Source organism: Hypomesus nipponensis, chromosome 21 (genome assembly GCF_054491055.1).
Source record: "Hypomesus nipponensis isolate SF chromosome 21, ASM5449105v1, whole genome shotgun sequence".
NCBI classification, from domain to species: domain Eukaryota; kingdom Metazoa; phylum Chordata; class Actinopteri; order Osmeriformes; family Osmeridae; genus Hypomesus; species Hypomesus nipponensis.
Window position 1 is genome coordinate 11,087,878 of NC_140381.1, and position 250,129 is coordinate 11,338,006.

The 250,129-nt window shown below is 40.7% G+C and overlaps 13 protein-coding genes and 2 long non-coding RNA genes across 28 annotated transcripts; 5 read left to right on the forward strand and 10 right to left on the reverse strand.

Annotated features, from left to right (window-relative positions):
* The first annotated feature begins 5,517 nt into the window (after positions 1-5,517).
* mark1 (MAP/microtubule affinity-regulating kinase 1) lies at positions 5,518-39,952 on the forward strand. 2 transcript variants are annotated; one of them, XM_084685003.1, is made up of 19 exons: positions 5,518-5,967; positions 12,435-12,638; positions 15,218-15,271; positions 24,971-25,019; positions 27,532-27,597; positions 27,914-27,984; positions 30,414-30,470; positions 30,548-30,784; positions 30,879-30,998; positions 31,416-31,515; positions 32,983-33,095; positions 33,380-33,533; positions 33,658-33,842; positions 34,246-34,337; positions 34,563-34,724; positions 35,139-35,405; positions 36,081-36,107; positions 36,553-36,597; positions 37,247-39,952. In XM_084685003.1, the coding sequence occupies exons 1-19, from the start codon at positions 5,917-5,919 to the stop codon at positions 37,587-37,589; spliced, it is 2,397 nt and encodes a 798-aa protein (XP_084541129.1). In that variant the 5' UTR covers positions 5,518-5,916; the 3' UTR covers positions 37,590-39,952. The 2 variants fall into 2 exon arrangements, with proteins under 2 accessions (XP_084541129.1, XP_084541130.1); XM_084685004.1 differs by lacking the exon at positions 36,081-36,107 and having other exon boundaries at positions 5,522-5,967.
* A 103-nt stretch (positions 39,953-40,055) lies between these two features.
* Positions 40,056-45,235, reverse strand: LOC146237990 (creatine kinase M-type). The gene is made up of 9 exons (XM_084685005.1): positions 45,034-45,235; positions 44,782-44,828; positions 43,952-44,150; positions 42,915-43,069; positions 42,513-42,645; positions 42,005-42,161; positions 41,418-41,541; positions 41,100-41,289; positions 40,056-40,549 (listed from the first exon to the last, which is right to left on the reverse strand). Exons 1-9 carry the CDS (start codon positions 45,047-45,049, stop codon positions 40,389-40,391), a joined length of 1,182 nt encoding a protein of 393 aa, XP_084541131.1. The 5' UTR covers positions 45,050-45,235; the 3' UTR covers positions 40,056-40,388.
* Positions 45,236-45,767: 532 nt separating this feature from the next.
* Positions 45,768-52,257, reverse strand: traf5 (Tnf receptor-associated factor 5). Its single transcript, XM_084685412.1, has 11 exons — positions 52,096-52,257; positions 51,000-51,249; positions 50,684-50,744; positions 50,479-50,580; positions 50,143-50,307; positions 49,773-49,850; positions 49,260-49,334; positions 48,635-48,727; positions 47,737-47,877; positions 47,245-47,416; positions 45,768-46,928 (listed from the first exon to the last, which is right to left on the reverse strand). Exons 2-11 carry the CDS (start codon positions 51,224-51,226, stop codon positions 46,345-46,347), a joined length of 1,698 nt encoding a protein of 565 aa, XP_084541538.1. The 5' UTR covers positions 51,227-51,249; positions 52,096-52,257; the 3' UTR covers positions 45,768-46,344.
* A 467-nt stretch (positions 52,258-52,724) lies between these two features.
* Positions 52,725-61,069, reverse strand: rcor3 (REST corepressor 3). Its single transcript, XM_084685413.1, has 12 exons — positions 60,586-61,069; positions 60,429-60,485; positions 59,927-60,004; positions 59,777-59,829; positions 59,458-59,619; positions 59,042-59,166; positions 58,855-58,933; positions 58,291-58,509; positions 58,005-58,082; positions 57,642-57,699; positions 57,113-57,357; positions 52,725-55,185 (listed from the first exon to the last, which is right to left on the reverse strand). Exons 1-12 carry the CDS (start codon positions 60,707-60,709, stop codon positions 54,811-54,813), a joined length of 1,653 nt encoding a protein of 550 aa, XP_084541539.1. The 5' UTR covers positions 60,710-61,069; the 3' UTR covers positions 52,725-54,810.
* Positions 61,070-62,089: 1,020 nt separating this feature from the next.
* kcnh1b (potassium voltage-gated channel, subfamily H (eag-related), member 1b) lies at positions 62,090-102,122 on the forward strand. Of its 2 annotated transcripts, none has more exons than XM_084685279.1 (11): positions 62,090-62,663; positions 64,833-64,956; positions 65,456-65,562; positions 65,684-65,812; positions 66,010-66,128; positions 67,157-67,549; positions 71,360-71,789; positions 77,287-77,486; positions 77,789-78,041; positions 81,830-82,026; positions 99,509-102,122. In XM_084685279.1, the coding sequence occupies exons 1-11, from the start codon at positions 62,591-62,593 to the stop codon at positions 100,355-100,357; spliced, it is 2,874 nt and encodes a 957-aa protein (XP_084541405.1). In that variant the 5' UTR covers positions 62,090-62,590; the 3' UTR covers positions 100,358-102,122. The 2 variants fall into 2 exon arrangements, with proteins under 2 accessions (XP_084541405.1, XP_084541406.1); XM_084685280.1 differs by having other exon boundaries at positions 62,090-62,369.
* Positions 102,123-113,817: 11,695 nt separating this feature from the next.
* On the reverse strand, positions 113,818-123,904 carry pex6 (peroxisomal biogenesis factor 6). 2 transcript variants are annotated; one of them, XM_084685117.1, is made up of 17 exons: positions 122,684-123,904; positions 122,237-122,406; positions 121,997-122,080; positions 121,703-121,808; positions 121,179-121,315; positions 120,725-120,830; positions 119,969-120,171; positions 118,891-119,077; positions 118,634-118,710; positions 118,244-118,376; positions 117,363-117,568; positions 117,206-117,267; positions 116,996-117,104; positions 115,592-115,708; positions 115,404-115,481; positions 114,983-115,122; positions 113,818-114,374 (listed from the first exon to the last, which is right to left on the reverse strand). In XM_084685117.1, the coding sequence occupies exons 1-17, from the start codon at positions 123,866-123,868 to the stop codon at positions 114,238-114,240; spliced, it is 3,237 nt and encodes a 1,078-aa protein (XP_084541243.1). In that variant the 5' UTR covers positions 123,869-123,904; the 3' UTR covers positions 113,818-114,237. The 2 variants fall into 2 exon arrangements, with proteins under 2 accessions (XP_084541243.1, XP_084541242.1); XM_084685116.1 differs by having other exon boundaries at positions 120,725-120,836; positions 122,684-123,903.
* A 707-nt stretch (positions 123,905-124,611) lies between these two features.
* Positions 124,612-129,968, reverse strand: slc22a7a (solute carrier family 22 member 7a). The gene is made up of 10 exons (XM_084685118.1): positions 129,588-129,968; positions 129,093-129,196; positions 128,364-128,518; positions 127,929-128,097; positions 127,712-127,835; positions 127,305-127,414; positions 126,694-126,908; positions 126,377-126,485; positions 125,997-126,203; positions 124,612-125,767 (listed from the first exon to the last, which is right to left on the reverse strand). The coding sequence occupies exons 1-10, from the start codon at positions 129,966-129,968 to the stop codon at positions 125,668-125,670; spliced, it is 1,674 nt and encodes a 557-aa protein (XP_084541244.1). The 3' UTR covers positions 124,612-125,667.
* A 1,041-nt stretch (positions 129,969-131,009) lies between these two features.
* ttbk1a (tau tubulin kinase 1a) lies at positions 131,010-165,829 on the reverse strand. The gene is made up of 15 exons (XM_084685847.1): positions 165,707-165,829; positions 164,471-164,618; positions 162,378-162,451; positions 161,816-161,956; positions 161,353-161,457; positions 154,989-155,054; positions 154,702-154,794; positions 154,396-154,521; positions 153,622-153,776; positions 145,442-145,652; positions 144,941-145,104; positions 144,440-144,786; positions 144,017-144,198; positions 133,863-135,373; positions 131,010-133,724 (listed from the first exon to the last, which is right to left on the reverse strand). The coding sequence occupies exons 1-15, from the start codon at positions 165,812-165,814 to the stop codon at positions 133,304-133,306; spliced, it is 3,852 nt and encodes a 1,283-aa protein (XP_084541973.1). The 5' UTR covers positions 165,815-165,829; the 3' UTR covers positions 131,010-133,303.
* On the forward strand, positions 163,328-167,018 carry LOC146237997 (uncharacterized). The gene is made up of 2 exons (XR_014740634.1): positions 163,328-163,461; positions 166,831-167,018. It is a non-coding gene; the product is annotated as an uncharacterized LOC146237997 (long non-coding RNA).
* Positions 167,019-170,153: 3,135 nt separating this feature from the next.
* Positions 170,154-184,236, reverse strand: tpcn3 (two pore segment channel 3). The gene is made up of 19 exons (XM_084686008.1): positions 183,831-184,236; positions 183,297-183,379; positions 183,055-183,169; positions 182,632-182,760; positions 181,625-181,741; positions 181,227-181,345; positions 180,435-180,536; positions 180,074-180,200; positions 179,675-179,879; positions 179,354-179,498; positions 176,336-176,521; positions 176,087-176,151; positions 175,226-175,313; positions 175,019-175,088; positions 172,086-172,305; positions 171,659-171,749; positions 171,338-171,451; positions 171,010-171,122; positions 170,154-170,696 (listed from the first exon to the last, which is right to left on the reverse strand). Exons 1-19 carry the CDS (start codon positions 183,939-183,941, stop codon positions 170,563-170,565), a joined length of 2,334 nt encoding a protein of 777 aa, XP_084542134.1. The 5' UTR covers positions 183,942-184,236; the 3' UTR covers positions 170,154-170,562.
* A 277-nt stretch (positions 184,237-184,513) lies between these two features.
* On the reverse strand, positions 184,514-187,317 carry pgap4 (post-GPI attachment to proteins GalNAc transferase 4). The gene is made up of 2 exons (XM_084685426.1): positions 187,191-187,317; positions 184,514-186,735 (listed from the first exon to the last, which is right to left on the reverse strand). Exon 2 carries the CDS (start codon positions 186,364-186,366, stop codon positions 185,173-185,175), a length of 1,194 nt encoding a protein of 397 aa, XP_084541552.1. The 5' UTR covers positions 186,367-186,735; positions 187,191-187,317; the 3' UTR covers positions 184,514-185,172.
* Positions 187,318-190,722: 3,405 nt separating this feature from the next.
* LOC146238000 (myelin and lymphocyte protein-like) lies at positions 190,723-193,402 on the forward strand. Its single transcript, XM_084685425.1, has 4 exons — positions 190,723-190,976; positions 191,753-191,920; positions 192,322-192,447; positions 192,641-193,402. Exons 1-4 carry the CDS (start codon positions 190,887-190,889, stop codon positions 192,713-192,715), a joined length of 459 nt encoding a protein of 152 aa, XP_084541551.1. The 5' UTR covers positions 190,723-190,886; the 3' UTR covers positions 192,716-193,402.
* A 15,589-nt stretch (positions 193,403-208,991) lies between these two features.
* slc8a1a (solute carrier family 8 member 1a) lies at positions 208,992-234,221 on the forward strand. 11 transcript variants are annotated; one of them, XM_084684914.1, is made up of 10 exons: positions 208,992-210,805; positions 221,070-221,176; positions 223,160-223,180; positions 223,507-223,524; positions 223,624-223,638; positions 225,358-225,426; positions 226,527-226,654; positions 229,481-229,580; positions 231,625-231,897; positions 232,531-234,221. In XM_084684914.1, the coding sequence occupies exons 1-10, from the start codon at positions 208,992-208,994 to the stop codon at positions 232,905-232,907; spliced, it is 2,922 nt and encodes a 973-aa protein (XP_084541040.1). In that variant the 3' UTR covers positions 232,908-234,221. The 11 variants fall into 11 exon arrangements, with proteins under 11 accessions (XP_084541040.1, XP_084541039.1, XP_084541041.1 ...); XM_084684913.1 differs by lacking the exon at positions 223,624-223,638; XM_084684915.1 differs by lacking the exons at positions 221,070-221,176; positions 223,160-223,180 and adding an exon at positions 221,848-221,948 and having other exon boundaries at positions 209,283-210,805.
* Positions 234,222-236,263: 2,042 nt separating this feature from the next.
* LOC146238002 (uncharacterized) lies at positions 236,264-237,022 on the reverse strand. Its single transcript, XR_014740649.1, has 3 exons — positions 236,883-237,022; positions 236,389-236,777; positions 236,264-236,298 (listed from the first exon to the last, which is right to left on the reverse strand). It is a non-coding gene; the product is annotated as an uncharacterized LOC146238002 (long non-coding RNA).
* A 2,366-nt stretch (positions 237,023-239,388) lies between these two features.
* On the reverse strand, positions 239,389-246,621 carry tmem178a (transmembrane protein 178a). The gene is made up of 4 exons (XM_084686114.1): positions 245,850-246,621; positions 243,553-243,666; positions 241,538-241,675; positions 239,389-240,890 (listed from the first exon to the last, which is right to left on the reverse strand). Exons 1-4 carry the CDS (start codon positions 246,259-246,261, stop codon positions 240,649-240,651), a joined length of 906 nt encoding a protein of 301 aa, XP_084542240.1. The 5' UTR covers positions 246,262-246,621; the 3' UTR covers positions 239,389-240,648.
* Between the last annotated feature and the right edge of the window lie 3,508 nt (positions 246,622-250,129).

The following is a 250,129-nucleotide window of genomic DNA, read 5'->3' on the forward strand; positions in this document are numbered from 1 at the left end:
AGCTTTTGGAAAACTAATTGCCTTGTAAACTTTCAATTTTTATCTTTATTAATCTATTCTAAATGTTTGCCTTGTGCCAAAACGACAGTATTTTAGATAATTAAATGTGTTACTTTTATACTAAGACTCAACTGGTAATATTTTAATATCACAGAATTATGTCAAGTGAACAAACCATTATGTACAGTACATACACTTCAGTACAAATTCATGGTGTGTGCTGTCCTCAAGAGCTTTCATCATTGAGAGGGTTTTTGACAATGCGTCTCTTTTGTGAGGAGAGACATTTTTATAGTAAAGGTTTCATTTCCGACACACTTGAGCCTGCATACTTTGATCAGTAATTCATGGCTTGTGTATAGGTCATTATTGATCCAATTGTTGCATGGACATGCATTTTTAAAACATGCTTAATTATTGCTTTTCCATTGTGTTTTCTATTTCAGACTTGACCTGAAATATGGCATCGGTCATAATTGATATTCCTTCCCAAAATATTTTGGATCTAGCATTAAACGCCTGTTCATTTGAAAATGACTTTGATATCCATGAACTGTTGAAAACCTTGGTCAGAAATATCCAGTGGAGTGAAGAAAATGCAACTGGTCTGTTAAAGGGTCTTTTTAAGCGAATAGAGAAGAAAGAAGACAGAGTAAAAGCCAAGCTGTGGATGAAAACAGTACTGCATTCCATTCAGATAAACTATATTACTCCACAACTGAAAGTTGAGGGAGAAAAGACAATCACTGATCTGATCGATGACATAAGCAAATCTGATGAACATATTAGCTCAGCTCTCAACAGTTTTTTACAAATAGAAAAGAAGAAAGATATTGAAGAAATCCTTGAGGATATTCGTCAGCAACCTTTAAATCAAACGGATGAAAGTGTTTTAAACGACATAAAAGACATAGTGTCATCTGTCTACAAATGCCCCTCACAACCCAGTGGGCCAGACCCAAAGGGCCTTAAAAAGATATTGTCTGACCTGTACATAGCAGTGAAAACAACAAAAAAATGGGAACCTCGTCTAACTCAGATGGTTAGCTGGTGTCTACTGGCTTTGTCTGAATCTGGTTGGCTAATCCAAGTTGGCACTGGAGAAGGTAAGTCATGCATTGTAGCTATGTTTGCTGCTTATCGAGCCAGAAAAGGACACAATGTAGACATTCTGTCTAGTTCATCAGTGCTCGCAGAGCGTGACTTTGAAGACTGGAAGGACTTTTATAAAAAGCTAAAAATAACAGTGGACTGCAACACCACAAAGGTTGAACCTGACGCCATGAAGAAATGTTACAAGAGTAAAGTTGTCTATGGCTCCGCCCAGAGTTTTGCTGGAGACTACTTGAGGCATGGCTTTCAGAGGGAGGGGGTGAGAGGTGAAAGGCATTTTGATTGTGCAATCGTGGATGAGGTTAACTCCTTAATGTTAGACAAGGGCCTTCAGATGGTATACCTGAGCAGTGAAATGCCTGCAATGCAACATCTTAATTCTCTATGGGCATTGATATGGTCCATAGTGAATCAGTACCATCAGGAGGGCTCAGAGATAACAGTAGGGCCCTTCACCACATTCTTTCATGTCATTCTTAAGCACATTCATGTTGATGGAGATTTTGACAATTCCACCATCTTCCAGATGGCGGAGGATATAGGTACAATTCCAAAAGGATCTGTCGCGGACCTAAGGAGAAATTCAGATGACAATGTTTTACTTACAAAAATACAAAATGTTGATGCCCAACAGTTGGCAAAGTTCATGGAAACAGTGGAGAACACATTCCCATCTTGTCACTTTGCGGTGCATATCAAGAATGATAAAGGGGAATTGGAAGAATTAAACACAAGAGAGCAAGGTGGTGAAAACGACAAACAAAGAGTTCCATTTCTATATGTAAATTCAGGATTATGTGGTTATATGCATTCTAACATGGAAACTGTCTTCATCACTGCAGAGGAGATGATCAAAGCAAACTTGACATTCACACCATGTAACATAAGCCAGGATAAAACAACCTGCTATATTCCTGGGTTCCTTCAAGAACTAATCAACAGCAAACTAAGGGTATGGATTGAAAATGCATTTAGTGCCAAAACAATGACACTGGGCCATGAGTACATCCTGGAGGGAGATGAAATAGTTCCTGTGGACTACAGTTGTACTGGTGTGGTCGAGAACAACATGAAATGGTCCGATGGAGTTCAGCAGTTTCTGGAACTGAAACATGAGACCAAGATAAGCAACATGTCTATTATCACAAACTTCATGTCCAATGTAGGTTTGTTCCAGATGTACCAAGGTCAGCTGTATGGAATCACAGGCACTTTGGGAAACCAATTGGAGATTGAAACCTTACAGAAACTCTACACTGGCATAAAAACCTGTGAAATCCCAACTTTCAAACGACGAAAGCTCTTCGAAATTGAGGGACTGATCACTGGTGATGAGAAGGAATGGGAACAGAAGATCTGTACTGTTGTTGAGTCACAAATCACTCCAACATCTTACAGGAGTCCCAGAGCTGTTTTGATCATCTGTGAGACCATCAACAGAGCCGAAGCTCTCTGCACGGCACTTGGTCCCAATATCCCAAATATAAAGCCCTACACTAACAACAACAAGGACAATACATCAGTCACTAAACACAACTTGAAAGCTGGGGATGTAATTGTAGCAACAAATCTGGCTGGTCGTGGTACTGACCTAAAGGTTAGTGATGAAGTGAACAATGCTGGAGGTATGTTCGTATTACAAACCTTCCTGCCAGAAAATGCTAGAGTGGAGAAACAGGCTTTTGGTCGCACTGGGAGGCAGGGAAATCCTGGTTCCTCACAACTCATCATCTGTACCAATCATATGTCAGAAACCCTGAAAAACATAATGACCCAACTGTGTTCCTTAATTCAAAAGGAGGAAGAGGATCACATCATGCAATACAATTCGACCCGAGCTGGGACTTTCCAGATAGACATGGCAAAAATGTCCAGAGATATTGTGGTGGCAAATAAATTATCTCAGTACTTGAACAATCATGTCCCAAAACTTCTAAAGAAGGAAGAGCTATTTTCTGAGTATGTCAAACTGCTAGAAGATGTACACACCACTTACAAAGATTCTAAATTGTATGGATCACTGGTGTCCTCACTGAATGAGACATGGGGGATGTGGTTGTTGATGAGTTTTAATGAAAGAGATTCAACTGAAGATTTAAAGACAAAGTTGCAAACTGACATGCAAAAAGCTAGGCAAAGACTAGACAACAGACTGGCCCCGACATCAATCACTCACCATTATGTTTTGTTTGGAAATGCTCTCCGTAGCAGTGATAACCTTTCAGAAAGTACAGATTCATACACCAAAGCCACACAAGAAGACCGGTGCTGGGTGGCTATTGCTCTGTACAACCGTGCCCTTAATACTTTGAAGAGAAAAGACAGCAACTACATCACTGGTGCTTTGGACGACCTGGAAAATGCTGTGGAGTCACTACAATTTTACCAAAATCTGATTGTGAACACTATTGTTTACTCAAAATTGGCGACTACAACCCCACTTACTGTTACTAACACTAGGCTCGACAAACAGTTAAGAACCAGGCAGCAAGTGCTTGAGTGTTTGAAAGATAACATAAATGAGGCTATTGGAAAGTTGAAGAGAGCCAGAGACATGGGTGGGAATGTTAGTGTGGACGAAAAATTAATATTTTTCCTTGTACCGATATACTGTCTGATTCCTTTGGAGAATTTTGGACAACCAGCGATCCGCCTTTTGACCTCAGATGTTAGAAAGAGGCAGCAGCACCTTGACCACCCCTCATTTGACATGCTGAAAGAGCTACAGGCTCTCCAATGTCTTGGAATGACCGTGATTTTCACCTTGGATACAGTGTTTTCCCTGGGTGGCTTTCTCTCAAAGATCTTGAAGCTCAAGTTAAAATCGAAATTACCAGATTAGTCTACTCAACAATGTTTCCTTCCAGGGAGTCCTGGAATGGCAGCCTTAGGGTATAATGATTACGTCGCCCTTCTCCCTTGAAAACATAATACACATACTGTATACTTAATATTGGCCCACCATTTGGGATCTTGTACAAAATGTAAGTTAAAATGTGTAATCCATGTATGTATCTGGACATGTGTAATATAGTTGTCCATGTTAACAGTACCAAGGGAAATCAGTGTGTCTGCTAATGAATGGATAAACTGTTGGCTATGCAAAAAGTGTTCAATGTTTTTGTCACAAGGGATGTGGAACTGCTCCTCCACTATTAGACTTATATGTTTTTCTTTATAATGTTCTGTTTGTCTGTTTTTTTCAATTCTTTGTCTTTATATTGTACTGTTGTCTTGTTTTGCTTGTCCTCACACTTGTAAAGCGACTTTGGGTATTTAGAAAAGCGCTATAAAAAATGAATTATTATTATTATTAACTGGAAAATATTGTAGAATTATAATTGAATGCTCAATTTTCTTTGCACAACCTACAAGCCTGTTTGCATGAGGAAATATGAATACATAAATAAAAAATCCATCAGTTTGTAATACTTGAGTAGCAATAATTATGTCCACTTGATTACAGTGTTTCATGGCTTAAACACTCTTGGGTATATTAAATACATTTAAATAACATTGTTAACATTTGAGACAAACCAGTGTCAAACTAATGTAATTTGAGTATTAATGGACTTTGTTAGTACAGTTATTCAACCTAGTGTAATAATTTGCTTACTCTTGGTTATGGTCAATGTCGTGTGGTATTTTGGTGGATGTCTTTTTAAGTTTACTTTCATTATTTGGTTTTTCTCTCAAGTCTATAGGCCTAAAGGCAAATACCCAGCTTCACAATTAATTGAATAATGTTTTGTTGTTTCAGAAACGTACTTATGACATACATTTTTTAATGCTTTCTGGATGCAAATGATATACTAAACAGATCAAAAATAAAGTCATTTGTGAATGTTTGATGGTGTTTATAACATGTAATGATCCAAATCGATTCAATAGTGATGACGGGTTTCCAAACGGTATAGGCCTATGTAGACAAATACACATTCTTCAACGCTAGATGGTGGCCTAACATAGGCTATATGTTAACATTAACGCCAAGTCATTTGTAATTTTACATAGCCTACAAGCTCAGGACTTGGTTCCTATTGGCAAATAAATATGAGCACTTTTGTGTAAATGTAAGCAATTTTGGGTACGGACATCAGATAAGTATTTTTTGGGGTTGTTCAGTTGCCAACTTGGAATATTTAGGCTACTTTTTAATATTCATCGTCATACTCAAGATAATGTTTATTAAACATAACACATGAAGACACATTCTAAAAACGTAGGCCTACCACTCTACAAAGACGTCATAACAATTATTAAATACTTAATGGGAAAAACCCTCCCCTTGATCTTGTTTGCTTGCTCCCTCTCTCGCCACCTGGCGTTGTTAATCGCTGCCCAGCTTTTAAAGCATTGCAGAGAAATATAGGCTACATTTGAATCTTTCACGAATTTGAAACAAACTCGCACTTTAGGCATTGCACAGCCATATGTGTGCTCTGTTGAGACAACGGATGCTCCTGTCGAAATTATGCTTTTACTACACCTTTCAAAGTCCTAGTCTCTGTCTATCTGGGGTGGATCAATGCTGGATTCTCTGCTTCATGCATACTCCTCTCCTTTCTCTCAGTCAGCTACACTCGCTTGCCTCACACCCGGGGGCGCATCAACCAGCATAGGCGCCTTTCGTTGGCTCCGAGGGGGACTGGATGCGAATATGTTCTAGTCTGGAATGCAACGGTTTGGACAGTCTGGTTGGAAATGCGGGTGGTGTAATTAGGACGGAAATTAATATCTCCTCTCATTGCGCTGGTCTGAGTGCCAAGCTCGGTGCTTTGCTTAGCGGCCTGTAAACACAAAATGTCGACCCGAACGCCATTGCCCACTGTGAATGAGCGCGATACAGAGAATGTAAGTAAACTACTCGATTGTATTGTTTCTTATCGACTGTTATCATTTAAAAGAACAACAAGGTGTTTTGTTTCACTTGTGTTTGTATTGACGTCCGAGTTACCAAGAAAAAGGCTGCACCATTGGCTTCCAATAACCAGCGATCTACCGGTGCGATGTGGAATTAGCTTGATAGCCGTTGAAACCTATTATAGCCTACCTTTTGTACACTATAATTCGCCTATTCTATATACAATGATGAACACACAAAAAAATGCATTCACACATGTATGAGTTGTCAATATAAGTACGATTTGTACGGGGATAGGCCTTGAATGAGAGCTTGTGTTGCCTTCTGATGCTGTCGGCATCCATTTATGGAAACGATAGCCGAATCAGAAACTGTTTTAATTCAGATAGGCTAGGTGGCTCTGCTGCGCAGAAGTTAATCGTATCAATGTATCATATCATGTCAAGTTAAAAAGGCCAGTAACTAGTTACATTTTGTAGGTTATTGAGCGCAATATATTGCTGTAGTTAACGGCGTCTTTTAGGTCAATGTGCTGCCCTATTGCACGCAGAGTTCAGAAGCTGTGACTCAACTTTGAGATCATGGTACGTGCGGGAAGAAATCGAGCTCAGTGAGCCTTCTCATCATGCCTGGCACGATTATCATCTAAACAAGGATGACAGTGTAGAGTGAACCATTGTAAAGAGTCAGATGACTATGGGTAGGCCTACTAAACTCCAGCACCCGCGGTGTTATTAACCTAAAGAGATGCATGCTATAGTGCTTTTTAATGTAATTTACTGATTGTTTAACTGGTAGTAACACAACATTGCTCTATTCATATACGTATCAGTAAGTACCAGGCCTATTCGTTGGTGATACTGTAGGCTAAGTGATGGTGCTCTGTCATTCATGTTCAACTGGAAGTTGATTTTCTGGCCAGAATCTGACGTTATTTATTTTGGTTACAGAAGAGTGAGTTTGCTTTGGCTATTTTACGGAACTAAAATATTGCCTAAGATTATTTTAAGACAATGCAAATGGACAGAACCGGGTCCTCTACTCTTATCTACAGTGAATGGATGGATTCTATTACAATCCAGTTAAGTGAATGCTGAACAAGAAACTGTTAATCGTACTGTAAAAAGTTTAGCAATACAATGTCAAGCAAATTATTCCAGTTTTTATTGGACAAATCAGGCCAATTTGCTGTGTGGTGTCACAATGGGCAATTGGATTCACAGGTGAGCGTATGCAAGAAAGTTTGGATCTTCTCATTAAGGGGACATTAGTGTGAACTGGAATGCAAGAAAATGCTGTAGCTCTGAGTAATATGTTCCTAAACATTGTAACTGGCTTTGTCAAAGTCCTAGGCTTAAATATCTTCTAGGGGTACTATATTTAATCAATACAGTTTCAGCTTGTTTGCTTTTGCCAAGTTTATATCCAGCACAACATTTCAAAAAGTATAATATGCTTGTGAAGGAAAATAACCTAATCAAATATGTACCCATTCAGAGTTGATGTATGTTTCTGAAAGAGCAAGTGCTCATTGATTTGGGGTGCATCGCAATTTCATGAATGTGGCAAAATATTGCACTGTGTGCATGAATGTAAGCTTTGATCTCACCAGACACCGTGGTAATCGACAAGAAAAGTGTTACCCTCAGGGAGAACAGGTTGTATTCTACCATCATTTTGGCATGTGGAACGCAGCGTGTGTTTTGTGGTCGAAGAGCGCCAATCGTGGTCTCTGCTGACGCAAGCCTGGCCATTGTTGCCACAGGCAGCGCACTATAAGAGCCTAGGGGCTGCAAGCAACCAGCAGTTAGCTATCTGCCATAAAAGAAACTGAGAGTGAAAGAGAATGACTGGCTAAACACACAGAAAGAGAGGGGGGGGGGGGGCAGGTGGAGCCCACTCAAGCCTACCGTATCACTGCTTGGCCTTTCACCGGCCCAAACAATTGCGTAACAGCATCAAGGGGTCTGAGAAAGGAGTGAGGCTTTTGAAGAGGCGGACTAGGGGGGTGGGCTTATGTACCTTTCCGGAATGCTGTGTCCTATCAGTATGCTCATTGTCATACTAACGTGGGAATACTAGTGGTGTATCTTCGCTGTTCATAATAGATAGTGCCTGATGCTTCCTCCAATAAAAAGCAAGCCAAATACACTTTTGCTCACAGGACCAGGCATGACACCTTCCAGAATAATTGTCACTGGTGTCACCAAACGGTATGTAAATGATAAATGCACTCCGAAGGTGAAAAGGTTTGTTATTTCATTGTTTACACACAGAGTTTTTGTCCAGGTGTCCAATCGAATTGGGAAAGCCAAACTTTTGTGTGTGCTGCCTTAGCCACCGTCTACCACTTTACTAGTTTCCCAGGTTGAACAGCACAGTGACTCATTATTATAAGGGTTGTAGCAATCTCCCTCGGGCAGCGTGCAGAAAGAGCTGAAGTGAAAAGATCCTTCAGTGTGTCCAACTTGATTTTCTAACCTTGGCTGTTTGTGACTTTCTAGTTTTCCTACAGGTCCTTTATATTGAATTACACTCAGACAGTGTGGCTTACACAGAACAGGCCCCTTAGAATGAATTAATCATTAAAGGGTGACATTGCTACAAATGCAACACAATGCATTTCTTAAAATGAACACATCAGCCCCCACCTCAGTGTTTGGGAGGCAAAAAGGATCATAGTACCCCCTTTTCCTGTAATGGAGAAAAGGTTGACTTAGAATCTGTACCTTTTTATATCCCAATAGTCTACACATGGAGAGGGAAAAAAAGCCATTAGACTTGGAAGAGTCATTAGTGATAGAACCAAGGCTTATTTCAGAAACATCACATTGTATTACTAGTGCTGACCTTAATTGAAGCAAATCACCTCATACATCTCAGTACCTCATTGCCTGTTATACCCTTTTTCATGGTGTTAAATATTCACAAAACGGTGCAAGTTACATTTACTAATTCTTCATAATTTGTGCAAAAACCCAGACTTGAGAATTGCATTTAAAGTACCGTAGATTGTTATTGAGAGGGATCCAGATATCCTCTACCCTGTTCTGTGCACTGCAATAACCACAACATCTAATACACCAAGGATTCTCCTCTTGGGGTACATTTGTTTTGCTTGTTCCCCAATGCATGCCATGTGTGATAAGTGTTCCATAGCACTGACCAGTGGCCTGATACTTAAGGCAGTAACAGAATGCAGCTGTTGCAGCCACTGCCCAAGAGCAGATAATGCATACCAGTTTTCGGTAATTCCTTACAGTTTACCAGTGGGACCACAAAGCCAGACACCACTGGGCATGCTTTTGTGACATCCTCACCCCTGTTGGCGGAGGTTTGCCTTCAAGTGCATCGCAGTTGACCGAGTTCCTTGAGCATTTTACTCCATGGGGTTCAATCCACATAGAAGATCCGTTTTTGGTATAAACATAACAATGTTTATGGAATAATTTTGCCCCTCAGAATATTGGTTCTGTACATACCGTAAAATGAAAGTTACCTTTACAGGTTTGAAAGGGGTTCTTGTTTCAAAGCTTTTGAAGAAATCTCAAATTATTTTCTATTTTATGTGTCTATTACCTTAGAGCAGTGGTGAAATGATTTTGCTTGGTTTTCATAGCATTTAACTCGACCTTTGTTGCCTCTCCAACTTCCCCTTTTTCTGAATTCAGATTTGAAGCAGAGAGAGTATTGTTGACAGACTAGAGGGGATCTCTTTCTGATCAGGAAGCATGCAATAAAATTATACCAAAAGCAGCCATGTATGAAGTACCACTCAAATGCACCCCCCACATTTCTCTAGTTCTAGCTTAGAAAAACTACTCCTGGACTGTGGCCTGAAAATGACCTTCTGTCTGCTCCCGTAGACCCGTCCCTGCAGATGGATGTTGAATTTATGAGCTAATTCCTTAACATTCAAACCCTTCTTTGTCGTATGCTTTGTGCTGGACCAATACTGACAGTGAAAGGGAAGTGGGCTCCACAGCAAGAGATAGTCCATGCCATTGGTTTGTTCATTCAGACATTGTTCTCTCATTGACCTACCTCCACCACTCCCCACATTTTGCTTAAACACAGACACACACACAGACACTTGGTTTATGGCTGTAGCATAGACACAGGTCAATCTTGGTTCAGGGAAAATGAGAGTATTGTGTCAATGTGTCACATTCAAAACAAGCCTAAACATGTGCTCGACACCACCCTGTGAATCTGCAGTTTAGTGACGGTGACACATTTGGCTGATCTGTCAGTATGTTTATTATTGAATACAGAGGTTTATTATGTTAAATGAAGCTGCAAATGGATCCTACGTTTTATGAACTTGAATGATGTAATTGTAGCTATGTATAAATTCACATTTAAGTTAAGACAAATCCTCAGCTAATCGAATACTGGCCAACTGGTTTTCAGGCTGTACAGGTTTGAAATCAAATAAGGCAAGTCAAAGGTTTAGTAGTGGTCAAAGCGGTAGCACTTTAGAGATTTATTTCGCATTGAGGGATTAAGGCAGACAGTTGAGTGGCAGACGAGAAACTTAAAAAAAGACTTTTGTTGAGAAACACAGGACACCGTTGCTATGGCTTAAGGGGCCATGCAAGCGTGAGCAAGCAAGCAACTTGAGCAGAAATAAATGGGGAATGGCTAAAAGCACTGGCAAACAGACCAAATCCAACTGCTGTGAAGAAGGTCTGCGTTATCAGGATGGAAACATGGGTACAGTGCATCCTGAATGTGTGCTAGTACACTCTTAATGGATTGTTCAGGTCTCCATTGAACATCTGTGTTTTATTTACTTGGAAAGAGACGTTGCAAAGTGATACAATGAACGGGATGTAATGGGGTAAAAATGATATGTCTTGTCATGGTTGGTTTTACTTTGTACTAAAATCAAACAGTGTAGTAAGAATTCGTGATTTGGAATTCTGTTAATTGTACACACTTGAGCTATTTTAATAAAGCAATGGGTAGTCATTAATGTCACTCAACAATGTCCCTTAACACTTGTGACCAAGACTGTATTTTGTAGATCAAGATGTATCTGCATTATAGCAACCTGCATGGAAGATTGTGAACAACATGATGCAATGACAGTGCTGGACTGCTGTAGGTGAAAGATGCTGAAGGAATTTTGCTGAGTGGGGCATTTCTTGGAGCCAAATGTCAAGGGAGTCACCATGGTGGGATAATTAAAATGGGCAGCTAAGATGTTATTTGTAATTCAATGTTGTGCCCACATCTTTAAATGTAGTTTGAATTCTCAAAAAAATCTTCAGTTTAACCCCGTTAAAAAGGAAAAACAGAAATTAGATTGAACAATCTGCCGAGCAACCTGTGAGCTCTGCCCATAACAGTTCGCTCCATCAGCTACATGCTAGCGATGGTAAGGCAAATGCTACCAGCTACTAGCTTATGGCTAACAGCTAGTGTTATCCTCCTCACTTTTCCTTTCTGGCTCATAATATACATTTAATCCAGTTACTACTGAGTGTTTGAAGCAAGGGGGCACACGGTCCCCCCAAAAAGACGCAATGTTTTACAAAGATTTATCCTAATGTGTTCCTTAGTCCCAAAATGTGGCTTTAGGCGACAGGCTAGGTCTCCACATCCTTCTCCAGAACATTGTTGGAATCGTTGGAAAATTGTTGGCCTAACATTGTATTCCAATAGCCATGGTTTTATTACTGCATGTATTTATGCCTTTCGCACAGTTCACTATTTTACATAATTGTGGGTGGTAAGAGTTTATGACACTTGGCCATGTAATATCACGATGCGATAGTGTATTAGTCATCAATGCCCTACATAAAATTAAAGATGCTTTCTCAAAAAAGGCTTGGGACCATGTCAATGTGTTTTCTAGGGGGTTGTCAATACATTTACAAAGACACATTTAGCTGAACAGTCACATGGTGCATCAGCACATCTAATATTGGTGAAAAGACCCGTGGTGGTGAAGGGGAGACACTAACATCTGTTAAAATGAATAAGAAAAGCAAACGGCATTAGGTATCCGTTCTAAATGTAAAGAAAACAGAACGTTATACTTATCTCAACTTTGTTGTATTGATTGATTTGGCTCAGATTTGAGGATGTTTTGGAAGTATGAGCAGTGCTATTGTGATGGTTTTGTGATGGTTTTTAGTCACTATCAGTCCCCTGCAATCCTGACAAAGCTAGAAGCCATGGGAACCAAACAAGGATTTAACTTGATGACAACCTTGGCTGTCGCACGCTTGCCAGTGGTACAATTGACACTGTTAGATAAGATTAGATTGAACTTTGTTAAATTTGTTTTGCAAGGCAACAATGCATACCTGGATGAGAAGTCAAGCAGTCTGATTTTCTAAAGGGGTTGTGACCTCTGCCTCGCACATCCTACTAGATGTAGCTATTTGCTCAACAACTCTGTCAAAGAAGCATGTTGCTCATTTCCCCCCATGTGGCTTTCTTTCAGCACACATCCGTGGAAGGATACACAGAGCCCCCAGCCCCACCTGCCAAGTCTGGGAGTCGGCATAACTTGCCCCGATGTCGGAACTCTGTGGCTTCGACAGCCGAGGAGCAGCCACACATTGGGAACTACCGGCTGCTCAAGACTATCGGCAAAGGCAACTTCGCTAAGGTCAAGTTAGCTCGGCATATCCTGACGGGTAGAGAGGTGAGTAACTTTTTATGCTTTTCCATCAGCTTTTTGCGGGGATGCTGTATCCATATCGGTGGAGATGATTTTAGTTGATGGTGCTCCCAAGTTAATAAAAAAATAAAAATAAATAACTGATCCCATTGACACCACAACCCGCACATATTTTAGAGGTCACGTTGATTTAAGTTTCTTAAACATCAATGGGCACCAGAAGCCGATTTTTTTTTTGTCTTCCTCAGCTTTCCAACCATCAGAGCAGAGAACAAGTTCAAAACTTCTTACTTACTCATTCACAACATGTGGTTAGATACCAAGTACTTTTCATTCAATTCAACTCTAACAGTAAACTACAAGTTTTTTTAGTCTGTCAAATCTGTAGATTAACTGGTTCTCCTAACCAGCCGTTGACCTGTTTATCTCTACAATTCTGTTTTATCATATCGCCACAATGCAAAAGGTCAAGCAGGTTGAAGAAATGTGCCTTTTGAAATGGTAACAACATCAGCTGGACGCACTTACCCAGTTTTATCCATGGGTTAAATTATTAATGCAATGTATGTCAGCACTCTCCCTCTCACACTAGAACCCTTGAGTGAGAGGCTGCGTATGCCATCCAACATTCTGGTATTCGCACTTTAAAAGTTGGAGTTAACTTGAGAACGCTAGATGCTAGTTCTTGTGCCTGGAGCTTTTCTTAATATAAATGTTTTTCAGAGGAAGACGAGAGGTTGGTGTTCTCTTGCAAATGAAGAATCCTCTTACCACTGAGATACCTTCCCTGTAATTCACCAAAATGCCTTTATTTAATCATACCCTTAACAAAAAGGTTATGAGAGAGATCAGAACCGATCTATCCGTGAGATGTTTAGATGTTAATCAAAATGAAAAATTGCTTAATATATTCTGTCCCATTGCACAACCTCATACAGTAAAGGCTCCAACATACACAGATGGTGTTTACAAAGGTCTGTGAAGGGACTAACACAATTACATTTTCATCTCCAGACTGATTTTACTGAGTTTGTAATCCAGCACAGAGCTCACATACTATCACCACTCTCAGTGTCTACTTTCAGAATCGGAAGGGATTTTATTCGCCATGAATGTTTTCACAAACAAGGAATTTACTTTGACAGGGAGGTGCATACATTAAACATATAGGAATATTGAAACTTAAATATGTGGACTAACTATACAAAAGGAGCAAAGTCTAGCTAATACTAAGGGGGGTCTAGCTACTACTAAGGGGAATAAAATAAATATAAAATATAAGTAGTCATAATTTACAATCTAACATAAAAAAAAGGTGTGCAGATCCTCGAGGGAAGGCAGATTGCAGCCGATCACCTTCTCAGCAGTGCGGATGATACGCTCCAGCCTGTTCTTGTCCATGGCAGTGGCAGCAGCGTACCAGATGGTGGTAGAAGAAGTGAGGATGGACTCAATGATGGCTGTGTAGAAGTGCACCATCATTGTCTTTGGCAGGTTGAATTTCTTCAGCTGCCATAGGAAGTACATCCTCTGTTGTGCTTTTTTGGTGAGGGAGCTGATGTTCAGTTCCCACTTGAGGTCCTGGGAGAGGATGGTGCCCAGGAAGCGGAAGGACTCCACAGTGCTGACTGGGGAGTCACTCAGGGTGATGGGGTTGAGTGGGGCTATGTTCTTCCTGAAGTCCACAACCATCTCCACTGTCTTAAGAGCGTTGAGTTCTAAGTTGTTCTGGCTGCACCAGGTCACCAGGTTGTCAGCTTCCCACCTGTAGTCAGACTCGTCCCCGTCAGAGATCAGCCCAATGAGGGTGGTGTCGTCCGCAAACTTCAAGAGTTTGACAGACGGATGACTCGAGGTGCAGCTGTTGGTGTACAGGGAGAAGAGCAGAGGAGAAAGGGCGCAGCCCTGAGGAGATCCAGTGCTGATGGACCGGGAGTCAGAGACTTGTGTTCCCAGCTTAACGCACTGCTTCCTGTCAGACGGGCACGTACTGTAGGGATGATGTCATATTTGGACCTTCCGTTTTTATATCCTTGTGTTCTTGGCCTTGGGTCACCATATATTTCCACTTACCACTATGCAAGAAGCCAACAGAACCTCTGGGTGTCCCACAACCTCACTAGACCTTTTCTGGAAAAACTGATTTTGTCTGAATGTATTACCAACATATATCCTTGCATCCCACATCTTTGTGACATTGTGTATTATTTAACCTTTTACATGTTTGTATATATTTGTACCGTAGCTACACATCTACTGTTGTTAAAATGGCCACAGATGTCAGTTTGTGTATATGCAACCACAGTGTAAAGAGAAACCAGACAGCAGGAATCAGGGCCTGAATAGATTTTCAATGTTCAGCTCAAATTACCAACCCCAAGGCTGTATACACGGCATGCTGGTGACTTCTTCCCTCTTGCTTCTGAGAAAGGCACACCTCACATAGAGCACACAGTGATATCAAATTATTATTTCTATTAATCCAAACTTTCTTTCTCTCTGGGGGTCTTCTCAGAGACCAGACTTTTTTGTGACCAACACAAAATAGGTAAGTGGTTTACTTGGTTTCGTGTTTAATTGTATGTTTGTCTTGACTTCTCTAGGTCGCCGTGAAGATAATAGACAAAACTCAATTGAACCCCACTAGTCTACAGAAGGTAAGACCTTACTTTAATCAATCCACCCCTTCTCTTTCTTTCTCTCTTTCCATCCTTCTTTTCCATAATAATGTGACAAAAGTTTCAAGCTAGACTCTTGAGTCTATACAACCTTATTTTTGTATTTCAATATAGTTTTGAGTTGAACTTTACTTATAGTGTTGGAGTGTGTCAACTTAATCCCCAGAACTATTTCTCAAGTCACAAAACATGGTTTAGGTATGTCACTGGATTAATGCTGATTGTCTAATGCTGATTTCCTTTGACTATAACACCAGGAACTTTGCCTGGCTTTTTGACACATTTTAGGATATTGCAAATGGGGACCCAGTGCAATTCAGTTAGACTGAATATTAGTTGTTTCTGAGTCTGATCAGGTTATTTTAGGGTTTGGTTGACTTGCTGTCTTTGTGCCAGATTATTCCTTACTGGGTCATTTTTAGGGAGGGCTAAAGTCCTGTTATGACATTAATTGGATTAGTGCACAGTGCCCATGATGCAGTTGGTGCTTAACATGTCAGTGAAACACATAAATACAGATTACTTGAATTATAGGTAGTGCACAGTGCCCGTGATGAAAGTGGTGGCACACACACACACACAGATTCCTGGAATTATAGATAGGGCACAGCTCGCAATGATGTCGGTGACACACACAGATGTATTTAATTATAGATTTATTTTGCAGTGTCCGTGATACAGCTGGTGATGACAGTTCTTCTCAGTTGCTTTGGTACCTATAATTTCTCAGATCACAATTGAAATTATCTGTCATCTCTGAAGTACTTCAGTCAACCTCCACATCATCTATTCTAGTCATCATAAAAGCAATTTCTAATTATTTTAAACAAATTGCCAATGCTCTAGTTAGTACATTCATGCAAATGGTAATGTATCCTTCATTTGTCTGCAGTTTGTTTTCTACATTATCAATTGCTTATGTTATGGTGATAAAATATTTATTATATTGGTTCTCTGTTAAATTGTCTTACCACCACAAACATCTAGAACATATATTTTGCAACAGAAGTCACTACATGCACAATCGCAACATCCATCCCTCAACAAAACAACCAAGGAGCCTAAAGTGGTAGTATAGTAGAATAGTGCCCATGTCCATGATGCAGCTGGTGATTATTTGCAATGTGCAGGCAGTTTTGACATTAGTAAACGCATTCATTTATGTAACAAACTTCACTGATCTATACTGAAAGTATCCATTTAATATTGTTGTTCTGTTAGCTAGCCGGCATTTCATCCATAAAGAAAACCCTTTGAAAGTAGCTGATTTATATGCCAGAATTCCGCACTGCTAACCCGGCCTTATCGGTTTTAAAAGCGAATTTGCTTCAAAATAACAGTAGGCTATAGGGTACCCCAAAAAAGAATTTGTGAATATCCTATTGAAAGGTTGTCCAGAAAGTGATGCCTACAGCAATGAAAATCAAATCTGTGTTGTTTTTCTAGGCTAAACCATTGTGACTTTGTGTAGTCCAGAGCCATAGTCCACACAGCAACAATTGTAGCTAATAACCTTCAAGCTACACCTACTGAAATAAGCCATCCATAGCTAGCCAGTCTTTCATCAGTGAAATAGTCTTGGATGTTCTGTATGACACTGACATATATAATATTGTTCATGTCTTATGCCTGTTTTCGGCTCGTTATCAATATTGTTTTGGCTCGCTAGAACTATCTTAGTGCAGCTCAGACAACTCAAGAAGGCTAAGTCCAAAGTAAAGAGAGCAAGCCAAACTGGTGGCGAATAATCTTTTGAAAATTTCGAAATGCTTATCCATACCACTTCAATTGTGGCACTGCACTTAGTTGGATTATAAAAAGGACGTCTACAAATTATTAATTTGGCAAAGTGCCCGGTTCTTTAGATGATCTTTGGAAACTAATCCCATTCTAATTTGTACACACACAGAGAGAGATTCCTGTCATTAGAGAGATGTACTTGCACACAATATCAAATCGTAGTTTTAGGTTATGTTGTTATGGATTGCTTATGTCTTTATTTAGTTGGATGAGAATTACTTTTGTGGATGAAACAACGTGGTAGTAATGTATACTTTCGTTTGTTTTTACCTGTGGTATCCATTGTTAGTTTATGAAAAGGGTGTATAAATTTGACACCGCTATCAAAACAGTGACATGAGCTACACACTAAAAAGTATGAGATCAAAACAACGGAAAAGTTTGTTCAGGATACTCAAAATAAGAGCTTGAAATTTGAGATGCCAAAGTCCATTTTTGACGTAGAAACACAAACTGAGATCCTCATAAATGGCTTTGGCAGGGCGTTTCATCTGGTGAACGTTGGGAATGAGAAGTCCATCATTAGAATACCACTATTATAGGTTGTCAGGAAAATGTTCCTAGCAACACAAACAAATATCAATATTTGGGGGGATAACACAGTGCACATGCTAGCAGATAAATCACCCAAAGCATGAATACAGAAGTTTACGTGCTTAAACCGCCGATTTTACACGTGTGTTTTTAAAGGAGTTGTTACCTTATGGATGAGAAAAAAGCATAACAGAAATTGCTGTATATCATAGATTTCATTCAGTAACAGTAGCTGAAAATCCTTCCAATCAGCCTTTCAGCAATCCAAGCGTCTATGTGCTGTCACTTGGTGAGAGAGGGAAAATTTACTTTTGCCTTGTCAGCAATAGTGAGTGTATATAAATGACAGCTTAAGGAAAAAGCTGGGTGGATGCAACACCACCTATTAGCATTATTACTAAAGGTTATCTAGTATGGCTTTTTTCTGTCATGGTGGTTGCATCGCGCACATCGCACTTGGTAGCTCTCTTCCCCGTTTGTTTATGATTTCTGGGTTATCATTAAGAGTGTGGACAACGTAATTAACGTCACCCTAGGTAGCCACAGGGTCCAATTTCAGCTTGGCACTGGGTATCTTACATTTACATTTTAGTCATTTTAGCAGACGCTCCTATCCGGAGCGACTTACAGTAAGTACAGGGACATTCCCCTGAGGCAAGTAGGGTGAAGTGCCTTGCCCAAGGACACAACGTCATTTGGCTTGGCCGGGAATCAAAACAACAACCTTTTGATTAATAGCCCGACTCCCGAACCGCTCAGCCGTCTGACCCCTTGAACTTGTTCAACTTACAAAGTACAAAGGAATATTATTAACCCTAAAACCTTTGCTCAGCATTGGTATCGCTTGTCGCTGTCATTAGAGAGATCACCATGTGCTGATTGTAATCCTGTTAGGAGACGGAATTGATTCACTTCAAAGCTTGGATGTAGATTTAGGAATGTAGACTGTGAGTGAATACAAACCTGTAATTTCTAACTAGATTAATAGATGTGATGGTAAAAGACACACTGATAAATACCAAACCACCATTTAAATATAGTAAAATCTACATTTAGATGCAAGAATTTACAAGGTTCTGTCCTCACCATTGGACAAAATAATCCATCAATCATTGTTTTGCGCTGCTGCTAGGGTCAGCCGTGCTATTGTATAACAGTGGATCAATAGTAATCGTTTCAGAGCTGGCATTAGCCCCATTTGTTTGGTAAAGGTGAGGGGCACTGCATGTTTGAACTGGGCCCACCTTTCCCCAGCAAATGTACACCTCTGGTGCACATCAATAGGCAAAAGATGCCTCCTTCCCCCCTCTATCCCCTTAGTACTGATACGATGAACTTCACTATGAAAGCGGAACCCAAGAAAGGCGTCCGGCATATCGATGGGTTAGCTTGTCCTATGTGTTTACAAAGCAGATGATGGAAGAAGACACCAAAACGAAACAAAAGCAGACAGATAGGATATGGGCAGAGCTCCACTTGGATCGTAAGCTTAGGGCCCCTTTCCCTGCCAGCCGCTGTGTTTTCTATGTGGTCGGAAAAGCTAAAAGAGGCCTCTGTCTGCAAGTCAATTACTTGACCATGCCTTGTACCTCGGAAGGAATTCCGCCTGTTTTCTGATTAATGATAGGAGAGAGCTTCCTACATGACTCTTAACAAAGACACACCATCTCTGTTGGCCCTTTGCGGATGAAAGGTGAACCAATAGGCGATTGGGCATTTGAATTTTCTATTTGTCTATTTGGAGTCTGACTTGTAAGTCCCTTAAATCATCCACAAATCACTTTTTTCACGTGGTATTTTGACAGTAATGAGTAGTTGAGGGAGGCTGAACTGACATTGTGTTATAAACCATTTGTTCTAGTACCTAATCAAATGTAAGTCTTTACTCTCAGCTAGTACTTGCAGACAGTTTCTTCTAATCCATAAAATTCCATGAGGGTTATGAAAAGGCACGCACAAGACATTCATTTGATTAGGGACTACAACAAATGGTTTTATATATATATATATATATACACACACACACACACACACACATGAACCCTTTCCTGACAAGCTAGTGATAAATGGAATCATGATGCATTGGAAGCCACCCTTCTTCCCATTTATGCCTTACAAATGTATCCCTTAACCTCACACAAGACACCTTAAAGCGTCTCCCTACTGAAGTTTTCACTCAAAGCCAAGCAAGATTCACACATGTTCAAACACGGATGTCTTGACCCAGCCCTGGCCTTAGTGAACCAGAAGACCAGACACAGATGAGCACAGACTTGCAAACAGGCCAGCTTGACAGACGTGTTGAACTTTAAACCCAAAACGATAGCTGGTATCGTTACGACACAGTAGCAGGCACATTTTTCTTTTGGGAGTTGCAAATAATGTTTACAAATATGTACAATTCTATATTGGTTGAATGAAAAGTATTGATACTGTATGCTTAATAGACAGCCCATTTGCAAGACACAGGCTTTAATCAACTCCTATAAAGTTCATACCCTCCACAAATCTTTCTGTCGTATCATAAGTTTGACTTTGTGACACATTATGCTATGTCAGACATTAAGAAATTAACAGTCAAGCTGAATTCCTAGATCACAACCATGGCACCTTCTGGAAGCAGTTAACATGCCTCACTTTTGTCCAACAGGGGAAAGTGTTTCACCGTGTACGTCATTGTCTTTTGTCCGTCTTTGTGTGCGCACAAGCAACTGTTTCTTGTCTTCTCAAATAAAATGTGAGTCCCTGCTGAGGTAGAGTGTATGACATGGGGTGGACCAGATGTGTGTGTGTGTACATGCATGTGTGTTTTTCTGTAGGGGGAGCGCACGGGGTAAGGGTGTGTGTGCTTTTGTGTGTGTGTTTGTGAACATTTTTGTGTTTGCAAGACAGCTGGTTTGTGAACCCTTTTCAGAGGAAGCCATCAAGTCAGATAGATGGACCCACCCCACATCCAGAACACCATCAAATAATTCCATCTCAAGGAGTCTTAAACTTGTCAGCATGAGTTTGGATACCGTTGTGGTGTTTAGAAATATTTGACTAAAAATAGCCTCCCCCGGTTGTCAGATGGAGGACTCGGTGCGCAGGAATGCATTACAAATCACATATTTGATGGGGGAGAAAAAATAAGGATCTTCCCATAACAAGATTCTGTGAAAAGAATGATCTGCCTGTGTAAAAGATAATTTGATGTAACGGAAGCCTATGATTTGAGCATGCGCCAAATGTATGTGGGACAGTGTTAATTCAATCTGTAGTTTAGCATGTTTTTTTTCTCTTTTAACTGAGGTGAACCGTAGAAAGGCCTATACCCTGACAATGCTTGAACTTATAGTCAAGAAGAGCCTATTCTGTCACCCCTCTGTGAACACCATACTGAGTCACCGAACATCATTCATTCAAAATATAACTAACTTGCTGAATACTCCAAAAGCTGCAAATATAAGTAAAATTCAATACATATGTACCTCTCTTCTTCCTCTGCTCTGTGTTCTTGTGCTTTGTGTCTGGTCTTACATGACTCTTGATCTCCCTCCCCCCCCCCTGCCCTCCCTCCCAAAAAGAGAAGCCCCCCAAAAATGTGGAGCGCTTGAGGACAGGGGGAGCCAGGGGAACAAAGGGTTGCCGGGATAGCGCTGGAATGTGATGAACCGATCTGTCACCCTGTATTGTTTTGTTTTTTTTGCCTTTGGTGGGTGGTAGGGACGAAGCCCCCTTGTCCCCTCCCTCCTCCTCGCGTACCTTCCCCCTCGCACTCACTCTACCATTTAGCATTTTGCCTCTCTCTTTCTCTTTTCCTCTCTTTTCCTCCCCTCTCCATCTCTTTAGTTTCGCATCTTGCATTCTAAGCAGGTAGGTGACCTTCCACTGCCCTCCGTTCTCCACACGCCATTGTGTGTGTGTGTGTGTGTGTGTGTGGTGCGTGTGTGTGTAAAACGTCATTGTTGTAGTCCACGCTCTTCAAACGAGTCAAGATATGCTTTTCCCATCTCTGTTTATCATTATGGATGGTGTGTGTGTGTGTGCGTGCGCGCGCGCGCACGTGAGAGAGAGGCACCACGTTTATGTTTCACCAGTATGACAAGGATCTGTTCACCAAGCACTGATCAAACACAATGCACATCACTTTGTGGCTAACGTCACTGTTCCTTTCAACCCACTCATCTGTTCCTTTTTTTTAGCACCGTCTCTTCTCGTGAGTGTGTTTGATTTAGTCATTACTATTATTTTAACTGATTTGTCAAAGTGATGCACTTAGGTGATCCGGAAATGTCTACAATGAGGCAGATGTCAGAACAAGCTGACTCACTGTGTCATTCTTATAAAGACTTTGTTTTTTCGGCACTGCGCGGACCGCTTTCGGATAAAAACATTTAAAATGCAAAGTGAATTAAAGGTAAAGTAAGACTTTGCAGTGTCAAGATGTTAGGCATTGAAAGTAGAAAGGGGTTGCCTAGAGGGCTTCCAACTGTCTTGAGTTCAACAGAAAAATGAAGAAATTGAAGGACAGAGCCTTCATGTAGAATATGGACGCAGACAGAATGCTGTATTTTCCTTTGTAAAACTCTACTAAGTTCTACTAATGTGAAAAAGCAGTAGGCTTATATATTTGGTTAAATATTTTCTAACCATGTAGAAAAAAACATGTTTACTTAAACCTTAAGCTTTAGGTATTTTAACACTAAACTATGGTTAGTGGTATTAGTGAGTCTATCAAATGTTGGAATGGTTTGAGCCACGTGGCACACCTTTTTCAAACCACAGAGGAAACCAGCACCCCCCGGCGCTGTCTAACATTGTTTTAGCCGCTCTCCCCACAGTCTCCATGTTAATTATGAGGTGTGTGTCTCTCTGTGTGTGTGTGTGTGTGTGTGTGTGTGTGTGTAACGGAGTGCTATTGCATCTCCTGTGCCAGCGCCGTTGGGAGTCGTGGCGACGTGTGCGCCCGTCACTCCACATCAGCCAGGCAGCCATCAGGATTTGAGACCGAGGAGGAGGGGGCGGGGGTGCGGGTGAAGGGGTGGAGGCAGGGGTAGTGGCTGGCTGCAGTTTTGCTGCAGTTCATTGAGAAGTGTGGGTGTGGGCATGTGCACATGCACGCGTAGGTGCCAGATAAGTGCGTTTGCTGATGTTCAGCTACAAGTGGAGTGTGTCCGTGTGAGACGCCGAATGACGATTAATAAACGAACACAGTCTACGCAGGAATGCGTGGCTACGCCAGGGAGACAAATACAATTTTTTTCTGCTCCCCCCCCCTCTATCTAGCTGTTGACAACATGTCTGGTGCCCCTTGTGGAAGCGTTCATGTGCACAGTATTCCTGCCTGCATATTGAATGGGGAACACGCATTGAATATTTGGGTTGACTGCACTCATACACGTGGGAAAAAAGAGATTGACTTTGCATACCCAACTTCGGGAACCAACCAATCTTGTTTGAGATGCTATGGAAATAAATCAACTAGGCTCCTCCTGGCTAAGGGGGTTCTCCTGTATCCAAGGGCGGAGCTATTTATAGCTCTGATTGTTAGCAGTGACTAAATATAGCACTGTGTTACCCCGCCCCCCTTAGGCATTTGACGCATCACATCCTGTGTGTGTGTCATCAGAGTTTCCCCTTTGTGTCTGGGTAGGGGGTCTCCAAATGAGAATTTTCATCCTTCTATCCTTCTCTTGCTATATCAAAAAAATACAAGAACAGGATCAGATGACGATAACAACAGGTTTATTTAAATGCCGTGGACACATTGGAGTTTACATGCTGCTTTCAAGTTATTGCACTTGCGCACGCCCCCCTTTAGAGGCCATAGAACGTCATCTATGGCCTGTCTCCTATCGACTAAATCAGATAACACTGATGGTCTGGTTTTAACAAAATAAGCAAATTCCTTTGACTTTGAGACTAGACTGTACTCCTGTTGATTGTAATCCCGAATGACTACTCCCACTCTTTTTATTGTTCCACAAATCAAAGCCCTTAAAGACATGTTTTGGCCAGCCTGTGATAAAATGTCCGTCATATTGAACGGACATATTATTATATTGAACGGACATAATGAACCTTCATATTCGGTTCTGTTGGAGAAAGGTGTATATATATATATATATTTATATATAGAAAAAAAATATATATATATATATATACATATATCTTCACCTTGAAGGACCTTTGGGAAGAATTATCACTGGTGGAGCCAGAAGATGGGGGGGGGGGGGGGAGTGACAGGGAGGTGTAAATGCGATGTTTTTGAGCTGCAAGACAGCTTCACCATCTGGAAGCTGGTGCAGGGAGAGGGGAGGGGAGACACTTGACACGTGTCAGAGGCTCTCACAGTTTGAGTGACGCTGCCTAATCACCCGGGTAACGGCGCTACCAAGGAGACATCGGGGCCATCACTCAAGCATTATGGAAATGTTATCAAGAGCCAACCATACACACACACCGACACACACATACTACTCTCACACACAAACACACACCAACACACACATACTACTTTCACACACAAGCACAGACACAAAATATTCACAAAATGCATAAAACAAAAAACACTCTCCAGCTAGTGATCTGTCTCTGGTGACAAAATCACTGCACACTTGAGCAATCAAAGATGAAGAGGCTAAATATTGCCATTTAACGTTGCTTTAACAAGCATGCCAATAATACCTTGGGATAACTGAGGGGAATATTGGGTTCTAGCTACTGGAAAACCCATTTATTTAAACTTATAATGGTTGTCAAATTAGTGGCTTGCCTACCTCAGCTCATTTTCTGGACTTTGATTATGTGATGTCAAGAATGGGAGGAGTTCTTCCTAATTGTGTTACATGTTGTAATTAATCCTGGGCTGGAAGAAAGTCTGTTAAGCAAGTTCCGAAATAAAGTCAATGTGACTTTGACAGAATTGCAAAGTAGATGACAATTGACATTACACTTTACATTGTAGGGGACATTGTAATTGGTTTTAAAAAGGTGCTTGAAATTTTCAGCAACTTTGGATGGTACAAGTGAGACTTAAACTCTGTTGTTGTTTACGAGTCTACTTGTTTTGTGGTAGACATGCTATGATCAGATGCTGGCATATTCAGTCACTCAGACTGACACAATTATTCTGCTAAACAGCCAGATACTGTCCTCTCTTTTATCCTTTGGTGTTCTACAGCATGACATATCTCTAGAATGTCACACGATGTCACCCAATTTTCTATTTTCAATTTGATTTATTAATCCCTTTTGCATGTTTCAGAATCATTTAACTTGTCTGAGAGCAAGAAAGCCATCAGTAAAAAGTGTTAAATTTACATTGAGATAAAATCTTCTCTTTTCCTTTTTCTTTCACAGCTCTTTCGCGAAGTAAGGATTATGAAGATCTTGAATCACCCCAACATAGGTAAGCTTTTATTCATTAGGTTCATCCCTTGGCAGAAATGGAGCCTGGTTACGTAGAGTTAACAGTTCATTTATTTAGGTAGGTGATATCACACTCCCACATTGCCAACGATGTGATTAACACATTGCAGTACTGCATCTATTGTTATCTGTCTGACAACCAAAACATTTTACGTCCGTGTAAAATGAGACTGCATTCAAAACCTGAGAATTGGTGACGGGCCATCGCCTGCTTAGTCGACAGCTTTCACCCACAATTTTTTAGTGTGCCTAGTCTGCTACGGTCGATATGATGAGAGGCACTTCCGGTAGTCAGTACACAACAAGTTGATGGAAAGCTTCACTCTGGGATTGAAATAGCATCGTTGGGCCATGAGGGATGGTGGAGGAAGCGGAGGTGGAGGTTGTGATAATTTTTTCCTGGAGGTCCGCCCTGTTTGACTTTGAGATGCTCCTGTGTTGGTCCATTCCTCAGAGTGAGCCAGTCCAAATTACACCCATCAAACATGGTTTCCATTTAACGCTGTCTGATGGAGTCATTGGGACCTTAGAGATGAGTTATTGTACACATACAGACAGATTCACACTCAGAGATGCACGAATATTTATTTGCAGCTTGTATGCTGCAAATATTATGGGATCCTTTCTAGGAATAGTTATTGTGGGTAGTTTTGTATCAAATTATTTTGACTAAGAGATTAAATTATGAAAGATCAATTAGTCATCATCTACTGTCTGTCTTGCTGCAGTTACTATGCTGGGTATTCATTTTAGAACACCTTATGTAGTGTGACAGAAGTTCAGTTAAATAAACTATAGTATTTACAGTAAAATACCATAAAATGATGCAAACTAACAAAAATGCAACACCGCTGATCCCAAAAAAAGTTCGGAAACGTTATTTTGGTTGATTATTCCTCCCGATTATTTTATATAATTGGAAAGCCTGATTAGTCACCTTACAACTAGGTACAACTTGGATTTGTGGATTGAGCATTCGTGGAATGAGCAACACAGCTAACCGTGTGGCTGTGCCAAAATCCCCTGCAATATTCTTCTGTTGGTGTTCACTCTCGTTTTGAGTTGCTTGGTGGATTGGATAATTGCACTCTCCCACAGTAATAAGGAAAAAACAACACATAATGGGCATTTTTACACTTGATTCATTTTACACTGTCAGGGACCTCAGAAGCCTGTGGACGATCCATACACAGCCACAACAGCTTGGCACCTCCTCCTCATGCTGGTCACCAGCCTGGTCACACACTGCTGTGGGATGGCATCCCATTCCTCAACCAGGATTTGTTGCAAGTCAGTCAACATGTTTGCGTTGGTCACTTTGGCACGTACAGCCCGCCCAAGCTGATCCCACTTAAGCTCAAAACGAGAGTGAAGACCAACAGAAGAATATTGCAGGGGATTTTGGCCCAAAAATTTGGCCCGCTACCCACACGCTTAGCTGTGTTGCTCATTCTACGAATGGACGATCCTTACAAGTTGTACCTCGTTGTAAAGGAGACTAATCAAGCTTTCCAACGATATAACATACAATGACAATTGGTATTATTAAACGGGGGGAATAATCGACCGAAATAACATTTCCGAACTTTTTTTGAAAGGAGTACATGTAGCATAACGGTTATCAAAACCAGCTTGAGTGAATTTATGAGTCAGACAATGTCATTCAGTTTTCATCCTCAGTGGGAAAATAAGTTTGGCAACAACGTTGTTACATTAATTACCTTCTAATTAAATTGCAATACCTAATGTAAACATTTTACTTAGTGTACATAGGAATTTCCATATTATTAAATGGTAGGAAGTAGTATTTTGTATAAAGTGTATAGGTTGTCAGTTTTCCAAAAATTGATCAATTTATTGGTCGTTCCTGAATCCACACCCCATGCCCATGTTTGTTATTTGTTAGCACAAACCAGAACCACTGTTCTGGTCCACCTGTGGTAGAAGCTCTTCATCAGGTTTTTGTGGTTGGATCTCTAGTCCTTGTCCATTGCCACCTCTCAAGACTTTCCTTTTGTCTTTCTATATCTCTCTTTTTCTAAATATCTCTTTCTCTTCCTCTGTTCATAATAATGAAATGAGTGTGACAGGAAGGGTGTCATTCTTTGGCAGTTAGCGTGGAGTAAATCAGGAAACACATTGCCGCGCGTTAGCCTGTGTGTACGCGGTTGTGTGTGTTTCAGACGAGGCTTTATATTTGGACCTCTTAACCAATTTGTTCCCTGGATTTAATGCTGCAATGTTTGATTGTAGAATGAATGTTCTTGTGTCTTGTGACAGAGAGGTCATGCATAGAGAGGTCATGCGTAGTTCATAACAAATACAAACGAGCTGATCTTTTCTCACTAATCCCTAGTCATTAACAGTAGGATTTACTCACTAGACAAGACAGGTACCAACACCCCAAGCCTCCAAACTCTACACACACACACACACACACACGCATATTAACTTCCCAACTAATGTTTTCTCTGTCTCCTTTTTTCCGCAAGTTAAATTATTTGAAGTCATCGAAACAGAGAAGACACTCTATTTGATAATGGAGTACGCCAGTGGAGGTGAGCAGCATTGGTCCAGGTCCTCCTGACCTTGCCACAGCATCTTAGCCTGGCCTATACAGTATTCTTTTCATGGGTTAACAACCAACAGACATGAAGGCCACGGCGGCATATAACTCTGACTGGGGTCCGTGCGTGAGCGGGGGTCATTTATATTGTCTCTTCTTCAAATAGAACTTGAAAATGATGCTTCCCATGATCATTTACACTTTATTTACTGTAAAATGTAATCCTGGTGTCACATAGTTGGTCTAGCTTCAGGCAGGATCATGGACTCCTGATATGACTTTTTTGTTTGTGTATGTGTGTGTCCCAGGTGAAGTGTTTGACTACCTAGTTGCACATGGACGGATGAAGGAGAAGGAGGCGCGGGCCAAGTTTCGTCAGGTGAGCGTGTCTGTCAGACACACACAGAGAAACACACGGAGAAACACACGGAGAAACACACGGAGAAACACACGGAGAAACACACGGAGAAACACACGGAGAAACACACAGAGAAACACACAGAGAAACACACAGAGAAACACACAGAGAAACACACAGAGAAACACACAGAGAAACACACAGAGAAACACACAGAGAAACACACAGAGAAACACACAGAGAAACACACAGAGAAACACACAGAGGGACAGCAAAATCTGAAACTGGAGCAAGGTGCGGCCTGCCGTCCTTGTGCATCTCCCATGTTGTCGGCCGTGTTTGCTGACACGAATCTACCCCGATATGAGAGAATGCAGGGGTGAAAGAGAGAATGCGGGGAGGGGAGGATGGGGTTGCAAGGGGATCTAGGAGGTAAAGTAAGGTTGTTGCAATAGAGAGGTGGAAGATGGGAAGGGCTACAGTGGAGATGTAAGAGGGCGGGGACCAAGAGAAATGGCAAGGGAGGAGGGGAGGGTGGCACTGATGAAGGCAAAAGGGAGAGGAAGAGGGGATGGGCAGTGAGAGTGAGAGATGCTGGGCAGTAGAGGCCAGAACAGTCATGGAGCAGAGCAAGAGAGAGATTAGTGGGAGGGACAGAGGGAGGGAGTGAAAAAATGGACGGATGATTATTGGTGTTCAAGAGATGGAGGGAGCAGAGGGAGAGGGAGAAAGATGGAAAATGTGATAGAGAAGGAGGAAAGGGGGAGACAAAGCGTTATAGAGAGAGGGGAGAAGAGAGAAGATGGAAAGTGTGAGAGAGAGAGAGAAAAAGAGAGAGGGGGGAGGAAAGAGGTTGACAGGGTGATGGAGTGAGAGGGAGAGAGGAAGAGTACTGTAGCTCAGGAGTGCATTTCCCTGCTACAGGCACTACAGGAGATGGGTTTGTGCTCTGAATAAGGAGACAAGCTAATAGTCTCTCAGGGTGGGTGTGTGTGTGTGTGTGTGCGCGAGTGCGTGCGTGTGAGAGAGAGATAGTGAGATTGTGTGTGTTCTGACAGTTGGTGAGGATGTATTAACAACAACGTTGGTGTGTGTCTGTGTGTTAAGCCAAATGTATGAATGTTCCAGTAGACTGCAATTGTGTTTGTTTATTAACACTAATATTTGGACACTGTGTGTGTTCATGCATGTGTGTATGCAAGCCAGCAACAGAATGTGTTTTGTGTGTTTATAAAATTCCTGTACAGTCCAGTGCCAGAGAATGCCATTCATATATCTATTAGTCAGCACTGGTGCCAATGTCCTACTGAATCACTAAGTAGAAAGACAGGACATGGAAGTAGTTTATCACTTCCCAGTCTAGTACACACAAATCACAAGCCATGCTGCCCTCAAGTGGCTGCAGTTTGGAACTTAAGCCTCAACTCTTTACCTTGTAGGAATGAAAGCTCCTGCCACTGTTTTAATGTGACATGGCTGCGGTCTAAATCTCGTGTCTTTGTCATTCTTGTGACATTTCCCTATCTTCATCTTATTCATGATTATTAGCAGGGGTGGTTCTTGGGGCGGGGGGGGGGGGGGGGGGGCAGTGGGTGCCTTCGCCCCTTTCACAACAAGCTTTGACCTCCTTGTGGCCCCCCTAAATGTAGAGTATAAACATGTTTTTTTGCTTGATAATGAAGTGAAGAAAATCAAATGACAACAATAATGTTTAATGTAACTGGTCCGCTGAGAGTGCAATCCCAGCTTGCCCCCCCCCCCCCCCCCCCCCCAGTTGAAATGGTCCAGAACTTCCACTGAAGAATTTAGGTGGAGTTTATGTTTTGTATTTTCTTCTTAAATACATGGCAAAAGTGAATGAGAAACGCCAAATTCTAACGCTTACAGTAGGAGGGTTGGCTGAACACAAACAATGGAAAATTAATATTTATTTCACTATTGATTTGGTAGGGATGGGGCTCAGTCTGTGACCGGAAAATCAATGAGAGTGGATCTCTAAAATCAACATCAGTTGAAACTAGGAAGGAAGGATGCATTTTCATAGTGTTCGACGCGGGACTCTCATTCTTCATTCAATTATTCTTATCGCAGGACTCAAATGCAGCCTCCGTTGAGAGCATCGTTTTATTCACTGACTGGCTAATTAATTAGCTTGCGTTAGTGACTATCAAAAATTGTTGCGCTGCTTCGGGTTTCATTAGTGTGGCAGCTAACGTTGTGATAGTGATTAATGAGTCCCCGTTAGCAACATTAACAGACAGAAGGTAGTACCGCATTCCGATGCGGACAGGCAACTCTTTATTGAGTTTCTTGAACTCTGATAAAGAAAATAAATACTGTATTGATATTTCAAAATATCAGAATTGAAAAGTGGTTTTGGGCATATTTAGATGTTTAAGAATTGCCTCTTAAAATGTATGAAACTTATTCTCTTTGTCTCTCTCCATCAGATTGTCTCTGCAGTGCAATATTGCCATCAGAAGAGGATTGTTCACAGGGATCTTAAGGTGAGTGAAACACACACACACTGCCTCTCATCCTTCTCTTCCTTGCCCATCTCTCATCCACCCTCGCTCCTAAACAGGCAGAGAACCTGCTTCTGGACGCGGACATGAACATCAAGATCGCCGACTTCGGCTTCAGCAACGAGTTCACGCTGGGCAGCAAGCTGGACACCTTCTGCGGCTCTCCTCCCTACGCCGCCCCGGAGCTCTTCCAGGGGAAGAAGTACGACGGGCCCGAGGTGGACGTCTGGAGCCTGGGGGTCATCCTCTACACGCTGGTCAGCGGCTCACTGCCCTTTGACGGGCAGAACCTAAAGGTGCGTGTGAAAAAATGGGGTTTTCCAGTTGCCTTTTAAGTGTATAGTTTCTCAAGAAGTTATTTAATCTGCCTTGTTGTGTGCGTTTGTGTAGGAGCTGAGAGAGCGAGTCCTCAGGGGAAAGTATCGCATCCCTTTCTACATGTCTACAGACTGTGAAAACCTGCTCAAGAAATTGCTGGTGCTCAACCCAGGCAAACGTGGAAGTCTGGAGGTAGGACACAAACGCACACACTCTCAATGTGACTCACAGGGCTCATGTTTCAGGATTGACATCCATCTTAGAAAGTTGTTTTCTTCCATGAGAGTTTTCAACATTGGCAGGTTTAGGACATGTCCATGTAGGGGAGGACGGTATGAACTGTATAGAAATATACCGGTATGAATTTGGCCTATGATATAGATTTTGACTATACCATGTTACACCATAACCATGTTATACCAGACTATTATCCAATTTTAGTCCTGTCATTCTCTTGTCAGAGGGAGGTAAAATGTAAGGAAACAGACTTCTGGATCGAAACACCCCAGATTTGTGCTTGGGGTGGGGGAGATGGATGTTGTTTTTTGATTTGATGGTTTTGAGTGTGGGTGTGAGTCACGCTCATGTCTCATTTGACTACCTCGTCAGCAAATCATGAGAGACCGCTGGATGAATGTGGGCCACGAGGAGGAGGAGCTTAAACCCTACACGGAGCCTGAGGTGGACATCAGTGACATCAAACGGATAGGTCAGTGACTGAACACATGCACAAACACAAAGGCCCCACAAGGTCAAATATAGTCAAGTTTCTTTAATATATTTGTTATGCCATTTGGTCCAACAAGAGCACATACACACCGAAAATGGCATGCTTGCTGAAGATAGTGTTACCTCCATTTACATGACATTTATTAATTTAGAAGATGCTTTTATCCAAAGTGACTTCCAAGAGAGAGCTTTACAAAGTTTATAGGTCACTGATAATAACAACAAGATAGCCCCAAATCATTGCAGGTAGCCAAAACAAGAAGCACACCCTGTGAACAACCAAAAAAATAAGTGCCAAAGGGAAGAACCATAAGAGCATGTAGTTAAGCAAATTACAATTAAACAACATGAATCGCTAAGTGTAAGTGTACCTGTAGAAAAGCAAGCAACAGTAAAATAAAAAAATACAAAAGTATAAGATTAACTAAAATAGAATACTTCGCAGCGAATACAACAGTTTAAATCAGTTACCACCAACCAACAAGAGCAACAAGTCTCTAAGCAAGAGTCATTGTGATCCTTGAGGAAACGAGCATTGGGTTCAGCAAACCATTCCTAAGTACCGTTGTACTCCCAGAACCCCAGTGCGTCTTGAGCCTTCTCTTGAAGGTGGAGAGACAGTCTGTGTCTCTGATGGAGGTGGGGAGTTGATTCCACCACTGGGTGGCCAGGCAGGAGAAGAGCTTGTGTTGGGACCGGGCGGTCTTGAGTGGTGGGACCACCAGGCGGTTGTCTGAAGAAGACCGTAGGTGGCGGGTGGGGGTGTAAGGCTGCAGGAGAGACTTGATGTGGTCGGGTGCAGTCCCGTTCACTGCTCGGAAGGTCAGTACCAGGGTCTTGAATCTGATGCGGGCCGTGATGGGTAACCAGTGGAGGGAGATGAGGAGCGGGGTAACGTGGGAGCCGTCTGGGTAGATTGTAGACCAGGCGGGCCGCTGCGTTCTGAATCCACTGAAGAGGGCGGGTTGCGCATGCTGGGAGACCGGCGAGCAGCGAGTTGCAGTAGTCCAACTTGGAGAGGACAAGTGCTTGGACAAGCAGCTGGGTGGAGTGCTCAGACAGGTATCTCCTGATCTTCCGGATGTTGTAGAGGGTGAATCTACACGACCGGGAGACCGCCGCAATGTGGGCTGTGAGGGAGAGCTCGTCATCCATGGTAACCCAAAGGTACCTGGCAGAGGATGAAGGGGTCACCGTCGCAGATCCCAGGGTGATTGAGAGGTCGTGGGAGATGGAGGGTTTGGCCGGGATGATGAGAAGTTCTGTTTTGGCGAGGTTCAGCTGGAGGTGGTGCTCGGTTATCCAAGCGGAGATGTCTGCGATGCAGGCCTCAATCCTAGCTGAGATCCCCGGATCGGTCGGGGGGAAGCATAGTGATGAGTGAGCGCAATGTGGCTTCGTCACTCACACATTGCCCACCCCCACTTTCCTCTCTCCCCCACCTCAGAACTGATGGTCACCATGGGCTTCTCCAAAGACGAGATCTCTGAGGCGTTGGTGGGACAGAAGTACGATGAGGTTATGGCCACGTACCTCCTGCTGGGAAGGAAACCTGTAGAGGTAGGTCCCAGAAAGAGCTGGGTCGAAGTTTAAATGCTCTTCTCACAAACTGTGTTGTTGGTCAGATTTGTCATTGGTTATCTTAAGAAGCGACCTACTGAGGTGTGACTGTGTAGTGGGGGCAAAAACCAGGTGAGCAGAAATGGTTTTGATTAAATTAACGGAATTTATAGTATACCTGGAAAAATACATTCCCTCCATGCTTCAGACATGAATATAAAGTGTTTTTGTTCCAACAAAAACTCCAACCTTTCTCCCTCTACTGTACCTCTCATCCCTGACAGTTTGAGGGCAGCGAGTCCCTGTCCAACAGTAACCTGTGTCAAAGGTCACGACCAAGCAGTGACCTCAACAACAGCTCGAGCCAGTCACCCGCCCACTCCAAGGTCACCCGCAGCATATCTGCCAATCAGAAACAGCGGCGCTTCAGCGACCATGGTAAGTGCAGAATGCCCATCATGGCCACAGAAATGTGGTCTAATCAACACCCTAGGGTTGTCACTGTTCTGAAAATGTCAGAATTCTAGTTCTAATATTGATACTGATATTTTTCCCGCTTCAGTTGCACCCTCTATCCCCCCAACGGTGTCCTACACCAAGCGGATGCAGGCCAACAGTGTGGAAAGCGACAAGAAGGAGGACTGGGACGCCACACGTAAACTGGGCACCACTGGCTCTAAGGGTGACATGCCTGCCTCGCCTCTGGTGGCACAGGAGACAAGGAAGAAGTCCTCCACAGCCTCAGGGGTAAGAGGGCGGCGCAGAAGGGCTGTGGGGTCAGTAAGGGGTGTTTGAGATTCTGACGTGAGGACTCATTGTGGGGTCAAAGAGTCAACCAACCATCCATTGTGTACATCCTGTTGTTTTTTATTCCGGTCTAGCTAGATCCGGTGTGGTGTACAATTTTTTTTAAACGTCAGTAGTTGCTGCAACAGCATGTGAAAAAACAACAACGTTTGCTTGACCAAAAAGAACGTTAATCGCGCCGTAAAAAAATTGACGCTGTTAAAATGGGTTTGCATTAACTCCGTTAATAACGCGTTAAACTGACGGCACTAATATTTACATAAAATGGCTCTCACATGAATAAACCAACTGTTGGAGATTTGAAAGTGTGTGTCTTGTGTCCATGTGTGTCGGTGTCCCATAGAACAGCGGTGCTATGACGCGAAGGAACACGTACGTGTGTGAGCGCACCAGCACCGACCGCTACTCGGCCATCCCCAACGGCAAGGACAGCAGGTGAGCCAGACCGACACTGGACAAAAACGAACGTGAAAGCTGTTGACGTGGATGAAGGCAAAGGTCGTCACTGCCGTTTTTAAAAACAAATGTTTTTACGTAATCATCACTGAATGACGTCACATTCTCTTCTGACGTCATATTCTCTCACCGTCTCCTGTAATTCCCTCCCTTCTTTTCTCTTATTTTCGGTCTTTCCATTTCCTCTCTCTCTGTCTCCCTCAGTCTGACGGAGGTGTCAGCTGCAGCTGGAGGCTCCTCACCATCGTCCGGGGCGACTTCGGCTGCCACCTCAGCACGACCCCGCCATGTCAAGTCCATGTCAGCCTCAGGCCACCCCATCAAGTCTCCACTGCCCCCTATAGACGACAACGCAGAGTACAAAAGGTCGGGCCTGTGGCTGGAGCTGTCTGTGGCTTCGCCGTTGTATCGCCGAATGTATTTTATCGATGTATTTTAGTTTGATCGCATGTAGTAGATGGGTTTTTATAAAGAACAAGGGTTTTCTTTTCTGCTTTTACTGTTGTCATATCATATCTTCGGTCACTTGTCCTTTATCTCCACCTTCTTTCCCATGTTTCTCTCTCTTTTACTGACCCTCTTACCCCATTTCCCTTTTTAGTTTGAGTTCCCTACATTTTTTCACCTTTCACCTCCCTCTTCCATCCTCCCAGCCCCCAACCTTCCTCTTCCATCTCTTCGTGACACTGCTTAACAAAAACAATCTTGATTCAAAAATGCCGTACGCGCTCCATAAGCTCACCGTCCCGCCCCCCCGCCCCTTTCTCTGTGTGGTTCCAGCACTACCCAGCGGCCCCCCACCGCCTCGCCCTCGGCGCACAGCATCAGCAGCAGCAGCAGTGCCACGCCCGACCGCACGCGCTTCCCCCGCGGCAGCTCCAGCCGCTCCACCTTCCACGGCGCCCAGCTCCGCGACCGCCGCTCGGCCACCTACAACGGGCCGCCGGCGTCGCCCACGCTGTCACACGACACCGGGGCCCTGGCGCAGGCACGCAGGGGCACGTCCACAGGCATCATCAGCAAGATCACCTCCAAGTTTGTTCGCAGGTCAGTCGATAACAAGTCAGTTGAAGCCCTTTGTGGCGGTCCATGTGTGATGAAAGTTGGTGAGGGGATTACACTTTTTAGACAGTAAAAGTAGAAGGACACGGATCAAGCTTGAGGGCCAATCAGAGTGAAGAGACTGTGACGCAAAGAGGGCAAGCCAAGCTTCATTATTTGATGTCGAAATGCTTATCCAAACAACGCCAATCCCGGCACTGCACTCCTTTGGGTTATAGAGGTCGTATGCAGAATATGAACTTTGCTTTGATCCAACACACCTGATTAATTAATGGGTTGTTATCAAGCTCTGTGGAAGCCTGATAACGACCATTCATTTGAAACAGCTGTGTTGGAGCAGGGAAACATCTAAGACATTAGTGTTATAGACCAGGAATTTGCTTCTTGGCATCGTGGATGTGGAGAATGTTGCTGTGTGGTTTCAATAGGTTGTTGATAATACAGTTTAGTTGATTTCATTTGAACCTTTCACATGTTGTTTGATTACAGTGCAATAAAGGTCAGCTTTGGCAAGATACTGACCTCTATTTCACCCTGCAAGATATGCCACTATCACTATCTCCCCCTTCTTATCTGTTCATAACTCTTCTCTCACAGTCCTTTTCATGTAAAAACACCCTACCCACTTTTTCTCTTTTCTTCTTTTGTTTTTTATTTTAGAACAATGTCTTTCAGGGCTTACCAGAGGTAGGAGTGGTTACCATGGTTATAACCCTAAACAGCACCATCCCCAATTCTCCTGCTTTCCCTAACAACCTTTAGATGCCTACCTCCCCCTAAAAGTACAGGCTACCCCTCACACCCTCGGGTACAGAGCCCCCTGCTGTGTGTGGCTACCGTGAAACCCAATGACAGAACCACACTTTGCTACCGGCTTTCCCCTACTCACTATTGGCCCTTGCACTTCTAACAACCTTGACGACACTGCGGTGCCTGCAATCACCTGTCCTGTCTTACCTGCTCTTGTCTTGTCCTTGGTTTGAGTTTGTAGATCTCTTTTAGCCCAATGTCTACTCTCTAGCATCCTACCTCACACATCCCTCGTTCTGTGTATGTGTGCTCAAACACTCAACTCATGCATCTTCTTTTGTCAGCCTGTTGAACACTGAACTTTTGTGATTGATTTTCCAAGGGCCCCGAGTGAAGGAGAGGCCAGTGGCCGGACAGACACCCCAAGGTGAGGTATAGCCGCCAGCGAAAATCCCCCACACTCCAAAATGTTCCCTTTTCCATCTCCATGTCTTGTTTCATTCTGTGTAAAACAAACGTCCATGACTTCCCAGTTTGTCAAAAGGAATCTGAACCCATGCCTGTTTCTATGTCTGACACCTGCAAATAAGTGGAAGGTACTAGTTCACTTGACAGAACTTCTAGCATGTGTTGTGTTTTGAAGAAAGCATGAATGAATCTATAGCTATGAATACTTAGTCTTAAGTTTCTTAGAGACTTCATTGAATCGCGGTTTAAAAGAAAGACCTTCCCGACCTATGTTTGTTTGTGTTTGTAGGGTGTAAATACTGTTTTCATCTGCAGGAGTTGTGGCGTGTGAGGTTGTGTTGTTGTTTTGTGCATGTTGTCAAGTTGAGTTATATGATAAAGTGGGGGCTATTTATCTTTATTTTACCAATGTTTAATCCTACTATACTATCTCTGTGTACCTGGAATACTCTGTTAACAAAACAGCATTTTCCTTTGTGGCCTTCCCTTGGCCCAGGCCAACTTATTTTAGAGGTTTTTGGACAGTACCAAATCAGGCTCTGACCAAAGGTTAAAAGTAACACGCCCGTTGGGCTTGACATTGTCATGTCCTTATCTCATCTCCACAGGAGCGCATCCGGGGAACCCAGGGAAGATGGCCGGGACTCGAAGCCGCGCTCGCTTCGTTTCACCTGGAGCATGAAGACCACGTCGTCCATGGAGCCCGGCGACATGATGAGGGAGATCCGCAAGGTCCTGGACGCCAACAACTGCGACTACGAGCAGCGCGAGCGCTTCCTGCTCTTTTGCGTCCATGGTGACGCCCGCCAGGAGAGCCTGGTCCAATGGGAGATGGAGGTATGCAAGTTGCCCCGCCTCTCGCTCAACGGCGTGCGCTTCAAGCGGATCTCGGGGACGTCCATCGCCTTCAAGAACATCGCGTCCAAAGTGGCCGACGAGCTCAAGCTGTGAACGTTTTAAAGACTTCTCTTTTTTTTTTTGTTCAACAAGCAAACAAACTAAAGACTATTAATGTACAATGTTGAAATCTGGTAAAGGGGTGGGGGTCTGAGGGTGAGGGGTCTCGAGTCTCCTCAAGTTCACCTAAAATTGACATGCTATGCCGCCATATTGAGAATACCGCTATTCCAGACAACTGCTGTATTGTGTGGTGAAACAAATCGTAAAGAAAATACACTCCCATTTATCCTTCCCAAGGCACGTGTGTACCCAGAATCAGAATTAACAAGTTTTGAGAACCGATAAGGTAAAAAAAAAAGAAACCCATCATTGCAATAATATGAGACTGTTCACACTGATGGCTTGCTCATTTCAATTACATTTGCGCAGGGGGGTTGAAATAAAGACTGCATCGCAAATTTTTCCACATGTACAGTTACAAAAATTGAGAATGTGTTTTGTCGAGTTACATAGAGTTGTATAAAACAAGACTCTTCAGCATAACGTCTGCAGGTATTGTATAGTCTTGGTTTCTGTACAGAAAGTGTATGTTTATTGTGTCATACTGTAATTTTGGGGGGGGTTTGAATTATCTTTCTTTGTATTGTCAACATAATGTGTAGATTGTTTGCCTCCATTGAAATTTTAAGTTTATTTTTTTATTCTCGCAAGGAACAAAAAAACAGCTTATTTCAATTTTTTTCTTTTACTATTTTTTTCCCTCCCGTATACATAATTATTGAATGACTTGACTGAAAAAAAGAAAATTGCATACATACGTACATCCCAAAGCCCTAAGTCATTCCTCTTAATGCACTATTTTGGCCACTTTCATGTTGTTCATCATGAAGCAGTGCCGGATGGTTATTTTAGCACTACAGTTGACAATGTTCTGTTTATTGCATTGACTTGCATTAGGGATCTTTAAGAAGGCAAACTTGGACCTGGGCAAATCCTGCCTTTACACTTAATGGGACTACAATGTTAAGCATTATTGAAAGGACCATGATTTGTCCACACGGTAAGCCTTATGTATGCAGTCTTAAGCTTGACATGAATTGCATAGTCATATTCTTAGGAATAAGCAAATTATTTAACATAACCATAAGTTATGTAAATGTAATCAAATGCTGTCCAATGACAGGCCAAGAGTTTAGTTATGAATGCTTTATCTGTCATGTTTTGCTTAAGACCGCACAAAGCTTGATACTCAGTGTTAAAACAAAGCTTATTGTCTCTTTAATGGGACTTTATCAGAGGCCCTAGCACAGGTCATTGAATGATGGTTTATGCTTTATTTTCATTTAATTTGTTCTTCTTGCAATTGTATTTATTCCACCACATTATGCCTTTTTAATGTGCTGCTTGATATTTCTGAGGCATTCACCTGTACGAGAGGAAAATAGGATTTAACGTTTATTTTTGGAGATTGTTTAAACATTTGTTTTCTCCCCCACTTTGTAATTAGTGATTGCGATGACAGTACGTCAAAAGAACCACTAGTGCTGGTACATTTCTACTCGTTATTTTGTACTTAAGTCATGAGGGTTAACTGTGCAATGGTATTCCATGTTGTATTACTGTAAAGAGCAGCCGGTGTTGGACCACACCCTTAAAAAGTGACAGAGAAGGGGAAAAGCAGGGTGTTCTTTTTCAATGTCCTTTTTTGGAAATTAAGGAGGATCGGGGGGGTCTGAAAACAAGGTGAAAAGCTGTGACAAACCCTTTGAACCATTTTCGCAAGCTGAAGTGTCACGTCTCTATTCGTCTATGAGACATTTTGGAGATTAACGTTTGGGAGAGTTGGAGAGGGTGGCGTTATTTTATTGTTGCTGTCCAGAAACAACAATTTAAGCCTCGCCATGTGTCACTCAAGGGTTAGATGGGTATAAGCAACATGGAAGTCTCTCCAACCTTGCTCTTTGCTAGGCTCGGTGGCTTTTGAATCCGTTTTGCTCATACTTGTGCCAATCCCTCTCTACCTATCTACAGAAGTGCACATGTGAGAGCTGGAGGGTCGTCCCTGTACATTGGTGCTTGGCACGGCCGTTGTCAATGCGGGTTCCCATTTTTTTTGGTACACATCATAGGGAGACTTGTCATGTTGCCTTAGCTGAAGGAGCAGAGGATCAGAAAGGGTTGATGAAATGTAAATGATAACACCCCCACCTCTATAAATGCACCCTCCCCCTCTTCCACCGTCCCCCCCCCTCCACAGTCCATCCCCCCTCACTTAAACCTCCCCCTCCTCCACCCCCCCTCACCTCACTTACACCTCATCCACTCCAACATACATTTGAGGAAAAGCTTGATGAGTCATCTAGATTCAGTCTCACTGGTGCACAATATTAAAGCTTACTTGAAAGGAGTCTCGAGCCAAATGTCTGCTGTCATTTATTCCTGTCTGTGTAGATGTTTGATCAAATCTTTGGTAATACAGAAGAGCTGTGGAGTCGTTCAGAAAGTACCCAGCGGACATTCTAGAAATACATTTTATGGTAATTTTGATACAAATCTTTTTAAAACAAATTCCATGGGGGAATCGATATTGCCCTCGAATTACAGTGGTGCTTAAACATTTAAATAAGCTATGGGCACCTGAATAAAACACATTTTTCTAATTGTTTTTATATACAGCTATATATAGACAACTTACTGCACGTTACATTGTTCTTTCCTTGAAACAGCTAAGTCATTGCAGTCCTAAAGTAGGATTTATCTTTACATCATACTTTTTGAAATACAGTCGTCTCATATGTTCCATGGGTTTGTTAGGAGTCCAACAGTGTCTGCCCTTTTTTCCCCCTCACTCTACTTTTGCATAGGCACCAGCTCGTCAATGCTCTGGCCGTTCTCCAGGCTCTTCTCCATGACAATGAGTAGCTTGACCCCGTCCACCACCAACTGTGTGAGGCTCACCTCATTGAACCCGATGGTCGGCACGTTGCTCACGTTATACACATCCAGCTCGTCTGAGGGGAAGAGGTGAAACACTTTGTGTTGAGGAGCGTTGGGTGTCAGACGGTCACTTGGTGTTATGCGCATACAGTACGTTATTACAAGCACTCACAATTGTCATGTTGTGAAATCATGCTTAAAGATGCACACCTTTTGCTGACCTGTTAAAAATGTAATCTACTGTATAATGTTCATTCATAGATTTATGAAATTGCCATGAGATTTAAGGCAGGCAGGACATTTCTTATATCAATTTAAAGTATTGATTAGAAGATCCGTGGAAACTAGCATAATGCAACTCAAATGTCAGTTCGACCTTTAGCTACAAATAAGAACGTTGGTTGCTTGACTGACCCTAGAAAATGCCACTGACAATGTGTCAAAGTTAATCTAGAAATATATGAAATTTAAAAAGGACGCGATCAATGAATACAAACAAAAACCTTTCTATTAGGAAAACGGGCCAACCATGACCTCATTCATCAGTCATTCTGAACCAGGAAATATCTGCACGATTTCCATACCAGATATTGGTTACAGTATATGCCTGTATGGCTGCGTTACCTGTGTTCTCCATACGGAGGCGCAGTCTCTTGAGGACATCCTGTAGACGGTTGTGCGTGAAGAGGTGGGGTAGCCGCACACGGACGCTGGCCCTCAGCCCAGTCCCCACATCGGCCGGGGAGCTGACCACCCAGCCCAGGTGCTGTTTCCAGATGAACGGGTGCCTCAGCTTCTTGTACAACGCTTCAAGCTGGAGAACCAAGGGAAGTCACAGCCCAGGACACAGCTTAGGGGCCCGCGTCACAGCATTATCTCCAAACTACTCTAACTTTCGCTCTATGGTTGAGAGAGCGGCTACTAACCACTCAGGGTACCAACCTTGAGGATGTTGATGCAAATGCATTTGAATGCTTCTGCGATGTTGGCATCACTCCGCATGGTCACTAACTTGATGTGCTCTTCCATGTTAATCCATATGCCCAGACTACAGTCCTTACTGACCCTGTGTAAATACAACCATCATTTGGACAATTCATTGACAGCTCTCAGGATTGAAATTGAACAGTAAATAGAAAGTGGAATGCATAAAAATTCAGCAAAATATTCTGAAATCACTCTGGTTACAAAGGCTATCTAACCTTTAGTAGAGTTGGGTCAGTATGGGATTCATTGTTTAGGGTCCTATGGATTGCTCCAAACCCTAAGTAATATTATAAATCCTGAGTGCATATCTGTTGTATAGTCAATTTGGACATTTGGGGTAGTTAAGTTGATGTGTACATGCATGTATGCCTATACAGTCTGTAATGTTGATACGGGATTGGTAAATAATCGCAGTTGGAAGCTAGAAAAATACACCTGTAGCAGTTTTTCAGTGTCTGAATGAATGTAAATACAGTTATTTGTTGTGATGGCAAAAACAACATATGACTATTAGATTTAGCTCCACAACACTCAAAACTGACCAGACGGCTCTAGAGTCTGGCCAGTCACGGGCCACACCAGTCCTGAACTGGGAGGAAGAGGGGGCGTCTACAATCAGTCCCATTTCCTCTTGATCCTCTGTCAGTTTCTCCATTGAATACAGCTTCCCTGGGAACTCTTCTGATAATTGTTCTAAAGCTGGAGGAAGAAAAGTTGACTAAATTATACAAGACATGTTTATCCCACCTTGTGTTGGATTTGATTTATGTAGATTTAATCTAATAAATCTAAAAGCAAGGTGCTTGTCATTGACAGACACTCCCATAGTTCCTATATTAGAATGGCTTTACCTTTTGTCTAAGCCAGTGGTTCTCAACCCTGGTCTTCAGGGACCCCCTGTCCTGCATGTTGTATGTTTCCCTGCTCAATCACACCTGATTCAAATTAATGGTCGACATCTAAAACATGCAGGGCAGAGGGGATCCCTGAGGACAATGGTCGAGAACTACTGTCCGAAGCAAAGGTTATTGGCACAAGATTATGCGGTACCTTTTTTCGCCAGTGTGAGGAGCTTTCTTCGTTCTCCACGACTGCAGTGTGTAGGGAAGCAGAAGTCGTCCACACAGCGTGCCACAGACACCTCGCAGCTTATAGCGTAGTCTCCATCAAAATCGTCACCTCCCTAGACAAATACAAATGTATTTGTTGTTTGTACTGCTGTACGGTTATTGTCACAAGTGAGCAGTGAAATAGGCATGGTCAAGTGACTTGGGTGAGATGGTACAATTGGCAACTTTCAGGTTGTTATTTGGTAATGTTCAGTGAATAATAAACATCTAGTGCACACTCTTGCAATGTTTATAAAGCATGTTTACATCATGTTCTATTGGTGCAGTAGAGATGTGAAGAATTGCAGATTATCTGCTGGAGATGTAAGACTGACCAGTCTACCTTTAAATTGTCGTGATTAAAGTCACTTTCCTGTGACTTGCTCATCTTGTGGTCGTGGTAGGCTTCAATGATGCGGTCAAAAAAGTCACAGAAGAGAATGTAGGACTGTGCGTCCCCAGCAAGACATCCAACCGATTTAGGACCTGTTATGTCATCTGTGGGACACAAAAACACACAAAAAAGTTATAACAAACATAACATTTACATTTAGTAGACGCTCTTATCCAGAGCGACTTACAGTAAGTACAGGGACATACCCCCCGAGGCAAGTAGGGTGAAGCGCCTTGCCTAAGGACACAGCGTTGTTTGACACGGCAGGGAATCAAACCAGCAACCTTCAGATTAATAGCTCGATTCCCTAACCACTCAGCCGTCTGACCCCCTAACATGCCTCCTTAGTCCTCTACGTTAAGTGGCTGTGGACATCGAAAATGATAGGGCAGTTGTGATAATCACAGTCGATTACAGTTGTGTCTGGGTGTATTTTGGAATTAGTTCCAACAAGCAGCCATTGTTGTCACCTGTTTTTATGATGCTACTGAGAATAGCTGAGTGTGGATTTACTTTTTGAAATTCATCCAACCACAGGAGGCCCATTCGCAGCTGTGGTGAGCCCATGTTTGTATTCACACAATGTTGCCTACTGTAGGACGTGTTCTGCTGAATCACTGAACCAATCCAATAACTGGCTTTAACCTAAAGTCTTGGAACCAAGATCTCTGTGTGTATGCTGGTGTCCAACCAGGTTCTCAATAGGATCTGGAAGAGAACTGCAGCAATGCAGATGTAACAGAAGTGTCCCCAGTTTTCAACCACTTTAAAACAAAGAAACTTTCTCTTTTCACAGGTCAGTATTATTAGTACCTGCAATATGGTAATGTTATACCTCCACTATGTTTGAAATAAACTTCACATAGGACTCATAATTCACTCTTGGATTGGAAGTAGATACTATCTCCACGGGGACCCTCACCCCATTCTAGCTCCCTCGCTTCACAGGAATTCAGCAACAAAGTCTTTTCTACAAATTACATCACCTGGCTCTTCAAGGCCTGGCCGTATGATATCATCAAAGATGACCCCGCTCTGAGTGGCACGGTGGTACTGGCGGGCATACATCTTTAATGTCAGGAAGCGTCCCATGAACGTATGGTTCCCCCTTAGGTAGGGGAACTCCTCTTCGGGGGAACCCCTCTTCAGGTTGAAAAGGGACATGGGATCTGTGGGGACCAGGCTCTGGTCGTGCAGGAAGACATCAAATAGGAAATATGTTATGCTTGTGTCCTAAATGATATTTTGTTCATATTTGGAAAATGGTCTGACAGTCCTTGGCATCATCTTCCAAGTGTAGAACATGTATATTTGAAAGTCAACCATACAGCTCTACTTTCCTACAATATAAAAGCCATGCTTTGCAGAGCAGCTATATTGATGATATTTTTTGCAGGCTAGTTTTTGCCCACACTCCGGATGCAGTGTAGGAATTAGGAACATGATTGTGTCTATCGGGTGCACAGCAAGTGTTATTACAATTAAACTTAGATGGACAAAATAAAGTTTCAAACCCTAGAAAATGTTGCATGTTTTAAATGTAATTAATTCCACTGGAATCCCCATTCACTTTACTGATTGACACAAATGAATATAGAGTTTATTGTTGGCCACATGACGACACTTTGCCTGGTTGTTGGCACAGCTGTTTGAAAACACACAAAGAATCCCAAGGCTGCATTGGTTCAATCCACATAGCTTAGTTCCCTGCTGTCGCTCTGCTCAATTGGAACAGACAATGAATCCCTTTAAGGCAGTATACATGCACTACTGTGTTAGATGTGATCATAAAATCATATTGTCTTAAAAGCATTACCTCGAGAACCGGCCTGTATTTAGCTTCCTGAGGGAATACGATGGGGGCTGTAATAAGAGGTTTAAAATCAGGGATGCTCAGTACTACTGTCATGTTTCATTATTAGTTAAATGATTACAGTTTAAACAAACAAAAATTAAGTTAGAAATACACTGTTAGATTTTTGTCCAATTGTTAAGTTGTCCAGAGAAGTTATGTCCTTTCATGTTAACATTGAGACAGCATTCATTCCTTAAAACAGCCAGTACTTACGTTTGATTTTCCACATATTTCCGAGTCAAACGTTTTGGTGGCTTGTGGGATCTGTCGTGGGGCCCTGTGAGGCGTTGGTGAGAGTTCAACAGCTTCAGGTTTTTCTCTCAACATCAAACAAAAGAGCTAAGAATAGCCATGGAGTCTCGTCATCCGGAGTACACTGTCCAACTCCCACCTGACCCGTTCATCTCTACAAAGTGGGGTGGCAGTCGCCGGTGTCATATTGCCAGGCCCTAACAATGTCAAATCTTTTTATAACTCAATGTAAATTAGCACTGTGAGTGGGTGGGTTTGCAAAAACACAGGAAGACTTTGGTAATGTACACTATACAGTAGCACTGAGAAAAATGGATTGGACATCATGATGGTGACCGCTCAAAATGAAAATAATAAATCTTTTTTTACTGAAAGATGGTATGGGCAATGTTGTTGAGAATCTATTTTTGTCATATTTGCCTAAATAAACTTCACATCTTGATAGCAACCAATACATCCAAAGGTTTGACAGTACTAAATCAATCAATATTAAATCAAATATTGTCCAAACAACCAAAACTAATTCCCCTATGGTTTAAAGGAAGATGGGAAACTGAACAATGTATTAGCATGAACCAAATAATGCCAATAGAATTACAGTTATTTGACTATGGGTTAAAGCAGAGCAAGAATGGTCAAAGTAAGGTCAAAGTGAGTTTTGACAAAATAATAAAAACACTTTACTAAATCAGTATTTTTATTGTTAAAGAAAAACATTGCTTAAAAATCATGTTCACCACAAACCAGCATATTTTTTTTGTATGTCAAGTCATACACACTTGACTAATGTATATGACTTGTTTCAGCTGAAATAACCTTTGGAGAACGTAATATTGTTTTTCAAGCTAGAGCAGCCAGTGAACAAGTCACCAGACCAGTGGAAAATGTAATGACTCACTAAGAAAACAAGTAAACCAAAGTTTTGTGATCTTTAAAGCATTGAAGGAACGAACGTATCCTCTCTTAGTAAAAATTAAGAGTAGCAGGAAGTGAAGCATTTACTACATTTGAGAAAGAAAAAAAAGTTTTATAAACTCAATTCACTTTTTTAATACTTAACATTCAAATCCCTGAGTTATCCTGTCAAATAACATGCATGTTCCTTTAAAATCTTCAGTCTGGCTGACAGGATAAATAGCTAAGTTCAGTAAAATTACTAAATAAAAACATGTACACACATCAGTAATTCCCTTTTTAAGATTCTTCACAGAGTTAGTTTGCCCCCAGAAAAAGCATAATTGAGCAAAATGAAGTAGGTCTGACCAAATAGATCTACAAGTCATCTAAACCTGTTGTATCAACTTTGACCTTTACAAAGAGTGTGTTTTCTCTGATGTAGACTGCGGTTTTGGGTGCCTCCAGCTGGGCGTGTGAGATAAAGCGCGGGAAGCCTGAGGCAACGTTGGCAGCGACATCTGAGCTGGGGCGCTGGAAGCTGTTACAGGCTGGGTCAGGCCGTAAATTGTGAGTGTAGTGGTTGTTGGCCCCACTCTGGTCCAAGACCGAAAGGGAAACGGTCTGTCGGAAGGGCCATTGAAGGAGTGGGTCAAAGTCGCTCCGCATGAGGACCACGTAGAGGGACAAATGACTGCCTTTACCATCCCCATCCCCGTTCAGGTAGGCTTTGACAGCCATTTTGTAGCCACAACGGCCAGTATGGAACGGCACACTACAAAAGCATGGTTGGAGGCCCTGGACTCCAGACTTCTTCTTGCGGTAGTCACGGATCTTCCAGATGAGTTTCCCGTCGTATGAGGTGGACTCGAGTTCCTTGAAGCGTTCTTCATTGCGTTCAAGCTGAGCTGTGTGAATGTCCAGGAGGCGAGAATGACGCTTGTAGTTCTCCTCCAGAGCCACTGTATGAGAGCAGAGACTGGTATTTAAGACTTAACTTAAGGTTAAGACTCTTCTTGATAGTCATGTTTTAGTTAAACAAGTCATCCAGCAGTAGCCATTTCCGTTTGCAACCTTGCCATCTGCTTGTTACGGGATACCAATCAAAATTGTCATCCTTGCAAATGTTTGATAGAGTTTAGCTGCTGACTATAAGATGGCTAAGTCTTGTTGGGATCATTCATGTTGATATTTTTGGTGCCATAAAAACACTAGGCCTCTTCTCCCAAAACCCCAAAGCCTTTGTGCGTGAACGAGATTACTACTATTTCAACTTACCCAGGTGGTCTTTGAGGCCTTCGGTGGTGGACACCTGCTGTTTCAGTGAGTCCAGAGAGGTTTTCAGATAACTCAGGCCTTCCTGGGCCATGCCAGGGCTGAACATCCTGGACAGCTCCTGAAGCTGGAGTCTGACACTGGAGATGTGGTCCCTTTGCTCGTTCAGAGATCTCTGAAGGAAACGTTTTTTGAAAGAAGGTTAATTCTTCCACTGCGTGAGGGCTATTGTTTTTGAGCTCACAAACTTGCTAAATGAATGTCCATACAAAGCATCAATAGACCATTTGGTTTTGTATTGCGGAAGTGATGGGTTAGAATCTAACCCTCTTTTAAATTTTAAAAGAATACATTCAAAGGCTTATTATACTGACATTTAGTTGAATTCACTTTTAAAATATATTATATGGCTCTCACTGAAATACATTTCCAAACGTTTTGCTTTCATGGCTCTCTTAGTCAAAAAGGTTCCCGACCCCTGGGTTAGATCTTTACCTGCACTGCAGTCAGGGTCTGGTCGCACCTGCCAACATGCTGGGCCAGAGGCCTAACCTCTTTCTCCAGACTGCTGACAATCTGGCTGTTTTCCTGGAGCACCTGGTTCCTAAACAGCACCTCCTGTTGGACGACTTCCATCTTGCATGGAGAGAAAAGGTCAAACCGATAGAGGAAATCAAATTTGAGATCAAATTTATATAAAATCCATGGTGCTGGGCAATCAATTAGAGAGGTAACATTTCTGAAACACATAATAAAAAAAAACAGATTTTCAAATGTCCATTCTAAGAGCATTTCTTAGTTGTGTCAGTATCCTTTATATCGTATTTATCAGAAAATAAGCCCCATTTTCTATAAACCACACTCCACCAGAATGGGAGCTTTGTGTTTGGAAATCGGAGTATAAACCGCACTGGAATATATGCCGCACTTGATACGGAACAATGATACCAAGCAATGCACGAGTATAGGCGATCTTACAAGTCTTGCTCTTTCAAGTAATAAGCCCCCGTTCAAGTGTTGAGCATTAAATTAGCTGAACGGTCTGTAGAGGTCTTTGTGGCTAAACCACTTTTTTGTTCTAAAACCAGGCTATACGCCGCTTCGGAATATAAGCCATACAACCACAACAAAACTGTAGGGTACAAGCCGCGGCTATATTTCCGAAAAATATGTTATTTCCTGGATTTCATCCTTTAACATTGGTTCTTTACCAGGTATTATTGTCACAAAGCAACATAAAAACAACAACTTGAATGTCCCTCAAATATATGTTACAATTGGTATACTCGGCTGTATAGTTTCTAAACATCTTGGTTACTTTGTTGATTGGTAAATTATACTAGTGCTTTAGGCCTTAAAATTCCTTCCCGCCACACTAAAACTGGAATCTTACTTGTTTTTCTAATTTGGTATTGCTTTCCAAAACGAGAAGCACATGGTGATTACGGGCCGTTTCCTCATGGGCTCGAACTTCAGCTCTCTTGTCCTGCACAAACACAGAAGCAATTTCTGTTTTATCTAGAATACCCTAATGTCACAACAATTGTTATACAGTACAACGATAACATTTTTGAATGTCAGTTAGCATGTCTTGTCTCACAGATTTCTTTAAATGCAGAAAACAAGACATTTGTGCTAGTGAAAAGTAATCAGCATTATTTTCAAGATTTAAACCCTAGTACAACAAGCTGACACAAAACAAGAACCATTACAGTAAAACAAATCATAGGATTTTAAACCAGGTGGCAAAGCTGGTTTTACATGTGTTGTGATGACACCAATTACACAGGCAACACACACAAAGCAACATAAAAGTTGTGTTCACAACAACAGTGTAATTTGCCCACAGACTATGTGTACCACATTACTTAGACAAATTACACTACCGAATTTGCTTATCGACATTCAACAACGTTTGTGCGCCTTGTTGGTCTTACTGTTGTCAGATCAACAAGTTGTTTTAATGTACAAAATCTTATTTCAATCTACAATAAATAATGTATCTTATGTCAACCAACCCGAACTGAGCAGCCAAATTTCGCATAAACACAGTCTGTCTCCACCTCTGGACACTCATCAATGTGCTCTGTGACCTTTCAAATAAAACAAAATAAGATTCAAATGATTAGATAATACGGAAAATAACAGTTGAGAGATAACAAAAGTTGCTAAAACAATGTACAATAAGGTACATGGTGGCTCTAAGTGGACCTGTCCACTTCACTTTTGTTGAGTACTGCTTTACTTAAGATTAAGTTTGCCATTTAAAACATGTATATTGGAGTTTTTGGATAGTACAAACATCTTGCGTCAGAGGCAGTAACTCTTAATACTGTATGTGTACAGTAATTGTTTTTTTAATTTTTTTTTCATTTAGCAGACGCTCTTACCCAGAGCGACTTACAGTAAGTACAGGACATTCCGCCGAGGCAAGTTGGGTGAGTGCCTTGCCCAAGGACACAACGTAATTTGCACGGCCGGGAATCGAGCCGTAAACCTTCTGATTAATAGCCCGATTACCGAATACTTACCTTGCATCTTTTAATCTTCTGGTAGCATTTGTTGGGACACTCAATTTCTACCTCCAGGCACGTGGTCATCTCATGGTCCTGTTTAATTATTAGTAGAAGAAGTAAGAAGAGGCCTGTTTCTTCAGAATAGCACTGGAGGAGGTATTTTACATAATGTAAAAGCAGTAGACTGGCTAGACATTTTCTATTCAAGTCTATTGGAGTATGTGTATCTTGCTCTTAAACACAGCTAGAATTACTTAAAGATGAAATGATCTTGATATTGAATGGATAATTGCCACAATCATTGTTACTACAAAGCATACTTTATGGATTATTGATAATGTCAATACCTCCATTGAGGCTTTATACCCAATTCTCTAGTTCTCACCTTGAGTTCACAGAACATGTATGGCTTTTTGCAGTGTTGACAAGATTCCATGCGATGTGTGCAGCTGATCCTAAGGTGTTCTTGGAGGTCCCGCCGCTGCATGACCTCAGAGCAACCTGTATTGGAACATTGCAGCAACTCGTACTGACAAGCTTTGAGGTGTTCCTGCGGGAAATACAAGTAGGAGAGGAAGTCATAGTGTGACTTTGGCTCACTTTTAAATTGTCACTCTTTAACATGCCTTTGCCATGTATTCATTTGGCATGACAAGAATGCTCTAGAATGAAATATATATTTTAAATATAGCTAACAAAATCCCAGTGTATGAGGACTTACTTGCAATCGACATAAGGTAATTCTACAAGAGCAGTTAGGGGAGTTTGTGCAGTAGACTTCTAAATTTGATATTTCCCTTTTGCAGCAATTGTCTTGGAAAACCTATACAGACAGCAATACATAAAAAAACAAAGCCATTACATGTTGAATAACATTTTATCCAATATATCTGACTACACTTTTACATTGCTATATAATTTCTCACCTCATTAGATTTAATCAAACTTCCATCCAAAGGGCAGACTGGATTCAATCCAGAACCCTCCCTGAAAATAAAAACAGTATATTCCTTGTTCAGTGCTAGAATTCAGCCAACATTCAGTATATTGACCAACAACACTAACTAATGCCATTTATGCCCTACTTGAACAGCAATTACAGAGTAACTAGAGAGGGTACAATATATTTTAAATAATAATGGTAAGAAATATAGAAAGATATATACATGAGTTAACAATAGTGTGCCTTGCTGAGAGCAAGCACCTGATTAGGTATTCATTTAATGAAGAGCTGAACCTTACAGTATCCCTTGAATGCAGTGGTAGCAGAAGATGTGACCACAGCCAGACTGATGCGGGTTGAAGACTACACCCTTGCAGACAGGACACACATACTGCTCCTCCAGGTTCTTCACAAATTTCAAAGTGTGCTGAACTGGACCCAGGTCAGATTCCCAGGACCCTGTCGCTCCCGAATTCTGCCGGGAGAGTTCCCATAGGCCGCAGCAATCACTTTCCTCTGTGGTCATTTTCTATGTTCGATCTAGACAGACTGACAAGATAGCAGGTTGGTGGAATGCATGGGCCCAATTCACTTGACAGAGTGCGAATTATACAATGACAACTTCTTCTCCAGGTTGTTAAGTAATATTTACGATTACAAGTAAGAACAAAAATTTATCGACCCCCCGACCTGTTGTTTTTACCTCTTTTGGGGGGGGGGGTCCAACTCTTAATCAGGGGGGTCAACCCCCCACCCCCCCAAGCCCCCAGATGTGGACCACAAAACATTAAGTGGAGCCAAACTGTAAAATCGAATTACCAATTTAAATTTGAATCCATTAAATACCGTCAGAAGTGAAGCTTCTCGATTATTTTACGCTGTAGTCTACCGTTCAACGTACTGTACAGTATGCCTAAAGCTCTTGCGCTTTTCAGAAATCCCCCTGTGCTACTGCAATACAGTGGTCAACAAGGGGCAACTCTTACACACATTTTTTGTAATTGTAAATTAAGGAAAAGCGGCACTTGAATTGTGACAATGCCCACAATTGTAGTCGGGTTTTACTATCAGACACATGTAGACATGAAGACTTTTAACAATATTTGTGCTGTGAACATTGTTTAAGCTCAAGAGTGTGTTGCGTCCTTACGCCGGGGAATCCCCATTGCAGTAGGGTGCTTGCTGCAGGCAATGAAACGATTGCATTAGATGAAGATCCTGATTTAAATAGCCTACCAATATCACACTTTTTTAATGAGAAGTTAAAACAACCGAGGACGTATCTCAAGAGAAAATTCAATAAATCCAATGTCAATGTTCAGGCTATATTTGCTTTCGCTTTACATACAACGTGAGGCACGCTGCTGTCTGCAGATTACATTCTTACATTCTTACCTTGTTTCAGTACGCGGAATTCCCGTGTGTGCTCTTTGCTAATATATTTCACAGATCACTAATGATGTAAATTAATGGCCAGAACATATTTGTGAGTCCTTTTTTGTCCAGCATCACAGCTCGGCATAACGCCAGTGTCAGTATTTGAGCGGAAAAAGTTTCAGGAAGTTGAAATTGTGGGTGAAGTTTACACCAATTAAAACTTAGGTAGCATACAGCCCGTTAACTACTGACGCGTGCTGTTGTAACGTCTGCCAGCGATTTCAGTCTGCAAACCAGGTTGGTTCAATACCATTGAATTGAAGGCCCAGAGTATCCTACATGCATTTATATGCATTTGATTATGACACAGTAAACAATTGTAGGGTTTCGTCTGGTACACCGTTGATTTGTAATTTGAAAGCGGTTTAATTGATAACCACAGCTTATAGACTAGCCTACTTTATATCCACCACCATTATTTCCATTGCCACATTCTTAATCAAAAATATATATTTGCAAGAAGGCTTATATGAAATTGTGGACATTGTATATTGTTCATTGTATATTTTCACTCTTGGCCATGGTTAATTTTGTCAAAGATTAAAGATACAGTGGTAGAAAATAAAGACTACTGAATTGGCTCTAGCGATATTAGATTATACTGTAGCTTCCATATAGTTCTACAATATATTTTATTCAGGGCTTGCAGTTATGGATCAATATGAGAACACAAGAAAATGACAACCTACCATCTATTTTTGGACATGGTGATTAACCTGAAAGTTGTAGGCCTGTTACATGCAAGACATTTAGGATTAAGTGATGATGACAAACAAAAAAGACAGGCAAAAGTGAGTTATTTCAATGCCATCCAGATATCAATGCAAAATGCTGACAGAAGTAGATTGCGTTTTTTCTTTATGAATAAAAAAATAAATAATAATGTTTGATCAAAATATTTGAGTATACTGTAAATTGTATTGAACCACATCAGCATATTTCTTTCAGGGAATATTATAGTGTTTTAGCGTACACTTTCAATCACATCAGGTAGTTTTATGTGCTCAGTTAAAAATAAATAAGATGGTCATGAACAATTTTGAATATTTGCTCTGTCATTTGGTTACTGATCATGGACTGACTAAATTTCATAAGCCACCTGAGTTATCGTGTACAGATTGTTATGAGACTTCATATTCCTTAAAAATGTCTAAAGGAATATATATTCCTAATGCATGACACCATTAACTACATGGTAAAGAATAACAAAAAATAATCCTGGTTCCTTGTAAAATAAAAGTATTCCTTCTTACAATTAATGGAACAGGTGGCTCAAAAAGTATCAACCTAAGTTGCCATTTATCTTGTCACACGTAAGAACATGGGGGACAACATGTATTGACACAATAATACACATTTGGTAACCACTTGCAATCTACAATGTCTGCATACAATCTTGACTGTTTTAATTGAATATCATATTTAATCTAATTTCTGGAAAATGTGTCTCACTGTTGAGAAAGACAGACAATAGTGACAGTGACATCATAGCTTATTAATACATCAATATAAAACATCTTAAGTATAGTAACGTTGTGGTTTTTAATCCATGTTTCATTGAGTTTTAATTTATGTAATAATACTAATTCTCACAAGAGAAGTAAGCATAAGAGCACTTACACATGTTTATTACACTGAACACAGGCAAGAACCAGTGGAGTTCATAGCACCAAGTAGAAAAATAAATAATGGGATAAGACACAAAATTAGTTAAAAAAAAAAGTATCAGTGTAATAATAAAAGAAACAAGCGCAAGAGTGTTGACATTTTCGACTGTTGAGAAAATTTGTTTGTGATAATTACACCTTCTTAGTGCCTTCAATTACATATTTAATGTATTTACCATTTGCAATTTGCAAATCCATTGAGTTTAGTCAGCGTTAGAGTACAATTTAACTCTTAAATGTCTTACTGTACATGCAAACACATAATTTTTTTATAAATAAAACATTGCAGAGACAGGATGGCTAACCTACTATACATAATTATCCCACACGGTTTTTACATCTCATTAATATTCACCTTAATATTCTCCTTATAGCCGCTGCCAGGGGCGGACTGGCCATCGGGGATACCGGGAGAATCCCCGGTGGGCCAACGTGGTTGGGATGGTCCCAAATACCAGCCCACTGCCATCACTAACTGGCCCTCCCTCTGACATCGACAACACCTCCTACTATTATCCATATTACACAGCTTGAACATGTATAAATTGCTCTAAGACCTTAATTCTACACAATTGCTGATGGAGCTTTATACTCCTGGTCGCGATCTGTATTTAAAACTCATGGTGCCTGTTTTTTGAAAAATTTCTTAAGTCTCTTCTGAAATGTGTTCTCAAGGACTTCGGAAATTCAACATAAGAAATTAAACATATATGATGTAATTTCTTTGTAATCATCCAAAATAATGGTAAGTGCATGGGTATTTTTCCAAGTAGGCCAATGACTGGTTGATATGTGCGATGCTTTGAGTGGGCAACGCGCCGTGTTTTGAGTGGACCGTGCGCCGTGTACTGAGTGGGCCGGTCAGTGACAGTAATTTCCGGGCCACTTTTTCCCCCCAGTCCTTCCCTGACCGCTGCCAGCATAACAAATCATTGGCCTCCCCCACAAAAAAAACTATCTATGACGGGTGACTTCACACTCTTCACTTGAAAAATCTACAGCATGTTCAGTGAAGCGATGATGAGGAGGTGGCCTCCGACTGGATACCCACCAAATTAGGCGGCTGTTGGGCAGAGCCTGGGCTTGTTCCCACTAATGTGGTAGGGGGTGCCGGTGCTGCTGGTCGTGGGTTCAGGCGTGGGGGCAAGGGGTTGGAGGGCCGGATAAGGGGGGGAGGCTGATTGAGGGTGGGCCTGGGCTGGAGGAAGCGGGCCTGCTGCTGGAGAGGTGGGGGCTGCCTGTGGAGGGCTGGGGTTGCCGGAAGCGAGGGCCGCAGGAGCGGCGGGGGCTGGTTGAGTGAGGCTGTGGAGGTCACCAGTGTCTGAGCTGTCACTGATGATGGGGCTACAGGGGAGGGGCCTGAAGAGGGCATCACCTGACCCTGGAAGAGAGAGGAGTTTGTTTTTTGAACATTGTACATCAAGGTGCAATTAACCATCTGTCTTAAAATGTCTTAAAATTATCTAGTTAAAACTCATATCTGGTCATAGTTTCATGTCCACATTATACAAACTCTGCCTTCACCCTTTGAACACTTGTGAAATTGCATAGCTATCTAGTAATCCTAGATATGGTTTAGAAAACCATGCTCTTAAAACTGCAAACAATTTGATAATGTTTGTATTTGCAGTTTTAATCATCACTTTGATACACATACTAATTCACATAATACATAGATACACATACATGTACATTTAAGAAGACAACACAAGTTGTGATTATTCTTAGGAGAGTGTAACAGATTGGGTACAACGCAAGTAAAGCGAAATTTATACTATTCCGACTCCGATACGGACAGGAAGACAAACGGATTATATTTACTCTTTTGAATTTATAGTACTCCGAAGTCTGTGGGTGCAAAAACCATTCACCGCCAGAGCAGTAGGTGAAGCAACGTTTTTGAACTTTAGAGAAGCCTGCCCCATGACGTATTTGTGTGTGGAAGTCGTCGATTGTTCATCAGCACATCTCTGTATGCCCTCAAAGATGGGTTGTAGAGGTTCTCATACCTCCGGACCTCTTCAACCAGGCGCTCTTAAATGCTGTTCTCAATCTTCTTTGATTGTGTTTGGGTTTTAAAAATGGCGGTATTGTGAATGAAATGGAAATGATGGAGTTCGGAAATGATGTCATTAGCAGACCAATCACAGCTAAGAGGTATCCATAAAATTCGGACGAGTCGGGAAAATCAGGAGATGCACGACGAGCTCTCCGAGGGGCTCGGAGAGGGCGTTCCACATCGGAGAGGGCGTTCCCTGTGTCAGTCTCCGTGAAAATGGAGTTGTATACATTTTTGCTTCAGGTTAAACTAAAATATATTTCTGTGGGCATTGCAGGACTGTAATTAACACGACCAATCATTAAGGTCGGACTGGCACTGATGATTGGACGGCATTAAGACCGAGTGCAATGATTGGACGGGCTACTTGTCTGTCTGCCTACCAACCTCCTGGCAGTAGTCAGGGAGCACATGCAGGTGTTTTGGAGGACTGTCTTTGAAGGGAAGGGGTGGGATATTTTGGTTACAAAATCATTGAGTTACTGCTCTTTCCAACAGCCATATAATACAAACATACACAAATTCAAATGAATAATAGACACAGGGACCTCACAAGGACTGATACAGCCCCTATCAGTTTCATCTCGGGTCATATCAACCCTAACACAAATATATCTTTTTTTTTTTATACAAAATTTGTTTTTGGGGGGGGGGTGTAATTTTAGGAAGCTACCTAGGATTCCATGTACTTAGATGAATGTTTTACATCATTCTCTTTCTCTAACTTGGCCCTGTAACCTGATGAGCGAAGCCTGATTCAGGCATTGCACTCGGGCAGTGTCCTCCTTACACTCATTAACTACACCCGTGTCAGCCTGCTTCAAACCCATTGGGCCACGTCCGATGAGGTGGCATTATAATGCTGCAAGGATACTCCTACACTCACTCCCGGTTGTTGTATTATTGTGCTGCTGCCACCCTCCACCATCCCCATCTCCTCTGTGTTGTCTGTATGTTACTATCCATCAGGGGGGATTATTTCTCGATTTGCTTATATTCTTTGTATGTTTCTTGCTAATGCTAGAGGCAGAGAGTGTTTCCCCTAGATACATCAACTCCGCAAAAGTCGAACATATTTCCATATATATGGATATCAATAAATGCTCGTCTAATCAAGCGAATGTCTTGACTGAATTACTACCGTTTGAACTTGGAGAAAAAGACCTTGTGGGCCAACTCAGGAGAGCAAAGTACACTGACACAGTAAAAGTTAGCTATTTGTAACATTAAAAAGAGAACACTTTATCACCTCCTCCTCTTCTTCATCCGTACTCTTCCCAGAAGGAGTGTTGGAGCTGGTCTTCCCCTCCTCGCCAGATGTGGCAGCATCGCCATTGGGAGGACGAGTTCCCTGCTCTGCCTCCCACTCTTGCAGTACTTCCTCCAGGTTAAAGCGACGACGGTAGTTCACAAAGAAGTTCTTTACCTGTCCCACGGTCTTATTACCGATAACGTCTGCAATGGCCTGGAAGTCTTTGCCGTATTTCCGAACCCCTGGTGGAAGTGGTATTACATACTAAACATATGGCCGTAATTGACTGTAGGCTTATGCGTTGCCTAGAAAATCCAGCATGTTTTTTTATCCATATTGATATAAGTAATATCTTATCTAAGACTGCATAGGCACTGTTACTATGCGGGATACCTTTCCCTCTCTAGAAGCACAGCTTACAAGGCTTACAAGTAACTACAATTGCTCAACACACCTTCCTGTTGAATTAGAACATAAATATGAATAAGAATAAAGCCTAGGTTAGACTACTGATAGCTGCATTTACCTTGAACGGCCAAAAGCTGTTCATCAGTTGTCCAGCGGGCGTTGACTTTCTGATTGCACTAGAACAAGAGAAAAGTTATTTGACGTTTAAGAGTTGTTGTCGAATGTGCAGTTTACAAGGTAGCATGTGAAACAATGTGAGACAATGTCCATGAGTGTTTTTGTTGCACAGTACAGTGGCACCTTTCTCCTGGAATGAGTATGACTCCTGGAATGAGTATGAGCTAACTTCTGTAGCTGTTCTCTAAGTAACAACAATGTTGAGCTCTTGTGGTAGGCCAATGTGACAGGATAAGTATAATCCATATCTACTGCTGCTTTCAGTATTCAAATATGCAGTAGAACGCAGCCCGCTTTGACTTACCTCTGGCAACCTGAGGTCATCAATACCTGCTTCCATCCTGTGTTTCAGACCACTGTTCAGCTGCTTTGCATTTTGAACCTGTGGGAGCCACAAACAGTCATACATGGATAAACGTCGAAAGTTTTACACTATAGTCCTTAACAGACATAAAACATATCCAGCATCACAACTTCACAGCATTTTATGTTCGTACAACACTTAAGACATATAACAATAGATTTAGTCAAATATATAAAAAATAATAATAATTGGGGAAAAAACATTGGTATGAATCCGATGCCCTCACCTGTCTCTTAAGTGACACCAGCTCCATGTCTAGCTGCCGGAGGACCGTGTTGGCAGCACTGGAGCTGCAGGACACTGCCACCACGTCCTCCTGGGTCAGGTACATGCCTTTGGGCGGGCGGCACTTGGACCGTTGCGAGTGGTGGCGGTGCTGCAAAGTTTGGTGCTCCCGCCGGCCAATCCCTATCTTGGAACTCAGTGTCTGGGGCTCTGAGTGGCTCTGGTGGTGGTGGTAGTGGTGGTGTGTGTGTGTGTGGGGGGGGTGGTTACAAGTTCATGAGCATGCATTGACATATGGCATTAGATGTTCTATTGCAGTTGTGAATTGACCATGTTGAAAGTTGAGAGTATTGAAAAAGTGCCCCAAGGAGGGTACTTAAGACCCAATACTCAGTACTGTGCATACTGTACTTCCTCAGCCATCATTGGAAAGTTGTCCTTCATATGCCCTGGTATAATGTCATAGTATATAATAGTAAGCTAACATCACAACTATGCAGGTATCTCCCTATTAACAAGCCAATCATGACCTTTAAAAAAAAAAATATATATATATATATTTTACCTCTTTCTTTGTTTCTTTAGTTGGGTCATAATCGCTATCATTTGCTTCCACGGGGTTGGCTTCCTCCATCTCCTCATCGCTAAATATAAACATTATATGACACCAATGATTAATTCAGGCTATCATTATATGTAAAACTACACCATTATTTAAAAAATATATACATACACATGCTAACTAACTGTACCTCTCATCTTGATTGTTTCTGTTTGCTAGCTTTCTTGCCTGGCGATCCATTAAGCTGGTCCTGGACCGGGTCTTCTTCCAAGAGTAGTAATACTTCACAAGACTGGATATGGATTTGTCCGGTAACTGCAACAAATGAAAGACTTACTGTCAAATGTTTAGTGTGTTAGAATTACAGCTTAGTATATTCACAGTTTTTCTAAGTAATTGTTGATGTAAGGAGCATTGATAATGACGATATGCATTCTTTTCAAACCAATATTGCAATTATATATTCATTCAGAAAATGGTCATCTCATGCTCATGGGTTCTTAAATTTGCTTTTGGCAACTACAGCTACTCCCACAAACTAATGTACTTGTACATTCTTTGGTCAAAATGGTGTCAGTAGAATGTTGTGTGGGTACAGTAAGTTACCATTTGTTGAATCCTATGAAAGCTTTTTCCGTGGAAGCTAAAGGCTTGCTCGAACAGAACTTTATCTTCAACTGTCCACTCATCGGGGAAGGGGGTGAAATTGGGCAAGTCTGCAAGAGACTTTTCAATGTTGTGCTTATGCCAGAAGAGCATTCCAAGTGCCTGTGTATAAAGATGCAAAAGCTTTGCAATTAGTTTTTGGAACAAATAAATATTTTTCTAAATCTATGCTGTACAAACAACAAGAATTATAATATTGCAATTTGAATGTGTATTCTAATATTAAATGTTCGTAGAAAACATACACAATCTGACATACCTGCTCAACATTATATCCATGCTTCTCTTTTGCAATGGCAATATATTCATCCACTGTTAAAGAGAGATTACTTGTTTGCATTTCTTCAAACCAAATGACCAAATTAGTGTAGGATTATAGAACAATTCACTGTTCTTTACATATACTTACGTTTGGAGTCCACAATTGCATGATATGGAGACCATACCAGCATTCCCCCGTTATCTTTATCAGTGTACTTTGTAGTGCCTAAAGTAAAATGTATATCATTATCAAAAATAGGACTAAAGTCTAAGAGTAAATGATTTGGTATAATATTATAGGTCAAAGAGCAACATTAACTTCACATAATATAGAACTGTTTTAATTGAGCGCGCAAAAGTTGTCGGGTATACTGTAGTCTGCCGCAGGGAGGGGAAGTCGAGCTACAGTCATGTCAATAAAGTGGCCACTATAGCCTCGGTACAGGTAGCCTACATAAGCCGATCATTGAACGCGTCGATTGTTTTTAGAATTTGCTGTCACTACATACTAATATGATGTGGTTTATTATCCTAATGAAAACATGATCCGACATAAGCTACAAAAAATGAAATATATTATAATAACCATCTCGTGAAAGACTGTACCGAGGCTACCACAGCTACAGTCAGTAGATCAAGCGTAACCTCACCTGGATCATATTCTGGAATATTGGCTTGATAATCGGTTCCCACGCGCATTCCGACATCTGTTGAGGTGGACATGAATTCAACAATGTAATACATATATATAAAACGTTTCCAGTACAAATATATACATCTACAATGGGAAAGTGTTCGAGGCTATACCGTGCTCGTCGTCACTGCCACTCTCATCAGAAAAATGCCCATTCGATGCATTCGACGGACTTTTCGTTCCATTCGAGCGACCTTTGCCCAAGTATTCCGACCCTTTATCCATCATTCCTGGCATTTTTCTAAATATTTTGAGCGTCTCTTAAACTGTAGTATAAACATATGCATGCAATGTCCAATTTTCAGTCTGCCTTTTTCCTATAACTCCCTACGCAGCTGTGTCATTGTGCCACGGTCCTGTATTAATCCATCACGTTTTAGCATTATAATTTACGCGTACATTTTAAAACCTTAGTATTCATCATTCTCAAATGAGTCATATTGAATACTGTAATTAATAAAAATGTCCTTACAACTTTTCAGAAATAGTTGTTTCATTTTCCTCGGGACCTAGTTGTTCTAGCGGAAGAACTTTACGCACTAGCTCCAGTGAAACCACAGCGACTCCTTCGTGCGCCTCTGAAAATGGAGTTTGTTTACGCTCGTTCCGGCAGAAATATGAGTTGTTACAATTATTGGTTAACATTTGGCTATTGTGTGCAACAAAACATGAAATGAACTTTCCTTAAATATATCGTTCTAATATAACGTCCATTCAATTTTGTCTTGTTTGGGGCTTTTAACAGACCTTTCATTGGCAACATTTGCTTATAAATGTTACTGAAATGTAACACATCTGACATGTTGATTGTATTTTCTCTAATAAGATTTTGGCTACATAGCATCAGAGCCTATATATATTTCCCCCCAAAATTTGTGTTGTAGACTTATCAGACGATTTACTACCTTTGGTTTGCCAGCAGATGGAGACAAACACCACAATCAAATGTCAGACCTTAGTGCAGAGAGAGGTCAAGTGTCTTATTTACTTATTTATTTTTTGTCAAAGTGTGTCATTGATTGCACGGTAGACCGGCATATTAATTTAGCAGTAAATGATGTTTACTAGTCATGAAAATAAATGTTTATTGGTATGCGCAAGTTTAAAAGATGTCCGTATTTTTTCAAAGTTAATATGCTGCATTGTTTATGATGTGGACTTCCACAGCAAGCACACGTAGCCCACAATCAGATAGGCTACGATCTGCTGCGGCAAATAAATAGTTGTAAAATTTGTGGAAACATAAAGGCTACTACTGAGTGCAACTATATTTTAAGTCCAACATCAACTAATTATCAAATATAAATAACTGAGGTTTTTATGCTGTATGTCACATAGTTTGATGGGGTTCATTCGTAGTTTGAATATTATGCGAGCATAATTTATTTTTTAAGATGATAACAGATTCAATACTGTTATAACAATGTAAAGCTGAGTTATTTGTTAGAAGAGGAGACAAGAGTTCAAATATTTGTGGAATTCTTCATAGCCATGTTCGTAAATCCAAAACCCACGTGTACGACTTTTTTTGCCCGCATAATATGTGCGCGCGCATTGCCTGCCCTTCTGATAATATAAAATGCCCTTGATATTGGAAATCATGCAGTAAATATTGTTTTTTACAGTGATCATCACCGTTCAACGTAAAAAATTATTCTGACCCCCAAATCATATTAAGGCACGCAACAACGAAATATCGCGAATCAAGTGTGCAGTTTTTGCAAACCGATCACAGTGGACAGTAAGGCAATAGTTACAGGCTAAGTAGCCTACTCATATCTCATTAGTGTACCTCCCTCAGTCGCCACCAGATGGATGCTGAAACTAGCCGTGGGAAAATAGCAAGGGAAGGGAGGGTACGAGGTACCCATGATGACCAAGGATGCGAGACACTCAGGTAATACTGGCTAAGCATACTTCCCACCTTCAATAGGGGGAGCATCGTCACGAAATGAGCCTTGGGCGACGTGAGGTAAGAGATTTGTCTCTCATATCCAAGTCGAAAGAAGACCATGAAAGCAGCAGTCAAGAGCTCTGAAAAGAGGTATCGTCCTGTGGATACTTCTGGCATTCTCATACTCTAAACGTTGTCTGGCCGGCGTTGAATGACGAGTCGGGATGGCAGGTGGACGGCGAGGACTTGTGGCCCCTCAAAACACTTTTCTCGAAAATATTGTTAGACGGTCTAACGGTAAGGATATACAAAACCAATTTTTGTCAGACAATGTGGAAGATGCCGATCATTTGAACACACATTGTCACCAGACCAATAGGGACACCTGCTCGACAGATGCTAAACCGCCTATTTAAATATACTACAGAATAATACCAAACAATGAGAGAATCAATATTTTCGAGAGAGTGCATTTCTTGAGTTGACTCGTGACGTTTATTTCCTACCTCACGGACATGTTTATCAAACAACTCGTGTAAACCTAGCTGTATGTGTCATAGTAAGCTATGCCACAATATATAACTCCCTCTACAGATTTACCACTGCATTTCCTGCTTGGTCCATATTAAAATTATAATGACTTCATATTATAGGCTACTACATTGGTTAAATTACAGCATAATGCCGTTTGGGGGCTTGTCAGACACTGAACATTGGACAGTATTTTGTGATGTTGACTACATTAAAGTGACCACTAGGACACATGTGGTTTTAGGTGGATAGATATATCTGTCAACACTGTCTTTTGGCTCCCTTGGCTTTAACCACATTTCTTTTCAACTTTTCAGTTTGGACATTATCACATAGACATACAGGTATAACCAATATTTTAAAGTGGTGTCATGTCCCTTCCATGATCCTTACCCACCACCCTGGACTTGTTTGTGTTTGACTCCCATTCCCTGTGTCTGAATTACATTTATCTTCTCTTATCATAGGCTTAACATTGTAGTTAAGAGCCTTTCATTTTGAAATTCTCCAACTCCAATAGCTTCCTTTTCCATTTAATATATTACTCTTTTGATATATAATGCAATTTTTAAACAAGCTGAGATCAACAATGCAAACCTTTACACTATATTCTATACATATTGAATGTCACAGAAAATAACCATTCTAGCCATCAAAGATGAATGTAATGTTGTGTAGCTTGCCATTATAATTTTGTATCTGTGGTAGTATCCGTTGCCAAGTATAGGAATTAACCCGTCTTGTGTTGTGTTTGTTAGTGATAAACACCCAGTTTCCCCACAACAGTATTACATATTATTAAGTCATGATGTTGGTCTTGTGAAGCATTATGCACTGTACAGTATTGACCCAAAGTCCCATTGACTGCAGTGGTGCCATGTTGGTCTTTGTTGTTTACTCTCTCCATCCCAGTTGAGTATAACTGTGTGAGATGTGACATTTACATCCATTGTATATGAACTGTGACAATAGTAATGGGTTTCGATGTCTAACACAATAGCTCAGGTGGAGATGAGTATGGCTCAGTGGATGAAAGATATCACATTAAACTATTTTATTTATTTTATTTAACCAGGCAGAATCATTAAGAACAACATTCTTATTCACAAAGATGGCCTGGCAAAATGCAGAAGCTTTTTGAGGAAGAGGGGAAGGGGGCTATGGAATTAAAAATCTACTATACTTTTGGTTTATACCTAAACTATATTGTAGGTACAAAATTAATTATCTATTACCCCTGTGGCCTTTATCCTTTTTAGGTATGTGAACCAAATATGGACAACACATCTAGCAACCTAGTTAATTTAATAATATAATTTAGTTGCAGAGGGATCTAGTGAAACCTACTACTTGTTACGTAAACCAGATTATTTATGATTATTAATAAATACCATAAAATGCCTTTAAATCATTTAAATATCTAATTATTCTGAGTTAATAGCCTCCTTTTAAATTGGGACAACTTAAACCATGTTTATATCGTGTGATGATTCAGCATTTCTTGTTTAGTTTTTTCACTTTACAAACTCTAAGAATGTCTAAGAATGTTTCTTTATGAATGAGTGCAGTTCTGCAGTAGCCAATAGTATCCAAAATATCCATGTTCTCACCAATGTTTGATAAGCACAAAACACTAATCCTTTCTCCACTCAATAGCTCTATTGTCTTTTTTTGTTACACTTTCGTCATAGCGCATACATGCTGTATCTCAAACTCACATTTATCTTGACTGATGGTAGCACTCAGTTTGGTCCTCCTAAACACCTGTTTAGCAAGATGTCATATGCTCGGTTTAAAGAATTCATACTGGCCTACGTGTAAAACACACTATATGTTACATAGTACAGTTGTAGCAATATTTTAATGATTTGTGTGAATATACTTTGTGTCTGTTCATTTCTGAACAGTTATTAACTTTCTTTCCCTCTTGGGCAGATACAAACTTTGTTCTTGGTAATGCCCAGATTGTGGACTGGCCCATTGTGTACAGCAACGATGGCTTCTGTAAGCTGTCTGGATACCATCGTGCCGAGGTTATGCAGAAGAGTAGCACCTGCAGGTACCTCAGAGCTGCAGTCTAAATAGATTCAGCTAAATTCATAACATTGCTTTTCACCAACTGTTATGGGTCAAGGATATGAACCTCTCAAAGGTGCAAAAACTTGTAAATATATTTTTCAATACACATTTGGGAAACATTTAACTAATTTTATCACAAATAAATGTGATATATTTGTAATAATATAGTAATATGCAAAGAAATGTGACATATTTGCCATCTCATTCAAATGCACATTAGCTCATGTTCAAAAGTCAACTAATCTAGAAGTGTCCAAGAAAATCTTCACATACGGTTCTGTAGCAGAAGCAATTCCACCAAGCCTTTCTGCTCCCATGTGGAACGTTACATTTTGTACAGCGCACATTGAAAGTGACATTTGTTTATACAGTAATTCTGTCCAGTGTTTTTTGGAAAGAAGGCCTTTGTTGTTGAGGAGAAGAACAAATGTATCTTAAAGCCTCAAACTAAATGTATTTTTAACCCTGTCTCTATTCAGTTTCATGTATGGGGAGCTCACAGACAAAGACACCAGTGGGAAGGTGCGACAGACCTTCGAGAATTATGAGATGAACTCCTTTGAAATTCTAATGTATAAGAAGAATCGTAAGTATTTCTTTGGAATTCACTAACTGGATGAAGGTTGATATCCTGTACTAGTGATTACCAAATTACATATATTGATGTGAAGTAGAATGGGTGTGCATTAAGTATTTGTGTGTTACAGGTATGCCTGTGTGGTTTTTTGTCAAGATCGCTCCAATAAGGAACGAGCAAGATAAAGTGGTTTTGTTCCTGTGCACCTTTAGTGACATCACTGCGTTTAAGCAGCCCATTGAAGATGACTCCTCCAAAGGTTTGTTGAGATGAGTTTGCAGCTTAAAAGGAAATGCTCTGGAAATGAGAGTAAACAATTCCCTGTGTAAGACGTTGTCCAAGTATTTATGTGCTATTGCAGTTGTCAGAACATTTTTTGTGGTTATAGTAAACCATACATTTTGTTGACGGACATTTATAAGGATGCTTCCTATTTGGTGTGTTTTTCATATTCAGGGTGGGGTAAATTTGCTCGCCTGACACGAGCGCTGACGAGCAGCAGAGGAGTGCTGCAGCAGCTGGCGCCAACGGTCCACAAGGGCGAGAATGTCCACAAGCACTCTCGACTGGCTGAGGTAAGGTGTTGGCCCTCGATCGAATGACGAGCACTCTGCTTAGAATAAAGAATGTCTGCTAGCCCGCTCACTGGAGGAGGTAGTCTCAAAAACCAGGACACATCTGTTCCAGTCGAATGAAGTGTGTGTTGTCGAGCTAGTAGTATACTCATTTCTTGCCTTGAACAAAAATGTAAAGTATCCCTTCATTATCTCCAAGCATCAGTGAAACCTTATACATCTGGGTAACTGCAACTGTAGACATTGATTCAGATGTCTACTATGCGCCTGTAAATGTGTAAAAGTTGTACACTGAAACTAAAATCCTTACATATCTATGCTTCTGGTAAGAGTAGTCTCATCTAAAAAGTGGTGGAAATTTCCTTTTGACTGAAAATAAAGCATGTTTGATTGTGCATGTTTGAGTGTGCACAGGGAAAGTGTGTTACTTATTATTTCCTGAAAGAGAATTGGACAGTAGGTTTAGAGGCTCTGATAGCTCGGCTCTCTGTTTACCAAAGCAACGGTGAGCTGTGTTTGCTGGATTATCTGACACAAAATGTCTACCTTTTGTTTATTTGCTAATTAGTAGGGAAACAGGGAATCTATTTTCAGACCTGTGGGCAATTTGAGAAGAGAGGTTATCACATTCGTATGTGAGATGAAGGGATCTCAGACACTTTACAATTCTCACACGAGTGTTGGCTCTGAGCCAGTTACTCTATCTGGTTGTTGTGGGCTGGGGGGGAGTATAAATCTTTTTTCTAGAGTTAACCAACCAGATTGGCATGTCATGCCAAAGCCCTTGTTGCTCAAATAAAGTTTACTATTTGTGTGCAATGTCTGGGGGAACATGTACCTGCTGCTCCTCTCACACAAACTGTCACATAATAGATGGAAAATTACTCTCACACTGGCAGCAGTGCACATCAATTTATCTAACAAACAGCCTAGCGGTTATTAGTGGTGAAGACTTTGTTTGCTCTAACCTAAGAGTAAACACACTGGCTAACTGGTTTGTGACATCTCAATAAATTGCCCCCCTGCAGGTACTACAGCTGGGCTCAGACATCCTTCCTCAGTACAAGCAGGAAACCCCCAAAACCCCTCCCCACATCATCCTCCACTACTGCCTCTTCAAGACCACATGGGACTGGGTCATCCTCATCCTCACCTTCTACACCGCCATCATGGTGCCCTACAATGTGTCTTTCAAGACCAAGCAGAACAATGTTACGTGGCTGGTGGTGGACAGCATCGTGGACGTCATCTTTCTCGTTGACATTGTGCTCAATTTCCATACAACGTTCGTGGGGCCGGCGGGAGAAGTCATCTCTGACCCAAAGCTGATCCGAATGAACTATGTCAAAACGTGGTTCGTAATCGACTTGCTCTCCTGCCTGCCTTATGACGTCATCAATGCCTTTGAGAATGTTGATGAGGTAAGATCTCCTTGCTTTATTTTCTTTAGTGGGTCTACCCCAGTCAAAGACACTAGTCAAATTAGATACATGAAAGCACAAGGGACTTGACACTGATTCTTCATCACAAACTAAGTGCTTGACTTAAGTCTTGGGTCTACACATTTTGCATTACAATAAGGTAGGATAGAAGACTATAAGATGTACTATGTTATTCATCCTTGGACAAGCACAGATGTGAATCAATATTCAGTACAATGGATGACTTATTGGACAGATTATTCAACAGGTTTTGAATGATTTTGCCATCTACAATATACATTATATATATAGTATATAGCACGTCAGTACTTTGTATACCGGTTAATGCATTTGTTATGTATCAAACACGTGTGAAATGCAGCAGAAGGAACATTAGCTACTGCAGAAAATCTCTTCAGTTCAAGCTCAGCCAGCCGTTATACCAACCCCTCATCATGTCATTGGAAATGTGTCTCCTTTGCGTTTGGCTGCTGAAGCAAGCCGCTGTTCAGCAGTTAGTGAGCTTGTGCGGTAATCTCTATTTTTCAGCTCTCCTCGTCTGTCAGTTTAGCGCAAGGGATACTTCATCTGGGATGGTTATGAAATGCAAAGCGAGAGAGTTGGTCTGAATCTGCAAGTCGGGATTCCTCATGCCTGGGATTCAGTCTTCCTCAGAGGAAGGGACTGTGTGACATGCTTTTAGGCTACTTGAATAATGAGACTGAGTGCTCTGCTCCACTACAGAGGTCGTCATGCAGCATACTCTACAGTATGTCTCGCTATGTAAATGTGGCATCTTTGTTATGCATTAAAATGCATCACATTAGGTGTGTGCTTATTTGTCATTGTGTCTCATGAATTTTGAAGACAATGGCCACTGTGCACTCATCAGAATCTCGATGTGGTCACCAAGCATTATAAAAAGCTGTGGGCCTGTGGTGTTCTATCCAAATTACGCATAAACTAGACACTGTGAATTTGGAATCTGCATATTGTGTTTCAAACAAAAACCACAAGCTAGTACAATAGTCTTGGTACAAATATGTTCTCTATAGTGGATAAAAAAGTAATCCCCTAACAGTTGATTACTGTGGAAAAGTGCGATGACAGAGTGGGGCTGCCAAATTCCAAAATACTGTGAAGGCTTGTAGGTTAAAGGAAACCCCCTCAAATAGTTTGTTACATGATAAATACGCCGTGAGTGTACATATACATATTCGGAGTGAATATGAATAATAACAGCATACAGATATTATTTGAGGTATAAAAAAAATCCTACAGTAGGTTCTTTTTGCAAGCCTCTTAGTGACATTGTACGGCTGTAAGTGATTCTGCAAGGGGCTTTTTGAAGATTGTCCAGATTATTTTGAACCTCACTGGAGTGTAAATCAATAGATATGGTAAGTGATACTATCAAAGACCCACACACAAACACAGTAAGCATATAAAGAAAGCTTTTGCACTGGTAAGGTAAGCAAATTAAGGTCAATGCAAATTGTAAGGAATAATCAAATCTGTAGAAGGTTAACTGTATTGTTAACTCGTGTCATTTCCGAAAGAAAACAAAAGCAAGCTCAGAAGCCTCTCCAGATCTGTTGTTGTTTGTCTGATGATGTCCCCGGGCCTGAGGAAAAGGGTGTGTCAAGAAAAAGATTATAGCACCCCCACAGGGAGCTCCCACAAAGCCTGTGGGTGCTGTGCCTTGGCCGAATTTGTCAACACAATTTAACTACCCTATCAAGGCAGTGCCATGAATGAAAGCTTACTGTAGATTGTTGTATATTCCCTTTTTTCCTTCTTTTTTCCCCTTCCTTCCTTCGCTCTTCCTGATTTCAACACAGTTTGTCTAAGATTACATCATTCCATGGAGCCAAAATAGGGAACTTGTTCTCTTGTTTTTTTGGCCCTTTATATTTGCCAACTGGTGAGAAAAATACACATCCATTATGGATGTGTCACAACTGGAGTGAACACTCAAAAAGCAAAGTGAGAAAAATGCAGTAGTTGATGTATGAACTTAAAAAGAGAAGAGTCATCCCACACAGATGCTAGCAAGAATACTAAATTCACACAGCATTCTGTCATGTGTCTACCTCTGGTAAATGTAAATGAGCTTTGGGGGGAAGCAACATGAATATTGAAACTCTTTCTCTCTGAGTGTTCCACACACGCAATGGTAAATGTTTTATAGATCCTTTATTTGTCTAGCGGTTGATTCTGCAATGGAGGGACACGTTTAGTAATGTGGCCGTGATTGTGTCTTTGAAGAAAATGGCATTTCAGACAATAGAAGGCTAACAAGGAGTTTTGAATGTCATACGTTTGTATTTTTTCTTTGTGCTATGCAATTCTGCAAAATAGTATTTTCTGTATTGAATTTGCATAAATAAAGACACGACAACTGACAGAGGAGACTAAATTCGTACAAACATCGTCCCTGTCGTATGCCTGTTTGTGTATCCCTATATCCATGCCTCGAAACTGTCCAAGGAGGCTATAGTGGTATAATAGTGCCCATGTCTATGATGCAGATGGTGATTATACATCATAGTTGATTTGGTGTGCACATTTGCAATGTGCATGCAGTTTTAACATAAACACATTAATTTATGTAAGAAAATGCACTGATATATACTGAAAGTATCCACTTTATATTGCCATCCTGTTAGCTGGCCAGCATTTCATCCATAAAGAAACCTCTTTAACCCTTGTGTTATCTTCGTGTTATGTTGCGACAACTTTACCTCATTTTACAATAAATTGAAGCATTTTCTTTTAACCGTCGGTCTGTCTCACACCCCCCACAGAGCGAAGGTTAAAAGAAAATGCTTTTTATTAGTTTTTGCATTGGGTAAAGTTATTGCAGCACAACGATGGGTCATTTGTGCTGCCTTCGGGTCATTGTGACCCGAAGGCAGCACAAAGGTTAAAAAGCAACTGATGTTATGCTAGAAGTCAACACTGCTAACCTGGGCATATTGGTTGTAAACGTGAACTTGCTTGTAAATAGCAAAACAAAATGTCCCTGTTTTCCTTACTACGAACTCCGGTGCATTAAGCACTTAGTTTCATTTAATTGCAAAAGCAAAAGCCTTTGTTAATCACATTAGTCCATTAAAGAAACACTTTTCATTTTAGTTATCATACAGCCTCTTACTTCTGGTGCACATTAGTCCAAGCCCTTTGTGAATCATATAGCCTAGTGTAAGGCTAAGATTTCGCATGGCTGAAAAAGATACATTGCGAAAATGGCGGTATTTTATTTTTGTGACATGTCAAACATGTCTAATGTTTGACATGTCTAACCCACATCAAACAACGTCAATGGAACTACACTCCATTGGATTCTAAAAAGGACACCTGCAATATATGAACTTTGCAGAGTGTCTGGTTCTGGAGATAATCGTGGGAAACCTGCTGCCCTAAAATCCCATTCAAAAAATTGGCAGACAGAGATTCTTGGCACTATTAAGATATGGTGCCTTCTCCTAACATATTCAGATTGAAAGCTTTCATGTTTCACCGTGTTATAATGCAAGAGGAGTTACACAATATTGTTTCTTAGTTCTGTAGCTTTCTATTGATTATTCAGGGTAAAAATAATAATACACATGAATGGAAACATCAGTCTTATTCATTCAGTGGAAAACCAGAGTTATAATCGTATGTAGTACATAATCGTATTTAAATAGGTTAGGTAGGCTGTTGGCTAATGGCTTTGTGTTTGTGTGAAAGTACAAACTCAACAGCCTCTCATCTCAGTCCGCTATCCCTGACCTACCCTGAACCTTCTTTCTCCATCTCTCTCAGGGTATCAGCAGTCTCTTCAGCTCCCTCAAAGTGGTCCGACTACTGCGGCTGGGCCGTGTGGCTCGCAAGCTGGACCACTACATCGAGTACGGGGCCGCTGTCCTGGTCCTGCTGGTTTGCGTGTTCGGCCTGGCGGCCCACTGGCTGGCCTGCATCTGGTACAGCATCGGAGACTACGAGGTCATCGACGAGGACACCAACAGCGTGCGGGTGGACAGCTGGCTCTACCAGTTGGGGGAGTCTGCGGGGACGCCGTATCGCTTCAACGCCACCGGCTTGGGGAGATGGGAGGGCGGGCCCAGCAAGGACTCGGTGTACATAACGTCCCTTTACTTCACAATGACCAGCTTGACGAGTATCGGTTTTGGGAACATCGCTCCTACCACAGATGGAGAGAAGATCTTCGCTGTGGCGATGATGATGATTGGATGTGAGTTGACTGGTGTTTCACTGTATGATTGATGAGCCCCTTTTCATCAAAACGCAGAATGAACTGAATCCAAGCACATATGTATTTACTGATAAGTGGTTTTAAACAAGGAACATTTTTTGTGTACTGCAGCAGTATATTGTAAACAGTTTTTCAAGTACTTGTTACTACTAATGTCTCATATTACAGCTGTGCCTTGCCTTGGCCTGACTAATACCATGAGTAGAATGTTGATAGTTAACAGTGTGAAAAGTAATTACACACTCAAATCAGAGCAAGTTAAATGAAACACGTTTGGAATTATAATTATATAATTATGAATATGACAATCACTATAGTTTAGTATAATTGTGTTTTGCTGCCAGCTGAGGACTTGTTATGTATAAGCACTCATTTATTTTGGAGCTGGCTACTTAAAATTTTTTATGTAAAAAGGACTCCTCTTTCTACTGGAGTTGGGTCGACAGTTTTTTCAGTTTTGTCTTTGGACACTTTTTCTAGAATCCTATTTTGGATTTATAATCTAAATCGCATTATCAATTGCAACCAAGCCTGAAAGTTAGAAAAGTTGGGATTGCTTTATACAGAGACATGTTCTGGTCAGATGGTCTACATACTCAAGAGCAAGAGTTAGCCCGGGCGTTTAGAATACCTGTTTGTAATTCGAGGCTGACATTTTGACAGTTTGTGAGTGCGAGCATGACAGCACAGATTTAGCTTCCCACACTCTTTCAGCATCTCATGTCACAATGACATGACATAGCAGTGGGGAATATTTTCAGTAAGGTTAACATTCCCCGAATGCTTTGCTAGCCAACACCAGAAGTGTATGTCATGGTTGCAACACCACCAGACCACTGAAAACACTGTACAACTGACAGCAACCTCTAAAACATGAAGCAAATGGTTGCCAGACGATTTCACCTGCCGTTTCGGTGACGAAAAAGAGAACAAGGTACCGGTATACTCGGTCACGCTGCATCGGGTGCACCTCTTTTTGAGGAAGTGCTCCAACGCATATTACATCACAGATGCTGGCTCGGTTCTTTGCTGGCCTTGCAGGAGCGAGGAGGAGTACAGACGGCATGTTAAAGCTTGTTCAGGGCAGTGCCACTCCGCAGGGAGAGAAAGTGGCACTGCCCAGGGGGTGATGGTGATGCGGGTTGTCAGAGGAAGGGAGAGTGATGGGTTGGAGGGAGGGATGGTGGGGTCAGGCTGCTGCCACAGCCATGAGACAATCTGCCAATGTCAGCCTGAAAGCTGGACAAAAGCTTAGTCATGCAATATGCTATCAGAAGTGACACCCACCTGCCTTGTGTGAGTGTGTGTGCACAACACTTGTCTGCTTCAGTTGCAGTCTTCCTGTGTTGCTTTCTGCTTGGTTTTTCTCTAATATACTGAAGTGTATGTCAGAAATGTTTAATGGACTAGCAGTTTACTTCCTTCTCTGTGAGTGTGTGTGTGTCAGGGTATCACTTGCACAGAGGTACTCACGTGTGCAATTGGGACAATGCTACACTGAGTCTGAGTCTCTGCGTATCATCCTCAAAACAACAGTGGCAAACATACTTGCAGGTCAGTGTGCCCTGGTGTGTACTGGGTTTGAGCCAGAGATATGACATGCTACCTTCTCTGACGCTGTGGCCAGGTTTTTCCTGGCTGTCGTTGTAGACTTGTCTCTGTGCAGTCAGCCATGTCACATCCTTGTATGTCTTAGCATGACCATGGCAGCCAGATGGGGAAAAAAAAAACTCCCCTGAAGCTTGTTAACCATTTATATATTAATACATCTTGTCTCTTTGCATCAGCTGAGAGACGGTGGTCATCTTCATTATAGTTTTATTCAGCAGAAAGTTGATTGAGAGAGACATTTTCAATTCCACAGGTGGGTGGATGGTGATTAACATCATGGTTTGACATGTTTAACTGTTGCATGATAGTAGTCAATGCTAACAGATGGATTGGAGATTAAGATGCTGTGTCGCAGCTAACTTTTAAAATATGTTTACTGGGCTCTTTCAAGACCCAAATCCTAAACTGGGGTTGTTGCATAGAATCTCACCTTAATGTAAATGACATAAACATAATTCATTTTAATTCTAACTTCCATAGGAACAGTGGCTCTTTAAATCCGCTGTTGCTTTTGAAGTAGGCCAAAGAGATCCAAGCTATTTTTTGAATGCAGGAATTTTGCACCTAGCCTATTTACAGCAAAGGAAAAAAGTTATGGACAATATTACAATGGCAATGATAAATTGCTTTTTCCCCCCAACTGGCCTACCCGTGTCATTCAGCTGCAATGTTTTATCCAAAATGTTTTGTAGAGCTGTAATAAAAAAAATAGAAGAATTGCTATGCTGTATCTTGGCCAGGTCGCAGTTGCAAATGAGAACTTGTTCTCAACTAGCTTACCTGGCTAAATAAAGGTGAAATAAAAAATAAAAATAGGCATGACAACTTAAAATGAACTGTCAGGATTTTTGGTGGCTACAGCAGACAAGTCAAGCCTTCTCAGAATGGTCTAGAAAGTTCTCTCGGGCTTAGTAGTCAACAGTATCTAATAGCATACTCCTTTCATGACTGATTGCACACTCAGCTGGAGCCTTCTCATCCCCAGTAACCCCCACCGGGAGAAAACACAACTCAGACCAAACTAGGGACTAGATCGAACTTGAGAGCTGAAAAGTGGTTGACTCATTATGTGACAAACCTTTGAATGGCTTCATGTTGTCCTTGAAGCAGACGTTTGTTGTCATCTATTTCCTAAAGTCCTTATAGTCCTTAGTCCTGATTGTGAGGCTTGACAGGGTTCAAATGAGGTCTTCAATTAGCAGCAGATGGGGATGAGGAGGTGAATTAAAAACTAATTCTTAAATCTAATCAGCGGAACATTGCAGGTGTGAAAATGTCAAGATAAATGGAACCACTTGGTGACTGTGTGGGATTCATGAGAAACAGGTGTGAACCATTAGCTTATCTTCAAAGAACCTCTTGACATGGTAGTCTTGTAAATAAGATACTTTTGACATTTAAGTAGAAGCGTACGCAATTGGCATATATGAATTATTTTGGAGAATGACATGCTGAGGTTATTTTAGCTCAGTCTTGTGGAACAATGTCACTTCAGAATAGTTTGAGAATTGTTCCACTTGTTTTCCTAACCCGTTACTCATCTATTACACCAATTACTACTATACTATTGAGTCAGTTTAGCTAGTGTTGCTCAGTCATGCTTCAAATGAAGAACAGAGAGAAATTGTTCTGTGGAACACAAGGTACAAACTATGAACCTCATGTCACAAAATCAAACCAGCAACACTTTGGCGTCATGAACTGCTGGAACAAAGTGTTCAGGACACAAAAACAAAATGATAGACAGAGCTGCTGACCCACACACACAGGCTGAGAGCTAGCTTACCTGCAGCAAGCCCAGCTTGCAGAATTAAAGTGTCACCAAAAAGAGACGTTGGGCTTGATTGCAAGAGCCAATATTGATAGCTTCCCCTAAGGCCTTGTTGAGACTGGAGATAGAGTGAGAGTCCCTAGGGCTCCTATAATTACACTCTTGGGATGACTGTGCAAGCCAGTATGAGAAAAGCCTAGACATGATCTAAGTGGTTTTGTCAGTTAACACAGGTTTTATTATGTGCTTTAGACTTTCAGCATTGTTTTTCCTGTCCTTGGGTTTCAAGGCCACATGGGGAAATTATTATTTATTATGTATTAACTACATTTTGGAAATATTTGTTGTATTATGACTATATCCTCTGCAGCATTCATAAACTTAGCATGTCAGGTGCCAGGTCAAGAATGCTTCAATTGTGAAAAATGAAAAATTTCCTGTGGAAAGCACCTTGTCTGCTAAATAGGAACATAGTTTCACTGCCTCAATTCAGTTTCAGCCAAAGAAAGTTTCCAATATACCAAGAAAGACAAATACAAAAGTCCAATTGGCTATATTCGGATGAAATGTAAACTGTTTATTTGCACAAAACATTTCTTCTGGCAACAGCAATTTTACCCCAGAACCAATCATGCAAGTCCCAAAGCAATTGACATGCTTATGGCATAGTTCAATAGAAGATTAGATATTATTGAACAGTAATCAAAATGTCCATTTACACTACATTATGTTATCTGCCGGCATTGAAAAACAAAAATCAAGTGACAAACTAATTATGTGTGCAAAATATACAGTTGTGTCTAATAAAAATTCTTCAAAACCAAAACTCAATTTATTTTTCCCCTAATCTGACAGTAATTTATTATATTATTATATATATTATATTATATATTATATACAGGTATTTTTAACCAAGGGGTTGTGTTTGGCAGCAGCATACCTTGTTTGGTTAGGCCTCTGCTCATTGTACTTGATTGTTTATTTGGCATTTGAAAAACTTCTTCCTACTATGTGACAAATTGGGTATGACAATAGACCTTGGGGACAATGGTCATCAGGACATCAAGCCGACAATTTTGCATACTTAACAATCCTCAAGCTGGGCAGATGGAATGCACCTTGAATAGATCAGCTACTTTGGATGAGATGGTGCTCTCTGGTACATGGCTGTCATCGCTAGTGAGCTGGAAAAATGACACAGCTGTTAGTCATGAACGCACCCCTCTCATTGTGTTTGTGACAGGCCCTCTACCCTGGCTGTTTACCTGTTGTGTTTGCAGCCTCAATGGAAGATCCATTACATCAACACTGTCACATCATCTTCCCTGAATAACCTTTAGGAAGGTTGCTCTCGGTTGCTAGTTGTGATTATGATGGTTACAATCAACAGGAATTAGGGGTTATCCCTCCTAAACCAGTCAAGTACTACATTTCTGTCAAGAAAAGGACTGTGGTTTATCAAAGAATTTTTTTGGGGAAGTATTGGAACTAATGGTTGACAGGGCTTCTATTGATTTCTGTGACCCCTGTTGGTACACTTAGAGGGGAAAAGGGTGACACTTTCTCAGGGAAAGTGCTGACTCTGAGATGAATTGCGAGAGGCTGTGGTATTGATTGGCCTGGCTGTGATTTTGAGAGTGAGCGATGGCTGATGGCTGAGCAGCAGTCAATGGGGTGTAAGGGCACCGGCGATACTTTTTTACAGACCATCTAGCAAAGTCCATTATAACCACAGGAAAGACCACGTATCGGGGCTTTTGAGATTTTAACAATGAGGCTGGAGTCCTCAGTAGTGACACATGTAAAATCTTGTTCTCATGGTTGTCTGTGACTGACTAACAAAACGTTCAATTATTGTATGATGAAACCAGTATGACATATGATGCACACTGAACTTGCTTGATAGAGTACATTTTATATGAATCTATTTAGCAGATGCTTTAATCCTAAGCGACATACCAAAAACGACTTTTGTTGGAAGGGGTGTTGAAGGCCTATTTTATATCTCAATGAAGGTCTTATTACCATTCAAAAGAAATGTCGGGCCACTTTCTGAGTTATCATGGCTACTTATTGTCCTCTCTCTTTTTCCAGCACTCTTGTATGCCACTATTTTTGGTAACGTCACCACCATCTTCCAGCAGATGTACGCCAACACCAACCGCTATCACGAGATGCTCAACAGTGTGCGTGACTTCCTTAAACTCTACCAGGTGCCCAAGGGCCTCAGTGAACGAGTCATGGACTACATAGTCTCCACTTGGTCCATGTCCAGAGGCATTGATACTGATAAGGTACATTGCGTTGCTTTTTTGTTCCATACTTATAGACAATCTTAGTAGCAGGGGTATGATGATTTGATGCTACCTCAGACCCTTGATGAATACCAGTCATTTACATTTTATTGATGTAACAGACACTTTTAGCCAAAGCAATGTACATGTATTGCAGCGCAGATCAAGCATCAGAAGTGCATAGTTCTACAGTATTTAGGTTGTTAGAGTCAAGGAACAGTCTGTATTAACTAGCCACATCAAAAAGTAACCACATCTCTACGATTTACTATGTAAATCAGTTGTGACCTTTGATTTTCCAGGTGCTGCAAATCTGTCCCAAGGACATGCGAGCGGATATTTGCGTCCACCTCAACAGAAAGGTATTTAAAGAGCACCCGGCCTTCCGGCTGGCCAGCGATGGGTGCCTCAGGGCTCTGGCCATGGAGTTCCAGACGATCCACAGCGCCCCAGGAGACCTGATTTACCATGCTGGTGAAAGTGTAGACAGCCTTTGCTTCGTGGTTTCTGGGTCTTTGGAGGTCATCCAAGATGACGAGGTGGTGGCCATTTTAGGTGAGATACATTTATGGCATGACATGTCAGCATGCACAGATAAAATTATTTCAGTGACATTTTATTTGAAAGGGGTATGCTATACATAAGCCTACTATACATAAAGCTTTTTTGGCAATTGAAAAGTGACAAATTAACTTACTGTTCCACAGACGGAACCAATATTAAATATAGCTCCAAGCAGCGATGCGGGTTCCTCTGCAAGATGGGAAAATATTATAAAAATTTATATTGTCGAAGATCAAGAGTTGGACAGCGAGAGCAAAATTAATTTATGTTTGACCAACAACAGTCTGAATGGAGATTCAAACTCAAGAGCATGAGGTTGCAAGTCAGCCTCTGCTACACATCAACTGTTGAGTTTATGAATGGCCATATTGTTTTGTACATTTCCTATATAAACAGGACAGCGGGATGACTGGGTTGCTGCTGTAAATAATAGCTTGCTCGTAGTGCTTTGAAAAGGGGAAGGAAATTTGGAAGGAAATTTCAAATCATGCCTAGCATCAGTGGCGATGTGTCATGGCTTAGGTTACTGAAATTAATTTGCGCAGCAGTATGTATACAACTTCCAAGTACTCTTAAGTGTTACCATTCGTTATCATAGTTAGTGGGAAGTGTACACAATATATACATCACAAGAGTGTTTCCAAGAGCGTTTCTGGGGCTGCTTCACTGATTTTGCTTACCTGAGTCTAACCCTTTAAGTGGGTTTATACATCAACATTGTGTTAGCTTGACACCAAATGCAGAAATTACATGGATTTTCTAAGGAAGGGACATGAGTCTAGCCACATGCATTAGAAGAAAGAAATATGACAATATGTTGACGACGAATGCTCCAGGCCCCTCATTAAGCAAACTATTTTTAGACATTAAGTCTTTCATATACTCGCATGCTATTTACAGAATCCTGGCAATATCTGCGAGTCCCTGAGGGCATTCATTTGAAGTTATAAACTATTTTAGGAATGAAAGCTGAAAATGGTGAGAGAAAGGCACTGGAGCAAGTCTCATACATATGTATACAGTACTCACCTTAATTGGAAGAACCTAGATCATTTGTGAGGGCATCATATTATCCCAGCATCACTCTTTTTGAAAAATTATATTATGTGATGGAGAACACTTGGTCTCAATTACTTTATTTATAACAAAGATAACATTCAGCCAATAACCTTTAAATAGGTCATTATGTTTATAAATTGCTAGTACAGTTTTTTCTGATTGCTTAAGCACAATTTTGAAAACAGGGCTCACTTTGTCAACACATAATTCAGACAACCAGGCACACAGGTTGCAGAAAACCTCCATTCTTTTGCAAAATGAATCACTCTGTTCAAAACTATACAATCGTGTAGAAAAACCCAATTCAGTCACCGTATGCCACACACATGGTTCATAAAATTTTACTCTGTTTGAACCAGTTACACACTGTTGTGCTTAATTTTTACAGTACTTATTATTTTCTAATAATATAACCTGCTTGATTTTGTTACAGAGATAATGTTACAATAGAGGTGTAGATATGTTTACATTTACATATTTAGCAGACGCTCTTATGCGACTTACAGTAAGAACAGGGACATTCCCCCCAAGGCAAGTAGGGTGAAGTGCCTTGCCCAAGTACACAATGTAATTTGGCACGGCCGGGAATCGATCTGGCAACCTTCAGATTACTAGTCCGATTCCCTAACCGCTCAGCCATCTGACTCCCACGCTCTCACATGTTGACCAAACACAACACACAAGAACAGTACTGCACACTGATGAAAATATGTACTATACTCTCCACATTGTCTACGTAAAGGTGGCATTTTGTGCAGAAGATCAGAACATATTTCTAATATCTGAAGGCTTGATTGGTTTTCCGTATAAAGGTAAGCACTGTTTTAGGTCACCGTGACAAAATGCTCATAGAAAATTGGATAATGGGTTTACTATGCCCAAAAGCAACTTTTTGTTTGCTTATCAGATTGTTGATAATTTTGTCTTTCTACATTTTCAAGGGAAGAGGGCTTCTATTAAGGGTCTCGACCTGTAGATGCCACTTCTTTTCCTCCACGACGGGCAAATATTTGGATTGCACTCTAGCAAGAGCAATGACAGGGCGGATATACCACATTGAGGATAATCCTCAGGCAGGCTGATATTCACTTCCCATGGGGGTTAGTTGTCATTAAAGCAATTTGTCTTTTGTAAAATTGGCCAGATGTTGCTGAAGGGCTTCCACACATTGTTCACATCAGTATCAAATCATCCCCAGCTCAGGACCAAGTTTCTCAAATGAGGTCCACTAGACTCTTGGTTTTTAAGGCTTACTTCAAAACCTTTTTTTGCTTTACTTTGCCAATTGGTGTGTTCTGTCACAGCTCTGTCAGAGGCTGTACTGTGTCATAAAATATCACCAGCCATACTGTGCTGTAACTCCAAACCTTGAGCTAAGCCTTCACATGCATTTCATTAGCCAATCCTCAGCTGAAAGGAGCTACATTTAATTTGTAAATTGAGATGAATATTAAACGCTGTGACTTGTAGTGTTATCTCTAATCCTTTTGGAGGCCAATTCCAAAAAAAGCTTTGCAAAGGTGTTTTTGTTTCTTTTTCTAAAAAAATAATTGAAGGAGTTGACCTATGACATTATTGAGTGCAGTTAGTGTTAACTAATTGTGACTTTCCATCCTAATCTTCATGCATTTGTTTTCTTAAACAAACTGGTCAATCTGAAAGTGTAACACTGTTCCACCAGTATCTGAAGACTATTACAATTCCAAGTGTTTAATAAAAGTCCATTAGAAAGGGCCCCGTCAATCAAAGGAGAAAGCTCAATAGAAGGCTTCAAGTATTGTGTAGGGGTTTAAATATTGGCCAAACAACAAAAACGAATTCCCCTATGGTTTTAAAGAAGATAGGAAACTGAACAGTGTATTAACATGAACCAAATTATGTAAATACCAATGGAATTAGTTATTTGATGGGTTAAATCAGAGCAAGAATGGTCAAGTAAATATCATAATAATAACATTGCAAATGAATGAAATCTATTACAAGGCAAACATGTTACAAAATGAAGGCTTTACATCTTACCTACACTACCATGAGTATTGTAAATAAGAGAGAAAAAGCAAGATGTGAGAAAGGAGAAGAACAAGCCAGAGTTAAGGAGAAGGTCTCCGGAAATCAAGAATCCACAGAACAATGCTTCACAATTCCCTTTATACACAAGAACAACCAATCAGACCACATCGTATCAACATATGACTAGTAATGCAACAGTAAGTTACACAATGAGGCGTGAGACCCATCAAAAAGAGACTCCGTCCAACAACTCCAGATTTTTTGCATACAAGAGGTAGGGGTAGGGGGACACCCAGCCATACAATTGCATGTTCAATTTCAAAGAATCTTGAATCTTTAACAGTGTATTTCAATTGGACCTCTTAATTTTCTTGGATTTACTACAGAAAAAAACATACCAAGATCATTATTTATTATATATTTTCTAGGATATAAATATCAGACTGCAATGCACTTAGGGTAATAAAAAAGTTTTCATGCTGTTGCTGTATTTCTCTTATCCCTAAATATACGCCACACCGCATTCTCTATTATGGAACGTGTGACCTTGACCAGTTATCTTCACACCAATCGTGATTGGCTGCATGAAGGAGTGTCACGGGGCCTAAGAGATTTATATCACTATAGAGGAACGCAAATTGTTCTCTGAACCTTATTAACCCTTTTCTCCATCTCTCTTCCTTTCTTTGCTTATAATTGAACCTGCACAGGAAAAGGGGATGTGTTTGGGGATATATTCTGGAAAGAGGTGACCCTTGCCCAGGCATGTGCCAACGTGAGGGCGTTGACCTACTGTGACCTGCACATCATCAAACGCGATGCCCTGCAGAAAGTGCTGGAGTTCTACACAGCCTTCTCAAACCACTTCTCTCGCAACCTGCTGCTAACCTATAACCTGAGGAAGAGGGTAAGCACCTCCAGTTTACCTCAACGTTTCCTTTTCTTTCAAGTAAGTTCTCCAACCTGATAGGTAGACAGATTAAATATGGTTTTCCATATTGTGTGGTGTGGAACCCAGAGTGAGTTTGAGGGTAAGGAGGTTTCTGGGATGTATGGTCATTTATTTTGATAGGCCGTTTTAATGAAGGAAATTGAGCATACTCTGTTTCTATTCTGTCTGACAAAAATGCATCTATTATAGTTGATATATCAATTGAAACCTCTAAATGAAGATGTCCTTGAAGTCAGCAAAATTGGTGAAGTTAAATTGAAAACCCACTGTACAGATTTTTATATTTCTTTATAAATTGTTTGACATGTATTTTCTTTGTCAGCATTAAGTAGAGATTGAATGTTTAAGGGAGCTGCTGCTGCACAAAATAGTATTTTTTCATCAAGAGGAGCTTCAGCGTCGTTAAAGTACTTAACTTTCATCAGAATGACTAAATACCCTTACAACCAAGTTGGCAAAGATGATGACTCATTTTAATAGCACATTTGATAAGAAATAATTCTGTCTTGAAATTCACAATTAGCCATGGAGCATGAACCGTAGGTCCTCACTAAGGTTTCATTAAGTTTACTGCTTCGTCTAGCACAGAAAAGCCCACAGCGCTTAAGCCTCTTTACTTTCACACAGGCACTGATCCCCTCTACTTGTTTGCTTAGGTAAACACTGGGTTGATTTGGTTAATGCTGAAACCTGCTGTGAGGTATGGCGTTTCACAAATGCCTCAGGCAGGGTTCAACATAAAAAAAAATTGCGACTGGCCCCACGGGCTACCAGTGGGTTTGAAACTTACTGGCCCCAAGGCCATTTTTACTGGCCCCCCCTCCCAAAAGTTGTAATTTATCATTGTTACAACAATACCAAAGACTTATAAGTTATGTTATTCTGTTAACGTGTTTTACCATTTATTAAACACATCCTGGATATAAAAAGAACAAAAATGAAATCACATTTATAGTGATAAAAAATAATAAGGTAATAGTCAGCAAAACAATTGACTTCTAACCTCAAAAATGACGTGCTCTCTTCCCTGCTGACAGCCATCTCTGCACTACTGTCTGGCTGAAACTGAAACCTCTGGTCCCTCAATGCTAATTTATAAAAGCTTCCATTGCATTTCATCAGTATTGTAGCGACCCGCACAGACAGAGGTGTGTGGCATGTTGGGCTGTTGAGTTTTGTGGCCATGGTTCAGTGTTCGCGGGGTCTAACATGCCGATCAACCTGCTATCTGCCAATCATAGGAATGCACAGAATGTTCAGTTGCAGGGCATCCTGGTGGTTGGTGGAGGGACATGGGAGGGGGGTTGGGCTGAAGGGATGGGGCATTGTTAGGACCAGGTTTAACCTTTTTAGCTCTCTCTTATGCCTGGGTTTCAAGAGAGCTGGTTGCGTTTGTTCTTTGTGTCCTAATACGAGTACGAGTCTGTTAGTTGATTTTGCGTAGGCTACGGCCAAACAGTAGCCTTTGTTACCTTGAATAAACGATTTCTATTCTGTAACGTCGTTGCATGCCTGTTGCTTCCAGACCAAGGCTGGTCATTACATTGGTGTCAGAAGTAAAAACGTAGGGAAAGTTAGTCAGCTAGCTAGCTGACTTATGTGGCTAGCTGCCGTGGCCGAACAGGAGTTGATTATGCATCGAGGGACTCCGAAGGTGAAAGTGGAGGACGATTACGGCCAAGGAGGTGCGTGTGCATGGACGTCGGAGGATATGGCTGAGAAGATCGCCGGGGCGCCGGAAATCAGATGCCGCTTGAGGGAAGACGTTAGGACGATGGCGGCTGAGGCGGGCATGGGGACTTCTTCAACTGTGCTTCGCGCGGATTCTGGTGGGCGGACCGAAGTGGTGACGTCGACGTTTCGGCGGGACGAGGAATCTGGGGCTCGGATGGTAAACAAATATGGCGGCGCCCAGTCCCCGCTATCTTCCGTGCCTGTTAAGACCCCAAAGTATTCCGGTAAAGCGGATTGGGAAGCTTTTCATGCTCAGTTTGAACTGTTGGCTCATTTTCGGGGGTGGTCAGATGAAGATAGGGCACTGCAGTTGGCTCTATGCCTGACGGATGATGCTCTGTCCTGTTTGCTACTGCTTAGCCCCGAGGACAGACATGACTATGGCGCTTTAGTTGGAGCCCTGAGAAGGCGCTATGGACAGTGTGTACAGCCTGGGCTGCTGTGCTCCGAACTGAGTGGTAGACGCAGGCAGCCTGGAGAGTCTCTGCGGGTGCTGGCTAATGACATTGAGAGCCTCTCTCGTCGGGCATATGCTCACATGCCCCCATCCGTGCAGAACGAGCTGGCACGCGACCAGTTCATACAGGCGCTCTCTCCTACGGAGCTGCGCATACAGACCCAGCTGGCTCATCCTGAGTCACTGCAGGTAGCCTTGGAGATGGCTTTGGAGAGGGAACTGGTGGGGGCTGGGGCTTCAGCTGGGGCTGTGATGGGGTTGCAGGAGGACGGACCCTCTGTGCGGGCTGGTGGTCAGAGCAGCCCAGAGCCGGAAAAGCCTGCATGGGTAGCTGAGATGACAGAGCTGATTCGGGCTGTGTCACTACAGGCGGCGCAAAACACACGCCCGGGTCCCAGGGTCTGCTGGGGTTGTGGCCAGCCAGGTCACCTGCGGCGGGATTGCCCCATGTCCTCCAGAGCTCCGGGAAACGGCTCGGGGTCCGCATAAACTGGGTGGTGCGGACCCCTGGCTTCCTTTCCCGACCACCATCATCTTCGGGAAAGGCTCTCCGGGGAAGCGAGGCTTCACTTTCCCCAGAAGCAGATGAGGGCGAGCGGATGGAGCCTGTTGTTGTGGTGGGCCGGACCTGTGTTGGGGACTTTTGTCATGTCCCTGTCACGGTGGAGGGGGTGCCCTGCTCTGCCTTGGTGGACACTGTGTCTACGGTTACCCTGGTGAGGCCAGACATTGTGCCAGGTTGGACTCAGTTTGAGCCCACAACTGTACAACTCCGCACAGTCACAGGTGAGCTGGCACCCATGAAAGGGAAGGGAATGATGACTCTGACAGTAGGGGGCAAGTCTGTGCGGGTGGCGCCTGTGCAGGACCCTTGTATCCTGGGATTGGACTTTCTTAGCATTCCCCGACAGCAGTGTCTAGTTTACCTGGATGACATCCTGGCCCATGGCAGCTCTTTCCAGTCAGCCCTGGGGGCGCTACGGTGTGTGCTGAAGCGGGTGGCTGGCGCAGGTCTGAAGCTCCACCCTGAGAAGTGCCACTTCATGAGGAGGGAGGTGTGCTTCTTGGGCGATCAAGTGGGGAAGGAGGGGATCAGCACCATGGAAGACAAGGTGGGGGCTATCCGAGACTGGCCCATCCCCACCGACCAGCGACAGCTGAAGAGGTTCTTGGGCCTGGCTTCTTACTACAGGAGGTTTGTACGGGGCTTCTCAAGCATCGCTGCTCCCCTGAACCGCCTGCTTCCGAAGGACAAGGCCTTCACTTGGACAATGGAGTGTGATAAGGCCTTCAACGCCCGCACATATGATAGACGACACAGTGCATCTTAGCTCCATAAAAAAAGTTGCTTCCGTTTGAACTCATAGCTCTACTTTGCTCTCATCTTCACTTTTGTCTCGCGCCGGTTCTTAAAAAATGTATCGAGATTAGAGAATTACAATTTGACAACCACTCGTCACTCACTCAACTCTTGATTTGCCAAATGTGCGCCGCACGAGCTGCAAAAATATTTATGCATTTAGCAGATAGCAAAACATATGAAGGATGTTAACTTTTACGATGCGCAAAAACATTTTTCAATCAATAATTTGCAGTGGCCCGATCGGGCCAGTGAGTTGCTATTTAACTGTCCCGACGTAACTTTTTACTGGCCCCGGGCCATTGCTTATGTCGAACCCTGCCTCAGGTCTGCAGACAAGTTGACAAGGGCCGCGTTTCCCAGATTCGATTGTTCTTAAGGACTTAAGAAGGCTCTTAAGAAGGGTTCGGCTAAGAAGGACCGCTAAGATAGGGGTGTTTGCCAGATGCGTTCTTAACTGCCTTTTTAAGATCTCGCCAAAGAAGCCTCTTATTAAGCTCTTAGTGGGAGCTGTCCACCGCCGTGGTGTTGAAACTAAATCAATCAATGCCAGGAAAATCGATCACCCACCACTTAATCGGCGCATGAATCACACACAACACTGTGCAAGGCCGTAATCATAATACATATTGGGGGGACACATCCCCCCAATATTCAAATCTGGTCAAAATGTCCCCCCCAATATATTGATATAAAAATATATATGTGCTACGCTACGACAGGCAACCACGCACGCTGTCCAAAATTATCATAAAAATGTAATTCTAACCCCCAATGTTGACTCCATGGCTACGGCCTTGAGCCCTATACATGATAGTTGATATGGGTTGTGTGATGGTGGTAGTGGGTTTATTGTTGGGAGTAGGGTGGTGCTGATATCCGTGCTTGGTGACTGGTGGTGACGGCGTAGAGGCTGATAGACATCAAAAGAGATTGACAAGCTCCTCTCTGGTCTGGACACCAGCTTGGTGGAGTGCTGCTCGGGATTCGCGGGGGGCGAGGTTGGGGGCTTCATCTTCCGATGATTCCCCATCTTCATCCTCAGGAGGCCGCTCATCTGCTCCAACGCGCACTGCTTTGTTGTGCAGCATGGCTGTGACAACAATCACGCGGCAACATTTTACAGGTGACAAGCGCAGCCCCCCCGACGAACGATGGATACTGAGGACAAAATTGCAGCGGGTTGCCCTCCGGATGTGTGGTGACACTGGCGTGACGAGGCGTTGGATCTCCATACAGCCCGTTCCGAGAGCACAATCAATGGGGAGAAGTGCTGACGCACACAGGCATTTATATAAACTATCTGGCTTCGCACACGGTTACGCTGTTGATTAGCAGCGAGAATATGCTGTATTGTAGCCATGGTGTCTCACTCGCGTGAACTTCAGCAACACCTTATATTTATAGACTGAGGTGGAGCCTCGATCTCTTGATGAGGTTCCAGCCGAGTTCAATTACACCTGTCAGTTTCCCTGATATCTGTGAAATACCACAGGGTTGTTGATGTTTTTATATCTATCATGCAGATGCCGAATGTTTGTGAAACGTAATGAGTGATAGTAATGATGATTCATTTTATTTCTGTAGATACAGGAACACATGGGCAATTATTTATTTTTATATCGTTATTTTTCTTCTTATGCTATAATTGTTCTTGTTCTGCAGCCGTGGGCGCACATTTATCATCGCGCATGGTTTTAGTATTCCTTTGAGTGTCAGATATAACTTTCCTTGACGCGGCTGCAGTGAGTGTTTGGTTGCTAAGAAGGCTGTTAAGAGTGGGTCAGGCTGATCTTACATTTCCTTCTTAGTGAAAGATCTTTTTAAGCTAAGAACGACTCTGGGAAACACGTCCTTCTTTCACAGCGCTCTTAAGAGCTAAATAATAATGATAAAAGGGAGTTAGGTGGCTGAGTGGTTATGGAATCGGGCTAGTAACCTGAAGGTCGCCAGTTCGATTCCCAGCCACACCAAAAATGACGTTGTGTCCTTGGGCAAGGCACTTCACCCTACTTGCCTCGGGGGGAATGTCCCTGTACTTACTGTAAGTCGCTCTGGATAAGAGCGTCTGCTAAATGACTAAATGTAAATGTAAGAGCGTTCCTAAGAAGCTCTTAGCTTCTTAACGAATCTGGGAAATGCGGCCAAGGTTGTTTGGGGTTCCATAACTTGTCATGGAAGGGAATTTCAAATCATGCCTAGCATCAGTGATGTGTCCTGGCTTAGGTTACTGAAATGAATTTGCGCAACAGACAAGGGATCCACCTGAACAATCAATATACTTCATTAGAGATAACTCGGTTGTGAATCTGACACTACCATGCGTAGACTACAAGTAGCTAGCTACTGTGGGTAACCTGGCTTGTTTTGCAGTGGTTCACATAGTCTCACTAAACAGATGATCGGAGTGTTGTGATGGGCTCAAATAAACACGCATTGCTATGTTTTACAACCGAAGGATTGACTGGAAGACAAGAAACCATTTTGTGAGAATATTTTTTTTTTAACTAAGCTGTGTTCGGTTACTTTACCGGAGGAACCCTAAATATTTATTAATGACAGAAATTCAAACTATTTATTTTCTCATATTATGAATTAATAATATATATTTTTGACTACTGTCTGTACTGGATGCTGGACAGTTGGAAACAGCGAGTACCTTACCTCAGCCTGCATGTAAATTACAGACAATATTAAAATAATCCAGTTTGATAACTTGATACCTACCTCAGATGGCTGAGCGGTGAGGGAGTTGATCTAGTAATCAGAAGGTTGCCGGATCGATACCCCGCTGTGCAAAATGACATTGTGTCCTTGGGCAAGGCACTTCACCCTACTTGCCTCAGGGGGAATGTCCCTGTACTTACTCTAAGTCGCTCTGGATAAGAGCGTCTGCTAAATGTAAATGTACCTTCATTTAGATTGAATTATGGCCATTAAATGACATGTACAGACTTTATTATTCCCATCATGAAAGGCAATTGTTTTGAGAAGCTTACACACATACACACTCACCAAAATATCTATTGAATCTGATGCATGCAATCAAGTGGTGGTGATACAGAACTGTAGGTAATTTGGGTCAATGTTCTGTAGTGTTAGTGTCATTTATTGGTATTTTGCATATTTGTATATATACTGTATATATCACAGTATATATATCACATGCATTGTGTAAATCCAACAGAGCCAGGGCCCTCTCAGGTAGAGCTAGAAGGAGGAAGAAGTGTGGAAGCACAGGAAAGAGGAAAAGAAAGTTACAGTGATGATGAGAGATACATGGTGGAAGAAGACAGAAGTCATAAAAAGGATGTTGACCCAGGTTTGTGGCCAGCAGATTTGACTGACAGGGACAGGAAGACTTCTGTGAGGGCACTGGCCAGCAGAGATGATAATGATGATGTACACATGCAGACTTGCATGTACAAATCTCCAGCAGTAAATATTGTGCTAGTAGTAGTATTATACTACAAGACGCAAGACAGTTGCAAGCCTCTAATTAGAGTTATGTAAAGCTTTTGATGGGACAGTTAGGTCCCAGAGGGGGCCCAATTGGATTTTTTTGTCATGGGGCCCAAAATTCCTGGCGGCGCCCCTGACTTGGAGTGTCAATCAGGTAATTTGATATCTCTGGACACTGGATTGCAGGGCTTGACATTAACTTTTTGAGGCACTTGTCATTTGGACAAGTACATTTACGTTTCACTTGTCCACGCCTGACGAGTGAAACGGGCAAAACTATAGCTGACGGAGGTCGCTGGCAAATGATGAATGAAAAAGGGTTAGTTAAAGAAATCAGAGATTATGGCTATCTTCAGAAGGCTTGTATCTACAAAAGGCAGTCCTCCCGGACGTTTTTGGTGTAGAATGGAGTGAAATACATTGTGCACACTGCCAGTGAGCGACCCGAGTCTAGTCTAACGTCCCGAGGCTAACTTTAAAACACTGTAACGGGGACGCACTCACTCAGATTGCCAGTTTTACACAAATCACATAATAATCGGACCAGCTGGCTAAAAGCAGAATTCTCATATTTCTTGAAAGCTGCCCTGCTCGACGTTTTTTGGTATAGAATTGACTGTAAAACTGTAGAATTATTAACTTTAAGACATGACATGAAGACACGACTATGCGGTCTACCGGGCGACATTCTCACTAAAATTACAAGATTTTTGTGACCCAAATCAAAATTCTGATGTGACAGGTCAATGGGGAATCGTTTTCTCTCTTTAGGCCGTCCACCACCTTTTTGGTCTTTTTAAATGTAACTATTTGTATAATCCGTGTAATTCTTTAGCCGTTGTGGAGGCTATCTTTTCCTGGTTTTCTGCCACCATGCTGCACGCGCATCCCGAATGTTGACAAACAAATAATTGGTGTATAGTGCGGATAGGGGGTCAGCGGTCCACTAATGATTGCTACATGGCGCTTCTTGCACACAACCAAGGCAAGGTTGGAAACTGAAGTGGCCGTCAATCTGTCATTTATTTCCGTGTTGATTGTCGGTGACTTTCTTTTGAATGAATGATTGTCTTGCCATAAAATCATTCAGCAAAATGTAATTTATTATAAAGGATGTCACACACGTTGAGGGTTAGGCGGCAGTTGGTCTATAAATGCGAAGCCCGACATTATGAACATCCTATTGTTGGCTGACAATGATCACGTCGTTGTCCCGAGTCAAAAGTATAAACAGACAGGGACATCAAACATTCAATGGTCTGTTAGATCCAGTTATCCTGGCAAAACATTTATTGTTCATCATGTATTGTCAGGGCACAGTCCAAGTAGGGCTATTGCAAATATGAGAGGCAAGTGTAACTTGTTTGGAAATTCTCAAATTTCTTCTTAAATGTGTCCTTTTATTTATTACTGCAACATTGGGACTCCAACAGTGCAAATTTCTTTAAGACTGCAAGGGAAGCTCAGCTTCCTCTAACATTTCAAAAAATTCATGGTCAAATATTTACTAATGTGTTAACATTTTAATTGCGTTAGGACACGTTCATATCGAAGACAAGTTTGTACAGAATCAGCTAGCCTACATATATTAACAGGTCGACTGACTGATTTCCTTCTCATACATTCCCGTAGTGCCACAGTCCATTTCCCTGTTGAAGCTCAGCTTCCATGGTCTTCAGTGGCGGCTGCTGGTCTTTCAAATCGCTGGTGGTGCATTTGAACGATCCCTGGCAATGGAGGAGCTGGATTTTTCTGTATCACTTCAAAACCTTTTCTACAACACTTGAAAAATGTGTTGGCATGTCCAGTTTTTGCACATTTTTCAAGGAACAAACATTGTGTTTCTTTATCGGCACAGGCATGTTATCCGGACAACTATGGTCCGCATCCAATAAGAGCTCATATACATGACACTTTCATAAAATACACCAATTGTATACCCAGATATTCAAGGCGAGTAAAGTAAGAAATAAACATTCATAAATGCATTTTGGTGAGCCGGTATCATTCAGTTAATATAACTAGAGTAAGTTACTTTTGTCTTCCAAGATGGCGTCCCCATTCGTTTCTATGAAAAGTGCTCAGTGGCGCAGTGAGGCAAGCGAGAGTGCGAGACTGGACGCGGCCATCTTTCCACTTCCGACTCTTCCGGTCTAGCTTTTAACAGTGGCTCTTTTTTTCCCTAGCTCCGAGACCTCGTGCATGCTTGCAACTAGCTGTACACGTCATACTTTGCAACAACCAGTTGCAAGCATAGATTTATATGGTTACGAGCGTGTGAGCTAAGGCATTGCAGTGGTAGAATCTATGGGCAGAATGGGGTACAAGTCCGATAAGAATCAGAGACATGATGCAAACTTAACGGAAATGTATTGTTGGGGAGGTTCTGTGTTGGCTCAATGGTGTGTGTTAGTTGTCACCATGGAGTGTCGGTAAGAACACTGGACGATGAGGCACATGCTTTCTTTCCTTTACTTAATAAACTTGATATGGTTGGTATATAATGTGCTTGTGAGTGTATGTTTTTGTATGTATGTATGTATGTATGTATGTATGTATGTGTGTGTGGTCTGAAACAAAGGGAATATACAAACTATAAGTGATACAAAGTAAACATATACATATATATATAACTAGTTTGTAACAAGCCCGAAGTTAGGGCACACCAGTTGAACAGATAAAGGGCTATGCATCGGCAGTCTATGCTAATGTTCACACCGAACGATACCATCCATCCATCCATCCATCCATCATCTGCCGCTTGTCCGGGGATCGGGTCGCGGGGGCAGCGACCTAAGCAGGGAGGCCCAGACTTCCCTCTCCCCGGCCACTTCCACCAGCTCTTCCTGGGGGACCCCGAGGCGTTCCCAGGCCAGCCAAGAGACATAGTCCCTCCAGCGTGTCCTGGGTCTTCCCCGGGGCCTCTTCCCAGTGGGACTCCCTCACCAGGGAGGCGTCCAGGAGGCATCCTAATCAGATGCCCGAGCCACTTCAGCTGGCTCCTCTCGACGTGGAGGAGCAGCGGTTCTACTCTGAGCCCCTCCCAGATGACCGGAGGGAGAGCCCGGACACCCTGCGGAGAAAGCTCATTTCGGACGCTTGTATTCGCGATCTCGTTCTTTCGGTCACTACCCATAGTTCGTGACCATAGGTGAGGGTAGGAACGTAGATCGACTGGTAAATAGAGAGCTTTGCCTTTCGACTCAGCTCCTTCTTCACCACGACGGACCGATGCAGAGCCCGCATCACTGCGGACGCCGCACCAATCCGCCTGTCGACCTCGCGCTCCATTCTTCCCTCACTCGTGAACAAGACCCCGAGATACTTGAACTCCTCCGCTTGGTTCAGGATCTCCTCCCCGACCCGGAGATGGCACTCTACCCTTTTCCGGTCGATTACCATGGCCTCAGATTTGGAGGTGCTGATTCGCATCCCAGCCGCTTCACATTCGGTTACACATTCGAACGATACCTCTAATTACAACTGAACGTTGAAGGGCTATCTCCGCTTTTCTTGACATTATAACATGTACTACAGCATAAACCAATACAGAACAACAAAGCAATGACACACTTACTTCGTATTCATTGACGCACACGAAGAACAAATTAAATGGTAAACTTCCTCACTGTACAAACACAACGAGCATCTCTCGCTCCCATGTCGATGTCTATCGCTCTCATGTCAATTTCGCTATTGGCTACGCTGAGGAATGTCTCTCACGTGCACAGAGGATGCAACATCACGTCTCGCACTCGGCCAAAGGCATGTGTCCAATCCACTCTCTTTTACATGTAGTCTGTCACTGTAGTATTCCTTTCACTTGTTTTTTAGAAATAGGCTATAGGGCTAAATATAGGACTATTCTAGATGGAACACATCACATATGTTACCTTTTTTCTTTTGTGATATGAGTATGATTTCCAACGCATTGTATCGGATGAAATAAACTGTTAACATGAACAGCTCCGTCGTTGTTCTCGCCAGGCAAAAAAAGCTCAATGGTTATTTTGGTAACCGAAATCTTCCATAATGCAGACTTACCATAGCTTACTGTCAACTTTATAGCCTATTCAAACGAAATGCCACTAAATTCACACTGCCTTCATTTCTATCAGTGTAGAAATGTGGCCTGTGTTATATGTTCATCCTACAAAACAAAATGCCTAATGGATATAACGTGATCTAACAATACTTGGTAATAATGTAATAAATAAAAGCTTGAGAACTGTGTCTAAAATATACTTTATTGAACATTTGCCTTTGAAAGGGGCATATTCATAGAACCATATAGGCTACAAGACGTTTCCATCAGATTTAAGTGGGGGTGAAACATTGTCACTGAGGACCTTCATTGTCCCACAAAAGCAGTCTGGCTTGATGACACAATCAAAAAAGAATATTGGGTGCTTCTAAAGGCAAGACTAACATTATCTAAATATATATAATTTCCTATTGTGGTTAACAGTTAAAGTATTAAAGGGGCAATTGACTGCAAAACCGATTTTAGCTTGTCATAGTTGAATAACGACTGTTCGGTGGGTAAAATGAACATACCTTGAATATCAAAGTCCATTGACACCTCTTTCATATTCAAATCTCCCCCCAAAAAATTTGGCTGTAAAATGCTAGCTTTTCAACAAAGCTACTTATGATATCCTTAGGATATTACTTTTATTGTTTAAGTCAATGAAATAAATGAAAAAATAAAACATAATAATCCCACACCCACCATGGACTATACTGATTTCAGACCTGTGCACCCTAAACATACACATGTATTGGTATTACATTTATGCTATTAAATGTACATAATGCTGGAGTAGAAGGGAAGAAACGTATGTTGGGGGAGGGCATTTCATGCAGGCCTTGTTTTCCATTTGATGTAAGTGCAATGCACTCCCTGCTAACACTAACTAGGAAAGTGTTACATGCCTGAAACTTACTGTGGTTACTCACAGTGCCCTCAGTGTACAGTAAGAATCATTTGATGCTGGCATATACAGAACAGACATTAGAGGGGGATTCATTTCACGACAGGCTTGTTGTATTCCTTCTTGCCATAAAATGCACCCCCTGCTAACTCTGACTAGGAAAGTGTCACATGCCTGAAATTTACTGTGGTTACACGTACTAGCCCCATCTTGTGCAATACAAACACTCACTAAACTCACTCATGTAGGTAATCCCCAATTATAAAGGAAGCCTTTGTTCCACAAAAGTTTTATTTTAATGTGTAAATAAACCAGCCTAACAATGATTCGCGCAAGCTCCCGCGAGGGGGTGCATCCAGAGAGTCATGCATCGGGTGATACAACACAGGCGCTCAGTATTAACATAAAAAAACCCTGATTCAGGGGTGCAGATGGAATTTTTGAACTGGGGGGGACCAAGCTGTCAGCAAATGAGTCCAACTCAATTAGTTATTTTGTGTAATGTAATATATATGTATACATATATACACTACCAGTCAGACTGGTACTGTAGATATATATGCAATGTTTATTGCAGCTTTAGTATATTTATTTAAATCAGGCACCTGGCCCATATGAACAGATACAGACACATACACAAAAGGAGAATATATAACAATTAATAATAATTTTCCTAACATACGTTTCACCTAAACTAAACTTGACCAAAAAAAATAAAATAAAAGCTAACTTTTGAAGGCCATTTTTACATTGTGCCTCCAGAAGGAGCTAATGTGAAGCTGCAATAAACATTAGTATGTCAATCACGCACCAAAACTTCATGCCCTCTGCAAATGTTTTATTTAAACATTTGCTGATCTCAGCAGGATGTAAATTATTACAAATATAACAATGTATGTAAACGGTATGAAGTATAAACACCTAAACAATAGATTTAAAAAAATACAAATAAGTACAGCCTTCATAGCATGAAATGTGAAATTAAATTTACACTTTACATTAAATATTCGGAATTCGGAAAGTATGACTTTTCTTTGTAATTGTTTTTCCAATGATAAACAAAATTGACCAAAACAAATATGTTTCCTTGCTCCAGCACACCTGATTCAAATGGTCATTACCCGGCTTCCACAGAGCTTGATAACAACCCATTCATTAGAATCAGGTGTTCTGGAGCAGGGAAACATCTAAAACATGCTGGACAGGGGCTCTCGAGGACCAGGATTGAACACCCCTGCTCTAGAAGCAGACTCAATAGGTCCCAAAAACATCTCTCCTCCTTTCATTTCCCTGAAGATATTGTCTTGTCTGTCCAGTTTGTTAAGTCTGTCTTGGTGAATATGGCACAAAGCAATGCCATTGAGCCTTTTTTGTGTCATGGTTGATCGCAACCAATAGGTTAATTAAAGGGAGCGAGCCAAACATTTCAATTTGAACCAGCCAAACGAACGGGGCTACTAACTACTTGGCGTCATCTCCAACGTCATGGAGATGACGCCAAGCCTAAAATCATAAACGCCGGCTCCAAAGATCCAAATCCAAAATAAGCATAATACACACTTTTTTTTTCAAGTGTTGTAGGACTTTTGTGTGGCCAACGTCACACGCTAATACACGCTAACATCGCCTAATCAGCTGTGCAGTTATGAACTGATAACTGTGGCCGGCCTTACGTAAGGAGAGTGGTGGGGACGGATCGGGGTCACTACTGTAGGAATCTGGGGGGGACATGTCCCCCCCGTCCCCAGTGCCATCTGCTCGCATGCCCTGATTCATTCCAGCATACCAGGTTTACCAACATTCAGATATGCGTATCTTTATCTTCAGATTTCAATGTAACCCTTATCATTTGAAAGCTTACAACCTGCACTTCCATAATCTCTAAACAACTGAGAAAGTACAAACGGAGAAACAGCCCTTTCACCAGAGCTTTTCACATGAATGTTAAGTTACGCTGTGGTGCCGTCTTTCAAATGCTAGATTTGAGTAAAACCCCAATACAAATTGCATGTATTATTATTATTATTATCACATTTGTCTTGCAAAGCACTATGTATACCATCATTCACATACAGTAAGGCATAGGTTTAGGACGGGACAGTAGGGACATATCCCTACCAATGCCTTGAGACCATTGGAACATCTCCACTAATGATTTGCAGCAGAACAGGGGTTAGCAAACCGGGTGCAAAAAATATTTGTCCCTACCAATGTTAAAACCAAACTTACGCCCTTGAATAGTAATACTATATACGGTACCATATATCACACTTTACAAAAAGGGTCAAAGTACTGATTAATAACCCATGACTATTTCCCAAGGGTTATCGGTATAGGGAAAATGCTACATACATTTTTTACGAAGAAGAGCCAAATGGGATAGACAACCAAGTAATGGTTGGTGCATTTTGGTCTTGAAGCTGGAAAACAGAACGATAGTGACATTTTCCATTGCATGCTATACCATATTTAAATTTTCTGAAATCTATAACTTTCTTTACAGGCGATCCCATGCATGAGTATTCTGTCTGCCATTTGTCTCTCTTTCCCTTTCATCATCTTCATATTTTCTTTCTCTACTGTTTATTTCCCTGTCATTGTATCACCACCCCCCTCTCTGCCTGTTCCCCACCAATCGATTTGAAACCAAGCCCACTGCATGTGTCCCGTTCTGCCTCACTGCAATAATGGTCTTTAGTGTGAGAAATGACCCTGACTTGCCTGAGTAGACACAGTGTTTGGTCTTACAGACGCTTTCCCATGCTGCTTATAGATGACGTAAAACAAGACTTTGGGCAGTTTCAGCAGATGTTTCTCTCTGAATTTCATATTAGTTAGAGGATTAGAGGAAAAATCTAATTACAATAAGAGTTTGATATGTTCTAATCAATCAGCCATATCCCTGTTCTAACCCCAACCAACACAAAATGGTGGTGGTCTTTATTATTTATTTAATATGTGGAATCATTTGGTTGACTTTTACATGGTCAGTGGTTTTGATAAATAATAGCCAGATTCAGTAGATCTCTTATCCTTCTTCCTTTTGGATTGATTATCATCAACGGTTTATATCCTGAAAAGACCATCAATACTGGATCAGGCTCCATCCTGTCACCCCATGCAATATATTTGTCTTTGTAGCACCACTGTCACAATTCAATTTCACCAGGTCAGGTAGCTAAATGAAAATCCCAAGAACCTCAGAAATACAGATACTGATGAAACTATAGATGCCAGGATGATCCCTTTGCACAAGCACCTGTATGATGTGACGTAAACATGACACCAAGCAGCGCTTTTACCAGCAAAAAGGAGCCGACTGCCAATATATATATATATAGGAGCCCTGTGGTCTATACCGCAGCACAGTATACGGAACCATGGGTGCACTTAAGCAGCTATACTCAACTTATTGACCTTCTATGCCAACACCATCTATATTTAACGGCTATTACAGACTGTGTGAAGCAGTTTATTAGTCCTTTCCACAACTTGGTAATAGCTGACTGGTAGCTCCCAGGACTGTCCGTCATGCATACTTAAATGTAATTTATGCTGCAGGACATTGTATACATCTGGAACAGAGCTGAGGCTGAATGTACATTAGACAATGGCACTTGAAGGCAATAGGTTTGAATAACAATGTTAATGTTTATGTTACACAGTGAGAAAAAATTATGGCTGTACAATGGCAAAACTATATTGTAAAATAATCACAACTCTAACATCTCTCCATTTGAGGCGGACAAAATTTCACATCCATGTTTGTGAATTAATCTATCATTAATCCCTTAAAGTGGGAGGCATCTGCTAGACCTTTTTGCACACCGTTTACAGCTGTAGCTACCATCCAGCTGACAATTAAAATATGCAATAAGACTTTAAAAAGACAAAAAGTCCTTGGAAGTACAGATCAGGGTGTAAATAATTATAGAGATGTTGCTTCTTTAATATAACTACCACTGACAAATCAGCATTCTTTCCAATATTTTGGTAAACATGACAATTTGAAGGGGTAAGTATTGATAGATATTCCTTTGAAAGTAAATGTATGGTGTACTCCCCCCCCCCCCCCCCACACACACACACAAAAAAAATTGAGCTCTTATTTTAAATGTCTCCATATCAAGACATCAGACATGGTGTGGTATGGACTTGCTATCATTAATGAGACAAAAATGTAATCAGATAGAATCAGTCACACAGACCTGTACTAGAATAACACAAAATCACACTGGTATTTTTCAATAGTGACATGAGAGAAGCTTCCATTATAATCACAGACTAGAAACAGGATTATTTATTCTCATCTTGAGAGTATATGCATTTCACTAGATTAATAATTGAAGCAGTATTCATCATGCTTGCAAAAATGCTTAATTGCTAACTCATTGGCATTTGATTAGTTCAGACGCAGTCTATATAAAAAGACTGGTTTGAGAGATATTAATGTATTTGGGGATATCAAGTTTTACATTTCTTATTGTTGAGGCAATTGTGAACTACACAGTTTGCTAGCCAATTATGATTTACTTAATCTTAGTACTAGCATTAGCTCCATAATTTAGGCCAACTAGTTCCTCTTTGTAGGTTTTCCTATGTTTGGTCAGTCATGATTCTCATTTATTATTTAACAAAAATGTCAGTTTGTCAGTTGCCAAATGAAACAAATAGGTTTGCGTGGTTGCTAGCAAGGTAGCTACAGAAGGCTGGGAGTAAATCTTCCAGTGAAACTTACAAAAACATTTATTCTTCTTACACTCAAATTTGTATAATTACATACAAGTTTCTGACATGTGACAGGTACGATTGGTGCATGTTGGTGTAACGTAGACTGTATAGGGGGAATTCTGACATAATGAAAATTGCGGGGGCTGCATTGTACTGTGGCTCTGTGCCATGTCTGATATCTGATTCTGTCCAAACATGGATGGTGCACTGCTGCCCCTACATAGTTTGACCTTTTTCTGGGACATTACATCACCATCTAGGTTCCCATATCAAACTACTTCAAAGGATGCCATTCTCTCCTATATAGTACAGATATTAGTATTAGATATTAGTATTAGTATTATTACTATATAGTACATAATTATTTGATTATAGCTGACAGAACCAAACTAGGGGACAGCCTATCTGTTCAGGCTTTGAGAAATAATTTTCATGTCTGTTTGCAGTGCTCCTTTTAATGGTCAGTATCTTCACATAAACATGACCACAACGTGACCACATCCTGAGATTTATATCTCAGAGAGATATGTTTTCTGCGTTTGTCGGTTTGTTTATTCTGAGCTAATGACATTTTAAAGGCTAGGGGACATTGCGTCTTGTTTATGACCTTTGCATTCAGCATAAGGTCAGCATGTGAAAAGAATACCTCTAAAGTGCTATAACTATCATTAGATATTGAATACTTATTACTATGCAAATTCATAAATTCGAATGCATCTACAGTATCCACAGTACTGACTGCTTGTTCTCTTGTCACAGATTGTTTTCCGAAAGATCAGTGATGTAAAACGCGAGGAAGAGGAGATGCTCAAGAGGAAGAATGAGGCCCCACTAAACTTACCCCCAGACCACCCAGTTCGTCGCCTATTCCAGCGATTCCGGCAACAAAAAGAGGCTCGTCTGGCTGCTGAGAGGGCCAGCCAAGGGGAATCTGATGTGGAGAAAGGTACCATCATTCTGGAACAAACAAGGGTACCGGAAGTTTTGGCCTCAACTAGCATAATCATGGTGACAGAAAGCCCTGCCACTCCAACAGCCTCTTCCACATCTGCATCCACTTCCTCAAGGACCTCTAGCAGAGTCATCCTCCATGCCCCTGCCATCCAGAATGGCAATCTTGTCGGTTGCAAGTCTGCTGAGCCACCAAAGGCTAAAGGTTGGGGGCGTTTCAAGGAATCTGTTGTAAAAGCGGAATCATGGAGCAGCGTTTCCAAAGCAGAGTCAATGGAGACACTACCAGATAGGACTAAGTCCCATGATGAAATGTCCCTCAAGAAAACGGACTCTTGTGACAGTGGCATTACTAAGAGTGACCTGCGTCTGGACAATGTTGGCGATGCACGTACACCACAGGACAGAAGCCCTGTACAGTCGGAAGCAAAGCAAGTATTTTGTCCAATACCTGAACAAACCATGCATGCCTCTTTTTTGGAGCTCAAGCAGGAACTTCGGGGAGATATTCGATCTCTAAATGGCCGAATGGCTACACTTGAAACCCAGTTGGCCGAAATGCTTCGATTGCTCAAATCAAGAAAGAGTTCTGGTTCTTTTTTTGAAATATCTAGACCAGCATCACCTGATTCAGATAAAGATGACAGCTTCTCGTAATATGCATGTAAATGCATGTAATATGCATGTATTATCAGTCCATGGAACTTGTAACAAGTAAATGTATCTAGACCTTTGCCCATTGTGTCACATGTTGCACATTGGTGTGAGAAAAGGAAGAACATGTGCATTGTTTTGCAGATACAGTAAATTCAATGATGCTTTGTGTAGTCATGATCACATTTCTTATGATCACTAGCTGTAAATGCACATGTTGCGATCTGCACTTTCAGGTACATTTACAATTCTATGGGTCTCCTTTTTAAAAGGTTAAAATAATACTATATAAAATGGTTACATTTAAATTTTAAAATTTTACATATAATTGATTTTTATTTCAACCATTATAAATGAGGTAAAGTAAAGACTTTTAACTGTCAGGCCTGTCCTGTATATTCATATTAATGTTACCCTATTCAAGTGGGCTGCCCTATTCTAAAGTGGTAATGCCAATACATGAATCAGTTTTCCTACTCATTAAATACATTCTGTTGGACATTGTTCACTTTTTTAATACAAAGGTTTGGAAATCACTTCGTCAAAGGTCAAGCAGGAAATTCCTGTGGATAGAATCTGGTATAAAAAAATTGTAATTTATATTTCCGCATTTAGTGAAGTTGGGCTGTGTGGCTGTTTACAATCCTTGTAAGGACTCGCATTACCCTTGTGTTTTTAGATTGATTAAATTAGGCAGCTTTCCAAGAAGCATCACACCTTGCCTTCAGAACTGGGTGGCAGACCTTTCTTACATTTACATTTAGTCATTTAGCAGACGCTCTTATCCAGAGCGACTTACCGAGCGACTTCTACATTGCAGAGTGAGAAAGCCCAGGAATGAGGATAATTTGGTTACATGAAATTGAAATTGCATCAAAACACATTTGAAATCCATCATGATATGAAAGGACAGGCTGAAGAAAAACACATTTTATATATGTATATTTCAACTGTTTTGGCGGGAAACCTAAACAATGTTTTAATGTGATACCAAAAATACACAGCTATATCAAAGTGTCCAGCGCTTTAAACTGGGTTAGGTACAGTATGTTGGTTTTGTTTTGTTATACTTTTCTCAAATCACTAATGTTCGTATGTTTGATATTATAGTAAAAGCAACCTTTGCACAAAACATTTGTATCATAAAAATATGTGCTTGTTATTTGCACCATTGGTCTCTTTTCAGATTATTTGTTTTTGGAGAACACCTTGGCTTCTCAACTACCTATTAATTCAGCAGTTTCAGAATACTATCCACCTTAATATGTAAATTCATATTAAAAATAACATGAATTTGTCTTCACTTTGAAACTGTGTGCAAATAAGTGTGATATCATACTGATGTAATATGCAATGACATTTATATTGTATCTTTCTATTACAATGTTAAATGGATACAATTAAATTATTACTTCTATGTGGCATTTCCCGACTATGCTGTACAAGCAATCTAATGTCAATATCACTAATTTGCACTTTTTCACTATAGTCCATGCATGAGATGCATCTGAATTTCGTGGGTCAGATGTAATAACATGAAAACAAATTGGACTTTGAGTTGCTTCATACACCAGTGCCACACTATAACAAAATATATTTCATTTGCTTAAGACTCCAGTATCTACTGTCCTTTCTATTTTAAGATTGTTCTGTTTTTGTGTCCGCAATGAGGCACGCCATTGTTTGTACTTGACCTTAAAATCTGTGCTAATATTGTGTATGCACTGACAAGGATTTGGAAAAAGAATGAAAACAATCTAAACACTTATGTACTGTATATGTTACTACATTCATTTATTACCTAAAAATAGTATTTCTGGCCAGCACAGCTATATCATTTGTAAAAAAAAAAAAAAAAACAACAACAAAAAGTAAAGATTAAATTATTTTATACTTTGATTCACTTACATTTATGTCATTAATGCAGTTACAAATGTGGCATTGGCATCTTTGGTAACAGAATAATAGTTTAAAATAAGTTAACTTCATAACATGTGCACAAAGACCTGACCTTTTAACTGAGTTTGCTTGCATAACAAGGGACTAATGTAGGTAACCACAAAGCTTGCTTTTTTAACTCAGATTTTATAGGTTGATATTACACATTGCATTCCATTCTTGATCTTGTTCTATGGTAGTCTGGCACCACGGAATGACAAGAGGCAATGAATCACAACTTCTATATTTCTTAATTGCACACTACACTAGAAATTAAGTATATAACCTAAAATAATAATTTACATTTGGTGTAACTGGATTAAATTTGAGGAATTTGACGTGACTAAGAAAAGCAAGCCTGTACATGTAGGTTGTGAATGTGAGGTCTAGGAAAGAAATATGTCTGGCCCCACTGTAAGTATGGTGTGGGGGGACTTTGAATCCCCTTCAAACCATATTCATTAGAGTGGTTTGTTTTCTCTGATAGGGCCTCTAATCAGATTACCGCTGTTGAGACACATTCATCCTTGAATGCTTGATTAATCTGAGATATTTAACTATGGCAGACAACAACCAATCTCTGAATTAATAAGACATGGAACCCAGGCAGGTGGAAAATTCAAACATTGGCATGATATTAAGACATGAAATTATGGTATACCAATCAAATCCTGGCTCCAATGCTTGCAACAACTGAAAACAAGGCCTACCAAGTCAACACAAAACGAAAGGTAAAAAAGAAAAAACTTCTTAACTACAATTTATAACCATGAACTAAGGTTAATGAACTGTAAATGTATATGGACTGCTTATGTCTACCATCATTTCTTTCGAAGATGATAACGCCATAACACTGTGTACCAACATTAAAACATATTTAGAATAATTACACCTGCCCAACAAAACTGTCAACCAATTTTATTAAACCAATGCACAACAAATACAAGTGCTGCTGTATGTTGGTTCTCCAAGCATGGAGACAAAGAGATTGGGGAAAAAACATAGGGACAAAGAGGAAGACAAGGACAACTTTGTCCGCGGAAATCGAAATGAACAGATTTTGACAGAGAACATCACCACCTGGGGCATATATTCTGCATTTTCTAATGTCCCTTAATTGGCCCTTGATGCCAGATTCAGGAAAGAATAGGAACAGCAAAAAAGGAAACAGGAAAAAAGAACACTTGTGTTATGAAGTGGACTAGAGACAACAGAGGGGCTAGAGATGGGAATGTAGGACTATGTTTGTCCACTGTCCTCCTTCACAACCCTCCCTACGCCTTGTGCCACAGCTGTGACAAATCACTCTCATTTACTCCTTTTGTTCTGAACAAGAAAATAAAATCACTCCTTCACAGTTGAATACAGAGAATTGCATAATAAAATGAATGGCCCTCAGGCTGTATAAGGACATCTACAGGGATGCAGCTGTACAATAGGGAATAATAATAAAGGGAACGGCATAATGATGTAAAAACACAAACTTGTTTTTCAATTAAAAAAACAGCAGCATTCATTTTTAACAATGACCTATTAGTAAATAATGTGTTTATGTGTCAAATACTTTAATAAAGATACACCTTTTGTTTCATTACCATACTATGTTCCTCTGCGGGCGGAAAAACCATAGTAGAAAACAATCTCAATGTGCAACTCAATTTATAAACTACATGATCTTTACCCATGTTGTTTAAATACATGACTTGCCTGATGTATCACCTAGACTTCCTACTGCTTTAAAACTGCATCCCCTCAACAACATCTCTGGCAGCCAGTTTTGCATTGTTCAAGAAATGATCCGGTTTAAAACTTTAAAGTTAACTTTTTAGTTGTAGGCTTCAACATAGCTACCATAAAATATTGACTTGTATCCAAATGACAGTCCCATTGTTGCCACATTTATCAGATGTGCATTCCAGTCCTACTGATTCATGTCACCACTTCTTTTGCACTGCTTGGCTTTGAAACAACTATGCCTCATCACTACAGTATTGCTGGGAGAAGTGTTATCTATATTTCTGAAGTAATACAACCTATAAAATCTGGGGCAAAAGGAAGCAAATCTTATTATGGAACATACATAACAGCTCTGAGCTGAAACATCAAACATTTATAATGGGGTCCATCCAGAGAATTCAAATTTCAAACCCACCATGGAATTATAGTACAACAGTATTCACAGCACTGAATTAAATAGAAAGTGTACTGTATCTTCAAAACATAGAAACCTGCTTCTCATCTATCAAGGCAGAAATTAGCCATGTCAAAACATATTGAAACAGACTGAATAGGAGTCACTTATTCAAACGTAATCCAATGTTTAGTTCCAGTCCAATCAGTGTTTTTTGTAAACAGTGCTTGTTTCAACTTGATCCTGACAAATTCCATATTGCAACTACTGTAAGTAATGAGTTACGTATATAAAATGTACAGTACATTTGATATTCCACATACTGCCAACAGGGAATCCCTTAGCCTCCCCTCCGGAAATCCCTTTTCTGCAGAGCCAGCTCTTCTTCTTCCTCACCATCCCTCCCTCCCTCCTTTGATGATCTGCAATGCAGTGCCAGGCTCTCCCTCCCTCCCTCCCTCCCTCCCTCCCTCCCTCCCTCCCTCCCTCCCTCCCTCCCTCCCTCCCTCCCTCCCTCCCTCCCTCCCTCCCTCCCTCCCTCCCTCCCTCCCTCCCTCCCTCCCTCCCTCCCTCCCTCCTTCCCTCCCTCCCTCCCTCCCTCCCTCCCTCCCTCCCTCCTCAGATAGTTACTGCAGTATGGTACCCAAACAGACAGGCTATCCTGAACAGTGCAGTGTGGAGTTTAATGCATGCCATTACTAGCCCAGAGACTCCTCCCACTGTGGAGTCATTCTGGACAGAGAACACGTCTCCAGCATCTCATTTCCTGGCTGATGTTGCTACTCCCTCTATGGAGCATAGTCTCAGCACTACATTTACATGAATTATCAGAAAGTCAATTAAACACAACCAGTTGTCAGTTTATTTACAGTAAGCTGTGCCAATATTTCGGAATACCGGTAGGTCTCTCTGAGCAGTGTTTGACTAATATCAGAGAGCTGGAGAGCATTTAACATTTTCAATCACTCAATTATTATTTTTTATTACACAGTTGAAACTTGGTATGGGGGTGATTGGGTTTTCCATGGATAAGTGGATTTTAACATTGGTCTTGTTTTGGTAGCATAACATTTAACTGCCCCTTTACAGCATCCACTTATACCCCTTCCCCCATACCATCCCTTTTTATACTTTTGTAGTAATAACATATACCATTTAAATATATAGCAATAGCTACGTAACTACAATGTTATTACTAATAGGTATGTAATGTAATGAATGCTATGTAATTAATGTAACTTTAATGTAAAGTGTTGCCAATATATTTCATGAATTCATATGGCAAAACAGTAAAGCACATAACCTTTTTGGAGGGAAAGTTTGAGTGTCAAACGTGTAAAAGAAGAAAGATTCTTTGCCCATCAGAAAATAAAAGATTGTGTAAGAATTCCTCTTAAGTTAGCAGATCAAAACTATGCCCCACTTTTGAGTCCATGACAGTTTGGCTGACCTCCCTCTACATTGTCCTAAACGCCTGGCCTTTTTATATTGGTCTAGTGCCGCATGTCATGGCAACGGCACAAGTGAGCCCTCTGATTGGCTGGCTGGCAGGGATCATCCGTTGCCATTTGCAGTGAGAAGTGCTGAGTGGACCCTCCTTTTTAAAGCCCCCTCTCAGGATCCGCTGTTGAGTTCATGGCCTCCTATTATTTAGCAGATTTGTTTTTGCATCCTGGTTGAACTTTCTAGTTTGAGAGGAAAAAACTCCATCAGGATCATATATGTGCCTTTGCAGGGACGCGGGGGGCATAACCTAACAAATGTGTGGGGTCAATTGGTAAGGACTGCTTTCTGTTTGTTACTTCTCCAGAGTTAGACACTTTAGGGGGGATAATGTACGTTGTATGCCAAGGGAAGGTGGGAATTTACTGTGATCTGAATTTTGGGGGGCTTTGGTGTGAATTCTAGAGTTTTGGTCACTAGACTCCGTATTAATGGTCAACGTAACTTATGAAAATTAGGACAAGACAATGGTAAGAATCTCAATTCCTGATTAATTTAAGGCAAGTGCTTGTAACTTGAAAGCAACTGTTTGTAAGGTTGTTTTTATGCCTCAAGAGTGAGTTATATCTCTTTGAAAGCATGTTGTACAATACTTTTCCAGATTAGTAAATTTGCAGGGGAATTTCATAGCAATAACTTGGCTTTATGTACTCTTAAGTCTTTTAAATATCTCACGTGTGAGTGTTTGGAATTGAAAAAAATAAACTTATTGTGGATGAATAATTTTTGGATGAATGGTTCTTTGGCTTTAAATGCAACTGAACAGCAGGCTGCCAGGTTGGTATTCAGGTAATTGAGGTAAGATTTGTACTGACACTATAAGTGAGCTCCTCTTGCTTGTTGCTACAGAACAGATGGGAGAGAAGAACGTCAAAGTTACCTGGCATATTCAACTCAAAAGGACATCTTTGGGTTGCTGCCAAAATGGAAAGAAGTCTGCTCTCTTTGGGGTGGGATTGTTAACTGACAAAATATAATCTCCAGAGAGTGCACCATTAGGTTATACTTGGGGGGGAAAAGGATGCTACCCTTAGTTACAAGGACAATTCCTATCAAATAAATATCTGGAAATGGACCACATTTCTCATGTATGATTGGAGATATATTTTTGATTCCAGAAGGACAAAATAACACAGGGACAAAAAAACTAAAAACAAAGGCTGAAGTTACAACAGAATGAAAATGACACAACAAGGGGAAACAAGAGGTCAACTATGGGTCAGGGACAGAGGTGATGCTTGAATTGTAATCAAACATATCTAAAGAGCCTTCTGAGATAACATGTCAACCACCCCAAAAAGAAAAAAAATTGAATTCTGAAGAAGCAATAGTAGTCTTCTTAATCATCGATGGAAGAACACTTGAAAGACAAAGACGGGAAAATCAAGCCTGACCTCATCACATGTAGCTAATGAAAACCGGTGAAGGCAGGGGGGGGGCAAACAGAGGGGGGGGAGGGAGGACAGGGCCACTAAACAAACAATGTTGCCCTCAGTACATTTAACATCAACCCCCGCAGGGGTACAACAATGGCGTCAGCAAGGCCCTAGCACATCTAAACATTGCTAGATTTCTCTCTGGCCAGTTTAGCTGTGCTTGAACAGCAAAAGTTGAACAATTGAAAGGTTTTATATTTTCCATCAGGCTCAGCAGTCAGAACTCAGTGTAGCTGTGAAAGGTTGGATGTATATAAGGGTATGGAGAGTGGGCGTTTTGCTCCCACAAGTGCCGTTGTGAGGTAGCAAAGAATGTGAGCTTGGTGTCTGAATGTGCGGTTCTTCAGAAAGCTAAAATTATTGCTATGGTGCTTCGGTGAGGAGTGTTACTGGTTGAGGTACTGTTCTGGTTTCTTTTCAGGCTTACTTTATGGATGAGGGCCACAAGTGAGTGCAATTTAGATGACGTTTGATTAAGTGCGAGTGACTGTATTTGGTGGAATTCAAGTCATGACAGTCCCACTGACTGATGCAACAGATGTGAAAGACTGGATGTAGTATCTACTGTCCTGAAAAGCGTTTAAATTATTTTAATGGGGTTTTACTTAAAGGGGTTGTTACATGCAGAAACAACACTCAGTGTTACAGTAATTTGTCAAATTACTCTTTTATGGACGATAACGATTGCAAATTAGGTCAATAGTCTATGGTAGATCAGCAAACATTTTGAGCAATGGCCTTCATACACATAAAAGACCTGCATTTTCATCAGGCAAATGTGTCAAAATGTTTAATTGTTGAATTAGAAGACAGCAGGTTAGAGGAGAAAACATAACGCAATAGAAGTAAGTTCAAGTAGTGTAAGGGTTGCCAAAATATACCAGAACTAATGCCGAACGTAAGCGTAACAACCTTTTAAGTTTGCATAGCATTACTTGTTAAGTTGGCAGAGACTAGCAAAGTTGTCATTCCTTATATCAAGATGGAAAACTAGACATTCTTGACATCAGGATATAATTTATTTTATTTTCCAGATTACAAATTGTATTATAAGGCATTGGTCATCAATATTCAAATAAGAATTTGGAATGTAAACTTAATTGATCTCCTCAGTGACGCAACTAAGGACAACCTGTAAAAGTCAGTGTAGTATACAGCAATCATACGTTTTGTTAATTAAGTCACAATATAGCGAGAAAGACCAATATCTCTATGCTGCAGGGCATATGTAGCCCTATGTGCTTGTAAAAAAGACCATACAAGTATAATCTGATTTGATTTGTGAGTTCTAATTCCATAAAACAATCTGCTCTGTCCTGCAGGTTTCCCAAGGGGACGCTACTGAGAAGCTGGCTCACCAAGTCCCGGCCCAGACTGCTGCTGCTTATTGCGGGGTTGAAGAGGCCTCAGGTGACCCTTATGCGGAGGAAAAGGATGAAGCGCACAAAAGTAGCAAAGGCCACGTAAGCGGTAAATATGGCTAATGTTGCATGTAAGAGTAATACCCACCCCCACCTTTACTAGAATCAGCCCCACACCTACAGTCAATTATTTGTTATAATTTCATGCCTTGGATGTTGGGAAATTAGTTGGTAAAGTTACGTTTTAAACTGATACTTTGGGATTTGTGGTTATTTTCTACTCACCCCAAGTTAGAAAAGTAAACTGAAAATAATAATGTAAAATTATCTATAGTTGCATTTTAAGTTTGGATTTATTTTCCCAAACTCTTAACTACAAAAATGTTTAACTACAAACTTTTTTAACTATCTATTTTATGCAAGAGTAAAGTTTTCATAATTTTTCATGTACAATCAAGTGAACGCGTCAGTTGGTACATATCACTAAGTAATATCAACCCAGCTGAAGGTTTTACTGAGGAAATGCCTTTGAATGCCAAGTAGAAAAAGGTGGAATGTAATTAGCAGAATGTCTTAATATAAAAATGATTTCCAAGTATGTGTCTGATTCTGGGTGAGTAGGGAATTACCAATAATTTGTTGAAACTTTCATAAGGTATAACCTCTAATAATTTACAATACTAGACATACTGTAAGCTTTGGTTCTATGGTTGCAAAGTAACATAGAACCAAAGCTTACAGTAACATACTTTATACCCTGTACCATCCTGTCAACGATTACACTCATGAGAGTCGTGTAACCACACAATTTAGCTTTCGGTAGAGAATTAGGCATTTTGATTGGAATAGAGTAATTTATACCATTAACGCAAAGGATCTTGGCAACTACAGTTGTAGATGGACAACTTTAGTCATGGATAGACCCCCTAGACCCCATTGTGTAGCATCTGCTGCCCAATCAACCTTTAAAAAGTGTTGGGTTATATTACAAACTTTGAGAAGCTGAGCAAATAATTTGCACAATTGAATATTGTTGTTGTGAGGTACCTGACATATCCAACCTATAATTGCATGGTAAATGACTAAACTTACTGCACATAAAAATATATATATTCCAAAAGAAAAGACATGAGATTAGGAGACAGTTATTTTAGCTTGAGCTTTTGTTGTAAAAAGTCCTGTGAAACCATGAACACACGCTGTTGTTGCCAGGGATGGATTAACCAACGGGCCAACCGGGCCCAGGCCCAGGGGCCCATGAGCTCAGGGGGCCCCTAACCCAGAGCCTCTGCCTATCGTCGCTGTTATTAACTTGATATGTACTAGTGTATTGATATAATATCCACCGTAGCCGGTATATGCTAGGTTTAAGTCATAGATGTCTAAGGGCCCCAAAAGTCCTACTGATTAAACAAAAAAATAGCCTAAATATTCAGTTTGAAGATGTCACAAGAAAGAAACCATCATGATACCTTTCAAGAGAGTGTTTTTCCCCTCAGTTTATCTATAGGATTTAAGGGGGGCTGAGTACTCCATGCAATATGGGTCCTTCAACTTTGTAGGGAGAAATCCAAAAAGCAAGTGCAAAACAATAACATTAGAGCTGTGTCTAAGCACCCCCAACACATACTATTTATTGAAGATATAATATTGTTAAGCCTATGATGGTCATTTTTCAAGAAAGAGAGAGGGTTGTGTGGGCTACAAATGTACACTCTTGTCTATTACAACTATCAAGTATTTTTGGAATATATATATATTGATTACTCGAGTACATTTGCGTTTTTAAACAACAATATCAATATTATTCCTTGGTGGTGAAGGGGGGGGGGGGGGGGGGGGGGGACACAACCAGGCCCGGGCCCGTGGTTTCTTAATCCGTCCATGGTTGTTGCATTCTAGGGGTGGAACGGTACACTGAAGTCACGGTTCATACCGCGGTTCAGACATCACGGTTCGGTACGAGTTCGGTACAACGGAGGGAAAAGCAAAACAAACCAGGTTCCTCTCGTCTACGAGTGAATACGGGCGCATCGAAGATGACATGTAAACCCATGTTTTGGCCCTATTTTAATGTGTCTAAAGGCTGGTTAAGTACTGTAGGGAGGAGAAGTTGGACAGTTTTTTTTGTCTCGTTCCAGTGATTGGCACACCTAGGTGATGGCGTCGGATATTTTTAGTCATTTAGCACACGCTCTTAAGCGTTATATGCGTTAGCAGGTAGATGTATTTCCACTCACATACCCGTACGCCGACACAGCGCTTGTCTTATCCACTACTCTCTCGCCTGTACTACTGTAACTGAATGGGAAACCGAAAAAAGTTTTCCCAAACTTGCGATCTTAAAGAATCCGGCGGGTCCTCTATCTCACGTGGGTCGCCACCACTCGCCATACTCGTCCTTAGTAGGCCCTACTGCTAGCTATCACAGCAACTGGATCAATCACAGCACATACATTATAACAGTAGCCTTTGGGTGGATAACCCTGGCAACCCGGTATTAACAAAGAATAATAAATTCAATGCAATGACTACTGTCGTTTCGAATAGAACTTAGTTTCGAAGTTGCAGTTAACACAGTTTCAGACAATGTCAGCTTGACACTGAAAAACTGGTGCATGTTATTATTTGATCTAGGCTGGAAAACATAAGTTGTCCACACTGGCTATCACCATGAACACATGAAGAATAAGGTCAGTCCAGAATGCAGTGTATCATGTAATTAATCTAATGGCACTAAATATGAGCAGTATTGGGTACAATCAAACATGTCCATTTAGACTGTAACATTAGGCTGAATATAAACAGGTCTGATCTGTTCAGTGGCAAAATCTAAATTATTTAGGAAGTTAAACCATTTTTACAATCTGTACTATCCATAATTCCAGTGGCATTTGTTCTCATTAACCTAGGCCAATCATAATGTTTACATACAGTATCAAATTGTATTGAGGGAATACACAAGTTCATACACAACAATGACTACTGATAGTATTTTATTATGTTTTTAAAAAGACTATCCAAAGTTTAGAGACAAATATATCTGTATTTTAAGCATATTTGTTGTGGATTACTTAATTTCACAAAATAGAGGAATATTATATAGATCTTTAAGTAGTTACTAATTCAACATCGATTTTTAAAAACCAAGATACCATGCCATCAACTACAGCTAATACATTATGTAAACTTGAAGAAACATGTTCTTTTTCCTACAGAACCTGCAATCGGATGTCGCATTTCACTTGATGCCTTAGAAAAAAGGATCTCCCTGCCCGAGTTAGATATGGAAGACCAAGACATGGAAGAACTACATTTTCAATCTCTGCCAAAGCAACGAACTAAAAGCCAAAGCAATCCGAAAAGGGGTTCCACGTTTTTCATCAAAACGAGGGATCGACCACAGAGATCTAGACCCCCGGATTAAATCAGGATTTTTCCTGATTCACACCCATTTGTACATCTTTCTCTTCAAATATACATTTGTTATGGTTCATGGCACTACAATGCGTGTGACTTGTACATTATTTATATCAAGAGGCATGCATTTAGTTGAGAAATACTGAATCTCACTGTGTTTTTAGGCTAGGTTTTTTCTTCCCAAATCAGAGCAAATTATTTAGTTTCCAAGCGGACTTTGTGTTGGAATGAGTGAAAATTAGAGTGTCTCTCCACACCTGGTGGGTGCAAGTGTCTAAATCATAGAGGGCTCAATACTGAGGTACTGCTGGGCCTACAGGTTACCATCAGAGACCCACCATTTCTTCTCAGTCAATAATTCACAAGTCACATTGGCTGGGAAGGAAAAATATGTTCATCTTGAGTTGCTAAATACCCAGAGACAATTTTTGCTCAAGTTATTACTTTATTTAATTGAAAACTATTCATTCAAAGATTAGCTTGGTAAAGATTGGTTGAGTGTCATCTCCAGGATACGGTAAATATGTCAAGCAGCCAGCACACACAATTTGTCATTTGATAAGTACTCACATCTCGTACTAATGTAATATTAAAAAGTATTAATATATTAAAATATTACATTTATTAAGACTGGCACAACACATTGGAAACCATATTCTGTGAATGTATAAGCTCAAATATCTGCATGCGTGCTTGTTACATTGCAAAGCAGTTTCTACAAGCAATAATACAGTTAAGTCTTTTTGTTCTACTAAAACTGTACTCAACCCATCCAACGACTAAAACATTTAGATAATTTTTAACCTACTGACAGACTGACATCTGCTTCATGACACCTACATGAACACTGTGTACATTATGAAAGTTATTGTTAATGCATTCAGTCACTAATCAAGGTGTTTGTCCTAATTTTGTTCACCTGTCTTACCTGCTACCATATGACAGCAAACGCACATAACAAAACCAGCATCTTTGACGTTGATAGCCATCATACAATATTTAGTACAAATAATGCCAAATGAGTAACCTTATAATAAGGTAACACTTTATACTAAGTTGTTCTATTACATATGTATAATAGATTACCTGTTGTTGCCCAATTGTCACAAGGGACCAAATTGGACAATTTTTTTACTTAAATGAGTAACTCATACTTGAAACATACACATTTAAATCTAACATTTATCTAACAATGTATCATTCAGGGAATATAATCTTTGTTACTCTAACTACTTGCTGTAACAAATGATTTATTAAAACAATAAACTGCTAACTTAATATAAAGTGAGACCGAATACACTCCTGGATTCATGTGGTAGCTGTTAGTTTGAAGGTGTGTTTGTCCACTCTGTGCTTTCCAAGCATTATGAAACTCAAGGTTATACATTTCTTACTGTCATTTTCCATTCCTGTCACATTTACTTTTGTATTATTGAATTTAATGTAAATTACTGGGTGTAGATGAGAAAACACTACACAAACCAGTTAACTTTGTATACAGACTTGCATTCAACAGTCCCGAAAGTGATTTAGTGTGAACTGTAAACTAGTGCCTGAGTTGGGTGTAATGTCAAACATTTTCACAAATAAGTCTGTCTAGCACTAATATCACAAAAACAAATGTACTTAGAAAAGGAAAGCATTACACTTAAATAGAAAGATCAGTAACATCAATTATTGTTTGGCTGACTGCATTTATTGACAGGTGGATTATACCTCAAATTACATGTGAGATTAGAAAAAATACTGCTTTACGTACTAGAATCGTTTTGATCACGTATTTTATGTGTCATGCAGAGTCATGTGTTCACTAGTCTCCATTTTAATGCAATTGAGCTCCACTTATTAGTGATTTAATATTTCAAGAGTCTGAATAATCACATATACACCAACCATCTCACATAAAAACACCAGTTAGGTATTACACACGAGTACCTCACCGGGATAATAATTTTATTAAAGTAATTTGGTCACAGTTTACATCTCAGTGCAAAGACCCCCCCCTTCTTAGGTAGAAGGTTTGGAGTACTGTACTGCTGATGGAGCACAGATTAACCAACACATGGGGCAACACTAGTCTGTGAGGTGGCTTGGTTATTTTGCAGTGAGTTTCTGCTGAATGTGTTTGTATTTGAGAAGCTCTTGGTCAGAGACTGATGGTTTGAGGCTTTTCAGAGCATGATTAAAGTCATCTGCAGAGAGGATAAGAGGTGAATCATCTGTGTCCAGACCTGAGAGTTAAAGAGAGGTAGGGATAGCACATGGATAGAGGATGGAAAGAAAGAGGGATGATTTAGTGAAAGAAGAATACATATTCCACTAGTTGTTAGTTTGAAGTTGTCATTCGATGGTAGCAGATTAAACCATTACCATCCTTAAAAGTGCTTTAAGTAGGAACTTTCATGACATGATTAAGTACAACAGAAAAAAAATATTTTACTTATCTTCCACGACATTACACAAATGGTTGGTTTTGGAGGAATTATTCATTTGTTACATAATTGCCATGCGCTTGCACTGTAAAATTACGCTTTGAAAGCGGTTGTAAAGTTTTTATCAGTGAGTGATTGCCTCTTGATTTGTTTCACTGTGTTAATATGAATACAATTATCATAGTCATAAAAAATCATCCTGTGTGGACATTTTACAACATTTTACTGCAATTAAAGGTTTTTGAGATTGAAGAATTTCATATACTGGAGTTATAAACTAGATTTATGCGCACTAAATGTATATGCATTATACTCTTACATTACATAATGCTATGCAGTTCTGTCAAGAACAGTCTAGTCAGTTCTGACAATTCATATGTCCTGAATGATAGAATTCCAAAGCATACCGTCAGAGATGAGAGCTATCTTCCTCTTGATGGCTGACATCATGGCGTCCGAGCAGAGGGCGTACATGTCAGCTCCGGTGAGCTGAGATGGACATCGCTCCACAATGTCCTGAAGACTCACACTGGGGTCAATCTTGAATCTGGACACAGAGCCACAACATACTCCATCAAAGCTGGTCCCGAAGCACATTACTGCTAGCGGTCGCACAAGTTGGTCCTTTACACAAGGACCTACATATCTATGAAAATGACCCAGTTGTTGAGTTTGTGAGACAAACATAAGTACAACAACATCTGGAGCATTGCAGACACACGCTCACATTTTCACATTCACAAGCGCTTTGCCTCTGACCGAACAGCTCCCTTCAGAAATGACCTTGAGAAATTGCTACTCATTTGCATCTTGAAAGGGCCTACTTACTTTCTGACAATTGCCTTTAGGACCTGGAGCTGAGAGTCTTTGTCTTCATTGATTCCAACATAGACCAATTTATCAAACCTGAAACCAGAGTATTAAATTGTAGTATTTGCATTAAAAAACAATTTAAACACTAGATGGGACAGGAAGCCATTTGACTGGACCAAAGGATAATTATTTTTGTATCTCACCTGCCAGGTCTGAGCAGCGACTGGTCAAGCAGGTCCGGCCTGTTGGTTGCGCCAATCACAAACACGTCCCCAGAGGAGTGAAGGCCATCAAGCTCAGCAAGGAGCTGGGAAACAACCCTGTAATATCATGTTGTTATTAAACCCAAAAGGAGATTTATGACAAAGGCAAATTTATATAAAAAGTTTAGCTTTTAAATTACAGGGATTTTAATTACCAAAGCATCTATCAGTAATACAGTTAAAATGGGGAAAATGTAAAAGATTGCTTTGCAGGTCGATTTAAGGTATGCTCCCCTACATTTTCTGCCTGTGCCCTTTTCAGTTAGGGGCTCAGTGCTCCTGGTTAATCAGTTAGTCTGAGCCCTGATCATTCAATATATATATATATATATATACATTTTTTTTTTTATAAATCAGTTAAGTTATCATATTTGTTTTATTTGTGATATAGGGCAAATGTTTTGTGCTGTCATACATTTATATTTTTGTCCAGGTGATATGTGAAAATGTTAACTTTTTCACAAAGCATGAAACTAGGTACACTTGTCCAGTTTGGGGCCCTGAACATTTTCTGAAATGCAGCCATTTAAAAAACGCCTCATGGCAGACAATTTATTTAAAGCCATTACCGAATATGTATTTTGCATCACATTTCCTGAACCAAACACAAAAACACGAAATAGTTCATGTCTATCCCTACATTGTGATGGTCTGGAATTACAATGCCATGTACAATACTAACAACTGTAGAGATGAATGGTTAAAGTGCCTGTAAAGCAGAACTGAAAATGAGTTTTAAGTTCATCACACCACAGAAGAATGTGATGTTAACTACCTATCCAAATTCGAATGAATAAAACACAAGACAAGTAGGTTAATTTAGGCTTCAAGCAGTATCAAGTCTTCTCTGCTTGATATTGGGAGGGGGGGCGTGTTGCCTGGAGGAGCTGAAGCTCCATCCCCTTTTATTTATTGAATTTAGCAACAACAGCAACTAGCTAAATCAATTGCAGATATCAGAACAAACCTACTGCAGTCTCTGAGTGTTTTATGTTCTAATTACTTTGTTTTTGCATCGTACCAGCTGAGTCAAAGAATGCAGGGTATATAAACCGTCTTTGATCTGACCTAGATAGGTGGCTGTGACGTAGATAGGTTGGGTTTTGCCCCACCTAAACAAAACCTGAGCTGAAAACGGGTGAGAAACTGTTCAACGGTCTAACTCCACATTTCAGTGCGACAAAGTTTTAGAGCTTTGCACATCTGTCTGTCAAAGCTTTGCACAGCTTTGACAGACAAAACTAAGCCAGGGTGCTACAATAAAAATAACACAAACAGAGCCAACCTTTACCTCAAGTTTTGATGTTAAGTAATTAGAAAGACTATTAAAAGGATCTCACACACCTGTCCATGACCCCGCCTGAGTCCCCGCTGCGCCCTCTGTTGGGCGCTAGTGAGTCAAGCTCGTCGAAGAAGATGATGCAGGGGGCGGCTGCACGAGCTTTGGCAAACACTGAGATGGAACAAAACAGGCTGTTGAACACATGTCACTGAAGCGGTACAGCGTTTGACATTTTGACGGTAGTACACCGCTTAACACTTGTCTACGCTTACCCTCTCTCACGTTCTCCTCACTTTGACCCACGTACATGTTGATGAGCTCTGGGCCCTTGACACTAGACGGCAGGAACAGGAATATTGTCAAAGAAATCACAGGTCAAAATGCACAGACATTTTATGCATTGGTAGCTTGGGCTGGAGGTTGACCTACCTCAGGAAGGTCATGGAGCACTCGGTGGCCACAGCCTTGGCCAGTAGGGTCTTGCCGGTGCCGGGGGGCCCGTAGAGGAGCAGGCCAGAGCGGCGCAGGCCGAGCGACAACAGCTCGGGTCTCTCCAGGGGCAGCTGCACCGTGTCCAGGATCTCCCTCTTCACCTGCTGGAGACCGCCCACGTCCTGCCATCGCACGCTGGGGATCTGGTAACCCGCAACAGACCGTCAAATATTTCTCCCGCAATTTCATCTTGTGCACCCTGTGTAATTCTTTGGTTTTATTTAGTTTGCAACAAATTAATTACATTGTTTCCATGTGCTTTCGTACTTGAATTTTCCCTTTACCTTAAAAAAAATGGGGCTACGCAAAAGAAAAAAATGTTTTTGCAATTGAAGTACCTTACCATATACATATGTAGCCATCCTGAAATACATGTGGAATAAGTCCTAAAATATATTATTTCTATTGAAAATATTTTGATCCAGACATTTGTAACTTGAAGTGCCATTTTTGAACTACAGTCACCTCTGGAATTATTGTAACCCTTGGCAAAGATGAGTAAAAAGTCACATTTTTGTTATAGAACTTTATGTCACATTCGGGGAAAATGCGAACAATCCAACCTTCAATAAAAGTAGATTTATTTTGAGAGAAAAAAATCTATCATCAAGAATTCTTTTTTTTTTTTTTCTTTTTTTTTTTTTACAGCCACAAGACATCACAGAACCTGTACCATACTTCACCCTGGGGATCAGGATATTTTTGATATGGTATAACTTTCTTCATACTCGATAACACTGTGCTCAGTTGATTCACAATGATGATGATGAACATTTAGTCATTTAGCAGACGCTCTTGATGGACGTGATGTGCAATACCTTTGGAGCGCCTATGGCCAGGGAATGAGCATCTTGGAGGGTCTCCAGGGCCCTGGTGAAGTCCTCGGACAAGATAGTTACTCCGCACGCACACAGGTCCTCCTCGTCCTCCACTCTGGCGCCCTTCGGGAAACTGAACGCACGACAAGCCAGCCACAGATTGAGGATGAAGTGGTCTAGGTTGTATTTATAATCATAATTTATTTTTTAAGGATATAAAGGTGTTTGTGAGTATGTGTGCAGATATCCACAACACGTGACAGTAGCAGCAAGGTTACTGGGGAAAACCTCTTAAAAACACTGTTTACATATTTGGTTTAGTCAATTGCATTTCAAAACAGTGTAGTGCAATACTGTGGCCGAGACACTGGCAATAGCAGGGAGAGTTACCAGGAAGTGAGCAGCCTTTTAAAGGCAGCTTTACCAGCCTGATTGAGTAGCGCAACGAGATCCCCCAGAAAGAAACCCTAAGAATCAAAAAACACACAAAGGCAGCATGAGAGAGCATTTAATTGCTCATTAAGAAGTTCAAAAGCGCAGGCATAAATGATATCCTGGGGAATTATAATAGGGGTTTCAAAGCAGACTAATTCATATTAGGGATTCCCCTACTCCCCTCAAACACTCTGGAATGTGTGTGGTCTTACCGCAGTGTGCTTGGCAAGGCGGGCTAGACTGATGTCCTTCCCCAGGGGCAAGCCCTCTGTGAGGCTTGCCAACATGGCCTTTCGCTGCTCCTCACTGGGGATCTCCATCGCCACTTGGTGGACAAACCCTGCCGTGACATCTGCCGACAGCTCGCTGGGTTTGCTTACCGCAGCAATGACCGCCACGCTGTGGGAAAATAAATGAGAATAAAGTTCAATCATTGTGTTTACTCCTGTGTTGTTTCTCTCCAAACACTATTGGAAAGACAGATTTGGATGGTATGCTACATATTCTCTGCAAGTAAAAATTACAGGCCCTGATATTTTGCTGCAGTTATCTAATCCAGTAGTTCTCAAAGTTTTTGGCTTCCTTCATCCCTTTTCCTGATTAAATTAATCCAAGTACCCCCTATACTTGAATATATATTGTATAAACACTAGTGGTGGGCCGTTATCGGCGTTAACATGCTGCAATAACGTGAGACTCTTATTGGGCGATAAAAAAAATATAGCTATTAATCTATTCTAAAGTTGGGTTTGGAGCTGGGTCTATACTACGCAAGCTATGATGACTTTCACCTTGATATTGTAGCGTGGATGTATAACTAGCGAATTGCACTGTAGGGGGCGAGAACGAGTCTTCGAACCTGTGTGTATGCCTTGTGTATGAAATTACCACATCAACTGTGACGTGCTAACATGAATGCAGCTATGAAGCCGTCGGGTTTGCTTGAGGCAAAATTTATTTTTTAAAGAAGCTTCCCAATGGAAACCTTGACAAGACTTAAGTTGTTTGCACCTTGTGCTATGCGGAATTAGTTTACTGTAGGAGTTATTCCAGTCTCAAATACCACCTAAACGCAAAGCATCTGTGAGATTAATCTAGATTTTAAAAAAAAATCTATGCCCACCACTAATAAACATATTCATAGCCATATTTTCATAATTCCATTTACCACCTTCTCTCACAAACCCTGTGTAGTACGTCACATACCCCCATATGACCTAATCCACGTTGCCAGACACTCTTTCTTGTATTCAAAGGCATTGGATGAAAGAAAAGTTCCCGGGGCGTTACCTGGGAGGCATGCTGGTGATGAGCTGACGGAAAGAAGCCAGAACCCTGGCATTCTCCTCTGAGCCATCCTTGGGCTGGCCCAACAGCTGCAGGTTCCTGAGGAGCAGCACACAGGGCTGGTGGGCCTCGGATCTCTGGAACGCAGCCCTCATCTTTGCCTCGCAGGCGGCCGCTGAGTCCGCACAGACTGTCACGCAGTCCACCTGGGGCAGGGAGAGGAGGATATGGAGAGAAGGGAGTTCATGCTGTCTAATGAAGCGCTGCAGTGGGTTTCCAGAGGTTTGATTTTGGTCTTACCCTGAAGTGACTGAGACAAACACCGTGACTGACCCAAAAACAGTAAGCACAGCGACTGTCCTAAGTGGCTGATATCAAAGTCTGCAGAACTGACGGTAAATTTTTTGCTACGTATTGGTTAATCTCCATGTCTCTCATTCGTCTAGTGACACAATAGAGACATCACTCACTGAAAATCACTCCCTCTGCCTCCACCCGTCTTAGCAAATGCAGGGATTGATGTTTATGCTCCCCTGTGCCAAATATACAGCAACACGGGACTGGCATGCTCAATTACTTAGGATTTTTCTGGTAGTATACATTATACAGTATACATACTTTGTCAGGCTGCTTTTCACATTATCATCTACAGAAAATTTAGGGAGTGAAATTATGAAGTGAAATTAGCAACAACAAAAAAGTTGCCATGGCAACTGCAGACACCTGAATGGCAAAGGAAGCTAGCTGTGTCAGAGCTACCTTAACCAAGTGGAGGTGAAGTTTGCGGCACGTCGCCTTCACTGCTGTGACTTTGCCACTGCCACTGTGTCCTTGGAGGAGGATGGAGCATCCACTTGCCAGAGCACTACAGCTTCAACAAGGTAATGAAGGTCCATTCAGTTGATGTCCAACTATTTAAAATAGTGTAGCTTACTGCCAACCAACATTACATGTGACATAATGAAACTATAGGGTTAAATAGGGTTAAATAACTAGTCAGAATTTAAGTATACCTGTCCACATTATTTGCATCAACAACAAAAAAAATGCAGTTAAGAAAGTATAAGTCCAATGTGATGTAGAAAGTGTGCATATGGCAGCACATAATCAAGGAGTAGAAGTACAGAGATTTGGGAATTCATAGTATTTGTGTGGAGAAGATGGATATAAATGTATAAAATACTAGGTGGTTTAAATGGTTAGGTATACTGACCTTTCATAAATATGGGGCTGGATGATGGTGGTCAGTTTGTCCACAGTGGTGGAAAGCCCTGGTGGAGCCAAGCTAGTCCATAGGGATGGCCCCTCACCCACTAAAGACCAAGGAGCCAAGCTGTTGGTGGTGCCTCCCTAAAAACAACCATTTTCAAACTTAATTTCGAAAAAAATAATCTAGTTCACAACTCTCTACATGGTGATTTAAGATAAGACATCTACGGTGCCACAGTATTATTGCTGTACACTTTTCTCACAGTTTATGAATGAACAAATTCTAAATATTAGTGAAACCTGTATTTGGTTGGTGAGAAAATCATCTACATTTAACAGGCCTGTCAAAACCTGTTTTTGGAGAGCTACTCTCCCATTAATTTGTTTTTTAACCCCAGTTACACCTAACCTGATTCAAATTATTGTTTGTTTTTTTCCTGTACTAAATAAAGGTTGGAGTGAAAACCTACTAGTGCCTCTCTAGGAACAGGGTTGGACAACCCTACATAAAGTAGTGTCCAAACATACCATGTACAGAGATGTGTGAGTGGTGTCTGCCAGGTAATGCCCATTCTCTTCATCCTCATTCTCAGGAGAACCACAAACCTTCACTTTAAAGTGAACAACTGGCCACCTAGTGGAAGACATTACATTTACCATTATTCTTATTACCATATCAATTGCATTAAAGACACTACAGTCACGGAGACAGAATATTTAGAAACGATTGGTATGGTAAGAGCAGTTAACCGTTTGGCACAGTATTGAGGAGTTCATCTCAAATGTTCCAAAGTAAAAAAACATGTCGATGATAACAATTACCTTGTGATTCCCTCGGAATTGCTCTCCAAAATGTTGGGGTGTCCCTTGGATGGGATAGCCAATATATCTCCTTGACGCACTAGTCTAAGAGCCGCATTAAAAAGCAACAGAATCAGCTAATTTGGGGAAAAGTTGGAGACTATTCTGATGTTAGTCACCAATTTAGCTGACAGAAGATTCACCATGATAGTAGCAGACAAAAGAGCCGGTACAGTATGTGCAACGGGAAGTTTTGCTCACCTTGGTATGGTGAAGTGCTCAAACAATAAACTGTCAAAGGGGCCGTGGGAGTTGTACTCTGGTGAGATGACAGCTTTGATGTGGAGTTCTTTGACAAATGCTGGTGACGTTGATCGAGAGAGGCTCTCTGAACACTGGGGTCCTGACCGAGGAGAGGCACTATTCCATCTCTGTGGGACATTTTATAAAAGGTTATTGTTGGCAACAGTCATTGCTCGAGAGAGGTTTAACTAATACCCCAACTATAGATTTTGCAGCCATGATTGAGGGGGTTGACAGTCGAAATTCATCACAGCACCCTGAACTAGGTCAGATTTTTATGCATACCAAGTATAAAACTATTTCATATAGTATAAACCTCTGTACCTACAAAAACATATTCCAGCATATTCTTGTGTTAATCATTTTTCAATAATTTAATTATAAATCTAATGCAAAAATGTTCACCTTTATCTTCACCGTTTTGCAGCCAATTGGAATTGGATCTCCATTTGACAAGTTAAACCAGTGAGTTGGAGTTATAAAACCAACACTGTCTTGCAGGTCACACTCCAGATGCTTGCCAAACTCTGACAAACAAACCACGGATAAATGGGCTCGTTTGGGGTCTCTGACCAGCATCTGATCTTCAACCGGTCCTGGACTTGGAAGATATGAAAGCTTGGATGATGTTTTCTCTGATGGACAACCTAACGTCGATACCATCACCCATTCAAGGTGAAACAACCCAAGTTTGAGAAGCAACTGTTTACTGACGAAAACGGCATTGTCAATATCAACTTTAGCTTCGTGCACTCCGAGTTGACTTCTCCCTTGACAATACAGACGAGAACTATCAACCACCTTGACATCCAACCTACATTCAAGGGCTTGTAAGAACGCTGAGAAATTTGAATTCAGTAGCAGCTTGTTGTCGAGAAGTGAACTGCCACTGCTAAGACTATTAGCATAGTGTGCAAAATCTGACACGAATAATGACGTCACAGTTCCACTGGTCATATTATTGCCAGGTGTTTCCAAGTCCCTGCAATCGGTCAAAACCACACTCGTTTTGGTTGTAATCATCCCCTGCATAACAGGTGTGCACTCCAATACGACTAAATCCAACATATGTTGTTGCACTTGAGATATGTCATCACCAAGCAGTGGATGATAAGGCAATAAAAGTGAGTCGCCTTCCCGTGCCAATAGCCTCTGTCCCTGGCATGAGGCTAAAACGAGAAGTCCATTTGAGAATTTGTCAGAGGTTGCCCATTTGAAGCATTGTCTGGTTCGTGCGCCAATAACAACTTTACTTAAAGCCAGTGGCGACAGCAGTCGTATGGCTCCTCGTGTATTTAGTTGAAGTCCATGATGTTTGAAAAACAGTTTACTTGTATAAAGTTGCAACGTTTTGTTGTTGACATCAGCACCACAGCCTGGCGTCTCTTCATCGGTTGTTGCGTGCGCGCAGAGCAAAATGCCTGACTTCCCCAGTGACTGAAGCTTCTGAGATGAAAAGAAAATGGTTGATGTGGGTTCGGTGCAATTTGGAAACGCGTACCTTAATTGTGACTTGAAAACAAGGACGTGCAGAGGGTTTAAGTGCGCTGGAAATGTTTCCAAACACGACAGCTCTACCTGCGCTGCCATGTTGGAAGATGACGCGTGCCTACGTATAGCCTTACCGCTGACGACATTAGGTGCGCTCGACATGGACTACGGCTGCATGAAACGACCGGCTAGAGTAGCCGCTTGCAGTCCGAGAGGAGTTAAAAACGGCTCTGAAGTCGGACATTTCAGCTTCTCGTGGTTTGCTGCGTTAACGTCAGTCACGGCCGATTAAGCGCTGTTTGCTTACTTTACTTTATTTATAATTAAACGTAGTCTTTCCGTTAGTGAAGAGGCGGAGTAAAACCCTTTCTTCAATTCAGTTTAATTAAATTAAACAGTTTGGTCCGGATTTGAGCATTGGCGAAATCGAAGGTGTCAGAAAAATTACAAAACACGCGTCAAAGTTGTCATGTGTGAGTCTGGCCAATCATTAAATAGCTGTGTCGTCACTAGAACCCGTGCAGTTGCAATAGAGTTAATATAACGCAGTTGCTCTTGAGAAAATGCGCTCGGCTACAGCCGGCAGTTCTCGAATCGATCTCACGGTACTTCGATAGCGACGTCACAGTGACCTATCCTTGGCGCCGTCTCAAGTCGGACAAAAAGTCTAACCAGAATTCACTGTCTCAAGTCAGCCGACTGCAGCTGCCTGCAGCAGCGCTGCATGAAGTCAGTCCATGTCAAACGCACCTAATAAAACACTTTAATTCCATCTAGTGTTTAAACTTGCAACTACACTGCAGGACGAATGGTTTCGATATGACTACACTTTAAGGTACAGTTCACCCTCCCCTTGAGTTGCTGGCTCATGATTTCTGGACAGATACAGTCCTGTTGACAATTTTAAAAATGCAATTGGACAACAATGATTGATTAAACATACTGACCATTTAAAAATATTTGTTTATGGCCAGTGATAATGGAATGATGCGTGATCCTGATCTGGTAAAACAGTTATACAATTACTTTGTGGTTGATACTGCACAATTATATTATCTCTCTGTAGAATATATTAATTAATTCAGAGGAAGGTGATTTTAATGTTTCTTATGAATTCACATGTGCTCTTTGTCTCGGTGAGTAAATTGGTCCGTTGTCAGAAATCCAGTCAACAGTAGGTCTGTACTTACCCAAGTCAGTTTTTAATAAGAAGTGGGTGAAAAACAGTTACAATATTCAGAAACCTATTCTACTGTCCATACTGTACTTTTAACACTGTAAACACACACACTTCAAATAATAAGTGTACTATTAGTGTGTATAGAACTGTGTATGAGACTGTGTGTACTGCGGAAATCAATATTGGGTCCTTACAAATGACCACACCCTGAACCGTGAACACTGATACAGCAACCTATGTGACCAATGTGTTCCATATTCCATAGTGTGGCGGATTATGTACTGGGTTTAATCATTTAAACTTGGTAACATCTCATTGAATCATGATGTATCATTCCCAAATTATACTGAAATCCTTGAGGCACTTTATAACACCTCATAAATGAATAATAGAATACAATGATGCTCCTCACTTAAATTACACTCAGTTATTTAGATATCACATAATTATTTCATTGTATAATAGATAGTTTAAGTACATTAAAGGGTAAGCTATACGCTAGTGATAAATACAAAAGATGGTTAAATCCACAATATAAATGCAAAACGTATGCATTTCAAACTACACATTAACATGGCAAGTGGAAGGTTATGGCTATAGTTATGTTCTGGCCACATTTGGTTGATGGTTCTAATCCCATGACTATGATAGATATTTTTTTTGAAAGCCATCGTTACATTTGTGATTTTAATATTTGCATATCAATAACAATTTGAAATTACTTGTCCATTTGTGATGATATGAGTCGTCTTGAGTCAATTTCCTTCAACTCCACCCCCATAGCTTCATCTCTGGTGTCTCTGGTGATGTGTAAATGCCTAGGGGCGAAGGAAGGGGGAAACATTAGTATAAACATTCATCCACAAACGTTCTAGCATATAACCATTTCTTTCTGGTCATCTGGCTGTGTCAGGTGAAATTCCATTACATATCCAGTACAGTAATATACATCATGACACCCATGAGCCTGGCACCAATGAGAATCAGTATACCAATGCACCATCCCTGCTCCAGTAAATGAGCACAATCCATGTCCAGCAACAGTACCTTCCCTCCTCCACATCAAGGATGTGTTCTGGCAGCCTCACGTTGAGGGTCTCAGGCAGCAGGAAGACCACGCTGCCACTGAGGACTGCTGTGATGGCAAAGATGATAGGGGGCAGGAGCACCCAAACGTCCTCCAACAGCATAACCATGGGGGCCAGGGACCCCCCCAATCGGCCAATGAAAGAAGTGTAGCCTAATCCACATTGTCTGTGGGAGGGAAGAGAAGTGATTGCACTTCATACTGTTTGCCCTTTGTTCTCATCTTTTTGAAACTCTTTGAGGCATATGTTTCTCTTCAAAATTTTGTGAAATGAACGTTCATCGAATAAACATTCATCTATTAACTATTGTGTGTGCTTGTGATGGTAAAGTGTATTTACCTGATGACAGTGGGATACAGCTCAGCGGTGTAAAGGAAAGCAGTAGTGAAGGCTGCTTCAGAAAAACCCTTCCCCACAACTGCCACACAGGTACGAACAAGACCGTAGTCTGTAAAAAAAAGCAAGCGGGCAAAAAAAGAAGAAGACTGCAACGAGATTCTTTCTCAAACAAGTCAATACTCTAGCTCTGTTTATATAGGATACAGTTATATTGAAAACACACACAGGACCTTATAAGCTGGCTTCATGAAAATGTTCTTGGAATGTTTTTGGAACATTGCGATTAGCAGGATGAAGAACTTAGAGTATCGTGTTACCTGTGGGTATTGCAGTGTTCAGACCAATTAGTGTTCCTGTTATGATAAGAGACCACGCTTGCCCATTTCTACGACCAATACGATCTATGACAAAATATGTCCCAATTTTTGCTGGTACTTCAATGGCACCATAAACAAAATGTGTGAGGTACATGTTAAGACCAAAGCCGGTGATCTTGAAGCTAATTCCATAGTATGTAAAGGCAACAGCAAACCTAGGGGGAGACACATGGCTTCAATTAGTCTCCATGTACCCTGAAAAAACACATTTGTTTCAGCTTCAGTCTATTTAGAACGATACACTGTCACATGTACAAAGCGTCAAATGTGATCAGTCAAGACCCCTTGTGATATGTTTAGATACTACAAACACATTCCTCAATTAGCTACAACCCATTACATAAAATGCACTCCAGCAACAATGACAAACATTTATTATTTAACAAATTGAGAATTGACTGTGAATGTGGGTTACCAGTTTCAATTAGCTTAAATATCCTGTTACACACTCATATTCCTCATCACAGCATGAGCAAGAGCACTAAGGAAAGGACTCGGACAGTTTCAAATCAAAAAGGTCAGAGGGAGAAAAAAGGTTCTGCTGTTTTTACCAAAATATCCCTGAGCAAATGGCAATTTTCCTCAGTTTTGGTGTCCTAATCAGGTCCAGGTAGGAATGGTTCTTACTGGCAACTTCAGAAACAGCAACTTTCCTCAGACTCTTAAAGATAATCAGTACATCATAAAAGTTATGTTCAAGTATATTTAATTTCAGTAGAAGCTGTATTTAAATTCCCCCCCCCCCCCCCCCCCCGTCTACAATTAATTCAATAGTATCTATTTTGGCAGTACAGATACTGCTTACAGTGTTGGTGTATTTAGTGTCTACTTTCATCAGAATTTACAATTGTTTGGCATTGGTTCATTCATCAATGTAGTTCTCACAGAGGAAGTATTGTAGGAAATAAAATCTATTCACACTGAACTACACATTTTTCATCCAAATTTTAAGAATTACCTCAGTATCCCATTTAGATGTGGAATTATACTTTCCATTCATTTTAGCACACTGGACCAGGTACTTCTTGGCCTCGTCCACTTTGCCGTTAGCCAGCAGCCATCTAGCAGACTCTGGTATCCACCTAAACAGAGGTAGAAGTCTGATCTACTAAACCAAAGAGTAATTGTCAAAATGGGTAATATTTAAACTTTTCCAGTCTTGAGTGTCAATTTACCACCAGGAGATAATGGCAGCGATGCAAGGGGATGTGACCACCAGCATGAGATATCTCCAATCTCTGATGAAATAAGCCAGAAGTGCAAGCAGCATGTTTCCCACACTCCAACCCAGGCTGATGATCGTCCCAGTGAAGGTACGATGCTCAATGTCTGTCCACTCAATGCCTGGAGGTAACATTTTTTTTTTGCAGAATATGTAGATTGGTTGTGTAAAGATATGGCACTCATGATAGTTTGTGACACTTTGATTTGACATGGACATGACATTTGACATGACATTCTTCATAGGGACATTGTTGAGGGATCAGCCAGGCTTGGTTGAAAAGGATGCAACACTGCAGTTTAGTTCAATATAAAATATTTGAAACTTCTTTCCGTTAATATTGGATAGAGCATAGGACACAATGGAGCTGAAGAACAGGATTTCTTACTCAGTGCAAGTGTGGTGATGGACATTCCAGTTAGGGCCACTCCACAGAGTGTCCTTGTCACAGCAAACATGACATAAGAGACAGAAAAGGCAGATATTGCCCCAAAGAGAGCACTGGATACAAAGGACACCAAAATCATAGGTTTACGACCAAACCTGTCGTGAAGGAGCAAAGGGAAAACATTGACTTTCACCACAATTTACTTTCATTTACTTTACATGTACACTACCACGTTTTGTTACCATTCCATTTATAACAATTTTAAAAGGTTTTACTGTAACTCAACCAGGTTATTCTGTTTATGACTTGGGTTTTATGTGGGATAAAAGTGTTCTATAAGTGTGTACTGTTGAATGACAGAATTATCTCAGTACTTCTGTAATTGGGACTGTCTTAGTTAACAACATTGTTTACAATGTTTTGGCAATTTTTGAGAAGTATCATAAACCAGGAGACAGCACATATCACAGATATAAGGGAAGTTGCGAAAGGGCTAATAAAAGGATTTGAGGATTTGCCCACACTATGCCCCACCCCCAAAAAAGGTTTTTAATAGATGGTTTTAAAGTTGAATCAGTTGTTAATTGATAGCTAGTTATGTTGTAATAGTTGCATGTATTTAATTAGCATCTGGTTGTGTTGGTAAATGGGTAGCATACATTGTGTATTATTTGAATAATTCTGTTCACGGTCTTTCGTCGAAAGGTTAATCAAATACACTTAACATACTTATCTGAGAGTTGTCCGAAAAGAATTGCACCGATTGTTACTCCAACAAAAAATAGGGTGGCGAGACCATTGTTTAACTTCTTGTTGTCACAAACCAAATCCCACTGAATAAAAACACATTATTATGTAAATATATTTTACAGCTCATCATAGACTTGGTTCATTTACTAAGGTCTTGTACAAGATACAAGAAGCATTTTCACATTCTTTGCTTCTCATGATGATGCACCACATGATAAGTCTAGTGAGAGCAAATCAAATCTTTGTTGTGATGCAAACAGTATGGGTTTCATAAAAAGTTCATAGTTGTACCAGGGCAAAGAAGAAATGTTTGATGTCACACTTGATGCAAACATTATGCATGTGCAAAAATGTTCTTTTTCAAATGTGACTAACATCTCTATAAATATTACCTTGACAACAGACAAAACAAGTCTGATATGTTTCTGTTTCAGATAAAAGCCAAATGCAGTCTACATAGTCGCCGTACAGTACCTGCGTAGCAGTGGTAGAGCTGAACTGCGAGTGGTCATACACCCAGCCATTCTGGCATGGCACCTGCACGGTCACGTTGGTCTGGTTGGAATGAGCGAGGTCCGCCTGGGAGGCAAACACCCTGCAGGAGCTGAGTGTCCCGTCAGCTTCACGTGGGATCCTTAGGGCCAGTGTCTCCGGGTTGGCCAAAGACATAGACAATCCTCCTTCCCCATGGCTGGAGTCGCCCAGGTCACAGTGGTGGGGAGGCACTGCCGAAATGAAGTTGTGGAGGAGGAAATGGAGAGGAAGGATGACCCTGGGCAGGCAGAGTAAGTGCAAAACCAGAAACTGGAATTTGGAAAAGCCACCCACATCATCCAGGATCTCCTCAAACCTCATCCTGACCCTGGGTGCGTTTATGTGTGTAGAGCCTGATGAGGTAGAGCTATGAACTTGCGCCTTCTTGACTTGGTTCTTCCTCCCCTTTTTTTACTTTTTCCTTATATCTGACACAGTCCCTTTTCTGTCTTTCTGACACACATTCACTCACTCCTTCTCACAGTTTGCTCTACTTTGAGAAGCGTCATCTCTCAACGTGGGGAGAACAACACAGGGAAAGGGAGGGTCTTAGTGTGATGCGTGTACAAATCAAATCGTTGTCTCGTTCCACCCCACATTTCAATATGTTCTCCGTCACGGTAGTCTGTTGAACAGTACATTTACATTTAGTCATTTAGCAGACGCTCTTATCTAGAGCGACTTACAGTGAGTGCAGGGACATTCCCCCCGAGGCAAGTAGGGTAAGTGCCTTGCCCACAGCCGGGAATCAAACAGTAAAAGACAAACATTTCTTTGTGCCAGACTTCTATCTGTGAAATGTTTCTCACATGGTTTTCTGCAACACTGCCTCTCACCTGACAGTGAAAAAGTTGAGCAAATGTTTTGGAGAGATTGCTTCTGAGAACCTACTTGCAGAAAAGGGAATGATGTAAGTTGGCTTGAACCATGCATTTGGTTCATGGTCTTCCTCTTCAGCATATTGATCACCTTTAGAGTACAACTGTAAACTTATTTTAATAGAATTTATGATTATTGTATTTACAGGAGATTTATTGGTGTTATGCCTCGTGATTTTCATCGTAGCCAAGTTCACTTTCACCATGCCACATTTGCAAAACATAAGGGTCAGGTCCCGGACTTGAAACATAAGGGTCAGGTCCCGGACTTGAAACATAAGGGTCAGGTCCCGGACTTGAAACATAAGGGTCAGGTCCCGGACTTGAAACATAAGGGTCAGGTCCAATCAACACAAATTCTTGAGACAAATCAGAACAAAGCTACTGACACAAGTTTGACTTGTTAATTCTACATTTAAATTGTACTCGGTGCAGTTATATTATCCAATAATGCAGTCCTAAATGAGTGGAAATGCTCTTTGGATAATTATTACTTTAATTTATTGTAAAAAAAAATATTTAGTTGAATCAAATTTATATTTTATATGGATTGAGAAGAAACATAAAAATGTGTAAGCACAATGTATGCAAACAAAAAAGAGAGATCACATTTCCAATGCTGGGGACCACGGCAGACTTTCCCTCTAGTACAAACACGCATGTTGTTTTAACATTTTTGCCTCCCAATGTTTTCAATTTAATTTGACCTTTTCTCTTAGCAGGTTAAATTGACAGAGCTGGGAAAATACAACTTTAGGACTACGCAAACAAAACTCTTTAATTGAACAAAAATATAAAGGAAGTGTGTTTTCCAGACAGACTTTTCTTATTTTGAGTTTGAGCATTTCATCTTCACACACTGTGATAATAAAGATTTTTACAAATAGCGTTTCAGAATAGACCTAGTTTCAACCATGGAGTCCTGCAGTACAAGTTTCGGCTCTATGTGTTTTACTAGTATGCATTTTGTATGTATTTTTCAGTAAATATTTTTTGTCATGTAAAAATAGGTGTAGGTTTAGGGGGAGACAGTAGGGAAAGGTCCCTACCATTGTCAAAAAACTATTGAATCCCCACCAATAATTAATGTAAGAGCAGGGACAGTATTAGCATTAGGGCAATGACACAACGATTTCAACCAAACCTATGCCCTAGTAAGTAAATTGTGTTATTTATAGAATTGCTTTTACTGTTACTATACGTTAAAATAGTTTAACAAAATTCTTCATGAAATCTAAATGCTGTAGCAGAATGTTATTTTTGCAATGACATTATGACTATGTTGTTTTTCCAATGGTATGAACAAGAATTTTTAACAACATTCCATTTATGATTTTACTTTTCACAGCTCTTTCTAGATTAAACTCAACAGAGCCTTACAGGAGTACATTTTAAACTTGTGGCTGCAGAAAAAAATACAAGATCCACTGATACACAGGATCTCTGCTCAAATGCTTGTGCTGTTGCAGGAGACAACAAAAGTTTTTATTGGGATGGGCTTTTGTTTCAGTAGCTATATTTCTTGCTGAATCACAGATGTCTTATTACATGTTGTATAATGTAACCTACATATTGTTTGAGTGTCCTGAAACCATGTGCCGTAATATTAGAACAACTTAAAGTCATCTAGCACTCTATTATTGTGCATGAAAACAATTAGGGAGTAAACACAATACATATCTTTCCACATGACCATGACTTCACTTTATAGCTCAGTGCCCTGTAACTTCAGGTTTTATCTACCCAATACAAACATTCAACTCAACATGGGCTCCAGTGATCACCAATCATTGCATTGTCAGACCATCAAAGGCAGGTATCTCTCTCGTTTCCACATTACCCTGTTTTTTTCCATGCCAAAAAAAAGACAGGCTTAGTGCCATCCATTTGAAACCAAATGTTAAAGACTTCTGTCTGTTTCGCAAGAGAAAAATAAAGATGTATTTTGGAGAAAGTATCATTATATACAAAGCATAAATATAATTGAACATCCAGAAAATAGTATTATACAAAGCATGCCCATTGACACACAATAACAAGGAGGCTAGCAGTATTATTTGCTTTCACACCCTCCACTTTGTCCAAAACCATGAATTTAGTAAATTCTTCTACCATGTCAAAATCTGAAGCAGCTGAAGCCTTCGTTCAGACTACACAGTTGGGAATTCCTTTAGCCAGTCTTATTTGAATTGGAAAAAGATGTAACTACTGGAAGATACTGGAAACTTTAGATGCAATTCCATAAAATGTTTCAATTAATCAAAGGTGATATGTATACCATGCGAAGCAAACCAAGGAGATATTGGATTGTAGATGAGGTGAAACTGTTATTCTCATAAGTGTTTGATATACCCTGTGCTGAAAATCATTGTGAGTTTGCTTGTAAAATGTTTTACATTTACATATCTACCTTACTATTGCATAATATGCAGAATCCAAAGAACTTTCAATGGAGATTTTCAATTCCTCAAATAAAATTTCATGAATAGGATTCCCCACAGCATAGCCCACACATAGCACCATGGTAGGGTGGCTCATCAAGTTATTTTTGTTATTTCCTGGAAGCTCGTGAAGATAATTTTGTATGATGTTGTCCTTTCACATATACAATTTTAGTACAGATAAATGATTTGGATCAAAGGAGGTCATTGTGAGATCAAAAAGACTTAAAGCATCAGTTTTGCTTTGGGGTCAGCTTGGGTCCTTTTGAGGCATCGCGTTTTTCTGAAGACCATATGGATGTATACACAACTATTCTCTGGGTTTAGTCTCTGTGTATTATCTAGCGGAACTAAGTTTGTCCCCTGTGCTTTGTTTCCCCTTTGCTGGGCCTGTGGACTTAGGCCTGACCCTGGGAGGCATGGCAGTGGATGACTGCGTTGTGGGGTCCTGCGAAACGCTACGTTGGAGGGTACTTGTAGTTCTTGGTCGTGGAGGGGGAGCGGTTGTGGGTCGGACTGAGAGGGGCTGCCTTATTGGGCGGACGCGTTGGGGGGAGGGGCTGTCTGTCCTGCAGTGAGAGGTACTGAGGCTACGACGGGCAGCAAAGACACAGCGCAGGGGCATGCGGGGGCTGCCGCATGGCTGGGGAGGAGCGGGGGATGCTCGGGGGCAAGACGAAGAGGCAGACCCGATTGGCATCGTTTTGGATCTCTTCTGGGTGTGAAGGGTGCCCAGTCCTACTCTTTGAGATTGAAGTCTGAAGAAAAGAAAGAAGTCACGTGAATGCTTTTTTTTTTACAAAACAACTGGATGTCTTAACTTGCATTAGAAATCAATGACTTCACATAATTTTCATATTCCCTTATATTATGGATGAATTAGCAAAACCACATACCCGTTGCCGATGAAGGTGGCGGCTCGAGAAATACCACGTCCTGGCAGGGTGAGAGGGGAGGGGGCTGCGGCCGCCACTAGATGACCTGAGGGTCTTTTAATGGGTGTGACAGGCCTGGGGATCCTGCTCCGCCACTCCAAAGGCCCCTCCTCCCCCGTCGGCTTGAGACGAGAAGTCCTCCTCGCCAGGGACTCGTCCGAGGCATGCGTGTCCTCTTCTGACCCTGTGGTAGAGAGAGTCTCCGATGCCCTCCGCCGCTCGTCATCCCCAGACGACAGGGAAGACGAGGTCCCCGAAATCAGCCTTCTCCTCATCCAACGCCCCTGCTGCTTCTCCACCACGAGTCTTGCCAAGTCCAGCTGCCGCACCCTTCTCTGGAGCCGTGCCCGGGCCGAGAGGGAGGACGAGTGCTCTGAGCCGGTGTCTTCCTCCGAGACCAACACAGGGATCCGGCTCCTGATCCTTGGTTTGGGAGGGGTTGGTGCTTCTGGTTCTGGACTATTCTCCTGCTGATCTGTAATGTCTTTCTTTTCAGGCAGCTTCTTTTGGGAATCATTGCCGCATAAAGCTTCATGTGCCAGAATAGGCAATGTGGCTTCTGGGACAGGCTCCAGAGATTTGGCAAAGACAAACATTGAACAGTTTTCAGGTTCGGGTTGCGAGTCATTTTCCAAGTTCCCGTCAATTGCAGACTGGACTTGGAGGTCAGGTGAATGCTCAGAAGATGCGTTGCCCTGTTTTACAAGATTGATCTGTTCATTGGTGCCTCCATCTGCTGAAGCCTTTTGGACAATGGCCAAAAGGTCTCGATCACTTTCCTTGGGAGTCTGGCTGCTGGAAGACATGACATTCAGGTGAGATGTCTCAGCGATATGGATGAAAGTCCGTTCAACTTTAGTGAACGGAGGAGACGCCGGAGCGATGGGGGTGGTGGCTCTCAAATCCGATCTCAATGCAACCGACAAACCCCCAAGTTCAGATGGGTCTGCCTGAATCGCCTCACCCATTGTGGGCCTGTCTTTTTGGGGGGTGATGGCACACGGGGTACCAAAATCAGCTTCGAGGTTGGGGTACCCAGTAGATGGGGACTTGCGGTTGTCCCCGGGTGAGAACAGGACAAGGGTCTTGGAGGCGTCCTCCATGTCAGGGTCTGCATCGGCAGCTGAGACAGGCTCCCTCGGGCCCTTCAGGTCCTCGGCCATGAGAGTGGATGGAGCTCCATCCTGGCTGCGTTCCGTGCTCTTCTGACTGGCCTCGCTGTTGGACTCGCTCTTGGTCACATCATCATCCCTCGGCCCCTGAGGTTCTGGTACTTCGTTCTCTGGCAGCAGAACCGAAAACGTCCGGCGCTGAGGCAGGGTGCCTGTGAGCATGACTGTGAGGAAATCTGCCCTCTTTACTTGGAGCTGAGGGAGGATGTGGAAGAGCTCCTTTTCATCAGTCTGACCCTTGGTTCTGTAGTCTGGAGATGGCAAAGATGGGCCATTTTGCTCCGTAGGTGACATTATCACCTACAAAAGAAAACAAGAGGTGTTACTTTCCCTCATACTGAAAAATAGGATCAAAGCTGAACGTAAAAGTTAATAAATATTATTTAGCGAAAATAAAATCAAGTTATTTTCATAGTTCAGCTCCTAAAATACATCTTAACATGTGTTTGGGTATTGTAACATAGCACTTTGTCCAGAGCTGAGGTTCAGGTTCAGATTCAGAAAGTCGAAGTACCATCATGTGTTTGTTAAGCCCATGCACTAAGCCAACTAATGGCACCAATGGGCTGTATACACTGTGGCAGATCTAGATGACTGAAATCAGTCGTCTCAGAGCACAAGGAAGCACTTCTACATAGTGACGTCTACTACAACATTGGCGGTAACATAACATTTTTTATAATTATACTTTTGTTTAGGATAAGAGTCACACGTTTTATTCATAGGTTCTCTGTGCAGACTAGACATATGTAAAAGTTCTACCAAACCTCACTGCAATGGTACCAGGGTGACACAGCAAGAACGTTTTTAGAGTGGTAAAACACCAATGCCTTCCTCAATGCCTGTACCCAGAAAGAAATAAGGGACAAGACAGTTTCCCCAAATCATTTAATGATGTTTTGGTTGTACACAAGCTCTTCAAGATTGTCTAGATAACATACATTAATAGAAAAGGCACAAAAATGCATTGCAGAGTTTTTCCTTTGACAGCACGCAGCCCAATATCTTGTGAATTTTCAAGTGTTTCCCTTCAGATTTAAAATAAAGCACATTATGTACACGCTAAACCCAACTAGCTGGTTAACATGCTATTACCATTCAAAAACTGAATAATATGTGAGATTTCTATATATGTACAGTACAAGGAATTTGTGGATTTACAAAAACTTTAAAATACATGCTTTACCTGTAAATATTACAAGCAGACTGTACAATTATATTGTGATACAAAATTGCTTACATGGTACATATCTTTATGTATGTCTAAAAGACACTCACGGATCACACTTGACAAATACTGCAAACTGTTTATCTCAGCACTACTATAAATCACACGTTCTACGTCATACCCAGGAGCATTTCTTTGTGATTATCTCAAATATTTGCAAGGAATGAAAAACAATGGTTAGCTATGTATTAGTGCATCACATATACTGTTGTGTGGGACTAGACAGGAAAAGACTGGTGCAGTTGAGGGAGAAAATCAAAGTACTGTATGAAGATTCAAAAGACCGAATCAGTCAAAAATAGTCACAACAGATCACCAGTGTTATCACTTAGATTCACTGAGACTGTACATCAACTGTATTATTCACTATTACCCTGTTCCTCCATAGACATGGACATTGGCATTAATACACTTTTCACAAATGATGGCAGGTAAACAGTATGCAGTACAACACAACACAAAATACATTACATTTATACGAGTCTAACATTGACTTATGCTAGAAAGATCAATTCATTCATTGACAAAGAGCCCTGTTTTGAAAACAGTCTTGTTTAAATTTTGTAGGACAACATGCTCATGTTTTATGTGCACTTGTCACTCATACTTTAAGCACTACTAGTAGGTGAATGTTTGGGGGCTTAGCCGTATATTTTTTATTAAAAAAATAATAGAAAATGTATATAACATTTTGATAAATATTTCAGAGACTCTTTCTTACAGGAATATCTCCATCGTAGATATGTGTGTTATATTTATGTGTCATATTTCCTTTACAGACACATATTTTACCATATTAACAATGGTCAAAAGATATTTCTTTCAACAAAATATGTTGTACTGCAAATGTGAGACGTGCTAAAGTGCAGTTGTATACGTTCGTAATTTCTGTCAAATTAGTTTACACTACTGAACAATATAACCAATATCATTCACAATAAATACATTGTAAGTAATATTGTGTAGTGTTCACCCATCAACACAACTCTGGTTTATCTTGAATATTGTCTATGATCCGTGAGTATCTCTTTACCAGTGATATACAAAAGTAAAATAAATTACTATACATTTACAGTTGTTTTTATCCAGTGTAAGTCATGCAAATAGTGTTAGCTGTAATAAAAGAATCCACATTTTTTTTAACTATATGATTTCCTTTCAAGATATATATATTTTCAATTCAAGACATTTTTGAGAAGGAGTACAGTCACTTCCTTTGACATCCTTCTATTGTGATAGGTACAGTATGGCAATTAACTGTTTTAGTCAGAACATGAAAAGGACGTAGGCATTTCTTTTGGAAATTTCATGAATGAAACATTTGCAGGCGTGCAACACAAAAGAGTTAGCAGCTAGTTCACTTTCAGTGCATTCATTGAGGAGTGTTATCAATATGGTGCCTAAAAACAAAATTAAGAAAATGATCAAGCAGCGGCAAGTTATATTAACGGACAAAGAAATGGTTATTTGCTTTCTTAATGACAGGCTGATAAGATTTGAAAGTATTAGTGCGCTTAATGTAAGTAATGTAAACCCTAAAAATGCTAGATTGGCAAAAGCATAAGAGGTGCATATTTTGTTAGCGTAGCCCTTAAACGCCTTTAAAAAAAGCAATCATAGATGTGACAATGTCATCAATAACATTAAATAAGAAGGCTGTATGTGATGATGCCTTTTCAGAGGACCAATATGACATTGGTTTTAGTAGAACAGGGAAGACAAGATACCTTATTAGCCGACATCGAAGTTTGTAACAAACAGACGTCTCACAAACATTGGTGAAAAAGCATCAACTTACAGTGCAGAGTCAAGCTTTCGATCTCACGGTCAAGTCATTCTCAACTGAGGTGCAATTCTATATAATTCAGACCTTACATTACCCAATGGCTACATTGACAATACATGCCAGTACATTACAACTGCTGCCCATTTAAGTGTCAAATACCTCATCGCTTAAAAAGGTGTGATACAATGAACAGGAAATTAGTATTTCTTCTTCATAGTATCTGGTGGCCATAATACAGAACTTCTAGCCCAAACCTCTTTAACATTTATTGCGTTACTTCATATTTTGCCATTTATCCAGCCCCATAAAGTGCAACAGTGAGGTGCAAAACTCAAGGGAAAACAAAGTGCCACTAAACGGCATTCGGTAATGTTCATGACTAATTGCACGGTAACACAGCAAATCATAGAACAGTCAATCTAGATTCTAGTCACAGTTGGTTTAGCTACATGGCCAACAGATGGGCTCGAGATGAGTGTAATTTCAATGAAAATTGCTCGATGACCCCCACATGATTTAAATCTTTAGTTTTGGAGAATGAAGCAATCTAGTTAGACAAACCTGTACAGGCTGTCTTTTCCCCAGTGCACACTTCACACTGCAAGTTCTTTACCTGAATCTTTTAGTTTCTGAAATTGAACCAATGGCTTGAATATATTTAGTCATTTAGCAGACACTCTTATCCAGAGCGATATATGTCATGATATATATGTCATGATAGGATTTGAAACAGGGATTTAAGAAACAAGCACACACTTTAACGTGTATCAATCCATACATCATGATGCTCTACCAAGAGGGTTACCTAAATCTAACTCCAGTATTATGCACAAAACCAGTTACACAACCTACTCTCAGAGAGCACACTAGTAAAATTGACATAAAGAGAGTGTTCAATGGACAGCTAACCAGGAAATTAATGCAGTGAGATCCCCCTAAAGAAATTTAGGTAATCTAGGCTGGCACACTAGAATCTATGTAAGAATCAAATTTGAGACTTGTGTAAGTATTACAAGTAGAACTTCAACAATTACTTGAGTTAACGGCTTGACCGAATTCAAATACCAGAACACATTTTCTGTAATCGCTTTCACTAAAGCTTGTGGCCATTTGCAAGAACTGTGTTTGGGTATCAAGCCACTTTTAAAGATAAATAATGCCTCAATTAAACATTAAAAAAACATGGATACTCTGACTTCAAATCTTAAAGATTACAACACTACTAAAGGTGTTACTGTCTGAGAGGTCACTAGATTTTATGATGCAAACCCTTTGCTAACCTTTTAATTAAAAGTAATTATTAGTCTCAATGGTGTTACAGGTTTATAAAGACTTCCTTTGGGACATAGAAACTTATTTTATAATATTGCATCGCTTATTATTTTCTTATGATCGAATACTCAAATGACAGTATCATTTTGTTGGTATACTTATCGCTGAAATGACCTGCATTCAACGACATAGCCTCAAGCATTTTGCATGACATTGAATGAATTAAGCTGAACAGTCATAGAACAGTCCCACTGCTATGGCCTTATATCTATGCAGCCTATAAATAAATAAAAAACAGACATTTCACTTCAACCAGTTTAACCTCAAATCAGTTCCATTTCCCTGGCATGTGCAACTTTGAACTAGCAAGGAGCAGGTTTTTAAGAGTTTATTGCATGAAACATTTGTTGATAATTCTCTTCTTACTGTATTCTCTCCTTTGAAAAATAGCAATATTACAGTGAGTTGGAGAAAACAGTGTGTGTGTGTCTGTGTCAATCTGGATGTGTGTGTGCGTCACACTTGCGTTCTCATCAGCCCGCCGAAGGATTGCTTATTGGGTGGTGGGTAATTCCACCTATGTGTGTGTACTGTGTAGGTTCATGTAAACTGTGTTTGTGTGTGCCTGTGGGTAGGTTCCTGCATGCCTGGTTGCCTTAGCTTGCATTCTTGTTCATTAGCTTAGCCAGCATTTGCTGGATCTGCGTGCGAGAAGCGTTCAACACTGAATGTCTGGTCCGTGGACTCCCCGGGCTCTGCAGGGGAGCATGGCGCCGGCGGCTGCTCATGTTGGCATGAGCAGGGCTGCTCTCGGCTGAGCGGCTGCGCTGGATGAAGGAACCCCCGGCGTGGGGATACTGCTCCGTCTCCAAGGTGGAGGACGAGAAGACGTAGGAGGCCAGCCTTCTCAGTTGATTGGGCCTCGGGTGCGGCCTGTCTTCATCCAGCTGCGGAAAAAACAATCAGAGAACAAGATGGCGGTGCATTAGCATGGACGGCAGAGAGGGGCAACATCTAACAAACATCTTAACTGCTACACTCCAAAACTCTAAAATGGCTTATCTACTAGTTTTCCTCCCCTGTCTGACTGATGATCTGAAAGGATTAGATAGGCAAGATCAGCTTGTGCTCTCACTCATCAACAGCCTTTCAGGTCAGTGGCTTTAGGGAAAGGAAACCAATATATAACCAATAAGTAAGCCAATATTAAGTGTTGGAATACACGTGTTAAAAAACGTTCCTTCCCTGTGTGCATATTACGTGAGTTATCTGCAGTTGCCTGCAGAGAAAACAATTGAAACAGGGAGAATCACTTTAGTTGTAGCTAGGTTGCTTACAACAGGAAGCTTTACATCACGCTATTCCCAATGCAGATGGATGTCTCAGTAGGTTACTAGGTTGGAGCAACTGAGACTAGGAAAGTCCTTATTTGATAATCAATGTACACTGCAAACATTTCCCAAGGATGAACTTAACAAAAACACACAAGCCACCTGCACAAGCACTGCACATGTATTACTAGTCTGGAAACACACTGAACCTGGAGAATCGAATGTATTTTTTAAGATGTTAGTACGAAAATCACCATTGGAAATGTAAAGAGGGAACACAAAATAGAGATGATTTCATCAAGCACACGAAACACAAACACACGACGAAGGAAAAGGGGTAGATATGGCTCAACAAAAAGGAGTTCGGAACAAAAACTCAACTGAGAGAAAAAAACAGAGGTAAAGGACTATCCTAAACTGTGCTTACCCCAAAACACCACTTTACTTCTTCTCTTGCTGTTCCCATGGCACCCTCGCCTTTTTCTTTTTCTCCTCGGGTATGTGCAACTTGAAATACTGTACTTTTAAGCGATAGGTTGGGCAAAGGCAGCAGTTATATCAAGGGAAAGATCGCAAAGCAAAGAAAACGACCGTTTCTTTTGTAGGACTGCAAGGCTTGGTACTTTCGCAGTAGCCAATACAAAGGCACTGAGGAATCATTTCCGATGTGTGAAAATTTTATAAAAACAAGTCATGACATGTGAGACTAGCTATATGTTCCCTCACTGAAGTTGACAAAGCTTTGTTCCTCCCAATCTTTCTGTCATCCATTAATATGAATGATAAGGCATGTGGTAAGTAGGGTTTCAAGTATTCCTAAATATTCAGGTCTTAATATTTCATACATCTTCTATCATTAAAGATTGATAAAAAAAATCGATGTTCTATTAATTGTATATCTTTTTTGTCATGTCAATCATCGACAAATTCAATCCACTATACAACGAAAAGCACTGAAGTGTAAAACAATGTACAGAAACTAAATATATATACTGTATATACATAGGTAAAAGCTGGGAATATCAATTTGTCTGCTTGACCTGCAAACAAAGGAGAACCTCAGACTTGATCTTGTCAAACTGATGAAGTGGCCTAATTATGCATCTTTGATAGTGTGCTTTAAGTCTCAAAGATAAGAAACTAGATCAATGAAAAGAAATGTCCCAGAGTTGCCCCTGTCATTTTAAATTAATCAACTAAACACAATTTTAACTTCATTTGAAACCACTTAAAAGTCCTTATAATCATAATTTCCCCTTGTTGATGACATGTATGACTCTTCTGTTTATCTGTTAAGTGATAACGTCAATTGCTTTGGAGTTGGAGACCTGGTTTAAATGAGCCTGTGAAATGCAGCTGTATGAAAAAGATAGTATAAATGTAGTAGTGATGACCAGAGAAGATTTGTGCCACCCTCTTGTGTTAGGCCAGATACAATGCATTTTATAGCTGAGCAAAAAAGACAAAAAGAAAGAAATGTACATTTGTAGGTGTACTGTGTTGATATAACAACACAGTCACAAGAAATGGATGACCAAAATTGTTGATCTGAACACCCTGGTAACCAATGGACTCCCTAAGTTATTGAGGATACAGCAAACTTGATATGGTCTGGTTCTAGAGCTAATATATTACATCTCATCACTCATCTACATAGTTCACACCTACAACTGTGCTAAATATCAGATCAAGGTGATTGGAATCACTTGGTTCAGTGGGAAGAAAACAGGAAACGTGATACAATGATACTTTTACTTTCTGAATCTGATCTTCTCCACCACTGTCACCTATAGTACTGTGTGCAAAAATAACTGCAGTACCTAAATCTACCCCTAAAAACTACATTGCCAGGTTTTTTGGCAAGCTCTTTCGAGTTTTTTTAATTTTATTTGAATTTTAATAAGCCAGTTAATTTGTGTATTTTAAATGTGTTACATTTCAAGTGAGTTAGGTCTAATACAATGGTACAAACTAACATGTGGTTGATTGCCTTGTGATTTTTTTATTTCTGATGCCTAAAGAATAAATAAATACTGTAAATCCTTGACCATATTTTCGTGAATTAATTTGTGAAACTTTGTTTAGTTTACACAAATCATAAGCTACAATAAACTATGCAACAAAAAAACATTTCAGTTAGATAAGAACTTTTATGTAATTTTATGGTATTATGCTTTAGCTGTATTCAATATTGCACAAATGGAACAAGTAATTGGAATGGGGCTCTCCAGGGGCTGGAGGATCTTAAAATATAACTTGTTCTGGTGATGCAAACTTCAGTTGGACTTTTGCCACATTCCCCTTTTTCTTGGAGCGCTGGTCCACACTTGTGAAAAAACTCTTACTGTTATATTGTAATACCTTTTGTTTCTATTCCATTCCAATGGATCACTGTAAAACAGTGGCTGTATTGCGTTGTAGTTTAAAATACTTACAAACACTTTAGATGTGTTACCAACAATGGTATGGTAACCAATAAAATGTAAAACATAGACGACAGTCTTGAAACAAGTTAATGGAAGTACATTGTGTTATACTGTTATTCATCATAAAAAACTGCAATAATGTTGTAATATGCAGTCAGTTTCCCACTCATACTTTAGATTTACAAAAACAATGGTTAAAACTAAAGTAATGGGAAAAACAAACTGATGGAAAATAACAATTTTGGTTAACCAACATGTAAAACCTGATAACACATTTCTTGAACCACCTTTTGTAAAATTGCTTTTCAAATTATTGTCATCTATAAGGAATAACCAAGTTACTAGCAGTCAGCTTTCATTTTCTTAATGTTAAATTAAATACAAGTTACAATATGTGTACTATGTGGGGTTCTAAGTAAATATATCTGTGACTAACTTAGTTGCTTCATAAGTATTTTTACTTCAGCCAGACACAAAACCTGTAAACTTTAAATGCTACCTGTCAAGTTCATGCCTTAAAGTTATATTGCCAACATCAAACTGCACGGCTGCTTATGTAATCTGTAATGTCATGTCCATGACAGCCACTTCATGAGAATGGGCTCATGGAAAATGTCATCAGAAAAGGTAGCAGGCATCATTGTTGGCTTAGTTATTCACTTTCACAGGGGCTACTTGCCCTTTTGCAGTTTGAGTACTGCATGTTAATGGACACGTAACAAGAGCTGACACAGTACAGTTCTCCTTTTAACCATATAGATAGGCAAATACTTAAGCCCATCCATACGATGAAAATATATGTGGAGCTGTGCTGCAATAACCTACTCGAAAGCCAAGCCCATGAACATGCAAGAGTAGAGGATGCTCTCTCCTTTCTGATTGGATGACCCGGTCTCTTACCGGTCTTTGGGGTCCAATGGGCTCAGACTCTCTTCTCCGGGGGCGGCCTGATGGGAGTGAGTGACAGGGCGACTGGGCGGGGCTGCCGCTACTCCTCCGGGAGGCTTCCTCCTCAGTCAGGGTCAGCATGCCTCGACTGCTGTCCCTGGTATGGGTCTTGGGCCGTACCACTAACTCAGCACCTAAACAACACAAATCTTTAGGAATCTAGGATTTGTTGTTGACAATGAAATCATATCCCAACAATCATATCCCAGTCACTCATATCTCTTGAGTGACTATTTTTCATTTATGTTAATGCTATGCATATGCAAAAATGTACCAGTGCAGCAACACACAGCAAGTCTTCAAAGATTATCTTTCTTCAAAGGGTATTGGCAAGGGGGGGGGGAGCTTATTAAAAACTATGATCTTCTTCCACACCTGCTGCCCGGAGCCTCCTCCTCTCCTCCTGCTCCTCCAGCGGCCTGAGCTCCTCGGGCTCCTCGTCGGTGGTGCCCGATGTCGTGGGCTGGAAGTCCCTCAGCTCGGTCTCCTTGTCAATAATCACCCACTCCTTGCTGTCGAAGTCCTCCTCCTCAGCCAATGGCACGGAGCGGATGAAGGCGTTGCTGTGTGCCTCCTGGTCCACCGAGGCCACCGAGCCCTCGTGGCGTCCGCTGGCCTGCCGGTCGCCACACCGGACACCGTCCACCGACAGCATCTGGGCCGGTTGGGAGGAGTAGACGTGGCGAGAGGGCGAGCCCAGGATGTCCATGCGCGACCTAACACTAACCACACACACATTTTACACACGTTATCAAGATCAACTACAAAATGCTAAAGGTAAGTCGTTGAAGTTGTTGGGCTGAGGCAACAGCCAGACATAAATGTTAGGTTTATTTTGACATGTCACCACATAAATATTATCTGGAGGTCTCTTACCTTTGGCAGTAGCCATCAACTCTGCCCTCGGCCGCAGAGAGGCGGTCTGACTCAGGGCTGTTGACACGCCGGTACCTCAAGGAGCGTACCTGGCCACTGGGCGAATCTGGGCCCCCCGTTCGGCCAGGAGACACAGGGCAAGCCCCTCGACCTGGATCTTCCTCCTGGACTCCCAGGAGAGACAATAGCAGAAGACACAACAAGTTGCCATTCTGTTTCGGTGCTATCTTGTGGTCAATGCTTGGTTTTCCAGATACTATTGCTATTTTGGTTGTTATTGTTGACTAAAGCGAGTCTGAGCCTTTAGACTTCCAATCTCCCTACCCATTTATTCACTGCATACCATCGATCTTTCCTCATAACTTTTTTTTCAACTTGCCCCTCTACATTACACCCAAATATCCCTGCCTGGGGATTAGGTTTTATCCTATCTTCACCTATCAATTACTCACTCTCACATACTCCTTCCCTCAAACTAGGTAGCATGCATCTCGGCCACACCTTGCTGAGACTGATCCTGAGTTTGTTGCGGTTGAAGTCAGTGTCCTCCCACTTCTCGCCCTCGTTGGGTACCGGGCTGGCCGTCTCAGCCCCCTGCTTGCCAGGCAGGGCCGGAGGGGCATTCTCCTGGTCGCTGAGATGCTCATCCTGGAGGACGTTGTCCGTGTTCTCCCTTTGAAGGTCGCCAGGGACCAGCGTGACGTTGATGGCTCTGAACGGTAGAAAAGAGTAAAGGTACTGTTGGTGAGCGCAGTTAGTGTATGGAAATGAATGTGAATTTGACGTGCAAAAATCTCACAATTAAATGTCCTGCACTATTCTATTAGCCTAGATGAGTGCCATGGCTAGTGTTTATTGCCATCTAACCCCTTGTCGATATTTAGGGCCTCATGTACGTACATTCGCAAACGTAGTTATTAGCGCCAATATTGGGCATGCTGTGATACTTTACGTCGTATTTACAAAACCTGCAGGTCATCGGGTAAACAACGCCTTTCTCCGCCCACTATACCGTACATTGCGGACATTTAAACGCGCAACTGAATGGGCCTCCTTCTCTCTTTCTATCATGGATCAAACCAGAATCGTAGCCAGTTTTGGGCCAGGGCTGCACCATATTACTCACTGGCCCGCCCATTCAAGTTTGATCAAAATGCATTTTTAGTTTATTTTTATTATTCGAATGTATTTAAAAAAATATATTAATATAAACCTGATTTATAGTTGACTGGTGTGTGTGTGTTTAATTTGTTTTCCGAATAAAATTGAACTGTTGAAGCAAGTTGTACAGCGTTATTGGATAAGAGCGTCTGCTACATTAAATGACTAAATGTTATTGGTAGCTATGTTTGCTACGGGTACCGAAGACTCTGGGCGGCCTTTAGCCAGCTCACTTTGCTAAACTAGCTGCTTTTTAGCCAATGTACTAATATCGTCACAATTATGGCTAAACAAGTGACCTGCCCCGGACCTTTTTTGCCCTGGATTCCTCTACTAGCCTGCAGCAGCGGCCGGCTCATAGAGGGCGCTACGGCGCCGCCCCACCACTGCTGCATCACATTCCGACCTGAAACTTAATTGAATAAGACTTAAAAAGAAAGAAAAACATGTCTAATGAGTAAAGTCAATATTATATAGCTAATAGAATATTGAATCTGCAAAAAAATGTGGAAGAAAAAAATCTACGTTGTCTAAAGTTAGCTGATAGGCTACGTATTTCCGGCTGGGCGCAAGTTACTTGCGCCAGAGCCTGGCTGTGTCTACTATCGCGCACTTTACGAAGTACACTGAAATACAGTGCACTGCAAAACAGTGCACTTACATATTCAGTGCACTCCGTCGCTGATAAGTGCTGTCTGAAATGGAACAGTTACGTCAGAGAATGTCTAATATGGAGAGAACTGCCACTCTCGGGAAACTTCCGGGTTCTGAACTGGTTGAAGTTCCATGTGAGGGCGCTAACGAGCGAGTGCAGAATGAATGGAGGTCTATGGAGCTATACCCCTCAAAATCCACTTTTCTCAGAATATCATTTTTTGTTTTGAAGTAATTTGAATTCTGAATTCGAAAGGGGAGGCAAAAAAATACACACTGCTGGCTGTTAGATTTTTTTAAAAGTCGCCTTTCTGTTCTAAAAAGCTTTTGAAAATGTAATTGAAGTCATACACATCATCGTACGACCAGAACTACTGCTTTACGGCAAGCTCTGGTCACTTACTTTTTTCTCTCAGGGCATCGACAACACAGCTGACAGGTTAGGCTCTTCCTGTCAATACACATGCTAGAAAGAGTTTTGGCTTGCTAATGTTGTTGCTAATGTTACTAATGCTCTGACATTCTGATTCCGCTTTGGATGCCATCAAGCAAGAGCTCTGGTCGTATCAGTGCTTCACTAACCAATCATTCATTAGCAGAATGCTAGCGTGTTATAGGCAACAACGACTCACCCTGTAAGAAATCTAAAGGACATAAGCACTCGTTCATTCAACTTTCGACCTATAATCCATGTTGAACATGCAAAAAATACAATCAAATCTGAGATTTCTCAACGACAATCCGGCAAAAGAGACAAATGTAGCCGTTTGGTCCATAGACTCTCATTCAACATGCACTCGCTCGCGATCACCCCCAGTGGAACTCTGGTCAAACTGCAGCCAAATTCGGTACAATGGGGCTCAATAGGGAGTGGGAAGGCTCTCCTTAAACAATGGCTGTGTCTCCTACTATAGGGAGCGCCTAGGGAAACTCCCAAAGGTCCGATTTTCAAAGTGATGGCATTTCCACCCCATTGCTGCAATTCTTCTGAAACTTTGAATGCATGCCTTATTTTTCATGGGGAACAAAAAAGCACACATAAGGTCTGCCATGATGGATTTTCCTGTACAGTGATAATTTGGGAAAACCTTCAGAATTCCTCTTTGCTTGAACCAAATGTCTAATTTACTTGAAATTTTGTACTGATATGTATCATTGACATATTTAAAAATTGTCGTCGTCATCTGCCGCTTGTCCGGGGATCGGGTCGCGGGGGCAACGACCTAAGCAGGGAGGCCCAGGCTTCCCTCTCCCCGGCCACTTCCACCACCTCTTCCTGGGGGACCCCGAGGCGTTCCCAGGCCAGCCGAGTGACATAGTCCCTCCAGCGTGTCCTGGGTCTTCCCCGGGGCCTCTTCCCAGTGGGACGTGCCCGGAACACCTCACCAGGGAGGCGTCCAGGAGGCATCCTAATCAGATGCCCGAGCCACCTCAGCTGGCTCCTCTCGACGCGGAGGAGCAGCGGTTCTACTCTGAGCCCCTCCCGGATGACCGAGCTTCTCACCCTATCTCTAAGGGAGAGCCCGGACACCCTGCGGAGAAAGCTCATTTCGGCCGCTTGTATTCGCGATCTCGTTCTTTCGGTCACTACCCATAGTTCGTGACCATAGGTGAGGGTAGGAACGTAGATCGACTGGTAAATAGAGAGCTTCGCCTTTCGACTCAGCTCCTTCTTCACCACGACGGACCGATGCAGAGCCCGCATCACTGCGGACGCCGCACCGATCCGCCTGTCGACCTCGCGCTCCATTCTTCCCTCACTCGTGAACAAGACCCCGAGATACTTGAACTCCTCCACTTGGTTCAGGATCTCCTCCCCGACCCGGAGATGGCACTCCACCCTTTTCCGGTCGATAACCATGGCCTCAGATTTGGAGGTGCTGATTCGCATCCCAGCCGCTTCACATTCGGTTGCGAACCGCTCCAGTGAGAGCTGAAGGTCACGGCCTGATGAAGCCAACAGGACCACATCATCTGCAAAAAGCAGCGACCCGATCCTGAGGTCACCAAACCGGACCCCCTCAACACCCTGGCTGCGCCTAGAAATCCTGTCCATATAGGTAATGAACAGAATCGGTGACATAGGGCAGCCCTGGCGGAGTCCAACCTTCACCGGAAACAAGTTCGACTTACTACCGGCAATGCGGACCAAACTCTGGCACCGGTCGTACAGGGACCGGACAGCCCCGATCAGGGAATCCGGTACCCCGTACTCTCGGAGCACCCCCCACATGAGCCCCCGAGGGACACGGTCGAACGCCTTTTCCAAATCCACAAAACATGTGTAGACTGGTTGGGCGAACTCCCATGTACCCTCCAGGACTTCGCTGAGGGTATAAAGCTGGTCCACTGTTCCACGGCCAGGACGAAAACCACATTGCTCCTCCTGAATCCGAGGTTCGACAATCCGGCGGACCCTCCTCTCCAGGACCCCTGAATAGACTTTCCCAGGGAGGCTGAGGAGTGTGATCCCCCTAAAGTTGGAGCACACCCTCCGGTCCCCCTTTTTAAAGAGGGGAACCACCACCCCGGTCTGCCAGTCCAGAGGCACTGTCCCCGATGTCCACGCGATGTTGCAGAGTCGTGTCATCCAAGACAGCCCTACAACATCCAGAGCCTTAAGGAACTCCGGGCGGACCTCGTCCACCCCAGGGGCCCTGCCACCGCGGAGCTTTTCAACCACCTCGGCGACCTCGGCCCCAGAGATAGAAGGGCCCCCCCCGATGTCCCCAGACTCTGCCTCCACGTCGGAAAGCGTGTTGGTGGAATTAAGGAGGTCTTCAAAGTATTCCTTCCACCGATCCAGGACGTCCCCCGTCGAAGTCAGCAGCGCACCGTCCCCACCGTATACATTGTTGACAGAGCACTGCTTCCCCCTCCTGAGTCGCCGGATGGTGGTCCAGAACCTTTTTGAAGCCGTTCGGAAGTCATTCTCCATGGCCTCGCCGAACTCCTCCCATGCCCGGGTTTTTGCCTCCGCGACTGCCAAAGCCGCGTTCCGCTTGGCCTGCCGGTACACATCAGCTGCCTCAGGAGTCCTACCAGCCAATAAAGCCCGATAGGCCTCCTTCTTCAGCTTGACGGCATCCCTCACCTCCGGAGTCCACCACCGGGTCCGAGGGTTACCGCCGCGACATGCACCGACCGCCTTGCGGCCGCAGCTCCGGTCAGCCGCTTCAACAATGGAGGCCCGGAACATGGCCCATTCGGACTCAATGTCCCCGGCCCCCCCCAAGACATGATCGAAGCTCTCCCGGAGGTGGGAGTTGAAGCTCCTTCTGACAGAGGGTTCCGCCAGCCGTTCCCAGCAGACCCTCACATTACGTTTGGGCCTGCCAGGCCTGACCGGCGTCCTCCCCCACCATCGGAGCCAACTCACCACCAGGTGGTGATCATACCCTCTCATCCACCGGGGTGAACCCCAATGTGCAGGCACCGAACCGAGGGGAAACAAGTATTCCCACCCCAGCTCGACGCCTCTCACCAAGGGCAACTCCAGAGTGGAAGAGAGTCCAGCCCCTCTCAAGGAGACTGGTTCCGGAGCCTGTGCTGTGCGTCGAGGCGAGGCCGACTATATCTAGCCGGAAACTCTCTACCTCGCGCACCAGCTCAGGCTCCTTTCCCGCCATCGAGGTGACGTTCCACGTCCCTAAAGCTAGCTTCTGCAGCCGAGGATCGGACCGCCAAGGCCCCCGCCTTCGGCCGCCGCCCGTCTCACACTGCACCCGACCCCCATGACCCCTCCTGCGGATGGTGAGCCCACTGGAAGAGGGTCCCACGTTGTCTCTTCGGGCTGTGCCCGACCGGGCCCCATGGGAAAAGGCCCGGCCACCAGGCGCTCGCCATTGAGCCCCACCCCCGGGCCTGGCTCCAGGGGGGGGCCCCGGTGACCCGCTTACGGGCAGGGGCAACTGAGAACCATTGTTGTGTTTCTTCATGGTTGTTTTTTTGAGCCACGCTTTTTCTGGTCTTTCACCTGGAACCTGTTTGCCTTGGGAGACCCTACCAGGGGCATAAAGCCCCCGACAACATAGCTTCCAGGATCACTAGGACACGCAAACCCCTCCACCGCGGTAAGGTGGTGACTCAAGGAGGGGCAAATTTAAAAATTGTACTTAAGGCAATTGAATCAAATACAAAATGGCTGAAAGGGGTGTATTTATGTAAATGTCCACATTGCCTCAATGTGTTTGTGTCACTAAATCAAATGTCATTTTGAATGATGGTTTTTCAAACCTAATAGGCTTTAAGGTGACACCCCCCTGAAATACCCTGTAAGGTTTCACCGTGATATGTGAAAATATGACTGAATTCACCTGTTTGAGCTTGGACCAAATCTGACAATACTCACTATTGGAGAAACAGCTTTCTTTATTATCCAGTTACTGAAATTTTTGCTTTCAATGCCTGGGAACGGCTCAATTGGCTGAGATGTTGTGCTGGTAAGCAAAGGGTTGTAGGTTCAATATCAGTCAGAGGCATAGTTTTTTATTTTTGATTCTGACAAAACAGTTGCTAGTCTTCGAAAGAGCCCTTGGGTTGAATTTGTTTTCAAGAAACAACCTAATACGTTGCTCTGATTGGTTGTAGGTCTATCCAATTGAGCGAAGAGGCATTTGTTTTACGAGTTCGGTTGAAACATGCCCCATAGTAACAGCCCAACGGAGAGTTTTCAGACTCATATTCTGACTAGAATTATGGGAAGCAAATCAGTGCCATAATGTTTTACATTTTAAAAGGCATCGAATACTTAATATTGAAATTTAAACAACACTGAATTCTCATCTGAATATATTTCAACGTAAAATAAAATTCAGGTTGTTAAAATACGAGCCAAAAAAATTGATCTGAAAAAATTCAACCATAAAAGATTCAACCCTATCAAATTTGAGCCAAAAAATTTCGAGCTGAAAAAATTTGAGCCAAATATTTTTCAAGCCTATAAAATTCGACACCAAAAAATTGGAGCCTATGAAATTAGACCCAAAAAAATTCAAGCTTGAAAAATTCTGATTTTTAACATCCGGGATATCAAAGACAGGTAGAGCGAGCCTTCATGCAATATTTGATCACATCGGACTCACCGAAGCATGGTTGTTTTCCCTGGTAGTTATCATGCGTTTTCTCTTCTCTAATGCTCCATTGCTCAACCTATCCTTGGTATCCCGGATGTTGCAAATCTGAATTTTTCGGCTCGAATTTGATAGACAATTTTTTTAGGCTCCAATTTTTTTGGTTTGAATTTTTAAGCTCAAATGTATTAATATTTTTTTTAAATTGCTAGAATTTGAGCAACCTGAATTTTATTTTACAATATATATATATACATATATATTCAAATGAGAATTCGGTCTTGTTTCAATTTCAATATTAAGTATTCAATGCCTGAATCTAACAACGCTTACCACAGGAGAAACAGCTTACTTTTTTATACAGTAACTGAACATACAACAATTCAACAATATTCCACACTGAGAATAGCTCAATTGGCTGGGATGGAGACCTGGTAATTGTAAGGTCGTATGTTCGAATCAAGCCTAAAATTTTGGCCTGTCAAAATTTTGATAATCTGTTTAGTTAAACAGGATGACATCATTCTGAAGTACCACAAACAATTTCACCTTGGTATGTCAAAATATGATTGAATTAGAGCAGTTTCAACATTGGCTGAATCTAACAACGCTTACCACAGGAGAAACAGCTTACTTTTTTATAAAGTCACTGAACATGACACTATTCAACACTGAGAATAGCTCAATGGATGGTGACCTGTAAAGGATAAGGTAGTAGGTTGGAATTGAGCCATTATCTTTTGGCCCCTCATAATTTTGATTATCTGTTTAGTTAAACAAGATGATATCATTCAAGATGATATTGAGATTTTTCATGCAATTTCACCTTGAAATGTCAACAGTCTCTTAACCTTTGTCCCAAAGCTGACCAAAGCTAATACTCTGCCCTTTCTATTCATACAATCACTACAGTTGGTGTGTAGCAGAGAGGATAGAGAGACTGACTTGTAACCTTATGCTCATGAGTTAAAATCCCCATTCAGCCTGTTGTTGGCCAAACATGAAATAGTTTTGCTGTCTTGTTGTCCAACTCTTGATCTTCTACAGTGTACATGTTAATAATATTTTGCCATTTTGCGGAGGAACCTGCATCGCTGCTTGCAGCTATATTTTTCTACTTTACTTTACTTATCGTTCAGTGCAGCGTAATTGTTCCTGACAAGCAGTCTGCAATTTTCCGGCAGTGCGGCATGTTTGTACATACCTCACCATGCTTTTACGCGCAAATTGCGAAACAAATACGCCTGAAGTGGGTGCTAAAGCATTAGTACATGAGGCCCTTAGTGTTTTAATGTCAATAAAAAGTATGAAAAGCATAAATATTTGTATGCATTTTACAATATTAGCCAAACTGACGAAATGTTTGAATGCAAATACCATCTTATCTAGTTTATTTTATTTATGTTAAGAAACAGGTCGGGATATGAAGGTTTTCTTTCTAATAGTCTCTCATTGTTCATTTGCACTTAAAAGCTCAGTGTGTAACAAAAACCAAGACACTAATTGATGCAACCAGAGATGGAAATGTGGTGTCTGCAAGTCGCCCTAGTGTGCCCTAGTGTTTTAGAGGAAATCTGCATTTGACCTGCTTACAATGTACAATTTGTTACGTCCATGCATGCATGCTTGTTTGGGAGCTTGTGGGGTTGCCTAAACTTTACCGGAGCTTCCTTGCTTGAACATCAGAGCCATGGGATCGTTTTATAGTCAAGAGGAGAAACAGAACGCGGTAGTATACGTAGTAATGTGGTAGATGCCAGAAGCGTTGCTGAGCAGAACGGGTTTTGTTCTTACCCCACCATGGCGGCGGTGGGCCGGGTGTTGTGCTGTGGCTGGGTGGAGGTGCTGGTCGACTGGGTAGAGTCGGTCCCTCCTTTCTCCCAATCGAATGGCTCGTTCTCCGTGATGATGCGTTCTTTCATGCTGTTCTCAAACACTGACATCAGGAGCTGATAAATGGAAAAGGGATTCCAATAGGCAGGTATTTAAATTATTGAAGACATTGAGGAAATGCTTGAAGCATAATGAAATGCTTCATTAAGGAATCTGAAGAGGTCTGGCCTTAACAACTGATCAGTTAACAATAATGAAAAATTACAGCTAATGATTACTTTATTACTTTTATACTGTTTGGAATGCTCTGCTATATTAACTCATGAGAACATTGAACGTCAGGGCAATTTCTAGGAACCCTATCTAAAGCCTAAACAAAAGCATTCTAGCATGCTGCATCCTTTTTCTGTGCATGCAAAGGCTATGTTGATGATTGTCATCCCCCTGACGTTTCTTGTGAGAGTTAAACCCCGCATATTGTGATTTTATTTAACTTTGTTACTGTATTCTTTGTCCAGTCCTCTGAGATGCTCAACTTGAGTGTATCAGACACCTGCACCTTACATATATGCAATACAAATTTTGATTTTGTCTTAAACTTGTACTTGGCGATTCATGTCATTAATTTAGTACTTTTACAGCAATTGGGTACTATGTAATACTTCTTCAAATCAGATTTTTTTATGCACAAAGAATTATGGTTATTATATAACAAATATAATTATGTCAAAGTACCTGATAATCTGGCTTGGTGTAATAATCAAGGCCCAATACATGGTCAAGGAAGATTTGAAACTCTGAAGGCATATGTTTCAGCAGCATCCTATGGTCATATCGTTCTTTAATTTGTCCAACTTGCTCCTGAAGACAGAACAGAACAGATTTTTGGAATAATATCACAACAAGCCACCATCTACTCGTTTTCTAGACATTTTTGATACTACATGAAAACAGAATTAATTGATTTAAGTGAACAGACTGCACTTTAACAATCTGTTTTTAAAGATCATGCCATGCTACTAAACAGCAGAGGAAGTCTACCTTATCTTTGATTTTCCGCCATGGTAGCTGACCGACCGCAAATTCCACCAACATGTAAAATAATGACCATAAGTCATCATGGCGACCCATTTCCTAGAAAAAAAAGAGAATGGTAATCTATAGTGACAAGCCGACCATTCAATAAAAAGTACATGGACATAAAAAATACATTCATTGACACATAATTTTGCAGTCTGGAAAAAGGTACTTGCTTAAGGACAAAAACGGATGAATTAATAGGTTAGCAACAATGTTACAAAAACATACGAAAAATAAGAAACATTTACCTTGTTTTTATGTGCATTTACAGAGGCGTATCGGACTGTTCCTCTAAATCCTGCAACTGTTCTAGGCTAAAAAGAAAAACATTATACAACGTCATACAACAATAAGAATCTTATTTCAAGATATTACTATAAATCACAAGTATGGCACTAGAAACACTTTCCATGTATTTTATAAGGTAAGTACTGAGGAAAACCTTAGAAAAATACCTCTTTACATTCATAATTTTTAGATTGCAAAAATGCACTAAAAGAGTCATAGGCTTAACAGTTGGTTCATATTACATAAGCATATGAAAATATATTGAACACTAAGTCAACATGTCTTATTATAGACTCAGATATAACCTTCAGCACTGCATCATGAGCAATGCAGCAATTATGGTGTAATGGATAAACCACAATGAATGTTTAATAATAGCATAAATATTTAACAGTCCACTTGCCTTAAAGGAACATCTTGCACCTTTAAGTCTAACAAAACTGTAGTAAATCACGCTTTTTTTAATGTAAACATAATTAATCTTTTTTGTATGGTAAATTGAATCAATAAAAATATTTTTTAACAACTAAAACAACAAAAGTAACCAAATAGTAAAATAATCCGAAATGTCAGCAAAGGGTCACACCGGGCATTAGGCCAAATACTCCTATAATCTTATGATTTCTCATCTAAGAACGTCAATGTGCTCGGAAATAGGCATGAGATCAAGTGACTGGGATAAAACAATAACAGTATTATTACCCAGATCTAGGTCAGCTTCATCTTACTCAATCAGTCCATGATGAAACAAATTAAAAACATATTCAGAATACAAAATATTTAACCCATAAATGATGTTCCCTGAATAGATTCATAGAAACATTTAGACTCAGAAACTAATAGCCAGCCAGAACTTTAAAATAATCTCATGTTAAACAGAAATGGCAAAACAAGATTATTTGCAGAAAGCTGGCTATCCTTTTGACTATATTACCAGAATACCAAATCTTTTGATATTTTATGTCCAGTCAAACCTTTAGCCCATTTAAGATTTTTTTTTTTACCAAATAAATCAAGCAAAATAACAATTCCTTGTTTTGGGCACCACATGTGCACTTCTCCAGTTTCAGCTGGGGTTGGCAGCCTCTGTGACCTTAGCCTAGGCTAGGGCATCTGAATGCCGAGTTCCCCTATCTGCTTCTGGAACACTGAGGGCCTCATGTACGTACATTTGCAAACGTAGCGTTATTAGCGCCATGGCCAACACGGTGTAAGTGCACGCTGTGATACTTCAGTTTACGTCATATTTACGAAACCTGCAGGTCATCGGGTAAACAGCACCTTTCTCCGCCCACTATACCGTACATTGCGAGCATTTAAAAGAGCAATTGAATGGGCCTCCTTCTCTCTTTCTATCATGGATCAGCCACCAAAGTCAAAACAGCGATGACTGTTTGAAATGATCCTCCTGATGCCAATATTTGTAATGTAGCGAGGAGTATAACAACTGCTGGAATGGAATAAGAACGCTGAGTCGGAGATTCGATGTATTCTTTGATTTCTTCCAGTAACTGTAATATTGCATGGTTGCTTAATCTGCAACACGTAATGATTTCGTGTTCACTCAACTCAAAAGGTGTGATCCTAGTGGCAAAAATCCTTCCTCTTGCTCGGGTTACGGCTGCCATTTCACCAGGAGGCATATATGGGCATCATGGTTTACACGTAAACCGCAAAATGGAAGCATGCTTTCACGGGCGGTTTCTGTACATACCGCGGAATACATAATTAGGCGCACTTTACGCATCTCCTCCCATCTCTTTATGGGAACTCCCACTCTTCCCTTGACCCTCCCGTGAATGTATATGCATGACTCGGAAAAGCGCAATTTGCCATTTTCTCTTCCCGCGACAGGCAGTCTGCGCTTTACCCTCAGTGCGGCATGTTTCTACATACCTTGCCCTGCTTTTACGCGCAAATTGCGAAACATATACGGCTGAAGTGGGCGCAAAAGCGTTGGTACATGAGGCCCTGAGTGCACTAAACACTGAGGTAAACACTAAGTGGCCTGACAGCAGAGCCCTATTCTGTCAACAACACCTGTGCTCTCAACTGGTAGGCTTTTCCGCTCTTTGGCGGCCATTAGAGGTGGATGTCAGCAAAAAGATACTGATTCACTAGTTTTCAGTTGATTCATTGTGTACTGATAACCTACAGTGTGTCAAACCAGAGGCAGCAGGCACTGTACAGACAACTATGGATGGACAGGCTGAATAACAAGGAAAGTTATAGAATGACAAGATACAGTTACATTCTTTTTAATAGTAATGTTGAACTTAACTTATAAACAACACATGTATGTGTGCGACCACTTACGATTTCCCAACCAGTGCAACATTTTACCTACAAAATGCTTCAAAAAAAGTGTTTTCCCTTAATATTGTGCAGTTACGAGTATAATTATGCCTCGGTGTGACCCCCCTCTGCTGTGAGGAAAACAGAAGCTCGGTGACCACACTCACGTCACTCTGTCACCAGGTGTAACGAGGTGACAGCCACGGGAGGAGCAAGGACCTGATGGAGAAATAGGTCGGAGCATGCACTTCAAAATCATAATCCAAAGGAACTGTAACACAAAAAAACAACAAAAGCAAAACAAACCAAGCATTGAAACATAGAACATGAAAAACTAATGCAAGGTCAATAAAACAGGTTCACAAAAACAGACAATACAAGATAAATCATTTGTTCAAAAAGTTCAAACAAAACATGATGATGGACTGGTTATGGGAATTGTCATGCATTGTACAGTACAATGGAATCCTTTTGTCAGAAAGTGGTCAGAATCAGTTTTAGACTCTGGTACTTACACTATATTGCCAAGAGTATTCACTCGTCTGCCTTCACATGTGAACGTGAGTGACATCCCATTCTTAAACCATAGGATTTAATATGATGTCGGCCCACCCTTTGCAGCTATATAAGCTTCAACTTTTCTAGGAAGGCTTTCCACAAGGTTTAGGAGTGTGTTTATGAGATTTTTTTTACAATTCTTCCAGAAGTGCATTTATGAGGTCAGACAGATGTTGGATAAGGCCTGGCTCTCAGTCTCAGCTGTAATTCATCCCAAAGGTGTTCTATCAGGTTGAGGTCAAGCCAGTCAAGTTCTTCCACACCAAACATGCTAATCTATGTCTTTATGGCCCTTGCTTTGTGCACCTGATTTCAATTATTTGGATAGCTGAGTGAATATTTTTGGCAATATAGTGTGGGGGGGTCAGATGGCTGAGCGGTTAGGGAGTTGGGCTATTAATCAGAAGGTTGCCGGTTTGATTCCAGGCCGTGCTAAATTACATTGTGTCCTTGGGCAAGGCACTTCACCTTACTTATCTCGAGAAGAATGTCCTTATACTTACTGTAAGTCACTCTGAATAAGAGCGTCTGCTGTATGACTTAATGTAAATGTAATGTAGTGTATTTGTTTACAAAGGTCTCTACAATACAAACCCTGTTTATATAATTCTGATATGTAAAGTACTGTAAAACCGCATTCCTGGTGGAATCTATATTTTGCTTAAACCCTAAACTATTAACGTGTATTATGTGACAACTGGTCTAAGATAGAACATCAAGTTGTGAGGATCTCATAACACGTGCATTTTACACTCCATTTCTCTAGCATCTCAAGACCTCCTAGCACAGAAATGAAACATCTTAAAAGCATTAGAAACGCTGAATGCGTGCCATACTTCGGTACAAAACCACGCACTCCTATTTATTCTTCACAAATGATTTATTCAGAGGCTCTGGGAGGATCCTTCCTCGTTACTGAGAATACGTGATGAAGCAGCTGGGACGGCCCTTTTCCCGGAATCAACATCTTATGCTTAGAATTCGGTGCTAAAGATATGGCTAATATCTTAGTGCTAACTTTATGCTTAGTGGTTCTATTAAGAAGGCATCCCAGTGGAAGTCATGTTGGCCTGGGGACACTTAGCCACCCACAGACCAGACTGTCTATGTGTAGGGTAAGTGCTTTGTCTGAGAGAGATGGAGAGAGAGAGACATGGAGAGAGAGAGAGAGAGAGAGAGAGAGAGAGAGAGAGAGAGAGAGAGAGAGAGAGAGAGAGAGAGAGAGAGAGAGAAAGTGATGGGGGGACAGTATGGAAAACTGAGGAAATGCAGGAGGAGCCAGAGCCCTGTATTTATCACGAATCAATGAGCTGAAGCTGACTCAGCTGTACTGAGGAAAAGGAGAAAAAAACGAAGGTAGAAAAGGGGGAGGGGGGAGACAGCCGGCCTTGCTGGGGGCCATTGGCCACTGACGCATGCAGGCTCATCAAATATTCATCTCACGCTGCTGTACTCCCAGTTCTAGCAAGGGATCTGCACTGAAAACACTGACAGAGCTACAGCCCGGAAGATGACAGAGGACAGAAGGGAGTAGTGGCGTAGGGAGTAGGGGAGGGGGAAGGGGAGGGGAGGAGAGCTGAGACATAGAGAGAGGAGCAGGTAGTGCCCTCGTCAGAGAGATAAAGGAAGGTAGAGAAAGTAAGTAGGGTAGAGAAAAAGAGAGGGAGGGAGAAGTGATGGAGTGAGTGGTCGATACGAATGGAGTGAGTGGGGACGTGTGAAAAAATAAACTGGATGGTGCCGGTGTGAAGCTGGAGAGATGAGAGGAGGGAGAAAAGAGAGGAGAGAGCTGAGAGAAAGGGAGAGGGGAGTAGACACTGCCTGGGACTGAGATATGAAGAAAGGAAAAGAGCAGAAAGAAGACAGAGGTGAGAATGAGAGAGGAGAATTGGAGCAGCAGACAACACTGTGACAGCGCTTGAGATGGAGGGATGGGAGGAATGAAGGGGAGGGAAGTGAACACAAGAGGATTGGCCAGACATTAAGAAGAGAGCAGATACTGCCTGAGGAGGAGAAAAGGCAGGATGGAAAGCAAAGTAATGTAAAAAAATATAAGAAATTGACAAGAGAAGGGTAGAATGACAGAAGAGAAAGATGAGAGGATTGGCATTGAGACAGAAAAGTGGTGTGTGAGCAGAGAGGCAGAAGGATGTACAGGAATGTGAAGACAAGACTTGGAGGAGTTACTGTGCAACTCGATGAGGAGTGCCTCTAATGATCTAAGAGAACATTTCACACCATAGCCAGATAACAAGAACTCTGCATACACATCTCTTCTGTGTGTGTGTGTGTGTGTGTGCATTTGTGTCCCTGTGTGCGTAGCATGCAAGACTTTAGAGAGAGGCGAGAAGAGAGAAATGAGAGAGGGAAAGAGAAGACTGTTTTAGAACAGAGGAGTTTATTCTCTTCAAGGCACTCCCAATGCAGTCCACCAGATTAGTTCCAGTAAGGCGTTAGCTAAGACTTTGATTACCATGGAAGCTGACAACAAAGGCCAAGGATTAGGATAAGAGTAACAATGCAGGCATTTTTTTCAATCTATTTTAACGGCTCAACAACTGCTCTCTCAATGTCAAATAGATAGCATTGCTTCTCACTTGAACCATTCACAAAAAAGAGTGATGCTTAAAAGTGGACTCCAAACAGCGATATGATGAAATGACTTTAACATCAACAATAATTTGTCATTCATTGTCATAAAAAGCACAACATAGTGTGAAACATTATGTCACGTAACAAAAGTAATTATATTTCCTGATACTTTTATTTCAAGCTATTTTAATAAAGACAAGAGACAGTTAAATTGTGAAAAGGTGAGCTTGTAACATCTAAAGGGATTTCGGCAAAGGGAGAATAAAAGACTGACATATATTAATTAAGGAGCTGACACTTTCATTTACGTTTTGAATCTTAAACGGTAGGCTCAGAGAGTTCGACTTAACTGCTGTCAAACCCTTTCCTTTTCATTCACGTTGGGCACATCTAGTGCGCTCTCTAATAAATGAACCCACTATTGAATGAACTGCACTGCAATGCACCAAAACCTAACTGTGTCCTTATGTAAACAAACAGTGGCTCAGTGGCTCCCTAACTTATTTGAGCTGCGGAGTGACTCACTTGGAGTTTTATAACAGTTAACTAACAGTCAACAGCTGGGAACAAAGATTACATTGATTATGACTTACCTTTGTCAGTTTTTACAATTTCACTCAGATCTTTAAGGTGTCAAAAACACCCCATGAATATTCATAGGTACATGCAAAAAAGTATCATCTACAATCTGTCAAGCGCCTACAGATAAAAATACATCTACCAGAAATGTCTTATAAAAAGCAAGAATTGGCTTTAGTATTTTTTGGGAGGGGGGGCGGGGATCTAATTACAAACCACAGTAATTAAACAAACTCACCAAAAAACTAAACAATTAAATTACAGCACCAGCCGAACCATAGGAAACCAGAGCTGACTTACCGGTCGGACTTCCCCTGTGGTGTTGGTGTATTGACGAGCAAGGCCAAAGTCTAGCATAAAACACTTCCTGTACGTTGAAGGCAACCTTCCCATAGCAAAGTTGGACTGGAGGAAATAAACATTAAACAAATAGACATTAATCAAAGATCGAAAAATATCAAGGACCGTTCACAGTAATGTTATGTACCAGCCAATATAACATCCCAACTTTACTTATGTTTAATTGCCCTTTCACAAATGTATTAAACCCTGTACTTTTTAAAGATTTGTGAAATCAATCAGACTATGATGTGATGAATACATCATGCTGATGATCGCTGCACTGAATAAGAACCGGTTTGTGGGATTAGTGATATATGAACCGGTAGTGATTAATACATCACTACTGGTTAAATAGACCTGATAAAAATAAACAACATATTGAAGAGTCCAGATTGAACCAGACTGAACCAAACATACATACTGGTTTGATATCTCTGTGCAGAAAGCCAACAGAATGGATGGCCTCTATCGACTCCAGGATTTGTTTTCCCAGACGGAGGGTTGTGCTCATGGTGAAGGTCCCTCGAGGCTGACTCCTTCTCAGGTCAGCCAAATTCCGCCCCTGTCGACCCCCAGGGAAAACAACAGGTCAACGGCTTCATTTTACAATATTGAACATCAATCAGGTCAATAGCAGTACTTAATTTACATTAAAGTGGGTAGCTTGGTCAACTTAATGCAATACATCAAGTCAAGACATATCATGTCAGTGTAATGTAAAACTACTTTCTTCTGAATGAGCGTCTGCTAAATGACTAAATGTAAATTAATGAAATAAAGTGGTGAAATATGTCGACAGTGTTTCTGAAATATTTGCCTCACAGTACGATACCTCACATACTGTAGTCTGCTTGATTATTAGGTGTAGTGATAGATTAGTATATTGTGTCTATTGTGGTTTTTGTCATGTGTATTCAAGTAAAGAGAAGCAGTCAGTAGCCATTTGTTTTTATCAATAAGGGCTGGTATATTGATTCACTCACCTGAAGTTGCATCACCACATAGTTGAATTTGTCATTTCTCCCACAGCCAATAAACTTACATACATGGTTTTTACCTGAAACAATCAAACCAATGTTAGCAAGAGAACCTCAACACTTGAGCAAAAAGCAGCTCTACAATCTCTCTTCTCCTTTATCCATAAGAAATTAGATTAGAAAAAAAAGTATTGAATTCTATCTTGGGATTTATTGACTTTAATAGTTACAGACAAATGTGTATTCTATTATGTTCAGTGAAAGATAACTTTGCATAAACTATAGCTCCACAAACATAACACTTGACAAATTTGAGAAGTGTCTTTTTTTCGGAAAAGACAGCGCATGCTCAGTAGCGGAAAGATAATCATTGTTCATCAGGCACCATTAATTTTGATGATACAGTATCCTGCTAATTTGGCTAGGACAGAGAACATTTGTCACAGCTGGTTTCATTATTTATTTTACTCCTTAATGTGACTTAGCAAAGAGCTTTGTGTGACACATATCCATGGTGTTTTCTTATCAGGTGTCATGTCTACATCCGTGCCATGTATCTTGTACACATAAACAATCATATGTATAGTATGTACACATGGACATACCAAACACACATGCAGCATACATGGGCACTGGTGCACTAGCATGCACGCACTAACTCACGCACGCACGCACGCTCGCACAAAGAATGACAGCTTTTCTTCTACGACTCGACAAACGTGAAACACTTCTGTGACGCTCACATGTTTTTGAAAGTCCCCAAGCTGACGTGAGACAGCTTGCAAAATGATCATTCTCCCTTTCTAGTATGATGACCCCCAGCCAGTGTGAGTCATTTGTGTCTCCTGCATGCTGATGTGTGTTTGTACGTGTGTGTGGGGGTGGGGTTGGGGGAGGTTGTGTGCGTGTATGTAAGAGTACCACCAAAGAGGGACTTCAATTCCACGTGACTCTGGTCACGTTCACAGTGTTAGTGCTGCCTCAACCAACAAGCGACGCCAAGTGAGTCACATCTGATATGCATGTGCACACAGTTTCAACTATTCAGTTCTCGATCTCTCCACAGTGTTGGTGAGTTTCAACCAAATAGGTAAATGTTTATACAATTTTAGTTTATATGAGCTTTTGGCCCATCATTTTGCATTACTTCTTTAGGTTTAGTACACTGTTTGTATTTGTATGTGGACTTTACTCTCCTAGGTAATCTTGTATTTAAGATGTACAAGCCCATTTAGGAGAAATATAGTTTCACTAATATTAAATAGATAGGAGGAGTCGGCCTGTCTGTTGCAGTTTTCCTATGCTAATTGTTTTGGGGGAAAGGTCTGATTCAATAACAACGTGAAAAATCGGTGTCAAGCGGTTCACTATTGATTTCTTCGAGTCAAAGCTATTCTTATCTTCCTTTCCCCCATTCCCCCAGAAATTATGGACGTTGTAACATAGTGAAAGATCTGTTTATATGTTGCTTTCCCTGAGCAACAGAATTCAATAGGTTTAATGTACTGTAGAAGCCCACCACAACATTCAAAGACGAACAGGCAGGCTTAAAATGTTTCTGCATTGACCCACTAGACAAGACCTGCTTTCTTAAATAAGCTTTGTGCAGGAAATGCTGTATCTTGATACAGAACACGTTTTCGTATTTTAGGTTAAGGGCTATCGACATACCTTTGTACCTGTGAGTTAAACAAGAAATTTAATCTATTTGAGAGCTATCATGGTTTTATCCATTACAAGTTTGTTGCGGATACAAACTACTTTGTCACTTCACCTGTTGTAGAGCATTTTCATGAAAATGACACATTGGATTCAACAACTGGTTAACTACTAAACAAAAAACACTGTAACAGTTTCTTCCTAGTTTCAGCTGGTTAGCTGGCAGCTATTATAAATGAGTTATGACTGTAGAGGCCATTATCAGCCCTAGTAGCTATTACTAGTGAAAAGTGTGACTACTCTTTACTCCGGAGTTGAAGTTGTTTTTTTACAAAGGCAACTTGGCACAGACAATGTCAAGGACGGGCGACAGTAGGAATCATAAGGAGCTGGCACAGAGTTTGTCGACAGAGCAGTAAAGGTCTGTCCTCTGGCCTCACCCTGCAGTTTCTTTAGGACGGCCACCTCCATCTTCAGGACCTGTTTGGGCTGCTGGGCCGACTCCACCTTCAACGCCACATTCTCCCGTGTCAGCAAGTCTAAGGCCTCGTAGATCTCCCCAAATCCTCCCCCTCCAATTTTCTTCAGCTGAAAAGGATGAGGATGTAATGTTTATTGGCATTTGTTTACGGACATTCAATTGAATTAGAAGATTTAACATACGAGCATGCTAGCAAAAATGGAAAGCACAAAAAAATCCACTGTTTTCCTAATTCGGTTTTGCATGATGGAAATTGAAGTCTGAGTTTCCAGATTCCTTGTAACAAGCAACGTTTTTTTTCTTCTTTACTTATGTATAATGTCACAAAGAGTATATTGACCTGCATTCCTTTCATACATCAACAGAGTTCTAACATTTATTTTTATGTCCTTTTTAATATCACTTTCTTTGGAATGAACAGATGCCCTTGAATTCACAAAGGTTGTTGTTATTGATCATATGCCTGACAAGGCCTCCATCCATTGTGGATGCGCTGTTAGCACGCTGCACCACTGCGTCTGAGTCTCACTTTGCTGCTTTTTCAGCAAGAGCTAAAGTGCTCATAGCCATCGTATTATTGCTTGACCATGACAGCCAAGTGGCCGAGACAAATTGACCACCCATGCGCAAGCGGCCTCTTCTTTCATGCTTTTGGTGTGGAGATCTGTCGATTCTCGATGGTTTCTGACAGTGTAGTTGAACGTATCAAGTCAGCAGAGCAGTGACTCTGCTGTTACACAATACCTTACTTCCTTCCCAGGCCCAATCTTTTCATATGCACGAGTTACTGTAAATTGAATAATTTTAATGGCTGATTGTATCCAAAACCAAAGCTACTAACCAAAGCCAAAACTATTTTTCATGGGTTCTTTCATGGAGGACTACCTGTCTCTCAAGGTCTTAGAATAGGGTCCGGTGATTAAGAGAAAAAGTCAGTAATCATGACTGGTGACATCTACATCATCTGAGGTTTTCACGTGAATGATGTGTCTATAGTGCCTACAGTTAGTGCAGCAGATGATCAAGGACTAGAAGTGCAATTCTAACAGTATTAATGTCAAGGAAAACTGTTTCACCATACACTGTCACTTTTGGTTGGAGACCTAGCCTTTTTTCCCCTTTGTTTAGATGTGCTTGAATCTTTGATGAACAAAAACTGCTAATGAGAACAACATTTTCACAAATGCAAACTCACCACTTTCCATCGATCCTTGACCATGCAGTTGGGCGGCAATATGTCCGCCTGATCTCCAGCCCCATTCATGTTGGCGTTGTCCTGAAGGCCAGGCACTAGGCACTGCATCTGCCAGCCGGACAGAACACGAGCAGCTCCCAGCTTAAACGAGCCATTTATCTGTTAAAGAAAGGGGGGGGGGGGGGGGGTTGTGTTGGACATACATAAGTGTATGTTCCTTCTGCAAAAGACCAAGCCAGGCATCACATATCGCACGCAAAGCAAGAAAGGGGTTTATTAGAACAAGCCATTCCTAGTGTTATCTTGGGCCACTACAAGGGGAAAGGGAAATGGTATTTGTAGTTGTTGAGGCAAATATCATGGACATAAACAATGGTGACTGGAATTAATAGCTGTATAGAGTCTGACACCTAGAGGAGAAGACTGACTAGATATTGAGTAAGTGCTTAGAGAAACTGCAGATGGAACTGCTGAATTATGTGAAAGAATAACTACCAAAATGTCATTCACCTTTGTCCCTAAGAGATTATTTTCGTTAAACAAACACAGTGGTGAAGTCCTAACTGAGGTATGCATCATGTGTGCAACTTGCTTCTATGCCCTCAATATAAATCAAATACAAATGATTTACAGATGTCACAAAGAAAGACATGAAGACCAAACAAGCACTACACTTAATATTCTGCCTGGAATTGTTTGTTAACTAACACGTTTAACAACTTCTTTAATGTCTCCATTAAACACGTGCATGATCAGATAATGTTAGATTTATAACTTATTCAAAAATAATTCGCTAATTATCAACAGCCGCAATACCCAATTATAAAGAACAAAATCATACTTTAGGACATTTTTGAAGTCTAGATGCATCAATGCACTATTTGTAAATCCAAACACTTTATTTGACACTCACTAACTCAAATGTATGGTTTAGCTTCAGGGTCAACAGTAGCATTCAAGTGATGCATGTAAGTACCAAAACCATGCTATTCTGCATGCAGTGCCACGGTTCATTGGTTATCCATGCACAGCTCAGCTCAATTGGGAAAAAAGTACTTAGTCATGCCCTGGTCAACGCTGTTCCAGTAGACTTATGTGGACATTCTTTTTCCCTTCTCCGATAGAATACGTGGCAAAACTGGATTTAGCTGGGTGAGCGAGGAGGGTATTGCCAATGGTTATGTCTTTAAGGCAAGAACTGTCATCCCGCACCAAGAACGTTTTTCTAAACATTTGCAGTGCTACTGCTGGAAGAGTCTCCTGTTGTTGCTTAATTCCTGTTGACTACCCAATAAAGTATAGTCACGAGTGACTAATTTTTCTTTCTACAGGACACTCAACAACATTAATTCTGACTGCAGTTACACTGCAAATGTAGTGAATCATGGTGCTCTCAACTTGCTTACTTCAAAGCCACAAGAACCAGCAATACAAACGCAGTTAGAGTGAGGCGGGATCAAGCAGATATGACTGACCAATAAGCATTCAGAGTAATAGAACATGAGTTCGCACTGGAAGCATTTCCCCAATTTGACTTGCACCTTTCTGTAAGTCAATGCACCTGTTAGGAAATGTAAAGTTACTTGATAACTTCAACTGCACTACTGCACAACAGGTCAACAAGGATGTTGCATCTAGTTTAGTTGCTATAGATAGTCTCTAAGGAAATGGTATATAATTCAGTTTACTTTCCAGTTGGGTTCATCTTAGTGAATAGACTATGAGAAGCATGGGAAATATTATGAACACATGGGGAAATGCTGCAAGTCTTTCCTCCTTTATTTCAAATCATATTTCAAATCAAGGATTATTTTCAGCAGCATTTTCATTTAATTTTCAGAAGCCATTAGGTGCAGTGATAAGTTAAGGCAAAAAAGGAAAGACAAAAGCTGTAGTGCACAATTTGAAAATAGTGAGAGACTTGATAGATTCCAACTAGTTACATTACACAAGTAAGTTTTGCTGTTCTTCCTCAATGAAATACAAAAAGCCTTATAGGAAGTGAGGGAGTTTTTACTCAGCGAAAAGCCAAGGGTTTGCATTCAAGTTTCCCAGATCTTTAAAGCGAATCATGAAATGACTTGAAATCCTAGGAAAGGGGAGCTGCCACAGCCATTTTGTGTTCAAACTGGTGGATATAGATGCAGCCATATTTCCAAGGGACTTTGAAGAACACATAAACCTCTCACCATATTTAAAACCTCTTCGAAAACCTTACGTCTGAGAAAAAATCCTGAGCTTGCCAAATTAAGTCGACGCCAAAACCTTCCTTTGTTAGCCTACAATCCAAGAAAAGTCAAAATACAGAGGTTTGTCACAACTGCTTCCATGACATTCACCAAAGTGAGGTTTGAAGATATCGTTGCACTATTTGGCGAAGTGTTGCAGTTTATTTGAATTGACACAAAATTTAAAATGTATAATACACATTTTTAACAAAACTTATAAAGAAAAACATGCTGAAACAACAACAATTATACAGGACTATGAGAGTTAAATAAAAACGTGAATGGACCAGACAAAGTATATCAGAGCTACATAATGTTTCAAGTGAGAGAGACGACTTTATGTTTAGGCTACAGCACAGAATCGACACTGTCTTGCTAGACTTACCAAAACCACCACAGTGATTCACGTTATTATTTTACTTAATTACTCTAATTGAATAAGAAGGGTACATCGTAAGTAGGCCTACCTAAATAAATGACATAAAAAATGTTGTAGGCTACATCAATTAGGCCTAAGCAATTAACATTTCAACCACCACTGATGGATTTTAGGCTATGAGGCTCCAACACCACAATCTGCCCGAAAAATGTTCTACAGGCCTACTTAATTTCAGTCCTCTCCCATAGACGATCTAGAGTCTGAAGGGCTTGGGATGTCAACCATCCTTTCATTTGACGCATGTCGTTACCTGGCGCAGAGAAGGCACGTTAGTCTTTTCCGTCTTTTTGGAATCTTCATTTGGGATTTTAAGGTGGCACAAAACGTCCTTCAAAGTCAAAGACAAACTCTACTTTTCCTGTATGATGAACCGATACGATGCAGCTCAACACTTGGGTTTGCAGTGGCAACAACATATGATCAAATCCGTTGCAAGGACTTTTGGAAGGACCGCGTCAACTTCAACATCTCTGACGTTCCATGTGAATGTGAATAGTGGGGCTTTCTTGCATTCTGGTATGATATCCAAGACAAAAATCCAAACCAATGCAATCTTTTACCACAAAATAAGCAGTTACAATTGCGCGCTTTGTTAATTTCGCATCTAAAAGGTTATCCTTTTACACAAAAAAGTATGTATTTTCAAATTGTAATTCACATTATGAGTATCTAACAAATGTTGTTTAAAATCCTGTAGTGGACAAGTGGAGGGCTTTGCTTGAATTGCCTTCAATGTCAATGTCGACGAACGAAATGTAGGCTAGTTTAGGCTACTCGTATAGTTCCAATAAAGCATGCAAAGTTATTTTTGATATCTTAGTTTATAATACGGCATTTATCCGCAACGGCTCTCGACCCATCACATTCCACTTTTTGTCCGCACTGCAGCGCAATCTCATGTTAGACAAGAGACCCACCTTTTCGTACCACGTTTCAGGCGAGAGGTGGCGCACGCAACACCCCAAATGATGGAGTAAAAAAAAACAGAATTTATGCTTGTCCCACCCTACAAATAATCTACCCCAATGGCAGTATGTTTCTTATCTTTGGGCATACTGGATAGGTGTTAATTGGGCCTATTTACAATTCATTAAATATTGCATCTAATAATGGGCGTTTCATTAAAATTGACAGACCATGCTGAAAATAATCGAGCTAACATTCCAACGTGAATCGCACGCTGGGATTTCCAAACAGACGCCTGACATAATTTTAACATTTAAGCACCAGCACTTCTATTATGAACATAAACTTAAGCAAATTATGTCTCATATTAATGGATGTACATATACGTTCAATCTCATCCTACATCATGTGGGCCTACACAAGAAACAATAGGTTTGCAAAGCGACATTTTCTTAAACCTCCAATGCTGTCGAGATTATGTAATATGGAAGCTTTCTTCTTACCAAATTTTTTCCGCCGACATGAGATAGAAGTCGTAAAGATTTTGACGAGGGGCATTGTTTTGCCTCCACGGTCAAAACCATATAAGGAGGTTCGCCCCGTGCACCGCCATTTTTACAGTAGCATCCTCTTGCTTGTCTCCATTCGCATCCCCAGCATCAGCATCATTTGCCAACAACGCACTCCCTCGTTCATGCACGTTTCTGTGGCGCCCGTATAGTATTTTGAGGCAGCAACACCGCCGCCTACCGTAAAGGAGTGGAGCGTTTCAACAGGCATCCCACAAATGATAGTTCAATTATGCCATGAATGCACACAACCCTCTCATAAAAAAATAAAAATATTATTGAGCCGAGTCAAAAGTCTTCACCGGTTTGTATTTAGCAAGATTTTAATTTACGTAATTTATCTAAGTTACGTCATGGGGAATTTCTGTTTTCTCAAAATCTCTTTCAAACTTACATGCAGTATTTTGTTTCATTTCCACAGATGAAAAAACGATTCTGATCCTGTTACATAGCTACAAGGCACTTCAAGGTTCAAGATATTTACAAATCGAGATACTGACCGAGTTTAATTTGAAAGAGATATCACATTGAGGAATATTACCCGTTTACAGCTTATTGCATATAGAAACCTCTAAAAATATATTCAATAGTATTCATATCAAGTATTGTATGTTACATATGGAATGATACATGATATATATAAGCATCTATATTCATTTCAGTACAAAAGTGTAAAGTTACATAGAGTATTTGGTGTTCCCTTTTTCAGCATGGCTATACATAATCAAAGGAAGGGTTTGAGAAGTTCAGGTTTGATGGGTTGTTAGGATCCTCCTCTTCTACAAAGTCCTCAGGGCTCAAGTCTGCTTCAAACATCCTCTGTAGCAAGCCGTCCACAGTTTTGTATCCTGATGGAGAACAGCCAATGAATGTCAGTACGATGAACTACCATCATCCAGTTAAGTTTACAACAAATGATCCTATCTCATAGCTTCATAATGGCTTGTTGTTACTGGTTAGATCATGTGAAACAGAAAGCTCAGTCCGGCTCTTACAAGCTAGTTTTTGCAACTAATGAAGTATTTTTGTTGTGTGTGAGTAGTGTTATAATTGGTATAAGCAAAAATGTAAATGAAATATTATTCAGACACATGCCAGTCATGTGATGCAGGGCAATGGGGAACACTGTAAAACACAATGGGATTTTGGAGCTTAACTTACTGTTTGAGGCAATCTTAAACATGAGTGCCGTTTTGGCCTTTGTAGATTCTGAAGTACCCATGTCATTGTCATTTGTTTCCATTGCATCCACCAAGTTTTCATCTGGCCCGTCCCTAAGTGGAGAGAATCTTTTTTTATTTTAACTTCATTGTTAAATGTTTTATGTTAAGTAATAACATTGGAAATGAAATGAGTGTGTGTGAGTTGTTGTAAGCTTAACTACTAAGTAAAGTAATACATTGTCAAGTTGAAACATTAGCATTGGAAACCATAGAAATATTGGAACTTAGTCTAGGGCAATGAGATATCTGGAAAACACTAAACGTACTGTTCAACACCCAGCCCCAGTTCCTCAATTTTCTTTTCCAGCGACGTCTGCAGGTGGCTTTTGTCAACGGTGTATTCCACAAAGAAGGCCTCAAGTACAAAGGCGATGAAGATACTGTCAAGAAATTACATTCATTCAGCCAACTCGTCAGGATATAAAGACTCATGTTTTTGTGAAAAGCAATTAGGCAAAGAGCCATTATTATATGGAAAAATACCGTCCCAAAATGATGGGCTTACCAAACTCCTGGTCTATGTACATGTGAGATACTGTACACAGAAACAGCCCTTTTTAAGTGCAAGTAAATGTTTTTGTTCTTACTTGATGATGATGATGACGACAACAATATGGAACAGGACAAAGAATATTCTGGCTGATACGTGAGTGACAGCCGTATACCCACTGCTCAACAGTGGAACCCCATTAAGGAACTGCAAATTCAATTTTCACTGAGAACTGAATTTACCTTCATTAAATGCATTTCACAATTGTGAGTCTGTTGTAGTTAAAACAAATGGTTACGATAACTTAGATGTCAACGTTATTTTTCTAATTGACATATTTCAACTATACGAGTCCGGTTGTGTGAAACGTTCTGACCATTCAATTTAGAAAAGCACAAAACAGACAACTGCTGACGTGTGGGGAAAAAAAAGGGTGTCAGCGGACAGGCTAAACAGAATAACAACGACCCGTTGTTTCTGACCCCATTTCCTATTTACAGATGTGAGTTTTAGAAAAAGGATATCATGCCACTGATTGACCACAGTCAGCTCCAGCAAAAGAACAAAGGAAGAAATCACATTGTTGAAGTTGTTCTTGCAGTAGTTGTTCCTGGCAAACGCCGTGCCCTTGAGAAGGGGGTTCCCACAGTACTCCTTCTCAGGATCAGTTGAGTCTTGCGGAAAAAAATGGATTCTCCCTTTGAATAGTTCCATTCCCACCATGGCAAATATGTAGTAAACAACCTAAGAAAAAAGAAGGAGGTGTATTTGCAATACGTTTTGTTTAGGCTTTTTCTTTTTTACTAGTGCACAGTGCCCATGATACAGTCGGTGACTAAGATGCCAGGCAAACACACAAATACAGGACCGTATAGTGCACAGTGCCCATGATGAAATTTGTGTCACACACAGATTCATGGAATTATAGATAAGGCACAGTGCCCGTGATGATGTCGGTGACACACACATTTAGGGAATTATAGATAGATAATGCAGTGCCCGTAATGCAGCTAGTGACGACAGTTCTTCTCAGTGGCTTTGGTACCTATATTTCTCAATAATAATTGAAATTCTCTGTCATCTTAGAAGTACTCCACATCTCTTCTAGTCACTTATGCACGTCCTAAAAGCAATTTCTCATTATTTTAAACAAATATCCAATGCTCTTGTACATTCATGCAAATGATTATGTAGCCTAAGGGGTGTTTGTTATGTTTATATTATCATTAGTATTTTTACTAGTGGTGGGCCTTTATCAGCGTTAACGTGCTGCTTTAACGTGAGACTCTTATCGGGCGATTGAAAAAATATCGCCGTTAAACTATTCTCAAAGTTGGGTTGGGAGCTGGGTCTATAGACCAATTATTTGTTTGTAAACATTCGGGATGCGCGCGCAATGTGGCTGCAGAAAACCGGGAAAGGATAGCATTTTAAATGGCAAAAGGACCAAACGGATAATACAAATAGTTAGATTGAAAAAGACCAAAAGGGTCAAGGAGGACAGCCTTTATTGGGAGAAAGCGATTACCCATTGATCTGTTGCATCAGAATTTTGATTCGGGTCACGAAAGTCTTGAAATTTGATTGAGAATGTCGCCCGGTACAGACCGCATAGTGTAGCGGCAACCATGTATTCGCGTACATCATGTCACAAAGTTCATAATTTTACAGTCAATTCTACATCTAAAAAGTCAAGCAGGGCAGCATTCAAGATATATGGGAATCCTGCTTTTAGCCAGCTGGTCCGATTATTTTTCTGATTTGTTTAAACTGGCAATCTGAGTGAGACTGCATCCCGTTACACTGTTTTGACGTTAGCCTCAGTCAGACTGGCTCACTTCGTTAGCCAGGCTAGTTTTGCCCGCTGTATTTGTCCAAAGGCCAAGAGCCTCAAAAAGTTAATATCAAGCCCTGCAATCCAGTGGCCAGAGATATATGATGACCTGATCGACACTCCAAGTGTAATAGACCGGGGAGAAGTTCGTCTTTTGCAACAGACATGCGCAGTTGAGCCTCCTTGACAGTTGTGTGACGTAGGTTAATAGTTGGTCTATACCATGCAAGCTATGATGACTTTCACCTTGATATTTTAGCGCGGATGTATACCTAGCCGAATTGCACTGTAGGGGGTGAGAACGGTCTTCGAACTTATTATACTTCAATTATACTTATATTATACTTCGATTTATTGGCTATGGGTTAATCAATAATCAACTTTATATCTCCAAACCAAAGCTTGGACAACTTGGTCAGCTAGTAGTAGAAGAATGTGAAACACATGTGAAGGTTCTATGTTCATTATTGACAAAGATATTGAGAAAATGGCGAAATATTGGTGTTTTTCTTGATTTATTGGCATTATAGGTTAATCAATAATCAACTTTATCACCAAACCAAAGGTTGGACAACTTGGTCAGCTAGTAGTAGAAGAATTTGAAACAGGTCTGAAAGTTCTGTGGTCATTTTTGGCAAAGATATTGAGGAAATACTTGAAAATGTATGTTTTTATTGATTTATTGCTATGGCCCTGGTTAATCAATAATCGTCTTTATCACCAAACCAAAGCTTGGACAACTTGTTCAGATAGTAGTAGAAGAATGTGCAACAAGTTTGACGTTTCTGTGGTAATTTTTGACAAAGATATTGAGGAAATACTGGAAAATGTGTGATTTTATTGATTTATTGGCTATGGGTTAATCAATAACTAACATTATCACCAAACCAAAGCTTGGACAAATTGGTCAGTCAGTAGTAGAAGAATGTGCAACAAGTTTGAAGTTTGTATGGTTGATTTTGACAAAAATATTGAAGAAACATTCGGATTGTCAACTCTTTTACCCCGGTCCCTAAATATGACGCGGAGGTACGAATACCAATGTCTGTTGAATCTCGAATATGAAACTGATTTTACCTCGGTCTGAAAACAAATTGTAGCTAGAAACCGTCCAGCTATACCTGCTGAAATATCCCATACTCTTTAAGTAAGCTTTTTTAGTTAGCCAGCCAGTATTTCAGCAGTAAAATTGTATTGGATTTTCTGTATCACATTGACAATCAATAATATGTTTCCTGTGCCTGTTTTTGGCTTGCAATATCCATATTGTTTCGATTTGCGAGAGCTAGCTTAGTGCAGCTCAGTCAACTGAAGATGGCCAAGAGTTGAGAGCAAAGCAAGCTAAACTTGTAGTAAATCATTTGGGGAAAATTCTTATCCAAACCACTGCACTCCGTTGGATTATAAAAAGAACACCTGAAAAAACGAGATGTCATTTTTGACCCAACAATCTTACGAAGAGATGACCCAACAATCTTATGACCTCAGAGCTTCAGTTTAGCAGATTTATGAAGTCAGTAAATAAATGCAGCTCATAGGAAACATCATAAAATAATCGACAACTGTGTAAGTCTAATGTTGCATATACACTACTGTGATTACAATTACACTCTAACCACTTACAACAATGAGCTGTCCAAATGTAAGTATAGTTGGCCCGATCTTGATGAGAGTGTTGATAATGGCACGGAACCTGTTTAGGAAGATAATAATATGAAGAAGGTTACAGCCTCACAGACTTAGGTTAAGGAATGGGGGCTATGATTGTTGGCAAAGATGTGGTTATTCCAACTCTGAATATCTGCTCCTAAGCAGACGTAAAGTTCTGACCTTTCGATGCTGTCCACAATCCGTATGAGCCTCAGCACCCTCAGGATGAAGACTATGTCCAGGATCTGACGGCTAGTGTACCCTCCAGCTGTGACAAGGCATGTTTACGTCAACGTGATAAATCCCAAAAGAGATATTTAATCTTCTGAGCTGTTCTGAAATAGCATGCTATGAGGTCATTTACAGTAGAGTTGTAATACAAGAAGACCAGGCCAGAGTTTGGAAATATACAAAATCAGGGTTAGATTTTGGGTTAAACCTAAACCTACCAGTTGATTCACTTCCCCCCCAAAACACCCGGTCAAATTTAAGCACAATACCTCTACCCCTAAAAGCCAAAGCTGAATATAGAATGTAACTTCACACCACGGACCCTTTGAATAGCCAGGCTTGCCCACCACAACCACAGCGTCTACTAGAGGCAGAATAGCAGGAGGGAACAGCAGGGTTTATGGCCTTTCTCACCTGGAGAAGTGTGCTCATTCCAAACCTAAATGTCCTCACATTATAAATCTCCTACACCCATCTGAAGGGATTAGATAATATTGTAAATGGTAACATAGAAGTTCTTCGCTTTAATACAGTTTGCCCTTATGAAGTTGCCATTTAACTTTATAAATAAAGCTTGGCTTTCCTACATTGTTGGGCAAAATCAAGGGTTATGGAAAATAAAGAATTAAACAATTGTTTTTGTAGAAATTACAAAACTGAAGTTTGACAAAGATCCAGTTTTTTTTTTTTTACTTCAAGTGTGGTACAATATGATAACTTTCCTGTCACAGAGTGTTCAGAACAAAAAAGTCAATCATCACTTTGTGTGTAATCCTCACAAATGATGACCATGACAAACAGAGTACTCACATGACTTTACGGCTGAATTGATGACCGTAGCAACCAATGCAGAGATGACAATGATGGTGTCAAACCTGTATCAGTTAGAGAAGGCTAAATCAACCACAATTTAACGTGTATTTTTCACGTTTATCAATGAACATAAACAAAAAGGGCATAGATAGATAACCTATCATACATTCTACACATAACGTTCTAAAAGCAATTCAAGCATTCATTGTAAAACAATACATTTCATACAATGTCTCAAGTTCTCACCAGTTCCAGAACTGATGTCTAGAGAAGAAGGCGCGGGGCTCAAAGGTATAGAGTTTGAGGAGGATCTCCAGAAGGTAAAGAGCCAGGAACCCCCACTCTGCGTTGGATATCAGCGGGTTCTCCTCATCCAGACCGATGAATACGGCATTTACCAGGATGATCAGGTCATAAGTGTAAATAAACACCCTGTGTGGAAAAAACACATAAGGTCAGCATGTATGAGGACATGCTCACACAAGTAGATTTACAGTTATCCTTTTAGCAGACACGTTTATCCAAAGTCCCTTACAAAGTGTGCATTGAATCTGCAGGAGGTGTGTGACTTGAACCCTTTATACCTTCTGCAGATTTAGGCTGAGGAGGATTCAAACCCACAATGTCACGATTTAGTGTATTACAGGTGGGTAAAAAACACATTGCAGGAATAACAACTTATCACACTGAGGCCTGAGCCACCTATAAACTCTTACTGGCATACATTATAGTGCCCGCCCACCCACCCATGCACACAAGCACTCATCCTACACTCACAAATGTATATGTTTACACAAAGTAATGTGTGGGGTTGATGGTGGGAGTTTCCATGTCTGTGTGTACATTTTTAGACCAATAGGATAGAGAAAATCCAATCAAAAGCCTAAGGTTTTTTGAAGAAAAATATATTAATAAAAAAACATAACAAATTGCTTAACAACTACAATTAAAAATGAAGCCGATTAGCCCAACTGAAATTGGGCCCAATGGCAAAAATGAAACTGAACCACAATGAAACAACCACAGAGGCAAAAATTATTCTCTAGTCCCTCACACCAATTACTTCCTCCAGCATTTTCTTGTTGGAATAAAATGTCAAACTCAACATTGGACCAACATGATTAGTTCAAAGTAGGGACGCACCGAATCCAGATTTTTTGGGTTCGGCTGAATACCGAATCTACTGGTTAAGATTCGGCCAAAACCGAATCCTACTCCCATCTCAGTCCATTAACACCGTAAACACTTTAATGAAGTAAACAATGTCCACAGTGTTTTTTTTTTACTGTAAAAAAAGAATAGGCAACATTATGCCAGGAAGACAAGTGGGAAAAACAATTTTGACAATTACCATATGCCTATGTTTATCTCAGGATCCAATCAATATCCAAAATATTAGCAGACATCCCAAGTCTCCCAGAAGTTCCGGGAGTCTCCCGCATTTCAATATCGGCTCCCTGACACCCGGAAATGCTATAAAATGTCCCGGAAGTCAGGGATTTTGTATTTAGAGCGAGCGAGAGACTGTCCGATGGTCATTTCTGGTAGATAAAGATGCATATCGCGCGTCCTGATAGCGTCTCGGGGGGGGGGGGGGGGGGGGGTGTGCACAACATGCGTCCGGATTGCGGGGGGGGGTTAGAAGCCACCTCCCAGAAATGAGTTTCTGCAGGTTGGGATGTCTGTATTAGCCTTTTAGATTTCTTGAATTTCTTTTATATGTTTCATACGCAAATGTTTTCACAGCAGAGATGTCGTGTATTGTTTAGCGTCCTTGCCACCACGAGACAAATCGGCATTGCATATTGAACATGTAGCTCCACTTGAATCGCCTTCTTTTGACTGAAAGTACTGCCAAACAACAATTTTTCTGCTCACAAGTTCCATTTTCACTTTCAGCCTACTGCATTGAATGGTCCACCTACGTAAACACCTTCCTGTAATCAATGGTGGGGTCATTATTTTGACCAGTGTAGGGTTCGGGTTCGGTGGGGAAAAAAGTTACGGTCCTCTCCAAGTTGGACTACTGCAACTCGCTGCTCGCCGGCCTCCCAGCATGTGCAACCCTCCCTCTCCAGAGGTTTCAGAATGCGGCAGCCCGTCTGGTCTTCAATCTACCCAGACACTCCCATGTTACCCCACTCCTCATCTCCCTCCACTGGCTTCCCATCACGGCCCGTATCAGATTCAAGACTCTGGTACTGACTTTCCGAGCGGTGAACAGGACTGCACCCGACTACATCAAGTCTCTCCTCCAGCCTTACACCCCCACCCGCCACCTACGGTCTTCTTCTGACAACCGCCTGGTGGTCCCACCACTCAAGAGTGCCCAGTCCCAACACAAGCTCTTCTCCTGTCTGGCCCCCCAATGGTGGAATCAACTCCCCACCTCCATCAGGGACACTGACTGTCTCCCCACATTCAAGAAAAGGCTCAAGACACTGGGAGTACAATGGCACTTAGGAATGATTGGCTGGACCTGATCTTAGTTTCCCCCAGGATCACAATGACTCTTATTGAGAGACTGTTGCTCTTGTTGGTTTGTTGTAACTGTCTTAAAATGATTGTACTCACTGTGAAATGTATGATTGTTCCTTGCTTTTTCCACAGGTACACTCTTGCACTTTTTAGGTTTGTGCTGTTTAATTGTAATTTGTCTAACTACATGCTCTTATTGTTCTTCCCTTTGAGACTTATTTGGTTTCACAATGTATGCTTTATGTTTGGCTACCCGCAATGTTTGGGGCTACCTCGTTGTTATGATCAGTGACCTATGCACTTTTGTAAAACTCTCTCTTGGAAGTTGCTTTGGACAAAAGCGTCTGCTAAATGCTTAAGTGTAAATGCTTCACACAGAGAAAAGCAGTGTGACCCCGGACAGCCATGTTCTAGCCAGGCTATATTTAGAGGCTTGAATGTAATGAGTCACACTGGAAAGTTTATAAGTCACATCTTTTGTAACCTTTTGAAAGTAAAAAACATTTTACAACTCACCCAAGGTCATAAAGTGTGTACAAAGCTCATTGCAAAGGCAATAAAGGACTTTTTAATGTTGCCATGGGAATTGCAAAAAACAACCTAAGACCATACTGACCACAAATCATGTCTAAGTTCAGCAAACTATGGTTGCCCTCTGAAAGCACCCTATTAGAGAAGCCAAGAACTAAATTAATCCAATCTCAACTTGCTATTAAGTATTTACCTTATTGCTCCCATTTGTCAAATCACTGCCCCCCCCCCCCCCCCCCTTTGGGCGAGCCATACCGGTGCTGGACCATGCGAAGCAGCAGGCGGCTGGGAGAGGAGAGGTAGAAGGAGGGCAGCCAAGTCTCTAGGGGATGGGGCCTAGACTTCACGGTGATAACCTGGATATTGAGCAGGTCCGCCAGCTGGACAAACATCCCTTTGCCTGGGAATTCATCAATTTCATAAATTTTACAAAATGTTGACACATGTAGTGTGGGATAGAGTCCAATCTACAAAACAAGCAAATATATTTCCTCTTTTGTCCTTTTATGTTGCTTTGTATTAAGTAATCAATTTAAATGCATAAGTCACACGGTACAGAAGGTCACAACTACTGACCTATGCAGCCTTGGTTGCCGTCATCACAGACATTCCAGAGAAGCTCCCTGTGGGCGTTGCTGATATCCGGCTGGACCAATCGTACAAGCTGGTTCCAGCAGGCCCGAGTCACCACTGGCTCCTCCTCCCCTTGTCTCTCCTGCAGCTGCCCAAACGCTCGCACCATCTTGTGTCTTTTGGTCCTGACCAGCTGCCGTACCTCTTCCTGTAGTCAGACAATGGTAGAGAGCGGGTTGGTATGCTTTATGACATCGTCAAGCATTAAACGTGTTTAGTTTGCTGACTTCCTTAAACAGTCTGTAAATCGTTCAGCAGCCACATCAGCATCAATTAAAGAATCATGTTCTCCACAGAAGCAAGCAAACTAAAGTAGAGTATGCACAAATGTGTTCACTTTACCTTTAGGTACTTCTTGTAGTTGTTGTAAACAACCGCCAAGAAGACAGACATGAAGATGTAGGTGTTGATGAGGATGTAGAGAATAAAGAAAACAGCAAAGAGAACATGGGAGTTGTATGCTGGCATCCTATAAGGACGTAAACAAGAAGGACATTTTTTTATGTTATACAAACACAATATAACTACATGGCAGATAAACAGATTTACTTGTAGGTAATATAATCTCTCATTTTATATTGACGAAACATTAATGTAAATTCAACATTCTTTCACGTTGTACTGTAGCTATGTCCTGTTTTGTCAAAGCAATATTGTCATTAATAATCTGGCAGCAAGACACTGAAAATCCATAAACACTCACATGATGTCAGGACTGTTGGCAGTGGTGACAAGCACGTAAAGATCAAAGACGATCTCTAGATAGTTGGTGAAATAGGAGCTTCCTTCAATTGTTTTCAAGTCCCTGGAGAGACAAGTGGGAGCAGATGATCTGTTTTACATCAATTGCAACAACGATAACGCTGCTTTTTCCCCTGCAACTGACCATCTGCTCACATGTTAAGAACTGGTCCAGGGTCAGATTCCTCTGATCTGATCCTGCTCATGACTGTCTAATGATGAACTAAAATTGGATCAAGATCCGTGTCTAGCTAAATGTTTTATAGAAAAGTGTGCAATGTTCTTTTATTCATGTTATTCTTTTTTTACACACAATTTTAGTTGTTGGGCAGACACTCTGAACTCTTGGTAGTGTTGTAGGGGAGTGCCGCTTTCTATTGGACTACGGAAACATTTTGGTTTGTAATTTTATTTTAAATGGGTCTTGGCTTAACAATGTTATTGCACATGCACTCCAAGGTTTAAAATACTGATGCACATTAGATATTTCAGTATTCAGTTTTTAATGTGAACAAAAAGGTACAGAAGAACTGGTCTTCACTTCGTTAATGTGGGGTATTCTATGTATATTAGTGAGACTAACATCTATTTAATCCATGATATTCATCCATTTAATTCAGGTAAACATTAAAATGTTGACAATTTCAGCACAATTCTGTATTTGAAATAGGATTCCTCAAAGATACACAAAGTTATGGTGTGAATAACATCATTTCATCACAAAAACAATATTGTAGAAGAATTGCAGACTTACCTTTTCCCAAACAGTTTAAGAGCCATGAGAGAAAACATCAAAAGACTGAACATGAAGAGCAGGAAGACATACAGGATCTGTGGCAAGGCATTTCGGATGCTTCTGAAAGCTCTGCGAAGCTGAAGGGAAAAGAGGAAGGTAGAGAGTAATAAAAGATAAACAACGCAAAATAATAAATTCATGAATAGTTTAGCAACTGAGCAATTGAGACAAATACAGGTCCTCATTCTGTACAATGACTACACATATAATATCACATACTAATAATTAGATATACAAACTAATGTTATTGTGTGCCACATAACAAGCATTGAGTAGTTATGTTTTGCCTTTAGAAATAAGCTTTGAGACAACCTTACAACAACCCAAGCCAGTGGAAGACTTTCAATGATTATTACCTGTCGTCCTTCAGTTACATTGACCAGAAGGAGGGGTCTCATAACTCTGGACCATCTGACAGCATGAAAGTTTGAAGATTTCAGTGCTCCGTAGATAACCATGTCAAGCATGGTAAGCTGAGAGGGGAGATGATGGAGGGGAGAATGACAGGTTTACAGTCAATACACTGTATGGCTTTCTTTAGAAATTGAAAGATTCAAAATGGTGGTAAATGATACATAGTAGATATTGCATTTAGGAAATTGCCTAAAATTAAAAGCTTTTGAAATACTATATAATAAAACACAATAAATCTGTGAATGCCAGTGAATTCCATCTTTCCACAACTGTCCTCTGACACGTAACCTTTCTTTTACAACAAACACATACAGTAAGCCACAGTCATAGTATTGACAGCTACCACTATCTGAGAATCTGCAGTAGCAAGCAACACAGTACCATTAGCATGCAAGCACTACCTTTTGACTTCAAAATTACTTACAGAATTCAGAGTAAAAGTATTTGGCTAACAAGGAGAAAATAATTGGAAACGCTGACTCAGAGAAAACGGAGGCTAAAGGTTGTTTCACAACAATGTGCTAAGCACTCCTCAGAACATTATCATACATGTTTAATATTTACTTCAAACACCCCATGCTGACAGCAAGTATTGGCAGTAAAGGTGAAACAAACTAACACTTGATGAAACTCTTACTGTTACTGCCTTTTCTTACTAAAATGTATTGGCACATTTAAATCAAACCTGGGTCAACTATTTGAAGAATTTTTGGTGCAACTGATGTAGCTCACAGTTTTGATGCAAGTGGGTAAGCCAAATCGGTACTTGCAAATACGAATTGACCCAGGTACTGTTAGCATATCATATACAATGATACAATGAATAATACATTTTGTATATATTTGCTATGCTCTATCTACCAGGGCAAATGTCAACACCCATACAATAATGTCAAGTTTAACCTACTTAATATTCTTAATCTGAATTGCTCTTGGAAAAAAATACTACCAAAATGATGACTATGATGCAGATGTTCTTGGGGTCTTTCCAAAACTTTAGCCGGGGAATGACTTTGGCATAGTGGACAAGACGAGCTGTAAAAGCCAAGAGACAGAAAAGCTCCACCACCATGGTCACCTGTGGGCAAACAAAAGGAAAACAAAAGGAAAACAAACATCCGCTGTATGACTAAATGCAAAATATATTTATGTTTGTCTAATTGTAAACCTGACAGATACATAGTGGAGGCTTGTAGGCAAGCCAACTCCCCCAGGAATATTTCCAACTTCCCCATACAATAATGAATTGTGTTCAAACTCAGTCACAACGGAAATATGCTCAAATTAGACTGATATTTATCTTATTCAAAACCTGTTTGTTCAAAGGATTGGTTATGGTAAGTGGTATGTATACAACGTGATTACACTGTACCCATATTGGTACAGGAATGACAGCAGGGTCCTCAAAGACAGCCAAAGACAGGTCAACAACAATGAAGGTGTAAACCAAAACCTGGAAGCCCCAGTGGTTATACAGCATGTACAGCCTGTGAAAGACAAAAAATCCAACTAGTGATGATAGTTTTCAGAACCAATAATGCAGTGTATGCTATTTACCCCCCACAAGATAAAAACGGTAAGAAATTGATGCAGCTCTAATAAAAGCTTCCCTACCTCACAGCTTGGGGTGTTGTGTCAAAAAATATGTTTCTGTTGTATTGAGCGTCCGAAACATAAACAGCGGCCAGGTCAAAATCCTGTCACAGGAGATAGAAAGAGGACATGTTTGATTTGCATTGGTGTCGGATGCATTGTGTAGGATGCATCATTTCAGCAGATACAAATATTATGGTTAAAACCATCATTGAGCAATATTTTGGGTTTCAGAAAATTTTAATAGCTGGTGAATTTATGCACTCACAAATCGGATGTAATGCATTTAAAACAAGGTATGATCATTTATCACACAGGATGACATTTCCAGCAGGTTCCGTAAGAGTAAGCTATGCGCGTGACTCATCTGCCAAAAGTTTTTATGCAAATCTCAGAATTGATACACACAACTAATAGCTGAACAGAACAGACTGATATGCCACTACCACATTTGTTGTGTGAAGATGTTTTTTTTTCTTCAGATTTGCCTTTTCATTTAGTACCGAGACTTTATGACGGAGTGAACGCCAGCAATTGATACAATGCATCACTTACATCTTTTGTTTTTCCACTCAAGTTTTTAGAGGTATTTCTGCCGTTCGATAATCCCTTGACGTGTTGTGGAGCTTCTTCTTGTGCATCTATGTCTTTTCCTGACTGAGACATTGTTTGAAGCGAAAGACTTTTCTTACTAATGTCTTTTTCACTCCTTTCGTATAGCTTAACGATTCACTCAAACGAACACGATATCACTGTGCCCGAGAAGGAAGATTGTCTCTAAACTTCCAACTGTTTTCGTTCAGTCAGCTGCAGTTGTATTCCTCTTGATGAATTACATACCTAACTAACGGATTGGCCACAACTTTAGCATTATGTCCTATAAATCAAAAAGGTACATATCATTCCCAAGTGATTCCCAAATTCATCTGAAAAGCAATGCCATGATTTTTGTGCAGTCATGTGACAGGAATCTAGCGGAAATGGCAAAGGAGAGAAAAGCTGGAAGGAAACGTTTATGACTTGACTTGGCATTGTTTCTACAACACACATTTCAGTTTATAGAATGTATTCTATGCATACAGCCTAGTTGCATGAAAAACACCAAGACATACAATCAACAAAGAAACTCATCCAAACATATTTTTAAAACGTATTTACTTGCTTTGAGTATTTACATTCTTATGGTCAGTGTTTGGAAAAAGTCAATTGTTTTTTTGACAAAAAAATCAAATGATAAATATGTATCAATGCTTTTATTAGTAGGCTATAGTTAAAAGTGTACATTGTGCTCAACAAATGATAAGGTGCAAATAAGATTTTTTCTTTTTTTACATGATTTGCAACAACATGATTTAGGCTTTTTGGAAAAGGAGCAATAAATCACTAAAAACATTTTAACAACAAGTTAAAAGTACAAAGACGTTTCAGATGTCTTACATAGAGAAAATCAATAAAGAAAGACATACTTGGCTACAGCATGTTTGATTCAAACATTCATTAAAACCAGTGATAATCTCACTAATCGTACAGCAAGTACAGCATTGATATTTACTTACATTTTGCTTAAAATTCATTTAGCCTAAAATATTCCAAAGTATGTTAGACACTCGCATTAGATCTAGGTTTGATTTGTAAGGAGTGCTAGCACACATCTCCTTGCACAGTGGTTAATGGAAGCCAGTCCAAAAAAAAAAAAACACTAGACCCTTTTAAGCACTGGTCACTTCATGTTTATCTGAAGTAAGAAGATGAACAGCAATAGTATAGCCACCCACCTTCCTTCCTTTTCAAAAGTTGTGCTGGAAACTGGCATTATTGCTGACATTAGTGTAATCTTCGTAGGTCTACATTAGTGCATAAGGGAAAGGATAGAGCGTTTGTTTTCCGAAAAGACTACTCATAGAAGTCTGGGCCTGGATGGGTTGGCTCGTACAGAGGAGTAAGCACCAATATGGGTAACGAGGTTGGGTTCGAGGCTGTGACCTCTCTCCCCTGGTATGGTCCTGGCCATTTGATACAGGACCATATCCTTAGCATTGCCCTTGATGCAGAATGATCCATCTAGGTAATCTGCTGCTCTGAGGGAGGAGTTACCAGGATAGAGCATAGCCGGGGTACAGCACTCAGTGGCCGGCGAAACGGCGTAGAGGTGGGGTGATATTCGTCGGACCTCCAGAAGATAATGCCTGCCAGTGAGCTCGATAGCAGCCATGAAGTACAAGGTGAAGAAAAGGATGTGGCTGGCAGAGAAGGAGAAAGTGAAAGAGAAAGGGTTGCAGTGCAGCAAGGTTAGGAGGACGAACGTGGCCCCGACTAGTCCTAGTCCAACCCATTCCAGGATGCGATATGGTTCTGGGTTCCAGTACCGTTGCAATCTCTCAGGATGATAGAGCTTAATGTAAAGTGTGTGGAGCACAAACCGTCGAGAAAGCAAGTTCTTTATGACAGGGAAGAAGTCGCTTAGAGGTAAGGCATCGTCCTCAATGACAACAACATTTTTGGGTCTCACCAGCTCCCATGCTTTTCGAAGACAAAAAACATAGTCTCTTTTCTCCCTCTCGAAAGTGTTCACGTGGCCTCTGCTTCTCCACTTCTCCTCCGGGGAGCGCCGCACCACCCGGAACTGGCTCTCTAGTAAGGCAGCATCCTCGTTGTCAAGGGGACCACTTTCCACGTCACACACCAACACCTCTGCACACTGTTTCTGCCCCCCACAGCCTCTCAGAAGACTGGCTAGCTGTTGCATCACTTGGAGCAGGTAGTGGAAGTTCCTCCCCTCAGTTCGCCTGGCTGTAACCACAGTGACCAACAGCTCAGGTTCCTTGGCGATGTTTCTGAAGTCGGAAGAGGACTTTGTAGAGCTGTCTTCCCAATATTGCAAAGCATTCTGCCCCCTTTCATAACTCTTTTGTAAAACCTCATCGCTCAAGGAATCCAAGTAAAACGATTTCATGAAATAGTACGAGTACAGCATTCTGTGGCACACTAGCGGCAGAATGATGCAAAATGTGACAACACTTAAGACTAGTCCCTGAGCAACAGGGCTGGACCAACGCAAATGCTGGCTTGCAATAGCTTTCCATCGAGGCATTTGTGAAGGATTAAAGTATGGGTGGCAGATTATAATTTTATAGGATAAAAGATATTTAGGTTGTCTTCAGTGCATTCTTGTGTAACTTACAACGTATGGGCTACCGTTTACGAAACTGGTTTGGCAACAAACATTCAGTTTCCTGGATGTGTAAACGGGTGTTTTGCAAGCCATACATGGTAGTGAATGACTAACAATCAAAAGCAAACAAAGAGCCATAAAGGAGTGTAACATAATATGGCGTTGGGCTTATAAGGGTTTCTAAAGGTGAAATGAGGGATAGGTATAATGTTTCCATCTTAAATTCCACTGCCAAATCCCAGAAGCTGTTGTTTTCATGAGGAGGTTATGTCCATGGCTTAACTGAATCTGCGGAATGAGAATGGATACACTTATTAAGTTGGACATTAACTCAACTGTTGCCACCACATGTTTGCATCGATGTCCATAAACCCAAATAGCCCCTTAAACACGTCTAGCTCAACACCCAGTAGAAATAGCTTCTAAAATACTTTCTCTACATCCCTTCGTGTATTTTCTAACCTATGCTTGTACCAATGATATTGTTAAATAACGTAAATAATCTTTTAAAGGCTACTTCCGTCTTAATAGCTAGTTACTTTTGTGAAACACTTTTGCCTATGGCGATCAGCAACGCGTTGAGTGAAAATCGTGCCAACAGAATGAAACACAGACTACAGCCAATAAACCATATAGCGTGTCTGTGGACATTTATTAAATATAACGCTAGTTCTGGGAAAACATGGAGGCTTAGGCCAACTGGATCTAATCTAGAGCATGAAAACACAAGAAACATTGCTCACCTGATATGTGGTTACAGCTGGTTGCTCGCGCTTTCCTTCCTTCCAGTACGGTTGTAGAAGCGCAGCCATTTACCGTATTGGTTAGATTAGTACGTTTTTAAATGTATGTAGTGACAAATGTTGTCACTAGATGTCAGTCTTTACTATGCTGGTGTATCATTCCGTGAGCTATAATAACTGAGAGTTGGTAAATCTTGTAGATCATAAGCAGATGATCAGCGGTCATGTCATGATCATATTAATGACCCAAGGGAGAACAACAAGCATTAGGCCTATGTCTAAATCAGACAAGCTTCACCTTCGGGATAGTCTGTTTTTGAGCACAGGTCACCTGAAATCATTCTGTCTTGTTTCGTGGGGTGATGGTCACAGTCACAGAAGATATCACCTCTGTCAGTAATAGTCAGTAATGTGGCTCTACCAGTTTAAACTTCCATTGAACCGACCCTCACTATTAGGGGAGGTTCTAAACCATTAGGGGAGGTTCTAAACCATTTCAACTGGGGGGAGGGGGAGGGTAGTTATTAGAGGGGCCAGTTACATTAAACATTATTGTTGTTGTACAGTTTTCTTCACTTTAACATAACCGCCCCCCAACTGCCCCCCCCCCCCCCCCCATAACTGCCCCTGCTTATCATCAGGGGCAAAATGCCTCATGGGTAGACAGAATGTTATGTTGGGTTATTGGTTCCTAGGTAGTTTCTTAGAAAGGGTGTTCCGAAAGAAATCTAGCCTATATCTGAAGAATGCATTTTTTCTCATCTCCCCGATTGCAACTGCTTAGCTTCAGTGAACATCTAAGTGATAAGGTGTCTCAGACGTCATTTGAGAGCAAAAGACAGATAATCAGAGTCATGATTGTGAGGACGAGGGGAATGTTGAACCAGTAATTAGTCATAATGCGTGCATGTTCCTTCACACCCCTACACACACGTACATCCGTAACCGTCATTGCGCATTGTGAGATTATATTTGATCAATGTTAAAATCAAGTCTGTGCGGACAAACAACCTATGTAACTGGTTGGCACTCACAACATGTCCTACTACAAAATTCTTGTTTTCACGATGTGCGCAGGTCATCAAAAGGCTACCGCTTCCAATCCTATAGATAAGCCTTTTCAGAGGCTTCAGGTCCTTAATTATGCTGTTACATTATTGTCTGTGTTCTCCTGAGTTGACTATCATGCACCGCTTTAGTTGACATAAACCTATAGGGCCTACAAGGTTTGACTATACATACATGTTTATATATAAATGTATTTATAAATGTAATCTGTTTGGGCGTTATCATTGTGCTGTAGCCTACAGTGTGCCATCTTTGAATCTGCCAACTGAATTTAAGTCAACAGAAACCAAAAGCAATTCTCAGGCACCAAACTATTATCTTATCAACTCAGCGTGGAAACAAAAAAAAGGAAAATATAGTATAAGAAAAATGATGGAATTTTGTCAAGGATTGGGTTACATCACTTTGCCGGAAACCGGATCCCATAGAAACGGTTGACAGGCAGAAAAAGTGCCCCGGTGACACAAAGAAAGGGGGGAATGTGACCTGCTGCATCGTGGGTACAGGGGTGGTGCCCACTTGTGATCCCTGTAATGGAGACAATGAAATACATTACATAATTATACCTCAACTTGACATAAGAAAGACAACAGCATTGTGTGAACCAGTATTGTAAAAGAGTCATTTTTTTACATTTCACCACAAATACATGCCATGCACATAATTGGCCAACTATATGTTCTGAAGAGAGGATTTATACACACATCATGAAACTTTAGACACAAGCATAAACTATTAAAAAATAAGAAGTAACAATGAGGTTACTGATATAGTAATTGTCCTAGCGCAGTGACTACATTCACCATGGAGAACAGATATTGTGACACAACAAGGTAACCTGACCTTACTCTCCGTTTGTCTAAGGTGTTTGTCTTACAGACACAGGCTGATGAACTGTCCCTTCCTGCCAAAATAGGGCTGTTGTTGCCATGGCTGTGGTGTTCAGCCTGCACTGAGTGCACACTTGTGTTGTCTGCCATGCATACATAGGCTTACAGAATTGACTGTGTCAGATAGAATGTTTTTTTGTTTTGTTTGTTTGTTCAGGGTTTTTTTTTGCAGTTGGTTGTCATGGTGGTATCACAACATGAGTTTAGAATTAAAAGGTTCTACAGTATCAACGTTTTCACATCTGATATCTTAGACCTATTTTATTGTTCCCTTTTCCTTCATCTGTGTGCTCGAACAATACAGATTATTGAAAGACATTTGTAAGTGTCTTTGTTGCAAAGGGAACAATTGCAGATATAGCGGCAGGGATTTTATTTACTACAGATTTTGGATGCTTAAAAACCAAGGGGTGGGGGAAACGTTTATATCAGAGGTAGCCATTCACTTTCAATAGTTTCTGTTCCAAATATGGTATTTAACATTATCAATTTTCTACATGGCTGAATGAACTGTTTTAGAGAATTATTTGTCAAATTATGTCATAGGAGAGCTATATTTACACTGCTCATGTTGACACACAGATCATGTAGCATTTTGGGAAAGTGCCAAAAGTTCCCTTCATCAGAAGGAAAGTGTTTGTATGCCTTCATCTCAATTCGTTCTTCTAATTGATTGGACATAGGTCCAATTGACTGTGACTTTTGGCAATACTTTTGCCATCATCCTTGTCTAGGGCAATTTTCAATTTCTGAAAAGACAGATAAGTGACATAAAACATCAGGTTAATGGAATCTCCAGTAACATCTTTCAGAACGTTTTTTCCCCCATGGACTGTATACAGTAACATAGGTATCGCCATGTGTCTCCATCTTCTCTGAGCCCTCTATCAAGGATCCGAGAAAACTGGTTTTAACATGAGCACACATCAAACATTAAGCTGCAGTTTATTGGAAACCAGTTTCACAAGGCAAGGTATTGTCTTGTCAAAGGGATTTCCTTATATGTGCTATGAACAATCGTTTTCTGTCTCTGTGGACTTTGTATCTTCATTTTGAGGAAGAATAGCCAGTCCTGGACAAGGTCAACCAAATACAGGATGAGGATCCCATGCTAATACAGAGAAACTCAATATTTTCTATACAACTGTTGCACAATATGATTGTTAAATTAATCCACAAACAAGCTTTATTCCAGCACACTTCTATTACACCAGTAGGGTAGCTATGCAGAGTCTGCCTACATCACATTACATATTGTTTGTGCATAGTTTGGGTTGTGGTGGTCATTTTACTTTCATTTGCTTTTAGGCTTTTCATAAAGCACAACTCACCACATGAAACGTAGTGTTTGTTAATAATTGTGTTGTATTTAGATCATTAAATAGAACACTGTCTTTCAGCTATAATGAGTGTGTAGTTGGACTATCATGGACAACGCTGAACATAGTCTACATATGTGTGTCCCACTCCCAAAACGTGGAAAAGTCCATTTTCGAGGGTGCGGTGTTTAATAAGTCAACCTGGTCAAAAATTCGTGTGGTTTCCATAACAACTTCAAACAAACTCCAGAAAAAATATGTACGACCGATGACATCTGAAACCTAACGACAAAAGTATTCATTTCTTTTACGGGTGTGTCGTGATGGTAAATCAGGTTTTTCTAGTCTGTAGGTTCTTAAGACGTGCGCACCTGTTCAACCGTTAGTTCATTCAGGTGTATGAACAGAAGAGCGCAACCATGGCATCGAATACTGCGACTGTAGGGAATTTGCCGAGCGGAGTGGGGATATGCACAACTATTCCAGACATTCTTTACATTCCGGAACTTGTAAGTTCTAGTACTTTTAATTGTAGGCCTATCTAATTTACACTAAAATCATTATAATTGCAATGTGCATGCTCTTGCCCGCTTCTGATGTAGCTATAGTGCTGAGTTTTCGTTCCACAGCATAGGCCAGATCCAACAGTTTGTAGACACTGACAGCCAGCCCGTATACGAACAGTTGAATATTGCAAATTGTAATGATGATTTCAACAACTAATGCAAAGACAACAATCAGACATTCAATCTTAAACCCATACTTTGAAGCTGATGGATGATTTCTGGTGAAATCGTATGTGCTTTGTTTAAAAAAAGGGAGATGCATTTGGCTTGCTTGGGTATTTTTAAATATAAAATAAATGGTGCCACGGATGCATGCAAACTACAGTATATAATTTGCAAATGGCGTGATGAGGGGATCCCCCACTCCACTCAAGTCATCCTGCAGCGACAATACAGTATTAGTGCAATAGGCCTATAGTGCGATATATCGGAGTGGTCTCCATAAACTACAAATGGAACATCTCCATGGAAATTCTCCATCGGCAAAATATGTGTATGGTGAACCATTGAAGTTCTGACTGGGTAGATAACTAAGTGAGGATACCAGCAGGGCTATTAAAGGAAACGGTTGACGAATACCATGTTAATGTACACTTCAGTGGTCAAAATAATTATGTTCAATTCCATTATATTTCTATTTGCAAGCCACATTGATCATGAATGAATACTAATATCTACTTGTTTATTCGTCCTGTACTATTTACCACACTGCCTTTCAGATCTTCGGAGGCCTAGTATGGATCTTGGTGGCATGCACGCTAGTGGTGCCCGCTAACCCCCAGGGCTGGGTGATGTTCGTGTCAGTCTTCTGTTTTGTCATGACCTTCATCTGGCTCTTGGTATTTGCCTGCGGTGGGCATCATAATAGTGGGAAGTGGGCTGCTGCTGTAAGTCTCCTGAAGTATTGATTCTCACAATATGTATTTGACCTTCTGTAGATATTGAGATTTGCATTTTGCCGTGTCTTGCGTTTTTCTTAAACTTCAACACAGTAATTGATCAATAATAATGTGGGGTAACGCATTGTTTTATAGACAGAAGAAAAACAAAGTCAATTTCAGGGATCATTGTTCATTGTGACAGTCGTCACATCTACAAACCTGGGGGTTGAAAAGACAAAGGCCATACATTGAAAACAAGATTGACAAAGCATGATGTTTTGGAACTTTGGCCTGGAAGTGTACAATTCCTTCAAACATCATGCTTTAGTTTCAAGCACTTTCATTGCATGTTCAATTCCCAAAGATTGTTTTCCATTTCCTCATCCTTCCTGTTCTGTCTGGCTCAGGACTTTGCATACCACGGCCTGGCAGCTTTCTTCTACCTCAGTGCTTCAGTTGCACTTGCCAAAGTGACTCTGGATATGAAAGATGGAAATGTCTTCCAAAACTACCAACTTGACATCTCTGCAGTGGTAAATTGCTTCCCATTAAGACGTGTGACAAGTGGTTCTCAGAAATTGATAACCCTAACAAGCCCAGAGAAGTTTACGAAAGGAGACAGAAATTTGACCTGAAGTTTTCAAACATTACGACTAGGCCTACTATTAATTATAAGCGCCAGCCAAGTGGTTTATAATTGTTAACAGTTTTCTCTGTCTTTTTCAGGTGTTTTCATACGTGGCCACACTACTCTACTTCATTCACACCATCTTATCTGCTATCAGGTGGAAGTCTTTCTAGAATGACAGCCCACACCAGAACAATTCTAGCTCTTGATTTTGTGAGGTCACAAACCGCTGTAAATCAAGGGAAGACTTGAAGTGAAGAGAAGTGTTGTTGATGTGGACCAGCTTGATGGAAAGTATGGCACATAAACTGAACATGAATAACACTATTAATTGACCTGTGGATCACATGATGATGTCATAACAGTCCAGGTTGGTGTGGATGCAAATTATAGTTAACTGTTATAGTTATTAGTTATCGTTATTAGTTCTCGTTATTGTCCTTGGTGTGAACGGGCCTTTGTACTATGAGAATACTGCCAGCAAACTTATGTACCTAGATTTGTTTTCATAACTTGATATTAGTTGTCATGACGCTCTATGAAATATGTTATGTCATTACTGTGACATTTTTGGTAATCTTAAATCTTGGATCTTAAAATTAATTAGTTACAATGTATTTGTGGTTAGAGGAATAATGGATAGTATTTTTCTAAATTTAAGAAAAAAATTAACAATTTAATTTTGTATTTTTATAGTTTTCTGTAACCAGCAACATTTTACAAAATAGATATATAACATAACAAACAACATTTATTCTATTTTTGCTTGTTTTATATATGATTGGTGCTTGTTACAGATATTATTTTGGAAACTGCGGAACTATGGCTATGTTACAATAAACATATTTTGAAATGTAGAATATGGATGCGTTTTTACATGGGAGTCAGATGGCTGAGCAGTTAGGGAATCAGGCTATTAATCAGAAGGTTGCCAGTTCGATTCCTGGTTTTGCAAATTGACGTTGTGTTCCTGGGCAAGGCGCTTCATCCTACTTGCCTCGGGGGAAAGTCCTTGTACTTACTGTAAGTCGCTCTGGAATAGAGTGTCTGCTAAATGACTAAAGGTAAATGTACATCCTGTAGTTGAGATTTTCACAATTATAAAAAAGTAAATAAGTAGAAAATTATTGTCACATACTGTACCACAGATGTAATTCTAGAGATGATCATTTGAAATATATTTCCTCTGCATGTTTTTGTTTGGCGCACTGTGCATTGCACAACCAAGCCATTTAACTTGGACAGGAGTTTTGGAGAAGGTATTTAGCTGTGAGCAACAAATAGGGTTTAATTTCAACTGGGGTGAAGCCTGGTTTTGAAGTTTCATTCTGCCTTGGTGAATCAACCAAGGCAGAATGAAGCTTCTGTTTCTTATTTTTTATTTTTGTCACATGAATGAAAAAAACTATAGGGTCTCATCATTTCTAACTAAACGTCAGTTTACCCTGATACTGGTGGTGTACTGATGTTGTCACTATCAGATGTAAGAGCATTTAAAGTATTAAGTGGCATACGCCAAAGGTGCATTCCTTAGATAAAATATAAATCTAATAGATCCAAATAGGGGTTGTGATGGAAGACAAATCAATTCAAAACTCAAATGTTGTTGTACACTAAATTCTCAACTTAACTGAGTTTGCTGTACCAACATGCCTATAAATGTATTCAAATGTTCAAGGTGCAATGGGGTACCTTTAGTTTTTTTAATGTCAAAAAAAAAGAAAGAAACAAGGATTGTTGTTAGGAGGGTACAACTCAGTCTTTAGAGCACTTGACTGCAATTCAAGAGATTGCAGGTTAAAAACCCCACCATCAAATTTTGATAAATACAGTTCAGTATTATTCTCAGACTAAGAATTATATTTGACATCCATATTACATATAGCAGATGAATGAACAACATTTAAAAATAATTAGTAAGTCCAAAAGGTCCCCTATAACTTGTTCCGCAACTGTCAATTTATTAACCACCTTTCATGTTTTTCCTAGAAGGAGAAAAAGTGTGCTGGCAAACCTCTGAGCTGGTTGCAGTGTGTAAACAGTACTGGGCACAGGCCTATTCTAAAACCACAGTTGTCAACACTCTTAGGTGAAATTCATTCTCTATTATTAAAGTGGGGGTGAAGGAGAGAGGAAATTGTAGGCTGTGAGTAGAAACTGGAAAAACAACTCTACGAGGTGCAAAGCATAAATACAGGTAGCAAATGAAGCATTTCGCTGGTGTCGGCTACTCGTGTAAAAAAAGCCTTGTTTCCTTTCTGTGTGTGTGTGTGCACAGTTTCAGACATACAGCACCTGAAAGTGCACACATCCAATTCAGTCCCATACACATACTAGACTGTGAGCCCACATGTCAAAACATGGGGCAGGCACACATAGATAAAATCTCACTCTTATACACAAACACATACACAAACTTACACACATACACACACACACACACACACACACACACACACACACACACAGAGGATTAAACAGACCAGTGGCGGGAGGTGAGTGAACTTTATCTGGTATCCATAATTCATGGTAAAAGGCAGCTGGCGATCATGCGTAACTATCTCCATGAAACAGTAGAGTAACTGTGCCCTTGGAACACAATTGGAGAAAAAGAGTCTTCCTTTATTTGGATCCCCATTAGCTTTCAACGCAGTAGCAGCAACTGGATCCACATGCTATGGACAACAAAACTAACTCTTACACCACATTGGATGGTTCACACAGTAACTTCCTACACTAACATTTTACATATGTAACAGTACATAACAGTAACAGTGACAGGAACATAAAGACTACAGACTTTCCGAGCAAAATGATATGTACAACGTAATGATGTACAACTCGTTATGAGCCAGAGTTTGCGAAACGTGGCATGCAGTGCCCTCCATAATGTTAGATTAGATTTTCTTTTCCTTATTCCACTGTTTTAAATGTGCAATCTAAACGTTGTTAAAGTATATATTTTATATAGTCCCTCCATTTCTTGACACCATAGTACAGTAGCAAGGAAAATCAAGGGGGAAAGAACATTATTGAAGGCACTGCACATTAGACTATTGAACCAAGTTACTTTATAAAATGAATGTAATTAATATTTTAAGAATAAATGAAATGTAAAAACAATGGATTTCCTACCAGTTATCTGAGAATATGGTATTTTACTTGTTTCTTGAACTTGTATATAGTTTTAATGAGGGCAGCTACCCCTTCCATTCCAATTCTCCTCAATAGCTTACTGTAATTGTCAACTTAAGGAAGACCCAAGTGACTATTGGAAGTGTCTGGTCAGATGATCATGACCAAAGTATCCCATTATTGTGAAACGTACCAATGATGCCAGCAATTTATCTAGTTTGAGCTTTTTGAGCTTTTTGCTTTTTGTGTTTTGTGTCCTGGAGGGAGTGGGAGTAGAAGGAGGCAGGCATGGATGCAATGAAGCATTACACCAAGCCAAGATCAGTATTCATCCCTGCAATTGTGACAGGCAGCATTCATTGGGTCAACTGCAGGAGCAGAATATGGATGACTGGGTTTATGTAGTGGAATTCTCTTTGGCTTAGTTGCCAACGTCATTGTGAGCTAAACTGTTAAAGGTTTCAGATTAAATTAACTTTCTTAAAGGAATGTAGGGAGGTAACTGACCGATTGACACAAATCGAAGGCTTTTAAGAGCATCACAACTCACTTGGAAGAATTATCCTAATAACTGTGATGACTGTACCATCTTGAGGTTTTACTAAGAACTGGAGTTCACTTCAGTGAATGCATTTGCATGACACGGAAAAGCGCAATTTGCCCATTGGCCCTGTTGATATCCCTTTTTCTTCTTTAAAGCTTGCTGTGCACAATCCACTACTAGGCTATAACAACTCCCCTTGCTTACCCCACTATACTACAGTTCAGGGACGCAAGTTTGATATCAGCTTTGGCAGGGACATCAATTGTTGATGCGAGCAAGCACATTTTCGCATTAATTTGGGCGCAAATAGTGTTTTTTTTGTGTGCTTCATGCAGGGTCGCCCTAAAGTGGGAAAAGGAGGAGGGGGGGGGGGGGAAGATTTCTGGGGCCCAGCCGTGGTGGGGGGCCCAGGCGCGATGCCAGCGATAATCATGTTCGTCTTAAATATTTTAAGAAATTGTAACCAATTTACTTTGAACTGAAATACTCACCATTACTTAAAAAAATCACAACATAACATTGTATTGTTGCTTAAGTAAAATGTAGCCTGTTTCATAATGAAACCCTCCCCCCCTCTCCTAAAAATGGTATGAGTCTCAGGAGAGCGCGCTAACATGGAATCCTGCATGCATCGGTTTGTGTTTTCGGTTAAACACTTTTACAAGCATTGATTGGGATACTGCATTGATTTTTTCTGGGATTATCAATCGAAATTAATGCACTGACTAATAAAGTAAATTGTTATAACTGAAACTTTAGATTTTACTGGGGAACAATAGATTTATACTGGGGCACTGGCCCAGGTAAAAAGGGTCTAACAAAGCCCATGAGCTAACCTGGCTGCCAGCCCAATTTATTCCCGCCCACACAAAAATTGCTCGGGAGGTTGGGTCTGGGGGGCACGTTTGTGGAAAAACTATGTCCGAACAGGAGCTGTTCGGACCAATGAAATTGTCAGGGCGGGCTTTATACGATGATGGACAGATGATCAACAGTAACGTAATCAAATGTCACGACAGAGCACTTGGGTTGAATTTGTATTCAACAAACAACATATTACGTTGCTCTGATTGGTTGTAGGTCTATCCAATTGAGCGAAGAGGCATTTGTTTGCCCCATACTCACAGCCCAATGGAGAGTTATCAGACTCATATTCTGACTAGAATTATGAGTATGACAATGTCAGGCTACCGATGAGCATGACTATTGAGAATCTGTTCTAAACTAACGTTAATGCACCACCATGTGTTTGACTTGCTACATTACATGAAGAGAAGGTCTATGGCAATCCGTGTACTCTTCCTTCTTTCAGTTTTCCGTTTCAAAACCAAATCGGAAAAACCGAAAACAAACTTGCTTTTTCTGTTTTAAAACCAGAGCAAAAAAATGTTGAAAAAGAACAACAGAAATCACTAGCTCTGTAGCGGTTTTTGTGTTCCAAAACTGTAAAAACGGGAAAATTAAGTTTTTGATTGTGATTGTTTCGTAATTGTAATATTTTGATAGTGGAATTCTGGTGGAAATGTAGAGGTGGATGCGCATTCAGTGCACAGTTCAAGATGGCTGCAAGCTTCATTGTTTTAGGGGGATTTCCTGCATGTACAGGTTAAACTCCTTCCCATGGTTGACCCTCACCTGGTCCCACATCCCTTTGTTGACTACTGCACATCTGGAACGAATGTATATGTTAATATAACATGTCCAGTTTGTGCAACAGACATACACAAATCCATTAAATGCATTAGACTCAATGATGTAGAATGCATAGACCAGACATACTGAAGATACATTTAATTTCATAATGAGACTTGCAAACACAATTTCAAATTCACGAATTCCTTTCTTGATAGGGAGCGCTAAAAAGCATGTTTTAAATGGAGCGTTGATAATAAGCATGTCTGGCTTGGTAGCTGGCCAATGCCTTAAGGGGTGGAGTCAGGTGGCTGAGCGGTTAAGGAATGGGCCTAGTAATCTGAAGGTCGCCAGTTCGATTCCCGGCCGAGCTAATGATGTTGTGTCCTTGGGCAAGGCACTTCACCCTTCCCTACAGGCAATGTACCTGTACTTACTGTAAGTCACTCTGGATAAGAGCGTCTACTAAATGTTAAGGGGTGCCTACTAATTGGGGAGAGGGGTACTGTGTGTAAGTGATTTCCGCAGACACCCCCTGTGGGGTAAGGTGACTTTAGATATAGTGACATGGAGGAGAAAGGGGAAGAGGAAGCGGCGCTGAAGCATGTGATGTATGGACAGCTAAGGAGGGCTCAAATGTTCTACAGAGCAGAAATGGAGTGAGTGATAGCTGTCAATCATCCCTATATGTTCCTTTGTTAAAAGAAACAATATACCTTTTACATTTAGCAGACGCTTTTATCCAAAGTGACTTTTAAGAGAGAGCTTTACAAAGTGAATAGGTCACTGATAATAACAACATGATAACCCCAAAACATTGCTAGTAGCCAAAACATGAAGCACATATTGTGAACAACCAAAATAAGTGCCAAAGGGAAGAACCATAAGAACATGTAGTTAAACAAGTTACAATTAAACAACATGAACCGCTATAAGTGCAAGTGTACCTGTATAAAACAAGTAACATTAAAAACAATATATCACAGCAAGTACAAACATTTTAATCAGTTACCACTAACCACAAGAGCAACAAGTCTCTAAGCAAGAGTCATTGTAATCCTTGAGGAAACTAACATTGGGTCAAGCAAACTATTCCTAAGTACCATTGTGGTCCGGAACAAGTGCGCCTTGAGCTTTCCGACATGGAGGCAGAGTCTGGGTACATTGGGGGGGCCCTTCTATCTCTGGGGCTGAGGTCGCAGAGGTGGTTGAAAAGCTCCGCGGTGGCAGGGCCCCTGGGGTGGATGAGGTCCGCCCGCCCAAGTTCCTTAAGGCTCTGGATGTTGTAGGGCTGTCTTGGTTGACACAACTCTGCAACATCGCGTGGACATCGGGGACAGTGCCTCTGGACTGGCAGACCGTCGTGACAGTGTGTAAGTAACTATTAAGAGGTCAATCAATGACTATGTCAATGACCAGTTAACCCTTCCTTTTACAGTCCCTTAAGTACTAGGTATTAACATAGAAAATAAAGGGTGTGTTTAATGTATTATTGGATATTACTGATTGGTACCAAAGTGGTAAATACAGAGAAAATTCTAAGTATTTACCCCTTAAGGACTTGGTATTTACGTAGAAAATAAAGGATATGTTTTGTGTTTTATTGGGTAATACTGATTGTTACCAAGGTGGTAAATACAGAGAAAAAAGTATTTACCCATTAACTAAATACGAACTTGCTGGTTATTACTGGGTAATTTTCACTGGTGATAATTAAGTAAAGACAGAAAACAAAACTTGGCCTTTACCTGGAAACTTATAAATATTACTATTTAAATACCACTGGTAGTAAGTTGGTAACTACAGGAGATACATTTGGTAAATTATAATGTGTTATTGGGTAAATACCACTGAGTAGGTAAAGATGGCCAAGCTTTACCCTGCAGTTACCTAAGGTTTATGTCGGTAACAATCCACGTCTAATATATATAAGATAGTACTTTCCAATAAAATACCTTTTCAGATACATTTATTGATGATGGCCATACTCATTTACTTGGCTACTATCAAGGTTAATCTTCTTGGATACTGGGTAAGTTCATGCGCACGCAGCGATTGACTGGTTGGGCAACCCTGGGTACAGGACTCTTAACAGTGTGTTTTTCGCCTGGAAGTCCCTACAAATCTGGCACCTTATTGAACAAAACTTAAAAAGAGTGAACGTGCCGTTCACAGAATTTGCAGATAATCCAGGAACCCATCAGAACCCTAAAATAATATTGTATTTGGGCAATTATAGAAAAAGCATCAAGCATATTTTGATTTTTAAACCTGTAATTGAGACCTCCAATTGAAACCTGCAAAACTTTTTAAACCTGCTGAGTTTTTTGGTCATTTAAATCTGTACACAGGGGCTCCCCGGTGGCTCACCTGATAAATGTGTGCACTATGTAGGTTGAGGCTTCGCCTGGGTTCAAGTCATTTACCCCATGTCACCCTCTCTCTCTCCTATATTTCCTGTCCCCTTCACACTATCTCTGTCAAACAAATTAGAATAAAGGCAGAAATGCCCCTAAAATATATTTGTGCACAGACATTGAATATAGTGTGATGCAATAAACACAATGTGCAGAATCAAATGTCACCCCCCGGCACACACTTCACCAACAACCAACAACACCAAAAATAACTTGCTTTCCACCAACCAAGTCAGTGGATCTGTATTTTTTCAGCCAGTGGGCAATTGAGGTTGGACTGAACAGAGTTTTGCAATGTCATCTGCAGTGATATAACATGTATTCACTATGCCCTGACTGTACCCCTCCCCTCCCTATTTGTCCAGCTCTATTTTCAGATGTCTCTCATTGTCAGTCATGACAGTCCTAAGGCATACAATGTGACAGCTGTATTTCAACTCCTAGATGTGTGTCACCCCTCAAGAAAGTTGTTTTGATTATACCATTGTCATTCACTTGTACTGTACACTTCACTGCACTTGGTATAATGATGTCCTCAAATAAACTTGAACTTCAAGTTATGTTTTGTTACATTTTTATGCAAAGCATCTTGAGAGGGATCTCAAACAACAATTCTAAACAAGGAATTATTAAGTGAAATTATGTTCATCAGTGAAATGATCTGTATACTGTGTCTAGGTTTTTAGTGCTCTTACAAACCAGCACAAATAATGTGTGTAACCACACTTGGCCAAGCTTTTTCTGTTTCTAAAGATAATAATACAAAAAATGAGACATGGTTTTCAGCTTTTTTATGTATTTATGTAATACCTGATGAGAACAGATGTCAATTCACGGGAGCACTTCAAAAACAGTAGCAGTTTGATGCTATTGAAGATTTCAAGAATTGAATTTGATGTTCATCAAGTCAATCATCAATCAAGCATATTTTGATTTTGACTTAGTTTTCTTGGCTTGTTATTTAACTGTTAACTCTACCCTACGTTGCACTACGGTAAAAAAATATGTGATCAATCTATCAAAACAGTAAATCCTGTATTGTCCCTGAAAGACAGCAACTTCTTACTTACATGTTTGGGAGTTTGAGGTTTTGCCAAGACATTTGGAGACAATAGTGTAACAGCTGTTGCCTGCACCCTCCATTTCTGGGCACCCGCAAAGAAAGAACAGGGTTTTGTGCAGTGACCGATCAACAACATTTTGTCTTTTGTCTTTTTCAAGCAGAGAGTAATTAAAGTGTTCTTAATATCAGCAGTGGCCCCATGTGTTAGAGTGCCTCTAGTTCCACCATATGGTCTGTGAGAGATGCCATCTTCTGTGTTCAGTGATAACTGTTGTTTGCACATCTACTCTGGGCACAGATTGAAAGCCCTGGAATTCTCATAACCTAAAATCTCCAAAAGGCTTGGATTACGGTAATAAACACATCAATTGAATCGATGATTTGGAATTGAGGTGAAAGGGAAAGCGAGAGCCAATTCTTTTCCTTTATGAACACAATGGTTTCTTCCCAACCTTTTTCAAGACTGTGTGAGGTGTGACGTACAATTTGCAGTGATGGGCCACCGTCAGCAGGCTCTGGAGAGGTCCATCTGTAGACACCTACATTAGAACTATGAACAACAAGCGAGGCGTGAGAGTAAGGTTACTGGATCCTATCAACACCTCTTTGTCAGTCCACAGTCCTCACACCCCAAAGTTTGACACCGCAGACAAAGAAATGAATCAATGGAATGTCACAAAGATAACGTTTTTTTTTTACCACTTTTTTTCTTGGCACTTGGACATTGCCCTACCTATGCCATTCCAGTGTTTAATTTCACTGTAGCTTTAAATTAACTTCCAACTGTGACAACATAAAACGAGTTGAAGGCCCCTGTGGCAGAAAAGATTCCGCTTGACAGCCGACTCAGCTTTTACATTTGCTGGAAGCCTGGGATTTTCATTATCATAAATTATCATTATACCACATGGAAATGGAAATAGGATTGCAGATGTTGTTTAGTGCATCAATGATGTACAGTCTGCAGCCTAATACATAACACTATCAATTCAAAAATTGTATATTTTGTTCTATTTTTACCTATATTTAAAGTACGTGTGTTGTAAGATTACATAAATAAATAATTGGTTACACTGGTCATTCTATTTATAAAGTATTTTCATCCTTTCGGATCACCATCCTTCTGAAGATGAAAATGATTACTTAAAATCTCATTTTCAGAGGGCAGTATCAGACAGTGCAAAGCTCTTTCACCAAACTTCACCATCAGACTCCCTTACATTATTGAAAAAGTAAAAGTCATGAATGAGTTTTCCATTCTAATGACTCCTGCCTTTTTATTGTCTCATATTTCTTTCTGAAAGTTGAAAATGAATTCACATGATGGGATCAAAATGATTAAAAAAAACATGTTAACTACAGTAATACACTTAAGTGTTGATGGTAGGAACATCAGGGAGAGCCTATGGTTTGGATAAATCAACAAAATATTTGTTCTGTTACTCACAAAGGGGATCCACTTATTTAAATGAATGTTAGATGTCATGACAGTTTGGGGACTATTGTTATGTTCTGTTTCTTTTCACATTTCAATTACATTTGTATGAACTGAGCACAGATCAGATTGGACAGATTAAAACAATATTTAACAGAAAACATTGCATGCAACATGCATGTGTGTGATTGATGAATTGTTATGGGCCGGGTTTCCCAGATTCGTTAAGAAGCTCTTAATGCTAATAGCTTCATAAGAGCGTTCTAAGAACGCTCTAGAACGCACTTAGAATGCTCTTAAGAAGCTCTTAGCGTTAAGAGCTTCTTAACAAATCTGGGAAACCTGGCCATTGTTGTTGTTATTGACTCATTGACACTTCTTCCCCTCATGCAAGCTGTAAGAGGGATCACTAAACATCTCAAGCTTTTCGCATCTTAATCAACCATGCTACGATGCATTCAAGTAAATCATTAAACCATGGTCCCAATTTTGTTTTGCCACGGTCCTCTCTAAACAATTTTCAAGGGTCCGAGACGCTTCCTTTGTGCCAGGTAAGTTGGCACAGTATTCTTTTCACAGGCTAGCGTTAGGATTCCTAATACAAGCCTGTTCACAAGCCTGTTCAATCAACAGGGATGCACTTTACATTCTTTTAATAGCGTTTTGATTTTGTAACCATCTACAGATCTCTGTACAGGGAGTAATGCTACTACAGTCAATTAGAAAACAAAAGCAATGAAAATAATAGTGTGTCCAAAGGGAAGGTTAATTTACTCAATGAAAAGACCTACAGAACAATGAGTGACTGCCTCGACAGGATGTAACAGACATTTGGCATGCCTTTATTATTGAACATGACATGGTGTAGGTAGAGAACAAGATCAAGTCCAGAAAATAGAACAGGGCCTCAGGCTAAATTAAATGGAGCTTAGACCATAATTATGTGCAACAGACAGGATGGATATGATGTATCTGTTTAAAGGAAAGAGCAGTGGAGGAAGGGATTGTCTCAATGAATAAATTATCAAATTTCGAATGAAGCAAACAACCAAATGGGTAAAAGGGTCTGGGATCTACTTGACAAAACTGTTATGCTTTCTTTCTTTTGTCATGAACAATGGCCATACAGTAGGCAAGAGTTTGATCATATTCTCATTAACAGTACTTTTTTCAAATGTTTTTTGTATCAAAATACCACTTTTAATAGTGTACGTTATATAGCATAATTGCAATAGTTACCCTAATATTTACATGATTATATACTTCAATTTGAGTATATCCTTATTCAAATTTCTCCTCAGAAGATGTGAGAATATGTGATAGCAACATGACTAACTGATACCCCTTTTAACAAATGTATCAAAATGTTTCAGCAGTAAGTGTGTATACATGTTCACAAACATGTTTAAGGGAGGCTCGGCATGTGTTGTGAAATCAAGGCTTTAACTTGTGTGTTTCTTCAGTCTCACACATGGAGAGGTACTTCTGTGTGAGAAAGAACAAGACACCCATCGGAAAAAAGAAAGTCTGCCACAGATCTGAACATTACATTTTGAATGCAGAGACCCAACGAAAATGCCTCTTTGCATTTTCTGTCCGTGTATTCACCTCTGAACCACTAATCCCCCCCCCCCCCCCCAGTCCTTACCAGAGGATCATGAGAAGTCACCTCCGCAGTCAGAGGGCATGGGAACAGTGGAAAATCACCAAGGCGGCGGTGCAGGGGTGAGGGGGGGGGAGATGGAGGTGGCGGGATGTAGGGTGGTGGACCACTTACGCTGACATTCCTCCTCCAGGGCCCAGTGCCATCACAAAGGTACCCGCCGGTCGAGCCCTTTATCTCCCACGTGGCAGTGGCGACAGGGAGCTGCCAGATAGCTGGCCCCTGCCTCCGCAACGTGGTGACAGTCTCCGATGTAGAGCCTTGTATGGCTATAGCTCACGCTAAGGAGGACGATAAGCAGCAAAGCCAGCTATGCGGGCCATGTTTAGAGACACTCGGGGGGAACAGTGCCCCGAGACAATGTCTGTTTCTGTTAAATTTAGAGAGGTTATCGCACCCTGTTCTCCCTGCTGAGCAGTGTCTCTTCTCTCACAGCTCCGTTGGGACTTCAGAGGTGAGTACAAGGCATGTTGCAAGCTTTGTCAGCACTCTTTTATTTACTAACAGAACTTTTTTCCTTGAGATGTTTGTTCAAGGTTCAGCATATGGGAGATTTTGTAGATGTGTGTGTATACAGTACAGGACAGTACAGTACAGTTGGTGTGTGAGAGAGAGAGAGAGAGAGAGAGAGAGAGAGAGAGAGAGAGAGAGAGAGAGAGAGAGAGAGAGAGAGAGAGAGAGAGAAAGAGAAATGAGGAAGATGATTTGGTCTTTCACTGCACAAAAATGTTTCAAGCCGTGGCTGTCTTTAAAAGGATTCGATTTGTTAGGTTAGCCTATGGTTGAGAGATTAACTATGTGAACTACGCCTATGTGAATGTGCTGAGAGATGGACACTTGCCATCATAGAACAGATTCTTTACACTTTTCAGCACTTTGCTCTGAGAAATGGTTCACCTTGATGCCAGGGTTTTAGTCTTTGCAGAATTATTAATTCATTTCATTGATATTGTTGGCCACATGTAAAGATTAAGGGTTAGGGTTAAGACCATTGCAACAGTTGCCATTCCACAAAATTACTTATGATTATTAAGCTATGTTAATGTTGTCATTAGTTAATTTACCCTGCCTAGCAATCAACATAACTCGTGACAAATGGTCACGATGGAACTAAGAGTCAAATAGAACTAAGAGAACAGTCCTAGATTTTATGTTTAGGTTCACCAAAAAGGCAGTGACAAACAAGTGTGGATAACTTCTTGTGACTGTAGAAGGCTTTTAAGATATGGCTATAGTATGACACAAAGGACCCACAAAATCGAGCAGAAATGCCAAGGCAGGCTGGCAAAGGGCTCACTGCCAGCAGGGAATAGTAGTCTCCTTGTCCGCTGAGAAATCTAGAGAGCAAGGTTAGTTCCAAGGTCATTTAACTCTAAAGTTAAAACGAAAAACGAAACTAGAACTTTGCTGCAATAAGTTACCCTTCTAAGTTCTGGGTAAATACTAAAAATGTATCTGGTGTTGCACAAGTAAGACAATAGTGGTAGTGTGTAGGACAATGATTTGAAGTATTAACAATGACACATTAGTGTTAACTAGCTACAGGTGGATGTCGATATATCTGTACATAAATATACATATCTGTACATAAAGAATATTCTATGCATTAGAATATGCTTTGCCATGTGGTGATTTTGAAGGGAGTGAAGGTGCATCCTAAGAGTTCAAATTAAGTGTGACCAGGTGTGGTGCATCTCAAAGCAGTAGCATTCAGAAATAAACAAACATAAAAACATGGTCTGACTCATCAAGTTCTCCTGGTCTGAGTACCTCTGTCCCTTTACCCTCTCATCTCTCTTCATAGATGTTATCCAAGGTGAATAATGTCCATGCGGACTACCATTATCTCCACTGACAGGTGGAAACTGGGTTCATTTGAATGCTTTGCCAAGCCACTGGAGGCCTTATTCAGAAGGAGCTAAATTGTAACTTGCCAAATCACACTAGTACAACCACTGAACCCTCACCTTTCTCTTATGTCCATGACAAAGTGTGACTGTCCATTTCAAGTCAGAGTTTCGAAATAGCCTCAATTGTTGTTTGTGTGTGCGGTCTGTGTGCGCCAGTGTTGTGCTATGCCACAGAGCAGCATAATTCAAAGGGTGACTGTTGCAGAATCATCTGACATATGATTCATATCAGTCGGCTGTTTGGTGAACTTCCACTGCGGGCCTCGAGACGAACTGGCTTAACAAGGGGAGACAACAAGCTGGGCATTGGGTAACTTGACCTGACATGGCATTGCCTTGACTCAAGATTACAAGCAACAGCGTACATTTCTGTAGGGAGCTATAATACATCTCTACTAAGTTTCATGGTGAGCAGTGAAAGCTGTCCACATTATGCAATGAGTATCTTGTTATCTAAGTGCAACAATATGACAGTGCAAAAATACCCTTCTAAACTGAATATAATCAGTGTTAATTGTAGGTTGGTGAATGAGGTGAATGGAAAGCAGTCCGTTTTATAACAAAATGTTTCAATTAAGTAAAAGAAATGCAACAGCAGTAGGCCTATCTCACCATTTGTCATGCCCCTGGCCCTGATTCATCCGTGCGCAAGTGTGAGAGAGATAGAGAAAGAGAGAGAGAGAGAGAGAGAGGGAGAGAGAGAGAAAGAGAGGGGGGGGTGCACGAGCCAAGCGCATCAGCAGCAGCGCGAAAACCAAGAGCTGACAACGACAACTGGGTGCATGTGAATTGACTTGCCTCGACAATTTATTTGGAAAGAAAAGGTATTGATGCTTTCAGGAACTTCTTTGAGATCCGAGGGTTTAGTGTGAGTTAGGAAAGTTGAAAGCAGCTGCCTCAATGTTATTCAAAATTTGCCTCAGGCTATTTCAAATCTGTCTCCTTGCACAACAACGGGAATGAAAAGGTAGGTCATCACAAAGCAACCTTTTATTTTATTTTTTACATTTATAAGGCTCATGTTTCTTCATTTTATGTATTTGTTTTGAAGGCAATGATGGACAGATCTCATACCGTAACCAAACCTGATAGGCTATTTGTGCTTATGGTATGGGTTAATAAAGTTTTCTTTCTTATCACATATCAATTTTTTTTATTCTAAATGTGAATGGTGTGTGCTATATTTGAAACGTTTTGACGTAATTATTCATTTTCATATTCAAGTTCAATGGATTTGTGTGAAACGGCTGTGTGGATATGTAATGCACGGAAAGAGTGTAGACTCATACATGCAGACACATTCTGAAAGTACCGAGTTGTCGGAAAAAAAGACAGTGGCACATGGTAGATTTACTGTGGAATGAGAGAAGCAATTTAACTTTGTTATACTGCCATGTTTAAACTGGCAGTATCACAAAAAGCTGGCTTTTTGTGAAACATTATGTAAGAATGATAACAAAATAATTCATAAAAATTGCATTTGAGACTACATCTCTACTTTACTCTTAATTAGTCTGACATGTTATAGAATTTGAAAGCGGATAACTAAATGACTGCAAGTCAAGAAGGGTCGGAGGTAGACAATCAACAAATCTTTATACTACTGGTGTGGAACACCAGTTGTTTCTCCTGAATGATGCTCTAATGAATATCAATAATGAAATGATTAAGGAGAAACAAACACAGAAGTGATCAGTACTTACAGCCAACCTCAGAAACTGGGCCATAATTAGGCTTTGATGCTGGCAGGCTTAATTCTCATAATTCTCATATAGAGACACATTGAAATGCATATTATCAGCTTTGAATTATAGTGTGTAATATCAGTGTGGTACATAGCATCACAGCTAGTAAGAAAGGTAATGATGATGGCTCACAGCCTTCAGGAAGTAAATGCATGCAAAATTATTTCGCCAAGTACCAAACATTTCTACTTTATTTGTACTCAGGTGTGCATACTTAAATTGGATATTTCAGATTACTGGTGAGGTTTTACTTTGTAATTGTGGTGTATTGTGTGTTGATAAGCAAGATTTTTGATTTTTTAAGGAAGGTGAAACATAATGTCGACAAAATAGAAAGACTTTGTAGAAGTTTGATTATTTGGTATTCTATAATTCCAATGATTTATTATGCAATCTTTGTCCATTGATGTAAGTGGAACCATCAGTAATCATATTTAATATTCAGGATGAGGATGAAACAATAACACATGCAAAAATCTGTATTATGTGTATGCATTACAGGCCTGTATCTTAGATATCATAAAATGTTTAGGTTCTTATATAAGGCAACCTACTGCAAGTGACTGCTGGAAAAAACTATTATTTTCAGATGCACTTTAAAAGTTGTTCATTTGGTTTTCAACTATTCTGAATCTATGTAGGGTACAACAGCATTGGCATGAGATTCAGGCAAAACATGTTATGTATGTAAGTTACTTATTAGGGTAACTAAGAGAAAAAACTATAACATACTATATTGAAGACGGTCTATGTGATAATCCCAAATGTAACATACTTTTCATAACAAAAATTCATCATCAAGAAAATATGAATCCAATGTCTGTAACGATCTGTAAAACATACTTTTTTTCTTTTCTGATAGGGACACGGAAGAGAGGGCCTGTTGATAACATCTTATTAGCAGCATGGCGCAGACTGGGACTTCTTCCATGCTATTCATTCTTCAGCTTGCTGTGTTTTTGTCAGCATTTTCATCTCAAATTCAGTATGCAAGAGCAGGGAGTCCCAAACTAAGCATGGAAACTAACTCTACAGATGATGGGAATAGTACACAATGTGGTGGAGAGACACATAAATGCACACCTGGTGTTATCCTGGCAGTATGGAAACCAGAAAACCCAGCCTTTGCCGATCAGTTGGCAAGAGCCACTGTTTACTTTGTAGGCTTGTTTTACATGTTCCTGGGGGTTTCTATTATTGCGGATAGATTCATGGCTTCCATTGAGGTCATTACTTCACAGGAGAGAGAGATTACCATCAAGAAACCGAACGGGGAAAAAATCACAACGACCGTGCGCATATGGAATGAGACTGTGTCCAACTTGACTCTAATGGCGTTAGGATCGTCTGCCCCAGAAATCCTACTCTCCGTCGTTGAGGTATGTGGCCATGGTTTTGATGCAGGTGAACTGGGCCCTAACACAATTGTTGGAAGCGCTGCTTTCAACATGTTTGTTATCATTGGCCTCTGTGTTTCTGTCATCCCTAATGGAGAGACCAGAAAAGTGAAACATTTGAGGGTATTTTTTGTCACAGCAACATGGAGTATATTCGCTTACATCTGGCTTTATCTGATCTTGGCTGTTATCTCTCCTGGGATTGTAGAAGTGTGGGAAGGCCTTCTCACTCTGTTTTTCTTCCCGCTGTTCGTGGGGTTTGCTTATGTCGCTGACCGCAGACTTCTTTTCTACAAGTATGTGTACAAGCGCTATAGAGCTGGGAAGCAGAAAGGGATGATCATTGAAACTGAAGGAGACCCTCAGCTTCCCTCAAAGGTCGACATTGAAATGGAGGGCAAGATGCTCAATTCTCATGGAGAGGATTGCATGGATGGAGACATGGCAATGGATGAGAGAGATCTGGACAATGAGGAAGCCAGACGAGAAATGGCCAAGATCTTGAAGGAGCTGAAACAAAAACACCCGGAGAAAGAAACGGAGCAGCTCATTGAATTGGCGAATTATCAGGTGTTGACCCAACAGCAGAAAAGTCGTGCCTTTTACCGTTGCCAGGCAACCAGGATCATGACAGGAGCTGGGAATGTTTTGAAGAAACATGCTGCCGACCAAGCCAGGAAAGCCATTGGTGCTCACGAGGTTCGGTCAGAGGTTTCGGACAATGACTTCTCATCAAAGATTTTTTTTGACCCTGGTACATACCAGTGCTTAGAAAACTGTGGTACTGTAGCGCTGAATGTGGTTCGTCGTGGTGGTGACTTGACCAATACCGTTTCAGTGGAATACCGCACTGAAGATGGAACAGCCAATGCCGGATCAGACTACCAATTCACTGAGGGCACAGTGGTCTTCAAGCCCGGTGAGACGGAGAAGGAGATCCGAATAGACATCATTGACGATGACATATTTGAGGAAGACGAGCATTTCTTGGTCCACCTCAGCAACGTAAAGGTCATTTCTGAGGGCACAGGTGTCAGACACTCAGAGGCCAATCACGTGGACACCCTGGCAGGTCTTGGCCTACCATGCACAGCCACGGTGACCATCTTTGACGATGACCACGCCGGGATCTTTACATTCGAAGAACCGGTGATGACCATTAGCGAGAGCATTGGGATGATGGAGGTGAAGGTCATTCGTACTTCAGGAGCTCGCGGAGTGGTGGTCGTACCCTACAAGACTATTGAGGGTTCAGCGAAAGGAGGTGGAGAGGACTTTGAAGACACCCATGGAGCACTGGAGTTCCAGAATGACGAGATCTGGTAAACAACGTTAATTTATTTTTGTCACTATGCTTGTTTGTAAGGGTGTACCTTTAAAACAGACTAGGTGACTGCACATTGACTAATACTTGCCCTATAAAAATACTGTAGATAAATAATTATAATATTGGCCTTATTACAGCATATCATTCCAGTCCATATAAGTCCATATGTTGTCCAACTTTCTCGTTTTATTAATCTTTTTTTATTTTTTATATAACTTCAAATATATCCATATGCCTGAGGGTAGAAAACAAATGTACTTTTTTTGTTCCTGTCAGCTTCTCTAGTGTGCCCTCTATTTCTGCTTCCTCTTATGTTTCATTTTCTCTCAGCTTTGCCTCTTTCGTCTTTCTTATTTTTTTCTGCCATGACATTATACAGTTGTGAGCCTGGAGAGGCATACACAGCAACGTCACAAATGAATATTCTAATTAGTAATCTGGCCTATGAAAGGTATTTTATTTTAGTATCTGTATTCCACCCCACTCAGTCAGTAGGATCTGTCATGATGTGCAGTGAGCATGCGAGTGTAGTCATTACCTCATTTGGCTGCTCACAGAAGGCAAGATTTGATGACTCACTGCTACTTGGCTGTGGAGGAAACAAATGGCAACAAATTATCATTGTGATGCTAATGCTAACTATGCATTTTTAGATGTATATTATATATATATATATATATATATATATATATATATATATATATATATATATATATATATATATATTAGGGATACAATGTTTTTGAAGCAAGAGCCAGCAGCTGTAGCATAATAGATATGTAGTAAGAAAAAAATCTATTGAAAGATATGACATGCACTCTGAGCAAAAATGCCATTCATAAGATTCTTAGTCTTTCTTTTACCTGTGACTTTCATAATGAATCTTTTATTTTACTAGGATTCCAGTTCCCACTTTACGTAATCTTCCACTTCACATTGGAAGTACCCTAGATCACCCAGTTATACATTCAGGTTTATATTCTTGAAATAGCAGTTGGGCCTGGACCTTTCCACAGAATGAGTGGTGGCGGGAGTCACTGACAACAGTTTCATTCTTTGGAGAATAAACATTGCCAGCACGAACAGAACGCCAGCCTCTTGAAATGGAAAAGGCCCTGCACTTGTGCTTGTTTTAAGCGGATTAATGACGAGACACTCACACATTTATACAGAGGGAAATGGATTGCTTTGAAGTGCGTTATGTAAAAGGGGCTCAGCCAGCTTTGCATGGGGAAGAAGAACCATATATAGACAGGGCACCAGTCTGTATTGGGAAGGTGGCACTTGAGTTATCATTTGGAAAATGTATAAGTCTTGGCATTGCAGTTCCTAGGGGTTGGGGCACAGTAGCAGGGCGTCCCCAAACCAATTACTGTAAACACACTGCTAGATATGCCTGCAATGTCCCCCACTATCTAAATATGAATTGTGTTCTATAAATATCCTTCCCCTTTATGAGTGAAGAGGATTCATTTAGTTAATTACATGAATTGGTGAAGCAAAACATGAATGCAATTGTAAACTAACAAGCAAATTAACCCTGTTGTCCTAAAGAATTGCCGGCTCCCAAATTGATGTGACGTTTTGTAGAAGTGTAACGCAGGGCTTAGCTTCTGACTGTGTCACTTGCTATTTGCAGTAGGTGACGAGAAATTAGAGCTGATGAGAAGACCTGGGGAGTCTGAAGCACACACACAAGTCAGCCATCTGCTCCCTCCCCTATCCTAGCCATCAAACTTCACTGGTGCTGAATCCATACCTATTCTATGCAGCCTTACTCACTTAAAGAACCAAGAACTAAGTTTAAATATTACATTTCCATGGCTATGAGAATATGAGTGTTACCACATTTCAATGTAACCTTAATTTCTTACTGCATAAGCTGTTGCCAGTTTCATCCAACAGCAAAGGTCTCATTAGGGGCAGTTCTAGTATCAGACCTTTAGGGGTTCTCAGCCCCTAATGAGAATGTGACATGGATTTTCATACCACGGTGGCCCTGAAGTGCAAACCACACCCCCTAATATAAGTTCATCCCCCAAATGAAAACACTCCCCCCAAATACGAGTCAACTCCCCCCAAATAGGATGACTTGCTCACCTCCCCCCAATACAAAGACACGCACCCCCAAATGGGAAACAACATTACATTTACTCAAAAACACTTTACATTAACTCAAAACGGAAAGGGTTGGTACTTTTGTCGCTGGATGTATGCAGTAACTAACAAGAAATAAGAAATTCATCGACAGGAGTACAAAATGCAATAGCCTGACAGAGTTACATGCACCAGGACATTTGTTTGGCTATCGAAGCATGTAGCAAGTACTTATGCAAAAGTATTAATTGCGTGTTAAATGTAAAATTTATAGCCAAACAACTATCCTGGTCCACGTAATTCTTTCATTATCATGAAGTTGATCGTTTTGGTTGGAAGAAAAGAAGAAACATTTGTGTTAACAATTCAGAGAGTCATGTAATTGCACTAGGCTACTATATATTTTAATCAGGGACATTTCTTTGAAATAATCTTATATGCTGTTAACGTCTCACAACATTAAAATAAGTATGCGCACGCTAAAAACGCAATTGAAGGAAGCAGGACTGTTTAGAAGAAAAAACGAATCATCCACAACAGAAGTACGAAATGCCAAAATGACAGAGTTACTCCATTCAGCGACAAAAGGGTTGTACCAACCCTTTCCGGTTTGAGTTAATGTAATGTGGTTTTGAGTTCATGTAATGTAACTTCCCGTTTGGGGGAGTGTGTCTTTGTATTGGGGGGAGATGAGCAAGTTATCCTATTTGAGGGGAGTTGATATTCATGTTCATATTTGGGGGCAGGGGGGGTTTTGCACTTCAGGGCCACCGTAGTTACACACCCTGCTAAATCCCGAATTTTACTGGAAAACTATTAATAGATTCATTTTTTTATGAATACAATTATTTAACAATAAATGAAAAATAGATAAACATTGTTTTGACATTGGCTCAACTCACCCCAAAACCCAACCCAGCTTACCCTAAGGAATAGTCCCTCAATCTCAACCTTTCTCTCGCCTTTTTGCTTAAAACATCTCTGTGGAGATCTCTGTCGTGCCTTATACTTCTCTGGGAGAATTTAGCTTTGTCGCCTGAATGTACTCCTGGAAACAATTAATGAAGGCAAAAACACATAGCATCTACATGGTCTTGATTACCTGTCCACTTTCTCATCTGGTTGTTGCTCTCTGTGTGCTGACTCCATCCAGCTCCATCGCCTTCTCTCCCTCTTTATTCTCCTCTCTTCCTCTCTTGGTGAGGTCAACCAAATGTCAAACAAAACAGAGTATAATCTGATAAGAGGTAGCGCTTATAAATTGACCCATATCAATGTATAACACTATTCTAATATAATATTGGGTTGCTGTGGGTAATGCAGTAACACCATTTACAATTCACAACCTAACTCACTACACCAAATGACAAAGTTCCTTTGCCTGAACTCCACATTATGACACACATTCGACTTGGCAGAACGGGTGACTTGGCGCTTCAGGAGGAGAGTCAGTTTACACAATTAATATTTTGGGAGTGCATGTTCCTTTTGCTCTTCGCATCCCTACGGTGCTCTGAGACCTGTCCCATGAGGACAGGCCCAGCAGTTCATCTGTCCTCAGAATCCAAGCAACCCACAGTCATGGTCATGATCCAGAGTTGACGTAGCATGGCTGCCCCACCCCACCCCCAGCCCCCCCCGGGGAAGCCCCCTCGCTTGAAGATCGCATGACCGCGACTGTGATGCCCATCTCCATCCTGTGGGCTGTGACAGGGAGATGTCAGAACAGCTTCGTCAAACTAGATAGAGCAGAGGGGCAAGGCCCGATGGAGAGAGAAAGAGAGAGGAGAAAGGTAGAAAGACAGACAACCTCAAAGAGAATGAGAACCCCAAAAACCTCTGACTGCACTGATTCAACCTCTGACACTGTCTGTCTAGATCTGACCAATATGCCCTCTTGCTGGCTTTGCAGGCTTCTTTTTTTGGGGGGGGGGATGTTAGTCAGTGCTCTGTGCATGTCCCTAATTTTCATAGCTACATGCTTCAGGGACTGTGCACATATTTGTGGCTCAGTACTTTGAGGGAAAGATGAGCAATGCTACTGCTGCCAGCCGTGTGAACTGTGAATACAGATAGAGTAAGTGCTGATTATTTCACGTCTTCCACAGCACGAGATGAAGAGATAAACGGTGTTAGATCACAAATCCCAGCTGATATGACTCACAACAACAGTCCTCCAACACCAATGTGTATGTGAGACCCTATCTTGCACCCAGCGCAATTGACTTAGGCAACGACTGTTGTGTCATTCCTAGTTTGCACTCGACGCAAAGGCGACTTTTCCCTCCACAGACGCACATCGAAATGACTTTGCGCTCCTGTGGGCGGTTCAGCGAAAAAGGAGGCGTGTTCCGGCGCAAATGTTCCCTGGTGCTATCTTGCAGTTTCCGAAAAACAATTCCGCTACTGACCAGGAAAAACATGGTCTAAAGTCATTGGCGCATTATTCAGATGCTATTTTAAGGGCGCAAGCTTGGTCCATGCGCACTGCTGGCGAGGCCAGGGTCTTCTTTCTGCGAAGCTACGTTACATAGTTTTGATTTATGGCTGTTACATTTCTTCAATGATTATAAAAATATTTTCATAAGAAATGTCTATATATGTGAACTTTATTTGTAACAACTGTGGCAATTTCCTCCCATGACTGTTTAACCGAAGCTAATTTGGTTAGGTTTCTTCTCCCATGCCCATCAGAATCAGAATTTGGTTTATTCGCCATGAAGCTTATATTACACAAATACGCAATTTACTGTGGCAGGAAGGTGAAAACGTTAAAATAATTCTAAGAACTAAACAATTAGAAAAAAAATACAGAAAATACTACAAAAAATATAACATTTTTTTTTTTTATATGTAAAAATAATAATAATTTGAATGAGCAGCATGAGTGGGCAACTTACTGCAATGAGAAAACTGCTCTGCCTTTCTCATACTATGTCACTTCTCTATCTTTTACGGCCCTGACGACAACATCGGTCTCCTCGGCTGTGAACCGCAGGCGTGTGCCTGGCAAATCCGCCGTTATAATAGCAATTCGCCATGGAACAAGTGCTGCTCTTAAAGGGAAAGTGAAATGATGCTCTGATTGGTTTATTGCACGTTACGCCCAAACCACACCCATTAGTAATGTAGCTACTTCAGACCAACCCTTTTTAGATTTGTGCCAGGCGCAAAGTCATTTATCCCGCCGGCAAAATAACAACCAAGCTGAAGTCACGCCTACAAAGTTACTTGCGCTTTGCGTTTTGATACTTGCGTTTCTGATCGTCAAAATAGGGGAGCAAGTCGTTAATGTGCAAGAGTATAATGGTGTTGTATGTGAGAGTATGATGGTATATATGTGAGAGTATAATGGTATATGTGAGGTTATGGTGTTGTATGTGAGACCAAGTAGTTTATCTGCAAGAGTATAATGGTATGTATGTGAGAGTATAATGGTATATATGTGAAGTCAGGGCAAGTATGAATTATGGCCGATACGGACTCTCATAGAAACTTGTCGAGGCTGTGTATTCATTCACAAGAGCATCGAGGGACTTAAATGCCCTACATTAAGCCAGATATGGCAACTTTTTACATTGACCTCTGTACGACAGAATACTGTAGAATCCTCCTCACTAGGACAATACCACATTCACTTCACCACATTATGGGTTGGTAGCTGAGAGATAAACTATGACAAAATGAGTGTTTGTTTGGTTTATTGAACCAAACAAACGAAATCCTCCTTGGACATAATGTAAATTATAAAGGAATACTTCGTTTTGTTAACGTTTATGTGCATGTATAGGACCTTATGTCTTATATCTAAAGTACTATTTAACATAGAGTAACTAAAAACATACAGTAAAATAGAGTTTTCTTAAAAGAAAGTATCAGAAACTAAAAGTATGACTTGGGAGTGGATTTCGTAGTTTGGATTATCTAACTGCTTGGCAAAGAAAACTAGTTTGAAGGGAATAGGTTAGGCTGTAGAGATATTGTCAGTTTGGATAATAATTAAAACCGTTTAGCAGCTTGTTATAATGCATGAGTGATTTAGCTGCAAAGACCTAAAATGTACTGCCATCTCAAATCTGCTGCAAGCTTAATTAATGTACAGTACAGTATGACAGTAAAATTACATTTATTTTAAGACCAATATAATTCTTCTGCATCAGACCGGAAATGGAAAACTAATCTGGGTGAAAAATGAGTAACATTCAAAGGCGAATCAACAACTACTAGATTGCCTACTCCAGAGCCACCCAAAAGAAAATTGCTTCTTACAGAGTCCAAAATCAGCCTGCTCTCAGCTTGTAAGTATGATGTATGTATGTGGCTGGAGTTTTATAATTGAGTGGATCATGAATGAGTTGGTTAATATAGTTTTGACATTGAGGAGTTAGCCTTTCGTGCGGCTCAGTCTAAATGATAGTCAAATTTGGCTTGGCATTAACTTCCAGTTAATGAAAGATGCCTCCAGTTGGATTATGTGGATTCAAATCAGTTAAAGGGACGTCCTTTATGTTAGACTGCGCAGCCTTTTCCATTAAGCATGTGAGCAACGATTTGGAATGAAGAAATTATGAAAGAAGTAAACAATTTGTCCCATTTTCAGTTTCTTGGGGTTTATTTGGCTAAAGTGCATCCTGTTGATTGAAATCGTCCAAGGAAAATTCCAATACATACAGCAGTACATAAAATGTAGTAAACACCATCCCAGCAGGAAGCTGCCCTTTCCAGAATTTCACCACAGAGATATGTGTCAGAGGGTGTCAGATCTGAAAGTTAAAGGGAACATTTCCCCCTGAGAACTATACCCAAGAAAATAAAGGGCAAGTATGCTTGTCCATATAACACTGTATTTCACTGCTATTGCACATATTACTCACTGAGATCTCCCCAAAGGCTCAGCTCATTAAACGTTCCACAGGAGGAAAGGGAGATTACAAAGGCATCCATAATGAAGATGTTGGCCATCTGCTTGCTCATTGTTACCAGGATGTCGACATAATCTATAGGCAAACATCAAACAAGGTCCTGTGAGAGATATTCAGAAACTGCCTTTTAATAGAGTCACTTCTCAGAAACAGAACTGAGAGAACTGAATTTCAATGTCTACCTTGCATATTTTGGTAATTTTGTAGTATATTGTCCATGGATTCCAAATGCCTGTGCTGCAGATGGTGGTTTACATGTATATACATGCAACCACAATTTATGTTCATGAATCCTATTTAGACATTTCATGTGAACATTTCAGTGACACAGGATTAAGACAACACATACAACACATAAGAACATTGAAACACACAATTGACTGCTCCTTCAACTTCAGCTCATTCTAGACCCACGTCAGCAGGGGCTAGGGATACCTCAGAGGGTGGGAATTAGCCAGGCTAGGTAGAGGGAGTTTATAGCTCCCAGCCCCAGCTGGTTGTTGGCTCAGCGTCAACCCAAGCATCAGTTTAGTCAGAGGGCTGGCCTGTTGGGATAGGATTGACACAAGGCTAAGAAGCTAGTGGAAAATTCTGTTCCGTCCTCCTAATGTCTCTCTAACCCCCTTCTCTCCATATATCCCTCTTGCTTGTCATTTTAGTCGTTCACTCTTGTCACTCGCTCCGCCATAGACCTCCAAACCGCCCGCCAATCTTTTCCCTCCATTCTCTCTTCTCCCGTCAGCTTATCCTCTCACTCAGTCTCAGAGTCTGCAGCTAGACTATATCCCCCCTGTGCCTTCGACAAAGCCGCAGGGAAGGAACTTATAATCCATCTGAAAACATCCTCCCTGTTTTCTGAACCATACTTTATGGAGGCAGTGCAATTTTTATTCCTGGCCAACCAACACTGTGTTTGAAAGAAGGGGCCCTAATCCCTCCAAATTGTTGCAAAGAGCCAGAAAAGTGAAATCCCCCATTTCACAGTTGCATGAGCTTATTAAGGGGTCTTTTTGAAAGTGCTGTGTTTGTAGGATTTGCAGAGCAAAACTGAGCAAAATGAAAATAATGGGTGAACAGCGGCCCACCGCAAACCTTAGAGTTATCAGTTTCCCACCTCTCTGTCAAGGACTTTCTAGCTAAAACAAGCCGCCACGATGAAAACACGAGGAACTGACTTCAAATCTAATTCTCCTTTTCTTCCTTGAACTCTTTGTTGCCATATGCACTCTTATTGTTTGAAAGCGAGTAACTCATTTTTAGCAAGTACCGTCAGTGGATGGTTTCCTTTTTCTAAAACAATTTGTTTGTATCTGGGGTTAAGACTGTACTGTTGGATTATCAAGAAGGATTTATTTTGCAAATCGGTGACAAACCATTAGCATACATGGGCTTGCAGGAGATTCTAGCATGTTGCCAGGGAATTTGATTGCTCCCTCAGGGCACAGCGGGGCTCATGGTATTTCCATTCACCAGATACTCCTTACCCTGTAATTGCACAATAGGTCAATCAATTATTCATGTTCATCTAAGTAAATTACTGTCACCTGTGAAAGGTCCCCTGGCAGATTGTTGTGAATAAGACAAACTAGTTTTGACACAGGTAAAATCTAAAACTAGTTTGAGGTGCAGATCCGAAAGGAATTGGAAAGATAGAAGCGAAGAGAAAGGATTTGAAAAGATTTTATTGAAAAGTTTTATTGAACCAAAAAGCTGTACTGAACTGTATGTACCCATAACCTAACTTTGCTTCTCTGACTATTAGCGCAATGTAGTTTGTAATATGTTTGTACTGTACCTGTTTTCATTAATTCTGCTTTTTTGATATGTTGTTAAAAAGGACAGATAAAAATCGAGAAGAGGATTTATTAATAATTTTCAGTATGATTTATGTTTCTGCCATTATGCTACTTAATGTATTTGAATTCTAACCCCAAATGGAAATCTGCTTCAGAAGATTTTGATTCAAACCAAGTAACCAGACATTTCCTTAACAAATTGCCAGTTTATCCTCCCACATTGAGGGAAGTCCGGAAAGCTTCAATGTATCCTTCCACCTCCTCAATGTAGTTAGCCACACCATTTGAACTAAGACACTAAGTGCATTCACATGTGTATTAATGTCCAGTGTATTTGGCTCTGTGTTCAGGCAATAAGCCTCTCATGCCCTCCAGTCTTTGGTTTGGATGATAAACAATGCTCAGGAGTTTGTCTTCCTCTTCCCTCTGTTTTTGTCTTGCACTGAATAAATCTCCATATTAGGGTATTGCTGTGCAGAGGGGGTCCTGGTCCTTTTCAAACATGGGATACAAGTCATAGGATCAAACTATTAAATAGATAAATAGACCATGCATGGCTTGGTCTTCAGTTTCCAGTACTAGGAAGGTGGCTTATTTTCCAACAAGTCTCTTCTGTAAATGTTCCTTCTCATAAACCATCCAGCTATCAGCTGTCAGTGAAAGTGTATCACACACAAAAAGTACAGTTATTGAAACTATTGTTTCCGAAAGTAAAAGCAGGAAATGGTCATTAGGATGTATAAGAATGGAGAACATACAGTACAGTAAACATAGATGGACCTCTACTGTTTTATGTAAGATACTAGGTAAGAAGCTTTGGCTCTCTAAGTAAAAGCTTTTGTTGTGTTTTGGCCCAACTGCCTGTGGAGAGAGCTTTTTTGTAACTACATCCCTAGTGGTAAACACCTTCAACCAGACACCTCATGCCAATGTGTAAAAGCCCTGTACCACTTATTAGTAGCAACTAGTATTCATTTTCTTCAAGTTGTGTTTCCATGAATAATATAACACAGGTTAGCATGTTTAGGAGCCTTCAGTGGTCACGGCTGACATTGCAACTAATCAAGGCTTTACCTGTGAGAAACATAAGCAATTGTTTTATAGACACCCAGTGAATTATTTTAAATCAACCTAATATTCTTCAAGCTTCATTCCCAGTTGGCCATTCAAAATAGCTTGGTTTGTTGGAGTTTTCTGTCTTGAGAGATTACTTTCTTGCGTTAACTAAATGGAAGGCCTTATTGGATTCACCATTCCTGTTTTGTTTGTTATTTCACTGAAATCTAGTAAATGCTATGCTACAACCACTCCATCTTGTTTTTTTGTTTGTCAATTGTGTGTTCCTTGATGCATGCCTTGATGTATTTTTGCCTTTGTGAAGTCTGCACTCTCCACACGCTTCTCTCTGCAACTCTTTCTCTTTCTCCCTCTCTTTCTTTTCCAGCCAAACTATACAGATCAATATAATCGATGACGAGGAATATGAGAAAAACAAGAACTTCTTCCTTGAGATTGGAGAGCCTCGTCTGGTGGAGATGAGTGAGAGGAAAGGTGGGGAGTCCCCTTTCCCAGGCTTTGGCCCCTCCCCCAACCCCACCCACTCGTTGTCTGTGCTCGCTCTGATCAAAATACTGTATGGACATCCAGGGAGAAGTAACCATGACTCAAGTACTAGACATTTGCCTATTGTTCTCGTTGAGGAGCACTGTGTAGGCTGGTTTAGCCTTTTTCCTCAGAAGATGCAAAGCTTTGTTATCCTCCTGCTATCCTCTTAGAGATTTGAGGATTTAGGAATCAGATGTCAAGTGCAAACCAGTATACACAATGGTCTTCAAAGGTCATAAATGGGCCAGTGGACTACTAGATTCAACCTGTTATGCTTACTCACAGATTTTTCAGGAACATCCTTCAGTCAGTGATTGATGATGGGGGTGACTATCAAAAGTTGTACAAAGTCCTTTTATGTCCAAAGGAATTGAACACAGCTCCTACCAAAAACAGGATGTATGTGCTCCTATTTTACATGAGATGGAGTGAGTGTGTGTGCAACCCTCTCTATGAATCCCTGTCCAAATCCATCGGTGGTATTTATGTGCGTGTAGCATGACAACCACTTCTTTCCCAACTCCACAAACCATCCACCCCTCCCTCCACCTCCCTCCCTCACCTATGTCCCTTTTTGTTTTTTGTTTTTTGTACCCATGTCTTGTGTTCCCTCACAGGAAGACCCTAGCGATTAGAATACTTGACCACGAGGAGTATGATAGGAGAGCCAGCTTCTACATAGAGCTGCAGGAGCCCACATGGAACAAGAGGTTGACAGGTGTGAGAGTCTCTTCCAGAATAGTCCGCTGAGCTGTTTCCAGTCTTCTTACCTCCTCCTCCTTCTCCCCCTCTTCCTCCTACATGCTGTCTTCCTCTCTATCTCCTATCTCCAACTCTGCGCTTTGCCTCTTTTTGCTGTCGCAGGCCCTGCCCTTTAGTTTGCTGCATTGCATTGCTTCTGGCCAGCTTTGTTTACAGGAGGCGGTAGGGAGGATAATATCTGATGAGTTTTAAAAGTCGATACCTGGCTCTTGCAGGACCCCAGTTGAAAAGCCTTGACAGATGTAAAAAAACAAAAGTTTTCCCTATTGAGGATACTTAAGCATTGTACAACAAGTGGTCGTATGAATGCACAGTATCTTATTTTTGTGTGGTCTTGAAACGAGCGAGTAGCATGCCTTGTCCATTCTAACCATTCTCCTTGACCCTTTCTAACCATTCTCCTTGAGTTAAAATTGCTCTTAACACACCACTGATATGAATTTGACGTTTCCTTGATGTTTTGGGAATTTCTAGAAACATTTACGTCGCTGTACAATATTACAGATTTTGACATTTTACATCTGCTGGTGACATATTTGTGTACCTCAAGCTTGCCCCTCTTATCCAGTGTGTACACCAGAAATTCAGATGCATTATGCAAAAGGTTTCATGAGGATTACTATAACTAATTTATAGGAACTATAAGCACAATTTGTTTATTAAGTATTGATTTTGAATAAGAAATAGTCTGAATCATATTAAGAAAAACATACAATCATTATTACATACTGTACATATTGATGTGTAGACATTTTATTTAATAATTCCATAGTTTCATAGAAAACACTATGCTTTCAGGTGTTTAGGCTATTTATTGTCATTATTTAAACTAACTGAGGAAAATTCTGTGACATCAACAAACACTGTCTCATTATACAGTACAGTAAATCAGGTACCACTTCTGCCTTTAAACGGGCATGGTTCACAAGACATTACTCATTTAATGCACACAAAGCATTATGGTTTGTCACACAAAAAGTAACTAGGGAGGTATAAGGATGAACTTAAGCACACTTGGAAAAGTGTCCTCAGATATTGCATCATAACTGGCTTATCTGTCATGTTTTGCCCTCAGCTCGCGTGTTCATTCTCTGGTTCCATCGTTACTGTGTCCATTTGCCACTTACCTCTGCTCACTGTCTGTCTCATCTGTTTTCCCCCTATCAGCTGTGTTGCTTCAAGAAGTTGGTAAGCAGTTCACTTTTTCTTGTTCTCTGCTGAGATCTTCTGTCACACTGTCTCTGTTTTTCATTGTCTGAATCACTCGTCGCCTCAACTGTCAGTCATTGTCTGTACCATTGTAGTTTAAAAAAAACTTGAGATAAACTGGCAGCTGTACTTTTTACTGCATATTTAAATATTTAATATGTATTTCCTTTTGTGGTTGACAATATTATTCAAAATGAAAGCTCAATGTTTTGGGATGTAATAACAAGCCACCAAAACTGGGATTAAGAAACTTGGATTAATAATGGGTATCTTTTGATATATCTTCTTATGTTCTATCATTTTAGGTGGATTCGTTAAAACAGGTATGAGATACAACAGCAACAATGCTATGCTTTATACAGTGATTTCTACTAATTCCAGTTGGAGTTCATTAATCAAGCATTTCCATTAATTTCTGATAGACAAAAGACTTTATGGTAAGAAACGATTCAGTGTTGTGACAGTTTGCTTTAAAATCTATCTAAATTTAAAGCAGAGATTGTGCTTCTCCGACCCGCTACTAACAATCCAGCTGAGGCTTTTTTTCTACTGCTCAGACTGGATTTGTTATTATGTCTACTAGACGTCACGTGTCTGTAATTGACATAATAGAGATGTTGATAGAATCATTAGGAACGATTTAGAACTAACCAGCACAAGACGGCTTTCTTGTGGAAGTCCCTTTAGCTAACCATGTATAAATTCGAGCATGGTGTGTTTTCACGTGGATTATTATTCCGACTTCACAGTGTGTATGCTCAGAACTGGGATTTTGTAGTGCCAGCTTTTGTCACACTTTTGGGCATTCGTCATGGAGCAAGTGCAAACTCTGTCCAATGAATCTCCCAACACTGTGGCAAAAAAGTGTGAATGTGAGGAATAACCTCCCTGTGTGTGTGTGACCTCACTGTGTGACGTGTGTCTCTTAAGACACGTGCCATTTTGCATGCTGCGGGGGGGATGGGTCACTCAGTCAACCCTAATGTGACCTCTGAAGGGGGGCCTCTGCCCGCTGAGGCAGATGGGAAGGCGCCCATAGGTATGCAGTCACTGGTGTCACTGAGTATGGTCCATGCTCTTTTAATGGCGAGGTCATACTTTACCACTCACTAAGTTGGGACCTCAAATCAAGTCCAGAGGGAACTGACATTCTGGCAGCTTTCAATCCCTTTACTATGTGCAGTACTTTAATGACTGCTGCCATGCTATTTACATATTTACATTCCAATTTGTCAAATTAATTCCAATTCGTTTATTGTTTAGCAATTGAAAAGGACTTCCCTTTTTTTCATTAGAGAAATACTAATTGATGACATATGTAATGTTCATGATATAGGTGCAACAATGTAAGCGTGAAGTAAATTCCACCACAGTTTATACAGTACCTCGACACTTCATTTGAATGTTGTTGCCTTAACACCTGGAATAACTGTGCCACTTCTACAGAATGCTGAATATATTTGTATGATGGTACTGTATTCAGTATCACACTTTGTCCAACCAAGTGTTGAATTTGATGCTTCGTATGAGCTTTTAATGAAGGCATTGCTAATCATCAATAACTTCACGAGTGTGCTTGTTTAAAGTTGTCAGCTTTCAAACTAACATATCACCTTTCAAGGTTGGCAAATACTGTATGTATAATAACCCCTCATTTAGACATTGGGCCCTGATCAAACACCTTTCGTTTCCTTTTATCCTGGATAAGTCAAAAGCTGAATTTCAATTGGGCTTTATGGATATTTATCTTTTTTTTGGATTGCTGCGTAAAAATGTGAAAAAGCAAGAACTATATTCAAATGAACTTTTAGTTTCATTGTAGTTTCGTAAGTGTATCTGTAGTAGCAACAATTGTACTGCTCCAGTGTGCAATAACATGGCATTCCTGTTTAGCTGTATTATTTAAATAAGGTATGATTAATGTGGGGGGGGGGGGCTTCCTGTGAAGGACCACCTTAACCCACAACTTAACCCATAGTGAGAATGCCTACATCAGACTTTGTATCACTTAAGGTTAATATAACCTCAATGTTGTTACTACATGTATTATTACGCAGTTAAATTGTTCCATTTTGACTGATCCAGAAAATTGGGTACCAGGGTTTGGTTGAAGAATGGGCCACTGTAAAATGAATTGTTTTCAACTTGTCCCTCAGGCAGGGATGTCTACCGGAAAGTGCAGGGTAGAGATAACCCTGTTCCCTCCACCATTATCTGCATTACAGGTATACATTCACCGGTTTACATCTTTTCCTCTTTTCCATTGTATCTTCCTTATTCTTTTTCTTCATCCCACACACCATCCACCCTTTCTAGAATATTTTCTCTTATCTACTTACACCCACTCTTTTCTGTTTCTTTGATTTTTCAGTTTTCATTTTACTCATTACACAAATGATTTATTAACGTTCACTTTCATTATGTTCAAAAACCTAAAAAGTCCTTTCACTTATCACTAAATTGGAACCTCTCTAACTCAATTGGAAGGGTTCAGTAGGAGAGTTAAAGTGGATTTGGAGTAAACATCCAAGCAATTAAAGGTTGTTTTTCTATACAGCCGATCATATACTGTACAGCCCATAAGCTAACCACTCATCTTATGTTTGTGGTTTGTTGAGATATAGTAAAATGTGATTCATGAATTAACCAACATGGATGTCTCACACCCTCCAGCATTAAAATGTTCAGTAATGTTCGTTTTTTGCCTCCAGTGTCACTATTCCTGTATGACCTCTTGTACTGAGCCATAGCAGTCATCCTGGTTCTTCTTGTCTTTGTGAGCTGCTATACCAATGACACTCGCTGATGCTAATTGAATTCCACCATTCCAAATGCCACAGATGGATTATTTTTGTCAACTCTTCCAAAGGGCAATTTTGTAACCTACTGTTTGTATGGATTGGGGGTGACATTTTGATTGTTGAAGTTCATATACATACTTTGCCAAGTCATAACATCTGAAATATGGGATGACAAGACAAAACAATAAATGTATGAACATGTAGGAGACAGTGGGTCTGTGAGGTTAGCATACTGTTGATGGAACTGTGGAATTTGGTGAATTAAGGACACAAGGAGGGGGAAACAATTCCATGCAGGTATTTTCATAAAGAGAGATGAGAATATGTAGGCACCTTGTCCAAAGAAATTGTGCACATAGTAAAAAAGAGAGCATGTTTTGCATTCCCATTTTAGATGCCGAACCTGAATCCAAAAGTGTGTTGTCCTCACGCAACAAACTGAGAATTGGCTGTGATACGATTAGTCATCAACTTTTAGATAAGCGCTAACTGTCTGTCTCTCTTGCTCCCTGTTTATTTGTCAGAGGAGGGCGATGAAGAGGCCCTCTCAAAGAAAGAAGAGGAAGAAAGGCGAATCGCCGAGATGGGCCGGCCCACCCTGGGAGAACATGTAAAACTGGAGGTGGTCATTGAAGAGTCATACGAGTTCAAGGTACTGTTGGTTTGACTGATCCTAAATCCTCTTAAAATGTAATCACTCACCTTCTCACCATTTTCTTTGCTTCTGGTTTTCTCTGGGATTCTAATCCACCTTCATTATTAAAAAAAACCTTAAGACAGGAGCCAATGAGACAGTTGTACTTGAAAGATGGTATCTCCCATTCCCTCAAGTAGACTCAGTTGCCTGTACGATACTTTAATTACTTTTTTTAGACAGAAAAGGGTTTGGGACATCTTTTAGTCCAAAAGGCATTTCGCCGAAAATGTCAGATACTGGGTAACACTTTACAATAAGGGTGCATGAATTATCATTCATTAATTCATTAACTAATGCATGAATCATCATCAGTTAATACTAGTGCTGTCAGTTTAACGCGTTATTAACGGCGTTAACGCAAACCCAAATTAACGGCGTCAATTATTTTATCGCGCGATTAACGCTCTTTTTGGCCTAGCAAACTTTGTAGTTTTTTTCACATGCTGTTGCAACAACTACCGACGTTAGAAAAACTACAACACCACACCGGATCTAGCTAGACCGGAAACAAAACAACAGGCACGCCAAACACTCGTTTGGCTTGCGAGCTGGCTAAAGAGTAGTAGCAGAGCCCGTTTACGGATATTAGACATTCTCTGGTAGTAGGCTAACGTTACGTTTTGAGTGGATGACGAGCGCGAGATGCCGAAATGGATGCCAATAAGATTCTGAATGGAAAGTTTGCTTTTAAAAAGTTGCCAAATGGTTCTATTGACAAGACCAGTGATCTGTGTGTTTTGTCGTTGTAAACTGAGCTATCATCGCATCACGTCCAGTCTGAAATACCACTTGATGGCCAAGCACACAGCTGATGCGAATTCTCTGCCCCCTCGTCAAAGCCAGGCGATTGCAATGTTGTTTTCAATAAAAAAAATTTTTGCACAAAGCAATCCGAACCACTTTTCTATGTTGATAAGAGCATTAAAATTTGAAAAAAGATTGGGACAAAAAGAAATCAGGGACATTTAGAATAGATAAAAATGTAAATGTAATAATTGTGATTAATCGTGAGTTAACTATGACATTAATGCGATTAATCGCGATTAAATATTTTAATCGTTTGACAGCACTAGTTAATACATAACTCAGAAAGTACTTAATGATGCACTGATCATGAACACATCATTTGGTAATAGGGAGTCACATATAATTTACTATTAATTAAATCTGGAATCATTTATCAATTCCTATTGACATTAACACATTAACTGATAGGTGAGTTAACTACTTTAGTTAATCGTGCAAACTATGTCTGTTAGTTAACTGTGTGAACCAAAAGTTAACAGGGTAATTCCTGTGTTAATTACTACAATGGCGGTATCCATGGATTGAGACGGTAATTAATCATTTGTTAATAGTAATGTGCCACCTCAAGTAAAGTCATAACATGAGTTACATTCACTAATCATTAACTAATTATTCACTCAACAAATACTTACTGTTTTTTCAGAGAGACAACTTTTAAATAAACTCTATTATGAGTCGGAATCCTGCATTACAGTCAAAATAACTTTTTGACGAATGGATGACTACCATGCCGTTTGCAAAACGTTTTATTTCATTCGAACAACACATGCAAGGCAACCTTTCTAAGAAGAAGTCCACTCGAAGTATCGATAAGATATAGTGAATGTAACTCATGTTATGACTTCACTTGAGGAGGCACATTACTATTAACTAATGATGTACTGAAGTACCGTCTCAATCCATGGATACCGCCATTGTTGTAACACATGAATTACCCTGTTAACTCAGGGTTTTGGTTCACACAGTTAACTAACAGTCATAGTTTGCACGATTAACTAAAGTAGTTAACTCACCTATCAGTTAATGTGTAAATGTCAATAGGAATTCATACATGATTCCAGTTTTAATTAATAGTAAATCATATGTGACTCCCTATTACCAAATGATGTGTTCATGATCAGTGCATCATTGAGTACTTTCTGAGTTATGTATAAACTGATGATGATTCATGCATTAGTTAATGCATTAATGAATGATAATTCATGCACCCTTATTGTAAAGTGTTACCAGATACTGTGTTTTTCTAGAAAACGTAACACTAGACATAACTCAAATTTGACATTTATTAACAAAATATATTGGTAACACTTTAGATGAGCTCACCAAAATCATAATTTCTTAACCAATTTGTTACCTATTAGTTAACGGTTTGTTCACCATTTTTTATTTATTGTTTATACAAAATGTATCATTTGTAAAGCATTTGTTCACACAGTTAGGGTTAGGGTTCGTGTTTAGGGCTAGGGTTTAGGGTTTAAGTTTTAGTTAGGGTTTAGCTTTACTAATGCTTTGCTAATGATACATTTTGTATGAACAACAAATAACTAATGGTGAACAAACCGTTTACTAATAAGTAACAAATTGGTTAATAAATTATGAATTTGGTGAGCTAATCTAAAGTGTTACCAATATATTTATTAATCTCAGTAGTAATTTTGATATTTTTCTAAGGATAGCAGCAGGGCCAGATTGTGGTTCTTTGAGGTCCCTGGGCACATGGCTCTTTTGACATGTGTCAAAAGACATGTGCCTGTGATAAACACAAAGATAAGAGATTTTTGGAGCTTGTTCTATGACATGGGGGCCGTCACGATCTGAGGGGTCTGAGCAGATACTTAACTTGGCAAGCATCCAGTAATACAATTCCAACAATACAAATGAAATAAAAATATCCTTACAATGTATTATGTTTACAAATGATGTGTGTGATTTAAATAATAGATGAATTACCACACACCTTTGATATCCTCACAGAACACAGTGGATAAGCTTATCAAGAAGACCAATCTGGCTCTGTTAATTGGAACTAACAGTTGGAGGGAGCAGTTTGTGGAAGCCATCACTGTCAGTTCTGGTAAGTCAACCCACATTCACCAATACAGGTTGCCACACTCACTAATACTTACTCCAGCCTGGAAAACCTAATAAACCAAAGTGTTCATTTGGTTTGGTGATTAAGAGTTTTATTGGCAGCCTACACCAGGCTCTCTTAAGAAATCATGTTTTAAAATGGATGTAATCTATGGTAATCAGGAATGTGTTTGTAGTTAAAAGTCTGTTTCAGTTTAGTTTATACCTGACTCCATATCCTGGATGACCATACATGTAAAGCCATAAAGTGTATGTTTATTAAACTAAATTATTAATCTAGTTTGAAGAAATCAGAAATGTTACTAACATATACTGTACAAACCGCACAATATTGTGGTTAAATGAACACTGTTGCTTATGTTAGCATGAAGATAGCTGCTGGAATCATTAATAAGAATGCTTCCTACTGTTAACTGGAACAGAGCAAAGGCAACCTCCGAAGCCAAATCCTGAAACAATGCGATCTGATTTTTCAGAAGAAAAGACCCCCAAGTGTGTCTGGTTGAAATCAATGCTTATTGTTTCTGAAACTGCTGTTGAGGAAGATTGTATGCATGAGAGTCTAACATAGATGACTAGCCGGCAATAGCAAATTTACACCTGATTGTACACTCTTCAATTTACAGATGTTTTTAAACATCTAGGCTTTCAGAGTACCGCAGATTACTAGTAAGATTAATTTTTACTGTTGGAGTTACAGTTCTATTTTATTGATGGATAAGTGCCTTGCTGCAACATACATGCAAACAACTCAAGAAATCTAAAGTAATTACCTAAGAGTCACTCATGTTGTTCCTATCCAGCTCATGTCCTGGAACATCATGTTTGACTACAAACAAACAAACGTCACATACACAGTCTCTCAGTTCCTGAGTGGAACTGACAGAGCTTGTTAGCGAAGGAAGAGCATAGGGGAACAAGCATGGCATCCAAACCCAGGCTGAAATTCCACAGAGGCCTGTAATGTGATCATTAAAGCCGATGTGGCAAATTAACCACCGGAGAGTCTAGCCTAGGTTCTAGTCCAGACAGACTCCCTTCTGCATCATGCAGACACATACACACAAGCACACTCACACACATTCACTCAGACACAAGCATACAGTACACACATAGACAGTCACACACTGTCACTCATTTATCCACCCACATCGATACGTACAAGACTCCCTCATTATTCATTTTTAGTTTTTCACACACACACACACTGCAAACATACATAATATGTTTGTGTATTTATAAATGCTGGGAACTGTGGTTTCTAATGGTCAATCACTACCAAGAAAAGCAAATGTGATTTGCTATGAAGCATCGTCAAAATTATCACAGCTGGACCTGTTTTCTCTCCCCCCTACTCAGAAATACACAGACTCCCACACACAGAACTGTAAATACACACAAAGTTATGTGTTCTACACAGTTTCACACAAGTCTCTACACAAGTTCACTGACAAAAAAACTGAACACACACACACAGAAACACACAAGAACAAACACAATAATGGACCCTTTCTCACTCAGATCAACGAAACGTTCAAATGGATTATCACTTCGGCATTTTAAGCCGGGGCTGTCAGTGGCTCTTATGAACCCTCTTGTCAATGAAAGGTGACAATGCTCTCTGTTCTGACTTGATATAATGACAGACCTCCCTTTTTGTCTAATGAGTGACTTTATGGCTGAGATGAAGAAGCTGGAAGTGTGACATGTCTGTGATTCTGATGAAAATGGTTTATCCACAGTGCATGTTTGTTTCAAATTAGAAAGATTTTTGGCCCTTATTTCGATTTTTTGTCTCTTCTGTCACTGACACTTTTCTTCCATGCCAGAACATGTCTGGAAAACTATAAAAATCAATAATGACCATGTAGCAATCCTTCAAATATGTATCAGTAAGATAACATTTGTATGCCTGTCTGTGCGTTACTCACAGGAACATTCTACATTCAGTTTCTGTTTTGACCATAAAGTCATGTAGGTTTGAAGACGTGCATTCTATCCATCTGTATACATTCCTCTGTTTCCAGGCGACGACAATGAGGACGAGTGCGGCGAGGAGAAGCTCCCATCGTGTTTTGACTACGTCATGCACTTCCTGACCGTCTTCTGGAAGCTTCTGTTCGCCTTTGTGCCGCCCACTGATTACTGGAACGGCTGGGCCTGCTTTGTGGTGTCCATCAGCGTGATCGGAATACTCACCGCCATCATTGGTGACCTGGCGTCCCATTTTGGCTGCACCGTGGGCTTGAAGGACTCGGTGACAGCTGTGGTGTTTGTGGCTTTGGGGACTTCTGTACCAGGTTGGTCCTTCATGTGCTACTGTAATACTGGGTAGAGGGTTGAACAACCTCATTGGGTAAGGAGGAAAATACATTATACTGAGATTTTCTAACAGCCTTGATAATGTCAGTTTCAGTTTAGTGGAGCTGGCAGCTTCATGTGGTGGAGCTGGCAGGTTTGAAGTAGATATAAGTTAGATGCCTTCTTTTAGACTTGTTAACCCAATATTTAGTTTGAAAAAGAAATTGCCATGTTATGACATAGAATTTAGTTTTAGCAACATAGGTTATTATGAAATTGTAAGAAGGGACAGTATGGAGGACAAGATAAAAACAAGTTTGTGGCATAATTTATCGCTTAACTGTAGTTAAGTGTAACTACTTCGCAGTTCTATGTTACTACAATATTGTTACTTTGTGTATTGCTATGTGGTTATAATATACATGGCTACCAAGAATTGTATTAGGTATTTTCTGCAGTTTAATCAGAGATGCAATAGATGGCAACTGAATTACCTATGTCCAAAGCATGCTACTTTATAACTATATCTAAGCAATATCAGATTTTGGAAAAGGTCATCCCAACATTCCCCATTTTCTTTGTCCTCTATTCTTCTGTTTCTCTCTCTATCCATCCACTCGTCTCCCCTCTAGACACATTTGCCAGCAAGGTGTCAGCCACCCAGGACCAGTATGCCGATGCTTCCATAGGCAACGTGACGGGTAGCAACGCCGTCAACGTCTTCCTGGGCATTGGTGTTGCGTGGTCCATCGCCGCTATCTACCACGCATCCAAGGGCCAGACCTTCAGGGTGAACCCTGGCACTCTGGCATTCTCCGTCACCCTCTTTACCATCTTCGCTTTTGTGTGCGTGGGCGTGCTCATGTACCGGCGCCGGCCTGAGATTGGTGGCGAGCTAGGCGGGCCTCGTATCCCCAAGATATTGACCACAATGCTCTTTTTCAGTCTGTGGCTCTTGTATATTGTTTTATCCTCGTTGGAGGCTTACTGCCACATCAAGGGTTTCTAGAACCTACCCAGTTGGCTTGGGGGAAAAAATCCACTTTGACTTGGAAATGCCTCATCCAAGGTATCTTCAATGCCGACTACTACCATCAGAAAGGTTTAAGCCATTCAGTACAACATAGTGTTCTCTGGACCAGTGACAACCACCTTGCCCACATCCATGGGATCAATCCCTTCATTTGGATCTGTGTTCATCCCTTTATTTAAGCAATCATCGGTCTCTGAGTTGTGTTTGATTACATTCACCATGGTTACAAACTTTCATGAAGCATCGACTATAAATATAATCCCTTTAATCCAAGTTTTCTAAAGCAGAGAGGTCACACACTGTACAACGACTTTGTAAATGTTGACCATAACTATGTGGAATCTGATGCTATTGATGTACGCCTCCGTATTGTTAACCTCTTCATGGCTCACATCTCAGGGCTCTGAGTTGTTCAGAACATCCAAGCCTTTTATTCGTCCAGCTAAAGCACCCCAGCTTAAATCATTTTCTTCTCGTCCACTACAACTATTTATGGCTCATCAGAGACCTGTCCATACTCCATTTCCATTTAAGTTTTTGAGCGTACAATAATATCCAATACAATTTGGTAGATTTCCTAATCTAGTAAGAGTAAATTAACCAATTTCGCATCATGTAGCGCTTTCTACAAGAACAAGAACATCAGAGGTAACAGTTCTATGACACACATTATTTGCATGTAATACATGAAGTGAGGAATACGTGTTGGGCAAAGGGTTTAGTCCAGGGAATATGGACCCAGGTTAGGATAAGGGATGTAGTGCTACATACTTGAAGCTTGGACTGGGACCGATGCAACAGTACTGACCAATGGACAGTATTTTTAACGTGCAAGGTCACACCTTAATAAGGGAATGCAAAATAGGGGAAAAAATACTCCCCTGCATATCCAGATGCTTATGTGTATTTGTCCTTTAGCTACTTAGTTGTGCCAAAACTGTAAACAGCTCTTTTTATTTATGACTCAGCTGTGAATTAGACTGTAGGCTGTATATTCAAAATGTAATTTTGTTCAAAAAGGGAAAAAAAAGTGTGTTTGGAGAACTTCAAAGTGAGCCTTAAAACGGCTTCGGACGGTTTCGAAGATTACTATGGAAAATGAGGAAAAACAAGAAGGGAAAAAATAAAAATAGATTATGTGATTTTTTCTGATATTTTTGGGGGCTGGTTCGAATGAAAAAGGAAGTATTTTGGGTGATTAATGTTTAGTTCCTGATGTAAACTTTTAGGAAATTATTCATTTTATGACAACAGTAGATGATAATGTTGCAGTGATGGCTGTAAATTAAATGTTAGTGACATGCTAATACATTATTCTGTGTCCTTTTGTAATGTAAGTTAATTAGCAACATGTCACTAGTGTGTCAACATTTTCCCAATTAGCAACAACATATTACATAATAGTTTAGTTAAAAGCCAACTAGACATGACTGCTTTTCCTGTTTTTGTTAGATGTGTAAAAAAGGTTAGAATGAAACCAAACTGATTACCACTTTACATGTCACACAAATATTTTTTGTGTTTTGTGATGTTTTTTGAAGGTTTTAAAAATGGTAAATTCAGCCTCATATTATGTCTGCTAGTAGACCTCTTACTTTCTTGATGGAGGTAGAAACAAACACGTTCTACCAATCCCTTCAAAAGTGGGATGTACCAGGCAGAATTTAACAGCAGACAAAATAGACAAATTCAATTTATTGAAAAGTCAAATCGCTGTCAACTTTGTTTTGAGGTTGGGGTTTGCAGCAATTCTCACCTGTTGAACTCTGTTGACAAGCACAGTGTGCTTGTCTTGTCTGTTGCTCTTTTTGTCCATTTTCTGAAACTGAAGTAGCAATGTGTCATATATTATTTGTGCATGGAGGAAAAGATACTTGTATATAATACAACTGGTCTGAAGTGCTGTGCCATTGTTGTTTGTGACCTGTAAAGATTAGTTGAACTCCAGTGCTAACCCCAATCACTACTGTTTTGGGAACGTGATTAACAGACTTAGCACTTTTAAGTTTTAAAAATTCCCCCAAGTCGAGTCATGGGGAAGGACATTTTACATAAACTTTCAGATCAGACTTTATATTGAGTGGTTGGTTAATTTAAACTTTTTCTCTTTTTCCCTTGAAAAAAACAAAATCTGGATTTTTGGGGGAATAGACACAGTGTAAAAGGAACATGTCATATTTGCATGATTTGGTATCTTGGATGTGTAGAAATGCCAACTTGAGGAGAAACATAACAACTTGTCTATTTGTCTATTGTACCAACATGATTCTGTAGACCTGAATGTTAGACAATGTGATTTCCAGTTAGCCAACAAAAACAGCAAATGTTGCCTTGCCTTCAGTGGGTCACTTGTTTGAAGAGATTCAACTTACATCTTTCAACTGTCATCTTTTGTTTACAGCCGTTTTTTTCTTTTTTGTTGTTGTCATGTTTCGTTTTCAAGGTTGGTTTTCATTCAGGTGTTTTGTTCCCCCAGACTGGAGCCCTATGTTGAAATTATATGTGTCCCTGGTCCTTATTGAGACCCTTTAGTTTTCATGCTACTCTTTGTAAATTGAATTTAATCAAACGTGCACTGCAAAAAAATTACGTTTAATGTATTATGGCGGTACTACAAAAAGCATGTTACTGTGATAAAATCTACTTCTAAATTATCCAGGGAGAGTGATGTTATGTGATTTATGTTTGATTGTATTTAGACTTGTTATATTTATTTTTCACATCGTGCACAAAATGTTTATGATAAGAAAAACCGGAGTTCTGAAAACATCACAATGTCTCTGTCTTTCTTTTGTCATTGCTTTTCATGAGTGAAGTCACACCTAATGCCACACTGTTTTGATGTATTCAGTCTTCAGTTTGTCACTCACAAGTTGTATGTTTGTATGTACTGTGCTTGCAAATTTAGGCAGTGCAAACAATGTGTTACCCTCAGAAAGACAAATGTCTATCTTGATTTGACAAGATTTTAGTTTTAATGAATTTGCTGTAGAAATATATTTGAATGTCTTGATTTTTCTTGAGCACCCAAAAATAGAAAGGAGGCCCATAAATTGAGATGATCAGACTTGGCTCTGACTTGGCTCTGTCACTGAAAATAAAGTTTTTTTGAAACCTCCAAACAAGTGTCAGTGTATAAGTGTCAGTATGAGTGGTGTTTGTTAGGTAAAGATACTGTGTGCCTTGTCAGCCGTGTAGATGAACAGTATGTTGGCTCCACCCTCTGGCAGATATTTAGTTTATTCTCAAAAAGGATGTTCAAACCATACCCAAATATATGCTTGAATTATGAAAGACAAAACTTATATGGATTGAATTTAATATATTTTTTATTGGATCACTTCTTCCCCTTCGCAGTGCACCTCGACTATTAAGAAAGAAATTCATGTTAAAATATTTATTTTCTGATTATAAGAAAACTAAGTAGTGAAACAGAAAGAAACATAAGAAACATTACATTTCTGCTGCTGAAATTTTGTGTAAGGTTAAACCCTGGTCCTAAGGCTGTTTTTCTCTATCCCTGCTTGTCTGTCTTCCACCAATAAGTCCCACAAAGAAACAATGTGGTCAGGCTCCTGGAGAACATTCTGGAAGCTCATCCTTGGGATCTCCTTATGCTTGGATGAGTGGTACCTCCCCAAGTTGCTCCACATGCTGGAAGATTGGCACTGCCTGGGGGGTGAAGAGGGCACTATTTGCCAGGGAAAGTATGGCCAGAATGTTTCAGCTGGGTAGGCTGCCATCTCAGTGAAGGAGATCCAGGGTCTCTTGGGGTGACAGGCCCCAGACCTCCAAGACCCAGCAGAACTTAGCATCGATTCATCCCTAAAGCTGTCAACAGATAAACTGGACATTGACATGCTCAAGTTATAATGTCCAATGAGGCTGTTGGTTGATCCATCACCAGAAAATCCTGTACTTGACTTCACTTCTTTTTGCTGTGTTACATACCCTCTTTTGTTGTAGTCTTTTCCATAGACAGGTGTTGAACTGACTGTTCTCCTTATTTGATTGTAACTGTGGGAATCCGTCATGTTAGCAGAGCAAGTGTAACGCTTCATGATTAGGTTTGAAAAATGTTCCCTTGTTCCTGGTAAATAATAATTTAGAAGTAGCACCTTGGAAACGACAAAATGTTCTTTATGGCATCACTAAAACTCTATGACATAATTGTTGCTGGATGATGAAATGCAACTGTTCTGAATCAGATTTAATTCAATGCAATGCTCTGACTTCATAAATAATAGCAGCAATCTATCTTTTGTAAATGTACGATTGTTGGATCTTTATATGTTGATATTACAAATACTATAAATATACACACTCAAGATACTGAATAAATGAACAGTCAAAATAATGCATTATTATTATGATGTTATTTTCTAAACAGTGATCTGGTAATATGGTGCAGATGGTCTTGTTTTTTCACTAGAGGACAGCGTGAAAGCCTTATTAAGGACAAAAATGCTTTTGCCTTTAGCTGGTACAAAAAGGTGCTGGGTTCTAATATTTCAAATGGAAACCAACAGTTTACAGTTGAATTCATAACACTGATCACATTCTGTGGACGGTTCAATAAATGTGTTGCATTTGCTGGCCAACAGGTGGCACTCAGTTCACAACTGCAAATTGTGATTCCAAACACATCAACTTAATAGAAAATAATTAAAGCGGTCATTTTATTAACACAAAGAGGGATTGAGAGACATTTTCAGTCAAACCAATCAGTTGGAACTAAGTTACAGAGCATGAGCTGCAATTCCACACAAAACTATCCATCTTCATCCCTAATAACCTCTAACATATCTGCACGAAGGGAGAGGAGAGCACTTGTTCTAGCACATGTAGAGATCAATAAATGAGAAAACAACATTCCACTGAATTCATGTAGTTGAGTGGTAAATATTTAAGTCCTCAAACTGTAAGTGGAAGGGTCACATTCAGGGCAGCTGTGATGTTTTTTCTGCTGTGTATTTTAGCACATTCTGATGTTTCTGGCTTGGGTGAACAAACAATGCACTTTGCACACTTATTACAGCTGAATGCTTTCTTGGTGTGTCTTTACTCAACAACTTAATGAACTTAAGACCTCACTTACTGAATAAAAACAGTAGGTTATCAGTCTAGAGGAAAAAAATAAATAATCCATTTTAATTATTTAGCTTTTTTTAAAACACCATTCACATATACAGTGCCTCCGGAAAGTATTCATAGCATTTCACTTTTTCAACATGTTGATATGTTTCAGCGCTTTCCAAAATGGATCACATTTTTTATTTTCCTCAGAATTCTACACACTATGCCCCATTATGATGTTATGTTATCTATATGCAATGCAATATATGCACATGCAATGGCTGTAATTGCTGCCAAAGGTGCTTCAACAAAGTATTGAGCAAAGGCTGTGAATACTTATGTACATGTTATATTTTTCAAATATTAAACAAACTTATTTTGTCATTATGGGGTGTTGTGTGTAGAATCTTGAGGATAAAAATGAATTGAATCAATCAGGGAATAAGGCTGTAACATGACAAAATGTGGAAAAAGTACTAAAGTAATAATACAAATTTCCAGATGCACTTTAGATCAGAATAGCTTGTCAACATTGTGTCAAAAGAAAAACATTCCACTGTCAGGAAAAGGACAGGATGATAGAATGAGGAATGAGGAATCAGCCCAGAACTCCACACGAGGATTTTGTCAAGGATCTCAAGGCAGCTAGGACCAAGAAAACAATTGGTAACACACTACTCCGTGAAGGACTGAAATCCTCCAGCGCCTGCAAGGTCCCCCTGCTCAAGATAGCACATGTACAGACACGTCTGAAGTTTGCCGATGAACATCTGAATGATTCAGACGAATACTAGATGAAAGTGTTGTGGTCAGATGAGACCAAAATCAAGCTCTTTGGCATCAACTCAACATGCCGTGTTTGGAAAAGGAGGAACGCTGCCTATGACCCCAAAAACACTATCCTCACCGTCAAACATTGAGGTGGAAACATTATGCTTTGAGGGTGTTTTTCTGCTAAGGGGACAGGACAACTTCACCGCATCAAAGGGACGACGGACGGGGCCATGTACCATCAAATCTCCTTCAACCAGGGCATTGGAAATGGGTCGTGGATGGGTATTCCAGCATGACAATAACCCAAAACACATGGCCAAGGCAACAAAGGAGTGGTTCAAGAAGAAGCACATTAAGGTCCTGGATTCTATTGTCTCTGTTCAAATAAACCTACCATTAAAATTATAGACTGATAATTTCTTTGTCAGAGGGCAAACGTACAAAATCAGCAGGGGATCAACAACAAAAATATCCCTCACTGTAGATCTCTGCAATGTAACAGACTTAATATTTCAGATTAGATCTGTTGAATGTAATTGATAATTCAGTTGACTTGATATTTGCATGCAATGTAACTTGACTATTCAAAACAAAGTACAGGACAAGGTTCAACATTGACACAGGTTGTCGATTGTTTTTTAATTCACAATTCAATATTACGTAGGATGACAATACTTAATAATTCAGAGGGGTTTGCCCCACATGGTGCCCGGATTGCAACCCAGCATACAGAGTGTCAGCCAGGTTTCACCTAAAGAGTGACACCTCTTACAGTGTGGGTGGTATCAGAGACCATCAAGTTTGCACCGTTGCCACAGTCACACGTTCCTCTCGTGCAATACGGAGCATTGGCACAACGTGAACCAATCAGGACCTCCCGTGCCCTCTTCATTCACTGCGTGTGCCAGGAAAAAGTGTTTGGATCGTCCATAAATGTCTATCACACATTCCAGAGTGTTAAGTTTCCTTGGCCTTTTCTCCAGTGTATTCCTATGATTTCATTCCCGTTCCAGTGATGTATAACCATACTCTTTATTTGGGAAAAAAACTTTTGAATGCATGATTAACATCCCTCTGCACATTCATAATGTGGATATTTTTGGGTTCACTTTTAAACCAAGATCTGATTATGTTCATAAGCAAATAGTAAAACATCAACAACTATGTGTTCTAAATCGGTAACAGTTCCAGGTGCCCATAGAAATGGCCCACTGTATTTGAGAGCCAAAGGCAGAAATAACTGTCCTCCAATACTGTAGTAATGCACGTGATAAAAACATCATCAATGTAACAGTCGCACACACATTTGTATAGTCAAGATTGCAGTTTGATCATACACCCCATGATCAGGCAACTGATTCAATTTTCCCCAAAGGTGAATTTGTGTTCCTATGCAATGCAAAGTCTTACAAAACAGCCTATATCAATTCATATGTTTTAATAATTTCAAATAAGTGGTTAGATATGTTGTGGATACAAATATGTATGTATCTGACACCTGTGGTTATCCTGCATCTTTTTTTGTTGTGCCAATGTAGTGTGTGCTTGGGTAGTGTGTGTGTCTGTGTATGTGTGCATGTGTCTGTATAAAAGAGTGAGACAGTGTGTGTGTGTGTGTCTGAGCAAATACAGACTTACAACAAACAAACAACAAGTCATTACACCGTCACTTTGCATAACACCTCAAGAAGTGAATGGAGAGTGAACCAAAACTCAACCCATGATAAAAACTCAATTCCCCATCTCTCAACTGCGATACATTATGTGTCCATTAGGCGTCTGAGTGCATCAAAAAAAGTAAGCAACCGTTTGTTCGTGTTGTAACTAACAATGCACATAGTTCCTCCTCCAGGACCATAGCGGGAGCTCACACAGAGGACTCACGGGCGGTTTTGGAGCGCAGGGCCTTGGCTCTGCTGAGAAAGGGATAGGTGGTGCAGATGCAGCCCGATGCCACAGTGAGGCCCAGACTAGCCCAGGCACAGAAGATAGACCATCCGTAGCCGTGGTCCACATCCCCGGGAAGGCCATAGATGAAAGGCGGGTTCCTGGAGAGGTCGTAGGAGACGCTGGCCGCATAGGTACACAGGGAGATGGTGCAAAAGATGCCTAGGGAGAGTAAGTGTTCATGGTTTACTGTTGTTGTCGTTTGTAAAGTTTACGAAACGTGCTAGGAAACTCCTATAAAAAAGTTTAGATATTAGAACTCTTTATTGGTCATTATGTGGTACATACACACTCTTGCAGAGGGTGACGACACCAATACACACACGCACTAGTGCTCCACTGTCCACCAATTGTCTTTTATCAGGAGATGTTAACTGCAGGTGGTTGGTAAAAATGTATTATGTATGTTAACAATTTGAACATGACAAATTAATTTGAACGAAAATTCATCATGAAATGAGTAGATATTGAAAAGACTGAAAGGAAAATCTGTATTGTGTGAAGACTGACAAATGAGAATGTGTATTTCTTCAAGACCTTCTGCACGTTCATCTAGGAAAGATGAATGCACAGGAGTGAAGAAAAGGGAGACTAAAAGCACAAAGGAGGCCTGAAACACAAGTCAATAACTGCCAAACAAAGGTCAAGAAAAGATAAAGAAAATAGACATAGAACCACATAAACTCGCAAGTTTACTCTCACCCACTCAAACGCCTACAGTCACTAACTCTCTATTTCCCCCCCCACACACACACATACACACACACACACACACAAAGGCTGGTGGTAGGCAGTTGGCAGGAACGTACCTGCCATAAGAAAGAGCAGGCCAGAGACATGCTGGGTGAGGCTCTCCTCCCAGAAGAATCCCACTGTGGCCACGATGCTTCCACACAGCAACACGGCCGCTGCCATTCCCAGGAACCCTGCCGTGATCCGCCGCAGATCTGACAGAGGGATCCACAATGAGCTCACAAACACATACACAAACACACAACAAAATGCACACCAATCCCCACGTGTGCATTCCCACACCCTCGTGGACACACATGCAAAAACACCCACGCATATGTATTCACACGACCGCATGGACATGCTCAGACAGCCCCACAGGCATGCCCGCGCTTATGGTAGAACACCCGTGTACACGAAAAATGCATGTTCACAAACAAATACACATATCTGAGGACAGGAAATACACACAGCGTTCCCATGACAACCACCCGGTGGTAACCTGCCTGTGTTGCTCTCAGACAATCACTCAACAGGAATAACAAATGTTTGCAACGTGCTGAGGGTGTTGTGGTATGTACTCTGGGAGGCTTGTGTGCTTATCATGTTTTAGGCCTTGGTTGTGTCATTGAAGACTAATATAGGTAAACTAACATTATTAAAATGTGTTTTCAAATGCGATTGCCTTTCTGATCTTCTTTGCAGGTGAACATGTATGTACAGTGCAGCTGACGTACAGAATGTGTTATACCTATATGATGATGGTGAATGGATTTCCCTTATATAGCACATTTTGTACCTTATCAGTAGTCATTCAACCACTCGCACACACACAAGGTGCTGGCCTGTTGATTGGGAGCATTTTCGGGTTCAGTGTCTTGCTCAAGGACCCTTCGACACATGGACAGGTGGAGACGCGGATCCAACCGCCAAACTTGTGATTAGTGAATAACCCGTTGAGTCACAGTACTAAGAGCTTTCCTAATGCATATTTAGCACAACAGCAGTCATCTAAAGATTTTTGCTCAAAAGGGTACAGCAAATCTTATTAATGTGAGGTATTGTTTATATGTAAATATCAACCATATTTGGGATATAGAGGTTGAAATACATTAACAATAGTTCAAACTTCAGCAGTTGACAACTGAGAAAACACTAATATAACTCTTGAAATCGCAACAAACACTATTCTGACTTTGATAATGCTCCATCCCTGACTCCCTCGTGCACCAATAAGGGACTCCAGAGAGTTGATGAGTTTCTTTTTCTGTGAGACGCCATTGACTTTCTACCAGAAAACAATTCTTGGGCTTGTGTTGTAAGCCACGCTTCAAGGGTCAGACCCTGAAGTGGGAATGCCGGTGTGGAAAGGTTAGCTTTACATATTCATTGGACTGTGGGAAAGTAAAACCTTATTGTGAATCATGTAAGTCACTGTGCTTGTCAGAAGGCTCCATGATATGAATTTAAATGAAGGTGGGCTTGGTTGGTTTGAGCGTGGACTTTTAAAGTGATTACCTAACGTACACGAGTGCCTCAGGCAGAAACATTGTCCAATTAGGGAAGACTGTATATATCAACACATATTGGTATTCTTTTAAAAGATAAACACCTATAACTCAAAACAACTGAGGAAGATGACAGATGGAAAGATTAGTAAAGTGTATTGTTGTTGGTATGCACCCGTATTTGTTGTTACACTAACAGAGTCTTAAAATAATCCTTATCAATGTCACAAACCCAACCAATCAGCACCCTGGCTGTGTTTGAAGAAAGCCAATCCTGCAATTGTTAATCATGATATAATATTTCTTAAGTTCAAAAAACTAATCCTAGAGCAGATGATAAGAATCAAATTCTTCTTGAAATGTATGAGTTGGTTCATTTTGTATTAGGCTGGGGTCTATTCTCCAAAAGCTGCTGAGACCAGCTTTATCTTGGAGCACCAACCAGAGTAAACATGTTTTCCACAAATTGGCAAAGGAAGAATGCTGACCAAATATGTGTATCACAAACATGACAACAGAGGCCATTCAAACATTTAACTCACAGATGGGGTGGTTCTGGGAAATATTGAGTCAGTGATACTTACGTAAAAGATGCCATTCGTCTTGCTGAATGGTCCTTGTCAGGTTAAGAGGGATGTTTCTGAGCCGTATTGGCTGTGAAAAATGGTACTTGACAGTTGTGCATCGATCTGCGATACCTGTTAAACATCAGTTTAAGGGCAATTTGAGAGAGGTTAAAACAACATGTTTCTCATGTGCCATCTGCAGGTTATTGTTAGGCCTGTCTTAAACTTTATGTTGCCATTTCCAGAGCATCTCACAATAATATAAGGGCAACTGCTTTCTTTGAATGTCTTAACATCTTCTGAAGTATGACATGATAGATAGAATATGACAACTTAATAATGTTTCATACAATAGTTGGATTATTACAATTATTCTATTGTATGTTATGGCACTGAATAAAGAAAGCATCAAATTGAGTGGCACCCCAACATAAATTTTTAATGGATTCCCTTTTCACTTGAATGGTGGCATTTGAGTCCTCTGGTGCTTGCGAAGAGACTAACTTGATACTGTATGCAAAGGGTAAAACGGTGACATTTACTTGGCTTTCAATAAACAGAAACATATTTTTTGTTCTTGACCATCACACAAAGCATATCGTCAAACTACTGCTGGTCTTCTATCTGCATGTTATTCACTTAAACAATAAATGCCACAACAGGCAAAAAAAGGTTTGTGAGAAAAATATTTACCATTGGACTTTTTATTCAATTATGGTGTAGCGTAACAGTCTTTCAACATGTATTTAATGCCAAATGCATTTATCGAATCCATCTCATTGTCTCTGACAAAACATTCTTATTTGCGTGTGAAAATGTCAGGTTTTCATAGTTTGTGATGTGGTGGGTAAAGCGAGGAGTTGCCTGCTGAATCAGCCTTTCATTGAGGTTTCCAGTCTAAGCCAATCCATTATGAACTCTAATCTATATCCCCATGCTGCTGTAAGACAAGTGTAAAAGCAATGTTATAGGCCTCATAGATACCAAAAGAGAATGAGCATGTCTGGACACTTTGACTTTCTCTCTTTTTACTGACTGGCATAAAAATACAACTCAAGTCCCATGTTGGTGGTGGGAATGAACCCCGACAGTGACCTTCTGTCCTTATTTCCGCCTGTTTTCACATCGCTTGCATGTGTTTAAAAGCAGCACTGCAAGACAAGAAACTTAACTCCATCATGTATTTTTATAAACATGTCCTATTTACACGCAAATAACTATAGTATACTGACATGGGTTTATATTATGAAAGTGGTTATCACAAAAAAAAAGTGGCCTGCACTTTAGATTTGTTTCAAAGCAGTCAATATGTTTTTCTTGTTATTGGCATGATCCATCCATCACCAAGGGCCAATTCACAGTCCGATCTTTGAGGTGAACGCGCGGCGCACCTATGTTTGATCTACTACAGGCGAGAGCTGAGCGTCTTTCGCTCACTGTCAGAAGGTTGCGTCGTATATACAGCCACCTCTCCTGCGAGTCTGCATGAGTTATGAGTAGCTATCAGCCTCTAGTCAAAGTCAAGAAAATGCTCTTACTGAAACATTCTTCTGCCACCTAGACAACTCGGTTGCCTGTGCGTAAAAGTGAGCCCGTGAGGTGCTTTTTAATAATTGAGGGAAGCTTGGTGTCAAATTAATCAACGTGGACAGAAACCAAAAGGTGGACGTTGAAGGTCGAAGTAGACTTCTCCACTCCACGTGACACCAGCTGTTTAGAATGCACCATGGCAGGTATTACCTTGCCTTTTAGCCCACGAGTTAATCTTGTCGATATTAATCTTGATGGACTGGTATGTCCGCTCCGGATGCTTCATACTCCTTTAATCCTCTTCGATTTTCGTGTTTCAACCTTGAACACACTTTGCATTGTTTTAATTTAATCGCATCGCCATACATATCTGCGTGATGTGATGTAGGTTAAGATGCATTTTAACACTGGACGACAGAGCTATGATTTGACAGCTTGACATGGGACAGTGCGCGTGGCCTAAAATATCTACATTCAATTGTTTAGTTAAAATGCTCATCATCCGTTTGGAATGCATGTGCTACACGTAGCCTATAGTCTTAACATGTAGTTAACATCTATCTGCTAGGGTTGAGGAAAATTTGTTTTATCATGCATTGCATAATTACAAGCCCTACCGAGCCTATTTTGACGCAATGCACGTAAATAGAATACATAGCAGCATCGCATTTTAACTGGGGTATGTGATATGCAGAGCAGTTCTTGCCCAGTCACGTCCTGTTTTGGTCACGTAAGTAGTGTTTTTGTTTCATACTTTTGAAGACTTCACAGGGAAACTCTCTTACCCTTTGATATGAGTTTGTCAATATCCCGGTCCATGCCTTCGAAGAAACATTTTCTCCAGAGCCCAGAATATGTGGAGAATAACGGACGCCCACATTCCGTCTCCAGAATTCCCATCCCCAGAATTGCCCTCCAGTTCTCAAGCAGTTCCTCTTCTCGACTCCCGACATGGATAGGCTTCATAAGAGCTAAATTCCGTTTGGAGTTTCCGTTATCCACCAGTGGCAGGTGGTAGATTGGCATGTCTCGGTTTTTCTGGTCGTTTGAATCCGATCCATACCGGTCACAGTTTTCTTTATGCCTTCTGGTATCTGTCTCGTACCAGTGGTCAGTGAAGATAGCAGTGACCAATAATAATAATGACAAAACACTCATTGACAAGCTTAACGCCGTTATAAACGATTGTCTTTCCATGTTTCGAACATCAGACCTCGGTACTGTACAAAGAGTGTCTAGTCGGCTTGATGTTTGGACGCTCTTTCCTGCACCTGCTATTCCAGTTAGTAAGCATTTTTATCCATCCTTGGATCCGCAGATATTGCCCGCCGTCGAGAGCGCATCATCAAGTCAGGTTCACAACGCACTGCAAAGGTGCTGAGGTTGAAGAGACAAAAACACAGGTGGAGGGGTATCCGCTGTGCAATGGGTGTGGACTCCCAACCAGGCTGACGGTGTTTACCTGCAAATGCTACGCCACTCTTTCTCTCTCGCCACCACTCTAGTCATCATCTTCACCTCAGTGTAGCGACCCTGAAAGTGTCCTTTTCGCCCGTGTGCCAAAGGGTAAAACGCAGACTCCTCCTATTCAAGATGAACATCACCCGGCGGAAAGACAGCGTGTGAGAGGGTATGTCAAGGCTTCCCATACACTCCATCATGATAGATGGGTGTGCCTTTCGTTGTTTTTCTGCCTGGCAAACTGTTTTAACACATTTGGACCACCAGAAAGATTGAATCCGAAGCGTTTTTGTTTCGGGATTGTCTACTGTTATTGTTCCGAGTCGACTTAAATTTTTTTTTTTTTTGCAGTTCTCATCCCCCATTTGTGAGACCTGTGGAAGGATCTTTTGCTCTCTCTCTCTCTCTCTCTCTCTCTCTCTCTCTCTCTCTCTCTCTCTCTCTCTCTCTCTCTCTCTCTCTCTCTCTCTCTCTCTCTCTCTCTCTCTCTCTCTCTCTCTCTCTCTCTCTCTCTCTCTCTCTCTCTCTCTCTCTCTCTCTCTCTCTCTCTCTCTCCCGCCTCCCCCCTCCCCCTCCCCCCACACACACAGTCCTTCTGCATTATTCATATGTTTATGGTCATTGCAAAAGCAGAAAAGGGTACACATTCACGCTTGTGTATACTCTTTTCCTGACCACTGGTCTAACAGCTCTAGTGTAACAGGCTGAAACTGGGCTGAGTTTGTAACTAAATAATTGCCGCCACGTAGTTAAAATGGACTTGTGGGTGTTTATTACGTTGGTTTGATCTGTGCCTTTGCCAGCTTTAATAATAGCCCATTAAATCAACCGTCTGCATGTGTCTAGAAAAGGCATAGCCTACATAAGAGACAATTACAATAATTACAATGTGACCCACACCATGGTGTGGACTCGTTAAATAAGAAAGATTCAATTAGCACATTGTAAGTTTCAGAGTCGGTTGAATTTGTAGAAATTTATTCTAACATTAAAATTGTGTTGTTTTCCTAAGAAATTTGATTTATTCATAATATAGATTGTGGGCTGTCTGTGTGTGCGTGCAACTTAATGTGTTAATCTTGAAAAGATTGAATGAATTAATTCTAAACCTTAGGCAACATTAAAACAAAAATGAGGATATTGCTCATGACTTACTTTGAAGAGTGTGCTTAGTGGGTCTTGGTTGTTGGATGATACAAACCTTCTTGGTAGGTCAACACTAGCCTGGTCCTAACCAGACCCTCGTTCATTTCATTTGTACAGAGGGTCTGGGATCGCTCCATTGACAAACGTTAACTTCCTTAAAGGTGGGTCCTTATGGAGGACCAAACCTGCCATATATACAAATGAATGAATGAATAAATAAATGTCCACATCCATGCATTTAGACAGAAATAAACGAATATATATATTAATTAATGCACAATTGTCAATCAATAGTTACATATATTTTACATTTATGTATTTATTTATTTTGTATTCATTTATTGATTTATTGATTTATTGATTGATTTATTCATTCATTCATTTATATATTCATTTATTTATTCATTTATTTATTCATTTATTTATTCATTTATTTATTCATTCATTCATTCATTCATTCATTCATTCATTGTTCCCAATATGATAATGAGAGGAGGCCAGTAGGCGTGAAAACTGATGTTCAGACATTGCAATCAATCCAGAGCCATAGATTCAATCTAGCTAACGCCTGGGACACACTGGCTGCGAAGCGCCCTGGAGCGCCACAATATACTACGAATGGCGCGATGCTGTTCACACTAGACGCGCATTTCTCCACGTCACCGAGCCTTTCACCTTCTCTGAGATTTTATTTTCTACATGTAAAGCTGACATGTACATAAACATGGCATAGGCTACAGGCTATTTAGGCAACTTGTTGCTCCAACAATAACCGTCGCAACGGCATCCCATTCCCAACATAACGTGGCAACGTTTGGCTTTTGTTGCCGTAGTCTTTGTAAAATATGTGCTATGGGGCATACAACTCCATTTAGGACTAAGCTACTTTTCATCTTCGATGATTAACTTTGTGTCGTCAATCTTCACAAATTTCTCTTCTGCTTGATTGGGGGCTATATGCCAGATTGTCTATCTCGCTCTTACACACAGGACAAATATGTTGGTTTGACAATCAACAATCAGGATTTTTTATTTTAAAATGTTTACGTTTTTATCGGGGTAAACACATGGTTGGCCGGTCAGCATAGTGAAGTTGGGTGTTAAGTGATAGCCCACAACTAACGAAGTAAAATCTTTATAACATGTTTGTTTATCCAAATATCATATATGGTGAATTAAATCTTTATTTTCAACAAGGTCGGCCAGCCTGTCCATGTAGGCTATGTTGTCCATGACAGCAAGGATGGATGTAAGGCTACATAATCGAATACAAAGCGTGGAAAACGATTAGCCAATGGTGTGTCAAATGCCGCCTACCTATTTTGATTGACACATCTCATTAACATATTGAGAAGAAGAAATACAGGAATGAATGAATGAATAAATGAATGAATAAATGAATGAACACATGAATTGATAAATGAATGAATACATGAATACATAAATAAATGAATAAATAAATGAATACACAAATAAATACATAAATACATGTAAATTATAAGGTAATATTGATTGACAATTGTGCATTAATTAGTACATGTATTCATTTATTTATTTCTAAATGCATGGATGTGGACATTTATTTATTCATTCATTCATTTTTAAATATGGCTGGTTTGGTCCTCCATAGGTCCTCTGTTGAAGTTTAAAATTATTGGATCTGCCCAGAGCCACTCTGATTTGCCATAACCAATCGCAAGCGTTCGCCTTAGCCAACTCAATGCAAGGTCAATAAAATGTATGTTTTACGTTATAGGCATAGACTAGTAGCCTGACGTTGTCATACTCATAATTCTAGTCAGAATATGAGTCTGAGAACTCTCCGTTGCGCTTTGACTACGGGGCGTGTTTCAAACGAGCCTGGAAAACAAATGCCTCTTCGCTCAATTGGATAGACCTACAACCAATCAGAGCAACGTAATATGTTGTTTGTTCAAAACGAATTCAACTTAAGCGCTCTTCTGTGACGTGGGTGATTACGTTGCTGTTGATCATCTGTCCATCATTGTATAAAGCCCGCCCTGGCAATTTCAATGGGACGCCCAGATTCTGGTTTTCTGTAGTTGTTCCCCAATACGAGACCCTCCAGACCCAACTTCCCGACCAAATCTTTTTGTGGGCGGGGAGAAGTTGGGCTGGCAGCCAGGCTAATAGACTAGTCGACCATAACAAATTCCAAGACAGCATGTAATGTTTAGAACATCAAACATATACAGAAACATAGGCTACCTAATAAGTGACCACAAGTGTTTGCACAAGTTGCCTCTTGAGTCTTACAGTTACAGTAGGCCTATTAGCCTACAGCAAGATCAAATGGAAACGGGTAAAAGAGGGACGACATTTTTTACTTGATGGGCATTGCTTTTGTTGGCTTTGGACAAAGAAATGTGAACCAGATCAAAAATTACATATATAACTTGCATAACTCTACCAAACATGTAGCCTAACGATAACTAAC

What these genes read in the sequence shown, in the direction of transcription:
- mark1 (XM_084685003.1), top strand. Translation starts at nt 5,917, where the DNA reads ATGTCGACCCGAACGCCATTGCCCACTGTGAATGAGCGCGATACAGAG. An exon ending in CAGTGACATCAAACGGATAG is followed by an intron (nt 31,516 to 32,982) that starts GTCAGTGACTGA and finishes CCCCCACCTCAG; the next exon opens with AACTGATGGTCACCATGGGC. An exon ending in CCCAACGGCAAGGACAGCAG is followed by an intron (nt 34,338 to 34,562) that starts GTGAGCCAGACC and finishes TGTCTCCCTCAG; the next exon opens with TCTGACGGAGGTGTCAGCTG.
- LOC146237990 (XM_084685005.1), bottom strand. An exon ending in GCCAGGCCTTGAAGAGCCAG is followed by an intron (nt 43,070 to 43,951) that starts GTGATGTAATTT and finishes TGTGTCCCACAG; the next exon opens with ATGACATAACAGGTCCTAAA. An exon ending in TTAATCACGACAATTTAAAG is followed by an intron (nt 42,646 to 42,914) that starts GTAGACTGGTCA and finishes GTATTTGTCTAG; the next exon opens with GGAGGTGACGATTTTGATGG.
- traf5 (XM_084685412.1), bottom strand. Translation starts at nt 51,226, where the DNA reads ATGACCACAGAGGAAAGTGATTGCTGCGGCCTATGGGAACTCTCCCGG. An exon ending in GTTTGATTAAATCTAATGAG is followed by an intron (nt 50,581 to 50,683) that starts GTGAGAAATTAT and finishes CTGTCTGTATAG; the next exon opens with GTTTTCCAAGACAATTGCTG. An exon ending in AGGCCTCAAAGACCACCTGG is followed by an intron (nt 46,929 to 47,244) that starts GTAAGTTGAAAT and finishes GCTCTCATACAG; the next exon opens with TGGCTCTGGAGGAGAACTAC.
- rcor3 (XM_084685413.1), bottom strand. Translation starts at nt 60,709, where the DNA reads ATGCCAGGAATGATGGATAAAGGGTCGGAATACTTGGGCAAAGGTCGC. An exon ending in TATTCCAGAATATGATCCAG is followed by an intron (nt 60,005 to 60,428) that starts GTGAGGTTACGC and finishes ATTTTACTTTAG; the next exon opens with GCACTACAAAGTACACTGAT. An exon ending in ATGACCTCAGGTTGCCAGAG is followed by an intron (nt 57,700 to 58,004) that starts GTAAGTCAAAGC and finishes CTCTTGTTCTAG; the next exon opens with TGCAATCAGAAAGTCAACGC.
- kcnh1b (XM_084685279.1), top strand. Translation starts at nt 62,591, where the DNA reads ATGGCAGGTGGACGGCGAGGACTTGTGGCCCCTCAAAACACTTTTCTC. An exon ending in CAGAAGAGTAGCACCTGCAG is followed by an intron (nt 64,957 to 65,455) that starts GTACCTCAGAGC and finishes GTCTCTATTCAG; the next exon opens with TTTCATGTATGGGGAGCTCA. An exon ending in GGCGATGATGATGATTGGAT is followed by an intron (nt 71,790 to 77,286) that starts GTGAGTTGACTG and finishes CTCTTTTTCCAG; the next exon opens with CACTCTTGTATGCCACTATT.
- pex6 (XM_084685116.1), bottom strand. Translation starts at nt 123,868, where the DNA reads ATGGCAGCGCAGGTAGAGCTGTCGTGTTTGGAAACATTTCCAGCGCAC. An exon ending in AATTCCGAGGGAATCACAAG is followed by an intron (nt 121,809 to 121,996) that starts GTAATTGTTATC and finishes GTCTTCCACTAG; the next exon opens with GTGGCCAGTTGTTCACTTTA. An exon ending in CTAAAGGCAATTGTCAGAAA is followed by an intron (nt 115,123 to 115,403) that starts GTAAGTAGGCCC and finishes CTCTGTGTCCAG; the next exon opens with ATTCAAGATTGACCCCAGTG.
- slc22a7a (XM_084685118.1), bottom strand. Translation starts at nt 129,968, where the DNA reads ATGAGGTTTGAGGAGATCCTGGATGATGTGGGTGGCTTTTCCAAATTC. An exon ending in CATCACCACACTTGCACTGA is followed by an intron (nt 128,098 to 128,363) that starts GTAAGAAATCCT and finishes TGTTACCTCCAG; the next exon opens with GCATTGAGTGGACAGACATT. An exon ending in GCTGCCATTATCTCCTGGTG is followed by an intron (nt 127,836 to 127,928) that starts GTAAATTGACAC and finishes ACCTCTGTTTAG; the next exon opens with GTGGATACCAGAGTCTGCTA.
- ttbk1a (XM_084685847.1), bottom strand. Translation starts at nt 165,814, where the DNA reads ATGCAGTGCCTAGTGCCTGGCCTTCAGGACAACGCCAACATGAATGGG. An exon ending in TGCACAGAGATATCAAACCA is followed by an intron (nt 161,458 to 161,815) that starts GTATGTATGTTT and finishes TATTTCCTCCAG; the next exon opens with TCCAACTTTGCTATGGGAAG. An exon ending in CCATTGGACCCCAAAGACCG is followed by an intron (nt 135,374 to 144,016) that starts GTAAGAGACCGG and finishes TTTCTTTTGTAG; the next exon opens with GTGATAATGTCACCTACGGA.
- tpcn3 (XM_084686008.1), bottom strand. Translation starts at nt 183,941, where the DNA reads ATGTCTCAGTCAGGAAAAGACATAGATGCACAAGAAGAAGCTCCACAA. An exon ending in ATTGTGGACAGCATCGAAAG is followed by an intron (nt 175,089 to 175,225) that starts GTCAGAACTTTA and finishes CTTCCTAAACAG; the next exon opens with GTTCCGTGCCATTATCAACA. An exon ending in CATTTGGACAGCTCATTGTT is followed by an intron (nt 172,306 to 175,018) that starts GTAAGTGGTTAG and finishes CTTTTTTCTTAG; the next exon opens with GTTGTTTACTACATATTTGC.
- pgap4 (XM_084685426.1), bottom strand. Translation starts at nt 186,366, where the DNA reads ATGCCTCGATGGAAAGCTATTGCAAGCCAGCATTTGCGTTGGTCCAGC.
- LOC146238000 (XM_084685425.1), top strand. Translation starts at nt 190,887, where the DNA reads ATGGCATCGAATACTGCGACTGTAGGGAATTTGCCGAGCGGAGTGGGG. An exon ending in TTCTTTACATTCCGGAACTT is followed by an intron (nt 190,977 to 191,752) that starts GTAAGTTCTAGT and finishes ACTGCCTTTCAG; the next exon opens with ATCTTCGGAGGCCTAGTATG. An exon ending in AACTTGACATCTCTGCAGTG is followed by an intron (nt 192,448 to 192,640) that starts GTAAATTGCTTC and finishes TGTCTTTTTCAG; the next exon opens with GTGTTTTCATACGTGGCCAC.
- slc8a1a (XM_084684914.1), top strand. Translation starts at nt 208,992, where the DNA reads ATGGCGCAGACTGGGACTTCTTCCATGCTATTCATTCTTCAGCTTGCT. An exon ending in GGAGATGAGTGAGAGGAAAG is followed by an intron (nt 221,177 to 223,159) that starts GTGGGGAGTCCC and finishes TCCCCCTATCAG; the next exon opens with CTGTGTTGCTTCAAGAAGTT. An exon ending in AGCCATCACTGTCAGTTCTG is followed by an intron (nt 229,581 to 231,624) that starts GTAAGTCAACCC and finishes CTCTGTTTCCAG; the next exon opens with GCGACGACAATGAGGACGAG.
- tmem178a (XM_084686114.1), bottom strand. Translation starts at nt 246,261, where the DNA reads ATGGAAAGACAATCGTTTATAACGGCGTTAAGCTTGTCAATGAGTGTT. An exon ending in TGACAAACTCATATCAAAGG is followed by an intron (nt 243,667 to 245,849) that starts GTAAGAGAGTTT and finishes GATGTTTAACAG; the next exon opens with GTATCGCAGATCGATGCACA. An exon ending in AGACGAATGGCATCTTTTAC is followed by an intron (nt 241,676 to 243,552) that starts GTAAGTATCACT and finishes TCCCTCTGTCAG; the next exon opens with ATCTGCGGCGGATCACGGCA.